Here is a 236,363-nt window from a genome sequence, read left to right as displayed (position 1 = left end):
AAAAGTGTAGGTATAAAAATGTAGGTACAAAATTGTAGGTACATATTTGTAAAAAAGGGGGTGTATCTGCCTGTTAGAAAACAGGGTGTCAATAAGATACCTAAAGCTAGGAAAATTCCTACCGATTTGGTAGGTAGTCAATTGGTGTTTGTTGTGTTATTTTTTTTTTTTTTTTTTTTTCTTTTCCTGCCGATTTGGTAGGTAGTCAATTTGTGTTTTGTGTATTGTGTAATGTTTTGTGTGTGTTAGGTAAAAATTTAAACAGCCACGTGTACCCATTGCCCTGATCCTTGTTAAGTAGTTTTTTATTGTTTTGTTTGTAAATTTCTAAACTTTCTGCAACATCAAGTTTCCATGGGTTTGTAATGTGTCGTAAGAGTTTAATATTTGAAGTATTCATAAAATGTCCTTCATTGAAAATATGTTCAGCAACTTTAGATTTAAAATGATGAATGAGTCCCTTGTCTGTGTCTTTGTGTGCTTTTGATACTTCCGTTATGTGTTCTTTGAATCGTGTGTTGAGTGTGCGTTTTGTTTGTCCTATGTATATTTTGTCACAGTGATTACATGTCACTTTGTAAACACCAGATTTTGTTAAGTTGTCCAACGGGTCTTTCGTAGATCCTAAGAGAGTTTGAAGTTGGTTAGCTTTGCTTGTGAAAACTAATTCAAAACCAAACTTTCTGAGAATTGGTCGGAGTTTTTTGGTGTCATTGTTGTAGTTTACAGTTATCCGTTTAAGTGTAGGTTCTGTCCGTGTCAGTGTAGTCAAAGAACGTCTGTATTGTTGTTGTGTCTTTTTGTTGATGATCTGTTGTATTGTTTGTTTTGTGTAACCGTTCAACTGTGCTGTTTCGAAAATGTAATTAAGTTCTTTCGTTTTTCCTGTTTCACTAAGTGGAAGTGTCTGCATTCGGTGTATCATGTGATTGAAGGATGCAATTTTGTGTTGATGTGAGTGATTTGATGAATTTGGAATAGTGCAAAACAAACAATACAACAGATCATCAACAAAAAGACACAACAACAATACAGACGTTCTTTGACTACACTGACACGGACAGAACCTACACTTAAACGGATAACTGTAAACTACAACAATGACACCAAAAAACTCCGACCAATTCTCAGAAAGTTTGGTTTTGAATTAGTTTTCACAAGCAAAGCTAACCAACTTCAAACTCTCTTAGGATCTACGAAAGACCCGTTGGACAACTTAACAAAATCTGGTGTTTACAAAGTGACATGTAATCACTGTGACAAAATATACATAGGACAAACAAAACGCACACTCAACACACGATTCAAAGAACACATAACGGAAGTATCAAAAGCACACAAAGACACAGACAAGGGACTCATTCATCATTTTAAATCTAAAGTTGCTGAACATATTTTCAATGAAGGACATTTTATGAATACTTCAAATATTAAACTCTTACGACACATTACAAACCCATGGAAACTTGATGTTGCAGAAAGTTTAGAAATTTACAAACAAAACAATAAAAAACTACTTAACAAGGATCAGGGCAATGGGTACACGTGGCTGTTTAAATTTTTACCTAACACACACAAAACATTACACAATACACAAAACACAAATTGACTACCTACCAAATCGGCAGGAAAAGAAAAAAAAAAAAAAAAAAATAACACAACAAACACCAATTGACTACCTACCAAATCGGTAGGAATTTTCCTAGCTTTAGGTATCTTATTGACACCCTGTTTTCTAACAGGCAGATACACCCCCTTTTTTACAAATATGTACCTACAATTTTGTACCTACATTTTTATACCTACACTTTTACCCACACACGTACCTACACATACACTCCTAGTATAAATACCACAACGAATGCGAGGTTTTCTTCAGTCGAGCACTTGACACTGAAGAAGTCTGTAAGTCACAGACGAAATAGGCCTATCTGTCCGAAGATAAGCACAGTAGTAGAATTAAAAGGAATTTGCTCGTCCTTTCTAGTTTTTCTTTAAAAGAGTTATTCATTTTTTATTTTCTTTTGCAAAAGTAAAGTATTAGTGAAGTGTTTTTAAATTAAACTAGAGTCTGAAGTAACAAGTTCTACTAAAAGCTCTAAAGTAATAATAAAGTGAAGATGGCAACCAAGCCAAAGTCAGAGCCGAATAAGTTCATCGAGTTGAAGAAGACCATCGCAGGATTACACAAGGATATCGCGTTTCTCAAGAAGTGTATAGAGTACAGGCTTACTCCCGTAAGTCACAAGGTAAAAGTTAAAACAGCCACAAACCCCAACATAGTAAAGACACTTGAACAAACACTCATCAAAGAAAGCATCAAAAAACTACACAGCAAGATCAACATGAAAACTTTGGAATGTTATTCTCTCCATTTAAAGTTAGCGAAAGATTATCCGGAATCTTTCCCTAATTTTCTAACAAAAGTAAAAGTTGCAGAATTTTGTGAGTCAGAAAGAAAAAGGAAATTACTAGATAAAAAACTTAAAGCATTAAAGATGCAAAATCCGAAGTTTACATGTTCTTCTACACAACCACAAAACACAACACAAGAACTAACTGGGTTAGTGGTCAATCGCTCTTCCGAACAGTTTACGGAAGAACAGTTGACCCTTCTCAACAAAGGTCTTAACTACGCAGTACACTCTAAACCAGATTCAACACAAACCATAATCGACATTGAAACAGCTATCAACACGAACAATTTACAGACACCACAGATTCAGGAAATCAGAACACAAACAGCTAACACTATTCAAAACACACAACAAAACAAATTGAACAAAGAACACCTGAAAGAACAACGAATAATCAAAGAACTTAACCAGAAACCAGTTTTCTATCTGAAAGCTGACAAAGGAAACAAAACAGTAATCATGAACAAAGAGGACTATGATGAAATAATGAATAACAAGATTCAAAATGGACCTTACCGAAAACAACGTACTGATCCTCTTCCAGGATTAGTAAGACGTGTTGACAAAACTCTCAAAGAGTCTACACCAGTTTTAGGAAGCGTCATTAAAAGCCTGAAAGAATCTAACCCTTCATTGCCAAGAATAAAAGGACTTCCCAAAGTTCATAAACCTGGAAATGAAATGCGTGAGATTGTTTCAGCCATTGGTTCACCTACACACAAAATTGCCAAATATTTAGTACAAGAATTCCAAAACATGCCTAAAAAATTTCACAGTAGATCTGTCAAGAATTCCGAACAATTCACAGAACTAGTACAGAATTTATCCGTTAACGACGATGAAATTTTAGTTTCATTCGACGTTAAATCACTATTTCCAAGCATTCCAGTTAAAGAGGCCATTAACCTACTAGAAGATTGGCTTCTGAACCAATATGAAGATTCAAATTCAGATTGGATTAAGAAAGTTCGTACATACATCAAATTAACCAAACTTTGTATGGAAGAAAATTATTTTTCGTTCAGAAATGAAACCTACAAACAACTTAATGGTGCCCCCATGGGCAATCCACTTTCTCCATTTTTAAGTGAAATTTTTATGGCAAATTTGGAAAAACGCTTAGAAAACAACAAACAGCTTCCTGAAGTCTGGTGGAGATACGTTGACGACGTGTTTAGCATTGTTAAGAAACATCTTTTACCTGAAATCTTGAACGATATCAATAATGCACACAAAAACATCGAATTCACTTGTGAAATTGAACAGAACAACCAACTACCATTTTTGGACATACTCATCGTAAAACAAGAATCAACACTTTCCTTCGAAATTTACAGAAAACCGACACACACTCAACGCACTATTCCAAATTCATCAAATCACTCACATCAACACAAAATTGCATCCTTCAATCACATGATACACCGAATGCAGACACTTCCACTTAGTGAAACAGGAAAAACGAAAGAACTTAATTACATTTTCGAAACAGCACAGTTGAACGGTTACACAAAACAAACAATACAACAGATCATCAACAAAAAGACACAACAACAATACAGACGTTCTTTGACTACACTGACACGGACAGAACCTACACTTAAACGGATAACTGTAAACTACAACAATGACACCAAAAAACTCCGACCAATTCTCAGAAAGTTTGGTTTTGAATTAGTTTTCACAAGCAAAGCTAACCAACTTCAAACTCTCTTAGGATCTACGAAAGACCCGTTGGACAACTTAACAAAATCTGGTGTTTACAAAGTGACATGTAATCACTGTGACAAAATATACATAGGACAAACAAAACGCACACTCAACACACGATTCAAAGAACACATAACGGAAGTATCAAAAGCACACAAAGACACAGACAAGGGACTCATTCATCATTTTAAATCTAAAGTTGCTGAACATATTTTCAATGAAGGACATTTTATGAATACTTCAAATATTAAACTCTTACGACACATTACAAACCCATGGAAACTTGATGTTGCAGAAAGTTTAGAAATTTACAAACAAAACAATAAAAAACTACTTAACAAGGATCAGGGCAATGGGTACACGTGGCTGTTTAAATTTTTACCTAACACACACAAAACATTACACAATACACAAAACACAAATTGACTACCTACCAAATCGGCAGGAAAAGAAAAAAAAAAAAAAAAATAACACAACAAACACCAATTGACTACCTACCAAATCGGTAGGAATTTTCCTAGCTTTAGGTATCTTATTGACACCCTGTTTTCTAACAGGCAGATACACCCCCTTTTTTACAAATATGTACCTACAATTTTGCACCTACATTTTTATACCTACACTTTTACCCACACACGTACCTACACATACACTCCTAGTATAAATACCACAACGAATGCGAGGTTTTCTTCAGTCGAGCACTTGACACTGAAGAAGTCTGTAAGTCACAGACGAAATAGGCCTATCTGTCCGAAGATAAGCACAGTAGTAGAATTAAAAGGAATTTGCTCGTCCTTTCTAGTTTTTCTTTAAAAGAGTTATTCATTTTTTATTTTCTTTTGCAAAAGTAAAGTATTAGTGAAGTGTTTTTAAATTAAACTAGAGTCTGAAGTAACAAGTTCTACTAAAAGCTCTAAAGTAATAATAAAGTAGAGGAAATATTTACATTTATACAATATTATATCAACAAGTACTAAATATACGAGCAACTAATGTTATGAATTCAAAAATAGCAAATAAAGTATTATCCCACAAAACCGTAAATATTCATTTTCATTCATTTTGTTCTATGTACATCAATTATGACAACTTGATCAACAATCTGAAATAACAGTTCACATTAAAGAAACATTCAATCTCATTCAATCTTTCAACGCAAAGGCGCCGGCAATTTATTGAAATATGAATCTCGGCAAGGAGAGGGGAGAATGCTGCCTTTATCCAGATGGCAGCGAATCTAAGTCGGTCTGGAGCAGTACTGAGACTCCCTGACCCTAGCCACGGGGTCGTGCATGCTTACTTCACGGAACACGCGGGCAGGAAACTCCTTAAATAGGGTATCGGGATGCTTCGTTGGCATAGTCCCCTCGTTCGGCCTATCTTAACGTAAACCAAAAACTCAAACAAACACGCATAACTGGATATCGGAAAAGCTATGCGCCAAACAACTGTAACATTTCGTTTCAATTTTAGCATTTTGGATCATTAAAATTGTCACTTGTTTAACTTTAGTAGACATGGCGATTCTTCGGCTTAGTGGGTAGGCTATACACACATGATCATAAATGGCATGATTCTGGAACATTTCGAATTGACTTTTCAATAACTGTACATTTGATGCGACGGTCAAATACACTTTCTTGAACTTGTATATTTGTTTTCAACGAATAATAACTATTTTACAAATTGAATGTGGGCCGAATATTGAGGACATTTTTTTTGCCTTTCTCGTACACCAAGGTGTACCGAAAGGCTATATGTTCACTCCAAAAATTAAATTTTGATAGAGCCCCCGGAGGGGTAAGTTTCATATACCAATCGACTCAACTCGACGAGTTGAAATGATGTCTGTGTTTGTGTATGTATGTGTGTGTGTATGTATGTGTGTGTATGTGTACAAAAAAGGTCACCTCACTTTTAGATAGTAAATATCAACCGATTTTAACGATCAACGGCTCATTCGACGTGGAATCTGGTCCCATTGTTTCCTATTGAAAATGGTTCGGATCGGTCCAGCCTTTCCGGAGTTATGGCCATTTAGGTGTTCCGGATCGGTACCCCTGGAAGGGGCCAGACATGAAAATGCACCAAACCCATGCATGCGACCCATCAAACCACGGCATTTACGATTATCCGATGAACGGTAAGCAGGAAAATAGTCTCCGACCATATCTGAACCGGTCATGTTTCGGAACCGGTTCTTGGTTTTCTGCCGGAAGTGGCCAAATATGAAATTTAACATAACTCATGTATGCGACACATCAAACCACGGCATTTACGATTATCTGATGAACGGTAAGCAGGAAAACAGTATCAGACCACATCTGAACCGGTAGTTTCCGGAACCGGTTCCGGATGTTCCACCGGAAGTGGCCAAATATAAAAGAGTACCAAACCCATGCATGCGACAAATCAAACAGCGGCATTTTCGATAACCCGATGAACGGTTAGCAGGAAAACAATATCAAACCATATCTGAACCGGTAGTGTTCCGGAATCGGTTCCGGATGTCCCACCGGATGTGGCCAAATATAAAAGAGTACCAAACCCATGCATGCGATACAACAAGTAACGGCTTTTCTGATAACCTGATGACTGGTTATCAAAGAAATAGGTTAGGATTACATAAGGGACAGCCGGTAGTGTCGTAACCAGTTCCGGGTGTCCCTCCGAAAGCGGCTAAATATAAAATTTAACTGAACCTATGTATGCGACACAGCAAAGCTAGGATTTTTTGATAACCTTATGAACGTTAGCAAGCAAACAGTTTCAGACCGGTGAAAAAATGTTTTACGCATATGGTCAAATCTCAACCGTTACGTAGTATTGAACTTTACATGTTTTTGACTTTTCTTGTCTCAAACTGGCTATAACTTGAAAATGGTCAAACTTATCGCATTTGAAAGATTAATAAATTTGCTACAAAAAAAGATCTTGGAATCTATAGCGCATTTAGTTCACCACTGGACTATCGCACTAGTTTTCACGAGTGCGAAAACGCTAATAAAAGTGCGCGATTGCATCAAGTAAACTCGGTGTCTTCAGAGCACTTGTTCACCATAGATTGAAGAAATAGTGCGCCGAAGACATCAACCTGATTTAATGCAATCGCGCACTTTTATTTACGTTTTCGCACTTATGAAGTCGCAGTTCGCAGTCCAGTGGTGAACTAAATGCGGTATATTGATTTAGTTAGATAACTGAAGCAAAAAACTCGAAAGTAGTGTTTTGCCATTCTCGTACACTTAGTGTACAAAAAAAACTATATGTTCACTCAAAAAACGATTTTTCGGAAAAAGGCTCAGAGGATCAAGTCGCATATACCAATCAACTCAGTTCAACGAATTGAGATTACGTCTGTATGTGTGTATGGGAACGTTCAAAAATTACGTCCATGATTTGGGGGAGGGGGGGTCTAGAAAAGTGTGACAGTACGTGTATTGGGTATAGGAAAAGTGCGTGACAGAGGGGGGAGGGGGGGTCTAGAAATCCCGAAAAACGATGAACGTAATATTTGAATCTTCCCTATATATGTATGTATGTATGTGCACAAAATAAGTTCACTCACTTTTAAGGCACTTCCCATTGGCCGTTTTTTCGGATTATAGCTTAAATCGAACCGGAATTGTTTGCTATCAAAAATGGTCCAGATCGGCCAAGGCGTTCCAGAGTTATGGCCATTTCAGTGATCCGGACCAGCACCGGTAGAACTAGCCGTATATAAAATTGAACTAGCCCCATCATGCTATATATCAAACTGCGGCGATTTTTGTAACCTTCAGCATGGTTGACGAGTTCTGTGCGGAAATCAACACTGGAGACCAGACGCTCCACGATGTCGGCCAGATGGCAGCCAAACGTTCAAGGTGGCGGCTCAAAATTCAAGATGGCGGCTGTTTTCTTCAAAACGGTTTGGCACATGCATTTAACGATTAATTCAAATTTCATTTGATTTGCGCGATCGTTCCACCAGATGCGCTAGTGTTCGACCGCTTTGATGTTTGCCAGTGTACACGTTGCTGAATGATGCAAACGAAAATTACGGGCAATTTGTGTAGTAGTGTGCGTGTCAGCAAAACGTCAAATCGAAATCCATCATGGCCGACAGTGTCGCGCGCGGTTCTACCAACAGTTGGCAGTGTGCTCATGAAAATGACACCGGGCAAAAGTTTTTGATGAATTTCCTCTAAGAGTTACGTCTGTTTGTCTGTGATTTCAAGATGGCGTGTGTTTAAAGAAATTTAAGGCTCTAAAACCATGCAATATGGGTATATTTGGTATGAGGAACATGTCCGGATTCAAAAAAGGACGACCAGAATGTTAAAGATGGCGATCTAAAATCCAAGATGGTGGTTTCAGTTTCAATATGGCGGCTGTTTGATGGAGATTTAGGTTCTAACGGCTGTTTAATGAAGTTTTAGGCTCTAAAACCGTGCAATATTGGTATATTTGGTATGGTGAAGACTTCCAGAGTCCAAAATGGCGATCAGGTTATCCAAGATGGCGATCTAAAATTTAAGATGGCGATTCTGAATTCAAAATCGCGGCTGTTTAATGGAGTTTTAGGGTCCTGAAACAATGCATTATTGGTATACTTGATATGGGAATGATGTCTGGATTCCAAAAATTACGACTATAATATCCAAGATACATACATACATTTATTTGTTCAACATCATTAAGACAAGACATAATCAACAATAGTACGCCACAATACTCGGTTTGTGGCTGCCGCTCTCCATCCTCGGTCGCGCCCAATGCTCGCCAAGTCACGCTCCACCTGGTCCGCCCATCGTGCTCTCTGCGCTCCACGCCTTCTTGTGCCAACCGGATCCGTTGCAAACACCAGCTTTGCAGGGTTGTTGTTCGGCATTCTTGCGACATGCCCTGCCCACCGTATCCTTCCGGCTTTGGCCACCTTCTGGATGCTGGGTTCGCCGTAAAGTGCAGCGAGCTCGTGGTTCATCCTTCTCCGCCACACACCGTTCTCCTGCACACCGCCGAAGATCGTTCTTAGCACGCGTCGCTCAAAAACTCCGAGTGCTTGTAGGTCCTCCTCGAGCATGGTCCATGTCTCGTGCCCGTAGAGGATCACCGGTCTTATTAGCGTTTTATTTGGTGCGTGGGTGAATCTTTTTCGACCGCAGTTTCTTCTGGAGCCCGTAGTAGGCCCGACTTCCGCTGATGATGCGCCTCCGAATTTCTCGGCTCACGTTGTTGTCAGCCGTCAGTAAGGAACCGAGGTAGACGAATTCCTCCACCACCTCGAAAGTATCCCCGTCTATCGTAACATTACTACCCAAGTAACCACTAAGCCCTGTCGTAAGCTGTCTAAAGGTCATAAAAAAGCTTTTCCGTGTCAATAGGCTCTATAGAAAATTTTCAAATGTTCTCAGGCATTATAAATAGTAAGCACTGAAATAAGCCGTATATTACCCAAGTAACCACTAAGCCCTGTCGTAAGCTGTCTAAAGGTCATAAAAAAGCTTTTCCGTGTCAATAGGCTCTATAGAAAATTTTCAAATGTTCTCAGGCATTATAAATAGTAAGCACTGAAATAAGCCGTATATTAGTATATGACGCTATGCTATAGTGCTTGTAAACCCAGTGTCTATGAGCCGAATAAGAAGCCTGACAGTGCTGTTAAAAGGCTTGGCCTGCATGACGTTTATATCAATCAAAGCTGATTTCAAGCAAAACAAAAATAAACCCTCGACTGATCCGGAGCAAGACGATCAAATATCCTCGGAAATTTCTTCCGATCAATAGGGTGTTTGAAGCTTGTTATCAGACACTTTAAGCATTGAATTGATACAGAAAATGTATAACTACTTTCTCGATTATATTATTAATGCATCGGATGTTAATCTGTGGAGTATCAATCGTTTTATCCACATCCACAGACGAACACCAAAACTAATCGATGAGCGATGAGCCCCATTTTGATTATCCTGTTATTGAACCTCGTCAACCTCCCAAACTTCCCTAGCTGCATCTCCTGCAAATCTCTCTCAGCCATCCATAAAACCATTTTATACATTTCGAATGCGGACACTTTGTGCCCGATTTCCGATCTGAACATCGGATCGTCCGGAACATCAACGCTGTACCAACTTGTCTGCTTTTCTTTAAATACGGTGCTGAGCCAACCGATCTGTTGGTTCATCGATGGAGCAGATGGGAAATGTGACGAAATCCACTTAGAAATAACAATCCCGAGGATATCAGATCGAATCTGGGTCAGGCCGTAAAAATCGAAAAAAAATAAACTTCAATGGAAAAAACATCCAGAACAAAAAAAAAAAGAAGGTGTAAATAACTTTCTTTTTTTTGCTTTTTTTCTGACTCTCATTTGACAACTCTTCCACCAGAGACTTGGTACGCAGATTGAAGCTGGCCGTATATCAGTCGAATATTTCGCCAAAATTGGCTTTTAAGCAGATCTATTATAGGATGTAGTTCTGCTAAGCTCTGTTAACATTGCTCTTCATGTGAATATAGAACCTGGTGCCAATTTTTACGGCTTAGTGGTTACTTGGGTACCCAGACGGATCCGGTCGTGTTCGGTTCCGCCTACCAGCATGTACTTTGTTTTTGAGGCATTCACCACCAGTCCGACCTTTGCTGCTTCGCGTTTCAGGCGGGTGTACAGTTCTGCCACCGTTCCAAATGTTCTAGCGATAATGTCCATGTCGTCCGCAAAGCACACAAATTTTCCGGATTTTGTGAAAATCGTTCCCCGGCTGTTGAGCCCGGCTCGTCGCATCACACCTTCCAGCGCGATGTTGAAGAGTAGACATGAGAGTCCGTCACCTTGTCGCAGTCCCCGGCGAGATACGAATGAACTGGATAGTTCACCCGAAACCCTTACGCAGTTTTGCACACCGTCCATCGTTGCTTTAATCAGTCTAGTCAGCTTCCCAGGAAAGCTGTTCTCGTCCATGATTCTCCATAGCTCTGAGCGGTCGATACTATCGTATGCCGCTTTGAAGTCGATGAACAGGTGGTGCGTTGGGACCTGGTATTCACGGCATTTCTGGAGGATTTGCCGTACGGTAAAGATCTGGTCCGTTGTCGACCGGCCGTCGATGAAGCCGGCTTGATAACTTCCCACGAACTCATTTGTTTTAGGTGACAGACGACGGAAGATGATCTGGGATAGCACTTTGTAGGCAGCATTCAAAATAGTGATCGCCCTGAAGTTCTCACATTCCAAATGGTCGCCTTTCTTATGAATGGGGCAAATTACCCCTTCCTTCCACTCCTTTTTTGAGCTGGTGAATGGCATCCTTAACTTCCCTCAGCGTGGGAGTTGGTTCATTTCCGTCCTCCGCTGCACTGGCGTCGTCGTTCCTTCCGTTGCCGTGGGCTCCCGTGCCTACGTTCTCCACGCCGTTTAGGTGCTGATCGAAGTGCTGCTTCCACCTTTCGATCACCTCACGTCCGTCCGTCAAGAGGCCTCCGTCTTTATCCCTGCATATTTCGGCTCGCGGCACGAAGCCGTTGCGGGATGCGTTGAACTTCTGATAGAACTTCCGTGTTTCTTGGGAACGGCACAGCAGTTCCATTTCTTCACACTCCGCTTCTTCCAGGCGGCGCTTTTTCTCCCGAAAGAGGCGGGTCTGCTGTTTCCGCTTCTGTTTGTAACGTTCCACGTTCTGTCGAGTCCCTTGCTGCAGCATTACCGCCCTCGCTGCGTTCTTCTCCTCCAAAACTGTTCTGCACTCTTCGTCGAACCATTCGTTCCGTCGATTCCGTTCCACGTACCCGATGGTGCTCTCGGCTGCGTCGTTGATGGCTGCTTTCACTGTACTCCAGCAGTCCTCTAGAGGGGCCTCATCGAGCTCGCCCTCGTCTGGCAACGCGGCTTCGAGATTCTGCGCGTATGCTGAGGCGACATCCGGTTGCTTCAGTCGCTCTAGGTTGTACCGTGGCGGTCGCCGGTATCGTACATTGTTGATGACGGAGAGTTTTGGGCGCAGTTTGACCATCACCAGATAGTGGTCGGAGTCGATGTTGGCGCCACGATAGGTCCTGACGTCGATAATGTCGGAAAAGTGCCGTCCGTCAATCAGAACGTGGTCGATTTGAGATTCCGTCTGCTGTGGTGATCTCCAGGTGGAACGATAAGGGAGGCTGTGTTGGAAAAAGGTGCTACGTATGGCCATATTTTTGGAGGCGGCGAAATCAATGAGTCGTAGGCCGTTTTCGTTCGTTTGCTGGTGGGCGCTGAACTTACCAATCGTCGGTCTGAATTCCTCCTCCTGGCCTACCTGAGCGTTCAAATCTCCTATGATGATCTTGACGTCGTGGCTTGGGCCGCGGTCGTACTCGCGTTCGAGCTGCGCGTAAAATGCGTCCTTGTCATCATCAGTACTTCCGGAGTGTGGGCTGTGCACGTTTATTATGCTGAAATTGAAGAATCGGCCCTTGATCCTCAACCTGCACATTCTTTCGTCGATCGGCCACCAACCGATCACGCGCCTCTGCATATCACCCATCACGATGAAAGCTGTTCCCAGCTCGCGTGTGTTGCCGCAGCTCTGGTAGATGGTATGATTACCTCTAAACGTTCGCACCATGGATCCTGTCCAACACACCTCCTGCAGCGCTACGATGCCGAACCCGCGGTCCTTCAGTAGATCGGCGAGTATGCGGGTGCTCCCAATGAAGTTGAGAGATCGGCAGTTCCACGTACCGAGTTTCCAATCGCAAGTCCTTTTTGTTCGCTGGGGTCGTTGCCGTTGGTCTCGGTTCGTATTATTCCGTTGCTGATTTTCCGTTACAATGGTTTTTTACGGCTGGCTCGTAGGGCCTGACACCAACTCCCTACTTTCCGGAGGACCATAGTGCACAGTTGAGCTTAGAGTCCTTCCCTGGCACTCGGACGTAGATCAGCCGCCCCTAACATGGGGATCAGACGCTGTTGTGAGCCGCTCCTCCTGGAGAACAGACGCTCAGGTTTGCCGAAGCAAACCCCCCCCCTCCCCTGTCAGCCTACGACCAAAGTTCCCACCGGTGTTGGTTACCCGATCTTCCCTAAGGTTGCTCATAGTTTCCGGCCGGTACCGCGTGGAGGTAGGGATAGGAGTTGCTGGGCAGAGGCTAGTGGATCACAATGGGATCTGAATTGCGCAGCATACCCAGCCTTTACCGTGCCATAATATCCAAGATGTTGGTCCGAAATCCAAGATGGCGGCTCCAAATTCAAGATGGCGGCTGTTTAATGAAGTATATTTTTCGTAGGGAAGATGCCTGGACGCCAAAAATGGCGACCAAAACATCCAAGATGGCATTCTTAAATCCGAAATGGCGGCTTCAAATTCAAGATAGCGTCTTTTTCTTAAGAGTTTGAGGCTCAAACATTAAAAGTCAGATAAACGATATGATTTCTGGTATCATGAAATGGATTTCTGTTAATTGTATGAAAGTGCGATATACATCAACATTTCGCTTGAGTTTTATTGAAATGGGGTTTCGAAGGCACGAGAAAGGCGCCATCACCGCTAGGTGGATTAATTAGGGTTTTTATTTTTACAATGGTGTCTATTGTAAAAATATGGTTCTAAATAGTACCACAGACAAACAGACGTCTCACTCTACTCACTTCCCATCGTTTCACTTTTTAACGGATTATTCAAATATTCCGTAGTTCGCAAATCGCTTGCTCATGGCGCTCGCATCGTTTTTGCTCCTGTTTGACGTTTGCTCACTACCGCCATCTACTCAGTAGATTTGCGTACCACAGCATAATTAGCATTGGGCGACTATGTTTGCGTGACGATGATTTTTATCGCATTTTCTTCCAAGTGACACGTCTGTTTGTCTGTGATAGTACTGTAACAATACAACGTTCGGTTTTTCTACTATATTTTTTATTCGGGTCATTACCCTAATATTATCGTCGCACCACCAAATCGAAGTCGTCGCTAGAAGCACATGCGAAGTTGCAGCTGCGAAGTAAATTTGAATCTATTTTTTCTGTTGCTCATCATTAAGCTAATTAAGAGCAACAATATGCACTAATCCAAATTGAGTTGCGACATTTCTAAGTACACGGTAAAAAATCTGCACTCTGATATGAACAGATTGGCACTTGAATTCGCACTACTGTCCAAACAGTTTGTTAACATCTAAAAATCATTTGAAAAAGAACATCCAATGCCTCTTAAGTTTTACTGGAAGTGCACTTCAATTCATAAAATATTGTCAACATTTTGATATTTTCAAAACAAAAAAAAATAAAAAAGTGTACCCCCGCAACACCAAGATTCGATACCAGGACCTTGAGATTCATGGTCTTCTGCTTTACCACTACACTACTTCACATCTGATGATGAGGTGCGAATCGAAGCGAAACACTTTCCACCACCTGTCATCTATCCACTTATCCGCGAGCGGTAATGGCGGCGGCGGGCACAAATAACCGATTCGAATTTTGACGTTTCTTGGGGATCGCAATCGGTTGGCGCCACCAAACGGTGAGTTCCATCCTGCGTGCAGAATTTTTACCGTATATTGTTCGTGCAGTTGAAAATCGGAATTTATGACACGCGAAAATCGATGTTTCTCCTAAACCGTGTGTCGGACGTTCGTCGGGCACAATGCGCTGGATAGAGGGCCAGGTCCGCTGTCCAGCGCACTAGGGAACGTTCAAAAATTACGTCCATGATTTGGGGGAGGGGGGGGGGGTCTAGAAAAGTGTGACAGTACGTGTATTGGGTATAGGAAAAGTGCGTGACAGAGGGGGGAGGGGGGGTCTAGAAATCCCGAAAAACGATGGACGTAATATTTGAATCTTCCCCTACGTCCGACGTTAGGTTTGACCTATAGATTTTGAGAAAATTCGATAGTCGGGTGTGAGGAAACTTCGGGTTTCAACCGCGACGACAATACCTATAGGTTAAAAATCAATTTTCGCACGTTCGGTCACTTCGTATTTCGACCAAAAGCATAATAAATATTTGTAAGCGTATACGGTGTACACAAAATTCGTGACATTTTATTTTCAGTGTGGGACTTATGAGCGCACTCCCACCCAATCTTGACATTTTTGTCATAATAAACTTTTGGTAATGTTTTGTAAACAAAAATAGTTTTGCGAGTTTTCTGCAGTGCTTTGCGTTCTGAATGTTATTGAACAATTTTTCTAATAATCTCAATTTTTGTTCAACCCAAATCTAAACCATGGAAGCAATTTCCGGCGTTTCGCTGATGGCATCAATGTCTCCCGATACGGCCTTGAAACTGTTTGAAAATGGTGCCGTTTTAATCATTGCCGGCGTTCCGCCCGGGACCGAGTTCGGGATCGACCAGTGGTCTTTTGTGGTGGGAGAGAATTTTCGCGGCGTAAAAATGATCCCGGAAGGAGTGCACTTTGTGTACTGTGCATCCCAGGGCCCGTACGGGGATGCTGCACCCCGTGTGGGGTTTGTACACTTTTTCCGACGCGGTGAAATTATTGTCCGGGAATGGGACAACGAGAGGGAAGAACTAAAGCCCCGAATCCACGATGATGTCGAGGAGGAGCTTTGTAGAATTCGAGAAAACCTGAAGAATCTGGATAGGTAAGCGTTTGTTCTTGTTTATTATGTGAGAATGGATTCACGAGGATGTTCCATTTTAGGTACTTAGCGCCATATGACTATGATGGACTTGTTAAGTGGAGAAAACTTACCGGAAATATCACAGCGGAAACCGTTCAAAGGCATTCTCCTGAGTGTGGAGTGATTCGTAATACCGTGGAGCTTATGTCGTGCAGTGATGAGGAACGTCCGAGAGGAGATTCCCCCTTGTCGACCGTCAATTCATCACGACTTTCCAAGATCCGCTCCCTTATGAACGAAGAGGAATTGCTTCCCAATCTTAAGACACTCCCGGGTTCGGCACCACGTTTTACGACGCTTCCTCCGCGCTGTCCCAAAGACGCCAGTCCTGCAGAAATTTCTCAGCATCACATGGACTCCATAGCGGCAATTGATCAGTTGCTTCAGGATGGGCGCGAGGAAGCCGTATTCGCAGAGATTCAGTTCTCCTTTGTACTGTTCCTGAGTGGACATTCCGTGGAGTCACTAAATCATTGGAGGAAAATCTTACTGCTTCTAAGCAACTCGGAGAAAGCAGTGGAAGAATACCGTGGCTTTTTCCGCAATTACCTGACCGCACTCCAGTACCAGTTACCCGAGCTGCCAGTGGAACTGATGGAGCAAACGGAGTCGAACACAGTCTACCTGGACGTGCGGAGATTGCTCCTGAACAGCTATCACGCCGGCATTACCGCTGCGGCTCAAAGCTTGGAGAAAAGTTTGAAAGGTACGTTACTTTGGAGGTTTGAAAATTTATTCGAAGAAGATCCGGAGGACTTGCCAACTGTGGTGGATGTCGAGTAAAGATAATGAAACCCATGAAAACATTCGGCTTGACTGTATGATAGATGACTTCCATGTTTTTCTTAAACAACTAAACGGTTTCTTGTCGATTCTGATAGTAACCCCGAATGGTCACTGGTTTAACGCATAGGAAAGGCAGCGTAAGTCAATTAAGTTACTTCCGACACCAATTTAGTGCTAAATCCACAATAGACCGGCCCAAATACGAAAATGTCGAAAAAAATTCACAGGGCACCCTAAAGAATAGTTCTTTTGGATGAGAAAAACAATCTGTGAAAGTTTCAGCTTAATCAGTTGTTAACTGGGCAGGTGCAATATATTTCCCATATATTTGTACTGAACTCCATACAAGCTTCAACACATTTGCGCCAGCTTTGACCGATTGAGCTGAATCTTCCACAGGTTTACTCATCTAAAGACATAATTATGCCCGACATTTTTTATATTTGGACCAGTCTAATGCATCACAAGTTTGCTTCTTTCCATTGAAGCATGTTTCTCGATTCTTCTTCCGGAAGAAAATATAAATCACACTTTATGCAGAACGTCCGTTATGCCAAATGTATTTTAAGCCAACGTACCCATATTTACGGCGTAAATATGAAACATTTAGCAATTTGTACTGTTAACCAGCAAGCTGAGGAACAGACTTTGTTCCAAGTTTGCGACCATTCATTTACAAAGATTTACATTCATTTACTATTATCTCAGTTCAGAAGCATGCTATCGAAAAACAATGTATGGATGAATTTAACCTTGTAGTTTTATCTGAAAGTTTGCCGAATAACATTGGGATCGCACACGCATACCAAAGTCGTGAGCGAGCTGTGAAGGCAACTTTCCACAGCGTGAATGAAATTTACATTCACCGTGTGGAGAGTTGCCTTCACAGCTCGCTCACGACTTTGGGATACGTTTGCGACCCCAATGTTATTCGGGCAACTTTCAGATAAAACTACAAGGTTAAATTCATCCATACACTGTTTTTCGATACCATGCTTCTGAGCTGAGATAATAGCAAATGAATGTAAATCTTTGCAAATGAATGGTCGCAACCTTGCTTTGTTCCAGTTGGGACGTTACGCCAAGAAGAAGAAGAGCTTAATTCAAAGTTTTTCAGGATCCACTGAAATAAAAAATCGAGAATATTTTAGAAAGAAAGAAAAGGATTTTATTATAAAACTTTGTAAATACAAAGATATTGGAAAGAATTCATACCAGTCATGGTGTGACTTACGATGTTTAAAACTAATCTTAGGCATTTGTTAATTCAAATAATTTGCTATGCTAAGTACTAATACAACTTTGTTCCTATAAGGCAGAGTTATGGTTTCACATGTTGCACATTTGCGTTCATCCCGTTTAATCTCAATCATTTAGTCACTCTTAAGAACTATAGGTATTTATCTATACTGTCTGCTTGGGTTTTCTGGTTCGAGGTCGCCTCGTCCTTTTCGGCTTTGGGGGTCCTTCAGAGGTCATCGTTGGGCCCTGGTTTCCGACTGGCACCATGGTTGTTGGCTGCATTTTACGGCAGATGTTGAAGAAGATGTTTCTCGGATCTGGAATCTCACTCTGGCTGTTTGAGAAATCTCTCAGCAGGACTTCGAGGTACCTTTCCCGCCGCATGAAACTGCTATCTACGCCGTGGGCCTTGGTTATGTTTTCGACCGTGTTGTACATCCACAAGATAACGATTTCCTGATGTGGCGGAGTAAAATTATGCAATATTTCAGTCAGATCCAGCAGCGCTTCATAGAAGAGCACCACACAGCGTTCGTAGACGCACCGAAACCCAATATTGGTGCGGTAATTAATCTGAGGATCTATATCGGGGGTGACGGAGATCAATTTTCTGTGTAAATCAGCCTCAGTTACTTTAGTGAAGGCGTAGATGACTAAATGGTTGATTAGCTTTATGGCACACTCCTTGTTGACCAGTTCAGTGATTTCGATGGGAATCGCTCCAACTACATCCTGACCGTGAGTTTCCAAAGCCGTCGTTTGCTCGAGTGAGCCTTCGGTTAAAAGCGGCTTAGGCGGAGTAGTAACAATAGTTCTCTGTTCGGTTACCCACTGCTCAGTGTAATCTCGTTTTATACGATTGTTTATGCTGCAGATTGGATTTTCCAACGGATAACTTTCGATGGGTGGTAGTGGAGGAGGTATGATAGTGGTTTGTTCGTGTATCCACTGTTCGGTACGTTCTCTGTTACTAGTGCCGTTTATATTGCATATCTCATTTTCAACTATTTCAGGGACTTGCGGTTGTGCATCTACATCTGAATTCGTCTCAAAAGGAATTGTCGTGGATGTATCATCAGATTTTTCGGATTTGACGCACAAATCGATTATCTCACAACTTTTGTCCATTTATAAAGCCTGAAAATGTAAAGAATGGAGTATATTTGACTGTTAAGTTACATTATTTGAAAATATTTTAAAAAAATATGTACCTTAAATTTAATTTCTGGCACCAAAATATGTATACGTCGAAATAACTAACTTAAATATTAGGCATATTTAATTACATATTCTTAAAATGTTGTTGAAGAAACTTGTACTAACTCTGGCTGTCACTGTAGATCATTGCGAGTTAAACGTGGAATAATGAATAAATCTATTGGTGAGGAGAAATCTAATGAGCTTTCCTTAATGCTAAGTTATATAAGGCCGGAACAAATCTCATTTTCTTCGTTTGTCACAGTGTGCTTTGGTTGACCATAAATAATAAATGTATTTGATGAATATTGATGATATTTCCGCATCAGTTGTAGTTCGCTTATTTTTAGTACTAAAATTAAACACGGACAATTACAGAGGACAACACATGATATGCTACAGGGTTCATTCACAAATATCATAACGCCAAAATTGGCCTATTTTGATACCCACCCACCGGTGGCCACCCCTTCGTAACACTGTTTGTATGGGGAGAAATTTTTTTGTTCAAGGGAACGTTCATAAATTACGTCCAACATTTGGGGAGGGGGGGGGGGGGGTGTCTAGGAAAGTGTGACAGTACGTGTATAAGGTATAGGAAAATAGCGTGACAGAGGGGGGAGGGGGGGTCTAGAAATCCCGAAAAACGATGGACGTAATAAATGAATCTTCCCCAAGCTGTAACGCCACGAAGGACACCCACGCACCCCCTCCAGCGTTATGACATTTGTGAACAAGCCCATATCGAATTTATCAAAACGGTTACAGTAGACGTTCGCTCGGTGCAAACGCTTTAACTGCAATGCTTTTTAACTGCAAGTCCGCTAAGTGCAACAATTTTGCAGTTATCGCACCGCTATCCGTCAAAACGAAATGTCCAGCGATGCGATGTTTTTGGCATGCACTTTTGTTGCAGTGCGATGTTTTACTTATGCACATTATCTGCATTCTGCAGCAACTGACAGTTCTTTGACGTCTGTCAGTTGTTGCAGTTATCGAATTTCATTCGGTAAGTGAAACGTGAACATGTTGCAGTTATCGAACGTCTACTGTACTACTGTGCGCAGCATAGTTGTCCCATGTTATATGGGAATCCCTATTAACATGGGCAACTATGCTGCACACGGCAGTATAATACCAAAGTGTCCGAGTTTTGTGACAATATTAGTTTACGAAACAAGGCGCAGAATAAAGATTTTACAGCACGAGTCGTATATTCATTCAACGAGGCTTGCCGAGCTTATGCCAAGGGTATAACTTTTTTTTTTTTGAAAATCGGATCGCTTTGCGTTTCTCGACAGTTTTTTTGCACACTTCCAGTGCTATACAATCGGTTTAGGCAATTTTCAAAAACAAAATCAGAAAAATATGTTTTTTCATGTAAAAAATCCCATACATAAATACAAACTTCAATCGCGATGCGCATAATGTGGGCTAAAGCTAAACCAATCATGCCCAAAGATATCTAGATTGAGTTTAAATAAGGGCGAAAGTAACATGAGAGAATTCTCTTCATCGACTCTCTTCTGCGAATTAAAGTGACAAGATGCAAATTCAATCGAACTTTTTTACGCTTAGACGCTAGATTGCACCGCAACCTAGCGATTTATGACTAAAAAGTTCAACAATACGTGCATTTTGTCACTTTAATTTGAAGAAGAGAGAGTCTATGAAGAGAACTCGCTCATGTTACTTTCGCCCTTATTTAAACTCAATCTAGATATCATTTCAGGCGATTTGAGGAGGATGATTTACTTCAGTGTTAGCTGGTGAGAGGCGTAGCGTAAGAAACAAAACAAAAGCAAAAACCTACTAACCTGTAGTGCGATTTTATTCTCTTTCCAACCGAATTTATCTTCTGCCTTGGAAATCTTATGATCACTAATCACTCATGAACTATTAAAACGTAGTAACACAAATTTATCGGTAACTAAAACTACGTAAAGAGAGCAATTTAATTTGAGTTGGAAACAGGAAAAACCAAGAACGATTGTTTTTGTTTGTTTAACAAAAAACTGTCAACGAGTCGGGACCACGTTCACGGTGTTCTTATACTGTTTGCTACACGATAAGAAAAAGTTACTCACAAATGAGTAAGCTTCTCACAATGTATATGTCATAGGCAGCATCCATTTATTACGTAACGCTGAAATCGACATTTTTCAACCCCCCCTCCCCCCTCCGTAACGCTTTTTTGTATGAAAACCCAGAATTTTTTGTATGGGCCGTAACGCTCGGCCATACTACCCCCCCCCCCTCCCTCTATAGCGTTACGTAATTTGTGGATGGCGCCATATCCTAAAGCTTACACGGAGAGACGAAACTACCCAAAAGTGAGTTCTTTCCACCCAACTTCGGGGTTGCGTGCGTCAAGCCAATTTTGAGTTGATGGAATCGATATTTTTGTTGGGTTGTTCCCGCTTGCTTCCATGTGAAAAAAATACCTAATTTTAAGTTTTTTCCACCCATCCGAAATTTTGACTAGGTTGTATTCACTCAAATTTGAGTACTGCACTCAGCGAAAAAAACTAGCGAAATTCATCGAAATACCACAGACAAACAGACGTAACACTCTCACATTTCCCATCGTACACCGATTTAACGGTCCATTCAAATATTTGATAATTGGCCAACTGCCCACCCGTGGCGCTCGCATCGTTTTTGTTCGAGTTTGACGTTTGCTCACTACCGCCACCTAAATGATGGTCGGCCAAACTCAGTCCTTTTAGTATTGGGCGAACAGGTTTCCGGTACTATGATTTGAATCGAAAAATGTTCGAAGTGTTACGTCTGTTTGTCTGTGGAAATACCTTATGAAAATTTGAAATGATTAATTCTTATGGATGCCATAAGAATACCTTATGAAATTTGATCGTGCTTGATATGACAAATTTCATAAGATAGACTTATGAAAAGAACAAAAAAATCTTAAAATGATGCAGACTGGATTCGATCCATGAACGTCGGGATCACCGAGCCCGTGTTTTATCCACACGGCTACCGACGCTTGGGAATACCATGTTGCTAAACATGAATAAAAGCCAAGCTGTGAGACGATTTTACGTCATAGCGTTGCCTTATGAAATTCATCCGAATCATTATGAATTATTTAAAGGCCGTTTCATAAGTTGGGCCTTATGGAAATCTTAAGGTTATTTGGCTGAGTGTGTGCTAGAAACTCAGTGTTGGCTTGACGCACGGAACTGCAAAAGTTAGGTTGTTTCTCTCTTCACTCTCTGACAACAGTAGAAAAAGCGCATGAAAAGGGAGATGAAAAAGAACTCAAAATTGAGTTTAAAAGTACCTAATTTTGAGTTTTTCAGTTTCTCCGTACACGGACCGCCAAACTACCCAAAATTGAGTTCTTTTGACGCAATCCCATATAGTTTCCACTATAGTTCCGCCCAATTTCCCAGCAATTCCACTATAGTTCCGCCCAATAAGCCAAATTTGAGTAAATCGATTAAACTCACACTAGGTAAATAGACCATTCCCGTCTGACCTAACCCCCCTTTTTGATATTTTTCTTCGAAAGATGAATGTTTTTTAAGATTATTGACGTTTTCAGATTTGTTTTATATGCACTCCTGATTTTCTTACAAATTTTCAAAAACCGGTAAATTCACCACATTTTGAAATTAAAACCCCCATGCGAAGTAGTTTTTGGTTACCCTAACAATGGTGATCTTTTTTTTCACCACTCAGAAAATGAGGTGCGCCATGGAAACCCTATTCAGTAATGTTTGTTTACATAGAAACGTCAAGCAGAAGCAGAAATGCTACGCCTAGAAGTTTTTCACGTTCCGGCGTTTGGAAAGCACTTCTTAAAAGGAATCAATGCCAATTCATCCCTGAGGACCCGCTCCTTGAACACCACAAAAAATGGTCCACCTACCAGTACTCGAGCTGCTCCTCACCATCACTAAACGGTCTTCTTTGATGACGGAATCGCGCTTTGAGTGAGAGCATGTTTGTGGAATCGTACGTTAAGTTTCAGCCACAGTCAAGCATTTTGTTCCAGGAAGACCCAATCCGATAGGCCCTCAGTCCATTCAACAGGCTACACGTCATTTAGCGGAATGAACAACCGGATATGGAATGGGATTTTAGTAGTGTAATTAAGGCGCTCACCGTCAACCCTTCGTAAGGCGACGGCAACTAAATATCTGCTGATCAATATTATTCTTTAGGTTTGTGTTTTATTGCGGCGATGCTGATCAGTTTAACGCTTCAACAAGTGTGTTTTTCAGGCATGTAAATATCAGCGATGCCATTGCTTCGCCGGAGACAAGGAGCAGCCTCGAACATCAAAATTCCGAAGTGTTGGCGAAGGAAATTGGACACTACCACACCGCAGGAGCATTTGTTATTGTTTCCGGACCAAATACTGTGGCTTTCCTGAAATCGAGATTGAAACGACGGAATCTATGTGTCGCCGGATGATAGCAGAACATGGGCTGCAGAATCAGCCACCGGAATATAACAAAAATCGGGAGCGAAACCATTTGCCGTATTTTATCGTCAGAATGCTGGCCAACAATACAAGCAACAGCAACAGAATTCCTGGAATTCACCAGCGGGGATTTATTTCGGCATTATGCCAGAAAGAATTCTTTCTGGTATTCCGCCAGTAGGAATCCATTTGAACTAAAGATTTATACGAGAATTCAACCGGAGATTGTGTAAGGAATTCCCACCGATGGTTGCTGCAGGAAGTCCAAGCAGGATTTTTATACTGAGTCGAATCGACACGCCGGGTTTCAACCGGCAGCCAAAATGTTGCGTGTTTGGCAGGCAGGGGAAAATTTGATGGGGCACCGGCTGGAAAAGGTTTGTAAGAATATTGATGATTGTGAATGCCTCATTGTTTCATGATTCCTTAATTCTAGTGCTCCTACAGTCGGAATTCACTCTCGCTGCTATTTTCAGAAAGCTGGCAAGGAGAGTGCACACAATTATTGGAGGAAGCGTTGAGAAGCGCTATGAAAAGGTTTGCCGATGGAAAAGAAGGAGGAATGTAATTCAACTGTGGAAGCATTCCCAGAACCGATTTGAAAGTAACTACTTCCCCAGGGAAAAGGCCAAAAGAAAAGCTTATTCACTCCCACCGGAAATTGCTCCAAGAAGTCCCTCCGAGGATTGTTTCAGGCATTCGCACCGAAAATTGCTCCACGAATACCGATGATTACTGCAGGAAGTCCCTCCGAGGAATGCTTCAGGAAGCGCCATTGGGAATTGCTCCGAGAATTTCCCCCAAGGATTGCTCCAGAAAATCCCACTGGGGATTGCTCCGAGAATTACTCCATGAAGACTCACCGGATATTACTCCAGGAATTTCCACGGAGGATTGCTCCAGGAATTTCCACCGATTGCTCCAAGAAGTCCTAGCAAGAATTGTTCCAGAAAAGAAAATTGCTCCAGGAGCGCGAATTCCTGATTGCTCGATAAATTCCAACCAAAGATTTCTCCAAGAAGTCCCACCGGGGATTACTCCAGAAATTCCCATCGAGGATTGCTCCAGGAAACACCACTGCGAATTCCTCTATGAATTCTCTCTGGCAACTGCACCAAGAAATCCCACCGGGGATTACTTAAGGAATGCCCATCGAGAATTCCTCCAGGAGTTCTGGTGTATTCCCGGAAGGGACTCCTGGTAGATTCCCGGAAGGAACTACTGGTGGATTTCCAGAAAGAACTCCCGGTGGATTACCAAAGGAAATTCCTTGTTGATACCCGGAAGGGACCTCGATGGGAATTCCTGAAGTGATTCCCGGTGGGAATTTTTGGAGCAATCTCTGGTGAAAATTCCTGGAGCCATCTCTGGTGGGAATTCCTGGAAGAATACCAGAGCTGCTATATCCTTTCGGAATCCCCATCACCAAAATTGGAAATAAAGCGGACAGAGCTTCGAAAACAGGTCTCCAGTTAGTCTTGAGACGGCGGGTTCGATTCCCGTTCCGGTCGGGAAAATTTTCTCGACTCCCTGGGCATAGTGTATCATTTTCCTTGCCTCACAATATACAAATTCATGCAATGGCTGGCAAAGAAAGCCCTTCAATTAATAACTGTGGAAGCGCTCTAAGAACACCTAAGTTTAAGAGAGGCAGGCCAAGTTGCAGTGAGACGTCGAGCCATTAGAAGAAGAAGAAGTTTCGAAAACATTGAACCGCACTTTGGGGCTGTTCATAAACCACGTAGACCAAATTTTGGCCATCGCAGACCCTCCCTCCTCCCTCGTAGACTTTTGTCCATACAAAAATTTTGAAATTTGTATGGAGCGTAGACTTCGGCCAGACCAGCACCACCCCCCCCCTCCCCCTAAAAAATCCACGTGGTTTATGAACAGCCCCTTGGCAGAGTGAACGGGTGCTCTACGTGGATCCTCAGCTGTTCTTGGCGAACGTCAACTAACTGGGCAGAACTTTCCGGTGAACGAGGTAAAATTGGCGATTCCATGGCCGAAGTCTTGAGGCGGAAACATCCAGAGTTTCTCATTTGCACATTGAAGCGTGACGGAGAGCTCCTCCTTATATCTTTCAGAAGAACATCCGGATAGTTGTGATTCCGTTGAGGTCGAAGCTGTCTTGGACCCGGAAGCAGTACCTCGAAGGTCTGGATCCGTACGTGTGGAGAATGCTATCCGAGAATGCGATCTCCCAGCACATTAGATCTTTGGGCCATGGTGAGTGATCATGGCGCAGAAGCGATTCCAGGGATCCAATCTAATTCATCACCACCTGAAATACACGGTCATCAATGCGGATGTTACAGTTGCATGCGGTCACTGCGTTCCTAAACGTTTTTAAGGAGAATAGTTAAACGGACGGTACGGTGAACGGTTCTATAACATTCCCCCGAAAACCATTTCCTATAGGAAATAGAGCTAGAGCTAGATTATAACATTTCACAGACGACGGCAAGGACACCCATTTATTTTTATACCACGGAAAAATTTCGGAGTACTGGTTTAAATTTAGTTTTATTTCTTAGGAAACAATAAAAAATACATTCGACTTTCAATAGTTTCAAGCTTGTCAGGTAATGGCGGGAATGGCACACCACACGTTCACCAATAATGGCTCCGGTCACATTTGGGTCGGGGTGAATTTCGGATTCCAGAACCAGGGCGGATGATCGTGCAACTGTGCTAATCGACACTCGCGGCAGTTTGAACGCAGCTTACTGCTTGCCACATCCACCGGCTGGCCGCAGTTCAGCGAAAATTTAAACTGTTTTGTGCAGGCGATGCAGCACCGCGGTTCAGCTTCCGCCGGCACCAAGAATGCTTTTATTGTGGGCTTCTTAAGCTCATTTTAGTCTGATTTGTCGGGAAGGTCTCTTCTATTTTACTTCTCGCTGAGGCGGTTGTCCCATCAAGTTGAGTATCAAGAGACGAGCGTTGTCCTCCTTCCGGCGTTCTTCCCGAATGGCCTTCATGAACAAATCTTTCTTTTTCGGTTGCGTTTCTTCGAACGTCGTGATGATTTCCTTCTGGAATGGTGGTTTCACCAATATGATGCTACTGTATCAGCGTCCTGCATCTCTTTGGCCAGAACCGGAGATGGTTCCAGACACATTAGTGGATTTTTTTTCTGGACAGAGAGTCTGCTCTGATGCGAGGTCAGGCACTGCTGTTTTCAGTCGATTCAGATCCTTTTTGATCGATGTTAGTCCTCTTCGCCCGGGGTGTCTTTCATTTTAGATCTCGGCGGGACAAGCGGCGTCCATGCTCTTCCTTCTTGGCGTTTCTAACGAAACGGGGCCCGCTGAAGGCCGCTGCAGATGCACGATGCTGTGCACGATAAATTCGTCAAAGTACGTTTCATCGCCATCGTCCACAAAGGATTTGTTCATGCAGTCCTGGAACTTGAACTTCCCTTGTTTCACCCTGGTCCGGTTCATCAAGAATTTCATGAAACTGCTTGTCGGTGTCTTCGGAGTGTAGAATTCATTATTTTAATGCCGCCGGGTGTCGTCATTTTCCTGATCCAAGCCTTTTTGCTTCGAAGTGGTCAACTTTTGGCGTAACGGATGCATGGCCACCTAGTTGCTTTTTTCCGGCGTCTCTCTAAATTACTCACGATTCGAATCCGCGACAGTATACTCTTCCTTTCCTTTTTATCCACTCCAGCTGGCCTTACCTCCATCTTGACCACCGAACAGCTCCAACCGTATCGGATCCCGTTTTAGTGGCGTCTTGGGAACATTCTCCTCCGAAGCATTCATTAGTGACAACGGTTTCCTTCGGGATGGGCCATGTGTCAGACCGAAAAACGAATCCTATATTCCGGCAGATTGTCAATTTTTGGCATGAACCGATCCAGATAACTCTGAATTGCTCCGGTTGGGTGGTGTTTTTTTTCTTTCTGGATCGACGTCTCCGACGCAGGCGAATGAAACTACTGCGCTTGTCGGCGTTTGTGAGGCGAGGGCGGTGGCTCTGTTTGCGCCTTCAGCAGATCGAACCGTTGGAACCGGTGTTGAGGTCGGTGGTCGGTCATACAAGATTGCAAAATACCTGTTGGAGATCCACAAAACATGTTCAGATGAAAACGTTTGAAAACTGCAGAACCCAGACTTACACAAAACCGTTCGGATTACATTGTCGAAAAGTCGGAGAAACTTTTAATGCTTTTTTCGATGGTCTTCGCATTTTTCGATCACGATTTCGTGATGATTCTTAAAAACTCTTTTTTTTGCCACTTTGAGCCAGGTGCTCTACCGGAATGTCGCTACCAAAACAAAGCAAAATTGACATCCAGCTGATCGAGCAGCTGGGAGCAGGGATGCCAGGTGAAATTTTCGAATGTCTTCGTAAGGCACGTTGAAATGTCTTCACATGTCTTCACACACCATATTGTGGCTTTGGTATAAAATTAATGTTAAAAATCAAAATTTATGCTATGTTCTCTCTGCGCTCTATAATGCGAGATGACCTTAATGATGATATCTTATATCAAGAAAGGCGTTGTAATTCCTCCAAGAGTCTGAAATCCCTTCAAGAGTTTCTTCTGGGATTCCTCCAGTTTTTTTTTGTGATTCCTGACAAAGCTTCATAACAAATTTATTAAGTTCACCGGGAAGTCTCTTCAGTCATTCCTACAGAAGTACCTCGGGAATCACTTTCCAAGTTTCCAGATATACTTCTCCAGGAGTCTTCGAGAAATTCTCCAGGAGTTTCTCGGGAATTCGTCCATGGCTTCCCCAAGAATACCATGCAAATTTCTTAAGAACCTTCGAAGAATTCTTGCAGCATTTGAGGTAGAATTCCTCCAGGATTACGCAGGGAATTTCTCCATGATTTTACTGAAAATATTAACATAAATTATTCGAAAAATCCCTCCTGAACTTCCATGAAATTTACTTTGAGTTTCCCAAGAAGTCTTCCAGCAATAATGCATGGTTTCCTCTGGATTTCCCTCGAATATTTCAAGGGTTTTCCAAAAATTCCTCAAGAAGTTCCTCGGATTTATTTCTACAAAAAATCCTTCAGAATATCCTCGCGAATTCATCCAGGAATCCCTTGGAAATTTCTCCAAGAGTTCCTTGGAAATTCCACCATCAGTTCTTTAGAAATTCCTGCAAAAAATTCCAGGCAATTTCAACAAAAGTCCCAGAGAGTGTAATGTATCTTGGAGCTCTAAGGAAATTCCTTAATGAGTTTCATGGAAATTTCTCCACGAGTCTTAGAGAATTTCTCCAGGAATTTCCCGGAAATCCCTTCATGAATTCCCCAAGAATATTACGTAAATCCCCTTAGAAGCAACCGAAGTATTGCTGCAGTAATTGTGGTAGAGTCCCTCCGGGGTTTCCCAGGGAATTTCTCAACATTTTTTTTATTGACTACATAAATTATCCGGAAATTGCATCTACAACTTCCACGAAATTTACTTCAGGAGTCTTTAGAATAGTCCTCCAGCAATAATGCATAATTCCTCGGGTTTATATGCAAGAGTTTCTCAAAAATAAAAAAATCCGGAAATTCTTCCAGAAGATCCTCGGGAATTCATTCTTGAGCTCATAAGAAATTCCTCAAAGAGTTCTTCGGGAATTCCTCCAGAAGATAATTGGGAATTTCTGCAGTAGGTTCTCGGATATTCCTTAAGAAGTTCCTCGGGAATTCTTCCAGAAGTGTCTGGCGAATTCTTCAGGAAATTTTCGAGAATTCTTCCACAATTTCTTTTTTAATTCTTCCAGGAGTTTTACGGGAGCTCTTCCAGAAGTATTTCGGGAATTTCTCCAGGAGATCCGCGGGAATTCCTAGTAGAAATCCTCGGGAAGATTCCTCCAGGAGTTCTTCGGGAATTCCTCTAGAAGTTCCTCAGGAATTTTTCCAGAAGTTCCTCGGACTTTCCTCTAGGAGTTCTTCGGGAATTCCGCCATGAGTTCTTCGGAAAATTCTTCCAGGAAATCCACGCGGAGTTTCAGGAGTTTCATGGAAATTTCTCCAAGAGTCCCCGAGAATTTCTTCAGGAATTTCCCAGGAAATTCCCTCCAGAATTTCCATGAAATTTACTTCAGAAGTTCATCAAGAACTCCTCCAGCATGGTTCTCTCCAGGTGTTCCCTAGTACTTTTCGTGGTTTTTCTCAAATAATTCCTAAAGAAGTTTCTCGTATTTATTTCCACGAATTCTACAAAGAAATCCGAAAAATCATCCAGGACTTCCACGGGTATTCCTCCCGGAATCTCTCGAAAATTCCTCCAGTATATCATCGGAAATACCTCCAGAAGATCCTCGGGAAATCGTCCTGGAGTTCATCGGAAATTCCTCCAGGAGGTCCTCCGGAATTCATGCAGGAGTTCCTCGAGGATTATTCAAGAAGATCTTCGGGTAGTCCTTCAAGAAGATCTTCGGGTCATTCTCCAGAAGATCCTTAGAGATTCCTCCTGGAAATCGTCAGTAGTTCCTCCAGGATTTCCTCAGAAATTCCTCCAGAAATTCCTCGGGAATTCCTCCATAAGTTTCCAAAAATTCCTCCAGGAGTTCCTCAGAAATTTCGTCAGGAGTAACTGGAGGTATCCATAGGAACATCCGGTTGAACTTCTGATAAACTCCTGAAAGTCCTCCTCCGTGGAAGTTTCCCCGAGAAAATGCTAGAGGGATTCTCGAGGATCTCCTGGAGAAATTCCTGGAGGTCTATCCGTGAATCTTCTGGAGAGATTCCCGAAGAACTCCTGGAAGAAATCGCGAGGAACTCGTGGAGAATTCCCTAGGTACTCCTGGAGGAATTCCCGAGTATTTCGTAAAGGAGATCTTAGAGGTAATCTCTGAAGGAATTCCTGAAGAACTTCGGAAGAAATTCTCGGCAAACTCCTGAAGCAATTCCTGAGTAACTCCTGGAGGATTTTTTGGGAAATTTATGGAAGAATTCCCGAGGAACTCCTGAAAGAATTCCTGAGGAACTCCGGGAAGAATTTCGATGAACCCCTAGAGGAATTCCTGAGGAACTCCTAAAGGAGTTTTCGACGAACTTCTTATGGGGTTCCTGTGGATCTCCTTGAGGAATTCCTGAAGAACTCCTAGAGAAATTCCCGAGGAACTCCAGGAGGAATTTTCTAGAGGGACTTCTAGAGGTATAGCCGAGAATCTCTTGAAGAGGTTCCCGAGGAACTCCTGGAAGAATCTCCATGGAACTAGTGGAGAAATTCTTTAGGAACTCCTGGAAGAATACCTGAGGAACTCCTGGAAGAAGAACTCCTGGATGAATTCTTGAGAAACTCCTGGAGGAATTCCCGAGGAACTCCTGGAAGAATACCTGAGGGACTCCTGGATGAATTCTTGAGAAACTCCTGGATGAATTCTTGAGAAACTCCTGGAGAAATTCCCGAGGAACTCCTAGAGGAATTCCCGAGGAACTCCTGGAGAAATTCTCGAGGAGGTTCTGGAGGAATTGCGCGGAATACATGGAGCAATTCCCGAGGAACTTCTGAAGAAGTTCTTGGTAAACTCCTGGGGGAATTCCCGAGGAATTCATGGAGGAATTTGCGAGGAGCTCCTAGAGGTATTCGCGAGAAGTTCATGAAGGGATTTACAAGGAACCCCTGAGGTACTCCTGAAGGAATTCCCGAAGAACTTCTGGAGCAATTCCCGATGAACTCCAGGAGGAATTCCCGAGGAACTTTGCCTCCTTCCGAAGAATACATGAAGGAATTTCCTAGGAACTACTAGAGGAGTTCCCAAGGCACTTGTGAAGAAATTCTCGGCAAACTCCTGGAGAAATTCCCGAGAAACTGTAGGAATCTGTAAGTTTTTATCAACAAAAATTGAAACGCATTTCAACTGAAATTGTTCCAAGATTTGAATTATTGGGGTGGATCAAAAATATAAATACTATTTTTAAGCTTTCAAAAGTCTTCAAAAGTCTTCACATTATTTGAAATGTCTTCAATATGTCTTCACAAAAATAAATGTCTTCACAGAAGTTCAAATGTCTTCACATTGAAGACATGTCTTCACATCTGGCATCCCTGGCTGGGAGCAGCTGACGCAAAATTCACCTCACAGGAGAAACGTCAGAGGGGGGAGGACGGGATCAAACGCACTTTCACCAAAATAAAAACTAAAGGAGAAAGCGGTGTAAAATAGAGCTTCGCAGAGTTTTTGCTGTTTTTCAATAGTTAGAGGCTTCAAAACATATGGGTTCTTTGGAGAAGTTTGCTCTATAAATTGACAGAAAGCCGTAGAGCACATAAAAATTTTCGACGGGAATGGTCTATTGCCTTTACCCCCAGTAAATTCAAGACCCCCCCCCCCCCCCCCTCATTCAACCCATTTTTGAGTATACCTACATTTACTCAAAATTGGCTTATTGGGCTCAAGGACCCCCATTTGTTCAAAACTGACTGAGTTATAGTGGAAAACAGACGAATATAGAAGCCACCGCCCAAGTGGCGCGATACCCTACCGTCACAGACAAACAGACGTAACACTCTGATAATTCACATCGTACACCGATTTAACGGTCTTTTTCAAAATTTGATAGTTGGCCAACTGTCCAACCGTGGCGCTCGCATCGTTTTTGTTCGAGTTTGACGTTTGCTCACTTCCGCCACCTAGTTGGTGGTCGGCCAAACATTTTAGCATTGGGCGAATATGTTTCCGTGGCTATGATTTGAATCGAAAAATGTTCGAAGTGTTACGTGTGTTTGTCTGTGCTACCGTGTTCGGTAAATTTTTGACGAAAATAGAACAGCTGAATACAGCTATAACGGATTGTTGATCTTTTGCACCCGTTTTTGACAGTTGGTGTACTGAGCGTCAAAAAAGTGCCGAACAGGCAATTCAGGATTGAGTGTGTGAAGCGAATACAGTTGTTCGGTGGGACTCATGGCGATTGTAACCTTCCTTCTTCCGCTGGAGATTGACTGGAGATTCCTCCAGCTGCGAATTCCCTTGCTCCTTCTCAGGTTGAGATTTCTGCAGAACGACCTCGGTGAGAGTTTAGAAATGCTTCTCGGTTTTCAGCAGGAACAAATAGAATGCTGCTGATTGTCACAGTTGTGCTATCTGTGGTTCCTGTAAATAGAAGCAATTGTGCTCATTCTGCACGTCGAATGACTCCATTCGACAATTCTCACCTCGGAGTCACGGGACTCTTGTCACCCGATTCTGATAGACGAGTGCACCGATGAACTGAATTCATCGCGGTCCGAGAATTTTGACACTAGAGCGGGGTCGCTTCCAATCAGAAGTGAAAGATTTCCAATCAGAATTGAACAATTCTGATTGGGAACGACCCCGCTGTAGTGTCAAAATTCTCGGACCGCGATGAATTCAGTTCATCGGTGCACTCGTCTATTGTCGACTCGAGTGAGGTGAGAGGTTCACTTTTGTAGCGAGAAGGAAAATGAACCAAAACAAATGCGATGTTCATTCGCAGATCTGTCAACTGAGAAGATTTTCGCGACATCGCTCCAATTAGGGCGTACCCAATGAATATCAACAATAATATTTTATTTTAATCTCAAGTATTTTCATATTTATTATATGAAATACAAAAATACCTATTAAACAAATCCAAATAAATTTATTCTAAACAAAAATTAAACATTTTATTTACTTTTGGTCATTTTACTTGATTGTTTATATGCTACAATTTGTTTTCCTGTTTGGCCCTATTCACAACAACGGTGGGTGTTTGTTTTGAGTTTTTTGTTTTGCAAGCGTAAACGGTGGTTATGCCGGATACCTACCCCCGGAACGGACTCCAGGACACATTTTGATCTGTATTTAAGGTAATAACCGAGATTTCTTAAGTTGTGAAGCTCAATTATCTTCAAATTGAAGTGTATAGTACATTTGAAGTAATTACTCAGTGGGAGCTTTTTTCTTTGCAGCGATTTCAGAAGTGTGGAAATACATCGATGGCTATCATGGCTATGCACAAGGGGTTCGCTATGCAAGAGAGATGGAACCGATGGAAGAAACTAGCAGTTTGTACACAGCTCCTCAACTTGGCAAGCAACAAGTTCGGGATATGATATGGACAGTGATTATAGTGACGAATGATGACTCGGTGCATACAAACGTTGTAGTGGACAACAATGCCAGGATGCTGGCGCTACGGTATCACCGTGTTCAGTTTGCGGGAGGAGAGCTAGCGCCCCACCAACTACTTGTGCAGTCCGAATCCTTTTGCTAATGGCTACAACTATAAGGAATTGAGCTTCCAGTGCTTCGACGGAGTTTTTGGCATGTCCCTGCTTCCGGTTCACAGAAACAATGATCGTATGCTGTTCTACCATCCCATGTCCAGCTACACGGAGTTCCAATTCCCGATCTCGTTCCTGCAGAACGAAATCATCTGGCAGAACATTGATCTGGCATTCCAACCACGCGGTAGTCGTGGCAAGGCCGGTAAACCGCCCAGCTCCGGAGTCGCTCGTAACAACGTGCATCTTATTGCAACAGAGCGGAATTGGCTGTTAAAATTTGGGCAAACCGGGTGTGGACGAGAAAAACATGGCAAACTAACGTTCCCCAACGGAAGTTGGATCGTGAGACGAAGCAATCGATTTGGGTGATCAGCAACAACCTGCCGGTGTTCTTGTATTTGTGACAGACTTCAACGAAGTAAGCTCCTGGATACTGAACACCGGAGTACTGGAAACAATGCGAAATATTGAAAATACGTTGTGTGAGCCAAGAAGTTTGGCCTACATATTCGAAAGATCCTGAGTGTGATGCGTGGAGAGATTTGTTATTTTTTTTTAGTTTCAAGTTTTACGATTATTGATAGAAATTGTTAATAAATAGTTATTGATTGATACAGCCATGCTGATAACGATTTTATGTTCGACCAGTGAAAGAAACGATTCATAAAAAATAATGATTGGTAGGCGGAGTGAAAAATTTTGAATGAGTTGATTCCAGTGAAGGTCTGTCCATAAACTACGTACGTAGATTCTCAAGATGAAACGGGGGGTTCTGGCCAAAGTCTACGTTCCATACAAATATCGAAAATTGTGTATGGATAAAAGTTTACGAGGAAGGGGGGTCTGAGATGGCCAAAAATGAGTCTGCTTAGTTTATAGATAGCGCCTGATTCGTTCTGTATAAAAGAAACTGAAAAATATATGAAAATAAAAACGATACTGTAGATAATTTACTAATAGATTTACGCTTCAAAAAACTGGAAGTTTCTGATAGGAATAATCTATATCCTTCCCAGCTGAAAATAGCTGAGTACTCAGGGGAATTATTTTGGACCATATCCAAAAGATTTCGGTAAAGAACCGGTGGTGCATCACATGCAAACGCAGAGAACTGTTTGCCACCGGAGTTGCTCCTGCCTCGAAAGCAAGTCGCGCAAATAGATTTGTCGCAATAAAGATGAGCCAGCCTGTAATATTGATTGTGGATTCGACCGTGCTTCGTTTCGGCTGTACGATTACGAGTGAGTGGTGGCAAGATGAGCAAGATCTTCGGACTGATGCGGATACATACTAAACTTTCTCATAAGCGCTGGTTCCCTGCCAACGAGATAGCAGCAGTAGAGTTGATGCTCAAGCATTGTGAAGAACATGTTGGAGGTTCTATTCTGAAAAATATTTGAGCATAAGTTTCATGCATTTTTAAACATTTTCAATAAAAATGTTTTGTCTCGAAAGCTGTTTCAAAAATGCTTCCCCCGTTAGATTTATACGGAAATTATTTCGGGATCCTTTAATTCCTACAATGTCAAGAAAAATCTTAAGTAGCCTCCATACATTTGATAGTCTGTCAACGATTTTCTACTCGCTTGAGAATTGTTCTTAAGGCGAAACTGAAAGCATTAATTCACTTTTTGGTTTTGGATTTTTTATGAAATAACGAAGCAATATTTTCAAAATCGGTTTTCGTGCACATGTAGAGTATGGATCAAGGTATCTTCTAAATTTTTTATGTAGTGGAAAATATTTTTCGTTTTTGCAGAAACCATTTTTGAATGAAATTTCACAAAAAAATGGTTTTTGCAAAAATGGAAAACATTTTCCACCTCAAAAAAAATCAGAAGATACCTTGATCCATACTCTACATGTGCACGAAAACCGATTTTGAAAATATTGCTTCGTTATTTAATAAAAAATCAAAAACCAAAAGAATGAGAAAATGCTTCCAGTTTCGCCTTAAGCATGTCTCTCTCGGGAGATTCTATACAGTTTTCCTCAATGAAATCCTTTGAACAACTTCTCATTAAATTTCTTTATTTTTATTTTCTTTATTCTACTTCAAAGAGTTTATTCAAAAACCTTCATCTAATTCGGTAAGGAATTGCTCGTTCATTAACCTTCACAGTACCAGGTAAAAACATTAACAATTTCTCCAACGGTTCCTTCAGGAAATTCCTCCAATGGTTCCTCCAGGAATTGTTCCGGGGATTCCTCCAGAAGTTCTTCCATGAATCTCTGAGATCTCAGATCTCTCCAGGAATTCCTAGATCCCTCCAGGAATTCTTCTGAATATATTCCAAGATTTTCTCCAGGGATTTGAGACTTCCCTAGAAATTCCTACAAGGGTTTCTCCAGGAGTTCGTGCTGGGATTCTTCTAAGAAATCCTTCTGGAATTCCATCAGTAAATCCTCAAGGAGTGCTGCCAGAATTTTTTCCAGAAATCCCTCCCGGAGTTCCCAAAGGAAATCATCCTGTAATTCCACTAAGGATTCCTCCATGACTTCATCCAGAGAATTCTTCAGGAATTCACTCAGCAATTACTCCAAAAACATCTTCAGGGATTCCTCCAAGAATTTCACCAGAGATTTCTCCAGAAATTTATCCAAGATTTCTTTCGGGGATTCCTACTGGAATTTCACCAGGGATTTATCCAGAAATTCCTCCTAAGATACCTCCAAGATTCCCGCAGGGAGTTAGTCATAGTCACTTTAGTGCCACCAAAACTTACACTGCCGTGACTCTTCTTTGACATGCGAGGGATAATACAGTCATTCCTCCAGGCATTTCTCAAGGAATTCCTCCATGCATTCCTTTGAGGTTTATCTAGGAATACCGAAGAGATTCCTCGAGCGATTCATTCAGGAGTTCCTTCAGGGATTTATTTAGGAATTCCTTCCGATATCCCTCCAGGAAATCCTTATGGAATGCCTTCAAGAATTCCTCAATGTACTCCAGTTCCTGGAGGAAAATCTAGAAGAATTCTTGGAGAAAAATCTAGAGGGGTTCTTGGAGGAAAGTTCTTCCTGAAGGAATATCTGGAGGAATTCATGGAAGAGTTTTTGCAGATATCCCTGGAAGAATTTCTGAAGGAATCCCTGGAAGAATCTTAGGAGAATTTTCAAAGGAATTTCTGCTGATATCTCATAGGAACACCTGAAGAAATTTCGAATGAGTGCCTGTAGTAATTCCTATTGAAATCCTGGAGGAATTTCAGGATGAATCCCTGAAGGAATCACTGGAGAAGTATCATAGAAATTCCTGGAGGAAACAATCTGCCGATGAATAGAGTTTCAGCCGTCTATCATCGGTGTTTCAATTTCAATGTTTGAAGTCTTTTCAAACGGCATCTGTGTTCATATGCAGGAAGACCGTCTGGAGCATTCCAAGGGAGATCTCGTTGAGGACGTTGTACAAACAAACATTCTCTGAATTGATTCAATCCGAGCAATGATGGTACGACGGTATGAATCTCATACTATTGACTTGACTATTGATGCATATTAAAAACACAGAGAAACAGGCGTAACTCTTGGTACAGATTTCAGTTAAAAACATCGTTACGAAAACGTATCCGCCCAATACTTATCATGCTGTGCTTGGCCGAGCAACCACTAGATGGCGGTATTGAGCAAACGTCAAACAGGAGCAAAAACGACGTGAGCGCCGCGAGTGGCCAATCGACCAACTACCAAATATTTGAATCCACCGTTAAAAAGGTAATCAATTGAGTGCGAGTAGAGTGTGACGCAGAGCGTTAATGATTAATGATTAAGATTAATCAAAAATCATTAATCATTATCACAAAAATGTCTCACTAAATCATTATTTAATCTTAATCACACTGATTTCGCAATTTAATCATTAATCAGTAATCATAAGAAAAAAAAATCAATCATTAATCATTCTTCATCACCAAAAGTGATTCACTATATAAAATATTTATATGATCCAATTTGAATTGGTTCAAATGCTATTCTAAATAATATAATTTATGATTTTTTTTTCACAGAATTACCTTTTACTTTTGAAACTTCAAAAATATGTTAAGCAACAAATATATTTTTTTTTAATTTCCAGTTTTTTGTGATTGATTAATCATGATTTTTTTATCAATGAGCCTTTTTTAATCAATAATCACAGATAAAACTAATTTTAATCATTAATCATAATCCATAATCTTTAATCATCATAAAAATCATATTAACCATTATTCATAATCAATAATCACTGAAATTGGAATTTTAATCATCAATGATTACTCATGATCAAACATTTTGTTAATCATGAACGCTCTGGTGTGACGTCTGTTTCTCTGTGTTAAAAAGTAGATTCCTGGAAGAACTGCTGGATAAATTCCTGGATATATTTGGAAGGAATCCTTGCAGGAGTTTCTGGGTGATTTCCGGAAAGAATTCCAAGAGGAACCTCTACAGCAATTCCTTGAGTTATTCATGGAGGAATTCCTGCAGAATAATTCATGGAGGAATTCCTAGAGTAATTTCAGAAGAATTCCTAAAGAAATTATTGCAGGGTGCCTTTAAAGATTTCCTGGGAGTAATCGTGGAAGATTCCCTGGAATCCTGGAGGAATTTTTGGAGATATAGGTGGTGGAATTCCTGGACGAATGCTTGGAAGAATCCCTGGAGGAATCCCTAAAGGAATTACGGAAGAAATTCCTGGTATTATTGCTATACGAGAGTGTCAGGTAAAATCCTTAGCGGAATTCTTTAACGAATTAGTTCAACACATTTTAGGAGAAATTCTAATCCCTTAAGGGATTATGCAAGAAAATCCTGGAAGATATCTTCTTTTAGACGATCGTATACGGGGAGTAGGCCCGTGTGCAAAGGCGCGGGGTTTCCGGGTTAACCACATGGCCATGACGTGGAGGAATGGCTAGAGGAATTTTTGAAATACTCCCAAGAACAATCTGTACCACAGCCAAAATAAAAAAAAAAATACTAAGGGAAAATTGTAAAGACATTTTCTGTCTGGAGTCTATAAGTGGAAACATCAATATTTAATTATAGGGCACTGCATGATATTCTCTCCTTCTCTTTCACTCTTACAGAAATTTTGTAAACAACAAGGCCAAGAAATGTCAAAAACCCATACAAAATCAAAACAATGCAGTGCCCTATAGCGAAAAACTTTATTTTGGATCATCACGTCAAATTTGAGTGATTTTTTTTCTCAATTAAAGCCTGTCCACGTTAAATTTTGGACACTTAAAAACGGCAGAATCTTGAAAACGATTTATTTACAAATTCCAAATAAAATGCTATTCAAACATGACGCTGAGGTCGTAGAAAAAATAGAAAAATATACATTAAATCAGTAACAAATTTTGAAAACGACGTATAATCAATGGTGTAGCATTGATTATACGTCGTTTTCAAAATTTGCTGCTGAAATATACAATTGGTTTATGGCATCTTATAGAGACATTTTAGCGATCTGCTCGAAATACCCAATTTAAGGTGAAATATCAAGAAATCCCGTTGCAATTTTGCATACAAACTTTAGAGGCACAACTCTGACGAATGAAGCATCGAACCAAGCCGCACTTGTTTATCCTGGCTTTGCTCACTTGCAAAAAGAGGCAGCTTTTCCAAATTGAGCGCATTTGTTTACGAATTTTCAAGATTCGTGCTTTTGAATACGTGAGTAGGGGTCCAAGTCGGCCATTGTGGCAACCATATTTGTATCCTCTGATGTTTCTCCTTAAGGATCCTGTTTTCCAAATGTACTAGCCTATTCTCACAGTTATGGATTTTCTGTCACTTGTTTCATTCTTGTACGTTGCAAATATCATATACTTCAGATTCCAATCAAAGGATTTCCCACAATCATCAGTTTTGGTTTAATTATTCACAATTCAAAATTTAGGAAATTTGTATTTTTTCACTCATTATAAAATAGATTTACGTTATTCGATAGATTTTTGACAATTACAGCGACAAATCAAAACTTGAACATTTTTTTTTGTTTCAGGATGCCTGTAACTTCTTTAGAGTGGCAGTTTTGTGTCCTAGAGTTTCATATTCTTCGGTTCCATCTATGGTTTACGAAGGTTTACGAAGTATGCGAAAAACCATTTTGTTATTTTTGTTAACGTACAAAAAATCCTGTTATAGGTTTTAAAAACAAACATCTTCTATCTCGTAAGTAATTCTTCAGGACTAGTACGTTAAAATAAATCCACTTCAGAAATAGTTGATGAAACAATGGAGTTCATTTCTGATGATATTGGACTGTACCTTCTAATATATTTAACACAATTTTACAAAATCCATTTTCATCACATTTTTTGGAAATGTCATAACTGTCGAATATGAACACATTTGAATCAACCAAAGTAAGTTCTCGAAGTTAGGTTCTGAATTATACGGGAAACATCGAGGTTTGCATGTTTCGACACTGGATTGTTTGAAATACTAGCGGTTCGGTGTCCGAAATTTAACGTGGACAGGCTTTACACAGTAAACGTAGATCTTTGCTCTAATTTCATGCCAGCCATTTGTGCCAATACAGCCCTCTAACTTAGTCAGCGCTTTAGTTTCAGCAAGCGGATGCTATCATTCGAAAAAAAAAATAGTGCATTTAAGTCCACGGTTCCACATTTTGCAGGTTCCGAACGGCGAGCAGAAGTGATTTCCGAATTAAGCGGCCATCCGACGCTTCTGGTGTAACAGCAACTTTGAGGCTTTTCTATCGGAACAGCGCGAAGAGTGTGCTGTAGTGGTGGTGGATTTGGTCACCTCTCCAGCAGTCAGTCGGTACGATTTCATCTGAAAATATCATGCAAAATATGTTTAATTATTAAAGAAATAAATAGATGAAGGTTTATTTACACATCTACTTACCAATTATGTACAATTTGTTGTTTTTATTTGGTGTCGATTGAGCTCTCGACACCTCCTGAGGTTGCGACTCTTCTCACCCGCAAACGTCACTTGAAAGCGACATTTGTCGATCAAAATCGACTATGAGAATGCGGTGAGAGTTCATCGGTGTTCACTCACACCGACTCTTCTCACCGCATTCGACTACGGGAATCGGGTGAGACGTTCGACTCGACTTTTGTCACGTCATTCGAAGTGCAGAATGAGCACAAATGAAAGGTGTGGCATTGGTTGTCTCTTTGTCTATGGAAATGTCATATTGATGATGCTCATAATAAACAATAATGAGCCTCTGCACGAATTTGGCGTACTGCTCACTCCCACAGAAAACTTGAAAACAGTTCGCACAGTAAAAGTGAAATGTGACTTTTACTGTGCGCGCTGTTTTCAAATTTTCTGTGGGAGTGAGCAGGACCGCGGTCAAATTCGTGCAAAGGCTCATAGTAAAATGTATAGAATGTGTTACATTATTTTGGTTATTGGAATACCACAAAAGTTAAATTTACTTTAAACTTGAATATTCATGCACAAGAACTTACGTTTTGTTTCCAGCTGCTGATACGCACAAAAAGATGTTCGTGTTTGTTATTTTTGTAATTTACATCGGTTAGCTTCAGGTATTCCTTCCAATCCTGCAAAGAAAGCGTCACCAGTTCATACAATCCAATATAATACTATGGAAAAAATAATTTGTTCTTTTAAAAGTATATTACGATTAATTTCAGACACTTACGTTTATGAATATCCAGCAAACCACGAGTAATATTTAAGTTTCATGCAGTTGAAAATCGGAATTTTTGCCTCGCGAAAATCGAGTTTTCTCCTAAATCGTGTGTCGGACGTACGTCGGGCACAGTGCGCTGGATAGAGGGCCAGGTCCGCTCATTGGCGTATCTAGGATTTTTTCCTAGGGGGTGCCTAGGGGGTGCCAGTTTCAATGGCTTCCAGGTTGCTTTTTTGTAAAGAGAAATACCGATTCACCCTCAATTTCTAAGTATAATGATATACTGCGTCGCCAGAAAAATGAAGTACATGAATTTGTATTTTCAGTTTGAACTGAACTACTTAGCAATCATCGCGACAACCCCTGTTTTGTGGATTGAAAACAATCAGGTCCATTAGATCACATTTTCGAAGCAATTATTAGACTGTAAATCTCGGAAACTATAAAATATCCACAAATTTGCGTGTAACATGTATTCATCGTGACATCCTTTTTGTTTTATTGCATAATAATAACCCTTACAAAAATAGTTTTCAAGAAAAATTTTAAGGGTTATAAATACCTATAAATACGTAAAATTGCAAAATCAGGATACATATTTGCATATTTGGTTTGACCACAACATTAATGGCTAAAAAGCGTTTTTTAATTAGTTGAATCACGTGGACATGAAAATACTTTTACAGAAAAATGTGAGTATGATTCTCAAAACTACATATTTTGCACTTGGTTATCCTGAGTTCCGTTCTGAAGCTTCACTAACATATTATCAATCCAGTTGAAACCCGGAATTTGGTGCGAGCAAACTTCGTTTTTTTCTCATCGGGATTCTGATGCTCGCACCAAATTCCGATTTCGACTGTATTGGTAATATATCTGATGAATAGAATGCTTTATAAAGCTAATTTTTTTTTATTGATATTTGCTTTTTAAAAAAAATCCAATTAATCTTCATGCAATTCCTTTGGAAATTCTTAAGGAATTCCTGCAGCAGATGATTTCGGAATACCTTCGGTAATTCCGATGTTTCTTGCATTGAACTTTTTTTTTGAGAATTTCATCAGCAATTTATTCGGAAATTTTGGAAACTTCGATTATTACTTTGGGAACTTCTTTGATGATTCGTTTTGAAATTGATTCGGCAAATTTCTTAGAGATTTTCCCAGGGAATTTATTTGAAAAAAAAAATCTTTGGCGATTCTTTAAAAAATCTGTCAAGGTGATTCTACGGCAATTACTTTAGAGTTCTTTTTAAATTTTCTTCAAAAATTCCTTTGATGCTTTCGAATAATTCTTTGAGAATTTCTTCGAAATTTGTTTTGTTTTTTTTTTATTGAAAATATTTCGGGAATTCATTTTGAGATTGGATTTGGCCAATTTCTTTATAAAGTCGTAATATTTTCTTCAGGAATTCCTCTGATAATTCTTATATGAATTCTTTTGGAAACTACTTTGAAAGTTCTAAGGTAGTTTTGATGGATTTTTTCCGGCAATTTATTTGGAAATCTGTCAGTAAGCTTTCGTGAATGTCACAGGGTTTTCTTTGAACAAGACCAGTTGAGAATTTCTGATTTTCAAATTCTGCAATTTTTGGAAGCAATAAATATAAATACAAATAAATCATAAAGAATTTTAAAAAAACAACGCGATTTTTTTTCGCAACTTCATCCTTTAATTTGTCAATTCTGTGCCTTCTAAGTAATTACAAGTTTTTTTTTCGTACATTCCTGTAGGATTTCACTAGAGATTTCTCTAGTAACACCTCCTAGGATTTCTCTGGTAATTCCAACTATTCCCGAAATTCGAAAGATTTCTACTGGAATTCCTTGAAGAAGCCCAAAAGGATTTCCAGGAGAAATACCGTGATTAATTTCTATAGTAATCCACGAATAAAAACTCTAGAGCAAATCCTGGATGAGTTTTTAGAAAGATCCCCGGAAGAATCAAAAGCAAATCTGTAAGTATGCCTAGGATTCCTAGCAAGAATGCCGGGAGAAATCCCTACAGAGATTCCTGCAGGTATCACAGTGAGAATTTCTGGAGGAGACCTAGGGGGCATTCCTGAAACATTAGAAGCAGCAGTAATCGCTTATGGAATCCCAGGAGGAGTTCCTGGATGAAAGAGGATCAAGAGGAGTTTCTGGAGGAATCGAATGAGAAATATTTGGAGAAATCCCAGGAAAAAAACTTTCGGATATCCAGGAGGAAACACCGAAGGTACTTCTGCAAGGAAAGGTTCTCAAAAAGTCACAGGAAAAATCTGAAGAGGTATTCTTAAAAGGACTCTGGGTTGCGTTATTGTAGAAATCGCAGCGGAAATCCTAGGAGGAATGGCTGGAGGAAACTATACAGGAAGTTATAGAGAAACCCCATCAGGAATGCCTAGAGAAGTCCCTGCAAGAACCGGTAGAGGTATTCTGTAAGAATCTATAGAGAAGGCCCTGAAGGAATCGCAGAAAGAATTTCTGAAGAAATGTGAGGAAGATTTCCCGGAGGAATTCCAGCTTTAATGCTAGGATAAATTCGTAAAGGAATCACCAGAAGAATTTCTGGACATATCATAGTAAGAATTTCTGAAGGAATTGCTGGAAGAACCGTAGGAGGAGTTGTTTAAGGTATTATTAGAAGAAGGCCAAAGGGAGTTCTTGCAGGAATTCCATGAGAAATTTCTGGAGGAATCCTTGGAGAAATCCCTGGTAGAACAACCAAAGAAATTTCTGCAAGAATTTCAGGAAGATTATCTGGAAAGTTCCCAGCAAAAAAGCCAGGAGAAAGCTCTAGAAGATTCCGTAGCATAATTTCTGAACTACCACAGTTAGAATGTATTATGGAAGAATAGCTGAAAGAACCGCAGGAATTGCTAAAGGAATCCCAGCTGGAATATCTGGAGCAGCGCTTTCCAAACTCAGTTTTCGTGGCGCCCCCACGTGTCGCAGGCTCGCATTTTCTACTCCTTTTAGCGAGCCCTCGAGAGGCTGGTGCGCCACGAAAACGGAGTTTGGGAAGCGCAGATCTGGAGGAATTCCTGCAATTCCAGGAGATATCATAGAAGTTATTTCTAAAGAAATCCTAGAATCAGAAATTCCGGGGATATTTTAAGAGAAATTCCTCTAACACATGCCTGGAGGAACAGTTACAGTTCTCCTTCAAAGAATCGGTAGAAATATACTGGAGGAATCCCTGATGGATCTCTGGAGGAATCTCAGGAAGATTTCCTGAAAGTATTGCAGCAAGTAAGTATGCCAGGTGAAATCCGTGGAAGTATTTCTGAAGCAGTCCTAATGGGAATTGTTTGAACAATTCCAGCTGGAATTCATGAAGGAAGGCCAATAGAAATTCTTGGAGAAATCCCCCGTGGAATTCCCGGAAGAACCTCTGGAGGAAGTCCTGGTTAAATCCTTGAAGAAAGGGTGAAATTCTGAAGGTACCACAGTTCTAAGAGAAATTGCTGGAATCATAGCCACAGTTCCCGGAGGAAGGCCAATATAAGCTCCTGGAGGAATTTCATGAAAATTTTCTGGAAGAATCTCTGAATAAAATCTCTGAAGGAATTCCTGGAAGAATCAACGGAGGAACTTCTGAAAGGATCCAGGAAGGTTGTCGTGGATAATCCCACCAGGAATTCCTGAAAAAATCCCAAGAAAAATTTTTAGTAGAATTCCAAGAAGTACCATAGTAAGAATTTTCGAAAGAAATACTACAAGAAAATGATGGATCAATCTCTACAGATTTTTTTAGAATATACAACCCCATCAGAACTGCCTGGAGAATCCTAAGGAAAGTTTATTGAAAAAATATCGGGAGGAAACCATAAAGAAAGCCTAGAAAAATCACTGTATGAATATATATAGGTATTTCTGGAGGAATCCATGGAGAAGTCTGTTGATTGTTCTTACCAATATCCAAAACGCCAAAACGTACAACAGGTATATAAGTAATTCTGGGTGTGTTTAAGTTTTATTCGAATGTGCCATTAATAAATATTGGAATTTATTGTGTGAAATTTTAAATTTTAGGTGACTGTCAAGGAAAAATTCTAGGGGGTGCCAAATTTGTTCTAGGGGGTGCCAGGCACCCCTGGAACCCCCCCTAGCTACGCCAATGGGTCCGCTGTCCAGCGCACTACGTCCGACGTTAGGTTTCCCGTATGGATTTTGAGAAAATTCGATTGTCGGAAGTTCGGGAAGTGGGGAAACTTCGGGTTTCAACTGCGACGACAATAGTTCAGCGCCATGTTGATTTTTGGTTGTTTTTTTCACACTGGAAAGTCACGTAATGACAATATGTAGCACTACCTACGTGACAAATCACGTAGCATTGGCATGATGATATGTGGCTCGATTAGGAAAGCGAATAAGGAAAGCGAATTTCAATTCACGTGAAGATTCACGTATATCTAACGGGAATATTTTTTTGTGTGTAGTTCCGTCATTTTCATCTTTTAGATCTCTTGTTTCTGTCATGATTTTTTTTGTGAGATAGTAAATTAGGGTAACGTTTGAATTTTGGATCCCTAGAGGACATTGGTTTGAATTTAATTCAAAATCAAACAGATTCAGAGGGTATTTACAACACATAATGATGATGTTAGTATGTTCGTAAAAGCCTCCACTGTCCGTTAAAAATACCCACAAGGTCATTTCTGACTGAAAATTTGATGAAAATAACTGATTTTGAAGCATCAGTTTTCACTGTTTTGGACACCCCAATATATTTTGGACCCTCTTCAGTATATACAAGGTGCTAGGTTCCTGAGTGCAAACTTTTTAAAGGGTGATAGAGGACCATAAATGGTGAAAAAAATTGTTATACGCATATGGTCAAATCTCAACCGTTTCGTAGTTATTGAACTCCCCATGTTTTTGACTCTTATTGCCTTAACTGGCTATAACTTTAAAATGGTCAAACTTATCGCACTTTTTTAACCCTTATTCGAAAGATTATTGAATTTTCTATCAAGTGGCATCTTTGAACCGATCGGTTTAGTTAAATAACTAAGTTTTCTAGATCAAATAGCCTAAAAGTTGTGTGTTTCAATTTGTTTTTGTCAATTATCTTTGAAAAAAAACGTCAACTAAATCTATTGCAATATTGTAGGCGGCTGCTATTCTGCTCTTGTCTTCTTCCATCAGTTGCTGGCGTTCATTCTGATCTTCAATCCACTCGTACGATGAAACTTTGAACCTTCTCCTAACGCAGGGGTTCCCAACCTTTTTGAGGTGGCGACCCCCTTTAAGCATTGTCAAAACACCTGCGGCCCAATGAAAAATTTTTTAGAAAAAAATATGAATTAAATGAACGAAACTGAGTGTTTTGGGTACAGTGACGTAGCCACGTATTCGACACTCAAATTTCATAAACAATGATGTCCTGTACATCATTTTGGGGGTGGCGGTGTACAAAATTTAAATTTGGTATAATTTGCACAAAATAGAATAAAAATTTAACTATGTTTTGGTAACATAACGGCCCCCCTAGACTGGCTTCACGGCCCCCCAGGGGGCCGCGGACCACCGGTTGGGAACCCGTGTCCTAACGGAAGGCAAGTCCGGGTCCGCGATGATGCTGCTGTCACTCTCGCTCGATTGTGGATTAACCTCGTTTTTCTTTTTCGCTTGTTTTTCTACATCCGAATCAGATGACCGTTGTCGCTTTGTTTCGCTTTTCTTCACTTTCTTTTTCAATTTCTCCTTTGGCTGTTTGCACACGCCGGAGACAGCTTCATCCATCCCGGCTTCTTCATCTTCTTTTCCTTTTTCTACCTCGACATTTGTTGCTGGATTTTGCTGTGTAGCCTGCTCTCCTCGACGATCCAGAAGCAACGGACACGATCTTTTCAGATGCGTATCCGATTGACATCTGTAGCATCTCAACTTCTTGCCATCGTAATAAATCCTCCCTTTTCGATGACGAAAATAGAGCACATCGGGAATTTCCTTCTCAACCTCCATGTACAGCCCACGTATTCCAGTGAACATATCCAGCTGGAATTCAGCGGGGAAACGTTCACGAACAACACGTCGAATTCTTCCGTACTTGCACAGCACCGATGACAGATCCTGATCCGAAATCTCCGGTGGAAGATCGAAAACACGTACATATCGAGTGGTCTCTCCAGCCATCGACATACGTACAGAAACACTTTTCCCATCAGAATAATGGAAAGCAAGCAGCTCGGGATTCTGGTCCAAGGAGAACTTCATGGCTCCTTCGGTCTTGAAACGTATAAAAATTGACTTCTCGTCAGAAATTTTATACACGGTTTCCATCATCGCGTGGTCGCCATTGATTTCCTTAACAAAGCGGGCCACATCCGCCAGAGATGGTTGAGCGGCATCTCCGGGGAAGACAAAAGCAATCGTGTTTTTAACTTCCATCTCTCTCTCTACTTCGGCCGATGGGGAGAATAACTATCACTTCGACTGCAAACGCGCACCGAAAGCAAGCACGAGCGAAACAACACGTCTGTTCACATCGAGGTGTGATCGTTCACTGTTGGCAAAGTTGTGGCCCCTGTTTCACTCTACAATTTGTTCTTTGACATCAAACTTCTATCTCTTATCGTTTTCTTGCAATTTCGATTTAAACGTCGCATTTCAGATCAGAAATTTGCAATCGTCATGGTAAGCACTTTTTTGCGCACTGTGCTGCACATTAAAATCAAAATTGCAAGAAAACGATAAGAGTTAGAAGTTTGGCGTCAAAGAACAAATTGTAGAGTGGAACAGGGGCCACAACTTTTCCAAAGAAAGAATTTTAATTTATTACGCATGTTTTAAAGATAATGGACATAAACACATAAAAACACGCTATTTTTAGCTATTTTGCTCTAGAAAACTTAGTTATTTAACTAAACCAATCGGTTCAAAGATGCCATTTGATAGAAAATTCAATAATCTTTCGAATAGGAGTAAAAACAACTGCGATAAGTTTGACCATTTTAAAGTTATAGCCAGTTAAGGCAATAAGAGTCAAAAACATGGGGAGTTCAATAACTACGTAACGGTTGAGATTTGACCATATGCGAAGAACAATTTTTTTCACCATTTATGGTCCTCTATCACCCTTTAAAAAGTTTGCACTCATGAACCTAACACCCTGTATTTTGGACACCCGGTGTTTAAACTCGTTTGAAACTATTTTGGAAGAATTTGCCGCTTGAATATGCTGGATTACATCCTAATAACTAGATTGGCAAAGGCTGATTAGACAAACTTTGCGATTTTAATTCGCTAGAATGATAAACATTTTTGTTTACATCTGCAAGTTCCCTCAGCACCGCAATCTCTTTTTGTAGACATGATGCGACACTCGCACGTATCACAAGATCTGCAAAAAAATAATTTCAAGGCAAATAAGGATATTTCCAGTGAGGAAATGAGTGCTGCCCGTGCAAAGTAATCTTATGTAGCAAATGATTCTAAAAATTTCCGTCAACTCATCATTAAATCAGTGTAAATTGTGATAATACGACCAAGGGGGTCCAAAATATATGGGGGTCCAAATTATATTGGTTACCCTACATTGTGAATCCATATTAGGAACTCTTATGCGTCGTAATGATATTAAGCTTTCCACGTCATCTGGTTCGTAGCTGTCTAGAGATGAGTGTAGACTTTTATTTTTTTTAGAAAAAAGTTAGTTTTGCCTTATTTTTTATGAATTTGGAATGTATTTCTCATTTAGCTGAAATCATGGATACTAAACAATCGATTGCTAATAAGACTTCTTGTTAATTCTCCGTTTTAATATTTTTGTTGAGCCTTGGTTGGGAAGTTATGTAGATGATCCAAAAATGAAATAATTAAAGTTCATTTTATGTTGAAATAGTCATTTATTGTGGCAAAAATCACTTATTTGAAATGAAATTGCCTACCTTTAGGCGTTTAAGGGGGGGGGGTGGTTGGAATTTCAATATTTAATTTTGCATTTAAAGTATTAAATTCACTAGTTGTAAGATTTTAAACGCGTTATTCGGTTTTAGAAGAGCTAAATTAAGCGGAGAAGAAAATTTTTCTTTCCAACCGATGCTTAATTGTATACTGATCAATATCGCCCCAAAGTGGAATTTCCAATTTTTTGATATTTGGAGTTATTAAACTTAAAGTTTAAATTTGTTGAACAAAATTCTGTCACATGGTTCCATGAAGATCCACTGGGTACTGATTTTACAGAAATTCTTTTGGCTATATTTGGAATTCAACTAATGTTATCCGCAAAAGTTGTTTTAAAGTGATCAATTTGACCCCTGATTACGGTACCACCAAAACTTTGTGAATGTCAGTTCACTTTCACTAATTCTTCACGATTGTTCTGTTCAACGATGCCTTACCTGGAGGGAGCTAGTCACTATGGCACGACTAGATCAACTTGTGATTTTCTTTTCACACGTATTCTTCACAATATCGTTGAGCTCAATGTTGATTATAATTCTTTCATGTAATCGATATTGTTCAGTTCAATGTTGCCTTCCTTAAGAGAGCTAGTCACTATGGCACGACTAGTCCAAGTTGTGTTTGCTAATCGGCTCGAATCGTAACCGTTTCACTTGTGACTCTGCACAACACTTAGACTACACTCCTGGCGGTAGTAGACCACGTTACAATTCGAAAGATACCACTTCATTCGTTAATGTCACTTGACTTTAAAGTTCAGATGCCGATCGCCTAGGCTTCAGTTTGTAACCGTATTTATTGTCTCTCAGCAAAACACTCAGAATGCACTCCTGGCGGCAGTAAACGGCACGACTAGACCAATTTGACCTGTTCAGGTCAGTCATATAAAAACAATCATGATATAGTTTTCTTCTTTGTTTTAGGCTGCTGGGTATTCGTTTTCTTTTTCATTTGGTTATCATTGATTGAGTTCTTTTTGTTTCGTTATGAGTGTCAGTTCAGAGTTTGGATCCGATAGAATTGTAACCTATAATTTGTAACTATGCACAACGCTCAGACTGCACTCTTGGTGGCAGTAAACCACGTTACAAGTTGCAAAACACTATTCTTGATAATTCGTGAATGTCAGTCAGTCCACAGTTCGGATCATAAACCTAAACACTGTTGGCATTGATTTCTTCTCACTGTGTAACCAGTCCATTCATGACAGTCTTCAACAATTTTGTTACTATTTTTCAGCAAACATAATCCATAAGTTCTCTTTTCTTCCCCACTTGTTACTGTTCAAAATGTTGATGATGATCAGTGTTCAATATTCTTCACTTTTTCACATTGGAATCGGTGTCGTCTTTTCACTTTTCAGCGCGCTCCTGGTGTTCGTTTATTTCCTCTTCTCTGACAGGCCGCCAAATGTTGACAGCAGTATTTCCTCTTTGGCAGGTGGCAGTAGCTCTTCCTCTATGGAGCCACCATATGTTGACGTTAGGCACTTACACTGCGTGTGGTGTTTCTCTCATCTGCCGTGGCGATCGATCGATGATGACGGTACCGTTGCGAAGGGAGACGGTATTCGAATCCACGTGTGACGATCAACAGGCAAGAGAAACGCACTGAGTGAACCGTCGACGACCGAAACTACTTACTGATACTCGGAGGATTGAGTGGTAGATAATTAAAATCGATTGGTCCAAATCGAATGTGGGAGCGATCAACTTTTCCTCATCCGACTAAGTGACGTCTTCGAATGCGAAAGAATTTGACCGGATCTAGGAAGGCTAGTTTTGCTAAGGGACCCCCACAACAATGTGCCCCAGTGGCCCCACATTTGTTAATTCGACCCTGGTCATCAGACATGTCGACAAGACCAAAATGCATAGGAATCACAGCAAACTTACGACCTATTTAAATCGAACGCTATTTTTGAATATGAAGTTAACCAGACCTGAATCGCTTACGATCATAATTTTCATCAGTTAACGAGGTTGAAACCGTTATTGCAAATCATTTCTAGTGCTCGATTCAAATAGGTCGTAAGTTTGCTGTGGTTCGATCTATCTAAATCGAACGCCAGATTTTAGTGTAATAAATATAATTTGAAATAAAAAAAAATCAATAATTCTGCTTTCCAGGTAAAATTTATCAGTCAGTGAATTTTTGTTTTTTTTTCAATTGAATTAATTGCTCCAGAATGCAAAAACCTACGGAAAACTTTTACACGTTTTCTATATTTTTTATTCATGTAAGTTTCAAATTTATTAAATCCTAAGAAAACACCTGAAAGTATGCATTTGCTTTCGAAAATTTTTTTAGCATTGCATTGGGAGAATATGTTTTCGTGTCTATGATTTGAATTGAATACTACGAAATTATCTTTAAAACTGTGCTGAGTTTGTCACGCTTTTAATCTGACTTGCCACGCAAAAGCTATGTCCCTACTTTTTGGCATATAGATGCGTAAAAGTTAAGTTGATAACTTCTGCCATATAGATAACAATAGATTACAATTATCGGTAAAATATTGGTTTTGATTCATCGATTGACTAAATGGCACGCGCTTTTTATGATTACGAGGTTATCAAGAATTGCTGGTTTTGAAGATCAAAGCTGTTCAAAGGACCCGTTCATTAACTACGTCGACAGTAAGAGGACAGACAGGTGGAGCCGCAGCGGGAGGTTTACGGTCTACGACTGTCTAATTTTGAATTGGCAATAGTCTATGGGGAGGGGGACAATCTAAAGGAAGGTTTGAAATTAGTCTACGTAGTCGATGTTCAGCGCACGAGTAGTAAATCAATATGCTGACGACTCCGATGAAACACTTCCGACATGTGACATGGCAGATTTTCTTGAACCATTCGTGGAAGACATCATTTAGCAGTGCATGATAGTAGCAATAAATCCAAATGACAATCGGTTGTCATGAGGAACTTTGTTTTATAAATTTTATGAACACAAATCACATTCTCTTAGAAACGGCTGGGGCTGCCATAGATTCAAAGGTTGATTAAAAATTTCCTCTATTCAGAAGTGATAGTTGAAAATGGGGATATCTTTAATTACTTCTTAGGAAATTGTGTCCTACTTCTAGCGCATCTTTGATGTATTTGCGGATATGATTGCATTCTGAGATAAGAAACCATTTATATCACGGGAGATATTCTGGAGAGGAAGTCAAACTCATGATTTGATTTTTTTGTTGCATCGAAATGCTCATCCAAAGCTTCTTATCACCATTGATAACTTTCATACCTGCAGATGAACGCATGGGGCTGGCGTTGTTTTCGCATTTTTGTTGAACAGTCATAGGAAATATGGTTTTATAGCGGTAATTCTGTTATCTGGAATGTCGTGCCGCGCTTTCCTTTAAAAGATACTGAAGGTCGGGAGCGACTCCAGTTAACATTGAAGAATAGACCTGAAAGGCAAAATATTCCTTTAGATTTTTTAAGTTGCGAATTTGAGTACTCATGATGAAGAAACATTTAATATTTTTGGGTTATTTGGTGTTCACAAGCTGTCTAGTGCGGGCTCAGTTGGAGCAGCTACAATGTGAGAAGGAGGGCTTTGCAGTAGTGCAGTCTACGAATTGCAGCTCGTACTACTACTGTGTAAGAAGTGCTAACAATGAATTTTATCCAATCGAATTTAAATGCCCCTCGGGTGAAGAATTTTCACTAGTACTGCTTAAGTGCATACCAGAAGAAGAAAACGAGTGTGGGAAGTTACCCGGAACATTGGTTGAGGATCCCATACTTACCGAGGAATTCGTGTGTCCATCACAAGGACGTTTTCCAGACGTTGAGTCACTTGACTGTAAATCTTACTTTACCTGCGCTGCGGATCTGATCCCTGCGCGGAATACGTGCCCATCAGTGACCATATTTTCGTGGACTGCTATGAAGTGTGTGATGCCAGATACGTTTACTTGTCCGAATAGTGTCGTAACTACAACTGAAGAGCCTACGACTACAAAAGCTCCGGATGGATTCGTTTGCACTGGTGAAGGTCGTTTCGCCGACCCACAAACGGTAGACTGTAAAACTTATTATCTCTGTACGAAGACACCTAGTGGCACTGTTGAAGCATCGCTCAATCAATGCCCTTCAACCACTATTTTTTCGTCGATTTCGAGTAAATGTGTTACACAAGAAAACTATGTCTGTCCTTCAACCGTATCACCAACAAGTACCGTGGAACCAACTTCGACTGATCCTGCAACAGAACCAACAACTGAAGTGTCTACGGAAAAATCAACCGATAGTGAATCAACTGATACTGTTGAGCCGCCTACTTCAGAATTGGTAACAGATGATTTAGAGGTTTCTCCTTCGTCAACGGAACCGCCTACGTCTTCCGAACTTCCAACTGAACCCACTGCAACTGAATCATCTACCCAAGACCCAACCAATGAAACTGAGACTACTACCGCTTTGGTAACAGACGATGTTGAGCAGTCAACTTCGACCACAGTATCAACTAGTACCGAGGAGCCTACGACTGAACCTGCAACTGAATCTACGGCTGCACCACCAACTGAAGGATCTACGCAAGAGCCGACTGCCAGTGAAACAACAGAGACCATTGAGCTAACCACTGCAGACACAACCATGGAAACTACTATTGCAGAAACAACCGAGGAAGTAACTCACTCAGTCTCCGTTACGCACACAGAAGAACAATCAACAATACAAGTTAGTACTAGTGAGGCAGCGACCGAAGTTGTAACCACTCCGGAACCCACTGTTGAGGAAACAACTGTTTCTGTTACAACTCCCACAGAGGAGTCTACCACTACTGAAACGTCCACTAAGGTACCTAGTGAACCATTCACATGTGATGGTAAAGGACGTTATCCAGATCCGGCGTCTAGCGACTGTAAAAGTTATTATCTCTGTTCAGAGAATGAAGAAGGAATAATTGAGGCAACGCTCAACCAGTGCCCAACGGTAACCGTGTTCGATTCCGTAAAACTCAAGTGCGTACTTCCAACAGACTATCAGTGTTCGCAAGGAGTAAGTACTACTACAGAAGTTACGGAGGAACCCATTACAAACGAAGTTACAACCGAAGTTACTGTTGCGGAAACACCTAGTACCGTTACAGAAGAACAATCAACAATACAAGCTAGTACCAGTGAGGCAACGACCGAAGTTGTAACCACTCTGGAACCAACTGTTGAGGAAACAACTGTTTCAGCTACAACTCACGCAGTCGAGTCTACCACTGCTGAAACAACCACTAAAGAACCGAGTGAATCGTTCACATGTGCTGAGAAAGGACGGTATCCGGATCCAGCGTCTAAAGACTGTAAAAGTTATTATCTCTGTTCAGAGAATGCAGACGGAACCATTGAGGGAACGCTAAACCAATGCCCAACGGTAACCGTGTTCGATTCCGTAAAACTCAAGTGCGTACTTCCAACAGAGTACCAGTGTTCACAAGAAGTAACTACCACTACTGCTGTTACGGAGGAGCCCATTACAACCGAAGTTACCACGCCACAACCTCCAACCACTGAGGCTTTCGCTTGCCCAAGCTCTGGACGTTTTCCCGACCTCACATCAACCGACTGTAAGCGATACTATCTCTGTTCAGGAATCGCTGGCGGAGCCTTCGAAGCAGTATTAACGCAGTGTCCAGGAACTACTCTTTTCTCTCTGGAGAGTAATCGATGCGTCTTATCGACTCAATATCAATGCCCAACCAATATGCCCAGTACGGAGCCGGTTGCTCCATCAACGACGGAAACAACTGTTTCTACAACCGTGCCGTCCGGTGGTACGGATAAATTTAGCTGTAAAAGCGTTGGACGCCAACCGGATCCAAGTCAACCCGATTGCACGAAATACAAATACTGTCTGCTGACAGCAACGAACGAGTTCTTAGAGTACACTTTCTACTGCCCTGAAGGCACCTATTTTGATCCAACAAACTTTAGATGTTCAATCAGTTACAATTGCCCACCTCCACAAACCACAATTTCTACCAAAGCTGCCGCGGAGCCAACCGTGGCAACGCCATTCGTTTGTACCACCAATGGACGGTATTCGAATCCATTATCGACAGGTTGTGTAGCTTACATAATGTGCCTGGTTACGGCTACGGGGGATGTTCTGCAGTACAATTTTGAGTGTCCAAGCGGTTATAGGTTCAACCCGACTGAAGCGAAATGCGCTTCCGATTATGTCTGCGTATAACCGCGAGACCGATCGCGAATGAATTATGAATCAGTATTAGGAGAGTTTCGAATCATGAGTCGAATACGCACAGAATGTGCAGATCGAATACGTTATCTTTTAATGTTCGTTGTTTGTGTTTGAGTAAAATAAAATATATTGTATTGAACAAACTTTTTCTTATAAAAGAAACCAAAAACCAAAATCCAACTCCACTAAAATACCGTGTACGTGCACACAAAAGGCGGAAACGGAGAGAATGAACTTTTTTCGCGATAAAAATAGGGGCGTATTTAGAATATGGGCAACGAGAGAAGTTTAACCCCTCCCATTACTCGAGTGCCAAACACTAGGCGCTCCTCCGGTTTTGGTCGAGTTTTCGCCATTTCTTTGCACGAGTTCAATCCAGTATCAGTTGAAAACAAATGTCTGGAGCTCGCTAACCACCCACTTCCTGATCTGACCGACTGCGACCGATAAGTGGTCTGTTTTTGATGGCGTTTATAAATAATACTGAATGTCCAAACATGACTCTACTAGATGAACTGCAGAGCACACCCGAAAAAAAAAAAAACGACGACATCTTTACTCGAGTGTTGCAACAGTTAGTGATGCACAAAACCTCCTTCACCTTAGTATCAGCGTAATAAAACAATAATTTAATCTGTTCGTGAATCGCGCACGTACGTCCACTCCCCAATGTCGTGTAAGCACAGACATTTCTGCAGAGTTCGCGGTTCATCCCAACTGTGACAAAGCCTTGCTCTCAGCATGATTTGATCACTACCACAGATATTACCTGAAAGTTTTCCTAGCCAATGGCCATTTTGCATTCGTTCATTCATTTATTTAGTATGTATTACATTATAATTTTCCTTACTTTTTGAGCGAGGACTTTCAGAAAATCGCCACCTTAAACATTTTTGAAGACACGGTGGGCCGGTCTCAGCGAGAATTACCCAATAACAAAACTGAATCAACAATTCCTCGTCACAACATCCAGATTATGGCTGCAGTACTCGATCCTCGGCCGCGTCCCATATTTGCCAAATCGTTCTGCATCTGGTCCCCCTACCTTGCTCGCTGCCCTCCAGGTTTTCTTGGACCATCTGGATCTCTTACAAACTTCTCATCGTATTCTTCCAGCTTCCACCTTCCGGAATCCGGAATCCGGATGCTAGGCTCTTTGTAGACCCGAGTAACCAAAAGTTCGGATAAAATAACATGTTTGGGCTTAATCAGCTATTCAAAGGAAGCGAGACTGACTGAGGCTCGTTCCGGTTGCTTAATAGACTCAGCGGCTGAACCAATACCCCGGATCAACTAGCTCAATAGCATGCGACCCCTCGAGGTGTGTCTTAGGGCCGGCATGCTACTGGGTAATTCGGAGCGGTACGCGGATCAAGGTGTGCGGAAACTATGGTATTTCTTTGGCTATGGAAGACTGTATGTTGTTGGGTGGAAAAAAAGCAAATTTATTAAAACACACTTAAATTAAATCGCCGACCTCAGCAAACGGATTGCCGAGAATCCAACAGCTGATAATTCGGTAATAATTTTTACTGAATCTCGGTAAAAGTTTTGCCGAGATGTCGTTAAAACTTTGCCGAGGTCTCCAACCACTGAGGCTTTCGCTTGCCCAAGCTCTGGACGTTTTCCCGACCTCACATCAACCGACTGTAAGCGATACTATCTCTGTTCAGGAATCGCTGGCGGAGCCTTCGAAGCAGTATTAACGCAGTGTCCAGGAACTACTCTTTTCTCTCTGGAGAGTAATCGATGCGTCTTATCGACTCAATATCAATGCCCAACCAATATGCCCAGTACGGAGCCGGTTGCTCCATCAACGACGGAAACAACTGTTTCTACAACCGTGCCGTCCGGTGGTACGGATAAATTTAGCTGTAAAAGCGTTGGACGCCAACCGGATCCAAGTCAACCCGATTGCACGAAATACAAATACTGTCTGCTGACAGCAACGAACGAGTTCTTAGAGTACACTTTCTACTGCCCTGAAGGCACCTATTTTGATCCAACAAACTTTAGATGTTCAATCAGTTACAATTGCCCACCTCCACAAACCACAATTTCTACCAAAGCTGCCGCGGAGCCAACCGTGGCAACGCCATTCGTTTGTACCACCAATGGACGGTATTCGAATCCATTATCGACAGGTTGTGTAGCTTACATAATGTGCCTGGTTACGGCTACGGGGGATGTTCTGCAGTACAATTTTGAGTGTCCAAGCGGTTATAGGTTCAACCCGACTGAAGCGAAATGCGCTTCCGATTATGTCTGCGTATAACCGCGAGACCGATCGCGAATGAATTATGAATCAGTATTAGGAGAGTTTCGAATCATGAGTCGAATACGCACAGAATGTGCAGATCGAATACGTTATCTTTTAATGTTCGTTGTTTGTGTTTGAGTAAAATAAAATATATTGTATTGAACAAACTTTTTCTTATAAAAGAAACCAAAAACCAAAATCCAACTCCACTAAAATACCGTGTACGTGCACACAAAAGGCGGAAACGGAGAGAATGAACTTTTTTCGCGATAAAAATAGGGGCGTATTTAGAATATGGGCAACGAGAGAAGTTTAACCCCTCCCATTACTCGAGTGCCAAACACTAGGCGCTCCTCCGGTTTTGGTCGAGTTTTCGCCATTTCTTTGCACGAGTTCAATCCAGTATCAGTTGAAAACAAATGTCTGGAGCTCGCTAACCACCCACTTCCTGATCTGACCGACTGCGACCGATAAGTGGTCTGTTTTTGATGGCGTTTATAAATAATACTGAATGTCCAAACATGACTCTACTAGATGAACTGCAGAGCACACCCGAAAAAAAAAAAAAACGACGACATCTTTACTCGAGTGTTGCAACAGTTAGTGATGCACAAAACCTCCTTCACCTTAGTATCAGCGTAATAAAACAATAATTTAATCTGTTCGTGAATCGCGCACGTACGTCCACTCCCCAATGTCGTGTAAGCACAGACATTTCTGCAGAGTTCGCGGTTCATCCCAACTGTGACAAAGCCTTGCTCTCAGCATGATTTGATCACTACCACAGATATTACCTGAAAGTTTTCCTAGCCAATGGCCATTTTGCATTCGTTCATTCATTTATTTAGTATGTATTACATTATAATTTTCCTTACTTTTTGAGCGAGGACTTTCAGAAAATCGCCACCTTAAACATTTTTGAAGACACGGTGGGCCGGTCTCAGCGAGAATTACCCAATAACAAAACTGAATCAACAATTCCTCGTCACAACATCCAGATTATGGCTGCAGTACTCGATCCTCGGCCGCGTCCCATATTTGCCAAATCGTTCTGCATCTGGTCCCCCTACCTTGCTCGCTGCCCTCCAGGTTTTCTTGGACCATCTGGATCTCTTACAAACTTCTCATCGTATTCTTCCAGCTTCCACCTTCCGGAATCCGGAATCCGGATGCTAGGCTCTTTGTAGACCCGAGTAACCAAAAGTTCGGATAAAATAACATGTTTGGGCTTAATCAGCTATTCAAAGGAAGCGAGACTGACTGAGGCTCGTTCCGGTTGCTTAATAGACTCAGCGGCTGAACCAATACCCCGGATCAACTAGCTCAATAGCATGCGACCCCTCGAGGTGTGTCTTAGGGCCGGCATGCTACTGGGTAATTCGGAGCGGTACGCGGATCAAGGTGTGCGGAAACTATGGTATTTCTTTGGCTATGGAAGACTGTATGTTGTTGGGTGGAAAAAAAGCAAATTTATTAAAACACACTTAAATTAAATCGCCGACCTCAGCAAACGGATTGCCGAGAATCCAACAGCTGATAATTCGGTAATAATTTTTACTGAATCTCGGTAAAAGTTTTGCCGAGATGTCGTTAAAACTTTGCCGAGGTCTCGGTAATCCAACTTTTTACCGAGATCTCGGCAAAGTTCACCGAGACTCGGTAATGGTTTACCGAAATCTCGGTAAAATTTTTACCGAGAATCAGTAAACATTTACCGAGATATCAGCTGTTGGATTCTCGGTAAACCGTTTACCGAGATCAATTTCTGAATTTAAGTGTGAAAGCTACTGTGTGGTCTATAGTGTTTATTGAGCTATGGCGGTGTGTGGTAGATCAAGATCGTTGATGGGTGCGTGCCGGTGATGTGCTGGCGAGCGCTCGCTGATGGCTGCTGACTGCAAGGCGACTGACGGTGTCGGTCCCTATTGTTCTGTGCCGACTGGAATAGCGGGTCTTGCGGTCTGGCAATTGGGATGGCGTCGCCACTGCTATGGGGCCACTTTCGTTACCTGGGCTCGGCTACGGCGTCTTCCTTCTTTGGCACAATCGACGGGCCACGGACGAGACCGTATTGACCACGCCGAGAAGAATCCTCTTTTGCGTTTAGGGCTGTAAGCACAGACCATTCATAAAACATGAATTAAGGTTCATGATTGAGTCATTTTTTGTAAACATTGATCGGCGTCACGCTCATTTTTCTCAGAAATTGAGAGGTGATGTAGGCACATCTGCGCCACCATGACACATGCGAGCACAGTCCGAACCAAACTTTATTTTCAAAATGACCGTTAAATCGTGCGATGATTGCGATTTGAGTAGTATGTCTGTTTGTCTGTGCTGTAAGCCCGAGGAACTCTCTATCGGGCGGTTGCTGTGACCCGAGGGGCTGGTCTTTTACGGTTAGGCGTAGACTGGATTACCGATCTAGGCTGAATCGTGTGGACAGTGAGATGGTGCTTCCATAACGGTACCAAAAGGTAGGTCAAAAGGGTCCTGTTAAGCATTCAGGAATTAGGCACTATTGTCACACAGGCCGGAAATTAGGGTATACCTGAATGAACGCAGGCTAAGGTTCGTACTCCAAAGTTCACAGAACACTGCTGAATGCCACTTTTGAAAAAAGACTGACTTAAGTAATTCTGCCTCACACGAACGGCGGAATAAAAGTGATCATGGCGACCAGCGCAAGCCTTAAACTGCCTGGGGGCATCCAGGCCCGTGCACAGAAGTGGTGCCAAGGGAGGGATTTTTTTCCCAATTTCGGCAAAAGGCAGAAAGGCGCCTAGTATCGTTAAGGGAGAGGGGGGGGAGTGGGGGTATGTCAAACACCCAAACCCCTCCCTTTTGCATGGACTTGATTCCATCCTTTCCACTCGTTCCTTCGTCCTTACTCCATGCCTATCCTTGGATGCAAACAACCTCCCATTATGCTACCAGGTTGCCTGCATTTGTACCCACTGCTGAGTTTTCGCCCGCCGCCCATTTTTACCACAGTACTTTCAGATAACATTTAACATTCCGATTTCATCATGCTAAAAAGCTCATACAAATTACAATTTTTCTTTTAATCAACAAAACCTATTATTAAAACCAAACACTAAACAAACAAACACTACAGTTTCTTAAACAAAATGCACAAAATTAAAATAATCTGGGGATCTTGTAACTGAACGGTTACAGAAGATGAATAACATTCTAGGGGGCCGTTCATATACCACGTGGACAGAAAATTCATGGTTTTTGACCCCCTCCCCCCTCTCCGTGGACAAGCGTGGACTTTTCATTGACCCCTACCCCCCTCCCCTAATGTCCACGTGGACATCCGAAAAAATGTTTTTTTTTTTAAATATTTCTAAAATAAACGGAAAAGTTAATTTAAAAAGTTTTTTTTTATGTTTTCTTTTTTCTTTGTAAACATTGCCTTAAATACAATTAATAACTTTTTGAATAACAAATATTTTATAGCTTTACATAAAATACAAACAAGTTAAAAAATACAGTAAGAAAACTTTTTGAGTGACTTCATTTTAAAGTCTTTCTCAAAGAGGCACAAAATAGGTGGGCGGTGGCTTCTATTTTCGTCTGTTTTCCGCCATAACTTAAATTTGAACCAATTGACACAATTTTTGGAACGCGGTGAGACAGGTATAGTATCTACCCGTGTACAACATTTCAAGTCAACTGGTTCAAAATTGACTGAGTTATAGTGTAAAACAGACGAATATAGAAGCCACCACCCAAGTGGCGCGATACCCTAATTACAAGTTTTTAACATTGTTTTTAATTGAGCTTTATGTTTGTTGGAGTGTGGTTTCGATTCTCGCTCCAGTCTGTGAAAAATTTTCGTCAAACGGAAAATTCGGAAAATATTTTAAAACTTCGAAGTAGTTTACAAAATTTAATATGAAACTTCGAAAAATCTACACAGAACTTCAATGAAAATTTTCTGACTGAAACACCAACATTTGCATGGTATACACTCCATTTTAAATCTCCAGATTATTCCTCGATGAAAAAAGTAAGTAATAAGAAGTTGTAATTCAAAACAAATTCGTCGATAAGTCAATACCATGATTTTTTTTCCTTAGAGAAGCCACGTCCAACTAAAAACAATGTATAATAAAATAAAATGTACAGAACTGTAAAGAAAAGCTCATCAATAATGCGACATATTTTGTTTCGTTTGCAAATCTTTGTTTCTTAATTCTTATGTTAATGTTGTCCACGTGGACATTTGACGAACCCCCACCCCCCTCTCCGTGGACAAGCGTGGACTTTTCTTGAACCCCCTCCCCCTCCATATTGTCCACGTGGTATATGGACGGCCCCTAGTCAGTTCACTTTTCAAGTAATTAACCGAACTTGAGTTCACAAAAAGTACACGTATGTCGCTGAAAGGAAAGCTATTCAGCTTAAAAATTTGTGAAACTAACACAAGCTGTGGTTGCTGCGCTCAATTTCTGAGTGATTTAATTGAATGAGAACTTTGTCCAGCTCCGCTGGCGCCGAAGTTCAAGTAAAGTTCACTTTTGGTACGGTTAATATTTATCCGAACTTTGAGTAGTAAGTGCAAGAAAAGTTCGAAACAAGCTCGAAACGAAACATTCCAAGTTGTTGGGATATGTCCACTTGAACTATGAGCTTTAGAGGCACTCAAAAGTTCAACATGAGTCCGGTTTATATTTGATTGAACTTCTGTTTTAAAGTTCAAAGTAAGTTCTTTCTGAACCGTTCTTCTGTCGTTTTGAAGAGAAGTCAAAAGCTTGAACATGTACTTCCAAGTTCATAAACAATACATGAGTAACTTTTTGGAGAATTAAGTTGAACGAAACCGGAATTGAACCAAACTTAAACTTCTGAGTTCGTTCTGCAAGTGGAATCCGAACTTGTGGTTGCTTGGAGAGTACAGCTAGCTCGTAGTTCTTTCTTCGTCGCTATACACCGTTCTCCTGCACACCCGCAAGGTCATCACATATCAAGTGAGTGTAAAGTTCGAAATGTCCTAGCAATAATATCCATGTCGATACAAATTGGCAGGATTTCGTGAAAATCGTGCCCCGGTTGTTGATCCCGGCTAATCGTATAACACATGTCAATGCGATGCTGAACATCAGGTATATGAGTTCATCCCCTTGTTGTAGCCACCGGTGCAATTTGGACGAACTTGATAGATCTCCCGAAAACCTTACGCAGTTTTTTACACCGTTTATTATTGCTTTGATAAGTCTAGTTAGATTCCTAGAAAAGCCGTTCTCGTCCATCATTTTCCATAGCTGTGTGCACTAGATGCTGTCGTATACCACCTATAGAAGTCGATGATCAGATGATGTGTTAGGTCCTGGTATACATGGCATCTCTGGAGGATCTGCCGTACGGTGTAGATTTGGTCCAATATCGACCGGCCGTCGATGAAGTCGGCTTGACAACTTTCCAAGAACTGATTCGTACTAGGTGACAGTGAGTATGGATAGGGGTTTCAGATGAGATTTCAAGAGCGTTGCAAGGGGGTCGCAGGAGGTTTCAGAGGGTCCCAAAGGGTTTCAACGGTGTACCACGAGAACACAGGGGCGTTGCAAGGGGGTCCCACGGGGCGTCTAGAGGTCTCACGGGTGTTAACCGGGGTTTTTGGATTATCTGAGGGACAAGCAGGGCATTACAGGGGTTCTCAAGGGCGCATCAAGGGGTCTCTAGGGATTTCAGGAGTGTTCCAGCAGGTCTCAGGGGCGTTTTAGGAGGTACCAGGAGATCTCCAGGCGTTTAAGGTGAAACATCAAGAAATTCCATAGCAATTTTGCATACAAACTTAGACGCACAAATCTGACAAACGAAGCATCGAATCAAGCCGCGTTTGTTTATTCTGCCTTTGCTCACTTGCAAACCAAGCGCATTTGTTTACGAATTTTTAAGATTGGTGCTCTTGAAAACGTGAGTAGGGGTCGAAGTCGGCCATTGTGGTAGCCATATTTGTATCCTCTGATGTTTCTCCTTAATGGGTAGTACACAGATCGGAGCTGAAACGAAACGTCAAATCAAATGGGGCTTGTTGTGTTAAATTTCTTGACCATTCCGGTCACGGAAAAATAATGCACTGAACGAAAATTACTTGAGCGATTCCGTTTGAAGTGTATAACTCGCATAAGGAGGGCCTCAATGACGTCTCAGTGGATCTCAAGGTGTTCCAGAGATCTCCAGAGGATTTCAGGAATGCTTCAGGGGGTCTCACGGGCGTTTCAGAGAATCCAAGGGGCTACACTCACAACGATCACCTGGTGGTTTGCTACAGTATCAACTACAAAAACAGTAGGCAGCGGGTAGAGGAAGAGACGGCTAGACTAAGGCCAATCCCTCGAAGGTGGAAAACATCATACTTTGAAGAAGATGTGAGCGAAACCTACTTGGACGGCGACGTTCTGGCAGCGGTGCTCTCGCGTGCGTGCGATGCGACCATGCCTAGGCGAGTCCACCCTAGAAATTGAAGACCGCCGGCTTACAGGTGGACTCAAGCGATTGCGGACCTGCGTCGTCCCTGCCTACAGGATAGGCGCAGATGCAGCGAGCGCGCATTGAGGGTGAGCGAAACGAACGACGGGTGGTGTTCGCCGCTGAAAAAGTCGCACTGAAGACCGAAATAAGGGCAAGCAAAAAGGTCTGCTTTGAAGGTCTGTGCAGAGTGCCAATGCAAATCCATAGGGTGATGCCTACAGCGATCACCAACGATCCAAGACGAGAGGTGCAATGGCTCCTACAGAGCAATCCCCAGATTTTTTAGGGAGGATTACCGAGGGTTTTTACAGCGTCATGATCCTAGTCCTTGGCATCCTTTCGTAGGACAGCCGGAGACTGGGGTTGGTGATGAGGAGAGGGTCACCGATGTGGAATTTGCGAGGATAACAAATTCTCTTAGCGTAGGTAAGGCCCCAGATCTGGACGGAGTTCCGAACCTGCCCTTAAAAGTAATTATTGCAAAGGCTCCCGAAATGTTCAGGTCTGCTATGCAGATATGCCTTGATTAGGGAGTTTTATCATAGGTTTGGAAGCGACAGGGCCTGGTTTTATTGCCAAAGGTGGAGAATCCACCCGGTGACCCGTCGACATATAGGCCGATATGCTTTATCGACACGGCGGGGAAGGTGCTCGAAAAGATCATCCTCAATAGAATATTGAGGTGCACCAAGGGTGTAAATGATCTTTCGAGTAGCCAGTGAGGCTTCTGGAAGGGGAGGTCGATCGTAGACACTACAGTATCCGTGGTTTCGACCTTTCGAGTAAAGACCCCTTATGTAGGTGAGTGGCAATCGAATGATTATGAGAGATCTGAGAGTTGGTAATCTAGGTAGAAATAAAGTAAGATCAGTTCTGAACTATACGTAAACCTAACCGGACGTTTATCCATAACATATCCGAAGTGGAATTTTACAGACACTATCCTGTCGGTTACAAAAACCACCGAGAAAGCACTGGATCGTAAGAGAAAGGGGATTCGCTACTGTGCAGTAGTGACTCTGGGTGTAAGGAACGCGTTCAATAGCGCCAGTTATCCAGCTATTGCCGATGTGCTCCTGCGTCTGGGGATACCCGGGTATCTGCATAAGATTCTCGGACGTTACTTCCTGAATCGAGTACTAGTTTAGTACTTTCACATAACCTCAGGAGTCCCGCAAGGCTCCATCCTGGGTCCGGCGTTATGGGATGTCATGTACGACGAGGTGTTGAGGTTAGAGTTTCCGGTGGAAGTGGAGATCGTCGGCTTTGCTGATCATATTACCCTGGAGGTCTACGGTAAGGCTATCGAAGAAGTGGAATTGACTACTGCCCACTCGATCGCGGTTGTGGAGGATGGGATGGTTTACCACAAATCTGAGGTAGCAGTGATCATGTAGGCGATTGCACTATCACTTCGAAGCGCTCCGTCAAACACTTGGGGATGATAATCACCGATTAGCTTACCTTCGGTAGCCACGTTGATTACGTCTGTAAAAGAGCCTCCACAGCTATAGTGGCAGTGTTCCGGATGATGTCCATTAGCTCTGTGATGTACGCTAGTGTCATCACGTCCATACTAAGGTATAGCGGCCCGGCGTGGGACATGGCGCTAAGTACCGAAAGCTACCGTGGTACGCTGGAAAGTACTCATAGGCTGAGTACCGTACCGTGTCACACTACGCGCTCTGCGTCATTACTGGTGTGGTGCCTGTCGGCATCCTTAGGGCCGATTTCTTCACCTCGGCTTAACTGGTAAGCCAGGCTTACTCATATAGTTAAACCTGGTTTAACGCTTAAGCCAGGGTGAAGAAATCGCCCCTTATGGCCAATTTCTTCACCCTGGCTTAAGCGTTAAACCAGGCTCAACTATATGGGTAAGCCTGGCTTACCGGTTAAGCCGAGGTGAAGAAATCGACCCTTAGGGCCGATTTCTTCACCTCGGCTTAACCGGTAAGTCAGGCTTACCCATACAGTTAAACCTGGCTTAATGCTTAAGCCAGGGTGAAGAAATCGCCCCTTAGAGTGATTCGAAATGCGCGGCACAAGAGGCATATGCAGCTATATGCAGGACTGCCAGGATGGCCTCCATGGTCAAATGGCAGCGTGCAAAAGGGATGGCTGCTTCCGAAAGTATCTACATCGTTTCGGTCATGCGGGTTCTCTCGGTTTGGGCTAGTTTATAAGAAACGACGAAACACCATTTTTCGTGTGCCCGCGTTTTAGTAAAATTCGTGACCACATGCGGGGAGGAAACCACTGCGGACAATCTTGTCCAGATGATGTGTAGGGAAGAGCTTGGCTGGAATGCCGTGTCAACGTCTATCATTCACATCGTCTTGGAGCTAACAGATCAGGTGGCGCGTGGACTCGGAGTGGCTAGTGGCGGAGTGGCGGAGTGGCTATACAAGAGATGGTCCAAGTGTTCGGAGTCGGCTACATAGATCATACCGGTGCCCTGCGGTCAAAATCTCGATCCCACGTAGGCTTAAGAGAATTGTTCGAATAAAAAACAAATCTTAAAGATAGTTTTATTGATATACTTTACTTCAATTCGATTTGATTACACACATACGTTTACATTGTTTTTTTTTCTTCTTCTGTATATTGTATCATTTTTCTCTTCTCTAAATTCGTAAAATATTCAGAATAGCGTTTACGCACGGTCGATAAAAAAAAATCATTCGCTGTACGTCTTCCGCTGTTTGTCTGTGCCAAATCGAGAGGAGGCTCACCTTCCACCTCCTTAGTATGATATTTTCCGCTCAATAATGGTGTTCATCGAAATACGGTCTGTTACAACACAAGAACACCTTTCGACGAACCTAAATGTAATAAATTATAATTGTTTTTTTTTTTTACATGAATTGCTAACAGAGTTTCTTAGCTTTTGGAAACTCATAACTAATGATAAATACTTTACAAAGTTGATGCAATAATTTCGCTTCATTGATTGGGGGCCTTGCACCCCGATTGATAATTTTGGTTCGAAAATGATGTCTAGGAGTGGCAATAAAAATTTAGTATCTAAGTTGCATGGGCTGGGCTGCGTGTTGGTTCTGTTGATGTTTTATCGGCTTTCCGAATACAATTGTATCAGACTGTTTGGCAGTTGTTGGGTTATTTATTTATTTGTTTCAATTCATATTTTTGTCGGGGGGATAGCACCCACAGTGACATTGTAGTTATTTGCTTTAAATATATGTAGTCATTTCAACTAAGATGGATTCGTTAATCACAATTCTGCCACGCTTTATATATGCATCTGTCGGATGTAGAAATCGTTCGAATTTGATGACGGACGTTTACAGTTTTAGCGTTTGACGATGAGAACAATGTCAAGCAGTGTATCACTTTTGCGCCTGTTAGTTCAAAATATCAAGCATTTTCTGATTTTTATCATTTGTAGTTAAATTTCGTATTGCGTAATTTGTGAATTGGGACGATAATGTGTTTTTTTTTACTTAAGGAAACGCATGATTTCGTTATGTGTTACATTTTATTTATTCTTTTTTACGTTTACGATAGTTTTGTTTTAACTTTAGTGATCACTAGTTATTACAACTTATTTAGCTTTTTGATGTATGAATATTGCAATAAATATACGCACGCATGCATCATATTGAGATGGTTGTTTTGAAATAACAATGCGATTTTTCGAAACTCCTTGCTCCAACTCTAGTTAGTCAAGAGCGCTATTTTCCACTTCGGCTTTTTATTGACTGCTTTATAAAATATGCTACCTTTTACAATACGAAAGACAGTAAAATAAATTTACAAATAAAATTTAAAGAGTAGAGTTTAAAAGAGTGAGAGAGATTGATTGCGTCGTATGTCGTTCCATGATTTTCCTTCCAATGAATTTTGCTTGAGTTTCGATGGAATAGTAGCCCTAATAGTAATAGGTAGATGAGTGAGAAGAGTAGTAACCTAACATGCTAAAATTTCGAGTGCGAGTATACCCGAACCGATGAGATGCCGCTGAATGATGCTTCTTAGTATTCCCACTGGGTGGCCGTATCAAAACCGGTGTCAACCAGCTTGAATGTGCCGTTCTTGGTCGCACCCAGATACCGGCCGTCCTTTGACCGCAGGCAAATACGTGTGGGTTCTCGCAGTTCAATGTAGAATCCGTCAACAGGAGTGTCCGAGTCGGCGGCAATACCCTCACCGTCGATTCGCCAGTATTTGCCGTTTTGACCTATGAAGAATAAAAGAAGTTCTTTAATGTTGTAACAATTAATCGTAACAAATGGATTCATCCTTATAGGGGAGCGGGACATTTGGCATAAAGTCATTTGGCATAAGGTCGTTTGGCATAAAGACATTTGGCATAACGGTCATTTGGCATAATGGACATTTGGCATAATCGAAATGCACCCTTCTTTATTATGCAAAGTGTCCATTATGCCAAATGACCGTTATGCTAAATGTCTTTATGCCAAGTGACCTTATGCCAAACGGCCTTATGCCAAATGACTTTATACCAAATGACACAGACCCCGTATATTTGTATTTGAAGGTCTTGGCTCATTCCTTCTCGATTTAATTTCTAACATCCTGCTCTCTACATATGTAGGATGAGAAGTACCGGAAAATGATTTCTCACGCGTAAATCGTGAGTGGCCATGGCCAATCATCACTGTTCTCAATTTAACCAAGCGATAAGTATAGTACTATACTCTTACCTTTGAAGTAGACAACACCCTTGGGTGCACGTTCGACCAGAATAGTTTCGTAGATAGCCTTATTGCACTCTAGCTTGTTGCTTCCCGGAGCACGATACCCGACGAAGCCTTGTTCACACTTCAGCACAAGGATCGGGCGGTTAATAAGATAGAAGTAAAATTTGGTTGTGTCCTCGACCGCTTCGGCGGTGGCAAACAGATGACCGGAACGTTTCGTTGCCAGCAGTTTTCCATTGTTGGCACGGAACGATACGGAACCTTCTCCATGCCAGACCAGTTCGAACAGCGCATCTGCTGAACGGCGATTGCCTGTGGCCTGAATACCTCCGCCGGTGGACAGACACCAATAGCGATCCTGAAAGTATCGGAATGTAAACCTCGTTAAATTAGAACCGCACCGAAAGGCCGTACCGAGCTTACCTGAGTGGTTCTCAGAGCCCAACGGTGGGCAGACCAATCGTACTCCAGCTGGAAGGTTTCGTTATCGCCAATCTCGTCCTGGTTGGCAGTGACATCAACGCCTTGTTTCACGGAGACGTACTTGTTGTTCAAAGCAGCGACAAACGAAGCCTGTGGGAGTGAATCTTCCAGCGAGAACAGCTCATCTCGGGTGACAGTCTGCGAGCGTGACTTGAGGACGGCCTTCGATCCGATCGGGGACAAATACAGTCCATGGCGATCACGCAGAGCCAAGTGTCCACTGTGATACTCAGCGCTGAACAAACAATCGTCGGTACATTTGGTTTCAAGCTTTCCGTTCGAGTTTAGGTACCTGTTGAAATGCAGAATAGAACAATGATTAGTTCATGATGATTTTGTGTAGAAATGCCTCGACATGTGGTATAAGTGCCCTTCTTAATTCTATGCCGCTATTCTACATATAGCGTATGAAGGTCCTGCATACTCGCTCCGATGAGCTGATTGATGCCGAATACCATCGTAGTGGTGTAGGTAGATGCTTTGTTGAACAGGATCCATGGGACAAAAGTTTAGGGGTAATTATACTACTAATTAAAGCTGCGGCAACATACGTAAAATGGGAACAGCTTCTATCGTGATGGGCGATATGTGGAGGCGCGTGATTACCCATCGATTTCACCTCTGCCAAGAACATGACCAATCGTACCACCTTTTTCGACAAAACCGCCCCAATCGTTGAGCTGCAAAACTATGAGTCGATAAGGAGAGCGTCCAACATAGCTCTGGTCCTTACAAGTTCCTATCTCATGCTCCCACGGGTCAAGCGATGACAAAGACCGCCAGCTTAGAGTTGTGTGCTTATAGCTGGTAGTACAGCCTGGGCACTGTTGTCCTTCTTACATCAGCTAGATTGAGGAGGCACGACCTGAGAGTCTGTTCACCAATGAGGTGCGGCTCAAACAGAGTCTGTTCTGGCATCCTGCGGCTGAGTAAGAAATGCTGCATCATGCACAGTTAGATCCAAAGTGGTAGCCCCATCAGCGTGGGGGAAAAGCGGGCCTCATCAGAAAGCGTTGAAAAGCGGGCATCGAGCGGCTACCTTCTACCAAAGCTGTGACAGTACCAATGAACTGGGAACAGGATTTATAGTGTTGGGCAAGATGCGACAACGTGTGATCGGGTGGCAGCCGATCAGCGCAAGGATGTGCATGTTGAGAGGTATGGACCGTTTCTTCAACTACAGCATCATTAACGTTCACTGCTTACAACAGAATGTCGAGACAATCACGGGAATCTTCTCACGAGCGAGCGAGAGGTGGTCGAGGGGTGGTGACAGCATTACGATGAGGATGAGCACGTTAGAGGACGACGTGGTAGTGTGGTAACAGATCTAGGAGTACGTGCGCAAAACGAAAGACTTCCGGCTTCTAACCATCTAGAGATTGAGGAGGAGGTTGGCTGGTTGAAAAACAAAAAAGCCGCTGGACCAGATCAACTACCAAGCGAGCTTCTAAAATACGGAGGAGGAAGTTAAAGTATTACCACAGGAATGCATGAAAGGTATCGTTTATCCCATCTACAAAAAGGCCGACAAATTGGATTGCGGAAACCATCGCGCGATCACACTACTGAGCGCTGCTTACAAGATACTCTCTCAAATTTTATGCCGCCGTCTATCACCGATTGCAAGAGAGCTCGTGGGGCAATATCCGGCTGGATTCATAGGTGAACACGCTACAACGGACCAGATGTTCGCCATCCGCCAGGTGTTGCAGAAATGCCGCGAATACAACGTGCCCACACATCACTTGTTCATCGATTTTAAATCGGCGGGAACTATCGCGAGATCACACTACTGAGCGCTGCTTACAAGATACTCTCTCAAATTTTATGACGCCGTCTATCACCGATTGCAAGAGAGCTCGTGGGGCAATATCCGGCTGGATTCATAGGTGAACACGCTACAACGGACCAGATGTTCGCCATCCGCCAGGTGTTGCAGAAATGCCGCGAATACAACGTGCCCACACATCACTTGTTCATCGATTTTAAATCGGCGTATGATATAATCGATCGAGACCAACTATGGCAGATTATGCACGAATGCGGATTCTCGGATAAACTGCTACGATTGATCAAGGCGACGATGGATCGAGTGATGTGCGTAGTTCGAGTATCAGGGGCACTATCGAGCACCCTTCAAATCTCGCAGAGGGTCACGGCAAGCTGATGGTCTATTTAACATCGCCTTAGAAGGTGTAATAAGAAGAGCGGGGTAAGCAGGAGTGGAACGATTTCCACGAAGTCCGTTCAGCTGCGTGGTTTCGCTGATGATATTGATATTATAGCTTGTAAATTTGAGACGATGGCAGAAAGGAACATCCGACTAAAGAGTGAAGCCAGAATAATCGGATTAGTCATTAGTATGTCGGAGACTAAGTACGTGATGGCTATGGGCTCCAGGGAGGAATCACCGCACCCACCACCCCGAATTTCTATCGACGGTGATGAAATCGAAGCGGTTGAAAGATTCGTGTAGTTGGGCTCACTGGTGACCGCCGATAACGACACCAACAGAGAAATTCAGAGACGCATTGTGGCAGGAAATCGAGCTTACTTTGGACTCCGCAGAACACTACGATCGAATAAAGTTCGCCGTCAAACTAAGCTAACTATCTTCAAAACGCTGATTAACCGGTACGAAACATGAACAGGGCTAACGCGCTTTTGGAGTTTTCGAACGGAAGATGATGCGCCCCATCTATGGCGGATTAAAACAGGACTTGGAGAAGGTGAACCAACCACAAGCTGAGAGAATCAATCATCGTCCACACCGTGAAAATCAGGAGGCCACGATGGGCGGGTCACGACATCAGGATGTCGGATATCAATCCGACCAAAATGATTCTCGAGAGCCTTCCGACCGATACAAAACGACGTGGTGCTCAGCGAGCTAGGTGGGTCGATCAAGTGGAGGAAAATTTGCGAACCCTTCGCAGAGTACGGAAGTGGAGACGCACAACCATGGACCGAGTAGAATGGAGAAGACACCTGCGTACAGCAGAGGACACTCAGGTCTGACCGGTAAGGTAAATAAGCTATGGAAAATCTTGGATGAAAATGATTTTCCTGATAAGCTGACCAGACTGACCAAAGCAACAATGGAAGGCGTGTCTCGGGTTTCAAATCTTTTGGATCGGGTGGGGGCAGTGACAACGAACTCTCATGCTTACTCTTCCATATGGATCTGGAACGTGTATTCGGCGACGAGGACTCAACAGCCGAGGTATGATTTGCACGAAGTCCAGTCAACTTGTTTGCTTTGCGGATGATATGAACATTATCGCCAGAACTTTTGGAGCTATGATACGGCTGTACATTTGTTGTAGTGTCACGATAGACGGGGGTACCTACGATGTAATGGCGGAACTTGTGTACAATGGAACTTCCTGTGCTGCGAAATGCTGAACCTGGAAGAAGCATTCAACATTGCTGATCGATACACGTTCCTACCTCATGCTTCCAGGTCCAGGGGTCAATCGATGATGAAGATCGCCAGCTAAGAATTGTAAAGGCACAAGGAGTACTTGAGCGATGAGGTCTGAGAATAATCTTTGCCTGTGTACATGTAAAAGCTTTGCGGTGGCGGCGATGAACTACGAGCTTGATGGGCTTTACGGCGAACCCAGCATCCAGAAGGTGATCAAAAGTCGGAAGGATACGGAGGACGAGGCAAGTTCAAAGAATGCCAGGCCACAACGGACAAAGTTGATGTTCGCCTCAAATCCGGGTGGTATAAGATGATAACAAGCACAGTGGGCAAGTCGGCAACCAGGTGAAACGTGATTTGGTGACCATTGAGCGTGTTCGAAAATGGAGAGCGGCATCCACAAACTGATTATTATTGTGACGTAATATTGTTGATTATGTCTTAAATATAACTAGCTGTCCCGGCAAACTTTGTCTTGCCGTCTTGTGGTGGTTTGACAACTGTTGAGCTCAAAATAGCATCGCACTCTAGATTAATTTTATTTCGGTCATGTTGATTTCCTTCCCAGCTCATGGGAAATCAGTTCTTTATCAATTTTGTTACTATTCTAACTGATTTTCGTAACTTTTTGTACATATAAACACAGCCACCACGAATACGAACCAAACCGTTCGAGAGTCATGTTGATCGGTTCGGCCGTTCGTGAGTTTTGTTGCCTCAAAGAAGCTACAAACTCATTTTTATATATATAGATAAGCATTATGTAGCGAAAATAAATGTTTGTTGAATGTATGTTAATGATCATTTATCATTTTTAATTTAATGAAAGTCATATTCCATGACAACTTCAGTTTTTTTTTTACAATAGTACCAGTGGACGCAGATAATTGCGTTACTCTATTCGGTTCATCTTATGATTGTTTTTTTTTTTTATTATGTTCGGCACGAGTAGTGGTTAAACAGCATAGGAAGGCAGCCTTATAATGATTCCCCAAATTTATGACCTGTTAGTTATGATGTAATGTCATGCAGTGTTTGACATCATGCTGCCATATCGAACAAGCCATGTTTCAAATATTGAAAAGTCTACTTTCGTAATCGCTGTTGTTAATGAGTTGGGTATAAGTATGGGAGAAAGCCAGGGGAAGCTTATAATCTACTTACTTGTTGTTGCATGTGTGCAGTGCGTATCGTCCCTCTTCATCGGTGCGGAACTCCAGCGTGAAGAGCGTATCTTCGCCCCACGGAATGTTGGCGTCGACATGGATTTCGTCTTGCGATTCCGACAGATGCGCGAACCGTTTGCGTCCAACGGCGCGCAGGTTTACCTAGCGAGCGGCGAAACGAAAGTAGTACGACGGAATTAATTTCGATTATGTCCAAGGTGTTGCTAGGCAGGGATACAATCTTTTAGAGACGAAATTCATCCAACCAATGCATGGCGTATTTGGCTTAACTTGGAAAAAGATAGTTTCGTTTAAAATGGAAGTTTAGAGAAAACAGATGTCAGAGAGATGTCAGTTTCGCTCAATATAATACAGGCGAAAAAAAATATTTGGGACCGCAAAGTATTCATTGAAATACGAGTAGTTTCGTGAGCAACTCATTATAAACTGCTGGAAGTAAATTTAAGAGCACTTACCTGTGGTCTAGCAGCCAGGTGCACACTCCAGAACTCCTCCCTGCCGGGGGCTTTGGCGGTGCACGTGAGCTTCTCCGGGGTGCCCCCGAGGAAGTAGCCGCGCTGTTCGTTCTTCAGAGCCCATCGTCCCGAGTTGTCGTCGGCAATGCTGATCTGGAACCGACTGCCAGCGTCGCGTTCCTCCGATTCGCACAGCACGTTGCCGAAAGAGTCCACCGACAGGTACCGGCCCAAGTGTGACTTCAGATAGATAATACCTACACATATGGTGGGAGGAGAGATGGAAGGAAAGAGAAGCGACACATAATCACATGTTTCAAGCGAAAAAATATTGTGTTTTTAAAATTATTTCTTAAAGTGGTTCGATTTATCGATGACTGTTCATCTTGTATTAGCACAAAATACCATAACCTACAATTGCTTGCAAAATTACTACAGGGAAATTAGCGAAATATCTCAGGAGCTGATATATATTGTTCACTCATTATATTGAAAATACAGGTGGTTTCTAGCACATATTTTACAAATGAGATAAGGTCTTTTCAAGTCCCTGGATGAATTTAACTGGAATATAAGAAGCTATTCTGAATACAGAGTAACATGGTATACAATTTCGCGTGTTAGTTACAATTACAGGAATACAGATAGGTACTTGATTGACTAGGAAGCGTCCAATATAGCAATGGTTCTCACAAGTACCTACTTCATTCCTCCTCTAGTCAATATGATCACAACCAGTGTTGAAAATTTAATTTCGTCATACATAAATTCAATCACCTCTAGCTCATTTTAGAAGCTGAACCTGAGAATATGATATATGGAAAACTTGTGCGGCTCAACCAATTCTGCAAGAAAGTCACGGAAAAACCGCTATTTTTCGAATATTTAAGGTAAATGTCACGGACTACCTTTGAAAAATGCCAAATGATATTCACCGTGAATATCATTTGCATTTTTCGAAGGTAGTCCGTGACATTTACCTTAAATATTCGAAAAATAGCGGTTTTTCCGTGACTTTTTTGCAGAACTGGTCTAGCCGCACAAGTTTTTCATATATCATATTCTTAGGTTCAGCTTCTAAAATGAGCTGTAGGTGATTGAATTCAGATATGACGAAATGAATTTTTCAGCACTGATCACAACAACTGCTAGCTAAGAGTTGAGCGTGCTTAGTTGGTAGTGCAGGTTGAGTTGATTGTCCTTCTGACTTCAGCTGCGTCACAAGCGTTCATTCACCAAGGAGATGCGACTCAAAAAGCGTCTGTTATCATCCAGCGGAAGAGTAGAAAATCCTGTATCGTGGCAGCTATACCTATAAAGACAGCCCCCAACGATTTGTAGGCAGCACTTTTCACGGTAAGGTAGCCTTTGGAAACTTTTTCAACTACTACGGTATCATACCAGGCAACGGATTCGGTGTAGTGATTGGAAAGTATAGGAACATAAAAACTCGCATATGTGGTGGATTCCTAGCTCGTGAACTGCCAAGTGTCGGCGTGAATGCGGCAGCTATCCTGGAGATGCGCTTCCAAAACTGGAGAACGCGAATTTCGAGCGGTGGATCCTATCGCCAAACGACCCGTGCCGAGAAATGAATGATCACGAAGCAGCAAAAGATGGTAGACAGTTTACATAGGTAAACTCAAGGAGAGCTGGTCGGTATGACCACTGGGCATAACTACACGAGCCGCCGGAGTATATTGAACTAGAACGTAAGTCCTGACAGGATAATTCTTTGTAGGCGAAATGCATCTGCAGGTCTTAAGGAGCTAGCACAGAGAACCAGACGTAACACTAAGAATAAATTTTATTAAATAACATCGTCACGAAAACGTAATCGCCCAATGCTAAACGTTTTGTGTTTGGCCGGGCCGCCACTAGATGGTGGTAGTGAGTAAACGTCAAACAGGAGCAAAAACGATACCAGCGCTGCGAGTGGTCAATCGTCGTACTACTGAATATTTGAATCAACCGTTAAAAAGGTGATTGATGGGAAGCGATAAGGTGAGACGTCTGTTTCTCTGTGGAGCTAGACTGTACAAACCCATTCAAATGCTGATTTGTTCTGTCAACAACAAGCAGCCCAGCAACTACTGTGTCAGGCAGTTGCTGAGTGGAAGACCGTTATCACCTCCATAGCGGATCCATACTGAGCACCTGCTGGTAATGACAACTGGGTCTCGAAAGGGTCCAAAATGGCATCGATATGGGCGATTGAATATCCAGTCCATGAGCTGGTGTTTACATCCTACAAGGGCTCCGTGGTGGACAAGGTCAACGGATACTTTTTTTGGTAGCTGCTATACGTCTCCGTGATGGTTAATGGATCATTTCACGCAGATGCTGGACTATATGACGACAGTGCTGTCAAGGCAAAGGCTAGTGGTAATAGCGTATGCATGAGCGGGTGACTTCGATGCCTGTGGAATGGGGAAACCGTTTCACGAACCAGTGGGGTCAGATCCTGCTAGAGGCACTGGCCATGGTCGATTTCGATCTGCATAATGTCGGGACGGAGCGAAACCGATCAACGACGTTACTTTTTGTTGTCCTACCCTAACAAGTAGTTCGAACTGAAGGGTGATACGATGATACCTGCACTCATATGGACCACCTGGCGGTTAGTTACAGTATCGACTACAATAACAGAAGGCAACGGACAAGAGGCAGGAACGACTAGACCAAGGCCATGCCCTCGTAGGTGCAAGACATCATACTTCAACGACGAGGTTTTTAGGGAAGTGCTCATTTATGAGCAAAACTTACCTGGTCTAAGCGCTGAAGAGTTGGTGGCGATGATATAGCATGCCAGCGACGCCCTCATGTCACAAGTCCGCCCTAAGAATAGAAGACCACCGGCGTACTGGTGATCTCAAGCTATTGCAAACCTTCGTCGTACGTGTATGAGCTAGGCGACGGATGTAGCGAGCACGGAGCGAGCATAGGGAGCGAAATGAACGACGGGTGGCGTTCGCGACTGCCAAAGTCGCGTACAGGTAAGAGGTGTAATCAATGGCTCCTAGCAAGCAGTATCTAGTGAAAGATGCTGGAGAGTATCATCAAAGAACTTTTTTCGCGCCATGACCGAGTTCGTGGCCTTTTTCGTAGGACTAGGGCTGGCGATGACCGAAGAGGGACTTGCGAGGACTTCACAATCCTTTGACGTAGGTCTGACGAAGTTTCCAAACTTGGTCCTAAAAGTAGCTGTTATAGAGGATCCTTGTGTGCTCAGATCTGCTTTGGTTTGGACGAGGTTTGGAATCGACAGAGTTAGGTCCTATTGCCAAAGGCGGGATAATCAACCGGAGATCTGTTGACAAATAAACCACTGTCCATTTAACTTGCTCGATACGGCGAAAAACGGTGCTCGAGAATATCATCCTCAACAGACTGTGGAAGCTTCTAGTACACCGAGGGTTTAAGAAGATGATTTCTGGTTCGGCTTCCGGAAGAGGAAGTCGACCGTAGACACTATCTTGTCGGTCACAAAGACCGCCGAAATAGTTCTTCAGCATAAGGACTGTTCAATTTATAAAACGGACAACTTTAAAGGCTATAAAAACAAAACGCGTAGTCCAAATTTATCCACCCTTGCTTCGTTGTTCAGTACATCATCATTCATTATAGTGATAATTTTTGAATCGAATAAAAATAGTTACATTTTACAGAAAATCGGCCAGGTGTTAAATGAGGTGACTTTTTCGATTGCTGAAAATTGAAAATATGTATAAAATTACTGTTCACATATGGTATATCGTTTTGAATATCAGAAAAGTGTGTGCTATGCTGTAGCAGCATGAGTAATAAACATTCTGGCGAAATTTAAACGCAATTGGAAAATTTGTTATTGAGATATTAAAGTCTCAAGTGAGATTCGATTTTTTGAATAAAATTTAATTGTAAAGCAAAAAGGGCATGAAATATTAAACAAACAATTTTTGTATGCATACAGTCGAAAATAGGAATAATGTGGTTTTAAATGCAGAAAACTGCTTCTTAACAGCGTTGCTGGTTTGGTTACTGTTAGCCATTACAGGTACAGTAATCCAAATAGTTTCGTTCTTTGAAGGTTGTTCCAAATAACAATGCAACCTAATGCAAATTTTGCATAACAATGATGGTGGAAATAAAAAAAAATACATCCGATTATAATTAAATAAGGTGTACAATAACATAGGACCAACTTTGTTGAAAATAAATAATAACAAGTTCCGCTAGAGTCGGAAAATCTGCATGAATGATGCAAATAATATGCAATTTTTTACTATAACCATCTTTATGGATTAAATGTCTGATGAAGAATGCAATTAAAAGTAAATTTTTCTTCTGTATCATTCAGAAAACAATATTCTACTACTCTGGACACATTTTTAGACGAATCCGATGTGCTATTGCAGCACAGGACTTGAATAAACATGTTTTAATAATTTATATGAAAACAAGTCAATTCACTATATCAAGCTGGAGGCTGCTTGATGCATTATTATTGAACAACTATTGAGCTTTACCTTTAGTAGAATAGTATAAGATTCCAATACATTAAAAACTTCATGAAAATGGGCATGTTAAGTATGTGGAAAGTTATGTCGAATTTTGAGAAATGGGTTTTTATTGATGTTTTACGAAAACCACTTCAGTTACACAATAAAGAACAATTTGCTTAATGTTATATTTTTCCTACATTTGAAAATAGCTATAGAAAGTTATGCAATAAACTGATAATGATTTTATTGAAAAATAAAAAAGATATCGCACAAGCAAGTTGTCCGTTTTATAAATTGAACAGTCCTTAAGAGGTGGGGAATTCGCTACTTGGCAGGCAGTGTGGACTCTGGATGTAAGGAACTAGTTGGGCGACTATTGGCGATGCGCTCCTGCATCTTGGCTACCGAGAGTTTTGGAATACTTGACTACTAGTACAAGATTCTCGTAAGCTACTTCTAGAATCGAGTACCAGTGTACGACACAGAGGTGTCTTGGAAGTGCTTGCCATAACCTCAGGAGTTTCGCAAGGTTTTATTTTGGGCCTGGTGTTATGGAATGTCATGTACAACAAGGTGTTCAGTTGAGGTTCCCAGTGGGCTATCGTGCTAATACATATATCATGTTGTCTAGTATGAAGTTTTATATGACGAGTGACTTTCATTATTGGTGACTGGTTTTGATAGTTTTGACCAGATAATTCAAAATCTGGATCACGGTGAAGTTTTAAAAATCGAAAATGATATTTAAATGCATAAATGGTAATTAGTTTCTGGCGGTACAGGTGTTTAAATTTAGATGGTATGTTAAGCAACATTTTTAAGAAATGATACAACGTTAATTAGATGGAGATTGCCCGCATCGTTTCTGTGGGATACCAGTGAAAGTGGCCGATCGTTTGGCGATGAAGCTGCTGAGAGACCACCAAGTCACAGATAAACAATTTCAATTAAAAATCCGAACCGCAATCATTATTCAAACAAAAAAAAAAGTGAACGGACAGGTGTTTCCATGAGGTGATTGCTTTGACTTCGACAAGCGATTGCTAATCTAACTGATGATGGTGCTAGGAGCTTTGGCTTACTTTTAATGCAACGGCAAACGATGGGGTTTATATGGGAAAAATGGAAACAAATGGAAACAAATGTAATCACAATCAAAACAACAAAACAACGTACATAGGTACAACAGTAAACTCAAATATCTAAATGTGTCTAAAAAACACGATCGAAAGCAAACAAAACAAGAGTAAGGATTACCTTTATCGTCTGTTTTTGGATTGGCACCTGGCTGCCAGCGTTCTACAACGAATGGGATAGATGAGAAGAGACACAGTGGATGAATGATTTGAGACGAGTGTCGTCTGTGTATGTATGTATGGAATGATTTGTGTGTATTGATGGCATGAGAAATTTTTAAAAGTAATAAGATAATTGGAAAGAACATAATTAGAATTGAACATGCAGTAACAGAATGTAAATCATTCAAATATTTAAGAACTTTCAAGAATCAATGCAATACTCCTTATTACAATTATTTTGTAAAGGTATCATTCTATCAATAATAAATATTTATCTAGAATCCTCATACAACCCTAGAAAAAAACTATTAGATCTTTTGAAAGTTATTCGAATTCTTCACATTTATTTCCTCGACGATTTTATTAAGTAAAAGGAGGTATTTTTAATTTTCTTACTGATTTAAAAGATATATTTTCATCGCCTTAGGGATCAAACGTCGGAAAGAAAAACACATTTTTTACTTTTCAAGGTTTTGTCTCTTCGATATTCTGGCATTTGACGTTATGGCATTCGGCGTTTTGTCTTTTGACGTTTTGTCACCCAACCATTTTTATCACCCAACGCTGGACGTAAAAATGAAATGTGTTGCAAAAACTTGTTTGAAATTGCTATTGAAATACGACTGTAGGGTTGACTCTCTCGATTAACGGCTACGCAGTCTTGGGATTTAAAAAAACGAATTGTTTTATTCACCCGACGTTTCGACACGGGGATAGTGTCTTCCTCAACTCGTTTTTTAAATCCCAAGACTGCGTAGCCGTTAATCGAGAGAGACTTGTTTGAAATTTCAAAAGACCACTATGCTCTATAGTCTACACAGATCCCACCACACCCAAACCAAAAGCGCAATGTTCAAAAACCGCATAATAATGAACATAAAATAATAATAATATGGAAGCATTCGAACACACTAAAGAGACACTATATTCTAAGACACGGAATCTGATGATTGTTGCTGTTGATAATGACTGGACCAACCTTCGGGTGGCCGCCCGGCCTGCATAGATAACCACCAGGATCATTGGCAGCCACTTCATTTGCAGTGAGGAATAGTGGAATAGGAAGGCTCTAAGGGGGACACAACGGCGTTGAACCCGATCGCGCGAGAAGGACTGTCGAGAACGCCACTACGAAGAGCTGGTGTACCAACCAGCGAGCAGGAAGCAAGAGGTTCGACAAGAGGAGCATAAAACGGCCCAGCACCGGCCGAGGAAGCGCAGATGACAGGCGCGGACCCCATGCGGGCGCTGAACCGCTACAGGAGCGGACTACTAAAGATGGTGGTGGTTGTTGCCGACCAGCTGGACAAACTGATCGACTATACGAGCGGGTGGACTACCCGGAAAGGACCTGAAATAGGACCTGCTGAAGCTCCGCTAATCGTTGGCTATGGCCTAAGATAAACCAGGAGGTCATACTCCTTGATGGAGGAGCGGAGTGCAGCTGATGAGAGTAGGAAGGAGCGATCCACACAAACGGGCAGCTTCCTCTTTGCTGGCAACGCGACGATGCAGCACGAAACCATGCAGCTCGCCGGAGCCGTAGCGGAACCGCTCTACCGCTCGAGCTGCATGGTCGGAACCTACCGAGGAGACGCGGAAAGCCGAAGAGGAAGAAAAGAACGGCCAGTGCGAGCAATCAGGCTTCCAAGTCGGTTGCGAAACGTGCATGGGGCAGGGAAACTAAGGAGGCCAACCCAAAGATAAACGGGGCCCAACCGGACCAAGGGATTACGGTTGGAAAGAAGGAGAACTTAAGCAAAGTGAAACCAGCCCGCAAGCGCGAATGAAGCGACGCGGTGGTCTTCAAAACTGAGGCTGATACATACGCCGATGTGCTGAGGGCCATGCGAGGTGAAAATCGTCTCTCACCGCTGGATGTAAGAAGCATCCGGTGCACCAGGACTGGAGAGATGATGCTAGTCCTGAAGAAGGAGGCGACTAAGAAAGGCATCTCCTTCAAGGCACTACACGCTTAAACCGCTCAGCACTAAAATGCATAATTTCCAGACTACATAAAAAATGTGTGACCCTTACACATCCACAAAAACAGCTCCTGCATCCGCTAAATCATGAAATTCGCAAAAAAAATTGTATGGCAATCTAGCTAGGTTTACTAGTGACCTTGGTAAACAAAAATATCGACTTTTCGCATCTAGAAGTGTGTACGAGCTGTTTTTGTGAATGTGTTGCGGTGCAGGAAGTGCGGAATGGAAGGCCACATCGCCAGGGAGTGCAACTCAGCACCAACATGTCTGATTTTCGCGGTGAACAAGGGTCACATGACAGGCGGGTCTAAATGTCCAGGCACGCAAGGAGGTCAACCCAACCGACGATAATGCAGGTTACTCAGCTAAACCTGAACCACTGTGAAGCTGCACAACAGTTGCTGTGGCAGTTAGTCTCGGAGTCAAGTACATACATAGTCCAACTATCGAACCCATACCGCATCCCTCCCGATAACGGGACCTGGGTAGCGGATTAGACCAAGCTAGCGGCAAGCTGTACAACCGATCGTTTTCCGGTCCAGGAAATAATTTCCACGTCGCACGAGGGCTTTGCAATAGCGAAGATCAACGGAGTGTACTATTTCAGTTGTTATGCCCCTCCCAGGTGGTCGATAGACCAGTTCTCGTTTATGCTAGATTCGCTATCAAGCGCACTAGTGGGATTGAGTCCTGTTGTCTTTGGTGGAGACGTCAACGCCTGGGCAATTGAGTGGGGTAGCCGCTTGACTAACACAAGAGGGTGAGCTCTACTCGAAGCTATGGTTAGACTGAACGTGGAAGTACGACAACGTAGGCGACAACAATACCTACAGTAGGAACGGTGCAGAGTCCATCATTGATGTGACCTTCTGCAGCCCGGGTCTAAACCCTAGCTCGGACTGGAGGGTCGACGATGGATACACGCACAGTGACCATCTGGCGATTCGATACAGGGTGGAACACGGAGGAAAACGTCCACAGCCGAAGGTCATCGTCCGTCATCGGGGATGGCTGGCCTCGCGATTCGATAAGCCGGCATTTGTGGAGCGTTTGCTAATGGAGGGTAACGCCGACGATCTATCCAGTGATGATCTAGTCGGAACCCTAAGTCGTGCATGTGACTATACCAAGGCGATCCCTACCCAGAAATGGACGGTGTACTGGTGAATGGGGTGAAGTGAAGGCCTACAGGGCAGCTAAACTGGCACTGAACAAAGTGGTTAAGGGACGTTAGCAGACGTGCTTCGAAAATCTCTGCCAGGCAACCAACACGACCCCATGGGGTGATGCCTACAGAGTAGTAGATGGAGTAGTCATGAGCGATTCAGGACCCCCAGAACGCTCCTTCGAGATGCTGCAGAACGCTGTATTCACGCCACGATACAAGACCGTGGGGCCCCCCTCTCCTATGGTCAAACCGGCCATAGCGAGGTGACGAACGGCGAACTCACTGGAATAAACTTCAACTGGAAAGTTGAACAATGCAAGGGTCTGGACGGTATCCCGACAGTAGCCATCAAGACGGCCATCGAGGCTAGCTTAGACTTGTTCAGAATGGCTAGAGGGGAATTCCCAGAGAGGTGGAAAAAGCAAAAATTTATTCTACTGCTCAACCCTAGGAAGCTACCTGGCGACTCGTCGGCATACAGAGCTATCTGCCTTCTCAACACCACCGGAAAACTGTTGGAACAAATTGTTCTGTCGAGGCTGATGTTCTATACCGAGAAACCGGATGACTCTGGCCTCTCGGATAACCAGTTCGGCTTACAGAAGGGTCGATCGACGGTGACTGCTATTAGGACTGTAAAGCATGCGTTCAACAGCGTCAGCTGGGCCACTATCGAGTGTGCCATACACCACCTAGCAGTCCCTGTTACCTTATGCTGGATACTGGAGAGCTAGGTCCAGTTATCTATAGCAATTTTTATATGAACTTTGAAGAGCCTAAATCAAGTCTTCCAAAGTTAAACATTTTGTATGAAAACCGGAAAAGTTGCAAACTCACTGACCTATTAACCTACAGAATTATTAATAGGAGTAGATAATATTGATAATATATGCATAAACAACCAACATTTTAACTGATGAATCTATGTATCCTGCAGAACTCAAGCCTCCTTAATCTTACATCGATCAATTGATCTCCTTAAATTGTTTCCAACGGTCAACTGCCTACCAAAGCATACCTACATAATAGAGAAATCAAGTAACCAATTAAGACGATTTAGCTCTTCAGCGATTATGCGATGCAAAATGTACTCCAATTCACTTGTCAGTCACATGGACGGTACATAGTTTCCAAGCAGCTAACGCATTTTTTGCCTTGCAATGCGCTTCACTTTCAGATGCATCTTGCGCACCACAAGAAGAAATAAATCGTGCACTTATCTAGCACTCGATCAATTTGTTTTATTTCTCGACACGCTTCTAATAAATTCGCTCTCGTTGTTCAACGGCGACGACGGCACCTATCGACTCTGGAGCATTTTTACATTCGTCTTATTTTTGCTGTTATACTCCAGCCAGCAGTGTTCCTTTTGCTTCTGCCTTTTGCTTGATTAGTTGGAACGAAAAAAATAGTGCAGCTCTTGTTGCTTGGTGTGGTGAAATTATGATTTCCTGATACTATCACGTCTCTCCGAACCGAAGACGTACAAATACTTAAGTGGAGGGCACGAGTTTCAAGTAACTCTCACTCGTCCGTCCAAACAAAAGTGCTTCAACTCATCCAGCGAACGGACGGAACAACGCCGTTGGAAAAATAGCTCCGTGAGGTCTAGTACTGTGCCAGCGTCCAACGCGCGCGCTGTCAAACTACCTACCACCACTCCAAGATGGTGCGATTAAATGGAAATAAATTAAATTGAATTCACCCTAAACGATCGTGCTGATCGCTGGGGGTTCAATTTGCAAGAGGTTCGCTATTAAGAATCAATTAGCGCCTTTCAATCGTGTGGGCAATTTCACAAATGGGACCAGCAGCAGTTTTTTTTAGCATTATTGAGGTATATGGGTTATGTATTATTGTAGTACTGTAGTATTGTTCAAACTGTTTTGAAAAAAATGATAGTTTTTAAAAGTTCTTGAAAGGCCTTGCAAAATTAAATTTCATTACTATATCTATATGGGTTTTCGTGAGAGCCGATCAACTGCGGATCAGATGTTCACCTTCAGCCGATATTCGATAAATTTCGGGAGTATTGCAGAATGCAGACCCATCATCTATTGATCTATTGATTTCAATGCGGCGTACGATTCAGTGAAGAGAAACGAATTATGGCAGATTATGATCGAACATGGTTTTCCGGCGAAGCCGATTAGTCAGATTCGTGCGACGCTTGACGGTTCGAAATCAAGTGTACGTGTAGCGGATGAAATTTCGTCATCGGAAGGCTGAAGCAGAGCGATGCTCTTTCGAACTAATTGTCCAACATCGCGCTCCTTCCAGGAGAGCTGGTGAGCAATGGAGCGGAACCATTGTCACGGTCACGAGGTCGCATATGCTCCTGGACTTCGCGGATGATATCGACATCATCGGGATCGACCGTCGGGGCGTGAAAGAAGCGTTCATACCTTTTAAAAGAAAGACTGCGAGGATTGGACTAACGATTAACACCACAAAGACCGAGTACATGATTGCTGGTGGTCAACCTCGGTCCGGCCGTGGTAGTGGTGACGAAGTAGTGTTAGGTGGTGAAGAGTTTGATGTTGTGGACGAATTTGTTTATCTTGGTACTCTAGTAACGTGCGAAATGATGTTACCCGCGAGGTGAAAAGACGGATTGCAGCTGCGAATCGGGCCTTTTTCGGTATGCGAAACCAGCTGAAGTCTCGTAGGCTGCAAACGAAGACAAAACTCGTGTTGTACAAGACTCTGATACTTCCGGTCGCTTTATACAGCCATGAATCGTGGGCGTTGAGGGAAGCTGATCGGAGAGCTTTTGGAGTCTTCGAACGTAAAGTGCTACGAACAATACTCAGCGGTAAACTGGAGGACGGCATCTGGCCGCGTCGCATGAACCACGAATTGTACCAAGTATATAAAGAGATGAAGATAGTGAAGCGAATAAAACACGGCAGGGTGCGGTGGGCTGGCCACGTAGCTCGTATGCCGGAGGAGCGAAAAGCTAAAACCATATTCAGCAGAGAACAAGGAAGAGGTCGTCGGCTTCGTGGTAAACCGCGCACACGGTGTTTTTTTGCAGTTGAGGAGGCTCTAAAGGTTCAGGGTGACATGAAGCGATTGGCCCAGGACCGAGACCAGTGGAGGCTAATGCTTAATTCGGCGTATACTCATCGCTACGAGTTGTAGCCCATCAAGTATCAAGTACTATATCCACAACTTTTATAGGTAATAAAACCAAGAATTTGAGGAGGTGTTGCGAAGAGCCATGAGTTTGAGCAAAAATTCCTCCATGGGTTCTTTTAAAAATTCACTCAGAGATTCCTTCAGACTTTCTCTAGGCATTATGAAGAAATTTCTCCAGAAGTTCTTCAGAAGTTCTGCCAGAGTTTTTCAGAAAATGTTTTAAAAGTTCTTTCAAAAATTTGTACTGGGGTCACTTTAGAAATTCCCACAGCTACTTTCAATTTCTGCAGAAATTCCACCAGGGATGCCTCCAGAAGTTTTACAAAGAGTTATGTAACACAGTTGTGTATGAGTTTCTGCAGAAATTTCTGCAGACCAGGGATTTCTTTAGATAACCCTAGATCTTTTTTTCCTAAAAATCCTTTGGAAATTAGTATAAGCATTTTCTCAAACGATCTTCCAAAGATTTATTTCAAAAATTTAAATATCCGGGGATTTTGTTTTGAGAATCTGATTTTGTATTAGAAAATCTTCTTAGGACTTCTTTAGAAACTCCTCCAGGGACTTCTAAGGACTTTTTTTAATGTGAGATCCATTCAAGAATTTTCTTCAGGGATTCCTATATTAACTGCCCTTCTCAAATTTTTCGAGAGATTTTTTCAGAAAATCTACCATGGTTTTGAGTATAAATTTTCAGAAATATCTACATGTTTTCCTCTGGAGATTTCTTTACAAGGTTCTCCAAGAATTAAAACTTTCACAGATTTTTCGATAATTGCTGAAACCAAACCTAGAATTATTTATTAAATCTTTCACGAGTTTCTGAAAAAAACTCCCAGGAATTCTGAAAGAAATTTTTTCAGTGACTCCTCTAGAAACTCCTAGTAGATTTACTTTAAAAAATCACCCAGGAAATCCTAGGAAAATTCAGTCAAAAAGTCTTTTACAAAATCCAGTAATTTCTCCAAGAAATCCTTGAGAAAGTCTTGCACAGATAGCTTCCAAAAATGGATGCATGGATTCCTTTAGAATAAACTTCAAGAATTCCTTTAAAAAAATCCTGCAACATTTTTCCAAAAAATCATCTACGAATTTCTGAAGATTTTTTTCATATTGATTCCTCCAAAAAATTTCCAAGGCCTCTATCGAGAAAACCTTCCGTGAGCTTACTCAAAAATATTCCATGGATTTTTTTTTGGAAAATAATTCACGGATACATTAAGAATCAGCGGTTCAGAACTTTTCAAAAATTTCACAGAAGCTCACACAATACGCGACGCGACACAAGACAACACTTATCGTTCTGTGTCGTGTAGTTCTTACGTTAGCGCAACTGTAAAGTAAATTGTTCACAGAAGCTTTCTGAGGAATTTTCTCCAAGGACTGCTTTACAAATTCTACAAGAGATTATTCAGGAAATTCCAAGTTTTCTTTACATTTCTTTAGATATTCCTTCAAGGATTCCTTCAGAAATGTTTCTACAGATTCTTAACGAGATTCTTATAAGGATTCTTACGGAAAGGCTGGACCAAATTGTTGGAGAAATTTACACAGAGATTTCATCAGAAATTCCGCCGGGTCCTCTATGTTTTTTCTCCGAAACTCCTCCAGGATTCCCTCCAAGCGGGCTTCTAGGAATTTCTCGATGAATTCCTACAGATATTCATTAAAAAAATGAGTTTTTTTTATTAGGGTAGGGCATTCCTTCAGAAATGTGTCCAAAAATAACTCAAGAGGTTTTGTTGGGTGTTCTACCAGGAGTTTCCAGGTGTTTCTTCCGCTATTCCTCCCGGATTTTTTTTCCAGAAAATCCATCTATGGATTCTTAAAATATTTCTGCTTGTTTTTTTTCAGATTTTTTTTAAGAATTAATTTAGAATTGTTTTCAGATTTGTGTTTGATTTCTTCTGAAATTTCTTCAGCGATACTTTCAAGAACTTGGTCATTCGTAGTCTTCTCTATCGTTATACCTGAAGATAACCGCGACTGATGGAATCGCTAATCGACCACATTCTGATTCATGGACGGTACTTCTCTGATATGATCGGCATCAGGACCTATTGTGAGGCTAACATAGATTTTGTCAACTATCGGGTAATGGTTAAGCTGCGCCCAAAATTCTCTTTGATCAACAATATTGTACATTAAACTCAATACATGTGCTAAGATAAACACGGGAGCCTCTTGACGGACGTGCGTGTGGTGATTGAAAGGTGGAAGCAGCACTTCGATGAGCATCTGAATGATGTGAAGAACGTGGAAAAGACTACGTAAGTCTCTGATTTTGCTATGAATCATGTATTAGGTATTTAAAAATATTCTAGGAGTGGAGAGAGAGCGTATAAAATCGGTCAAAAAATCTTACGTCATTTATGGATGCTCCCTTAACTTAATTAGTGGTAGGGGTGTGGGCGTGGAAAAATGTCGATGATGATGGTGACATGGCAGACGGCCATTGGCGGAGCCAGCATTTTCTTTTTTCTCACTCACTCTCCTAAACATACACGAGAAGGAGAAAGATAGAAGAGGGGGCAGCTTGCCTCCTCTTTCATCTCGCTCTTTCTCGTGTTTGTTTAGGAGAGTGGGTAAGAAAAAAGAAAAAGCTGGCTCCGCCAATGCAGACGGCGCACACATGTCTTAACTGATTTATGGTTAACGAGAGTTCTATGTATCGATTGTTTCTGACTTAAATATTGATGTCTTCTTGAAGTATTCTGTTCGCTCAGCATGCTACATCTTTTTTTTTAAAGGGTTCAATCAATTTTATCGATAGTACAGACATTCACTTAAAACAACGGGCTAAAAATTTCAACTAACAGTTTCATAATACCCGTCTATTAAATTCATGTATGCAGCATCTATCACTCTTCAATGGAAACCTTTAATGGCCCAGTCGACGTGCAATCTTCTGTTAGTGTATTCAATTTGACCAACAGTTCAAAATCTAGCACTTCAACAACGTCATGGGATAAAATACATCGATTAAAACATTTCTCTCGCCACGAGGAAACCTAACGGTTCGGTAATCTTTCTGAAGACAGTCTTCATCGATGCTGTTTGTTGGTGTAGTTCGCCCAGATAAACCCCGTTCATCGTGAGCTAAAAATTTATCTACATTTCCAGCATACACAACACATCTATCTACCTTGACCGCTAGGTAGCCCACCGAAAGCACAAAAAAGACTGTAATTATTGTTTGATGCCTTCCTTTTTCGGGCTTACTACAATAATGCTTGCCCCGTGGCGCATTGTCCGCCTCTTCCCACCGCACTTAGCCTCTGTGCCCTTCGTTTTCTCTGGACGTCGACGTCGTCACCGTCGTCGTCATCAATGCAAAAGAGGAAATCTAATCAATGGAGATTAAAATCGGATGCAACTTTTCTCATCAAGCTGTGCGCGGAGAGTACCTGCTTTTCATTTGCTGAGTCTTTCTTTGGCACGGAGTCGAACGCTTAAATCTTGAGATAAAGCAGGGGTTCTCACTTAGCTGAGTTGGCATAGTGGATAAGGCTTTGAATTGCCAAGGTGGAGACGGGTCGGTGTGTTTGATTCCCGTTTCTAGAAATTGTGCTTGCTTCACAATATACAAATTCATGCAAAGCAATGAAAGCCAAAGAAAGCCCTTCAATAAATAGCTGTGACACGGTAAATGCTGGCACAGCGAATCAAACCTCTTGTAAGGTCCCTAAGCTCCCGCCATGCAACACCGATCCCTTTTTCCTAGTTCGAACCGGCCGAGATACGAGCAACCTTGGGGAAGATCGGGTAACCAACCCCGGTGAAAACTTTGGTCGTATGCAGACAGTAATGGGGGATTTGCTTCGGGATGCTTACTGGATCCCTCTGGAAAGTAATCCGAGGAGTTGGTGTTAGGCTCTGTGAACCGGCCGTAAAAAACTAACAACGACTCCAGCAAGGAGGACTTGCGATTGGAAGCTCGGTACGTGGAACTGTAGATCCCTTAATTTCATCGGGAGCACCCGCATACTTCAGTAGACCGCGGGTTCGGCATTGTAGTTCTCCAGAATGTGTGTTGGACAGGATCAATGGTGAGGTAAAAATACCATCTACCAGAGCTGCGGCAACATACGTGGCAAAGGTGCGTGATCGGTTGGTGCCCGATCGATGAAAGAATGTGCAAGTTGAGAGTCAAGAACCGATTCATCAACTTTTGCATAATCAACATGCGCCGCCCCCTCTCCGGAAACACTGACAATGACAAGGACGCATTCTAAGCGCAGCTCGAACGCGAGTACGATAGCTAGCTGCCCAAGACACGACTTCATGATCATCAGAGACCTAACCGCTCAGGTAGGCCAGGAGGTGGAATTTAGACCGACGATTGGAAAGTTTTGCGCCCACCGGCTGACGTACGAACCTCACACTCTGAGTAGAAAAAGACCGATATAGCATAGCATAGCATAGCCGGTCGTACACATCCTGGAGTGGCTGTCGATAGAGGCGTTAAATGCGCCAGAAAATTTGCCTGGGACTTGACAAACCTTCATTGAACGACCTCTTTGTTCGACACCTGACCAGGTCGTTACGATCAGCGGGGATGGGTAGAAAATGTTGATTAAATATCTACTCAGAATATGTCCAAGAACTTGGGCCACTTCATAGATATCTACGCTGAGTAGAAAAAGACCGATATAGCCATAAAATGATTAAGTTATAAATAGAATACGGTCGATAAATTAGAATGTTGATATAAAAACTTTGGCTTAAAGCAAAAGTGTTCTATGCAATAAGATCGAATAAACCTAATTGCAAGAACACGCTGCGATATATGCATACCCCTATGAACGGAAGTGTGAATCCCGCAAAAGCTACCGATCGATAGAACTTGCGATGAAAACAGAACAATACATAGGCAGTCGGGTGCTTGAATCTTTTGCCAGCCTTAGTAAGGTGGTATGAACTACCAATCAAGCCGATCTGTTTAAGAGTATAGGTCGTTCGGAAGAAGTGTCACGCATTCGATGAATTCGTTTAATACATGGCTTTTATGCCTAATTTCACCTTCTATAAAAAAAATCATACCTGTTCGCAACCTAGCGAATACTATCATATATATCATTTCATTATCCACTTTGATCTCTATTTACTCTCTTACACTCTGAGTAGAAACAGACCGTTACACAGTGGTACCGTCATAGGCCAAAAATCGAAAATTTGATTGTCTAATTTATGAGTTTGTATAATTGTTATAAATCAATAATGTTCCCAAGAATGCAGAAAATCCATTTTTATGTAAGTTTCTGTTGCATTTTTGCATGAGAGCGTGGCTATTGTTATGCAATTTTACATTTTTTAAATTTGTCGAAAAATCACATGACTTTTGAGTTATACTCCGCGTCTTCGTATAACAAAAGCAAGTAGATTTTCAGTTGTTTTTCAACGCAGAGAATCAGAATAGATGTTTATCTTCCAATTCGAAGCGCTAAACACCGGATCTGGATGTTTTTGGACCAATGGGGATGTGAGTAATAGGCACATAATTTTACCAATAGAACATATACATAATAAAAATTCATGTAACATTTCAAACATGTTCTTAACCACATTTAATCAATCGTCCGCCAGCAAATGATCAGATTTGAGTAGGAGAATCAATCTGTGAAGGTTGTAGCTGCAAATATTTGCATACAAGCTTGCAGGATGTATTGGAAGTTACCCGTTATTTTTATAAAAAAATATGTATTAAAATAACTACAAAATTATATATATACTAGTTTTTCTGTAATTGTCTGAAATGCGTACCATAACGACTGAAATTTTTACAGGAGATATTTCAAAGCTTCTTACAATAATTGAGGGATATTTTATTTGAAAACAATCTTTGAAAATGTTTTTTTTTTAAATTATGAACAAAAAAGAAGTTTGGAGGTATTGAGGTATTCATACCTTAATAGTTGCATAACAACCATTCTTATTTGGCCTCGTCAAAATTTACCTCTGTAATTGTCGAATTTAATAAGAAGTTTTGCATTTGCTGCCAACATTTAAAAAATTTCCTCAAAATCCATTCAGTACCTAATACTGTAGTGCTGGAAGAAGAAGGAATAGTTACGCTCTTTTAGTAATATTCACTAAAAGAGCGTATTTACTCCTCATATTCCCTTCCCAAATCGAAATATTTGATAAATTCATTAACGTTAAATCTTTGTGTACAAATTGATTTCTTTTAAAATAGCAGGCGCTGATTAAATTGCAATGACGAGGGGTATTTGTATATATTTCTTTTATTGGGTTAGCTATACATGATTAAAATTCCATGTACTATATTACTGGATAGCAGTTGCAATGCAATTGTAAGAAACAAATACGACTGGACAGATACTTGAATCTTTTTTATTGTGCAAAACACAGGCCCATGAATTATATGACATATAACTGTGTAAAGCAATATTTGTATGGTTGAAAAATTTCCTTTTACGTACGTTTTGTGAATTAATCCTGAATATTTGTCTGAAATAATTTCAGAAGTATTTGATTTTGTAATTGCACTATTGTTACTAATGTTTCAGAATTATCGCTTTTGGGCATTAGGTACTGTAGTTATACATACTAATTCGATATGTGATGTTTTTTTCTGTGTTTCGACAATGCAAACTACCTTATTTCTGAAAAACAATATTCAGTTTCATATATTTATTTTATTGCAGTAGAAATAGAACCTAATATTAAAATCACAATTATAATGCTAATACTGATTCTATTCACAAGAATCTATTATGATACAGTCGTGCTATACATGTTTTAACGTGCAATATTTAGCAGAAATTCCTCAGAATTCGACCCACTCTTCAAAATAATTAAAAATATTTGATTACTGATTTCTGTGCAATATAAAGGTTTTTTTTAAATGATATTTTCATTTATCATAAATAAAAATGTTCAAAGTTCATATTTTTCAAGTGATGATCATGAAAATGAACTGGAATATCCTTTTTTAGTCATAACATGCTATTTCTGGTCACTTATAATGATTCGTCCCTTCCAAAAACGAAGAAAATGATTTATGACCGCTTTCCTGAACAAATGGAACCACTGTGCGTTATAGCCATAAAACAATTAAGTTATAAATAGAATACGGTCGATAAATCAGAATGTTGATATAAGAAAACGTCTTACGACCGATAAATTTCGCCGCCACTAAGAACATGGCCATTCGTAGCACCTACTTCCAGCACAGCCTCCCTTATCGATACACCTGGAGATCACCATAGCAGACGAAATTCCAAAGCGACCACGTCCTGATTGACGGATGGCATTTTCTCTGACATCATCGACGTCAGGACTTATCTGGAGCGAATAAAGCAAGGGGCCCTTATAGCCGACGCGGTAAACGCACGGGTATTCAGCATGACCATGCTGAGGGTGACGGGTTCGATTCCCGGTCGGTCCAGGATCTTTTCGTAAAGGAAATTTCCTTGACTTCCTTGGGCATAGAGTATCTTCGTGTCTGCCACACGATATACACATGCAAAATGGTTATTGGCAGAGTAAGCTCTCAGTTAATAACTGTGGAAGTGCTCATAGAACACTAAGCTGAGAAGCAGGCTTTGTCCCAGTGAGGACATTACGCCAAGAAGAGAGAGAGAAAGCAACCGGATGTCGCCACCGCATACGGGCAGAATCCCAAAATTTCAAGATAGCATCACCGGCAAGAATGGGAATATGTTGCAATATTATCTTAAATATTGCCGCATACAGTAAGGGGCGCACATACATGCCAAACTCTTGAGAGAACTATGAAGGCGACTCTCCACAACGAGAATGTCAATTTCACTCACTCCGTGGAGAGTCGCCTTCATGGTTTTCTCGAGTTCGGTATGTGTGTGCGACCATTACTGTATTTGGCAAAGTTTTAGATAAAATTAACGGGTAAAAGTTCTTCATTCACCATTTTCTGACAGCGTGCTTCTGAACTGAGATAGTAGCACGTGAATGTAACTCTTCACAAGTGAGCGTCACCATTCCTGGTCACCGGATGAAGACGAGTTCGAAGATGCCCTCCCTAAGACTGCTGGAGTACGATGAAAGCAGCCATCAATAACGCAGCTGAGACCAACGTTGGGTATGTGGAGCAACGATTGGTTCGACGATGAGTGTAGAAAGGTTTTGGTAGAGAAGAGCGCATGAAGAGAGGCATGCTGCAGCACGGGACTCGGCAGAACGTGAACGATATAAAAGAATGTGAGAGCAGCAGACTCGCCAGTTCCAGGAGAAAAAGCGCCACCTAGAAGAAGCGCAGTGCTAACAAATGGAACTGCTGTGCCACACTAGAAACTCAGACGGACGGACCTGATACGATCGAAAGGTGGAAGCAGCACTACGACAAACACCTGAAGGTTGTGGGGAGCGCAGACATGACTACGACAGCGAAAGATACAGCAGGGAGGAACAACGAACCAACTCTCACGCCGAGGGAAGTTAAGGATGCTACCCGGTAGCTCAAGAATAATAAGTCAGCTGGACTATGCTCGAGAAGGACATGCAAGCACTGGATGTGTGTGAGCGTTGGGTGCTTAGGACCATCTTTGGCGGTGTGCAGGAGAACGGTGTGTGGTAGCGAAGAATGAACCACGAGCTCGCTGCACTATACGGCGTAAGGAAGGTCGCAAAAGCTGGAAGAATACGATGGACAGGGCAAGTTGTGAGTTGTTCGCAAGAGATCCGGATGGTACAAGAACACCTGGAGAGCAGCGAGCACGATGGGCTGACAAGGTGCAGAACGATATGACAAATGTGGGACGCGGCTGAGGATATGGAGAATTTCAGTTACGAACCGAGGGTTGTGGTGAGGAATTGGTGATTTATTGCAATAACGATGTTATACTAAATAAATGAATGAATGACTGGCAAAGTCTAGTAAAAGACAAAGAACAAATAGGGTAGCGAACCACTTGGGCAGCGGCCGGTATTTTGGGCACTGTTCGCTATATCTCAGTTAATTCCAAACCAATTGATTTGAAATTTTGTACACGGCTAGATACTGTACGTATCTCATCGCGTTCTAAAATTGCGTCAATTGGTTCAGAATTGGCGTTATAGCAGAAAATTTCCCAAAATAGGACCCCTGCCGAGATGGTTCCACTTCCCTAGATATAGAAACAGTTCTCATTGCAGTCCAGAATGTCTTCGAGCGACATCTGCAAAACAACGATCTCGAAAATTATGCAGGAGAAAGGTATATGTTCTCATTTCTTAGAAGATCACCCAGAGTGAGGAACTGAACTACGTCAACGAAGGAAGCAGGAATACTTCCCAACCCACTTAGACTATAAAGCCATTGTACATAAGCTTCTCCGGGATCACCAGAAGGTACTGTTTCGGAGAAGAACTTTACAGAACACACACCTCAAAGTTAACTGCCTAGACATGTAGCTACGGGCCTTGTCACAAGCTTTTGAAAGACGACACGGGCACGGAAGGACTTGCCGACAGGATGTGTCCATTTGCCCTGCATCCAATCTTAGTCGGCTGACGTAACGACATCGACAGTCCAGGGAAACCTCCTCGAGGTCATTTACCCGATAGAAGAGTTGAGGTTGATTTTGAAAATCCGATTTTGAAAATCGGTGGTTGGCAACATGGTTAATAAAAAGTTTTGGTATAAAAATCCAAGCTGGCGGTCAAAACCAATATGGCCGTCTCAACCTTTTATAACTGAAAATAATAAATCTATCCTTTCTCTTTTCCACAACGTTTCGTTTTGAGTAAGTTTTAGAAGAAACTTTCGAGTTATAACAGTTCATTTGAGCCAACATTTGGCCAACATCGAGGGGACCGCAAAAAAAAAAAAATTGTGGCTCTAACTAGCGAGGGGTCCATCAATTTGAGTCACCAAATGCATTTTCCTTATTTTTTTGGCAAGGACTTTCAGAAAATCGCCTAAGCATTTTTAAAGACAATGTGTAAATAGTGGGACGATCTCAGGGAGAGTTACCCATTTGTAAAGACTCCCTTACACATAGATAAATATCTGCCATCACAGATCGACATCAACCCAAGGTTGCCATGATTCACTTCATGTTGAGCAACTATTGATCTTGTTTGGCCAAATATTTGTTATGTGTAATGGGTACTCAATCGTTCAAGGGGTGGTATCACATTTCCCGGAATGCCACTTCCCGGAATGCCATTTCCCGGAGTGACATTTCCCGGAATGACATTTCTCGGAATGACACATTTCCCGGAATGATAATTTTCCCGGAATGCCACTTCCCGGAATGATATTTTTTTGTAAATAGTAAATCTATCCTTTCTCTCTTTTCCACAACGTTTCAGTTTGAGTAAGTTTTAGAAGAAACTTTCGAGTTATAACAGTTCATTTGAACCAACATTTGGCCAACATCGAGGGGACCGCAAAAAAAATGTGGCTCTAACTGGCGAGGGGTCCATCAATTTGAGTCGCAAAATGCATTTTCCTTACTTTTTTGGCAAGGACTTTTAGAAAATCACCTAAGCATTTTTAAAGACAAAGTGTAAATAGTGGGACGATCTAAGCGAGAGTTACCCATCTGTAAAGACTCCCTTACACATAGATAAATATCTGCCATCACAGATCGACATCAACCCAAGGTTGCCATGATTCACTTCATGTTGAGCAACTATTGATCTTGTTTGGCCAAATATTTGTTATGTGTAATGGGTACTCAATCGTTCAAGACGCTATCCCTTAAAAACAAACAAATAAAAAAAATGTGCTGTTTTAATTTAAACCGATCATAAGAGAAAAAGTATACTAAAAAGATAAATATATTTTTAAAATAATGTATAAAATTCTATAAATCAAATTGATCAACGTTCTAATCTACCATTGTCAATTGGTTTTCAAATTGAGATCATTTGGTATATCATAGATTGAACGTCTAGCCGGTTGAAAACCCCTGCCGCGGAGATGATATAGATTCACCATCATAGTCGCTACCATTCGAAAGGGGGTCATATACTAGCAGCGGTGGCATGAGATCTTCCACCTAGCTATGCTATGTAGCTGTTTAGCAGTTCCGCTTTATGTTAGGTAACTATGCCAACGAAGAAGGTTCCACAGACCATGGCAAACTGATAAAGGAAAAAAAAAAACTATATTACGGCACAGCGCTCTTCATTTTTTTTTTGCACAGCTTGCGAAACTGGATTTGCTCTAAAGGTAACAGAACCAAGCAGCTGCGGCGGCCAACTGCGATCAACGAACTTGCGGAATTAGCAACATTCGATATCTATGAAATTTCACACATTGCTGAATTGACAAAACTCGAACGGTCGGACATTAGACACGATCTTACTTACTTTCTCCGGTGTTGGATGGCTCGAGCGTCCAGAGTTGCTTCTTCTTTAGACTAGCTCCGTTGGCGTTCAGTTTGTAGCCAAAAGTTTCGGCCGTCATGTACTTGTACTGGCCATTGATTAACCCGATGGTCCACCAGCCTTTCTGCTGGTTCTGTGATAGGATATCACCATTTGTGTTGATTTCGTAGCTTGAGCCATTCATATTTCTGAGGCTACTGTAGGGCTCCTCCTCTGGTGAAGTTATTTGCGGTGTACACTTCTTCTGCTATGAGTGGCTTTGTTAGGCTCACGGTGCTCCAGAAATTCTCTTGGCTGCAAAAAAAAACATAAGCATAGAAAGAGAAAATGGATTATTACAACATTTCTCTGCGCGTCGTTTTTTTTTCTGTTTATGTGGGGCATATGATGGGATTGGAAAGCACCGCGAACACGACTGACTGGGTGAGAGAAGCAAAAACTTGTTGGCCTTGCCGAGCGTAAGTGAAGATCGCAAGGGTGAGTAGAGCGTAATAGTACTTATTATGGAAATTTATGTGGAAATTAATATTTTTTCAATGCTCGACAGAGTACATGTTACTACAAAATCCGGAAGACAGTTAGGCCTACATGGTCTGTGACTTCAAGACTCGCGTAGGGAATGGACCCTCTTATTTAACATAGTTTCGAAATGTGTGTACATAGATCTGTAAGTAAAACCAATTACGTATGCTTAACAGTTTTTTTTAAGTTTTCAACAAAAAAAATCGTGTAAGATACAATCAACTAATGTAGCAGTAGCTTAGAGTCTCATCATGTCAAGTTTGATATAGCAATCCTACCCATAAGATTAAAAAAGCATGCAAAGAATAAAAAACTAATTCACTTCCGATCGTTTCATTCTTTGCACCACGCTTAATGTTCCACAGTGTCCATTTTGGTCGTGAAGGGTTTGCCATGACAATACCTCTAGCTACATCTAATCGACCATTCATCGTTCGATTGCGCCCAAAGGATGTCACATAGTATGCACAGCGAATTCGTAATGTAGCGGTTTGTCGTCGCGTCGTTGTGATTTTATGGGTTTAGTGCACAGAGTCAAATAATTGACAAGAAATAAACTGAAAAACAAGCATCTGTTTAACACTAATGAAATTCAGATCGAATCAAACAGAACATTTGCGTATTTATTTGAATTTAGTTGAATGTATGACCCTTTGCACTAGCTACTTACCTTTGGTAATGTCAAACCAGCATGGACATTGAATAGAATAGTGACTCCTAAGCTTGTCGCAGATATCGCCCCCTTGATGCTGGTAAAAACGTGTTCGTCCATAAGTTTGAATTTTTCAAAACAAAATTTCCAATTTTACAATTGCGTTACTTCCGAAAAACTAGTTTTCTTAGTCTTAGACTATTCAAAACGGTGTGTTTTTTTTTTTTTTGCTCGACGTTTTTGGTAATCCAAGACTGAGAATAATCTATCCGTTTTGAAAAATCCAAGACTGAGAAAGCCAGTTTTTCGGAAGAAGCAGCCTTCCAATCGCAACCATACCCGATCAGAAAGGCATAACAAAATTATAACCGATTAAGTTATTTATTTCAAAGATTTTTCATAACAGAATGAGTTATAAAATTCGCCGGTTAGGTGTTAAAATAACAAAAATTATAACTAAAATTGCTCTAGTCATAACATAATTATAACAGGTCTTGATACAATTATAACAAGCTTATAACAAAATGAGATATAAAAAATCAATCAAATTATATCACATGTTGTTATAAAGCAGTTATAAATATATTGGGTAAAAATTAAGTAGGGTAAAAATTAACTCATTTTTGGGGTATCAATTTTTAGAGTGAAATTTTATTTTTTGTAAAAAGTTACTGGCATCAAAAAACTTCTCCACATAGTATACATAAAACCCAGGGATTCGAACCTACGACGGCTAGAACCTAGAACAGGAGCTCGTCGTTTTTACCAGTGAGGCCATCACAGCACTTGAAGTGAGGGGCGATATATTTATTTATTTATTTATTTATTGTTTATTTCATGTAACGTAAGACTTAAGTCTTTTTTATGTTACTTACGGTAAATAATGGTAGTAACAAAGCGCCATTTATTCTGTTAAAACTAATACTTCGAAATGTAACACTAATATTAACTTTACTTGAAATGCTCTCTACATCCCCTCTTAAAAGCTATTAACGAATTTTCATTTGAAAGATTAGTAGGTAATGAATTCCAATGTACTACACCTCGCACAAAAAATGTATTCCCGTATTTAGACGTGTGATATCTTGGTAGTATATATTTCTTAAAACGATTGCTTCTTCCAATTTTTAACTTATTGTGTAAATAGTCGGGTTGTCTTGTACTGGAAATTTTATGTAAAAGCAAGCAACAGCGAAGCTTACTGAAGTTTTCAAAACGACAGCCAATGAGTAAGTGTTGTAGTTGAGAAACGCTTGAATATCTATTTAAATTGAACACATAACGAACACACGCATTAAGAGCAACTTTCAGCTTGTTGAAAGTAAAAGCAGATATGGAATCAAGCAGAAAATCGCATGCTATAAAATATGGAAAAATTAGACCTTTAAATAATTTCAATTTGGTAGCAATAGACAAAAATGACGAAGTTCTGGTAAGCGTTCGAAGACTTGCATAAATCTTCCCGCACTGGGCTGTTACGTGGTTCTCCCATTCAAAATTAGATTCAATGCGAATACCTAGGCTAGTTGCGCTTTGAACAAACGCAATAGATTCACCATTAAGTTTCAATGATGGTTTAAGCGTATTTAGAGAAGAATTATTCGAAATGAAAATAGCGTTTGTTTTTCTTGCATTTAAAGTCAGCATGTTCTTGCGAGACCATTCATGTATTCTCCGTAAGTCTTCATTGATATCCTGATTGATTTCTTCAATAGAGTTCGTCAAACACGCATAATATATTTGAGCATCATCTGCAAACAGATGAATTTCGCATTTCTTTACAACGGAAGGCAGGTCGTTAATATACAGCGAAAATAAAATTGGGCCCAATATAGAACCTTGAGGCACTCCGGATTCTATAACAACGAATTCAGATAAACTACCATTGCTAAAAACAGCTTGTGATCTTGAAGTTAAGTAGGATTTTATAAGATAAGCAGCATGATCCGAAAAGGTGAACTGAGTCTTAAGTTTGTGACAAAGAATTGCATGAGAAACAGTGTCAAATGCTTTTGAGAAATCCAAAAGAATTAAAACAACCGGTCGTCCATTGTCGATCACAATACCAATATCATCAATTATTTTAATCATCGCTGTTTTAGTGCTACGTTTAGGTCGATAACCTGACTGATTTTGATTAAGCAGATTATGACGGTTTAAATAATCGCAAATATCAGACTTGATTACTTTTTCGAAAATTTTCGACAATGCGCTTAATATACTAATTGGTCTCAAATTGTCTAAAGTGTTCAAATTTGTTTTTTTCTTGATGGGTACAATTTTTGATTTCTTCCATGCATCCGGAAAAACACTGGTTGTTATTATTGAATTAAATAGATGCGTGATTGGCTCAATCAAAATTGGACAAATAGATTTTAAAAATTTGATTGGCAGCATGTCCAGACCAAGAGCGTTTGACTGTATTGAGTTCATGGCAATAACAACTTCAGATTCACTTATTCTATTGAAGTAAAAATATTCACGTTCTATGGGAATTGTTTCACAGGAACCTTCTATTGCAGTGTTGTTACGTGTAAAATGTTTGCGAAAATTATTATTAATTTCGTCAGCAGAGAAATTAACAATGTTTTGATTTTCTGATGAATTTATTCCAAGCATTTTAACATTCTTCCACAATTCTTTCGAGGACAGATTATCATCAAACTTGGAAGCATAATAAATTTGTTTAGCTGATCTTATAAGCATATTTACTTTGTTTCGCGCTCTTTTAAAAGCCAATAAATCATCAGAGCTTTTAAAGCATTTCCACCTAGCATAAAGTAAATCTCGATCTACCATTGCTGTACTAATTGCAGAATTGAACCACGGATTAATATTTCTTTTGCTACGAACAGTGCGAATAGGAACAAAAGTGTTATGTAAATCAGTAAGCAAAGAATTTAAAAACTCTAACTGTTGGTTAGAATCATTCGAGGAATAAAAAGACCTCCAGTCAGCTGCATAAAACACATTTATCAACGGATCAACTTGAACAGCGTTATAATCACGAAACTCGAAACTTTTTGGACAAACTTTATAATCAAAATCAAGAGATGCAAAGACTAAATCATGGTTTGACAATACTGGAGCTTCAATCTGATTAAATCTCAATACTTTGGATGCATCATTAGTTAATATCAAATCCAATTGGGAAGCTCCGTGATTGTGGAAGAATGTGGGCTCGGTTCCTGAACAATGCAGCGAATAAGTAGAAAGTACGCTTTGCAGCCTAATGGATTTCGGCGAATTTACTAAGAGATTTGTGTTGAAGTCACCCAGAAAAACGAGATTTCTGTATGCACTACCGTACAGTGACAACAAATTGTCAAGTGTTTCAATACATTCTACATCAGGTGGATTGTAGAGTGCCGTAAGAAGCAGTTTTTCATTTTGAATGGTAAATTCAATGGCAATGAATTCGGTATTCGCAACACCACACAGGTTGTTTGATTTCAAGATCAGGTTATAAATCATTCCCTTTTTTATGTAAATCAAAACACCACCTCCTAAGCGCCCCACTCGGTCATGCCTTACAATTTCATATCCGTCAATAGCTAAAATAGAATCATCAACATTGTCATTCAACCACGTTTCACTTACACATACGACGTCAACATTACTAATTCCGACAGTCAAACGCAATTCCTCAATTTTACATAGCCTCCGAGCACAAATACTTTGACAATTAACACAACAAATGGAAAACTTATTTTTTACTAACGCGGACTTCATAACAGTACCTGGAATGCACCAGCTTGTCGAGGTGTAAAAATTGGAATTATTAGCCATTAGATAAATAAAAATACTTAGCAATTAAGGGAGGATAATAATAGAGCATTTCTTTGATATTCACATACTTCATTACATTTAACATAATTATACAAACTAAAAACATCAAATTATTGGCGCAAAACGAAAACAAGAATAACATTGATAATATAATATCACCATTTTATACACCGCAAACAACATGCACCATTCAGTGCTCAAATCAGCAACAGCAGCAGCATACCGTATATTGCACCATGTAGTGTCCAGCATACCAGCAACAGCAGCAACTCCAACATACTTGCAGGAGAGGATTCATAGGAACAAGGGAAAGGAAACAAAGGATGAACAAAAACTTATAAGGAAAGGGTAGCATGTAGTTTGAGATCGTTCTCCGTTGAAACAACTATCTCTTTATCGTCGCCAACTTTTTTCACATACAGGATCCCATTTCGTGAAAATACTCCTCGTAGTTTACCATCCTTTTTCAGTTGTAAAGCTTTCGATCGTAGATTTCTGAGATCGGGTTCTAGGTTTTCATTGATGAATATTCGTTTGTTGACTGAAAACCCAATCTCGGAGAGCGATAACGAACGAGAGCGAAGATATCGCGAATAGAATTCGTTTCGCTGGACAGTGATTGCAAACTGTAGTAGAACCATGTATACCTTTCCATTTTCTAAGGGTCCCTTGGAGAGGCGACGAACATCGACCAGTGGATAGATTCTCTCGGTATAGCCGAACGATTTACACCAAATGTGGAAGTAGGACAACAAATCTTCTCCATCCACGAACGGGATTCCGCTAACCACAAGATCGTTTTTTCGAGCAGATCTGTCGAAAGCTAGCGATGTTTCCGTCTTAACTGTGGTAATCGATGTAGCCAAGTTGTTGATTGTTCGGTTGTTTTCTTTTCGTAGCTTCTCGATGTCCGAAGCAATATCCTCTCGCAGCTTACCCATCTGAGTGGTCAGTGACGACAGAGAATCCCCAAGCTTTTTAAAATCGTCTTTCACCGTCCGTTGGTAGGTAGCCAGCTGAGTCTGCATAATGTTGGCGAGTTCAGCTACAGTCATGTCGCCTTCAGTGCCCTTCGAACATGCCTTCGTAAGTGAGTTACTCCGCAGCCGTGTATTGTGATCTTTCTCAGCCATGACGAGTTCAAAGGTGTATAAGTGTTGGAATTTATTGTCTTGAATCAACACAATGCCGGACACGAAAATAGTACGCGGTACCAAAAACACAAAAAACGGCAACTAGCGAATGTTTAAGCGCTAAGCGACACGCACGTTGGGTACGGTACACTACACCGGTAAATTGGATACTTCTAGGTGATTTTTACGTGGAGAAAATAGCTTGTTTTACGGTTTGCACCAGGACGTCGGATTTTCAAGTGCACTTCATTCTACCACGCACACAAACTTGCTGAAATGGTTCTTCATATTGGTAGCTCCTCTATAAATAGACTCGCTGATCCAACATACCGGAGAGGGAAAGTATGACGTCACCATACCCAGTTATGACGTCACCGCACGTTACTACAGCCCATTTAGTCCCTCAGCTTCAATGTCGTGTGCGCTCGTTGTGCACTAGAGCCAGCGTTCACTATTTCGGAGCTGGAGCCCACATCGCTGTACCTACGAGAATGGACGTCACACGAAACTGTTTTTAATACAGTTGATAGCAATTAAATCTTCGTGTTATTAACTAAGTTGAACAAATAGCTAATGACTTTCAAATAGTGAAAAGTGTGTAACTAAGCATTAGTTGTGCCAGCGTTTATTCAAATGTTTAAAGCGTTTTTCGGCATGTTTTATTTCATTATTATTAATTAATGATACACCATTCGTGAATTTCAAGAATCTGAACAACTTTGCTGACCATACGAACTGTGCAGGTGATCTGGATCAAGATAAGAAACATTTAAAATTACCCAATATCATCACGTAATGGTGAAGTTGCTTACCTCATTTTCCACCTTCCAAAGTCATAAGCTTTCTGTACTAATTTGATGAAGACATGAGCGTTTTTGGTAGTTCATATAATAAAGGATATCAACAATTGTGTATTTTCTAAACACAATGGCGCCATACAGCGGTTAATTTACGCACTAAACACTACCAAAAAATATTGATTAGTTACAAATTCTATTTTAAAAATTATTACTGAGTTTGTTATAATGTTGATGCAATGATGATCAAATCACATATTCATTCATTGTAACTGACTTTGTTAGAACCTTGAAATAATACAAACTAGTTTTCGTACCGATTCCAAAAAATATATCTAAATATAACAAACTTTGATATAGATATCAACCGTTGATATAATTATGTTATGTTTTTGTTATGCCTTTCTGATCGGGTACCCGGTAAGTGCAAGGAAGTGCTTCTTGTTTGAGATGAATGGGTTGGTGGGGCAACGTCAAAGAGAACTTCGAACGCTGTCGTGGGACATCGCCATTAAGCACATTCTTTGTGAAAAAACCATAATTTTGATTGGATCGTTCTCACTTCGCCCTTCTGCCACCACACAAGACATCCTTAGATCAATATTGGTCGAACAACAATTGTGTAAATCCATTTGATATACTTGGGTTTTAGACCCCAATTTGTACCAAAGGTACGTCGGCATTGCCCGAAGGCCATACAAGCTTTCTTGATTTTGAAATCAATGTGAGGTGTCCAGGAAAGCTTGGAATCAAGAATAACTCCAACGTACTTGGCTTGTTCAGTCACACCGATTTCAGAATCAAAGAAACGCAAAAGTCGAACAACCATTAAGGTTTCGCCTTTCCGTGAAAAGAATAATAGATGTTTTACTCAGACTAATCGAAAGCCCATATTGACGACACCAACCCACACCTTTATGAAGGGCGTTTTGCATCAAGTCGAAATGGGTGCTGATGCACATGTTAGGTAGTCGTCGTCAAAACTAAGAAGTTAAACCGCTATAATTGAATTACCTCAATAGCGTATCTGCTACGATAATCCATAAAAGCGGTGACAAGACTCTTCTTTAAGGGCATACACAAACACTCAAAACAATAAGGGGTCGTCCATAAATGACGTAGCATTTCAGGGGGAGGGGAGTCCCTAAAACTGCTACGAGCCATGTATTTGGTATGGGAAAAAATGATACGAGGGGGGGGGGGGGGTGTTGAAAATTGGCCAGAAAATGCTACGTTATTTATGGACGACCTCTAAGAAGTAAAACCGCTATAATTAAATTACCTCAATAGCGTATCTGCTACAATCATCCACAAAAGCGGTGACAAGACTCCCCTTTGAGGGCATCCGCAAACACTCAATTTCCTAGTCGCTGCTAGGCGAAATGTCGAGAAGAGATATCGGTTTTTGAGCATTTGGTGAATCCAATTGGAAATCATTGAAGATATACCTTGACTCCGTTTAGCTTCCAATATGGCATCGAAAAGCACGTTGTCAAAGGTACCTTCGATATCTAAGAAACACTCGAACAAGATTGTTTTTGAGCGAATGCCTTCTCAATATCGTAAACAACCTTGTGTATGAGAGTAACAAGTGGACTTACCAGATTGGCAGGCATGTTACTTCACATGAAGAGGCACGTAGGCCAGATGAACATCACTGATGTGATGATCCACAATGCTTTCTAAGTGTTTCAGAAGAAAATAGGTCAAACGGATAAACCTGAAACTCTTTGCTTCTTCATACGACGTACGACACACTTTCGGAATAAACTTCACAGTAATATCCCGCCAAGTTTTGTGAATATAACCTGTATCAAAACTGCAAATAAGAAGCTTTTTAAAAAAAAAAAAATATTTGAGATAATCAAATCTTTTCTGAAGCAAAATAAGATAAATCTATCCGCCCAGGAGATTTGAAAGGAGCAAAGCTATTTAGTGCCCACTTAATCAATTCTTAAATTACAAATTGTAACTTACAAAACTCCGCGCCGAAACCAGAGAATCATAACTACAAGAAAAGACGTCAGGTTCATCCGCAGATGTAATATCCAAACATCCGAGGAAGTGTGTGCTGAATAAGCATTCCAAAACTTCCTCATCAGAGGAAGTGAAATCGCCATTTGGCAAACGAAGTTCGTTCACTTGAAAATCCTTAGATTTTGCAAGGATTTTGTTCAACCGGCTGGCTTTACTCAGACTGGAAACATTTGTACAAAGGTTTTTCCAGTCGGATCGTTCAGCAGACCGAAGAGCTTTCTGGTAGGCCTTGCGAGCCGACCTGAAAGCCTCTGATCCAGCCGAACGTCGTCTGTTCCAACTCTTTCTACATTGTTTCCTGAGTTTCGCCAGGTCAGACTTCCAAGGGGTTCCTCTTGTGGTCTTCACAGACCGCAGATTGCAAGCTTCTTCAAAAGCTTCTATGATGAAGGCCGTTGTAGTATCAACGGCATCATCTAAATCACTTGGAGTTTCACATTTGGCTGCAACCAAATCGGTAAAGAGATCCCAGTTGGTTGACCGGGGGTTCCTGAAACGCAAAGTTTGCGAAGTAACATTCACATGTTCAAAAAAGATGTAGCGATGGTCAGATAAAGATTCTTTATCTGACACATGCCAATTGGTCAGCTCGTGACTAATTTTGCTAACGTTATGTCTAACACTTCCTCTCTAGCAAATACCATGAAGATTGGGCGGTTGCCTATGTTAAGCAATCCAAGATCTGTACTACTTAAGCATTCCATAAAACTGGAGCCTCTCAAATTGATGTCTGAACTGCTCCAGATTATATGATGAGCATTAGCATCACTGCCAACAATTAGCGGAAGGCCTTTTGAAGTGCAGTATGCGATAACTTGCTTGAAAGTATCCGTAGTAGATGGTTCATCATGCGGTAAATAAACCGAGCAATAAACGTATTCCCTGTTGAGGTTTCCTACAGACACATCGATAGTGATACATCTGTAACGTTTTAGTCTGTTACAACAGTCTGCGGCTTAAGCGCCACCTTCTAAATTAGAAGGGCCGTAGGCTGAGATCCAATCCCGGCATGAGATTACTTGCCTCAGGGCAGGTTATAGTATTTCCAGAATGCTAAAACTACAATTTGAACGAACCAACCGAAGCTAAATCAATCCAATTTCAAACCACACTAACTCAATACGCCTCAATCACACGACCGATCAAGGAGTGTGTCTCGGCTAAACTAAAAATCAACTCAATATGGGTCATAAACTTAGCGCGCGGAAAAAAGAAACAGTTCAACTAAACTAGAAGTAGGAAATGATAATCAATTTACGAAATTTTATTGAAAACTAGGAAAGCAGTCTTGTTTTGAGTTTTACAAGGTTCAACTAATGATCAAAACTATTTGACTTTATTGAGTATTGCGCATTTCTATTTGTGACGTCACCAAAGGATCTAATTGGTTATTCTATTTTAGGTAAGCTTCCCCTAGGGAAAAATATTCTTCGTGCACAATAAAAAAGGTCTGACCTTGTTCGGCGGGCCTAGGTCCCTCGAAGTCCAACGTAGCTACGAGCTGGCAGTCTACTCACCACAGCTAATCCCACGTCGAGTACCGATTCTGAGGTGCGAGGCGGATTCCGAAGGTCGAATCAGTCCCGGATGTGCGAAATCGTCGGGGTAGAGATGTCCCCGGAAACGGTGGAGTACCGAGCCAATTGACGAGGCTCTGATCGCACAGGTTTGTCTAGACGGGATTCCGATTCGGCGACTTACCGGAAGTGGACACTCAAGCACCTTGCTTGTGGGACTCGACTTCTTATCGAGCAGTTCGAAAAATGTCCAAACGTAGTTTGGCGGTGGCTCGAAGGGCGTCCTGGAGGCCTGAGTCCAGTTTCGCGGGTACCCACGTGGTCAACCGGTGGGTGGGGTCTCCCAACGTCCTCGGTCTCCACAGATGAACTTCAGACCGACTCTTAACCGGCGCGAAACGGATCCAAAAATGACTCACGATGGCCGATGCGGACAGGAACTGGCCAACACTAGTCCGACGCGGCCCACACTAACCGCCCTCGTTGGTTGGGCTTGGCCTAAACAACGTGGTCAGGGATGAGAAATGTACTGGAAAAAACGGTTACCGGCTGTACATTTGACATTTTTCCACACGAACATCATAGGCCCAGCCAAACTCAAACTGTTCGAAAAATAAATGTCATAACATTTTTTTTTCCTGCAGCCTTCTTCCTCGAAACGGTTTCCAAGCGCGAGAGCGCCAGTACTCGAGCACAACGACGACAAAAATTTCTGTCTCTCCCGTTTTCGCATTTTTCTGCGTTTTAAACCGCTTCTAGACAAACTTCTTTACATGCATCACAAAGCTAGGGGTGTGCTCTAGCTATTTGAGCAAATCGATTTGAATTATTTATAAAAACAAGCGAGTAATTAGCAGTTGAAAATATTTGACATTTTTCGCAATCACCCGCCTCAGCATGACTGTTCATAAATATTTTCGTGGGGAAGCGAAAACCATCAAGCGTCTGCTTGACTGCCGTCGGCGCGGCGTCTCATGGTATTGGTGCTGGCGTTGTTTTGTTTTTATTTTACTGCCAGTATCGATGAACGGAAAAGAGAAAAAAGTATTTTTGCCATCCCTGAACGTGGTATTCAATCACTAATCTTCACTAGTAGGTCGGATAAAAGCTTACCTTATTCAAGTCTTACACAAAGGCACAGTGTAGACTTTGATCCTTTTCACTAGAAAAAATCTAATAGAACTCAAAAAAAGAACTAGGAGATATTTCATATTAATTCACTTTTTAAATTCTAATCCAATTCGCGTTCATACTTCGAGTTTAATTTTAAAACTGCTCGACTTATCGATTAAAATATCGATAGAGTAATATTCACCACTTTTGATTTTCATGAACTTTACTAGTTGAGAACTCCACCAGAAATGATGGTCGATCGCGTCTGGATTGATTAGTTATTTCAGCTTACGACGCAATTTCCCATACGATCATGTACTGAGAGCTTACAAAGTATACGCGGATTGGAAAATGGATTATTGAGAATTTAGCTCTTTAATCAGTTCAAATTTTCTCTACTGCGCAATTTCTGGACGGAATTTTCCATTTTCATAGGAATTCGAGCAGCAAGCTGATGCGCCTAAATGTAGACCTGCACAAGTTAAAATGTTATAATTTTCTTCATGCCTTTTTGAATCACAGGTACCTCGGATTGTTCATAGGTGGCGCATAGCTAAATGAAAGCTTTTAAAAACTTGCAGACATATGCGTAAACACGCTAAGGAAAGTTTTATCTTTTTTGTAACTTTTTTTAAGGGCATTAAAATGTAAAATACAATTTCTTCTAGAAAGGCAACTAAACCATCGTTACACATCTCTAGTGATTAGCTCAGAGATAAGTGTAGCATTGATCGCGTTGTTGACAAGCACACATGCTCGGAACATGACACACGAGTTTGCCATTTCTTTTTTACTGAAAGTAGCAAACACCGGATTTACAAGGTTTCCTAGATAGAAAGTAAGGTTTTTGGACTAACGTCACTTGGACTGTACCATTTTGCATAAGTCTGCAAAGATTAATCGTTGTTGTTCTTTTGTGCTGAAGATTGATCTGAGCTATCCTAACCGAAACCACTACCCAAATTGGGCAAGATTAAACTCTTAACAATCACAGCACAAAAAAAAACAGCAACAATAAAACCAGATCGGTTTCGATTTGAATGCGCCAAATGCGAGGATGCACAGAATACACTGTGTAAAACGCATAATGCGAAACCATATAGGTGAAAATTTAAACTAATTAATAACATCTTCATAATCCCACCCTTATTCAGCCTCAAGTATGAGATTGAAGAAGGGCAGCTGATTGTCTTTGAGAAACACAAGGTCCACCGTTCTATTGCTCCGGTTAGCGCAGTAAGGTCAAAATACTGTGGATGGTGCCCTGGTGACTCCGTTTGCGATTAGGTTTTTATAAGACCGCCCCAACCATCCATTCATTCCTAGACACGGTAAGCATAAAGCCGCAGAACACCTTGAATTAGGGGCCACCTGATTAGTGGACTCCTACCTCTGGAACAGGCGGTCCGTAGTGCTATTCTTAGCCAGTTGAACCAACCGCTACCGACACTACACAGCTATCTAGGCTGATCGGGAAAAGAAGTTAATATTGGTGATCAACTTCATACGGGTCCGAAAAGTTGCATTTCTTCAGTAGTACCTCTCCGGATTCCTTCATTAGGTCCTTGAAGGATTGTCATGAATCCCTTTAACGAAACCTTCGGGTGAACCTTGATGATTTTTTCCAAAGATTTTTTTAGAGAATTCTCCAAGAAGGAATCTTGCAGGAGTTCCTCTTGGTAAATATCTTTGATGAATTTCTGAGATCATGCTTGGAGCCATACCTGAATGGGACCTTGGGAGATTTTCTTGAGGGAGTTTTAGAGAATTCCCAAAAGAATTCTTGTAGAAATGCTTGCAGGAATTTTTGTAGGATTTTTAAAAGAAATCTTTGAAGTATCTTCTAGTTGAATTCTAAGATGTATTCTGAAAGAATTATTGGGTTAATTTTGGGGATATCTTTGATGAAATTCTTGAAACAATGCTATAGTACTATGAAGTGTAACTACAACTTAACTAGAAGTACTGTGGGGATTCCTGAAGAAATTTTGAAAGTAAAGGGATTTTTGGAAGAAATAATTATAAAATAATAAAATCAATGGTGGATACCCCAAAAATTTCTCTCAAATTTTTGATGCAAATTAAAAAAGAACAATCTTCAAAAGAATTCCTATAGATTTCTGTTGTAAAATTTCTGCAGGAGGCCTCGCCGGGACGCTGTAAGGTCTGTAAGACCCCCTCAGAAAATTTGTGCAGGTATCCTTTGGGGATAAATGTGTTCTCCCTTATAAGATTATCCGAAGGAAAACTTTGAGAAATCTTTAAAGGAATCTTTATAACGCAGCTTGAATAAATCCTTGGAGAAAAATGTTATATCTTTACTGGAATTCCTTAAAGGCTTCTTGAACAAACTGTGAAAGAGGACTTGAACAAGTTGTGAAAGAGGATTGAACAAATCGCCTAAGGAATCTTTGGACGATTCCTTACAGCAATTATTGGAAGTATTTCTGAAGAAATCCCTGCGGGGATAACTAAAGAAATGTTTGAACAAATTTGTAAGAAATTCTTGATACGATGTCAAGAAAAACCGTTTGAGGTATTTCAAAAACAGCCCTTGAAAAAAATTCTAAAAAAAAATTGAAGTAATTCCTAAAGGATTCCTTTGGGAAATTCTTGAAGAGATCATGTGGGGTAGCCCCAAAGGAATTGTTTATTGAAATCATTAAGAAACTTATTACTGAAAATTTTTTATCAGAAATTCATGGAAGAATTCTCGATGCAATCGCTGTAGCAACTATCGGAGGAAGTCTTGGAGGAATTTGTAAAAAAGTCCTTGAAGTGATTCCTAGATGAATCGTAAAAGATATCCTAGAAAGAGTTATTGGAGTTCCTCATTTGGAACAAATGCTTGATGGAATCGTTAGGAAAATGTATTAGAAATTTCGTAAAAGACATCCGTATGAAATCGGTGTTATCGCTAAGGAAACATTTAAAGGTACCAATAAAAATATACCTGATGGAAAACATGCAAGAATATCTAAAGATTTCATTGAAAGAATTCCAGTTGGAATTTATGCAAAAATTCTTAAAAGAATTCTTACATTTTTTTATTTCAATTTCCGAAGTAATAATTGGAGGAATTCCTGAATCCTTGAAAGATTTATTGGAGGAACTTGTAAAGCATTTCCAACATAAATGCCAAGATAGGTTATTGGAGATGTCTCTGAAACAGTTAAGTGTGGGAATAATTGAGAATTCATTATAGATTTTATATGACTAACGTGGAAAAATCATTAAAGGAATATTTGGAGGATCTCCTGAAAGAAACTATGGAGGAATATATAAATAAATTCTGTTTCTCTTTAGAATTCCAATGTAATTGCTTGAAAAATATGTAATTCCAAAAGAATCATTAAAGAAATTTTGTTAGTGGGGTTTTCTGGGATTTCTTGAGAATTCTTTGTATGTTTGGATTCTGAGGAGTCATGCTCAGAAATATTATTGATTGACTTCCTGAACAAATATTTCGAAAAATGCTAGATGAAACCTTAGCAAACATCTTTTGAAGCATTCTAAAGTACTTTTGTAAACATCTTCGAGGACAACACTGTAAAAATTCCTGAAGGAGTGCTTAGAGAAATACTTGATGACATTTTTGCATTAAGGTGAAACATCAAGAAATCCCATTACAATTTTGCATACAAACCATAGAGGCACAAATCTGACGAACGAAGCATTGAACCTTCCTTTACCTGCCATCGCATGAATTTGTATTTGTATAAGTACAATGATAAACTATACCTTTATATGTAAAAATGCGTGGAAACGCGCATAACTAGCGAACGAAACGTCCGATTAGGATCGTCTTTGTTTTGTCCTGTTTACTAAACAGCGTAAATCGCTGATTGAATAATATCCTGTGTGTAAACATTGTAATTGCCAAGGTAATCTTCGATTATTTCATTCGCAATTTTATTAAAAATCGCAAAAAGCAGATAATTTTGACTCACACAGCTATTTACGCTATTTAGTAAATCCCCATTGTATTGTGCATTGCACCACAAACACAAGTATGGCGTAGGACAAGTATTGTCCAAGGCATTCAACGCCGGACGAAAATCAATCGCAGTGCAAATGCCACGTGTAGTCGTAATAGTCATCACGTGACGACATATTTCAAAAATATTTTTTTAATTCATTATCAAAGAGCCATCATCTGTGAGTCCTTGGCCAACCAAACAACTTTGTCGACACTAGCTCTTCAAGTTGTCTTGGAGTACGAATTTGCATTTTTTAATTTTCAAGCCTAACGTTACCAAACACCGTATCTAACAAAATCTACGAACGGAGAAAATCGAAAGAGGAAGTTCGCTGTTCCCATAGCAACTCATACATTGAGCATTTCAGAAACGTGAAATATCCGGGTATTTTTTCACAAATCATCGCAAAGGTGAGTGATACAATTAGGGGCTGTCCATAAAACACGTGGTCATTTTTTGGGACTCTTCAACTCCCCCCCCCCCCCCCCCCCCGCGTGGTCATTTGTCCATACAAAATTTTTAATTTGTCCATACAAATGGTCAAGATCGGAAACGAACATGATCTTATTTGTTTTCTTTGGTATTTTGTAATTATCAAACTTTCTTCATATTATTTTTTCAAACAAAATGTATCTGTTCCCACACTAAATATATCTAAGAAATATTTCTAATTAAGTAAACAACTTGAATGCTATTACAAACAACCCACGGAAATTATTTTCCCCGCGACAGCTGTTACTGTTAAACGCATATTTGATTGACCATTCAGTATCTTCATTGTTCAGTGATTGCCAACTAGCCGGCATCAGTGAGCTATTGTATTATTTGCCATTGCACTACCTACTAGCTACATAGATCAAGCTGGTCAGCCAAGGTGATCGGAAATTGATTGCGATGATCACCGAATTAGTCGAACCACTCAACGACTTGATTGACGATTGTGTGCCATCGCCATACGGCGCGAAGGGGCGAGATAAAATTATGTAGTCCGCTCCGTCATGAAACGGCACATATCGCCGATTCTCACTAATAAGTAGCGGCATCATTTTCGCATGGATGGGCATGTACATTCCATACATGTCTCGATCTCGAGTAAGGGATGTTAAGTTGCCCAGACCGCGGCACCGCGGCTGGAACACAGCTGTTATACTTGCTTTTGGTGTGTTATCTTGCTAACTAAGGTGCAAACGATTCGCGAATCTTCATCTGCAATTTTCCTTTTCGCCGCGCATTGCCCGCCGCACTTGAACACAATAGTGCTTTGTTCAAATCAAACTTTCAACTTTCTTCTTATGCAAAGTCATCAACGCACCCTTTGATATAATGTATGTAGCTCGAGGTGGGTAGCTATAGCTTGCTGCCGTAATTCGCACATGTGAATGCTGCTGTGAACAGCATTTGCAATCAGCACCAACGCCGGCGATCCGCGCGCAGGTGTGTGGAGAACCGTTTCGATCTTTCCGTTCACAGCACGCTGTAAGATTTGTGTTTGTCCAACAGCGAGACAAAAACGACTTTATATTTACATGGCCATTAAGTTGACCGTTACAAAATGTTGCCTGCCCGCCCTAGCCGCGTGTAATGCGGTAATGCGGATTTGCCGCACTGTTGACTGTAACTTCTCGAGGGTATGTTTGCTCTCTTTCTGCTATACTTATAGGAAGCTATCGAGCAAATGCATCTTCTTGAAGTGCCTACGCACTCGTGGAGAAAAGTAGGTCTAATCTCGTGACTATGATGACGTTATACGCTCAGTTGTCCCATGCCATATTGGATTTCCTATCAGCATGGGACAATTATGCGTTAAATGATGGAACATAACTGCAATGTAAACTTAAACTTCCTACAAGGTGTTCTAGTCCTCATGACAGGGACAGCACTTTCAAGGCGCTATCTCTTTTGGTCCTGATATTCTATAGCTTTGAATCTTTGTGAATTTTAATCTTTTGCCAACAACTTAATGTCTTAACCCTTTGGGGCATGATTTTCAATGGAACTCGAAAACATAGGAGTGACAAAAGATTGCGGAGATATTTGTGCTAGGCCATCCAAATTGTCCTTGAGTTTACATCATAAAATCTACGTGGGTAATTGTAATTTTTCAAATCATAAAAAGCTGCGAAATGTAATCTAGCATGTCCAGTGAATCTTCTAGGTCATCCAAAATGTTATCAAGTATAGATCTCCAGTGGCTAGAATTTTTTGTTTGGTTGCATAGAATTAAGTTTCAGGATCAACAAGGTTTATTGAAGCTTATAATATATTAACAGATACTATGGGATACTTTCGAGATATTCACTATTTTGCAGTTTAGAATATGGGATCTACAGCCGTTACAACGAGTTTTTTTGCTGTTTTGATCTTTCCAGCATTACCAATCGTTAGGACTGTTTTTTTTTATAAAATGAATAAATCTGCCGATCAGATACCCAAGAGGTGATTCCTTGCGCTATGTGGGGATCAACCCACTAAAAACTCATTCTCGCTCTAATTTACCTTCGCGGTACGCCCGTTAGGGATGACTTCGAGAGGGGGGAGGGACCATACATAAATACTCTCCATTGGTAAGCGTTCCACCAGCTACCACCTTAAGTTGTCTTCTCTCCCCTGGAAGCTTGGGTCCTGTCTAGTACTGAGACCGTTGAAGTAACGGAATCTCACTTGTTCACCCCCGTACACATCCTTTCAACAATGTTGTCCGCAGTGATATCTCCACCGCATATCTCCTGCATACTTGACCATGGCTCCACGAAACGTGGGAATTCAATGAGCGCATGCTCCGTGGTCTCATCGTTGTCTCCACTATGCCAATTGCGTGCGTTGCTGTCAGTTTTACTTCTTGTATCGACTCGCCGTATACCACGATCAGCTTTGCGCCGGGGAAAGTGTGAGCCTCAATACGCCATCATACACCACGTTCCATAGTACCGAGCCCAGGATGAACCCCTGAGGTACCTCCGCGGTGATCTTGTAGTTCTTCTCGCCTCCGTCGGTGTTATAGATTAACTCCCTATTCTGGAAGTAACTCGCCAGTATCCGGCATAGGCTAACCGGGACTCCTAGGTGGCCCAGTTGACGCTGTTGAACGCATTCGTTACGTCCATCGTGACGACCGCGCAATTGGGTTTTAAAATTAAGAAAAATGTATTGATTTTTTGATTTTATACGAAAGAGCAGATTTTTCTGAACTACTATGATTTTTTTTCAGATTTTTAGAACTTCATTTTGGTACCTAAAATCAATTTCGAAGTGATTTTTTGAAATCACCTTTTGACAGCTGGGCAACTGCTTGACAGCTCCACCCAGTACAAAATGCGACGAGGGGTGATTCGACAAATCGCTCCCATACAAACTTCAAACTGATTTTTAAATAGGTTCCCGGACACCAAAAATTTGGGTTTCGGCTCAGTTTTGCATGCAGATTCAGAATATGGAATTATCTCAACACCGCTAAACAAGCCAATAGCGGTTTCCAGTTCGCTTCTTTTGAAGCGCTATCTCGGCCGTTTTGGGTACAACCCCAATAGCGTTCACCGTCCATCGTCCCTTCCGAAAGCCGAACTGGTAATCCGAGAGGCCAGAGTCATCGGGTTTCCCGGTATAGACCATAAGCCTCGACAGAATGATCCGTCCCAACACTTTCCTGGTGGTGTCCAGAAGGCAGATAGGTCGTCACTCGTCAGGCGGCTTCCCGGGTTTGGGCAGTAGAACCAATCTTTGCCTTTTATACCTATCCGGGAATTCGCCTTTGTCTAGGCACATCTGCATAGCCATTCTGAAAATATCATGGTTAGCCTCGATGGCCGTCTTGATGGCTACTGTGGGGATACCGTCCGGACCCGGAGCTTTGTTCAACGTAAGCGACTTGCAATGAGTTCGTCGTTCGTCACCGGGCGACTTTGCTATGGCCGGTTTGGCCACAGGGGACGGAGGCCCATGGTCTTGTATCGTGGCGTGGGAATAACGTTTCCACGATCTTTTGCAGCATCTCGGGGGAGCATTCTGGGGGTGCTGACGCGCCCTTCATTTTGGCCATGACTACTCTGTAGGCATCTCCCCAAAGGATCGTGTTGGCTGCCTGGCAGATATTTTCGAAGCACGCTTGCTTACGTGCCTTAATCTCATTGTTCAGTGTGAGCTTAGCCACCCTGTAGGCCTCACCTCGTTCCATTCTACCCTCATCGGTGCGAGCTCTTTGCATCCTCCTGATAGCTCTTAGGCAGGATGCGCGGAGTTCTTCGATTTCTGGACACCACCAGTATACTGGTTTTCGTCTATATCTGGGTAGGGATCGCCTTGGCATTGCGGCGTCACATGCACGGTCTAGGGTTTCGACTAGATCATAGATGGATAGATCGTCGGTGTTATGTTACCCTCCGTAAGCAATCGCTCCACAAATACCGGCTGATCGAAGCGCTAGGTCAGGAATCCCTGAGGCGTTGTCCATAAATTACGTAAACTTTCTTAGGCCTTTTCAGACCCCCTCCCCCTCGTAGACTTTCGGAATTTGTATGGAGCGTAGACTTTGGTCAGACTCCCAGACTTATGGTGAGGCATGGTACACGCTACACAAACGTACAAGCGTAACGCCAAAATTAGAAATGACAGGCCTTCTACCACCCCCCCCCCCAAACCGTCTACCACCCCCCCACAGGCCTTCTACCACCCTCCCCCCCTTGTAACGCTTTCAGCAACCACAAAGTAGGGTGGACCAGGAGAGGGCAAAAGTTGTACTGAAGGGGAAGCAGAAAAAACCACTTGATGGGCAGGAGCGTAGCATGAGTATGAGCATGAGCATGAGCATGAGTAAAGATGACCACACAATTCGTAGTTGCTACTCCGTGACCGCTAGATGGGCAGGAGCGTAGGGACACCAAACCCAGGAGACGTAGGTGGGTACATTCCCAGCGCGAGAAAGGCGACGCGGTCGTCATCAAGATCGAACAGTCTAAACACTCGGACGTCTTGAAGGCGGTAGCCGACGTGCGCAGTATTAGATGTACTCCTACGTGTGAGATGATCCTCGAGCTCAAGCGCGACAAGGAGCGCAAAAGCGTTGCCTACAAAAGTCTGGCGGACGAGGTTCTTGGCGAAGGTGAGGGTTCTTATAGCGGAGGCAACCCTGAAGGTGCAGAAACTAGACGAGAAAGCTGAAGAGATCGTCACGGAACTGTGGCAACAGTGCGCGGTGCAGGTAGTCACCACAGCCATTCGGCTACGAAAGGAACCGGAAGAGATACAGGTAGCCTTGGTACAGCTACCTGTGGCGAGCGCAAATAAGTTCGTTAAAGTAGAGAAGCTAAAGGTGGGCTGGTCAGTATTCCAACTGACCTTGCATGAGGTGTCTGGAACCACGCCACAAGTCATGAGACTCTAAAGGCTCTGACAAGAGCAAGTTGTACAGGCGATGCGGCGGCGAAGGCCATGAGACACAAGGCTGCACGAGTCCACCCAAGTGTTCAATTTCTACCGGGAAATCCGAAAACCTCAAGCACCCAACGAGTGATCCTAGGTCCCTTGAAGGCGTAGTGAACAAATCACAGTTTAGGTAGGGTAATTCGCTAATTGTTGAACACTACCCAAATGTTGAACAGTTTCTGAATATTTTATTATAAACCTTACTTAAGTAATTTTGATCCAACGTATACTTATGATGTAGATGCATATACATGTGGGTAACGATATTGCTCTAATTAAATTACAAAATTATACATATTTTACGTCAAAAAAATTTATTGAAAATTTTGTACCGCTGATGACACGAAAACTGCACAATTCTTAGAATTAATTTTAAGAAATTGCTGTTACGAAATAAGCTTTGCGGGCAAATCGACCACAAATATCAGAGGCACACCATATTTACATTGCATGGGACAATTACATTGTTCAAAATCACATTTTCGTTGTAATTTAATTTGGAAAAATATTTTTCTTATCACACTATCATTATGCATCCATGATCCAATTGTTGAACACTGGCATAACCTACGATGTTAGGACCATGACTGCTAGATTTTTTTTTCACTTTATTTAACCGTGCATTGCATGGGGTTTCAAGGGCGTTCCAGGGATGTTCTAGGGGTGTTCCAGTGGGATTCAGAAAGATTCCAGTGGTTTTCAATGAGTTTCAAGGGCGTTCCAGAGGTTTTCAAGAGGAATTCAGAGTGTTAAGGGGGTCCAAGGAGTATTTCAAGGCGTTCCAGGAGGCTCAGGAGCAACCCACGGGTTTTCAAGGGATTTCAGGGTCGTTCCATGTGTGTTCTTAGGGGTTGAGTGGGTCCCATGGGTTTCCAGGAGAGTTTCAGGGGCTTTTAAAGACAAATCTTTTCAGCCATTTTTGCATCTAGTCATGTTTAAAACGATTTCAGTCCACTAGAGCTCTCTTCAAATGTGCGATTCTTTGTCATTTAAATGAATTGTCACTAGCTCGGAATAGCTGGGAACAAAACACGAAAAACCCGGAAAAAAGTCCGCCAGAGTGAAAAAATGTCGGATGTCGGATCAAAGTCGGGTCAAATTTTATAAAATGTTGGACCACTGTTGAACCCACATCGGGTAACTATCGTATCTATGTTGGGTTTGGTGGCCAAAATAAAAATAGGTGAATGATAGGTTGATGTCGGGTTATACGTCATCAATTACGAACAAAGCTTCAACCGTTCAACAATTGGCGAGAACCGTCCAACATTAGGATGAGCTAGCTTAAGGAAGCGTTCAACATTTGGGTTACAGACTTCCCATACAAATGTTCTATTTTCTCTTAGAAAATGGAATTTAAGGGAATACAAATTAAATGCGCAGTATAAGGGATAAGTAGATCTAGACGTTCACTGGATATTTTTTCAACTAAAGTGGAATTATGCACGGAAAAACAAACGAAAACCAAAATGCCAGTACTAACCGTTCAACAATTGGCAAATTACCCTAATGCAGCTGAACCTGAATCGCTGTGACGCAGCTCAGCATTGTCACGCAGTTTCTGAGTGGGGGCGGATTTCGCCATCATAGCGGCTCATACCGAGTACCTGCTGGCAACGACAATTGGTTCCGGAAAAATGGCGATATGGACGAACTAGCAGGGTCAGATCCTGCTAAAGACCTGGAATGTCTGCGGGACGCCAGGGAATGCCAGAAGGGACGTACTGCCAAGACGTTGAAGATTGGTACATCTGTTTTAATTGGAGCAGTTTGTCGCTGACACCTGTGTTTTAATTTCTTCCATATCATATGTTGTATACATAAAAATAAACAACAATTCCAGCACCGTTATCACCGACACAGTCAGCGGGAATCTTTTCCATAAATTGAACAATTTGTCACCAGGTATGCATGTAAGCCGCTCAGCTCGAGCTCATTGCGCGTGCCTGCAGATCTTGCCGATTCGTCCGCGTGCTTTTATTTCACTATCCAAAGGGAATGCATGCATGCAACATTTTCGCTCTGCTTTTCTTCCTCCGCATTTTCGCCACCAGCGCATGTGCTTTCCCGGAGTCACATGCATGCAGTCCGTGTCATGGACAGACGGAGGCCCGTCGCTAAGTGGGCCCACCCGAATGTACAGTTAGCCCAATTTGCGCGCTTTCGGCTTCAATAACATCGCGCCAGCAGTCAGCTCCATCGTCATCATTATCGTCCATCATCGACATTATTGGCGTCGTCGTCGTCGTGCTGCGAAATTGAAGAATTTTTCTCCGCCGGCCGGCATGATGGCATGGTTGGGCGAAGAGGAATGGCGTAACGAAGAAGAACGACTTAAAATGCGCCAAAAAGAAAGTTACCGAAAATGGGCTAACGAAAAGTGAAGCCAAAAGCGGCCTCTTTAAGTGCTGGCTCTCGATCAGATTTCACTTATTGATTAATTCGATTAAGCTGCGGCTCGATTGTGTATGCGCCTAATCTCATTAACCTTGATCTCGTGCGCGGAAGCAGCCTCCTCTCATCGATCCACGCGAATTTGGGATTCTCTGGGCTCTCAGGTGCGCGAGCGCTGTGTCGGAAAGCACAAGGTAATGAAGTCATTAGGACGCATGGTATACGGAGGATAGGGTGTTCTAAAACTTCAAACCGACGTAATTTTTCTATTTTGTTTGGAATCTGTTTTCAATTCTATTTTTTTTAACGATTTTTGGGCTTGTATTCACAGATACCATGCATTCAGCAAAATACTCTTTGCAGTAGCTTTACCAATAATCTACATTTTTTTTAAATTTTATATCGTTTCATTTGTTACGTTTTATTAGTTTCGTAAACTCTGGGAATGATGATCACTTTTCAACAAGTCAAATTAACAAAATTCTTACAAGTTGCTGCATTTCATATTGAAAAATATTTTAGAATTTGAATTACTGGAGAAGTTTTAATATACGCATTTTTTGAATGAACTGCCATTTCGCCCACAATTCTCCCTATAGAGGAATTCTCATAAAGCAAGAGATCCAAACGTAAAACGTCAGAACTTGAAGCTCTGGAAAACTGTGCAGATCCTTTTAATTGATTTCAACTGCAATTATTGGCAGTTTACAACAAAATTACATGTAGGCAAACATTTTTCCCAACAATAACAGAATCAAAAAGAAAAACTTGAATCACCCTCATGCAGAACCTCCATCATCGGACGCGATTTATTGAGTTGCCCAATTATTTAATTACGATCTTTCATTTCATCTCTTTAATTTGCACGTTTTCCATCCAAATCATTCCAAGCTCGATGGAGGCAGCAAGCCACAGCAAACGCCGGCAGTGATGATCATATTCAGACCAGAAGTCTGTGTTGTTGGGTAAGAATAAGCCTGAAGTGAAAAAAAACTAGGTAAACGGGATATCGAATTATCTGCGGTTTTTCACTATTCGCTATGCAAAGTAGGTTGATGCATTCGCTGCACTCGATTGTTTACATACAACAACGAGTATCGAGTGGAGCAGAGCGAAGAGATAGATATAAGCTTCGTTGCGGTTGCAGGGGAATCCGATCAGCTGACGACAGTGTCGGTGGATAACTGGAGAAGGCAACCAAACCGCAGAATGATTAGATGCGCAACTGGTTTATCTAGATCATTAAATTGTGACTGGAAGGGATAATGTGGAGCAGATGATGGTAATGGAGCCAATTAGTGGTTAACAAGTTACTGTTTATCCTGCTATTCTACAGAGTAATACATTAAAAGTTTGCAACAGATTAAGCTCGGTACCGTTTGTGCACGGCAGGGTGGCCCACACTTTATGAAGAACATAAAATTTAAAAAAAATGCCAAGTCTTACCTCCTGAATCCGTCGTTTTGAACTCCCAGAAGGTACGTTCAAATTGAGCGAAAACGATCAAGTCTAAGGGGGCGCCCAACGAGCTTGATTTTTGTATGGGGAAACTTGACCAAATGTATGCAGAAATCTTATGTTTTCGATTTTTGCCGCTAGGTGGTGCTATAGGCGTCTAATAATTAGAACCGATGATATTCTATAGAGATAGAGAGGAGAGGAGGATATTCTTTTAGGTGAATATATATCGAACAACTTTGTCGAAGACCGCAAAGTGATCCGACGCCTGTTATAAAAGTTACATAACTTTTTTCACAGGCGTCGGCTCACTATTGGGCTGCAAAACGGTGAGTCGACAAGGAGAGCGTCCAACATAGCTCTGGTCCTCACAAATTTCAACCTCATGCTTCCACGGGTCAAGCGATGACAATGACCGCCAGCTGAGAGTTGTGCGCTTAGCTGGTAGTACTGTCCTTCTGACTTCAGCTATTTAGATTGAGGAGGTACGTCTCGAGTGTCTGTTCACCAAGGAGGTTCGGCTCAAACAGCGTCTGTTCTGGCATACAGCGGCTGAGTATGAAATGTTCCTCCACTGGAAGCTATACCTAAGGTGTCAGTCAGCCCTACCACGGTCGTTAGGGAACCTTAGGCCAACAACCTACTGTTCTTGATACATAAAAACCGTTACAGAAAATGGAAGATTACGAACTGATTCAACGGCAACGACTTTTAGCGCGAGACAATGGACAAGAGTTGGAACTTGGAATGTATTAACCCTAGCCTAACAGAGTCATTTGGCACAATTTGCCAATGAGGCATGCCGTATGAAGCTTGAGATCCTAGGACTGAGCGAAGTCCGTTGGCCGAACTTTGGAGGACATAAGATTGGCGTCTAGTCAAATTTTGCTGTACTCTGGCCTACGAGGTGAACATGCTCCTCGTCACTGTGAAGTTGGTTTCCTGCTCAGCGCTCACGCCCTCGCTGCGCTTATGAAGTGGAAACCTATTAATGAGAGAATATTTAGTTGTAGCCAGCTTCAGAACACGGATTCAAAACCTTACCATGATTCAATGTTACGCTCCAACCGATGCTGCTGAATTGCAAGACAAAGAGAACTTTTACAGCCAACTGAATGTTGACGTGGACAGGATTCTGAAAGGCGATATCAAGATCCTCATGGGCGACTTCAACGTGAAGGTGTGTTCCGACAACTCGGACAATGAGCACGTCTTGATCTCGCCACGGTCTCGGAGAAATGAGCGAAAACGGAGAGCTGTTTGTAGAGTTTTGTGATTGGGGGATCGATCTTTCCTCATCGACCAGCGCACAAAGTGACATGGGTTTCCCGTGATGGCGTCACGGAAAATCAAATCGACCACATCTGCATCAGCCGAAAATGGAGACGGAGCCTTCTTGATGTGCGGAACAAACGTAGCGCCGACATTGCGTCCGACCATCATCTCCTAATCGGCGAGATCTGGCTGCGCATTCAGGAGGATGTATCGTCAGGAGGAGAAAATCGGGCGCCGGTTCAACATACGCCGACTTTAAGACGCTGTGGTGAAACCGTCTTTCGTCGATGAACTGGAGAACCGTGCTGCGGATATTCCGGAAGGTGGAAGCGTAGAAGACCAATGGAGCGCCATCAAGAATGCCTCCATCGCCACCGGCGAGAAAAAAAAGGGTGAGCTACACACACGGATATTGCTTAAGCCGGGGCCCGTGGCGTAGTGGCTACACGTTCAGTACATAAGTGAATGGTCATGGGTTCGATCCCAGTCGGCACTTGAAATTTTTCGTCAGTTGCTCTTCCCCCCGAGAGCGGCTGACTCCTGACCCTTTTCTGAGCATATGCTCTAACGGACCAGGAAACTTGGATATCGGCTAACGGCAACTCATAACGGACCCCCAATCGGACTGGAAAAGGAACAAGAGACACAAATCAACATCCTCGTGCTCATCATTCTACCATGGATAGGGTAGAAAAGTGACAGCAGCGCATAGGCAACCGGTTCGATATAGTAGAATTATAATAGCATACATTTAGGCGCTGTACGAAGTGTAAATAGAACAGCTATGGCTGATTATGCACGAATACGGATTTCCGGATAAACTGATACGATTGATCAAGGCGACGATGGATCGAGTGATGTGTGTAGTTCGAGTATCAGGGACACTCGAGTCCCTTCGAATCTCGCAGAGGGTTACGGCAAGGTGATGGTCTTTCGTGCTTGCTGTTCAACATTGCGTTGGAAGGTGTAATAAGGAGAGCGGGGATAAACACGAGTGGGACGATTTTCACGAATTCCGTTCAGCTGCTTGGTTTCGCTGATGATATTGAAATTTTAGCTCGCAAATTTGAGACGATGGCGGAAACGTACATCCGACTAAAGAGTGAAGCCAGGCAAATCGGATTAGTTATAAATGTGTCGAAGACAAAGTACATGATGGCAAAGCGCTCCAAAGAGGAATCAGCGCGCCCGCCAACCCGAATTTATATCGACGGTGATGAAATCGAGGCGGTTGAAGAATTCGTGTACTTGGGCTCACTGGTGACCGCCGACAACGCCACCAGCAGAGAAATTCAGAGGCGCATTGTGGCAGGAAATCGTGCTTACTATGGACTCCGCAGAACTCTACGATCGAATAAAGTTCGCCGTAACACGAAGTTAACTATCTACAAAACGCTGATTAGCCCGGTCGTCCTCTATGGGCACGAAACATGGACCCTACGTGCAGAGGACCAACGTGCCCTTGGAGTTTTCGAACGATAGGTGTTGCGTACCATCTACGGCGGACTGCAGATGGAAGACGGGACTTGGAGAAGGCGAATGAACCACGAGCTGCATCAGCTGCTGAGAGAACCAACCATCGTCCATACTGCGAAAATCGGGAGGCTACGGAGGGCGGATCACGTCATCAGGATGTCGGATAGCAACCCGACTAAAATGGTTCTCATCCTACCGGTACAAGAAGACGTGGAGCGCAACGAGCTAGGTGGGTCGACCAAGTGGAGGACGATCTGCGGACCCTACGCAGAGTGCAGAACTGGAGACAAACAGCCATGGACCGAGTGGAATGGAGACGCCTACTATGTACAGCAGAGGCCACCCCGGCCTTAGCCTGATCGGTGAGTGTGACGAAGTGTAAGTGCAGCAGCCAATTGAAATCGCTCACGTAGTGCCCAAGTGGACAAAAAAGCTGTTAGTTAGGTTAACTAGTTGAAGAATAAAAAAAATACACCCGGAGAAAGCAGTGGATAGAGGAAGATAGAGAAGTGAAGGACCGTCAAAGTCGCGATAGAGCAAGCGAAAACACGAGGAGTCAAAGCCGTAGCCCGTCAGCGCTATTCGAAGTGAAGAAGGAATTGAAACGATCATGTAGATGGGGCAAAAGAGCGTGGCGGACTCCCTAGCCGACAAAGGCGAGAAAACCGCTAGCACCGGCGACAATCGTCTCCACTACTATGTGTGCTACGATGCCCGTGAAAGACATGTCTGGACAGTTATAGATAGACCCGGCTGGCCAGTTGAAACGCTGGTTCGAGCACTTTGGAAACCAGCCATCCATAGCATGAAATCGAACAGGGCCCCAGGGGTCGATAGCATATCAGCTGAGATGCTCAAAGCTGACCCCGTAGTATCTGCACAACTGCTGCATCAATTATTTTGCAACATATGGAAAACCGCGACTTTTCCGGTCGACTGGATGCAAGGCGTTTTAGTAAAGGTACCCAAAAAGGGTGACCTGACTGTATGCGATAATTGACGGGGCATAATGTTACTGTGTATCGTTCTCAAAGTCCTCTGCAAAGTGATCCTTAATCGGATACAGGAGAAGATTGACGCAACTCTCCGGCGGCAGCAAGCAGGATTCCGTGCCGGACGATCCTGTGTGGACCATATTGTCACGCTCCGCATCATGCTGGAGCAAATCAGTGTATTCCAAGAGTCTTCCTACCTGGTGTTCATTGATTACGAAAAAGCTTACGACCAAACACGAAAACTTTTGGGAAGGTGCAAGGGTGTCCCTCTGAAAAAATCAGCCTCGTTGAAGCACAGTACAGGGCATTTTCGTGCAGAGTACTGCGCAACGGGGTTTTATCCGATCCCATCTGGGTCGTTGCTAGAGTGAGGCAAGGATGTATACTATCACCGTTACTGTTCCTCATCGCAATCGACGAGATCCTGGTAGGTGCGATTGATCGTGAACCAAATCTTGGGTTGCTGTGGCAGCCAATCACCATGGAGCATCTAAATAACTTAGATTTGGTCGATTACGTTGCTCTCCTAGCTCAAACAGCGCTCTTCATCAATAGATGCCTGTGGTATATTACTCGTACATGGTGGCCTCACAATTAGATCTCCAACGTTGAGCTCCATCGTCATCAAAAACCAATAGCGAAAGCGGGAGCGAAAGTGGAGGTTGATCGATCATACTCGTTACGCAGTAGTGGCGAGAACGAAATCTGCAAGCGTTAGATTGGAACACAGCAGGACATCGCAGGCTCATGACGGCGCAGCCTCAACAAAGAAATTAAGTAAGTCGACAGAAATTTGACCTGGCCACAGGTCAAGTCAAGGCGAAGGCGGGCAGATCTCCTAGGATGGAGATCTTTCAATTCGGCCCTCTGCACTACCATGGGTGCTCAGGACTGACAGTAAGTAGTAGGTAGCTAAAATATTCAAATGGAATTTTTAGTTCATTTTTAAAGGAATTGTATTCTAAATTAACTAAACTTAACTGAATACTCCATCGGATTTTAATACGGTGACTCAAGTTGTTGTGCATGTGCGTTACTCAACAATGCTATATCAACAACAAGATTTATTGTGGTGATGAAGAGTCATTTACTTACTTAGGCACTTAGTCCAAATGCGCACTTTTTCATTTCACCAAAGTTTGAAGCGTAATTGAGCAAAACAGTACATCGACTCATCGGGGCAATAAAACCATCCATCTTCAGCGGCCTCTCCGCCCACATGCCAAACAATCATCAATAACTATTACAAAACTCGTGATATAACAACTTGTGGGGAAAACCCCGTTTGTTTCTTCCGGGCATCTTCATCTTAATCAACGCGCCCCGTATGGAATAGCGACTACAGTTCAGCTGTTCCTCTCTCTAATCAATGCACCAGTGAATGCGTGGTGGCAGTTCATCAAGAGATTTAAATGCTGTTAAGTAAGCGTCCGTTTCGCAGTTTGCCGAATTTTTGCCACTCCCTCCGGCCTGCATCGCATCTGGGGGTCGGTCAGTCGTCGTCGGCACGCTGGAATCGCATTCACACTTGCCAATCGCTTTGTTCCAGCCGCATTTTCATTAGAGGAGATTTTCTTTCTAATCAAGCCGTCATTATCCTATTATCTAGCCCGAAATTCAGCGAGAGAGAAAAAGAGTCAAATTTAATTCTTTTATCGTCCGTTCACTTCACACATTGTACCGTATGCGGGGGGCCAAATTCGATGCGCGCGTATCGGCCGGCGGGGTGTGTGGAAAAGCCAAATGCGAATTTCTTTGGAAATCTTCATCACACGGGTCTGCGGGTGCCAATGGAGCTCGAGAAAGTGAATCTCCCCAAAGGGGGTGGGGAAATTGTAGAGCACCCGCTGGCGCTGGCTGGCTGCCGACGACGCTCCGTTCATTGAACAATTCCTCCAGCCAGTCAGCCATCCGTCCATAGGAATTGATAGGTCAATAATGGTAGAGTGCTTTCGTTAAATGCATTTTCTTCATTAAACGTGATTCGAAATGTGCGGCTGAGTTTTGAATTAGTGCCTTCTTCGCAGCTGATGAGTGAGTACGGAAGACTCTTCTTGTGTGCTTCTACCTGCTTGAATGGGTCTCTACTCTCTCGTTCGTTCGGTCGAACAAACACACTCCGGGGCGGCTGATGTGCATTATGCAGCCGGCGGCAGACCAACTCAGCAGCGCGTCGCCGTCGCCGTCGACTTCGTCATCGCGAGAAACGTAAAAGATCATTGAACTGGAGTCAAACTGCTTGAGTCGTTCGGGTGAGGGAATGTGATTATTTATACTTGAAACTGGATTTATTTGTATGCATTATTCACTGATCCACACACGCTCCCCGGAGTTGTACTCTATTCTTTCGTCAGCGCTGAACTAGTGCGGTAACATACCTCACGTCACATATGCTTGCTAGGCTATGTTGTTGGATATTTGAGAAAGCATGGTGGGCTCGGCACTACTTGGATATCCTACCATTTGGGAACAGACGGATGCAACAAGAAGCTTAATTTGTACACTGATACTTATGAGTTGTCTCCCGATGATTACGTAAGGGTTTATGGTTAAACGGGCAGGGGAGTTTGAAAAATCCTACTTTTTTCAATTATTTTCCTTAAATTGTTTGATGCACTGAATCTACTATAGAGACATACAGTTCTAAATTTTACTACCATTGTTCAAATCTAGTTTGTGCAAAATACAGTTTTCTTTTTTCCTAGCAAATACACATTTTTTCACAAGACTTTTTTACACAATTTTTACGAGCAAATTGCAATTTTTGAGCAACATTATTTAACCAAATCATAAAAAAAGCACAGGTTTTTTTAATTCAAACCTGAAACCATCCAAAAATAATAGAAAATCAGTCAGATTGCATAACGGCTCGCCACAGAAATGTCAAAAATTTCTTTTATTTTTTTTACGCTTCCGTTTTTATTTGACCCAAACTGTTTTGTTCAGTAAGACCATTCTGGGAGGACCTGAGTACGATTCTCGGTTGATTCAGTATCATATTGTTAGAAAGAATCCATGACATATGTCAGCGGCTTGTAGAATATTTCCCAGAATTGATACATGCATGACTCGTAACATATTACCGAATAATGCTAACCAAACCACCGCCTATTCTTCCTCCTAGCATCATGGAATAATTATCGCAGGAATCCGGTAAATATTACCGAGAGGAATGTAGTATCAAGAAAAACCCCGAGAGAAATTCTAGGAAGAATTTCGGAGGAAGTCCCGGTACAAGCTATGCAATCATCCTGAAGTAATTCGCAAAACAATCTTAAGAGAAGTCTCTGAGATTATTCTGGAGAAATCCCAGAAGGGATCCCACACAAAACCTAGGAGGAAATCTCGAGAATTCTCCATGAAGAAATCTTGGAAGGATTCCTGGAGAAATATTTCCGCGAGAAATCCCCGAGGGAATTCTAGAAGAAACCTCAAGGGAACCACAAGAGGAATTCTTGAAGAAACTCCTAGAGGAATTTCTGAATGAACTCGTGGAACTTCTGTACTAACTCCTTCAGGAAAAACTGCTGTTTAAAACTGCAGGTATTCCTGGTGGTTCCAGAATCTCTGTTAGAAATGGTCCCAGGAATTCGGAAGAATCCGCGAAAAAAATCCGGGATGAATCTCCAAAGGAATCCAGGCAGAATCCTCGAAGGAATTCCAGGAGAATCCCTCAAATAGCCCTGCCACGGTGCCCCCACAGACCGTTATTATAAAATAAAAATGTCCATCAAAACTAAGTTCAGGGATCGAATCCTGGAGCCATTCTGCACTTCTGGGCAAATTTTTAAAATAATCCCTAGGAAGAATCTCGAGAAATCTCGATTTGATGTTTTATACTAGGAAATTTCAAAGAAATCCATGTTCAGATTGGACAATATCGCTTAAATACTTACACAAACTTTTCCTAAAGTGTTCAAAGTTGTTTCAAACCCGTAGGGGGTCGCGCCACTTGGGCGGTGGCTTCTATATTCGTCTGTTTTCCACTATAACTCAGTCAAATTTGAACCAATTGACACAGTTATGACTGAGTTATAGTGGAAAACAGACGAATATAGAAGCCACCGCCCAAGTGGCGCGATACCCTATTTATTTAATAACGTTACTTCAATTATACATATTTACTACTCTCCCAAATCAATTAACTGATTAAACTGACTTACCAAACATTTGGCAGTGTACAAAAGTCAGAAAAAAATATGCAAAAAACGTTGCCTGTCATGTGTGCTTTTGATTACCAATGTTAGGGTTAGAAAAACTGAAGTAGGTCTTTGAAAAGAGTTTTCTTAAAATGAATAACGTTTTCAGTTACAATACTCGAAAACAAATTTATACTTTTTTTCGATATGTATTGCTTAGCATTTTGAACAGGGGCGCTCAGTGTATAGTAATTGTATTGTTCCTTGCTGTAAATGCATCGCTCCTATATGGGGCGAGTATGACACATAATCGATCCGATGACCGTAAGGACTGGCCAGCGCCGTTATTGACTTTCAAATGTTGAGCTCTCGAATTGTGCACATTGAGAGTTGTTAGCTAGTCCCAAGCCTTACTTTCATTGGTTCTCTGTGCAACTTGGATTGTCCTGGACAATCAAGGAGTAGTGAGTACGATGTGTACGATTATCTTTGATTTGCTTTGCCTAGAATTTTGAACATTTAATGAAAAGTGCTACATATTCTTACACATGAACACTAGAAAAAAAGACTGAGAAATATGTGTTAAATATAGATCTAATAGTACACTAATTTTGGAAGAACAGGAAATTATGACGTATATGTAATAACATGGGGCACGTTTTATATGGGAAAATATAAAAAATGCAAAAACTCTAGTTCTTGCATACTTTTTGAGTTCCATTTTGATCCCATATCAACTGTTCAAAATATCAGGTCGATCGGGAAAACTATATTTTAGCGCCCGTTATTCTTAGTTTTTCATACGATTTATTATGAGAAAATTTACTTCTTCAAAGAAAAATCGCTTGGGGTCACCCCTTGGTCCCTAAAAATAATTCGATGAATGCTTTCTGTAGAAAACTTCACGATGAATTAGACCTCCGAAGACCGCAAAGCGATGCGAAGTTCATGGAAAAAGTTATGAAGCCTTACCCGATCGATAAAATGACGAGATTTGATTATTTATTGTTATTCCTTACATGTTAAACAGCGTTTCCATGCTATTCGGTTTTCAGTCAATAACTTTTTCCACATATCTTAGATCGCTTTGTGGTCTTTGGAAGTTGATTCCTCGTAATATAGTTAACATGTTGTAGAATTAGGGAATATTTTAATACATAACACTGGGATGTGTAATATGTTCATAAAACAATAGGGAAACATCGCTTTTTAATGCTTACGTTAAAACCGATGCATGACTTAGAAAAACATGCTTATGTCAGTTTAGTCAGTTAATTGAGTTGGGTGAGTAGTAAATATGTATAATAAAGTTGCGTTGGTAAATATATACTGGTTTGAAACAACTTTCAATACTTTGGGGACATTTTTTGTAGGTATTTAAGCGATATTGTTGAATCTGAACATGGATTTCCTTGAAATTTCTTAGTATAAAACATCAAATCGAGATTTCTCGAGATTCCTCCTGGGGATTATTTTAAAAATTTCCCCAGAGGTGCAGAATGGCACCAGGATTCGATCCCTGAACTTAGTTTTGATGGGCATTTTTATTTTATAATAACGGTCTGTGGGGGCACCGTGCCTGCAGGAGTCCCCAAAGGAATTCCAGATGGAATTTCCAAAGGAATTTGAGGAGAAATCCCCGAAGCAGATCCAGGAGACCTCATCGCAGGATGTCCAGGAGGGATCTTCGAAGGAATTCTAGGAGGTCCTGATGGAACTCCAGCAGGAATCCCCGAAGGAAATTCAGGGTGAAACTCCGAAATAATCCCAAGTGCAATCCCTGAAGAAATTCCTGGAGGAATCTCCGAAGGATTTCCAGGGGAATCTCCGATTAAAACCCAGGGTGAGAGAAACGAGAAATCTGCAAAGGAATTCCAGTATGAATCCCTGAAGGAATTTCAGAGAAAATCCCCTCAGGACTTCCAGGAGGTGTCATCGAAGGATATCCAAGAGGAGTCCTCGAAGGAATTTTAAGAGGAATTCTCAAAACAATGCTTGAAGGAATCCTTGAATGAGTTTCAGGAAGCATCCCCAAAGCAATTTCGGAAGGTCTCTTCGAAATATTTCCTGGAGGAATCTCCGAAGAAATTTCTGGACGAATCTCCGAAGGATTTCCAGACGCATTCCCTGAAGGATTGATAAGAAGAATCTTTGTAGGAGTTCTAGGAGAAATGCCTGAATGAACTCTAGGAGCAATCCCCGAAGAACGACAGGAGGAATCCCTGGAGAAATTCCATGAGAAGTCCCGAAAGAATTTCAGGAGGAATGCCAGAAGGAATTTCGGGATGAATCCCTGAAGAAACTCCAGGTTAAACCCCGAAGAAAATTCAAAAGTAATCCCCAAAGGAATTTCAGGAGGAATCCCCCAAGAATTTCAAGGTGCAGGAAAATTTTCTGAGAGGAATACCTAACTGATTTCCAGCACGAATCCCCGAAGAATTTCCAGGAGGAATCCATGCAAAAATACGTGGAGGAATTCCTGAAAGAAAACCTGGAGGATTCCCTGATAAAAATCCTGGAGGAATTCTTATACGAACTCCATAAGGAAATCCTGAAAATTTTCCTGATTATAGTCCTAAATAAGTTCTTTAAGGAACTGTGTGAAGAATTAGCATTAAGTTAAAATTCACAAATAAAAAAAAAAAAAAAATCTTTAAGGAACTCCCAAAAGAATCCTTGAAGAAAATCCTGTAGGAATCCTCGAAAAAAATCCTGGAGGAATCTCCGAATGCATTCCAGGAGGAATTCCCGACGGAATTCCAGAAGGAATCCTAGAAGAAATTCCAAGATGCATTCCCGAAAGAATTCTGGACTCATCCCATAGGAGTTCCAGAGGGAATCATCGAAGGATATCCAGGAGAAATCCTCGAAAGAATGCTAGGAGGAATTCCCGAAAGAATGATTGAAGGAATCCCTGGAGGAATTCCAGAAGGAATTCCAGAAGGAATCCCCAAAGTAATTCCAGGAGGAATCTCCAAACGAATTCCAGGAAGAATCCTTGAAGAAATTTCAGGAGAAACCTCAAAGAAATTCCAACAGCAATTTCCAAATGGCATTCCTGTAGGAATAAAAAAAATCTAGGAGGAACTTTTACAGATATACAGGAGGATTCACCGAGTAAAATTCAGAGTGAATCTCCGAAGACGTTCCAAACAAGGTTGCAACCATTCATTTGCAAAAATTTACATTCATTTGCTATTATCTCAGTTCAGAAACATGCTATCGAAAAACAATGTATGGATGAATTGAACCTTTTAGTTTTATCTGAAAGTTCGCCGAATAGCATTAGGGTCGCACACGCATACCAAAGTCGTGAGCGAGCTGTGAAGGCAACTCTCCACGCGGTGAATATAAATTTCATTCACGCTGTGGAAAGTTGCCTTCACAGCTCACTCACGACTTAGGAATGCGTGTGCGACCCCAATGTTATTCGGCAAACTTTCAGATAAAACTTCAAGGTTAAATTCGTCCATACATTGTTTTTCGATAGCATGCTTCTGAACTGAGATAATAGCAAATGAATGTAAATTTTTGCAAATGAATGGTTGCAACCTTGGTTCCAAAAGCAATCCCTGAAGGTATTCCAGGAAGAATCCCCGAAAAAAGGCTAGGAAAAGTCCCGAAGGAAATCTCTGAGGAATGCTTGGAGGAATCCCTGAAGGAGTTCCAGGAGGAATCCTTGAAGGAATTTCATAAGGATTCTTCGAAGAATTTACACGAGAACTCTTTAAAGAAATTTCGGGAGGAATCTCCGAAGGATTTCCAGGCTCAATCTCCGAAGGATTTTCAAAAGAAATGCTCGATTGAATTTCAGGAAAAGCTCCTGAAGGAATTCCCGAAAAAAAATCATGAAAGAATTCCAGGAGAAATTCCCAAAGGCATTTCAGGGAATGCCAGGAGGAATTCCCAAAGGATTTCAGTAGTAATCTCCGATGGAACTCCGGAAAAAATCTCTGAAAAAAAATGTACGAATCACCGAAACTCCTGGGGGAATATCTGAAGGAATTCTGGAATACTGTAGGAACTTCAGAAGGAATCCCTGGAAGTACTCCTAGACTAATCTCTGAAGGACCTCCTGTAGGAATTCCTATAGAAACTTATGGACCAATTCCTGATGGATCTCCTAGAGCATAGGTTCCCAAACTTTCAGGACACGCGACCCCCTTTTGCCAGCTGATTTAGTTTTCGCGACCCCCCATAGAAATTCCCTCATTTGTTGTCTGTTACAGTAAAATATTTTACTGTCCCTCGCGACCCCCTGGATGAACGCCGGCGACCCCCCTGGGGGGTCGCGACCCACAGTTTAGGAAACCATGTCCTAGAGGCATCCCTGAACCCTCCCAAAATAATCTTTGCACGAAACTCCTGGAGGAATACATGAGGAAACTCTTGTTGGAATAGGTAAGGGATTTTCTTAAGGAAACCCTGAAGAAACTGATTGAAACTTGGTAGTGTACTTGAATCTTCCTGAAACTACTGGGGAGATCCCTGGAGAAATTCCTGGAGAGATCCCAAGAGAAGCTTCTGGAGCAATCCCCGAATGAACTACCGTACTGCAGGAATCCTAGAAGGAACTCCTGGATTAATCGCTGGAGGAACTTCTATAGGAATACCTGAAGGAAATCTAAAAAAAATCACTGAAAGAATCGCAAAAAGAATCACTGAAAGTTTCCCAGAGGCATCCCGAAGGCACTGCAAGAGAAATCTTCAAAGGGATTTCAGGATCCTTTCTCAAGCTACAATTCGATGCCTTAGTTACTTTTAAGAGGTTTTGAGAGCCGTCGTTAAACCAAATTGATTTCATTTTGGCATCATGCTGGTGTATATAACCTCTTGGAATCTACTCAACTTAAAAATGGTACTTGAGTTAAGAAATTCCTGGAGGAATCCCTGAAGGAACACTTACAGAAATTACTGAGGGAACTCCTGACGTAAGGAATTCCAGAAGCAATCCCTAAAAGAATTTCAAAAGGAATCTCTGAAGGAAATTCAGAAGGAATCCATGAATGAATTCCTGGAGGAATCCTTGAAGATTTTCCAGGAGAGATCCCAGAAAGAACTCCCGTTGGAACCCTTGATAGAACTTCTGAAGAAACTCCTAGAAGGTGCTCCTAGAGAGATCCCTGCAGGAACTCTGAGACAATCCCTGATGGAATGTAAGAAGAATTCCTAAAGGAACTCCTGGAGGAATCTCTTAAGGAACTCCTGTAGGAATTCCTGAAGGAACTTTTAGACTAATCTCTGAAGGATTTCCTATGGGAATCCCTGATGGATCTCCTGGAGGTATACCCGTATCCTCCTAAAAAATATCTGAAGGAACTCCTGCAGTAAGCCCTGAAGGAACTCCTGTAGAAATATCTGGAAGATCTTCTGATAAATAATCCATGATGAAACTCTTAGAGGCTTCCTTGAATCCTCCTGGATGAATCTCTGAATGAACTACTGGAGACATCTCTGACGTAACTTCTGAAGAGATCTCTGAAGGATCTTCAAGAGAAATCTCTGATTGAAATTTTAGAGGAATCTGTGAAGGAATCTTGTAGAAATCTTGCTGAACTAATTATTAATAAGAGTCTTGTGTATAGTTTTGCTAAAATAATAAAAAAAGGAAAAAACAGGCCAAAGTTCCTATGACCAGACTTCAAATTGTAAGAATCTGCCAGAGAACGGTTTTGACCTCCGATACCTCGTTCGGCGTCGGCATGAGGCAAAAAGTGTCGGCAGCGGCAGCGGTGTGGCGAGGCAGCGCACACTCTATTGCGAAAGCAAACGATCATTTCAACATCTGCTAGCAAGTTTGATAACTCTTAGTATTAAAAGAGTAACTCAGATGGAAAACTGCATGGCAAAGCATAGGAAAAATGTACTTTTTAACATAACAAAAGTACTCTACCGTTCTCTTACTATATTTTTTTTGCGGACTATCTTCCGGATTTTTCAAGTAATTAAGGACTGTTCATTAAAGAAAGTGGACACCTGTTTTTCAATAGAAAATATTTCCTAGTTCTATTATTGATACCGTAATCCGGGGTCAAATTGGTTACTTTAAAACAACTTTTGCGGATAACATCAGTGCCTGTTCAAATATTGCCAAAAGAATTTCTGTAAAACCAGTACCCAGTGGATCTCCATGGAAATATGTGACAGAATTTTGTTCGACAAATTTAAACTTTAAGTTAAATAACTCCAAATATCAAAATATTGGAAATGCCACTTTGGGGCGAAATTGATCAGTATACAATTAAGCATCGGTTGGAAAGGAAAATTTCCTTCACCGCTTAATTTTGCTCTTCTAAAACCGAATAACGCGTCTAAAATCTTACAACTAGTGAGTTTAATACTTTAAATGCATAATTAAATTTCGAAATTTCCCCTTAAACGCCTAAAGGTAGGCAATTTCATTTGAAATAAGTTATTTCTATTACAATAAATTACTATTTCTTAATAAAATGAACTTTTTAAAACAATTTCATGTTCTGATTAGCTGCTTAACATCCCAACCAAGGCTCCACAAAAATGTTTAAACAGAGAATTCACGGGATGTCCTATTAGCAATTGATTGTTTAGCAGCAATGATTTCAGCTAAAAGAGAAATACATTGCAAATTCCTGAAAAAATAAGGCAAAACTAATTTTTTTCTAAAAAATTAAAAGTCTACACTCATCTCTAGACATCTACGAATCAGATGACGTAGAAAGTTTAAGATCATTACGACGGTTAAGAGTTCCTAGTAAGGAATTACAATGTAGTCACCGAGTGATCAATTTCACCCCGCTGATCAATTTGGCCCTGGTTTATGGTACTTTGAATCTTCTTGCCAATTCATCAGCATAAATGTTGCATACTGCAGAGTTGGATGATCTAGTATTGGTATAAATCGCTATGTATTTTTTTAATTCGAATACCACGATAAAGTACGACGTTGTTGCCAATGAAAAAATTAAATATTTGTAATTGCATTTGTATTTATTTTTATTTGTATTAAGTTGTTTTATTTTATTTGTATTTGAATTTTTAAATATTTGTAATGTTTAAATAACAAATCGCATGTAGTCTATGCATTTGCTTAGAGTTATTTCATAAAGTCGTTAGTCAACTAAAAGAGCATCAGTTTTTTTCTCATCCACAAACATTCCAAAATGCGCAACCACCAATTGGATAACTAGGGCACAGATGATGACTTTCGTGGTGGTCCATAACCATCACAAAACCGCCAAATAAGCAGCCCAATTAACACGAAACACAACACAAGATGTTCAATGGGCTAATTGGCTGGTTGTTACCTTGGGCATGAGAGATGGGTTGGTGCTCAGAGAAAGTAAACTCACATTCCTTCTGGCACAAGTATCTACGATGAAGTAGGTACCTCTACAAACGCCAGACAAATCACACTCTCCAAAGTTTACAATCAAAAGAAGCCCAACGTTCGGAAAAACACATTAGCGATTTTGTGCCAACAGCTGTTGTTGTTGTTGTTGGGTGATGACTGGACCGGGCTGTGTTGTTTTATTCGTCAGCAATAATTGCACATCGGCACTCGGCTCGGCATCGATACCTCTCATGAAATCAACCATAAATATTACGCGGCACCTTGGAAAGGTTGTGGTCGATTCGGCATTTCTGTTATAGGTACATACCGGGATCAATCTCTTGGAGGACGGAACTCCATTAGGTCGTTTGGTGTTGTGTTTCAAAAATGACTGAAATTTCCGATCGCTGGATGGCACCGGTACTTAATTTCCTTTCGTTAAAGTAAATCCGTTATGGGAACATTTTGGCCCTGAGGGAGATAAACGTATATCTGGAAACGTTTGTGGTGAAATCGATCTAGCATGGATGTCAATTTTGGATTGGTTTGGCGGTTAATTTTAGTTTTGTTGATTTTCATTCATTCCATTTCTAATGGTAATAAAAATATCTAATATCCTGATCGACGAGAAAAGTTCAATAATACACATAATCACGCATTATTTTTTCAGTTGTCAAAACTTTAGTAAAATGCAATGTCTAACAAACGATTTCAATTTACTTCAACTTCAAAGACCGTGATGGACATCCAATTCGTGTCAAGAACCGACGCCACCGTCTCCTTAGTTTCCTTCTGTAGGGATTTACTCATTCTTGAATCGTTCTCGTTTTTCATTCCCAAGCGAAGTGCATTCTGCTTTGTGTCACGAACGGCCTCATTATTAATTCCGAACAGATGAATGTGTCTGGCAGTGAATTGCTAATAAAAAAAAAACTCCAAAACGAAACGACAAACTCAAGCCCTAACCGAAAGTGCATTCTGAATGCGTGATCGCCTTGTGTCGTTTACGTTTTTTTTTTATTTTGAAAGAAAAAAGAGACCTCGTGTCGTGTGCTGCCCATGTGCAACAATCACAACAACCTCCACTAGCGACAGTGGAATCACGTTATGTTCTTGTTGGTGTAGTGCTAAAGGCTAGCCGTAGAAACGGAAGTCTCTATCTTCCGTGTATACGGAAGTCCGCACCCTTGGCCGGGACTTGAGCCTTCTTCTATGGATGATTATCAATTCGAAAAGCAAACAACATGGAATACAAGAATCCGGTTACCGTTTAGTCATCATAATTCAGAGAAGTTGCAAACTGTCGGATAGGGCAATATTCTAACGAAACTGATACTATCGAGTAACGTAGTCAAATGTATGATGATTAGAGGCTAATAAAAAAACACTCTAAATTGGCTGAACTGTGTTTGATTTTTAAACTTCCTTTCCATCGCAGTTTTCGTTTCCTTTGCATGTTTCTTTTCTAACTTGCACGTCGCCTTTAAGCAAATATTAAACAGATGTTGTGTATTAACACATAGATATTTGGGGTCGCACTCCTCTTTGAATTTTGTTTCACATGGTTTCTTTCGATAACGCAACTCGTGCCATACTTTTAGGTTGCTTTTCCAATATATAGTATTTACTATCAAAATGCTTAGGTTGTCCACATACTCCCACAACCAGCGAATACAACAGAAACACAAAGGCACGCTTATTACAACAGTAAAAATAATTCCTAAGAGAATCCCTTTTAAAAATTCATAGAGAAATTCCTGGATTTTTTTAAAGTATCTCTTGGAATAATTTCTAGGGAGCCCACTGAATTCCGAAGAAATCCTTAGCGAAATTCCAGGTCAAATTTCTAGAGTAATCCATGGAAAAGTTCTTGGATAAATTACCAGAGAAATCACATTACAAAACCTCGTATGAATTCCCGAAGTAATTCTGTACTTCTAGAGGAGTTCCCTAGATGAAGTCCCTTGAGGCACCCCTAGAGAAATTCCTGAAAAACAATCTAGTGTTATTCCTACAAAAATCATTAAAGGAATTGTTTGTGAAAACACTAAAAAACCCTGTTAGGATTGTGGATTAAATTCCTGAGGAAACCAACGGAGGAATTCCTGGAAATAGTTTCGAGAAATACTATGATGAATGCCATGTGAATTCTCTGCAAGAATTACCAGCAATACCAAGATATGTTCTTGTAGGAATATTAAGAAGAAATTCTGGACCGTCACGTTTCAATGTCCAGCGTCCAGTTATCATCAGGTGTGGCAAATGCACACTACCAGAAGCTATACTGCCTATGATCGCATATCAGTCCTATATTTGCTGGGTTTTCTATTCATATGGGACAGTTATGCGATCATAGACAGTAAATGAATCACAAAAGGAGGTGGGAATCAACGTGGCATCTACCTTAAGCAAATGTGGCAAATCCACGAAATATCCACAGAGCAGTGAGTACAACAGCCAGCGCGGGAAGTTATAGACAGTGCTCGACGACCACCCAGAAACGGATGAATCGAAAAGGAGTCTACAGTTGAGACAACAGGAACCTTTTCAAAAACTGGATGTTAGTGTCTGGTACCCGGCAGAATAGAGAGTGGTACAAGAAAGCGAGAGCAGCCGAGAAAAGAAATCATCACAGAAATCAGAAGCAGTATGAGTAGAATGTTGTTACTGCGGCGCCAAACAGCATGAAGCAAAATGATATGCTGATATTTTACAAAACTGCCAATGCCGTGCGGAGAAAAGTAGCCCCGTCTCCCGCCATGTGCCATGACCGTGTAGACAACCCGAGTAGGTGGAAAAATCTAATGAATAGCATATTCAGTCATTACTGATTGCATTACTGAAGAACAAAAACTGATATTGGTTTGATTGATATAAGCGGTAATAGCAAAATCTGGTATGGTGAAATGCTCAATAAAGGGTGGTAGGGGAGACTGAGGAGACTTGATCCCTGGGAAGACTTGTTCCCCCCATATTTTCTCGGAATCAAAAACAGTTTTGTTCTAGCATATTTTTTCAAAAACAACATCTGGACAGACGAAAATATTTTGGCTACAATTGATTTCAATTGTTTATTGAATTATTTTTTAATGGCTGATGGTTTGTTTTCAGTCCTGCAGAAATCTTTTAGGCGATTCCGAAAAATCTCAATAACTTTGTGAAAATTGAACCAAATCGTGTCAAAATTTTACAGCATATATTATAAATAAAATACTATCAAACGTTTTTATTCAAATATGACTGTTCTATAAATATTTTAATTAATGTAGCTAAGTGTATGTAAAGGGCCCATATAGCCGAGGCGGTAAACGCACGGGTATTCAGCATGACCATGCTGAGGGTGACGGGTTCGATTCCCGGTCGGTCCAGGATCTTTTCGTAAAGGAAATTTCCTTGACTTCCTTGGGCATAGAGTATCTTCGTGCCTGCCACACGATATACACATGCAAAATGGTCATTGGCAGAGGAAGCTCTCAGTTAATAACTGTGGATGTGCTCATAGAACACTAAGCTGAGAAGCAGGCTTTGTCCTAGTGAGGACGTCACGCCAAGAAGAGGAGAGAGGAGAGGAAGTGTATGCAACAGTGACATGGGGAGACTTGATCCCTCGAGGATTACGCATACATCATGCATGTGAAGAATAAAATTCTATTTGGAAGCCTCTATTTACTCGGAATTCTAGTATATTCAATGATAAAACGTGTCAGATAATTATTATTTTATTACACACCATTAAAAGGGGAATTTAAGGAAATCTTATAATTTCAAATACACCGTATGTATCAAAAATGCAAGAAAACTTGAAAAGAAATTGAATAGGAAGCTTCCGGAGTTATTTTCCCTTTAAATCAACCATGTGCACAAAAGGAGATCAGTTGTGACCCATTTTTGAAAAATACATCATAAGACATGCCTCCATAAAAACACAGTTTTGAAAACTTCAACAATAATTTGAAGTCTTTCTGTTGTGTACCAACTTGCAATAGTTGTTTACCTGCCATTCTGTACGAAAAATGGATCTAGTTTTGTGTTTTTCTTAAAGTTACAGGCACATTAAGAAAAAGGGATCAAGTCTCCCCAGTCTCGCCTACGGTCAAATTTTGGTCATACAATTTTTTTCATAACTTAAAACTGCGTACACCAAAATAGCTGATTTTTGGATCAGGTATGGTACATTGCGTGTAGCTTATACCATAAAATTTTCATCAAATTCGGTTAGTATTTGATGAAATGAAACGAAATAGCCAGAAAAAGTTAACCCATTTAATGAAATTTTTTCTGTTCGTTAAGTATGCATGTCAAAATGTTGTGTAAAAATTTCATTCAATTTTATCTAGCCGTTACAAAGTTATATTTTCTTAAGTGGCACACGGTCAGTTTTTTTTTTTAAAGAGAATCGCGCCACTTGGGCGGTGGCTTCTATATTCGTCTGTTTTCCACTGTAACTCAGTCAAATTTGAACCAATTGACACAACTTTTGGAATGTGGTGAGATAGGTATAGTATCTACCCGTGTACAACATTTCAAGTCAATTGGTTCAAAATTGACTGAGTTATAGTGGAAAACAGACGAATATAGAAGCCACCGCCTAAGTGGCGCGATACCCTATTCAAACTGCTACTACTTTGAAAATATTGATACAAAATGGCTCAAAATTTAACTAAGAATATATTTTCATAATAGTATTATACTGTGAAATTTTCATAAGAATCGGAGCAGTATTGGTAGTTTATTTATTTTATTTTATTTTATTTTATTGATGCACAAGGGGGTCATAGGGCCAAGTCTCCAATGCAAGTCCGAGAACTCGCATTGTCCATAACACACCTTTGAATTTGGGAGTAGGCATAGCAACCTCTTTAGCTCTGCGGCTTTTAAGTTTTGCGTGGCCTTAAGGATTGGGAAAGGTGGGAAATCGATGTTGGGTCGCTTGTTTGGGGTAAGCGTTTTGAACATACTGGTTTTGCTCGGTTGCTCTTTCCTATTTTCATTCGATTGTGTTGTTTTTTGTGGCAGGTAGCTGTGATAAATTTTGGTTATGTTCTTGGAATGCTGCTTCTTCCTCATCGCCATCTCCATCGAAATACGATAAGCCTACGTCATTTGCTGTCTGCGGTTTCTAGCAATTCGTCTTCGTAGTCCTTCACTTCACCAGTCCTTTACTTCACCATCTCCTGCTACAATCGCTTCGTCGCTTTCTTTAATTCGGCTCTGTCATTACCAATGTCCTTCCAATTCCAACGAACATCCGTCCATATCCACCGCTTGTCTACCGCTGGATTTCCACGTGAAATAAGGTCTTTCAACTTTTCCCGGGATTTTGTAGATTAGTGCTTTATGCGCTTCCTTTCCTGACACTTCGGAGCACGTAGACATTAGTAGCGCTTTTGGTGATACTTTCACGACGGCCATTCAGAATGGTTCAACGGATGCAGATGCGAAGATCATCCCTGCTGACTAGCAGCGTTCATCAAACTCAGTTGAAGATTAAACTTAAAATATACGAACACGAAGAGTAACAAATATAGACGAACGCGAATATTCTAAAAAAAAAAAAGAATGATCTTCCATCCGATCTTCAAGTGATCCTCACAAGCAACATCTTTCGTTCAGGCACTTTTGAATGTCCGTATGCAACTTGTTCTCACAAGAATTCTGCCTCGACCAAGTTGGCAGAACGCGCCCATACCCCTTTCTGAACCGAAGGGCAGGGGAGCAGTATTGGTAGTTCTATAATCAAAATTGTGATTTACTGTCCATAAATTGCCGAAAATTTACTATGGAGCGCTTTGTACAAAATTTTAAAAAGGCAGGTCGTTGGTTTTATCTATATTTCAACCAATATTTAATGAATTGTGATGAAAATTTTATGGTATAAGCTACATATAATGTACCATTACTGGTCCAAAAATAAGCTATTTTGGTGTATGCAGTCTAAAGTTATGAAAAAAATGGTGCGACCAAATTTTGACCGTACCACCCTTTAATAACACGTTAAGATATTACAAGATCAAATCAATATCAGACAAGATTTGCCTGACATTTTTTTTGAAAATAATAAAATAATGCCTACATCCAGCCTCGAACCTACGACCTTAGGATTCACAGGTGGCGATGCTTACCACACAACGATGGCTCACCGTTGTGAATATCATGGGAATAAAAGCATGAGGTTCCACAGCTCAGAAAGGGGCACATGGAATTTTACTAACATTGAGCCAAGTCTATGGGTGTATGTGTTCCATTACATGCAGAAGAGCTAAAAATTTGTTCTTATGTAGAAATTTTCAGATATTTCGAAAAGAACAAAAAAGTGATAATTGGATTATTATCTTTGAATAACACATCAAAATCACATCGAGCTATGACAGCAAAAATTGTCCGATTTGAGATATGATTTAGATATTGTCGTCTACCCGGGAATGATATATAGAATTATCGTAGTAATCAGGAAGAGAAAACACTTCGACATGGTGTACAACATTTAGGAGGTAACGATGGACAAGCTGAGGAGTTCCTAGGATTTGCGGACGTTATCGATATCAACGAAATTGACTTTCGGGCTGTGGAAGAATGCAGTTGTCCAGATAGTGCTTGATGTTTTTGAGAGTAACGCAGCACCTTACTATATAATAAAAAGTAAAAAAAAAAAAAATTGAAAAAAAAACAGAAATATAAAATAGACCTTTAGCTTTCTTTGGTGGGTGACTTAGGGATAGCTGAGAAGCAGGCTTTGTACACCGAAAAGAAGAAGAATAAGCTTTAGGCATCTTTCGAGGCATACTGAAATAGATATCATTCGCGTCAACCTGCTAACAGGGATGGAAATGCTCTCAACGTGAAGCAACTCGCGTGTGAAAACCCAACAAATGATTTAGGGGAACAAAGCCCAAAATGCCAAGATGCGGTAAAATCGCCCAACTCATGAAATCATTCCTGCATGGGACTTGGTCATTACTATAGTCAGGGGTTCTCAAACTTTTTCAGCTTGCGACCCACTTTTGATTTTCAAAGAATTTGGCGGCCCACCAGCACGGACATTAATAATATAAGTCATTTTTTGCAAATTTAGACTGCCTTTTACATTGTAAAATGCATTTTATCATTTTCATAGGTTATGATAAACTAACGTCACATAACCCTCAAACTTAAAAAAAGATGTTTTTCGTTTATTTATAGTGCTCTTTTAGTTTTTTGGATAAGTCTAAGAAAGGTTAAGATACCCCAGTTTGCAGCATCAGGTAAATCTTAATCTTGGCTTAATCTGTCTCCAGATATAGTGGTAAATTTATGTTTTTGTAGAACTTTAAAATCTACTTTAAAATTACATATTCACAGCAACGGGGTGAACATCAAGTAGTTTTAAGAATTATAGTACTGCTGGATGGTAAGATGAGTTCTCTTGAAATTTTTAATGATATCCTTCATACGCTCTCTTTTTTTTTTTTTAATCACTTTTCAGTTGTACGGGTAATGTTCAGATCATCGACATTCATCTGAATTTCACAGAAGTTTAGCTTTACTGAAGTTCGGTAAAGGTAAGGTAAGAGACGAACCAGCCAAGGGCCGAAAGTCTTAATAAAGGTAAGGTTTCTTATCAAAGATTGGTGATTTTTTGCTGGTTTTTGGCATTTCTATTTTTTTTTTGATATTTTAAATGCTGAAACTAGCGTGTAAGATTAACAGAAAATGCTAGCTGCAAGCAACAACTTGAACTCATTTTTTATCGAGAAAACAAGTAAAATCTAAAATTTTGCCCTAATCTTAAAACTTCCTATTGAATACTCATAGTTTTAGAATCGATTTCAGAACGCAGACAGTTGTTTCAATATTTAATATACTCCAGCCAAGACTTTTAATACAAAATTTAAACGCACAAGTATTCAGCATGACCATGCTGAGGGTGACGGGTTCGATTCCCGGTCGGTCCAGGATCTTTTCGTAAAGGCAATTTCCTTGATTTCCTTGGGCATAGAGTACCCAAGTAACACACATGTTATATAAAAGTTACGACAGCGCAAGTTTTGGTTGCATAGAAGTTTATTTTACGTAATTTCAACACAATGCTAGAATTACGTAAAATAAACTTCTATACAACCAAAACTTGCGCTGTCGTAACTCTATTATAACATGTGTGTTGCTTGGGTATCTTCGTGCCTACCACACGATATACACATGCAAAATGGTCATTGGCAGAGGAAGCTCTCAGTTAATAACTGTGAAAGTGCTCATAGAACACTAAGCTGAGAAGCAGGCTTTGTCCCAATGAGGACGTTACGCCAAGAAGAGTAGGAGAACCACTAAAAATCAGCCCGCGACCCACCAGTGGGTCGCGACCCATAATTTGAGAAACGCTGCTATAGGTGAATGGTGTCAAGATATGTTTGCATCGAACAATCTTCTAGAAGCTAGGCCACCAAACCCACGAAAAATCTTTTGATTTCCCAATGAAAATTGGCAGCTTCCGGGTTTTCGTGCTTGCAATTAAGGTTTTCTGGTGATTTTATTACCAGCCAAGTGTTTCCAACGAGATTGAGGCACACATGGAGACGCATGGTTGATGATGTCTACGCTTTCCATGTTAGGGGTCATTCAAATATTACGATCATCGTTTTGCAGGGAGGGGGGTAACACTCCATTTTTTGAGTATACGAAAAAAGCGTGACAGAGGGGGGAAAAGGAGTTGGAAAAGCCCGAAAAATGATGGACGTAAATTTTGAATCTTTTCATGAAGTGGCATCTTACGCCATAGCAGATGGTCTTTTTGCACCACTTCCGTTTTATGAATCAGTATTTAAAATCGCTAAAAATCGATGAGAATGCAATAGTTTAGTGAATAGTTTTGCTGAAGTATCGAGCAAATATTGTTTAGTTGCTCTTACCACTTTGAAAGCCTAACAAATGTGGCTAATTATCATTGAAAACGATGAAACTTTGAAAAATGGCATTTTACCCCACTCTACCCTACTCACAGTTCCGAGAGTAAGCCGTGTGTGAGTTTTTTCGCACCCGCTTGCTTCATGAGTATGAAGCAAAACAAAACAAAAACACTCAAAGAGTTTTTATTCGCGAAGAACGGTTTTAATTTTAATAGCAAAATAATAAATATCCATCAGAGAACAATGTTTTGTGCTTCATTGTTCCTGAAAAGCAGAACTGTCAGCCGTATTAAAATGAAAAGTGCTCAGAGCGGCTTCGCGAATCGAAGACGAATGCGTACCAGCTTCGTTAGGTTAGCTTTGCATTTGTGTCTGCGTAGCTGCATCCTCACAATTTTCCATCCCAACCTTCTAATATTTTGCTATTTTTTTTTCTAAAGAACATGTCGTTTTTTTAACTATTTTGTCGGGATATTGACATACACAACACTGACATTCAGATTATCAATGAGCATTGAGCAATAATGCTCAACTCTCAAGTACCAAGCATAGCTAACGTATATTGGGCCAAACGTCCATTCAGCCAAAGGTCCAAATGGGGTATTATCTTATAAAATATTCAAAGCAAATATTACAAGAATTGAAGTCAGTTCACACACAAAAATTCCCATAAGTTCAAAGCGAAGTTTTTATAAGAGTCACATAAGAGCGAAGTTTTTAATAAGAGTCATATAATAAGGTAAATAAGTAAATAAAAAGTTTGCATTTTAAGACCTAGGATAGGATGTGACAACAGGAATTCGCCTGCCTTGTTATTTTTTTCGTTCGATCTCGTGATCAAGTGCTGCCACTTTACTTTAATCCAAATCTTTCATACAATTTAAATTTGAAGAATGAAATTTGGATGCACATTTTACACCGTAAATCACAATTTGCAATTGAAATAGCATAACTTGCAAGTAAAATTGCATTCAAACGAGAAATCTTTCCATTAAAGCAAAAAATATACCAACAATTCTATTATTTTGTACCAAATCAATGGTTTGTATCAATACTCAGCCATGAGAATGATTGTAGGTTGATTTACATTTGAAAGCTGACATATTTGAGTCGATTCAACTTGAATAGCAAAATACATTGATTTTGAATATTGCTATCACGTGCTTAACCTGCAAACTAGCAACACGGCCAAACCAACAACAAAGCGATCTGATCGCAACAAACGATTATTAATTTCGACCAATCAGCGACTGGTCTCCGTTTGACAGCAAAATGGTCTCAAATCGGCTGACGACGTGACGCATCGTATCCTAGTTTTAAGACATATAAATGTTGTTTACTTACAATTAGCAACCGCCGAATGTGAAATCTGTGAACAATAGAAAAAAATCGTTAAAAATGATCACAATTCAATTAGGCTGATATAAATTTATTTTTCTCTTTTTGTCCCCCCCCCCCTTCAAAAATTTTTGGCTGGATTTTGCATTTTGAGGGGGCAGACAAAAAATATTTATCAAAATTTCGGGTTTTGCTAAAAATTCTTTAACAAATCCGATGAGTTTTTAATATTTTTCAGATTAAATGCTTTATTATTTTTATCCCCCCCCCCCTCGACCAGCCGAAGGGTGGTGGGACAAAAAGTGAAATAAATATTTGTAACGGCCTTAATGAACATATAATAGCAATTATACATGAAACCAATCTGAAGATTGCTCTAACTGTCTCGTTTCTTCGAAACGCTTTGATTTGTCATATGATTTTATTGGAATACACATCAAACACGTCAATGGATTTAATTGCAATTACGCTAATTAAGTTAAATGGGGTTGTCCATGCCGCCAAGGATTCCACTGTGCAATCATACCCCTGACATTGCTAAGTATCGATTCTCCCAGGATCTTCATGCACATTGCACATGTCCATCCACTCGTCATTCAATATGATGGCATTCTTAAAACGAAGGAACATATCCCATCCAGACCAAGTGCAGATGCATTTTCTAAAAATAGGATGACTCGTAACGTATCGGGAATCGCAAACTGGAATCATGACGAAGAAGAGTGCTGATGAGCAAAACGGGTGTGCTACCAGTCAGTCGCAGTTGTCCCCCGGACGACATATATTTTGAATTTTATCGCATAATTTCAACGATGATCAAGTGCCTGGCTTAGACGGTGACACCAACATAAAGTGCGACTTGGAAGCATGCTTGTTGTAAGGCATATTTATTGAATAGGAATTTAATTGAGTCAATGTCAAATTAGATGACATTGGCATAAGCAAGTATTTGGGATAACTTATGGACCACGAGTCGCATTATGGCGGGAACGATGAGCATAGTAAAGATCCCAAGAAACATGTAGATAGCCAGTTAGTTTTACAGAGATTTTAAGAACCGTCACGAAAAATTAAACCTTTAATTTGGATTTTATTATGGTTCTAAGAATCTCTTGCAGTCTATTTGACTAAAAAATGTTACTTGGGATACCTATGCAATATTTCTACATTAAATGAATTTAATGTTATTAAGAAATGTTATTCGATTTCAGATTTGTAACAGTTCCGTGACACTTCTTGTGTCTCACTCTTGTTGTTTCTTTTTCTTAACGATTTTTATTGGCCTTTTCCGCGAAACTTGAAGCTCGAGCTTAAAAGTTCATGAATGGCTAGTTCAGCTTTCCAAAGACACAAAAAACCCAACTATGACTCATATGTTTTGGACAGCTCATCGAATGCAATGGGATGAGGGACGGAACGCTTGATTTTCCGTGGCAAAACACGCCACTAAGCCTAACACGAATACAAATGCTCATCAAACCGCGTGGCTCAAACAAAAAAAATCTTCAGACACAGAGTGTGTATACGGCAGCTATACCCAAGGAAAATTACTGGAGCGAAAACAAAATATATCACTTCAATTTAGCTCCATTCGATACTGCTGCATGTTTACTTGTTCCGCGTGGTACTCTTGTGTCTCGTTTCGTTCTTTTTCTATTTCGCTCTCAGTTCGAGCGTTTCCAGAAGAACCGAACCTACCTACCGACAGTCCTAGCGAGGGATTGACTGTCTTGGGATTTTGAGTTGCATTTTTGGAATGGGGGAGTGTTTGCCGGTTTTACAAACGCGACACCACATCACAAGACCCGAGAAGGCCCGGCACGGCAATAGCAAATGTCACTTGAATAATCGCCTCTCGTGCTGCTTGATGTCTGTTTCCCGGGGGGAATTGATGTTAATATTGTGTAAATGGGTGAAATCGTAGTTGTTAGGCCCACGGTGACAAATAGAGTTTTCAATTAAAATTGCTTTATTAGGTCAGTGAACAGCTGAACAAATTAAATTTGAAACTAATGGTTGTAAATTTCTAATTGCTCTTTAGATAAGGAATTAAAATGTGATCCCAAGTAACAATTTGAACTCAATATCGCTTTTTAGTAGTTTAGTTTAAGTCAAAGTCAGAAGATGGCGGGTTCGATTTCCGTTCCGGTCGGGAAAAAATTCTCGACACCCTGGGCTTAGTTTACCATTGTCCTGTCTCACAATATACAAATTCATGCAATGGCTGGCAAAAAAGCTCTTCAATTAACTGTGGAAATGCTCAAAGAACACTAATTTGAAGAGAGGCAGGCCAAGTTCCAGTGGGAATGTAAAGCCATAAAAAAGAAAAAGAAGTCATTTTTTGCTTCCTCAAGAGTAATTGATCTGGAATAAAATTCATCTGGAATAGGCTTGATGTTATCGACTGAATTTTGCCAAAAATCTTAATTCTTCGCTGAAATCGAGCTGCTGACCAAGTACTTTCTGTTGAAGTTGTACGAGAATTTGGAGGAATCTTGCCGAAGAAGGCGCCATGCATTCTGCAAATTCTTCGTTGCAAATGGGTCAAGTTTGCTCAAGTGTTGGCTGATCCAAACATCTACTTTTTGTGTTTCTCGTACACCGAAGTGTACTGAAAGGCTAATGTTCACTCAAAAAACGAATTTTCGATAGAAGGCTCGGAGGGTCAAGTCACATATACCAATCTAGTCGGTTCGACGAATTGAGATGATGTCTGTATGTGTGTATGTATGTATATCTGTAGCAAAAAAAGTTCACTCATTTTAAGGCACTTTTCATTGGCCGATTTTCCGGATTATAGCTTGAATCGAAACGGAATTTTACCGCATTATTTGCTATTAAAGTTGGTTCGGATCGGTCGAGGCGTTCCGGAATTATGGCCATTTCAGTGATCCGAACCAGCACCGGTGGAATTGGCCTTATATAAATCTGAACCAAACCCCATCATGCGACACATCAAACTGCGGAAATTTTTGTAACCTTTAGCATGGTTGACAATTTAATGCGGAAAAGAACACAGGAGACCAGAAAGTTAACTGAGTTTTAGGCTCTAAAACCATACAATATGGGTATATTTGGTATGAGGAAGCCCAAGAATATCCAAGATGGCCTAAAATCCAAGATGAAGGCTCTAATTTCAATATGGCGACTGTTTAATGGAGGCTAGGACCTTTTTTATAGAAAATTTTAGAGAAAATCTGCAACAGATACCCAAGAGGTGGTTCCTCGGGTGATGTGGGGATCGACCCACTAAAAACTCATTCTCTCTCTTCCTTACCTTCGCGGTACGCCCGTTAGGGATGACTTCGAGAAGGGGGGGACCGTACATGAGTACACTCTAATAGTAAGCGTTCCACCAGCTACCGCCTTAAGTTGTTCAATCTCCCCTGGAGGCTCGGGTCCTGGTTAGTACTTAGACTACCCATTGAACTCAAGCTCCTGGATGGGGAAGGGGGGCCAACTCAACAAGCTGTTGTTCGGCTCGCCATTTACTCTGTAGTTCAAGTACGATTCGAGAAACCGTGGAAGTAACGGAGTCCCACTTGTCCGCCCCCATACACATCCTTTCAACAATGTTGTCAGGCGTGATATCTCTGCCGCATACCTCCTGCATACTCGACCTTTGCTCCACGAAACGTGGACATTCGAAGAGCACATGCTCCGCGGTCTCGTCGCAGTCTGCACACTCCGGACATGCGGGGGAGCCTGCATGTCCGAATCTGTGCAGATACCACCTAAAGCACCCATGGCCTGACAGAAAATGAGTCAAGTTAAAATTCACCTCGCCATGGGGCCTGCTCGTCCATATGGACACGCTCGGTATGAGCCTATGTGTCCATCTACCCTTGCTGGAGGAATCCCATTCCCTCTGCCACTTCAGCATAGACGAGGTTCTGGCGATACGCCTCGCGCCTCTTATGCCGCGTCGCTCGAAACATTCTTCATCCTCTGCCACCACTAAAGCTATGGGCATCATGCCCGCTAGCACACATACCGCGTCCTTTGAGACCGTGCGGTATGCGCTCACCACCCTAAGGCACATCAGCCTGTGGGTACTCTCAAGTCGCTTCACGTTTCGAATAACCACTAGCGCCTTCGACCATGCAGCGGCGCCATACTGTAGTATGGAGGCCGTTACTGCCGCGAGCAGCTTACGCTTACTCGAGACTATTGCCGAGCTATTTGACATTATCTTTGACAATGTCATAATCGCCAGCGTGACGACCGCGCAATAGCGGATTCCCGTTCGCTTCTTTTGGAGCGCTATCTCGTCCGTTTTGGTTACAGCCCTAATAGTCCACCTAAACGTCCACCGTCGACTGACCCTTCCGGAAGCCGAACTGGTTATCCCAGAGACCAGAGTCATCGGATTTCTCGGTATAGACCATCAGCCTCGAAAGAATGATCCGTTCCAACAGTTTTCCGGCGGTGTCCAGCAGGCAGATAGGTCTGTATGCCGACGGGTCGCCAGGTGGCTTCCCGGGTTTGGGCAGTAGAACCAATCTTTACCTTTTCCACCTCGCCTCTGTCTAGGCACATCTGCATAGCCATTCTGAACATGTCAGGCTTAGCCTCGATGGCCGTCTTGATGGCTAATGTCGGGATACCGTCTAGACCCGGAGCCTTGTTCAACTTAAGCGACTTCGCTATTGCAATGAGTTCGTCGTTCGTCACCGGGGCTACCTCGCTATGGCCGGTTTGGCTATAGGGAACGGGGGCCCATGGTCTTGTATCGTGGCGCGGGAACAACGTTTCTACGATCTTCTGCAGCATCTCTGGGGAGCGTTCTGGGGGTGCTGACGCGCCCTTCGTTTTGGCCATAACTACTCTGTAGGCATCACCGGGGCTACCTCGCTATGGCCGGTTTGGCTATAGGGAACGAGAGTGGAGGTTAGGACCTGAAACCATGCAATATGGGTATATTTGAAATGGGCAAGAAGTCTTGATTCCAAAAATGGCGACCAGAGTATCCAAGATGGCGGTCTAAAATTCAAGATGGCGGCTCTAAATTCAAGATGGCTGCTGTTTAATGGAGTATTAGGACCTAAAACCATGTAATATGGGTATATTTGAAGATATCCAGAGTCCAGAATATCCAAGATGATGGTTCAACATTTAAGGCGGCTGTTTATTGGAGTTTTAGGCTCTTAAACCATGCAATATAGGTATATCTTGTATTGGAAAGAAGTGTGGAGTCCAAAAATGATGAATAAAATATCCAAGATGGCGACCAAAAAATAAGATGGCGTCTCAAAATTCAACGTGGCGGCATAAACTTCAAGTTGGCGGCTGTTTAATGAAGGTTTAGGCTCTAAATCCGTTCAATATGGATATATTTGGTATGGGGAAGACAACCGGAGTTTAAAAATAGCGACCATTATATCCAAGATGGCGTCTCAAAATTCAAAATGGCGGCTGTTTACTGGAGTTTTGGGCTCTGAAACCATTCAATAGGGGTGCATCTGGTCTGGGGAAGAAGTCTGGATGCCAAAAATGACGACCAGAATTTCTAAGCTGCCAGACTTTAATCCAAAATTGCGGCTCGAAATTCAAGATTGCGGCTGTTTTTCAAGAGTTTAGGGCTCAAAAATCAAAAGCCAGATAACGATATGTTATATCTGATGCAATGAAATGGATTTCTGTTAAACGTATGAAAGTGCGATATTCATCAGCATGTCACTTGAGTTGTGTTGAAATGTGTTTTCGAAGGCACGAGAAAGGCGCCATCACCGTTAGGTGGATAAAGTAGGGGTTTTTTTTTTTTTAAAGACACGGACACCGTCTTCAGCCAGAGGCTGTACAGACTGAACGAAACTTTAACACTAGACAACGGATACACGGAGCATGCACCAGTGGAGATACGGGGAAGAAACTATTCTCACGAAAAGTTTCATCGACCGGAGCGGGAATCGAACCCTCACCCCACAGCATGATGCGATTAGAAGCTTGGTGACCCTAACCGCACGGTTACGAGGCTCCACATATATATTTTCTATATGCGCTTACAACATGTTCTACAAAGTTGTATATTTGGAGCAACTTTGCGGGTTCTTTTTTTTAGCACTGTCCATAAACCACGTAGACCAAAATTTGGCGATCTCAGACCGTCGTAGACTTTTGTCATTACAAATATTTTGAAATTTGTATGGATCGTGGATTTTGGCTAGACCAGCTGCTCTTAAAAACGATCCCTTTGAAATTTTGTATAGAATTTTTAAAATCCGATTTATTTTCACGAAGTACAAAATGTGTGTTTTTGAATGCTCTAAAAGTGCTCAAAACAAAGTATTGCAAAAAACAACGCATGAGATTATATTGAATTAAAATCGATTTTTGTACGTACAGGGGATAGACAAAATGATCGGGACAGGCAAAATTTTCATTTTTCAAAAAATGTTCAATTAGCTGTAACTTTTCGACGATGCATAAAATATTCTCAAATTTATACTGTGAGTTCATCAACTAGTTGTGTATCAGTGGTCCAAATTTGAAAAAGATCGGGCCATTCTTCACCAAGTTATAAAGATTCTTGGAAAAGGTAAAATTATTCGAAAGCAAAATTTGAGAAAACCGTTGACTTAACTTAAAATTCTTAACACGGAAGAAAATTATAACGATTAGATTATTTTTCTAATAAAACACCAAATTATCCAAAACTTCAACAACGTTTCAAAATTCACGATGCAAATTATAGTTCATTTAAGTTCCCTCTAATTGACCTATATATAATTGTGTTTTGAAAGAAAGTAACGACATAGCCGCCAATAAATTGAAAAAATAATGGAATACATATTAAAAATAGACCAATTTGCTAAAAAATCGTGAAAAAAGTTCTAGTTAAGTCAAATGTTTTCCAGAGTTTATTATATAAGTCATGAATGGCCAAAATTTCATTGTAATCTGTTCATTAAATACGGAGATATAACAGCTCAAAGTTAGCTATTGGATAATTTTACCTTTTTCAAGAATCTTTATAACTTCGTGGAAAATGTTCCGAACTTTACCAAATTTGGACCACTGATACACAACTAGTTGATGAATTTGCAGTAAAAATTTGAGAATATTCGATGCACTTTTCAAAAAGTTACAGCTAGTTGAACATTTTTTGAAAAGTGAAAATTTTGCCTGTCCCGATCATATTGTCTATCCCCTGTAGAACGATTTAGCCATTTCGAACACCTATGTACACGACGGATGTATCCAAGTAGCTTGGTTATTGGGCATTCTTTACATATTAGAATCAATGTTTGCTTATAATATCATTACAAACTATACTCAATAAAGAATACCGATAAGCTATTGTTAATTATGTTGCCTTAGTAGGCTGTTTCGCTAACACCAACATTTATCAATGATTGACATAGCAATACATTGTTCTGGATATTTTTAGAGCATGAAAAACTCACAATTTTGCTGAAGATGCCAAGTTTGTATCTATCAGCACATCAGGTTTTTAGAGTTATGATTCAAAACTCATAAGCTTTTAACATAAAAAAGGGTGTCCAGCCACTTGGCCGAATGCCATCTAACCGAAAGGGTCATTTGGCCGAATGCCGTTTGGCCGAAATATGATCAAAATAATTAGAAGTGCAGAAAAACTCTGGGTAACATTTCTGCTGTCAATATGGTCATCAGAAATATTTCCTTCCTTCAATCATAGGCTATTCCTTATAGTTTAACCATTAAGAGTTTAGTAGGCGTTGAAACAGTGAATATTTTTGTTAGAGATTTTTCCTTCTTTGGTTGGTACTTTCGAATTATAGTGACAGTGGCATGATCATTTATGTTCATCACTTCCTTTTCGGCCGAACGGCATTCGGCGGAATGGCGTTCGGCCAAAAGGCATTCGGCCAAATGACGTTCCGCCAAATGACCCGCAACCCATAAAAAGTACTCGCAGTATTCTTCACTATAAAAAAAAAACAGAGTACGATCTTTTCAATGTCACTAAACGATTGAAAATCCGCTTGCTCCTTTTTGAGATATGATTTTTTTAAAAAGTTTTTTAGAAGTATAAAAATGCTAATACCTTTTTAACAATGAGAGATCGAACATTGAGATCCTCATAAAAATATGCGTCTTTGATAGTTCCAAAAATGCTCAAAACAAAGTTTTCACGTGAAACAAATTGATTAAAAGTAAGAAAACTGAATTTCGAGATTGACCCTAACATATTTTTTTCAATAATTCATGAGTTAGGAATCATAAGAGATAGAGTTCACCTACAATTTTGTAGAATATTTTGAAAAAATATCTACAATAATTGAAAAGAGATGTTTGGATCAGCAAAACTAGAGGAGCCACCTAATTTACAATAACATGGAAAAGGCTAAACAATAAGAAGAAACCTTCCCAAAGACATCATGTGTCAAAAAGTAAAAGTTTTGGCACAAACATTTTTGTCTTCGTAAATACGGCTCTCTACCCATTGCATTGTGCGCACTTTAACCACTTGTTACATTTCCGATGGATTTTGGCGCGCTGATTCCGAATCTGACTTCGAAATGGCTATAACACGTACAGTTTTTGAGAAAAATAGGGGTTTATTCACAAAATATCATAATTTCAAAGAAAATAAACCATGGTCTTTTTATCTGCTCATCATAACCAATATTATTCAAAAGATTTCAATCCACTGATTCATAATCTGACCTGTAACAAGTAAAACTTTTGAGAAAATAGGATTTTATTCACAAAATACCATATTTCCATATTCCATCTGATCAAATCAAACATTTGTATGTAAACAATTTCAATCTGCTAATCTAACCCCTGAACTTCTGTACAGATTTTGAAAGAAACACTTTCCATATAATAATCTAAACAGATTTTTTACTGCAATTTTTAAAATTATTATTGAACTGGAAAATTGCATTTAGAGGCTGTCCGTATATTACGTAAGTGAAATCACACGGTTTTACGACGCCCCCTTCCTTCCTTGTAAGTTTGTTTTGTATGATTAATGAACAGCTTCTAACTAGATCGTAACAGATTGTATTTAATTTTCTCAAAAATGTACATGTTACAGAGATTCTTAGGTCAATCTCCGAATCAGTGGATGAAAATCTATTGAATATAAATATTGATTATAATTGGCAAAATTTAAAAAAAAATATGGGTAATTCTCGCTGAGACCGGTCCACTATTTACACCATGTCTTCAAAAATGTTTAAGGTGCCGATTATCTGAAAGCCCTTGCCTATAAAGTAAGAAAAATGCATTTGGTTACTTAAATTGATGGACCCCCCGTTAGTTAGAGCTACAACAATTTTTGCAGACCCCTCGATTTTGATCGAACCGTTATAACTCGAAAGTTTCTCCAACAACCTCAAAACGAATTGTTGTTGAAAAGAGGAAAGAAAGAGCTACTATTTACAATAATAAATAGATGGGTCGGCCATATTGATTTTGGCCGCCATCTTGGGTTTTTATACCAAAACATTTTTTTCACCATGAGGGCAACCACCGATTTTCAAAATTTTTGCATCAATTGAAAGCTGGGACATTTATACATAACATATCAAAAAATTAGAGATGTCTTTTTCTTCTTTCAAAAGTTATCTGCCGTTTTGTAAATCATACCACTTTTGCGCACTGGGCCCGGTGTCGGCCGTTTACATAAATGCAGCGTTATTTCACAGTGTTTACGAACACGAATTTGAATTCTGAACCCACTAATGGAAAGATGAAGGTTTAAGCTTTTCAAAACACTAAAAAAGTTAGAAAAACAATGCCCGCATTATTGAGAAACAGTCAAAAAAGGAAACGAACCTCCGATTTGGCCAAATTTTGCGGCACGCGCCTTTGTGTATACATGCAGGCGTAAACTCTGATGCTGTTGCATGTCGTTGCCGGTGCGCTTGGAATTGTATGGAGAAAACGTGGCTTAATTTACAAAACTGCAGATAACTTTTGAAAGAAGAAAAAGACATCTCTAATTTTTTGATTTGTTATGTATAGATGTCACAGCTTTCAATTGATGTAAAAATTTTGAAAATCGGTGGTGCCCTGATGGTGAAAAAAAATGTTTTGATATAAAAATCCAAGATGGCGGCCAAAAACAATATGATTGACCCAACTTTTATTATTGTAAATAGTAGCTCTTTATTTCCTCTTTTCAACAGCAATTCGTTTTGAGGTGGTTGTTGGAGAAACTTTCGAGTTATAACGGTTTAAGTGAGCCACCATTCGATCAAAATCGAGGGGTCTGCAAAAATTGTTGTGGCTCCAACTAACGGGGGGTCCATTAAATTGAGTAACCAAATGCATTTTCTTATTTTTTAGGGGAGGGCTTTCAGAAAATCGGCACCTTAAACATTTTTGAAGATAAGGTGTAAATAGTGGGCCGGTCTCAGCGAGAATTACCCATATTTCATTTTCTATGAAAATATTAAATTTTGTGAATAAACCCCTATTTTTCTCATAAATTTTATGTGTTAAAGAAATTCTTAGGTCAGATTCTGAATCAGTGGGTCAAAATCTATTGAATATAAATAGTTATAAGCAGATGAAAAATTTAAAATTAAAAAGACAATATTTTATTTTCTATGAAAACATGAAATTTTGTGAATAAAACCCCATTTTTTTTCAAAAACTGTACGTGTTAAAGAAATTCTTAGGTCAGTTTCCGAATCAATATGAAAATCTTTTGAATATAAATATTGGTTTTGATGACCAGACGGAAAATTGCAAATTGTACAGAAAATTTTATGCAAATATGATATTTTGTGAATAAAAACCTATTTTTCTCAAAAATTGTACGTGTTAAAGGAAATTCGAAATCAAATTCGGAATCAGCGGGTCAAATTCGATTGGTAATGGAACAAATAGTCAAAGTGCGTGAAAAAAGTTTCAGTTTTGTCGACTAGTGTTATACTCATTCGATGAAGAGTAGAGCTTTCCATCAACACCATCAAGTTTAATGTGCCAAAATGCCTAATCATAGTCATTTGAGGACATTAATTTTGACTACGTGCCCAAGCACGGAAAACTGTTCCAACCACCATCATTTAGCTTACTTTTCTAAAAAAAACTGTTTTATAATGCACCCTTAGGAGACAAGCTTCACAAGTAGATAGGTATTTTCAGATCTACTAGATCCCAAAAGGTCTTTAAAACCACAATAAAATCCGAATAAGATAATTCAGGCTTTATGACGATTCTCAGAGTTTCTCGAGACCAATCAAACTTCAAATGGTTCCTTGACCTAGACCGAACCAGCTACATTCTATATTCTGCAATTCACTTGTAAAATCACACCACATCTGGCATTGTCCCCGGATGCAACGAATTGTGATCCTGTTTGTGTACATACATTCCAACCGATAGACACAGGACCTTGCCCTTTATGGCAATCCTTACCGGCGGCGACAAACGGATACTGCGCACTGAATCCCTCTTCTTTGTCGGTAGTGAGTGTTTAACACCCTCTCAAATTGTGGATGAGTAGCTAGGAGGTGTGCTGGGTGGTGAACCCTGCAAAACCCAGTCACTGGGGGTGTGTTTTCGTTGAGTATTGCCATAATTTTGCTATATGTGCAAAATGGGAGAATATTTCTATAACACATGATGATTCACATGAATCGGGCAGACATTGAACTTCATTAAACAGAGCATCCGCGTCGAAAAGGCAATCACACCAACAATGAGATAGTGCTGAACCGTGACTGTCTGTGTTCTTACAACGAAGAACAACGTTTTCATTTCCTCGCCGAACAAGTTGATAAGAGTGCGACAACATCGGATTGTACTCTACGACGAGGTTGAAGGGCGCCGCACTGATGGGATGTGGTGTTATTGATTTTCATCTAGTCAGACCATGCTGTTTTTGAACGAAGCAAAAAAAAATGTTTCTATTGTAGACGCAAACGCATAACTGTATTACTGCCACACTTCGTGCTTCTTCACCATCACCCATCATCATCATCATCATCATAGGAGACTCGCCCCAGTCCCAAGCCATATATCAAGTTTCGCTTACTTGACTTTCTTTTCTCTCCAGCCAGACTGCACGCACTGATTGCAGGTGATTATTATCGATCGTAAACGAATCTACGACGAGGAGCCTATAGGAGGTCTGAACGAGAGATATTCGTCGAGGCACACGCGATCGCCGGCTTTCCACAACAGTAGCGAACACTCGACTCTTTTAGAGAGAGTAGTGCACTGCACACACAAATTGCGAGGAAAAACTTGACTAGCTTTCAGCAATATCGCCACTCGTCTCTATACTGCGCACAGTTGCTCTCAAAATTATTTGGACAAACAAAATTGTTGTTTTTAAACTACTGTAACTTTTATTAGTTTATGTTTCGAACTTGTTGAACAAATACCTTGACTCGATAAAGGTTGGATAATTTATGATTGGCTTTCTCAGTCTTAAAAGTCAGAAGTTTAGACAGGTATTGTTTACTGGTCCGACGTTTCGATTTATTGAATGTGACCTTCTTCAGGGATGACTAGTGTATGTTTTAACATTACAAATAAAACATGGAACAAATACGACACAACTAATTCAATTTATTTACAAAAAGTGAAGTTGTGAATTAGAACAAATTCAAGGTATCTGTAAAATAGTTTATCAAGTTAGATACATAAATTAAAATAAAAGTTAGAACCGATTAAAACCAAAGCAATTTTAGTTGAAAAAAAAAACCACGCGCTTAATTTTGAGACTAACTGTGCGTCTATTCCTTTCCTTAATACAACGAGAGGGGGATGCAAAGTTTCTTCTTCCACTTTGGTTTTCTTCTTCCAGCACTGCAGTTACACACTTTTGCACATCAGTTATGCTACCGATACTGGAGCTGGTTTTTGCTGCACTTGTTTCACGGCGATGTATGTTGTGAAACGAGATGATGGCTAATTGTTTGATTGACGATCAAAAACCTTGCTAACGGATTGCAACTAAGACGACGACTACGACGGCGGGTGAGGAAATTTAGTATGGTCTCGTCAAAACTGTGTGCGGAACAAGCAACAGCAACACGGGAACTATGGTACGAATTCGGCCACACCTTTTCAAACACAGATGGTGAATGGAGTGGAATTTCCAGAGTGAGCACTGCTGCTCTGGCGGCGAGGGATAATTTCGGTGGTGGTGGTGGTGGCTTGATGTTGTCAGGACGAAAACGTACAGGAACGGAGGACGAGCGATAATCCTTGTTGCTCTGCCAAGTGCAGACTTTTGGCTTTTGCAGTCTTGTGTTGGAACGGTTCCTATAAACGGTATTCTGGCTTTTTGGTCCTAGTTCAAACAAATTTTCAAATCTTGTTTTAGTACGTTGCCGTTCTAAGTATGTATAACTATCTATTCCATATAAAATGTAGAAAATCTTCCATAACAATTATACATGGAAAGACTGCTACTTTTAATTTTACTATTATTGCTGAAACAGCGTTTGAAGATAGGAAGTGCCTGCAAAATTTAACTTTTCCAATGAAATCCAAGCGTACTCCCATTGAAACATGTCTCAGGAAAATCACCAATTGATGAACAACAGTCAACTGTATTTTCTGTTTCATTCGATGTTTCATCAAATAATGCAAAACAATTAAATAATATCGATGAAACATCTTAAACCAATCCATTCGTATGGATTTCATTAAATTTGAGTTCTCTTAAGCTCCAGCTTTTAAGAGGAAATGAAACATTTGAATCGATAGTTTACATCCCAAACGTTGAACGCCTGCTTGGGCTGTCTTATGCTGTTATTCTTTTTGATCCAGTTCCAACCTGGGTTGGAACTGGATGAGATCATAGTTTCAAGCCCAATCCGACTTCGGTTTCGCTTGTACTAAAGTTTGTTTGACGCTGTTTGTTTACACATTTTCCGCCAATCCAGTTCCAACCCAGGTTAAGGAGAAACTTCAGAGACTACAAACATGGCTGCCACAATGGCCGACTTGGTCCCCTACTCACGTTTTCAAGAGCACCAATCTTGAAAATTCGTTAACAAATGCTCTCGATTTGGAAAAGCTGCTTCTTTTTGCAAGTGAGCAAAGCCAGGATAAACAAGTGCGACTTGGTTCGATGCTTTGTTCGTCAGATTTGTGCCTCTAAAGTTTGTATGCGAAATTGCAATGGGATTTCTTGATGTTTCACCTTAAAAAAGAAAAACGGCATTAGCCTATTGTTGACTAATTGTTGAAAATTTCAATTATTCGATGCAATCCCAAGTAACGTTGAATGCTGAATAATAATAGTGTAAGCTGAACAATAGTTTTATTGCCAATAACTGAACATAATTGCAGGCGTTTCCGAAGGAATTTCAGAAGAAGATTCCAAGGGAATCCCGAAAGGGGTTCTCGAAAAACTCCCGAAAAAAGATCTAGGAAAAAAAACCGTAAGAAGTTTGTGTAGGATTCCCGGAAGGAGTTCTTAGAGGAATTCCGGGAGCAGCTTCTAAAGGAATTCAAGAAAGAGCTCTCGAATTAAGAGAAAAGCAGGAAGCAGATCATGGCAGAATCTCGGAATGAATCCCCGGAGGGATCCCTGAAGGATTTCCCGGAAGAGTTTTGGAAGAAGTTCTTGGAGGGATCCCGGTACAGGATCCCTGGAGAAATCTCAGAAGAAATTCCCAAAAAGAGTTCTCGAGAAAATCTCGGAAGTAGTTCCCGGAAGAATTTCTTGGAGGAATACCGGATTTTTTTTATAGATCTCTAAAAAGAAAGAAATCCCTAATGAATTTCTGGACGGATCCCATGAGAAACTCCTGGTGTTATCCTGAAGGGCTGGTGCAATGAGAAATGTTGTGAAATATTTATTTATGCAACGAGTTGCAAAATGATGTAATTTACAGCATGAATCGTCATTCGTAAATACGATGAGTGCTGTGAAAATCGAGTTTTACAACGAGATGCATACACAATTGTTTGCAATGACTAAATTGTTTACTAGAATATGATCATTTCCATCAGTACCATCGTGTTTTGCGGTATTTGAATGGAAACGATCACGTAATCCATCTTGTCAGACACGAAATTTGGATCCAGCAAGTCGTGCTATAAGCCGTGCTGAATCGCAGAAAAAATATTAAAACACTGTAATAATCTTAGGAAAGCAAGAGAGGCGATATCTCACAGTGTTGAATTCATAAGTCGTTTAGAATAAGAACACTTCCGCGAGGGTGCAACTGGTTTTTTTTTTCTAAGGGAGAGTCATTCAATACCAGATTCCACATTAGAAAATGTCATATGTCGGTAATATGGCAATTACATACACGGATGTTAGAATCCAAAGATGGCCACCCTGCAATTCGTTCCAATTTTCAAGAGCATAAATCTGTTTATCAATCAGTTTAACAACACTTGATGTTTGATCACTCGCAAAGAACACCGATCTTTAGATTTGAGTTCGCAAAAACATGAGACGAAATGCATCATTTATGAACTGGACGCCAAATACTTTCACCTTAAGTGGGAGAGCAAAGAAGGTCGAGAAGATCTATGTAAGGAAGGGCAAAAGGGAGAATCAAGCGGTTTATACGTTAGGGAAAATTGTGGGTCTCGGGCAAAGCTAAGGCAGCGCAAAAAGAAACTCATAATCCAGAGGAATATCGAAGGGTTTCACGGGTCCACGTTTTCACACAATACCGGATTTTCGGTATTTCGTGATTTTCGTGATTTCCTAGAACAAAGGAGAATAGGCACATTCGGTCCATCCCATGTACACTAATGACTCATACCTTATCTAAAATGAGGGGATTAGAAGCAAAGGGGTGTATGTGACAAAGACCCACTTTCGAGTAAATGAGGTTTAATGTTTTTCACCAATTATTCATTTCATACGAAATGTATGGGACTTTAATATCGACCCAAATTTTCTACGAGTTTTTTAATTTTTCGAATTGTTGTAAAAATAATCCTAAAATAGTTCCTGAAAGCTTGAAATCTGATGAATTTTTTTATATGCTCAGCTCAAAATCGACAAAATGGTCACTTACACCCCTTTGATTCTAGGTTCCTCAAATGTTGCGTTGCGTTGCGTTGCGTTGCGTGGTAACGGAGTAATTCGTAGATTGCATACTGAAAGTTGTCAAGTTAAAACTTTAATACTCCTATTCTAATTGCTTATGGAATGCCGTTTGGGAAGGATGATTCTAGGTCCCTCAAATGTTTCATAAAAACAAAAAATCGCATATTTTGCCCTATAAATTGAGTTATAGCTCAAAATTGTGACGTGTTGGAGCAAATCTGAACCCGGATTCGGATTCAGCGGCCCAAAATCTGTCAGAGACACATAAGTTTGCTCTTGAGACAAAAAAATGTTGCGCTGTGTAATTTATGGTTGGCTTTCGTAGTCCTAAAAGTCAAAAGTCTAAACAGGTATTGTTTACTGGTCCGACGTTTTGATTGTGACCCTGTGGAGCCTCGTAGTCGTTCGGTTAGGGTCACCAAGCTTCTAATCGCACCATGCTATGGGGTGAGGGTTCGATTCCCGCTCCAGGCGATGAAACTTTTCGTGAGAATAGTTTCTTCTCCGTATCCACTGGTGCATGCTCCGTGTGTCCCGTGTCTAGTGTTTAAGTTTCATTCAGTCTGTGTAGCCTCTGGCTGAAGACGGTGTCCGCGTCTTTTTTTTCAGGGATGACTAGTGTATGTTTTAAACAAATAAAACATGAAACATATGCGATACAACTAATTCAATTTATTTACAAAATGTAAAAGTTGTGAAGTAGAACAAGTTCAAGGTATCTGTTTTTCACCAATTTTTCATTTCATACGAAATGTATGGGGCTTTAATATCGACCTAGATTTTCTACTAGGTCCCTCAAATGTTTCATAAAAACAAAAAAAAAGTCAGTATGGATCAAAAATTCTATATATATAGTGGGAGAAAAAAACATGATTTTTTATATATGTTCCTGATTAGATTTATTTCAAAAAGTTTATAAAATCCCATACAAAATCCCAAAGCGGTTTCTACTACAACTTTTTCTCCTGATATACGATGCTACTAAATGCTTGGTGACACTACCACGAAGCCACACTTTCAATGAATCATTTCGGCACCAACATTTCAAAAGGGCGTAACTGCATTTACAACCAATGCCTTCTCACAAAGCTGTGGAGCGTACCCCATCCCTCTCGAGCAATCCACTAGCACAAATAGAAAGATAAAATCCTCCTCTTTCGATTAATGGATGTGAATTGCGTGAGATGAATGAAATACGACCCACAGGTCTGTGAGAAGGCATTGGTTGCAAAAGCAGTTACGCCCTTTTGAAATGTTGGTGCCGATTTGATAAAGTTCCAAAGATAAAATTGAATTGCATTGCTTCACACGTTGTTCAGCTTGTCACATGATAAACTTCTGTGTAAAACTGCGTGGGACTTCCTGCGGCTCTGCTGAGTCACCGTTTCACTCTTCTTCCTAAGAGGGCTATTGACGACGATGGTGCATGATGCATCATTAATGCTTTAATGCGATTATATTTTAAAAAGAGCTGGATAACAAGTTCTGTATGTTAGTCATTGAACTTCTAAACAATTAGGTCAATTGAAATGATAGTGATGTAAAGTGCGAGTCAACATATGCGACATCAACATATTTCAGCATGAAATTCGCATATTCCACACATGGTGTTCAAAAAACCTACTACAAATAAACATCAAAAAGTGTAATTTAATATCATTCAGCAGAAAACGAAACACACCAAATATATCAATTTCCTTAGGAGCAGGGTTGACAATCGTCCTTCTCGTCACCACTGCGTGAAGATAATAATAAAACAATCTTCGTCCGAAAGAACAACGGTGACGATTAGCCTTTTCGTCGCCGACTGCGGGCTTCACGACGAAGCTCAATCATAAATAGTCACCCACCAACTTTTTCGTCGTCCTCTTTGTTCCCTGGAAATGAGCGGCGACGGGCCAAGCGAACGCCAACTGGGAATAGCTTTTATTGGTGTTTCGGCACTTACGCTGGTGTGAAACCTCACTAGCTCAGTTGGTAAGAGTGCTGGATTGGCAATCTAGAGGTTCGTTGTTTGATTCCAGGTGTAATTATTTTATTATTAAAATCTTTTTTTTGTGTGTGTTGCTGGTGGCAACATTGACTCCGTCGGCCAGACGCACTTGGACGAAGAGCGAAACAAAACGAATGAAGATTTTGTTTTCGTCACGACGCAAGCCCTTCACGACGATTCGCTGGCTTGAATGAGTCATCCGATGTGGAACGAGCAACGATGACGATCTAATTTTCGTTCTCGTCGTCGACTTTTTTGGTCGTACGGCGAAGATTTTCAGCCCTGCTTAGGAGAATAGAATGTGGAAAAATGTAGTAGAGTTAGGGATTTATGAGTTATCTTAGATTCAAAACTTAATTTCAATGAACACTACAATTAGGGTGACCATATGGTATCCCCTAAAGGAGGGCATGTCCTCCTTTTTGATCAAAAATCAAATTTCATTCTTTCCCTCGGGAATGTCCTCCTTTTTAACATTTAATAAAATTATAGTAATCAATTATCTGACAAATCTCCAGAAGCTGGAATAGAGTGCAGTAAATGTATCTTGAGCGGAAGTTCTTCATTCTAGGACTATAGAACTACTAGACTATAAGATGGTTTTATAGCAGCTGTGAATTTCGAAAGATTTGTTCTGGATTGCTTACTTGTTATTCAACGTTTGCTGCTTCAATTCGACTGTTATACAACGGAAAACAAATAATTGGGTAGTTGAACGATTGAAATAAAGCTGTTTCCCCTATTTTCCTAATTTGAAGAGATTATTTTTATGAAAATAACACAATTTTATTGCGCTCCTATATTTTTATTTTGCTTATCAAATAAATACATACATAGTTTTAATTTTCATTGATCTATCATTATTCAATAGAATAGAATGACAGCTCGAAAACGGACATACAGAATTAAAATGCATTTTCAACAAAGTTACTGTTGGTTTACTAGAAAAGACGTCATTTGGGATTTCAATTAATTTTCTGACCCGACCGATTCAGCTTATTGAATGATCTGGATACTCTTGAAGAAATGCTAGTCAGTTAAATGCATTATAAGTCAAATGCAAAAAGTGACTTTTTAGTGGAAAATATGTTTTGTATTTACTGCTGCTTTAATAAGTGTCCTCCTTTTTATACAAATGTCCTCCTTTTTCAATCGAATTTGGTCTAAATGTCCTCCTTCGCTTGTTTTCCATATGGTCACCCTAACTGCAATATCATTATACATAAGGCAAAATTATGCTTGGCTTCATAAAACGCTTTAGCTTTAATTTTGACTACCCCTACACAATAAAAACATTAGGGGGATTCACTTAACAGCGTAAACTGATTAAACTTCAGGATCACCAAGGCAATCTTTGATTATTTCATTCGCAAAATCATGAAAATTTTCAAACATTCAGAAAATCATGGCTTACGCAGCAATTTAGTATGTTTGGTGAGTACCCCTATTATATGTTGCCTATGTTAGGTCAAATCTTGAATATTGTAACATTGCCCGGTCCCCATTTCAAAGTAAACATATCGATCGAATAGAATCAGTTCAGTACAAAAGCAATTTCTGTTATATGCTCTTCGAAAATTCAAACACTAAACAGCGTCAGGAAATTGCAATGGTTTTATTTGTTAACGACATCGCTTCGCAGCGAATCGATTCAACTGAAATCTTATCGAAATTAATCTTTTACATACCTTCACGGCAATTGTGAAATCGACACTTGTTTAAAATTATCAATAGTCGCACAAACTATGCCAAAAATGAACCTTTGAATCAAATCATGAACATTTATAATCAACAATGTGAAACTATTTACTTAACTATGTCGCAGCATAATTTAAAGAAATATTTCAACACCATAAGAAATAACATTAGTCAGTGGCGTAGCCAGAAATTGCCTCTGGGAGGGGTTTTCAACGGCCAATGATACCTTTCGTTTTGACACTTACATTTTGTAAACAGTCATGAGAAATTGTATTCGTAGTTTGAATTTTTTTTCCTCGCAAAGCGCTTTATACTGAAAAATTGTTCCACAAACTTTGGCTGTGGGGGGATACCCTAACCAACGCCCCCCGTTGCTACGCCAGTGACATCAGTAGTAGTACTTAAAATATTTCAAAAGCACAAATTATACAAACATTACCCTGTATACACTTTTTTAATATTTTCTCATATTTATTTTATTAACAACTAGCGGCCCCGACAAACGTCGTTCTGTCTGCCTACTTTGTTTTTTGAGATCCAGTTCCGTGAAGAAATGCCCCTTAAAATGGAATTTCATATTTTCCCGTTTTTCTGGCAATCCCGGTCACTTTTTCTAATTATTTTTTCGTATGAACACGTCGGAGACTTGGCGGAATGCAACAGTAAATCATGTCGATCTGTTGACCCGTTCCCGAGCCTATTCGTGACATACAAACACCATCCCATTTTTATTTATATATAATAGACCTGTTCACTTTGAAACCTTTTTTCTCCGATTCTCCGTGACACATCAAATTATCAATCCACATGTAAAACCAAGTCTTCAGTCAAAAATTGAGCCAAATTGATAAAGATTTAAAGGTGTATCAAATCGATTTTGTGCTTTTTTAGCCGTTTTCACAGAAATTTACTCAAAAATTCACAAAAGATGCCGGAGATACCGTTAAGATATAGTAAGAAGAATACTCTACAACTTTGCCGAAGACACTACGGTGTTTAAATTGCGTATTTCGAAGTTATTCAACAATTTTCGTTAAAAAATCACGAAAAAACACGATATTTTTACGATTTTACATATAAAAGTCATGTAATTTTACATTGTTTTACGTGACTAAATTAATTAGCGATTACTCCTTTGTGTAACGAACATTTCGTCCATACATCGTTTTTGTGTAGGAATTCGTTTTCATTGACTAATTATCAAAAGTATGTCACGTTGATACTAAAAATCGCACAGAGTTACCTGCACGAATTAAAACAAAGTTACCCATGATTAAGACGTCATGCCATCGTTTTCTAATGTCTTTTGATTTAAGTATCAGAAATGGTGCAGATGGTAAGGCTCGAGCTTGCGGATCAGAAGGTCCCAGGTTCAAGCTCAAATACATGATAAACTTTTTTTTTCTTTCTTTGTAGCAGTTAGGATGATTAAGGGCGGACGGGACGGTCGAGGAAATATCCGCCATTGCTCTGTTTCTACTAAGATGGTAATCTCAGATTCTACTTCATATAATGGAACAAAAATCTATCATTGTGTATGCTCACTTGCAGTGCATATGCTGATTGTTTTTCAGCCTCATCTGTGCGATAGAAATCGAGATTACCATCTTCAAAATCGCGAGGCAAATTGTTAGAAAGAGAGGGAAGATAGGAAAAATAACACAGCGTCCCGATTCACCTTAATCTGCCATGACTTACACCAGTGATTCCCAACCTTTTTGAGGTGGCGACCCCCTTCAAGAATTGTCGAAACATCTGCGGCCCAATGAAAGTTTTTAGAAAAAAAAATTGAATTAAATGAACCAAACCGATTTTTTTGGGTACAGTGACGTAGCGAGAAATTTACTGTGGGAGGGGTTTTCGACGGTCAATGATACGTTTTTTTATTCGACACTCACATTTCGTAAACAATGATGTCATGTACATTCAACTTGAGTCATAGTTGAAAAATAGCGGCGCAGCCAAAAAAAATTTCTTCTGAAGGCGTTTTATACTGCAAAATTGTGGCTTTTGGGGGTAACGGTATACAAAATTCAAAATTGGTATCATTTGCACAAAATAGAATAATTTTTTACAATTTTTTGGTAACATTGCGGCCTCCTTGGACTGGCTTCACGGCCCCCAGGACCCCAGGGGGCCGCAGACCACCGGTTGGGAACCCGTGACTTACACGCAATCTCCCAAAGAATAATGATCGGGACCTGCCAATTAAGCCCATTCCAGGATTAGCTAGATATTTAGTTTATACTTGTTGACAATTAATCCTGTCGACGATATCAGCTGGGCGAAATATTGAGCATCTGTTTGATAATGATCAATTTAGCTTAAACAATTTAATACGATGATGGAACTGCTTCTGGATGCCAAATTGCAATGAGATGCAGTGCGTAGTTTCATCAACTTATAGCAGGATCGAGACGCAAAAAAAATGCTATTCCAGGACTCGAACCTTGAACCTTCGAATCAACAATCTCAGGCTCAACCAACTGCACCAAATTTAAACTGATGCAGATGAGACAAAGAAGTGTAATGACGTTTAAATCATGGGTAACTTTGTTTTATTTTATGCTGGCAACTCTGTACAATTTTTAGTATCAACGTGACAAATTTTTGATAATTAGTCAATGAAAACGAATTTCTACACTAAAATGATGTATGGACGAAATGTTCGTAACACAAAGGAGCAATAGCTCATAAAATTAGTCACCTAAAACAATGTAAAATTACATGACTTTTACATGAAAAATCGTAAAAATATTGTATTTTTTGATGATTTTATAACGAAAATTGTTGAATAACTTTGAAATACGCAATTTAAACACCGTAGTGTCTTCGGCAAAGTTGTAGAGTATTGTTCTAACTATATTTTAACGGTATTTTCGGTACCTTTTTGGTGCGATTTTCTGGATATTGAAGTACATTTTCGTGAAAATGCTCGAAAAAACACAAAATCGATTTGATACACCTCTAAACTTTTATCAATTTGGCTCAATTTTGGACTGAAGCCTTGTTTTTGTATGTGGATTGATAATTTGATGTGACACGGGTAGGTTAAAAAAAGTGAACAGGTCTAATATATAAATAGATATGTACTATAGCTTTAAGAAATTAAACAAAAATGTGTGGACCTATTCTGTACTAGTCTACGTTGGTTGACGAAACTGAATAAATTAAATTGATTCAATAGACGAAATAGGCCCATCTGTCCCTATTTTCCGGATCAGCCTAGATAGCTGTGTAGTGTCGGTAGCGGTTGTCTCAATTGGCTAAGAATAACACTACGGACCGCCTGATCCAGTGGTAAGAGTCCACTAAAAAGGTGACCCCTAATTCATGGTGTTATGCGGCTCTATGCTTACCGTGTCGATGAATAAATGGTTAGGGTGGTCTAATAAAAACCTAACCACAAACGGAGCCTGTGGAGAATTAGGGCGTCCTCCACAGTATTACGCCCTTACTGCGCTAACCGGAGCAATAGTGCAGTGGACCTTGCGTATCCCGAGATAATCAGTTATTCTTCTTAAGGCAACGAAGCAATATTTTCAAAATCGGTTTTCGTACACAGTTAGAGGAAGAGACGAACCAGCCAAGGGCTGAAAGTCTCTCTAATAAAGACAAATCAATCAATCAATCACAGTTAGAGGAAGGATCATAGTATCTCCTGAATTTTTTTCAGGTGGAAAAAGTTTTTCAATTTTGAGGAAACCATTTTTGAATGAAATTCCATAAAAATATGGTTTTCGAAAATTTGGTAAAATTTTTACACCTGAGAAAAACTGTGATATAGTACAATTAGTAAAGGGTAGTAGGGTCGCCTAATTCCGTGGTAGGTCACCATTCACCGTGGTAGTAGGGACCCATTCACCGTGTATGAGAAATTTTATTCTACTTTGTTTAAAAATGATCAAAACAACCCAGCCAAGGGAATTTTCTTCATTTAAATTCATTTCAAGTAATAACTTGCAAGATTTTATTAGAAAAACGAATGTTTAAATTTTCGATTTTTTCTAGATATATGGGACAATATGGGGCACGGTGAATGGAGACCATTGATTTTCAGGGTACCCATTTACCGTGCCTTTTTGTTTCAATTAAAAAGTACGAGTAATCGTACTTTCTTGTTAAACTTACTTCGGTAATGCAAAATACATACCTGATATGTGAATTTAATTGCTTCTTGGTGGAATAAAAACGTTACTACATTTAGTTTATCGCTTAAATCACCTTAGCGCAGTTTTCGATTTTTCACTATGAATGCAGTGAACGAGCAGAAACCCGCTTCATGTAAACACACTTTAGTGTCAAAATGATACTTTTAAATGTTTCTAATGAGCGTTTTGACATGGTAACAATACATTAGTGTTGTATTGGTGAAATAGAAGGGAAATTATCATATCATTCAATCATAATATGGAAATAATGAGAAAATATTCGAAGGCACACGGTGAATGGAGCCCCCACGGTGAATGGCGCCTTGACGGTACGAAAACCGATTTTTAAAATGTTGCATCGTTATATAATAAAAAATCAAAAACCAAAAAAATGAGGAAATGTGTCCAGTTTCGCATTAAGTCTCAAATTTGAGGCTAAATAAGGGCGGGATTATTCAAATGTTATAAATTACAGTCGAACCTCAATGAGTCGATGTTCCTTGAATCGATATCGACTCAATGAGGTAATTTTTCCCATACTGAAAATAATTTCTGGGTTACTATGATGGTCCCCCAAAAAGCTTCCCAAAGGATTTTTGTTCCACTACTCGATATTTCCTTGAGTCGATGGTCCCTTCAATATCGACTCATGGAGATTTTACTGTAGTTTACATTACTACCTATGTAGGTTCGCTTGATGCGTTTTCGCCATTGGCGTTTTTCAACTGACATCGATTTGGTTTCTCGTTGATGTTTCCTTTTTGTGCTGTGATTGTGAAAAGTGTAATCCTGTCTAGTTTGGGTAGGGTTTGTCCTATTTTTTTTCCAAAGGGATTTAAGTATTTCAAACATGTTTTGAACTCTTTTTTTAATATCAACAAGTGCCTGAAATATCAACTTGTAGGCCGTAATTATTCTTTTGTCATTGAAATGTTTTCAGCAAAAGTGATGGTGGTGCATTATCAGTATCCAACTAACAGGACTGATTTTACGCAGTTTTGGGTAACATTCATATCTGAATAGATGCATCGACTTTTACCATAAACCATTATTCCCGCCATTAGGTTTTAAGTCTTTTTGGATGAAAATGGGTGCGCATTGTTCTATTGTTAATCATATTACATATTAGGTATGCAACCTAAGCCTAATACTTATATTGTATTTTTTTTTTGCGGGAAATAAATGCTTTACTTTTTGTATGCAATATGTTGCAATAATAACTATTTAAAGTTTTGCTTTTTCCATTAAAATATTTCTAAAATTTAATCAAAATTTAAACATGAATTTAATATTATGATAATTGATAAAAAAATCCAACCTTAAAATTTTTGGATAGTATTAAGCTGGATGACAGATTTGATAAAAGAGATCATTGAAGAACATACCAAATCAGTAACAAATTTTGAAAACGACGTATAATCAATGGTGTAGCATTGATTATACGTCGTTTTCAAAATTTGTTACTGAAATCATTGATTCACGTATATTTTCCTTAGATTACTTTCGTAGACTATTACCATTTAATCCCCAGCATTCTGGAGCAGACGCATACTGTAACGCAGCTAGTGACAACATAATGACTGCCACTAGCGGAGAGCAGAACCTGGAGAGAGAGAGAAATCGCTGAGCATACCGTACCTACCTATACCTCAGTACAGTATAATGTTGGTGGTGGCTACCCAGCTGTGTTTAGCTGACTCCCGCAAAATAGTCCTACAGTAATCGTACAGGTTCTCGCTCCCGGCAAGAAGCAGGCGCGACCCCCTACCGTATCAACCAACATCAACAAAGGCTTCCGACAAAAGAAGAGCGAAGTCGGACGGAAAGGAAGCAACTACCTATAGATGTATGATTGTGAGTTGAAGTTGAAGTTGAAGCATAGCAACCATCGTCACTAGGAAAACCCAGCGACGGCAGATAGTTCCAGGACATTGGTATCTATGAATCATGAAACGGGTCAGACATGGGATGGGTAAATTAAAGCAGAATGTCAGTTATCCAACGAGGCTTGCCGAGTTGGATAATTACGACGAGTGCTGTAAAAATCGAGTTTTGCACCGAGTTGCGTACAACGTTTTTTGCAAGTTCATAAATTACCGCTTCAGGATAGTTTATACAAAACTTTTTCATCAAACTGCATACTGATGCTCATAGCCATGTTTAAGAAAATCTGATCATAGCAGGTTTTACTGTGCAGTTGTCACAAAAAACTGCGTCCAGAAAGCATCAAGAAGTGATCAAAACTGAAAACAGTGCTGTAATAGTTCATTACGCAACGCAAATCAGTGCTGTAATGAACCATTACAGCACTGTTTATTTGGTGTGGGAAAGTAGGCCTTTTCCTGTCAGATTTGCGTGAGGTAAAACAGCCTATTACGATGAGAAATTGCAAAAAATATATTACGAAAGATTTTTAAGTTCCTTTCAGTGTTTCCCAAACTTTCCTCAGGTATCGCACTCTTGAAGTTAAAGAAACAAATTTTCGCCCCCTCAGGGCCTCAGGTAACATTATTTTATAATGCATTAGTTTCCCGCATTTGAATGCAAACATTCAAACACGCGAAATAATCACTTTTAGCCATTTTGGCAACCCCCTGACCCCAGCACAATCCAGAATATCTCCGGATATTGCATCGCCACTTGAGTATAATAAACTAGCACTAATTAGTGATCGATTGAGGGCGACTTTAAAAAAATCGGATGAAAATTGACGAAATGCAAGTATTTTGAAAATGAGTTGTCGGTGGTTGGGTAGTCGTATATAAACAAAAAAAAAAATGCAACAAAGTTAAAGACCATTACAAATATATCTGATTTATGATAACTACAACTTAAGATGCATAGTTGCGTTTTCTAATGCAGCAAGACTTTACAACTTTTCCTAGTGATTGATATCTCAGATAAAGCTGGTTCTCCTAATTGAAATACCTCGTATGAATTTGTATACATAGTTCCTAAGTTTTACTTTGTTAACCTGGAAGGTGGTATTAAAATTTCAATAAAACTCTGCAAGTATTGACTTTTACACATATTTCTTGATATAATACTTTTTGGAAATTGGCGACATTTATCAAGATGAAGTTAAAGCGATGTTACTGATTTGCACAACTTCATGCAACAGAATTTCTACTTAACAAGAGTCCACAATTTTCTACCGAACTCCAGAAGATAAGCGATGTCTAAAACTCAACCAGAAAATCATCTGAAAATGTTTCAAAAACACATTCACAATTACACTTGAAAAGTCGTCATGATTTCTTTTGGAAAAATGCCTTTGGGAATTTCTTTACTTAACTACCAGAAATATGCCCATAAAATTAGCCTCAAATTTTTTGACTCTTCTGACTGAAGGAATCTTGAATAAATCTGAACATAAATTAAAAACAAACATTTCTTAAAATGGAAAAAAAAACTGCTAACTGCATTGTTTAAACTAACCAAAAAGAAAGCTTGTAAGCAATTCCCTTTATCCATTTCAAATTTCTTAATTTAGCTTTTCAGATTTCTAGGAAGTACATTTGAAAACTCCTGTAGCATATTTTTAGCCTTCTTCTAAGGACTTTTGTCAATGAGTTTCCAGATGTACCAATTAACATCGGCTCTATACACCAACTTTGAAAACAAAAAATCGCCCCCTTCATCATTATTTTCGCCCCCCCCCCCTCAATTTGGACTAATTTTCGCCCTCCTCGGAATGATTTTCGCTCCTTAGGGGGCGATTTCGCCCACTTTGGGAATCACTGTTAGATCATTATTCAAGTAGGATCTACACAAACAATTCAATACAAGACTTTCCTATTTATTCTAGGTATAACAACAAGCCCGTGCAAAAGCGGGGGGGCGGTTTGGGTGTTAACCCCCCCCCCCAACAACCATACACTAGGCACCCCTCCGCTTTTTGCCGAAATTGGGAAAAACCCCTCCCCTGGGGACACTTCTGTGCACGGGCCTGTATAACTGAATATTGCCGCTCAACAAACCCTTTAGCCTTAAAAATTATCTACTAGGTACAGACCCTCTTGTGATTTCTTTTAGGAACAATATATTATAATCAAAATACGCAACGAAATGAAAGGTGGCACTCATGCAAAAAAATAAGTACCTTGGATCTCTGAAAATCTAAATTATATATAAATTCCCAAAAATAAATTACATCAGCTTTTAATGAAAAATTTGGAAAACTTAAAAAAATACATAAAGAAATGCATAAAGAAAACAGTATCTAAGAATCTCTTGAGAAAAAAAATGTTGTATGCATTCTTTTCGAAATACAAAAACAAACTAAAGAAGCAAGTACCTGAACATTGATCATTTAAATATCGAACGGCGCAAATATGGATGTGTGCCAAGAGCGCCATGGAAATACGTTACGGCTTCGAATTTTCGACAATTGGGCACTGATTTGGATCATGTGAGATCTATCATTTGCAACTTTAGTATATGCACAGACAAACAGACATAACACTTGTGAAATTTCCATCGACCACGCTTTTAACGATCATTTTCAATTTTCATAGTTGTGGCATTCACAACCAGAGGCGCGCGCATCGTTCTTCTATGCGTTTGACGGTTCACACTAGCGCCTTCTATTGACGATATTGCACAACACAGCGATTCGTGCAACTTTTCCACCAGATGATGGTAGTGTGAACTGGGCGATGGATTTCCATGAAAATCGTTCAAGGTGTTACGTCTGTTTGTCTGTGGTATATGAAAACTCCAAAAAGAAGCAAGCCAGTCGTTATTGATGGTGGAGTCGGATTCAGAATAAGGAGCTTTGAGATAAACAAGCGCCCATCAATCGAATAGGTAGGTGTAGGTTCGATTCCTACCAGAGCACGTGATTTTTTTAAGCAATTTAATTTTGAATTTGTGTTTGTAAAGTGTTTCAACTTGCACTTTTTTCTAAGCTTGGCTAGCCAAAGTGCAGAAAAGATTTGTGCAAATGTTTTGAATTCGCTTACTATCCTAAACAATGGAGAAAATGCTAGCTAATCCCATGTTAAAACAAACGAAAATCCTGATGAAGCTTCTAGCTCACTGACTCAGCCAGGGTCAGATTTGCAAACGGGGGCCTATTAAACCGAGATTTTTTTTTCATATTGCAGAATAAATAAAAAACGGGGAAAAAGTTGTCATTTTTACAAAATATGCATAATCGATTCGTTGTGGACGAATTTTCATGATAAGGGAAACTTCAAAAACGATTTGTAATAGCGGAAATCTCCGAGAAATGGAAGAATAGAGAGGAATGTATAATGGTGTTTTCCAAATTCCAATAGAAAAAATTGAAGAAATTTTTGCAAAAGTGCATGATTTTTGGCTTCTTAAACCAAATATTCTGTGAAATAAAAAAAATCAAAATATTCACTCGAATTTCCGGGAGAAACAAATTGGACTATTCAGCAGACACTTTTGGACTCTTCAATCTACAGAGTTCGGGATTCCCTGGTGAATGAATTGAGAAGTTCCTCCTTTTTTTCCTCCCCTGTTGGGGATATTAAGCCACTGCGTCCAATAGGCTGAACTTTTGTGGCATAAAGTTCCTCCCTAATTTAGGTAAACATTCCTCAAGGAATTCTGTCATAATCTTAAGCAATTGCACAAAACTTACTAGTTGAAATGAAAGAATGGTATCAAATTTTTAAGGTCCAACCCTTCAATACCATAAAGGCGAGGTATAGCCTAAGCATTTTTGTATTTTTTTCTCTCCAGGGCAATCAAAACTTTTATAGATGAGATGAGATGAATACACTTTTAAATTTATTTCCTTAAAATTACACAAATAAGAAAAATCTAAAACCAAAATTCACAAAATAGCTATAAAATAGAATCGTCCGTCAAAATACACTTAAGTCGATATTAGATGACGAAAAATGACATGTAGATCAAATTCAAAAATTTAGGTATCAAGAAGTTGAAAAGCAAAGGAATGTTTCTTGTACTATTTTTTTGTTACAAGTTTTAATTCTTACTGTGAAATTTTGTGGGGGCTCTTGAAAAGTGGGAATCCGAGCCAATGACCCTCTCAACCCCCTTAAATCCAGCCCTGGGCTCATTATTCTATATGCTATAAAAAGAACTGCAAAATCTATCCATTACTGCCTTACTAATGAATTATAGCAAACTTTTTCTAAATTTTCACCAATTTTGGTTTTAATTCTAAATGATTTGGAAATATTCAATCCGATAATAATGCTAAAAATAATAATAAGCGTAAGCCTTCTGGTAAATCCTATATTTTAGTTTTAAAGGGTTCAATATGAATTTCCAATGTCAAGACTCAAAAAACTGACATTGCTAATAAATGTTACCCTTTTGAATTTATTCAAATTTTAAAGCAGGTATAGAAACCATTCCGTCACAGAAATTTTATTTTTTCTTGGAATTTGACAGAAAGATGCAGCAACGTATGTAACTTAAATACGAAAATTTTACGTAGAAAGATTAAATTTCTATGAATTCAGGTTTCAATATAAACTTTTTATTATTTTTGAATATCAGTTGACTTTTTAAACATTTCCTGCAGCAAACTGGTGGTTTAATCATACATATATGAGTATATCTCGTTATTGTTACACTACATTGTTCTTACGAACTATCTTACTCGTTCAGGCAAAATGAATGGTCATAAAATTCACATCATATTTACCAACTTCAAGAGTGCAGTTTCCGCCATAAACAAATCATGAAATTAGAATGAATATTCATCAAACAAAATAAGAAAGCGCTCCAATATTTTTGATGCCGACCAGAAATATGACTAATCTTTAAACAATCCACACCTTCGATATTGCATCGGACGGATTCCCATCCCCAATAACAGAACCATAAACGGCCAAGCAAATTAAGATAACCGGTCATGTTTGCCCACCAGAGACATAATTGCACTCATCATCGCCAAATAAGGCCTTCTCGCTACAATAGAACGTCAATACACCCTGTAGGGCAACCAATGTCTTCTTCTAATGCAGTCCCGGGTTCCTTTTAGCACTTACCGGTTTCGTTTGTCTACTGGTTCTTTTTTGCACTTCTATACTGCCGGAGCTCTTCGCCACTCAATCAGTAGTCGCTAGTTTGAAGTCAAATCCTCTTTCACAGATGTGGAACGATGTCGATCACTGATTTTCCTGTGGCTCGTTTTTTTTTTTCGCTTTGTGCAGTGATTCGAGCAAAAATTCCGTTTCTTTATCGCTCTCGAACAGTATTTTCTTCTTTCAACTCGACACACAATCTTTGCAATGTATTATCTTGTAGGAATGGCGATCCGGGCTCAAAACTACTTTCGGGCTCACTTTTTTGCATAAACTTTTTAATGGGTTTTATTGAATTATTTTTTCCCTTTTTTTGCCTTTCTTCTTCACACTGGTGGATGGCTTTTCCAAACTATCAGAAACACGTTATCAATTATTTTTTCGATTACTCGATTCGTTTGTTTCTTCCGAAACGATGCGCCCAACAGATTGAAGACGATAATTATTCAATAATTCACACAGCAAATGCAACTTCACTAAGTATACCTTTCAACAAAGAATCGACAAAGGACCGGGTACTACCGACTCACACGATACTGCGGAGGGAAAACGATGTGCTCAACTTCACGGACAGAGTTGGAATGAAGCTAGTCCAGAAAAAATGTTGTAACGCCGCTACGGCAAAAATAATATTGTTTGATGTTTAAAATTTGTCGATATATTTAACATGGTTCATCGTTCAGAGCGACTGGAAAAATGAGAGAAAGAGTTTATGCATAGTGAGCTTGTGAGGTGGTAGGTGAATGTTTCAATTGAGAGTTCGGTTGTCTCGAGGAGAGTTGAGAGCGATTTTATGCTCAAATTATAGTACTCTTTGATAAGTTAGAGAAGAGAAATATGCTCACTCGCTGATCGTGTCCGGAAAAAGATGGAGGAGCCATGGATGTATGGTACAATCTCATGCTAGGTACCAGACCCATCCGTTGATCAAGTTCAAGAGTAGAAGGAAAAATTGTGAAGAAACATCACCGGCGTCACAAGATCATATTATCCACCTAGCGGGCAACAAGGTCGTGGTGATTCGTTTTGCCTCCAGATGCAGTTAATTATAGCGGCAGTTTATAAATACTTGGAGAATTTTTATTCTTTCAGCAGTTCTAATTCATTCAATCGTCCATGCTGTCCGTAAAATAGCATCCCAAGAAAGACTCTCAGAGCAAATTGCATTCAATGAGTTTTATTATGATCAAAAAGCGACTACATTTAAATCTGTAATCTGCCTCACGTTGGTCACGTAATACTCAAAACATGTAAATTTACATTAGGGGGATTCACTTAACAGCGTAAACTGATTAAACTGATTAAACGTCACGATCACCAAGGCAATCTTTGATTATTTCATTCGCAAAATCATGAAACATTTCAAATAAGCAGAAAATCATGGCTTACGCAGCAATTTAATTTGAGTGTAGAATTAGCAACTAGTTAAAATACACATAAATAAAAACAAAAAAAAAAGCAATTAGATCTGTTTAGTGAGTACCCCTATTATATATTATGTAAGTTGATATTATATGTTATGTTATTATACTGAACATGAAAAGTTAGCATGGACCTGGAGATGTTCTAGGCAAGATAAACTCTTAAGATAAAACGCTCTGGAGTTTTGATGGTGAGGATGTGACAGCTTGGATATTAAACTAATGTATGCATGTCAGAGCTGACTCCATTGGAACCATACATGTAAATCATATTATGTTTGCTTATGATAAGGTTTTAACAGTAGCCAAAATTTGTAAATTATACAAACTATTTGTATATTCACTTACATATGTATGTTTGTAACGCATTATGTGTAACGCGTAACGCACTATGTGTTACGTGTAGAATGTCATAAAAAACTAGCAGGCCACACGAAAATTTATAAAAATATGTCAGACAATATGGATTGTTTATTAAAACTTATATCTAAAAATTAATGGAACGAATTGACCTCGGCTTTTTTTCTGCTCCGGTATTTCAGCATGGTCAATATGGAGTGAAAACTGTAGGCACCCACAGTGGTACTTCAACTTTGACGATGTCTGTGTCCCAAACCGGTGCTGGATGAAAACATTTCATATTTTGACCACTACATTTCTCATATTTACTGACGCTGCAGTGAATTTTTTATGTAGCTACTTAAATTTTTCTCTGAAATACAGTTTTTTTTAAATGTATGTTGAAAAATGGATTTTATCATATAAGTTGTTATAACTCAAAATATATAAATTCTTTCAATTTGAAATTTTGACCATACATTATCAATATATTGATGATGAAATGGTAAAATTTTCAGACAAGAATATTGATAATTGCCAAAGTTGCAACAGATTGAACATGACAGATTTTGGGAGAAAAAATCAGCTCGGCTTTATTTTTTTGCTACTGAGTGTACACCGTGTCCAATAAGTTCTCATACAAAACACAAATTTAGAAATTATAATTTTATTTCACATCTGTTATTCATATTTTCAAAATGAATGCATGTATTGAAGGGCCACATAATACTGATTCAATAAAGCATACGGTTTAGAATAACGATATTTTTTGTTTGGTTTTAGAAGCCTAGCAGTACACTTCCGTTTTCTGAAATCCGTTTGCTACGGCACGCAACAAAAATGTTCGAAAAGTTCTTCATTCTACGGTAGCTAAATAGAGTCCATAAGGTTAAATTTTGAGTTTTTATCCCCAGTGTTGTACCAAATGGATATACTAAGGTTAAATTTAAGCAATTTTAGTGATGATATGGTAAGAAATTTCCAAGTAAGCTAGACTTGGGCTGATTTGCTTGAAAATGACCGTTATATTAAAGATAAACATCATAAAACGTAAATTTTGAACAAAATTTACCACAATAGGGACACAAGCATGTTTAAGAAGTGAGAATAATGTGAATCAACAAGATAATATGCAGCCATGCTTCTTTAACACAACAAATTTCATCAAAACAGGCAAATGGACGTTTTTGTTTAATTTACGTTTTATTTTGTACAACATAAAACGGCTTCGTACTTCACCAATACAGAATGTTATATTTTTTTCTCTTCTGGCCATAGTTGCTACTAGCAATGGTGAGGACAGGAACCTAATTTGTTTTAACCTAAAACCTTTACCTGTTAAAATGAGACGAAATACCAATGAAATGGCGTGCGTGCCAGCTGAAATCGACTTACGACACATAAGCGATCAGCAGAGAAGGATAAAGGACAATTAATTCCAAAACATATGCTGTATTTGGTCAATGTTAGTTGGCCTTTCAATAAATAAACTTACTTTGAAAATCCTAATTACAGATGAGAAATGAATTCAATTTGATTTTGTATGAGAACTTTTTGGACACGGTGTAGATCTCCATCCTGGGCGATCGTTTGACTTCTAGCCAGCTCAAATTTCTGTCGACTTGCTTTACTTCGTTGTTGAGGCTGCGCCGTGTTGAGCTTCTGGGCCTGCCTCTGCTGCGATGTCCTGCTGGGTTCCAATCTAACGCTTGCTTGCAGATTTTGTTCCCTCCACTTTTGATCCCGAATTCCTGTCGCTATCGTTGAGTGTTTTCCTCTGATACACGCCAGGTTTCACTGGCGTAAAGATTCCACGTTTGAGTTGAAAATTAGGATTTCGGTGCGTCGACTAACGTGGTTGTTTTTCCACACATTTCTTAAACTCGAAAAAAGCCCTTTAATCCTTCTAAACCTAGTGGGAAATCTGCTCAAGAGACTCTCAAACAGGAAGGTCCAAGTAGTGTGGGGATGAGACCGTCCTGTACAACAAAAGTGAAAGCCAGGACTACTCTCTCCTCAATCCACTAAACAATAATCCTTCTTCGTCTTCTTCTTCTTCTTCTTCTTCTTCTTCTTCTTCTTATTCTTCTTCTTCTTCTTCTTCTTCTTTATGGCTCTACGTTCCCACTAGAACTTGGCCTTTCTCTCTTTAACATAGTGTTCTTTGAGAATTTCCACAGTTATTAATTGAAAGGCTTTCTTTGCCAGCCATTGCATGAATTTATATATTGTGAGACAAGTACAATGATACACTATGCCCAGGGAATCAAGAAAATTTTCCGACCGGAACGGGAATTGAACCCGCCGTCTCCGGATTGGCGATCCATAGCCTTAACCACTAGGCTAACCGGAGACCCACAGGAGAAACAACATTCTTATGGTCGCCAAACCCTTCTTCTCTCCGGAACCACCAAGAAGGCATTGCTTCAAAGAGGGGCTCTAGAGCATATCGCACTAGCGTGGTTCAAAAAATCGTTTTCTCTCCACACTGCTTATTTGATTCCTATCTAGATTATATGCCTTCTCCCAAAATTTGAGCTCATTTGGTTGAAAATTAAAACTGCACAAGCCCTTCAAAGTTTGTATGGGAATTACTATAGGAAAACGATCTTTTTCATTCAATCCACCGTAGCATTTCTCCAAATGCCCTAGTGGGTTAGTCGACCCTTGGTAATCTTTGGCTACAACTTTGCCGAAGACCGCATTCAAATCGGACGCCTCATTTATTAGTTACCGATTTTTATCTAGAATCGAAATCTTTACTCATGATTAGGGACAATGGAAATTCGCGGCAAAATTTCTTAAATTTTGCGGGCTACTATTGTAAATTTCGCGGCACTGTCGCGGTCCCATATTTTTGACCGTTTTGCTGAAGAAAACTCTTACTATGCATGCCAAATAAATAATTCACTTGGTTTTTAGAGGTCTTATCATGAACTCATCGAAAAAGTAACAAATTTGTTGAAAAATTAGAAAAGAAGTATACATTGAATATACAGTAAACTCGTATGCGATACAGAATCGTGTATAACTTACCCTTGATATCAGTTAATTTATGTTTAGAAAGTTGAAATTGATGGAAATTTATAAGGCATGTTCACAATTTTGTCAATTTTCGCGGCATTTCGCGGGATTTCTCACATTTCACGGCCAGAGGCAAATTTCGCGGATTTCGCGGCTTCCGCGAAATCGCGAATTTCCATTGTCCCTACTCATGATTGTTAAACTATTCGGTGGGCATCACTGCATTTTGTAGTGAAACTTAAGCTGCTAGTACACAGGGTCAAATATTTGTCCAAAAAGAAAGCAATGCTCAAACATCTTGTTTGACTCGATCGAATTTTCATTAGTGTCAAACTGATGTTGTTTCTTGAGTTCTTTCCTTGTCAAATATTTGACCCTGTGTACTACTGGCCTTAGTAGCCATGATTCCTGTGTGCTATCTTTGGCGTCATGTGCAGCAATGTTGCCTGCTGGGAAGCTGGAGGATCACTGTTAAAGTATGCCCATTTGGATACAAATCGATAACTAATTAATGAGGCGTCCGATTTGAATGCGGTCTTCGGCAAAGTTGTAGCTGATAGAGTAGCCTAGGATTACCAAGGGTCGATATACCCACTAGGGCACTTGGGAAAATGATACGGTGGATTCAATGAAAAACATTGTTTTCCCATAGTAATTCCCATACAAACTTTGGAGGGCTTGTGCAGTTTCAATTTTCAACCAAATGAGCTCAAATTTTGGGAGAAGGCATATAATCTGGTTAGGAATCAAATAAGCGGTGTGGAGCAAAAACGATTTTCTGAACCACGCTAATATCGCACCCTCAAGGTTAGCTGCGTAGCCTGCAGCAACGAACATCGATGACTCGCTTTAGAGAGTCTATCATGTAGCATATTAGCGCTTAGCCAGTTTCCCGAGTGGTCTTCACCACTCCCTTTGTCCGTCTTCCGGGTCGTCAGCACGCCCGCGCCCAACTGTTTTGCTGACATCTAGAACTGGTGTCTAGGTGCAAGCAGATCTGACCTGCTGAAGTCAAGGGTATCACTACCCTTCACGCCCTATCAGCTGCACCAGAAGATTGCTGACAGTAGGGTCTCGACCTAACCCGGAGACCCCTTTCCATCCGCGAGCTCGGATCCAACCCAGTAGACCGACGTCACGACAGCAACGCTACCAGGGGTTTCTCTCCCCGGCCACTTTAACGCTGTAAGGAGCGTAGACTTTGGCCAGAACCACCCCACCCCACTATGAGTCTACGTAGTTTATGGACAGGCCCTAACACCGGACCCAGGATGGAACGTTGCGGGACTCCTGAGGTTATGTGAAAGCACTTCCGACCAACCTCTGTGTCGTAAACTAGTACTCGATTCTGGAACTTCCAAGAATCTTGCACAGGTACTCGGGTAGACACAGGAAAGTCTCTCGTCTTGGCCTTCACGATCCTGTAGGAATCACCCCACGGATTCGCATAGGCATGCTGACAGAGATCCTCAAAGCAGGCCTATTTGCTTGCCCTTAGTTCGGTTTTCAGCGCGGATTATGCTGCGACGAACACCACCCCACAGTGGTGCGTTGCTGAACAAAAGCCAGCCAAAACCTCTTACCCAAAACCCTCAAAAACATATGAAAATCATGAAATCTATCGCAAGTTTTCGCAAAATAAATCATACACCAATCGAAAGCACTGGTCTTAGGCTTACAAAATCGCACAACCACATCGCGGGCGCGCACGTCCTACTATAGTTTTAGATCAATTTTGACTCAAAAATGGGTAATTTTCAAGAATATCGAAGGATAACTCGATTTTAGGCAGCTTTTTCACAACTTAAATGACATACAGATGATTTTCACATATCTACGAACAAAGCCTTCAAAGCAACTATTATAGTTCAAGCGTTTATTAAAGCACGGGACACTGGCATAGCTGTGAATAAACATTATAGATTTTGTATGAAGGCCATAAACCACAGTCCGTTCAGGAGGCTGTCAAAAATTCAAATTTCAATGAATCGATCTGAAATTTTGGATTTCTACAGTTGAAATATTTAGGAATCTGACAAAAATATTATATCTACATGAAAAGCATTTTCGTTTTTTAGGTTTCGACCGCCCTCGAACCACTGTGCACCCGCCGTTCGTTTCGGTCTTCCTCAGATCGTGCTCGCTGAATCTGCTTCCTAGCCCGTAGTTAGACGCGGCGCAGGTCCGCAATTGAGTTGATCCACCAGTAAGCCGGTGGACTACTTGATTTTGATTTTTTTTATTTGAATTTTTCACGACTAATCCCACGAGTAGCACGGGAAAAAAGGTCCACCACGTCAGAGTCCTGCATGACCGCGGTAAGAGACGAATTACTGTGGGGGTGCCCAGGTACCCCACAGGCTCCGTTAATGATCGAGCATGTTTTTCGCTCCCTCGATCTCTCATTCCTCGGTACGGGTCGCTTGACATCTTGCATTAGGGTTAGTAGTCCTATTTTATTCGGCGATTACGCGGCTGACTCGCAAAAGGGGGGGGGGGGTGTGGTTGGTTCGTCAGGTCCCGAGACTATAATCCCTGCTTCGTCAAAAGAAGCTTTCACCTTCTTGATTGGTGCACCTACACTGTGGTGCATAATTGATCGGACAAACGCCGATTTTCATACAAAATGGCCAAGTTTAAGATGCTGTAACTATGGTTTGCTTTGTTGGATTGAGCTCAATTCTTGACACGGAACTACAAATATGCTGAATTTTGTGTATACAAGGTATACAATGTTTTCGTTCACAGGTCTGGGCGTGGCAAGGCGTTGAAAATATTGCAAAAGTGATCGGACAGCGGTACCCCTTTGATTTACACGCGTGCCGCTGTCCAAAATGCCCTCTTCCCTCAACATATGAAGACGTGTGATTGCTAGCAATTGCACGAAGATAATCAAATATTGTCTGGTATCTCCTTCTAGGAAATAACGCATTATCTTGACACTTTTTAGCACTGCCACTTGAAGAGATTGATCCCTATTTGATTCCATAGCACATTGATTACGCATTGATTATTATTGAATGATTATTGCGTTTAAATTGGTATTTAAATGTCTTCGCTTTTGCCTGTCGCCGCTTGCTGCTGAGATTTACAATAGTCATTAGGGTGGCCTAATGACTATTGTAACTTATATGAAAAACAAAAATTTCGAAAAATGGCAAGTCTTACCTCCTAAATCAGTTGTTTTGATCTCCCAGAAGCTACGTTCAAAGCAAAATCGGTTGAGCCTAAGGGGGCGCTCAAAACGCTTGAAGTTTGTATGGGAAAACTTGGCCAAATGTATGCAGAAATTTTAAGTTTTTGAATTTTGCCGCTAGGTGGCGCTGTAAGCGTTCAATAAATAAAGGTACGTTTAAAAATTACGTCCAACATTTTGGGAGGAGGGGGGTCTAAGAAAGTGTGACAGTACGTATATTAGGTATAGGAAAAAAACGTGACAGAGGGGGGAGGGGGTCTAGAAATCCAGAAAAACGATGGGCGTAATAAATGAATCTTCCCTAAACTGCCGTTCTAAGCATATCTGTCCCATGTTGATTTTCAGCATTTTTCACTTTTTCCTCCTATCGGCATAATTGCATGTGTATTTTTATGTAAAATTGTAAAAGTCCTTAGTTTGTTCTGAAATTTCGAAAATAAATACCAAGTCATATTGTCCCATTGTTGCATTTCCAAGCATATCTGTCCCACTAAAAGAAATACAGTCAAAAACTGCGAAAAGTATGCGTGGAAATTTCAAATTTGCGTTGTGTTTCACAGCATAACTGTCCCGCTGGGAACTATTTATTCAAAAATGAAATGTTTTTTCGCGTTAAAAAAGGCAACTTCTGAAGTGGAATCATTAAGATATAATCCGTTTTAATAGAAATACGGCTGCGTGTGCCGTTGGGGTACTGTATTTGTTGATCAATTAGAAAAATACGTTATCAACTTTAATCGCAGTTTACTCAGTTGCACATTTTTGAACATGGTACAGATATGCTTATAACGGCAGTAAACCCTTTGACATTTTTGTAGGTGACTATATACCAAACAACTTTGTCGAAGACCGCAAAGTGATCCAATGTCTGTGAAAAAAGTTTTATCCTAGGCAAAGTGAGGCAAAGAATTGAGATTTCATTATTGATATTATTCCTTTACATGTACTGGGGAAATATTAATAATGTTTCACCTCACCTTACCTAGGGTATAACTTTTTTCACAGAAGTTGGATCACTTTGCGGTCTTCGACAAAGTTGTTTGGCATATAGTCACCTACAATAATACCAAAGGGTTTGATTACACAGCGTAACAAAAAATAACTTTTTGACTGTCTCAAGAGCAAACTTATGTGTCTCCGAAGGATTTTGGGCCGCTGAATCCGAATCCGGGCACAGATTTGCTCTAACACGTCACAATTTTGAGCTATACCTCAATTTATAGGCCAAAATATGCGATTTTGGGCTTTTTTGAGTGCAAGCCATTAAGCAAGGAATTTTTTTTTTCAAGCAATCAAAAGGTTAATTGGTCAATTAACATCTAAATTAACGATTCATGCAAAATATTTCATTTTACCAAATCGAATTTGATAGTTTTAAGCCATTTATGTTAGGTACGATATTTCCCATACAAGTCATCCTCCGAAAGTTGCATGCAAGTTTTTATACTAATATAAAATGCTTAAATCTATCAAATTTGATTAGGTTAAACGAAATATTTTGCATGAGTCGTTAATTTAGATGTTAATTGACCAATTAATCTTTTGATTGCTTAAAAAATATATTTCCAAGCTTAATGGCTTGCAGTCAAAAAAGCCCAAAATCGCATATTTTGCCCTATAAATTGAGGTATAGCTCAAAATTGTGACGTGTTAGAGCAAATCTGAGCCCGGATTCGAATTCAGCGGCCCAAAATCCTTCGGAGACACATAAGTTTGCTCTTGAGACAAAAAAATGTTGCGCTGTGTTATTGAACACTTACAGCGCCACCTAGCGCCAAAATTCGAAAACTTAAAATTTCTGCATACATTTGTCCAAGTTTTCCCATACAAACTTCAAGCGTTTTGAGCGCCCCCTTAGGCTCAACCAATTTTGCTCAAATTTTGAACGTAGCTTCTGGGAGTTCAAAACAACTGATTTAAGAGGTAAGACTTGGCATTTTTCGAAATTTTTGTTTTTCATATAAGTATGGGCCACCTTAATAGTCATAGAGCATATTTCTAGTGGAAACACTTCATTAATGCGAAGTTGGATGCATTTCCTCATTTTTTTGGTTTTTGTTTGTTTCTATAAATAAGCAGATTGATATTTTCAAAATTTGTTTCGATATACAGTTAGAGGAAAGACCAAGGTATCTCTTGATTTTTCCCGGGTGGAAAAACATTGTTTCCAATAACCATTTTTTTACAAATTTTGTTAAAATTTTGTGATTCTAGGACAAATTATTTGCTGTGTAGAAAGATTAATAAAGTTCTCTCGGTGCAAGTTGTCTAGAATAAGATGATATAGGCACAAACTTTTTAGTTTGCAGGGTTTACAATAGGCATTGTGCTCATAACGTGCGTTGATCCCCTGAAGTGATACCATGCGTTTTAAGCTCCTCCTACGTTTTCAAAATTCACATACATAACACAAGTTTACAAAATAAAATGAAAGTCGTGAACTTCTGTCAACGACCAAAATTTTTGAAGCACAATTTAGTGCTGATTTCGAAACCGACCTTCAAAAAATTCAAAGTAGAACAGTTTTTGAGTTTTAGCTCAATATCGAGTTTTACAACTTTTCAAAATATGTTATTTACTAAAATTCAAGTATATTGCGTTTTGTTCAACCAATTTTAAATCTTTTTCCATAAATTGAAAGCTGAATACAATACCATTCGATCATCTGAATACAGGTTTTGCGTCAGATTGATGAAATTCAAGATATTGACGATTTTTAGGGACGATCTTCTTAAATTTTAGCAAAATTCTCAAATTTTTTTGAAGAAATGTATTTTTTTTAATAAGAAAAAGCCAACTTAAAAATTCTTTCTGGATGTTTATTTGACATATCATATGTAGGCGAGTTACAGTAAAAATTTCAGCTCAATCGGTGTATTGATTACGGAGAATGAGATGTCTGAAGTGAGCGACTTTGCTTAAAAATAGAACAAAAATCGATTTCAAATCATCAACCTTGTATGGAAAGTCGAAAAAATTTCCGCTCTACTGTAATTTTTTTCTTTCGCGTTTTCGAACTCAGGGCATGATTCTACACCAAAAATGATCATCAGCTTACCGAGTTCAAAAATGCTGTAAACTAGTGTAATCAATGATCAATAGCTGCATTGTGGTGAACCATCTGTTGACTTTATAGTACCCTAGCCAAAGAAAGTTTTCGACCACGATATCCACGTTAGATCAGGGCAATTACAATCGGCCTGCCGAGATTTATCATTATCGCCATCAGTATAGGTACTGGCCGCCAAAGTCCAACAACCACACCCGCCGTTCATGGTCGCGAGTAGTAGGTAGGTATGGCGCAGCCACTGTGCACGTTCGAGTTAGCGCCTTGTAGTGTTGTGTATTAATAATTTCGATTATAAATATTCAGCAGTGAAAAGTGAGTAAAATCTGGAACAAACCATCATCGATGTGCCATTAGATGGAAAAGCTTGGAATCAAATTGAATTTATTTTTCTTTTTTTTTTTCAAACGTTTTGGTTTTGCAGGTTAGTGCTAATTTGGACCAGTACGCAATACGCATAATTTTGATGAATCTATCATGTTTTTTTTTCAAAAATCTAAGGATGATAGCAGATTAGCGTTAAATATTTTCCTGCGTTAACGTCGCGATCTTTGATTAAGTATTTCAAAAAGCAGAAAATTAAGGCTTGCGTAGCTGTTTCCGCTTTTTAGTGAATTCCTTTATGTAATTCATATACGGCAAAACGTTAATACGACAAAAGAAAAATGAGAAATTTTCCTATAAAAATCAAACAGTGATCCACATAGTATGAAAAAATGTTTCATTTCAATGCGTCACATATTTTACTCATAAGTAGTAGCTTAGCTTAGCTTAAACTTATATGTACTGCACATATCTATCTATGATTGCTACATCGTGATTGACCCGAACCAGAGTTCCACAACGAGTTTGGGGGACAACAGTTGTGTGGCAGTCAGTCTCGGAGTCAAGTACAGACATCACCCTTCCATCGGATCCAAACCGCATCCCTCCCGATAACGGGAACTTGCAGATAAGGCCAAGCTTGCAGTGATCTGTACAACTGTCGGCTAGTGGCGATCTGTACAACACGACGCACGAGGGCTTCGCAATAGTGAAAATCAACGGGGTGTATTATTACAGTTGTATGCCCGCACTACCTCCCCCCACCCCCAAGAGGGCCGATAAACTAGTTCTCATATATGCTGGCTTCGCTTTCAAGCGCACTACCCAAGTAACATTTTTTAGTCAAATAGACTAGAAGAGGTTCTTAGAATCATAAAGAAACCATAATGAAGGCCATTTGGTTTTATGACGGTTCTCAAAATTTGTAGAGATGTAGAGACTAACTGGTCATCAAAGTGTTACTTCGATAGTGGGATTGAGTCCCGTTGTCATCGGTGGAGATTTCAACGCCTGGACAATTGAGTGGGGTGGCCGCTCGGCTAATGCGATATGCTGGACCCTACTCGAAGGTATGGCTAGACTGTACGTGGATGTCGCGAAAGTAGGTGACAGAAAACCCTACTGTAGGAATGGGGCAGAGTCCGTCATTGGTGTAACCTTCTAAATTCCGGGTCTAAATCCTAGCTTGGAATAGAGCATAGGTTCCCAAACTTTCAGGTCGCGCGACCCCCTTATGCCAGCAGACGTAGTTTTCGCGACCCCCCATAGAAATTCCCTCATTTGATCTCTGTTACAGTTAAATATTTTACTGTCCCTCGCGACACCCTGGAGAAAGGCCGGCGACCCCCCTGGGGGGTCGCGACCCACAGTTTGGGAAACCATGGAATAGAGGGTAGACAATGGATACAAGAACAGTGGCCATTTGGCGACTCAATACAGGGTGGAACATGGAGGAAGACGGCCACAGCCGAAGGTCATCGACCGTCATCGGGGATGACTGGTTCTTCGATAAGCCTGCATTTTTGGAGTGATTGCTTATGGAGGGTAACGCCGACTATCTATCCAACGATGATCAGTCAGAACCCTAAGCCGTGCAAGTGACGCCGCAATTCCAAGGCGATCCCTACCCAGAAAAGGACGGAAACTAATAAACTGCTCTACTAGTGGTGTCCAGAAATCACGGAGCGTGCATCCTGCCTAACAGCTAGCAGGAGGATGCAAAATGCTCACCCCGATAAGGGTAGAATGGACCGAAGTGAGGCCTACAGGGCGGCTAAACTGGCACTGAACAATGAAAAATAAAGCACGAAGTTGGGCGTGCTTCCCAAACATCTGCCAGGCAACAAACACGACCCCTTGGAGTGATGCCTACAGAGTAGACATGGCCAAAATGAAGGGCGAGATATGCTGAAGTTCACCATGCGAGGGAATGATAAACACATGTCTGAATATTCATAGTCAGCTGTTTTATATATTGACTAAGAAGTTTAGTTAAGTTAAGCTGTTTTATATATTGACTGTGAAGTTGGTAAAGAAGTTGGTGAATCAACAAGACTTTTAATCCTAGGCTACTTCATTTCGAAACCCACGGCTGGACTTTCCTTCCGAAGGAAGAACTCACATATTGTGAGTTTTGTCGGGAGTGGGGTTCGATCTTAGATCCTCAGCGTGGAAGTTTGGACAACTCAATGCCGAAATAGTCATGCTCACGCCTTTTCCCCCAATGACTGAATATTTTGCATCCTGAATTCACGCGTGTTCCAGTAGGTTTTCGAGAGATTTTAGAACAATTCAAGGGTATTTCAGAGGAATTCTAGGAATATCAGCGTACATAGTATCAGAGGGATCCAGGGGATTTCATGGAGTTTTGAGTTTTAACATGAGAGTAGGGTGGATGTACCAAATATGGCACTACTAAGGAAAACTATTTGTACAAAAATAACAAGAAGACCAGCGAATGTCATCAATATGTTAAAAGGTAGCTAAGTTTCCACACTTTACATGAAAAATATAGAAACGGAGCCAAAACTACTTTTAGTATTTATTACAGCGTGTGCCAATGATAGGAACCCTGTACCAATTATGGTTACATTTTTTAACTTCGGTTCCTTTTCGCACTATTTGCATGCATTCCTTATGGGATTAGCCATAACTGGTACACTATGGCGAAAAAGGGTGCATGGAAGCCGGAATTGTAAGGAAAATGATTTATTTCTACCATAATTTGAGCAAAATGTTAAGTTTAAATGAGTGCAACCATCTTTTGTGAACGTGATCTGTTGTTCACAATTTTTTCCTTGTTGGTTTACACCGTTAAAGGGTGAAAATCAACTATGGCGAATGATTGGTACTATAACCATAATTGGAACACTTACCCTATCAGACGATTTGATGGTATTGAAAGTAGATCCAACGAATTTAGGAGGGGGTCCTGGTGGGTTTCAATGGCATATCAGGGTATGGATGCTTCATGGGGCTGAATGAGGCATTTCAGGAAATTTCAGAAGGTTCAGTAGAGTTTCAGAATGTTTTAAGGGGATTTCAGGGGTCTTTCATTAGCGCCAGGAAGATTGCAAAGGAGTTTTAGAGGAGTTTAAGGGGCGTTTTGAGATGTTTCAGGGGGTTTCAGAAGGGGTTCGATGAGTTTTAGGAACGTTTAAGGGTTTCCAGGGGTGCTTCAAGGGAATTGTAGACGTTTTCAGGGGAAGATAGATGGTTTCTAAAGCGTCTCCTTAACTCTTTGGAGCCGGAGTGGTCATATATAACCCAACAGAGAAACGGCTGTATAAATTCACCCATTCGATAAAATAGAATACTGTCTTCGGCAAAGTTGTTGCATTGAGTCCTCTATTAGCGAAAAATGGAAATATTTTTATTTGGGACTTCATTGATAACCTGAAAAACAAAATAATTGGCATAACCGTTGTTCTTAAAGCTTAACTTGGATGTGGGTTACATTTCCGCGAAACTCTTGAAATTTCAAATGTCATTCACAGCCACTACCGGGATATTCCAGGTCAGCCAAACTACCTTGGAGTTCAGGACTTCCGGTCTACACTCGTTACAACAGCCATATCTGCTATACTGAGTAACGTTGCATTTTTATCCGTGATTACTGAACCAATCTGAAGTCTACTTTTTTATTATAAATCTTTGGGACAAGCAGGTTCGTCCAAACTGTTCTACAGTGATGGTTCGCTCGTTAGATGGGCTGTCTCGATGATTGGATGTTCACTGGTTGAGGCAAACTAAAAAGCACTGTCAATGTCAAATCGATGTCAAAACGAGTTTTATGTCTGATCGCCGTCGCATCGCAGCTCCTATATACAGAACGTTTGTGTAGGCATGTGTGTGTTTTGTGACGTATTTCTTGTCACTTGCGTGTGTCTACAGCATTTTTATCAGTTGTCAGTTGGCCCAACAAACGAACATGATTCGCTAATCGGGTCGCAGTCGACTGTAATCTTGACTCTTATAGATTGTCGACTACGCAGTCCCAGGGTTCAAAAAAAAAAACGAGTAGCCGATAATCTATAGAATATTACTATAATCTGCTGAGATCCCTGAAGCTTTTGAATTCTCAAATGTCATTTAGAGAGACTATGGGAATGTTCCAGGTCAGCAAAACTATCTTTGAGTTCAGAACTTCAGGTCTACACTCGTAACATCAGCTAAATCTGACATACTGAGTACGTTTCATAATCAATCGCGGTGACTGGACCAACCTGAAGTTTACTATATATTATTATGAATCTTTGGGACATTGAGGGTCGTCCAAACTATCCTGAAGTTTTGCTCTTGATAATAACAGTAGTTATTTTCACAATAAACTTTAAACTGTAATCTGTAACCCCCTGGCATATCATGAGTCATTTCAAGATAGTTTTGGGATATTCCACATTCACAACACTACTCCGAAGACCATAGCTTCAGGTCTACACTTGTGATAATAGCTTTTGTCACTACTTTAAGTAGTGTTACATATTCCACTGTACTTACCAAAGTAGTTAGAGGAACAATAAATGTTGTTTTATATTTTTGGGATATTGTGGGCTTTCTTACTGTTATGAAGCTTAGTTGATAAAAACAACCACTGCAACTTTCAAAAGGCTTACTGGACACGATAGATTTCAAATCGTAGCTTTGTATAATGATAAGAGTTACCGTTACACCCGCAGACTTTGAGATCTGAACTCAAGAACAGTTTGGATGACCTAGGATATCCCGACTGATCTGATGTTGTTCATTGAATTTTCAGAAGACTTACTGGACATGATAGATTACAAATCGTAGCTTTGTATAATGAAAGAAGTTACCCTTACAACCGCAGACTTTAGGATCTAAACTCAAGAATAGTTTAGATGACCTAGGATACCCCGACTGATCTGATACTGTCTATTGAACTTTCAGAAGACTAACTGAACATGTTAGATTACACATCGTAGCTTTGGATAATGAAAGAAGTTACCGTTACACCCGTAAACTTTAGGATCTAAACTCAAGAACAGTTTGGATGACCTAGGATATCCAGAAAATATATTCTGCATAATATTCTACCGTTTTTATGCTATTGACCACCAAAACTACGGAAAAACGTAGAAAAACTCCATAATAACGCTTGGAAAAATTCCGGCTTCAAAGGGTTAAATCACTTGAAGTCCTTACGGTGCTTTGGAAATTCTCATTTGAACCCTCTTAAGTAGGACACGTTTAGCGTGCCTGTCTGGGTCATATTGAGCCCAACCCCTAAAAATATAAAATGGCAGCGCGGTGATGGAAACGCACGCGTCTGCCTGAAGTTTCTTGAACCACCCTTTGAAAATATTAATTTTCTCCATGTATTGCTAAGCTAGAATTACAAAGTTTACAATGTCTTTTGTTTTACCATGTCATATGAAAAGTACAATTTCAAATCCCTTAATACTAGTAATAAAAATTTCCCTAAGCAACGTGCTTTGCCGCTTTTCTCAGTAATAAAACCCCCGTCGACAAAGAGCGTGTATTTGTCACCTTTTTATCATCTAATCATGCATCATCAACGATACCCCACATTGGCAACAAGCAACTATAACTATACTCTACCGCTGCCCGGGCCAGTGCAAGGCGATCTTTCTTTGCATAATACTTCTCGCGTAGTAAGACAATATAAGACGGCCACGTCCACACACACCCACATTTGTGATAGGCCGAACGCGACGTTGAAGTCCTACCTACCTACATCAAAATTGAAACTAATTTAGTCGAATTCTAGTCCAGCCATTAGTTCAGTAGACTGTCCGAACGCGAGTCGATCGTTTCCTACTCATATCATGAAATCTCTTCACTTGTGCGTGGTCATCCTTGGGATGATCATAGTGTTCTCCGGGTTTCTGTGCGACGCTTGGCAATGCTCCCGACCAGGACGGTTTCGAGATCCTGAAGAGGAACCGGAAAGCTGCAACTTGTACGTGACTTGCATCCCGGATGGAGAGGGATCGTTCACCTTGAGGAACGATCAGTGCAGCTCCGGAAATCTCTTCAGCGAAAAGTATCAACGGTGCATATCTGGAGAGTCTTGCGACAGTTTGGAGGACTTCTATTCCATCGAGTACGAGTGCAAAGAATGCGGGAAGTTCGTAAACGTGAAGTCCCAAGACTGCAGGCAGTTTGTGAACTGTTTGAAAACGAAAGATCCTGGAGTGTTTGTCCCTATCAAGCAGAACTGCCCGAAAGAACAGGTCTTCTCAGCGAAGACGCTAACATGTGTGGACGAAAGTGACTATCAGTGTCCACCAAAAGTGTTGAAATTTCTTTCGGATTTTGTGTGTCTTGGAGTTGGACAGTATCCAGATGAATCTGTACCGAACTGTCAAGGTTACCGACTGTGTTCCAAATTGAAGAATGGAACACTTGTTTCGGAAAACTTTTTGTGCGAAAATGACTTCATCTACTCGGAAACAGAGCAAAAGTGTGTGTCGCCAGATAATTATGATTGTCCGGATGATGGAAACAGCGACTTTGAATGCCCCGGAGTAGGAAGATACCCAGATAAGGTATCGAAAACATGCGAAACCTATTACAATTGTGTGCAGAATTCGCGAGGAGAACTCAAATCAACTCTTTCAACGTGCCCTGGTGGAACAATGTTCTCCGCTATTACGTCCAAGTGCGTGTCTGCCTCGGAGTACGTTTGTCCTACTGCATTAGCAGAATTGGATCTGTTCGAGCAGCAGTCGACCAATGAACCGGGTATTGCACGGCGAATTGCCGATGAAACAGAAATCAATGATTGCAGCAATTCCGGAAGGCTCGCTAATGAAAATGACCAAATGTGCAAAACTTACTTCTTATGCTCTCGTGATCCTGATGGTAACTGGTTCAAACAGCTGGTACGATGCCCATCCGGAACGGTATTCTCATCGGAAAGGAAACGTTGCTTAGATAACACAGAATTTACTTGTCCAACTACAACGACTGAAGAATTGCCAACACTGCCTACTACGACCACGGTGGAAGTACAGCAAGAGGAATGTGTTGGAGCAGGTCGGTCTCCAAACACTGAAGACGCCACGTGCAAAACCTTCTATCTGTGTTCTCTCAACTCCGACAATGAGCTGGTTCGAGCATTGTTCCGATGTCCTGAAGGATCCATTTTTTCGACGGAAACCAACAAATGCATCAAAAACGACGGAACACATGGCGACTGTTCAGGAGACCATGATGAGTCCATTGAAGACAGTTTTGACCAATCCGGAGATGGTTTAGATCCAACAACCAAACCAGAGGTTCCACAAGTTACGGAATCCCCACCAGTCACAGAAACAATCGAAACAACCGTCAATACAATTACCATCGTGGCAACTGCGTCTTATGAGTATCCCTGCACTGCAACTGGCCGCTTCGCGGATATCAATTCTATCGACTGTAGATCGTACTTTTTGTGCGCGGAGGATGACACCGGAACGATAGTTTCCACCCATATCCATTGTCCGTCCGGTATGGTGTTCTCCAGGAACAGCAACAAATGTGTGGCATCGACGAGGAATTTATGTTAGATTTTCATTATGTTTTTAAGTTTCATTAGTGTCATTGCAATAATAGGTCTCTTCAAATTTCGTATTAGATGCCACAATGATGCTACGATTGAGCTGTTTCTTATTGTTATATTGATTTGGCAACTATTTCAAGTCGTGATTATTAGAGAATCGCATTAGAAAACAAATTTCAAATTAAATTAAATTATTGGTACGTGTTACTAGTTCTCTTTTTTATGCCGAAAATCGATAAAATGCGCCGTTGAAACCTACTACATTACTACATTGGAAATAGTTATCTGCATGCCGAAATATAAAGCTTCGGAAGCGTAGACTGTTGTACATATTTTGAATCGGTAAATAGTGCAGACTTTGGTCTAAAAGCCTCCTCGTAAGTAGAAAACACAAGCTCCGGGGACGGGATTTTTACACGTCGCCCATATCGCCGCAGTTTTTCGGACCCATCCGCAACCCAATTACCGTTACCGGTGGGTACTTGCTATGGATCTGCTATGATTGCGGTATCCGTCTCCCTAACAAAACAGTTGCTGGGCTGCGTCACAGTGTGCAGGTTCGGCTGCTTTACTTGCACTGTGACTTGTCAACTGTGGGTCTTATCAAGGCCGGGCAACTTAGGCCTCCTGTTGGGTGATTGCTGTTCGCGGATTTCTCGGAACAAATTAAACACTTGGGAGGATTCGTGCAGCCTTGTGTCTTATGGTCTTCTGAGGAGCACCTACACACACAAGTCCCATAACTTGTGTCCTGTTTCCTGATACCTAAGGCAAGCCTCCGGTGGCTCGTATATGCGCAGCGAACATACCGATCAGCCCACCTTGAGCAGCCCTCAAGACTTCTCTACTTTAACGGGCTTGTTAGCGTCCGCAACAGATAGCTGTACCGAGACCACCTGTCAACAGGGCCTTTCCGTAGCCTGCGTAGGCTGCGGTGGCCATCTGTACCTTGCACTGTTGCCGTAGTGCCATGACGATCTCTTCCACGTCAGTGATCTCGTCTAGATTGTTCACCTTCAAAGCTGCCTCCGCTGTAAGAGCCTTCATCTCGACTCGCCGAGGACCTCTTCCGCCAGACTTTTGTAGACGGCGCCATTACGCTTCTTACCGCGCTTGAGCTCGAGGATCATTGCACCTGTACGAGCACGTCTAATATTGCGCACGCCGACCTTTTCGAGTACAACCTTCCCAGCTTTTCGGGACGCCTGGCTGGGATCCGACTTACCGGCATTACTGCCGACTTTCGGGGTTAACACCCGCTAGTCTTACCGCCACTGCCTGGTAGCTCCTTTCCTGACAGCTGCCTCACATGCTTCTGCGGATGTTTGTCTAAAGCAATCACTTTTTGGGCTAACCGCGAAAGCGAAGGCCTCTGTCTGGGAAGACTTCGGAACCTTGAACTTCATGGGTTCTGCCGGTGCTGCAGCTACAACGAATTTTTCGTGGTTATACCTGGCCGCTATAATTGACTTACGATGTCTGATAAGGGTCTGGTTGAGGCTTTTGCTAATACTTCATTAGACTTCAAGGACGCACTGTCAATGATGGAGTGAAGCTACTGCGCAGCCACCTCCATTACAGAGAGTGTTTTTGTTGATGGCCCCCATCAACCACGTTCCGTCCATTATCTCACCCGACACACCAGCCACCACCACCACCACCACCAGGAAATGGAGTTTCCTATGCTGGCACTACGTGCGCAGCTGCCTGCTACCGTCTCCGATCTCCTCAGAGGAGACCTCGCTAACCCACTCCCTGCGAAGGATTAACTTCGCCAATCGCTCCTAGCGCTACCTTCACTAGGTTTTTTTTATTGTTTTGTTGTTGTTGTTAAAAGTTTGAATCCCTCGAGTAGCAGGTTCCCCAAAGGCCCCGTTAACGATCGAGCTTTTTTTACCCCCTCGATCAGTAATTTCTCGACACCAGTTGCACAACACCTTGAGTTGGGGCATGCTATCCCTTGCGAAACGCCCTGCGTCAAGTAGGCTCTGTTTTCGCTGGTCAATGCAGTTCCATCGAACTTTCGGACGTATTACTTGGAACGCTACGTAGATGGCGCTAGTGAGCAAACGTCAAACAAGAGTAAAAACGATGCGGACACCGTGAACGAATGATTTGCGAGTTACAGAATATTTGAACTAACCGTTAAAAAGTGGACCGATGGGAACTAAGTAGAGTGAGATGTCTGTTTTTCTGTGCCACATCTATATATGTCATTCGAATAATGTTGTCCAATGACCAACACATGATCTATTCATTTAGAATATCGCCACACTCCTTCTCCATACTAGTGGTTCCGTTGACTCTGATAACATAATATTCGACACGGTTCTCGATAGTATCGTTTATGACTGTCCTTTAGTGGATTTAAGGAAGAACTTTATCACCCTCTTTTGGCAATACTGGTGCTTCGAGGGTTCGAGGTTCTGCGCATGCACATAGGTGAAATCCAGTATCTTCGGCCCTTCAGATCTTCCAAAAATAACCTGAATAGGTTGAAAGACAACAGAAATAACAAATTTTGGTAAGCATAAAGTGGGTGGCACAATGTACAACGAATTCCAAGTATAAGCCTCATGGCCGGATATAGTAGCCGGATTAGAATCCATGCTGAAGACTACAGCGCATTACCCTGCTTCAATCCACCTAAAGTTACAAAAAAAACGATGGAATCTCATCCGCAATCCGTTTCGTCGATCAAGACCCCCAATTGCTTCAGTGAGCGCTTAGAGTTGATCGTGAACCCACCTGTGGTAACCATTGCCTGTTGTTCAGACTTGCGGTTGTTTACCACCACCACCTCTGTTTTTTGGTGCGCGAGTGCCAACTGTCTCAACGTCATCCTGTCCACTACTATGCCAATTGCGTGCGTTGCTGTTAGTTCCACTTCCTCTACCGACTCGCCGTACACCACGAGGTTAATACATCGGCAAAGCCGGCCAGATTTATGCCTGGTGGAAGTTTGAGCCTCAACGCCATCATACGCCGCGTTCCATAGTACCGGGCCCAGGGTGGATCCCTGAGGTACACCCACAGTGATGTTGTAGCTCCTCTCGCCTTCCTCGGTGTCATAAATTAGCACCATATTCTGGAAGTAGCTCTCCAGTATCCGGCATAGACTATCCGGGACTCCTAAGTGGTGTATGGTTGGGGCAGCAGGGACGAAAGTCCTGGGGCCTGACGCACCCCCCGCTTGCGAGTCAGCCGCGTAGTCGCCGGCTAAGAATAGGACTACTAACCCCAATTCAAGGTGTCAAGCGACCCGTGCTGAGGAATGAGTGATCGAGGGGGTGAAAAAGATGCTCGATCTTTAACGGAGCCTGTGGGGTACCTGGGCACCCCCCACAGTAAGCTGTCCCTTACCGCGTTAATGCAGGGCTCTGGCGTGGTGGACATTCTTTCCCGTGCTACTCGTGAGATTTAATCATGAAGTCAAATAAAAATCAGAATCTAGGTGGAAATAGTGGTGGGATCAACCCCTTCGCAAGAAGCGGGTTGATGAGATCTCCGACAAGGAGAAGTGAGGAGATAGGCGCTGGGAGTTGCGTACGCAGCTCAAGCGTGGGTGCTCCAGTCCACTTCCCGGCAAGCCAGCCGGTGGAGGTTATGGACGGAGCGTGGTTGTTGAGGGCCGTCAACCGAGGATCCAAAGGACGGTCCGCAATAGAGGTGGCTGAGCAGCAGCTTGGCAAAATCATCGACTTTGCGTCCACTAAGTCGAACATAAGCAAGGACCTGAAAACGGCCTTGCTTCGACTTAGGGCGTCGATCGACGATGCCAAGCAGGAGCACGCGGCACTCGCGTTGCTGACTGCTGCAGCAGCGGAGCCTGCAAATGAGAAAGTGCCGAAGTTTACCCAAACGGAGGCCTTCTCCTTCGCAGGAAGTCCGAATAAGGCGGAAGCGACTGCTCGCGACAAACGGGGCAAGCAATCGCAGAAGCGAGCGAGGCAACCGTCAGGCGAGGAGCTGTCTGGCGGTGCCCGCAAGGCCAGGCGAATCATTACCCCGAAAGTCGGTAATAATGCCGGAAGGTCGGACCCCAGCCAGGGTTCTCGGAAAGCTGGGAAGGGTGGGCCTGAAAAGGCTGGCCCGTCCCGGAACGATGAGAACAAGGGGCTGCGACCGCTAGTGGGCCCTCAACAGCCACAGAGTAGGGCGATCCAAGGGGAGGACCCCCCCTTGGACGAAGGTAGAGCGGAAGAGGAAGAAGAAGGCGAATCCGCAGGTAGTTGCGCAGGACGCCAAGCCAAGGCGTAGGAGGGCAGGTGCCAAGCGCGAGAAAGGCGACGCTATCGTCATCAAGACGGAACAGTCCAAGTACTCGGATGTCTTGAAGATGATGCGAAGGAGCACAAGGGCGCCGCCTATAAGAGGCTGGTAGAAGAGGTCCTTGGTGAGGGTGTGCAGGTGAGGGCTCTGACACATGAGGCGACTCTGAAGGTCAAGGACATCGATGAGATCACCGAAGTGGAAGAGCTCGTCACGGCACTGCGGCAACAGTGCGATGTGCAGGTGGCCGCCGCAGCCGTTAAGCTACGGAAAGGGCCAGCAGGGACACAGATAGCTTTGGTTCAGCTACCTGTGGCGGACGTCAAAAAGTCCGTTAAAGTAGGGAGCATAAAGGTGGGTTGGTGTGTATGTCACCTGACATTCCACGAGCCACCAGAGGTTTGCTTCAGGTGTCTGGAACCAGGACACAAGTCGTGGGACTGCAAAGGCCCCGACAGGTGCAAACTGTGCAGGCGATGCGGCGCTGAAGGTCATAAGGCCCAAAGCTGCACGAGTCCGCCCATCTGCATGATCTGTACCGGGAAATCCTCGAACAACAGACATCCGATGGGTGGTCCAAGGTGCCCGGACTTCAAGAAAGCCGCAGTGAACAACAAATCACAGTGCAGGTAACGCAGCTGAACCTGAACCACTGTGATGCGGCTCAGCAACTGCTTTGTCAGGCAGTTTCTGAGTGGGAGACGGATATCGCCATCATATCGGACCCATACCGAGTACCCGCCGGCAACGGCAACTGGGTCGCGGATGGGACCAGAAAAATGGCGGCGATATGGACGACGGGTAAATACCCCGTTCAGGAGTTGGTGTCTACTACCTATGAGGGCTTCGTGGTCGCCAAAGTAAACGGGGTCTTCTTCTGTAGCTGTTATGCGCCTCCGCGGTGGCCGATCGAGCAGTTCACGCAAATGCTGGACCGCTTAACGACCGTGCTAACAGGGCGAAGGCCGGTGGTAATAGCGGGCGACTTTAATGCCTGGGCCGTGGAATGGGGAAGCCGTTTCACGAACCAGCGGGGTCAGATCCTGCTAGAAACACTGGCCATCTTAGATGTCGACTTGGCTAATGTCGGTACCAAGAGTACTTTTAGTCGAAACGGAGCGGAGTCAATTATTGACGTGACCTTTTGTAGTCCTGGCCTAACAAGTAGTTCGAACTGGAGAGTAGATGATGGCTACACTCACAGCGACCACCTGGCGGTTCGCTACAGTATCGACTACAATAACAGCAGACAGCGGATAGAAGAAGAGGCGGCTAGGCCAAGGCCAAGCCCTCGCAGGTGGAAGACATCATACTTCGACGAAGGGGTATTTAGGGAGGCGCTCCGCCGTGAGCGAAACTTAATCGGTTTAGACGGCGATGAGCTGGTAGCGGTGCTCTCACGTGCGTGTGATGCGACCATGCCTAGGCGAGTCCACCCTAGAAATGGGAGGCCACCGGCTTACTGGTGGACCGACGCGATTGCGCACCTGCGCCGCGCCTGCCTACGGGCTAGGCGGCGGATGCAGCGAGCACGATCAGAGGAAGAGCGAAACGAACGGCGGGTGGTGTTCGTCGCTGCAAAAGCCGCGCTTAAGACCGAGATAAGAGCAAGCAAAAAGGCCTGCTTTGAGGGTCTCTGTCAGAGTGCCAATACGAACCCGTGGGGTGACGCCTACAGGATCGTTATGGCCAAGACGAGAGGTGTGATGGCTCCTACAGAGCAATCTCCAGAGATGTTGGAGGGGATCATTGGAGGACTTTTTCCGCGTCATGATCCTAGTCCTTGGCCTCCTTTCGTAGGACAGCCGGGGACTGGGGCTGGTGATGAGGAGAGGGTCACCGATGTGGAACTTGCGGGGATAGCTAAGTCCCTTAGCGTAGGTAAGGCCCCAGGTCCGGACGGAGTTCCGAACCTGGCCTTAAAAGTAGCTATTGCAGAGGCTCCCGAGATGTTCAGGTCTGCTATGCAGAAATGTCTGGACGAGGGAGTTTTCCCAGAAGCTTGGAAGAGGCAGAGCCTGGTACTATTGCCAAAGGCGGGGAAACCACCCGGAGACCCGTCGGCATATAGACCAATATGCTTGATTGGCACGGCGGGGAAGGTGCTCGAAAAGATCATCCTCAATAGAATGTTGCGGTTCACCGAGGGCGAAAATGGTCTTTCGAGTAACCAGTACGGCTTCCGGAAGGGGAGGTCCACCGTAGACGCTATCTTGTCGGTTACAAAAACCGCCGAGAAAGCACTCGAGCCTAAGAGGAGGGGAATTCGCTTTTGCGCGGTAGTGACTCTGGATGTAAGCAGAGATGGCATAGATACACTGATAAACAACTCTGCGTACACATCTTCAATAAAATGAGCGCCGCTCTCTTTTGCTACGAATGTGGACCGGCAACAAACACAAATCGCTCAGCCGCAAAACTTTGCGTGAGAGTGCGAATGTGTAAGTTGCCACACCAGCTGCGCGAGACGTCGCAGAGCTCAAACAGCTTCTGCGTGAGCTTTGCTCATTTCTAGGAATGTGCTACACATCTGCGCTGCCTGAGCTGCAAGTTGTAGGCTCTCGGCAGTACAGAGTAGCGCAGCGCTGTGATGTGAGCTGTGTGTTGGACTGTACTTTCTCTTGCTTTCCTGCGCTCACCGTCGTGCGCGATGCGACAACGATGCCGAGTGCGTGCAGTCGGACCACGCAGAAGATAATTCTTTACACGCACTCTTTCTCATCATGCAGGCTGTGTGAAATGTGTATTTTTTATCTTCTCACTTAGCGCTTTGAGGTGTATGCCATCTCTGGATGTAAAGAATGCGTTTAATAGCGCCAGCTGGTCTGCTATTGCCGATGCGCTCTTGCGTCTGGGGATACCGGAGTACCTGTACAAGATTCTCGGAAGTTACTTTCAGAATCGTGTACTAGTCTACGACACGGAGGTGGGTCGGAAGTGCTTTCACATAACCTCAGGAGTCCCGCAAGGTTCCATCCTGGGTCCGGTGTTATGGAATGTCATGTACGACGAGGTGTTGAGATTAGAGTATCCAGTGGGAGTGGTGATTGTCGGATTTGCCATTACGCTCGAAGTCTACGGTGAAACGATCGAGGAGGTAAAGTTGACTACCAACCACTCGATCAAGGTTGTGGAGGCGTGGATGCGGTCCAGGAAACTGGAGCTGGCTCACCACAAGACAAAAGTGACGGTTGTTAACAACCTGAAGTCGGAGCAGCAGACGGAGATCAGTGTAGGAGACTGTACTATCCTGTCAAAGCGCTCCGTCAAACACTTGGGCGTGATGATCGAAGATAAGCTTACCTTCGGTAGCAACGTCGATTATGTCTGTAAAAGAGCCTCCACAGCTATTGCGGCACTGTCCCGGATGATGTCCAATAGCTCTGCGGTGTACGCCAGAAAGCGCAAGCTTCTGGCTAGTGTTGCTACATCCATACTTAGGTATGGCGGCCCGGCGTGGGGCACCGCGCTAAGTACTCAATGTTACCGACGGAAGCTGGAAAGTACTTACAGGCTTATGTGCCTGAGGGTTGCGAGCGCGTACCGTACCGTGTCACACGACGCTCTCTGCGTCATTACTGGTGTGGTGCCTATCAGCATTCTTATCAGTGAGGACATGGAGTGCTTCGAAATGCGCGGCACAAGAGGCATACGCAGGACTGCCAGGATGGCCTCTATGGTCAAATGGCAGCGCGCGTGGGACAGTTCCACCAAAGGAAGGTGGACCTATAGGTTGATACCGAGGGTAGATAGTTGGATTAATAGGCGCCATGGGGAAGTCACATTCCACCTGACACAGGTCCTTACAGGTCATGGTTGCTTCCGACAGTATCTACACCGTTTCGGGCATGCGGATTCTCCCGAATGCCCAGTGTGCAATGGTTTAGAGGAAACGGCGGAACACGTTTTGTTCGTGTGCCCGCGTTTTCGCACAATGCGTGACCGCATGCTTGCCACATGCGGGGAGGACACAACTCCGGACAACTTGGTCCAGAGGATGTGTAGGGATGAGTTTGGCTGGAACGCCGTTTCAACGGCTATTACCCACATCGTCTGGGAGCTACAGAGGAGGTGGCGCGTGGACTCGGAGAATGGCTAGTCCAGATGCAGTACAAGAGGTGGTCCAGGGGTTCGGAGATCGACCCTTACAACGATTAAGTGGCCGCGGAGAGGAAGTCCCGGTAGCGGTGCTGTCGTGGCGTCGGTCTACTGGGTTGGATCCGAGCCCGCGGTTGGAAAGGGGTCCCCGGCAAGGGTCGGGGTAGGTGAGATCCTGCTGTCTGCAACCTACGGGTGCATCTGATAGGGCCTGAAGGGTAGTGATACCCTTCCTTACGGGCAGGTCAGATCGGGTTGCACGTGGGCATCAGTTCTTGATGTCCGCTCAGCAGTAGGGCGCGGCCGGGGTTGACCCTGCCCGCCTTCCGAGGACAAAGGGAGTGGCGAGGACCACTCGGGAAACTGGCTAAGCGCCAGCATGCTACCGTGATGGACTCTCCAAAGTGAGTCATCGATGTTCGTTGCTGCAGGCTACGCAGCTAACCTTGTGGGTGCGATGTGCACTAGCCCCTTTCTGAAGCAATACCTTCTTGGTGGTTCCGGAGAGACGTAGGGTTTGGCGACCATAGGAATGGTTTAGTGGGTACGAGGAGAGAGTAGTCCTGGATTTTACTTTTGTTGTAGAAGACGGCCTGTCAGACCTACACTACCCTAACCTTCTGTTAGGGTGTCTGTTGAGCAGATTATCCCCCTATGGTTTAGAAGGAAAAAAAAGTGGTGTATGGCGCTCTCGATGGTTGCTCAGCTGACGCATTCTTTACGTCCAGTGTGACGACCGCACAATAGCGGTTTTCCGTTCGCTTCTTTTGGAGCACTATCTCGGCCGTTTTGGTTACGGCCCTAATAGTGTCCACCGTCAATCGACCCTTCCGGAAGGTGAACTGGTTATCCGAGAGGCCAGAGTTATCGGGTTTCTCGGTATAGACCATCAGCCTCGACAGAATGATCCGTTCCAACAGTTTCCCGACGCGTGTCCATAAGGCAGATAAGTCGGTATGGCGACGGGTCGCCAGCTGGCTTCCCGGTTTTGATGAGGAGAACCAATTGTTGCCTTTTCCAGCTCTCCGGAAATTCGCCTCAGTCTAGATTCTAGGCACATCTCTATAGCAATGCTGAACATGTCCGGGCTAGCCTCGACGGCCTTGATGGCTTCTGTCGGGATACCGTCCGGACCGGTGCCTTGTTCAACTTAAACGACTTCGCTGTTGCGATGTGCTGGTCGCACGTCACCGGGGCGACCTCATCTTGGATGGTTTGGCTGTAGGGGACGGGGTCCATGGTCTTGTATTGTGGCGCGAGAACAACGTTTTCACGATCTGCTGCAGCATCTCGGGGGACCGTTCTGGAGGTGCTGACTCGTCTTCGTTTTGGCCATGACTACTCTGTAGGCATCACCTCAAGGAGAAGTGTTGGCTACCTGGCAGAGATTTTGGAAGCACACCCACTTACGCACCTTTGTTCAGTGCCAGTTTACCCACCCTGTAGGCCCCATTTTGCTCCATTCTACCCTCATCGGTACGAGCTCTTTGCATCCTCCTTCTAGCTCTTAGGTTGGATGCGCGGAGTTCTACGATTGCTGGACACCACCAGTATACCAATTTACGTCCATTTCTGGGTAGGGACCGCCTTGGCATTCTGGGTTCTGGGATGACCAAAATTTGGTTTACGTGGTTTATGAACAGCCCCTTACGGATGCTTGCAAAGTAGATGCTGCGGATGCCTATCCCTCTAGCTGCAGTGAAAGTCACTAACCGACCTTAGTGTTGACAACTGCGATAAACATTTATACATCAGGTTTTGGGCGTTCTTGGTGGTTATTCATAAATCGCGTCCTTCATGTCATCGGGTTTATCGTTTGTTTGCGCATAGATGTTGAGCTGACTGTAGTGTAATTTTTTAACAAAAATTTAATCAAAAGGAAAATTTAAGAGCAGTAATTACGTATTTCAGCTGGATGATACTGGCACCCAGGATACCATCATTTTATAATTTCCACGAAGATTATTCGCGCTCTTCGAGGTGATAAGCGATTGTGCACATCTCGGAAGTCATGAAGTATGTTTGTTACAGTACCAGTACGGTAAATTTGTCCATTTTTAACGCGAGCGCAACAAGTATATCTGTAAATTAACGCTTAAAGCTGACGAAATAAAACTCATCATAGCATGGCCAACGGTGAAAGTTGTAGTTTCATTTCGAAGGTGTGCAGTGCAGCACTTTTTTGTTTTCTTCAGCTGTGTGTGCTGAAGTGTTGGAGAGTACACGTGATTACTGATTTGGAAAATGATGTGTGGAGATAATGAGGGAAACTGCCGAGGAAGCTCCATGCCGCGCCAAGCTAGGTAAGCCAGCCGAGCCGGCCCGGGACCCCGAAAAGTTAGCTAGGCGCGGTCGGTCGGTGTGCAATATGATGGCAGGCGATTTGCTTCTATGGTGAGACGCCGCCGCTAGCTGGTGCATCTTCCGATCTGGGCGATACGATATGGTAAGTATCCTGGGTCTCTGACGGAACAGATAGATTGATGGATGTTTTTGATTCATTAGCGTGTCATTGCCTGATGGATGTGCTAAGATTTATCGTAACGTAACATAGTGTGTCATAAGAAAAGTTGGAGATGGTGGATAATCACAATGGGTAAGGTGTTATTCAATGAAAAATGATCATGCGTTCAACGAAGACCTAAACGATTAAACTTTCGGCAGGTGAATTTTCTGGAAGCTATTATCTTATTTTTTATCGAATGTTTATATAAGCAGACGAAGTGTTGCTCGTTTTACATCTTGAGCATACATAAGTGCAGAAGGTATCACAAATAATAAATTTGAACTGCACCCATACGCTCTCTGATAAGCAGGAGACACAAGCAGGCAGGATGAGATATTCTGGTGAAATCGAGCGAATCCCTGAAAAAAAAAATCTGGGAGAATATGTGTAGCAATTCCTGGAGGAATCCCAGTAAAAATGGATTGAGAAATACCACGAGGGAATTCTGGAGGAGTCCCAAGCAAACCTCTCTGGAAATTCATCTTAGAAACCATACAGGGAAATCTACAGAGGAATCCTGGAGAAATCCCCTGTGGAATTCCTGAATAAAATGTTGGAGTAGTTCTGGAGGAACAACTGAAGGCATCCATGGATTTATCCATGGAATACCTGGAACCTATGGCGGCAAATTGTTGATTCAGTATTATCATGAATTTAATGTTAACTAAATAAATGAACCTGGAACCTCCGGTAGAATTTCTAGAGGAACAGCGTGACGATATTCTAGGAGAAAATTCTGAACGAATCTGTGGTAAAATCCGTACATAAATTTCAGAACGGAATAGTTCTTGGATGAACTGTTGGAGAAATCCCTACAGATATTTATGTATACATCCATAGAAGAGATCCTATAGCATCTTCTCTCTTCTCGGAGAAGTCCTGCAGGAATAGCAGCAAAAATTTCTGAAAGAATCACAAGAAAACCTTTGGGTGTACCAAAGGAGGAATTATTGGAAAAAAACTTAAGGACACATCTGAAAAGTTTCTTATAAAAAATTAGGGATGAACACCCGCAAAAAATGAGTAACCGCAGCATAAATTCCTGAAGGGTTTCCAATAGGGATGCCGAAAGAAATTCTAAAAAGAATTGACCATGGAGCCTCTGCAAAAAAAAAACGATGCGAGAAATCTGTGGAGGAAATTTTGAAGAAAGCCTTGTGACCATTTAAGGTTCTATTAAAACTTGTTTGGGCATGAGTTATAGGATCTATAACTTGTGTGTTTGAATGAAATTCATACTTCATCCGCATGCAACTATGTGCTGAAAAATATCGAGATCAATGTTTGCTTGAAGAACTCCAAGAATGGATTAGATGCCCATTCGAAGGAGATTTGGATTGTGAAAAGAAGCAAAACCATGTGCGATTGTGGAATCGAGTTCAGTTATACGCCTACTGGCGACGGAGATAGTCGAGTGACTTCGTAGCTTGAAGGAATAGAAGTGCCTGCGCAGCAAAATGGGAGTTCGAGTCCCACCAGAGTACGTGGATTTCTTTTCGTAATTCAAATCTCCGTTTAAATCAAATCCGTTTAAATTAATATCTCAATTTGTTAATCGAGCACATGTTTCTGTTGTGCACATGGATGTCAAAGCATTTTCAACCGTTCAAAATCTATTTTCAAAGCTGTAGCTCTTTTGAAACCCCTCAAAACCCCTTATAACGCTCATGAGACCCTCCTAAATCCCCAAGCCCAATATTAATCCTCAGAAACTTCCTGAAATGCCTCAAGAAACTCCCTGAAACTGCCTTAGGACTCCCTGTAACGTAACAGAGACTTTCCGATGTCCGATGTCCCATGCCATAATAATATTAGGGTTCGTAATTTTCGTTTCAGCGATACGAAATATACTATTCTCACTGCGTTGCGTTGCGTTGCGTTGCGTGGTAACGGAGTAATTCGTAGATTGCATACTGAAAGTTGTTATGTTAAACCTTGATACTTCTATTCTAATTGCTTATGGAATGCTATTTGGGAATGAATAGCTATCCAATCAGAGGTTGAAGTAAAAAGACATAAAAACTTCCATTGCCGGCCACGCCCATCTTCTCCGTTACGAGGATAGGAAAGGATATGATGATATGACACCTACTTTACAAGAGGTCAGCGACTCAACGACTCCCCCATAAATGTCAAGGAGTTGGATATTTGGAATGGGATGGTTGGGGGATCACTATAAGCGAGTGATGCGACAAGATTCAGATTGTGTAAGTATATTTGAGTAGATCATGGTGTGAGTGTAAGTGTTTCAGTATATTAAACACCAACGTTGGGAGTGACAAAGCTAAGAAATTGCGTCACTCCATTCGCCTTGACGGAGGCTCTCTGAGAGAATTGCGCTTGCGTGAAAATATTTTTTTTTAACATGGGAAAGGATAGGAGCTGCATTTTCAAATGCTTCTAATTCTTTATAGAATTTTTTTCAAGCAAAACGTTCTTAATGTTATCGAATGAGATTTTGATACGCTATATTATAGACATAACATTGTAATTTAAAAACTTTTGTCTTAAACCAGTTATAATGTAGCTAATTGAAAGTATATTGCAAAACATTAACACTTTTTTCAATCTGAAGTCCCTAAAATATTTTAGAAGCATTTGAAAATGCAGCTCCTATCCTTTCCCATGTTAAAAAAAAATTGATTTCACGCACAGCGCAATTCTCTCAGAGAGCCTCCGTCAAGGCGAATGGGTCTTTTTGCTTCAGGGATGGGGCACAGGCATTTGGACCATGTGTCCTGGCTAACAAGCCTAGGCTTAAGCGCCATTGCTCGCTCTCTGAAACGATAAGAAACACGTTATGTGGATGGGAGGGGATAATACACGGTCAGAAAATTCACTCATTTTCGAGCTAAAGTGGGACAACTCAAAATTGAGTAAATTTTTTTCCAGCGATAGCGCTGGCCCAAGTGCGAAAATCTCATCAGTTTAAGCCGTATAATATTCTTGATGATGCGAAGAATATTATACGGCTCAAACCAGTTGGATTTTTGCACTTGGGCCAGCGCTATCGCTGGAAATGCAATTTACTCATTTTTTGAGCTGTTCCAGTTAAGCTCAGTTGTGTGTGAATCTTACTCATTTTAGAGTAACATTTTCTAAGCGTGTAGGGAAGGGATGCTACCTATTTATTGAGATGCCAGCGACTCACCGACGCCCTCGTAAATAGAAAGCAAATGGGATTTGGTACGAGAATGGTTGTATGATTATGTAATGGGACTGGATTGTTATGAAATTATAGTTTTATATATTGAATGAACGCAGACAAAAAAATATTTACACTAAATATAGCGCATTTAGTTCACCACTGGACTATCGCACCATTTTTCACGAGTGCGAAAACGCTAATAAAAGTGCGCGATTGCATTAAATCAACTCGGTGTCTTCAGAGCACTTGTTCACCATAGATTGAAGAAATAATGCGCCGAAGACATCAACCTGATTTGATGCAAACGCGCACTTTTATTTACGTTTTCGCACTTATGAAGTCGCAGTTCGCAGTCCAGTGGTGAGCTAAATGCGGTATATCTCCGCACATAGTCCGTCGTCGAAGTCATCGTATGACTCAAGAGTCAATATTGTCGTCGCGGTTGAAACCCGAAGTTTATCCACACGCGACAATCGATTTTTCTCCAAATCCATACTTGAAAGCTAACGTCGGACGTAGTGCAATGGACAGAGGATCTGGTCCCTTCTCCAGCGCTTTATGCCCGACGCACGGTTTAGGAGAAACATCGATTTTCGCGTGTCAAAAAATCTGATTTTCAACTGCACTGCTTCAAATGCTACCACTTTTTCCACGCTCCATTTGACGCTAGGCCAAAAAGGGCGATGATCAGGAAAAACGCCCACATAGCCGAGGCGGTAAACGCACGGGTATTCAGCATGACCATGCTGAGGGTGACGGGTTCGATTCCCGGTCGGTCCAGGATCTTTTCGTAAAGGAAATTTCCTTGACTTCCTTGGGCATAGAGTATCTTCGTGCCTGCCACACGATATACACATGCAAAATGGTCATTGGCAGAGGAAGCTCTCAGTTAATAACTGTGGAAGTGCTCATAGAACACTAAGCTGAGAAGCAGGCTTTGTCCCAGTGAGGACGTTACACCAAGAAGAGGAGAGGAGGATCAGGAAAAACACGAAACAACCAAGGATTGAAACATTTTCATTCTTATTGAAATCGCTTCCGCACGTTGATTCCGGGTGTCTCCCTAATTCTAATTGTTCCATTTAGAATTAGGGAGACACCCGGAATCAACGTGCGGAAGCGATTTCAATAAGAATGAAAACAACAACAATGAACTTACAGAATTTTCCACGTAAAGGGCTATTTGCAGTTCAGAAGGAATTTCTCAGCCTATCTTAATGCATGGGAAATTCCTTGCCTGAATCGACCAAGAAACCGTTTTTCTTCCATCGCAGTACGCAGTTGCAAAAAAATGACAATTCAAATGGCAGTCACTGTAGAAAGTTTCTGCCAGGAATTGCTCAAGAAGTTTCTTGAGCGCTTCCTGTTGAACTCAAAACTGTGCTTAACTGTGAATTCCATTGTACAGCCTTCTGCAGCAAGTCTGTTAGTAAGCACCAATCCGTCGAGCTTTTCGCTGATGGTATTCAGTTCACAAAATTTCTCCGGCACACCATTTTCAACACCAACAGTCACACGTTTTAACTATAACTTTGATTCAATCTTATATTTTCAATAACAAATATTAATTGAAAAATGGATGATAAAACTTAAAAAAAAACTTTTTTTCTATTCTCACTGCGGCGAGAGAGCTTATTTTTATTATTTTACTTGAGGAACACTTTTCTCCTCCATCAACTTTTTTCGAGAGCAGCGATTCGTGATAATTGAAAATCGCTACAACCTGCTGATAATTTCTTTTCGTTCTATTAAATTTTCACTCACCCAATCCTCACGAAAATCTTTTTAAAGCAGATGACCAAAAAATGTCCCCGCGACGGGATTCGAACCTGGAACACTACTAAAACCAATCGCGACACGCGCACTCTATCCACACCACCACGCCAAACACACAGAGGGAGTAGAAAATTTACTGCATAAAACCAATCGTCGTCGGCGTCATAGGAGTCAAGGAAAGACAACATGATCGGCCGACAAAGGGTAAATAAAATTCTCGCCGCATTGAGAGTGAGTGAAATATGTAGTAGCTTACGCAATAAGGTGCATAATGACGATTTTTACAGCACGAGTCGTACATTTATCCAACGAGGCTTGCCGAGTTGGATAATTGCGACGAGTGCTGTAAAAATCGAGTTCTACATCGAGTTGCGTACAACGTTTTTTGCAAGTTCATAAATTACCGCTTGAACAAAATTTTTCATCAAACTGCATACTGATGCTCATAGCCATGTTTAAGAAAATCTGATCATAGCAGGTTATACTGTGCAGTTGTCACAATTTTTCAAAACTGCATCCAGAAATCATCAAGAAGTTGATCAAAACTGAAAACAGTGCCGTAATGGTTCATTACGCAACGCAAATCAGTGATGTAATGAACCATTACAGCACTGTTAATTTGGTGTGGGAAAGTAGGCCTTTTCCTTTCAGATTTTTGTGAGGTAAACAGCCTATTACGAGGAGGAATTGCAAAAAAATATTTTCACTCTCCTCTTTGTGCTGAAAATTGGCGTGCGGGATTATTCTATTTTCGGGAGAATGAGCGAAAATTCCGAACGCTGCGTGATATGGATCCATGCACAATAGACCTATTCACTTTGAAACTTTTTTCTCCGATTCGGTGTTTAAATTGTGTATTTCGAAGTTATTCAATAATTTTAGTTAAAAAATCACGAAAAAGCACGATATTTTTACGATTTTTTATATAAAAGTCATGTAATTTTACATTATTTTACGTGACTAACTTAATTATCTATTACTCCTTTGTGTAACGAATATTTCGTCAATACATCGTTTTTGTGTAGGAATTCGTTTTCATTGACTAATTATCAAAAGTATCAACACGAATGTTGTTTTTTTTTCAAAAAACAACCGAAATGGTATGTTAGACATACGTAATGCCTGAAGTTCATGGGCACAATGTGTGTTGAAAAATGGACAAATTGAGTGGGAAAATGGCGAAAAAATCCACGTAGTTCTGGTGGGGTTTGAACCCACGTCTCCCCAAGTTCGCTAGACAGGGCACGTTAACCAACTCCGAATCCAACGCCCAACTCACCCCACGTTCTTTCCTCGCGATTGACCATCTCCTTCGGTCATTAGATGCCCACTTCTAGCACTCTCTGAGCGTGCCTACGAACAACAGTGAGAGCATGTTATTTTTAATGTCGAGATCGAGACTGTTTGCTATGGCCTTCAAGGGGGCTGAAGTTCTAAAAAATCGTATGAGGCTAAAATAATATGTTTTATGCAATTCAGTATCATAATTCTTAATTTTGCATAACTCATTTTGGTATCATAATGGCCTATTTTTCCGACCTTGTTCAGTATGCAACTAAAATGAGTTGCATAATAAAAAATAGCTGCATAATGTTCACAATGCAACTCATTTGAGTTGTATAATGAAAAAAAAAATCATTGCATAAAATGTTGTATGGAACTCGTTGCAAAACTCGATTTCTCGATTCCAGCACTCGGCAACCCTTGTTGGATAAATGTACGACTCGTGCTGAAAAAATCAACTTTTTGCAACTCGTTACATAAATAACTATTATGCAATTCAGTATCATGATTTATACTTTATCTAACTCATTTTGGTACCATAATGGCCAATTTTTCCGAACTGGTTCATTATGCAACTGAAATGAGTTGTATAATGTTCATAATGTAACTCATTGAGTTGCATTATGAAAAAATCATTGCATTAAATTTCGTATGGAACTCGTTGCAAAACTCGATTTTTTCAGCACTCGGCAAGCCTCGTTGGATAAATGTACGAGTCGTGCTCAAAAAATCAACTTTTTGCAACTCGTTACATAAATAACTATTTTGAAGACGCTATTCTACTAAATTCGAATGTGATCAGAGTTGAATTATCTTCACCCATTTTTAAGTTATTAAATGAAATAGGGAAAGTTTTTTTCGGAATCTAAAAGAAGACTTATGATGCTGATTTTTATATAGTTTTTTGTCAATAAGTCAAAAATGAGTAGAGATATCGAGATGTTCTTAGAATACATTTTTGGCCCTTTAGGGTCCTAAAATCATCGGTTCATTAACTATTTGTAATTAATGATGTTGGATTCGATATTCAGTTGATAGTTTTAGGATGTTGACTACTGCAGTATAATGTAATAAACACAGTATTTGAGGAAATGGAATCCAAACGGGAATCAACAACTTTCTGGTCACGTTGTTCTGATAGAGGACCAGCGCCTTAAAATTTGAAGTCCGTATCTTCTGAAAGTAGAGCTCTAAAAAATCGTTTGGGGCTGAAAATTTGAAGATACGTACTTTAAATTGTAAGGCGCTGGTCCTCTATCAGAACAACGTGACCAGAAAGTTGTTGATTCCCGTTTGGATTCCACTTCCTCAAATACTGTGTTTATAACATTATACTGCAGTAGCCAACGCCCTAAAACTATCAACTGAATATCGAATCCAACATCATTAATTGCAAACAGTTATTGAAGCCTCCGAACGCCCTGCTCTTGATTTTGCTATTTCGACAAGCAATCAAATTTATTTCTTTTGAAATGGGCCGCTGCTAGCAGCACTATAGGACGGGGAAAGTATTATTGCACCGAGCAACTGCCAACTGTCTCATTATCAAGCGAAACAGACCTCATCGATTAGTTAATGGAGATTGGTGCTGTGAAGCAAAATTGACGCCGCGATAAAATATATCAAATCAGCAGTATTGTGCATCTCTACAGTTTATAAATTTCACTAAAATTTAGCTTTGGTTGGCTTTTATGGTGCTTTTTAGACGCTCTCTCAACCGATACCATCGCATCGTCGTCGTCGTCTTCGTCGTCCGTCACGTAATCACGCTCACTCATCATTAGCCAGTTCAGTTAAAAGACTCATACTGGAAGCTAACTTGTTGAAAATCTTTTACACTTTGGTGGTTAACGTAACTGCTGCTGCCTGATGGCATCCAATCAGGAAATTGTGGAAGTACAATTGAAATGATATTACATCCCAATGAGAGCAGAGCATGTTCCTCAACGTATTGTCACTGAACATGGAGAAGTTGCTCATTTGACTGAAATTTACCTATACCCTTACGGTCATCAAAGAAGGGAAGGATGCGACATCCTTTTCTGCTAGAGACTGAGTATACATCTGCGTCCCCACAGTTGTCTTAAAAACTGAAAGTATGAGGACGAAGAGAGAATGTTTTTGGATTCCCTGCGGTTAAACTCGACACTTCTATCGAACAAGGGCCTGCGCGGAGGACATCTAGTTTCGTCGCGGCGGTGGCGTCACACCCTCAAGGATAGCTGCGTAGCCAGCCATGCTGCAATGAACATGGATGACACGCTCTTTGGGGAGTTTATCAAGGTAGTGTAGCTCTCCGTAGCTCTTTCCAGTAATACCAGAAGGAGTTGCTGACGATGGGACCTCAAAAGAAGGCCCGTTTTACCTTGGCTACCCGAATACCCGAACGAGGTATTTATTTGTCCATATCGCCGCCATTTTGGACCCATCCACGACCAAGTTGCCGTTACCGGCGGGTACTCGTCCCCTACTAAGCGACAGCATGATACAGCACATCGACTGCAAAGCTTTCTCCTGTCAGGGCCTTTGCAGTTGCATGATATGTGTCCCGGTGCCAACCAACTGAAGCAAACCTCCGGTGGCTCGTGTATGGTCGATTGGCCTACCGACAAGTCCAAAATGAGCTTACCTTCTTTAACAATTCAGGACGCGCGACGTTGTAAAAAGTACAACGGAACAACATTACCCAAAAACCTCGCTCGTCGTAAACAGCGCTAGCGTGGTATAGTGTATGGTCGTAGTGTCGTGACGAACTCTTTCGCGTCCTCGATCTCGTCCAGGTTTTTAACCTTCAAACTCAAATTCGCTGTAGCCGTAAGATCCTTCATCTCGACACCCTCGCCAGGGACCTCTTTCGCCAGATACCAGTCGCTTTTGAGCTCGTGAATCATTTGGGCATATTACCTTACCTTACCGGTCAGGCTAAGGCCGGGGTGGCCTCTGCTGTACATAGTAGCCGCCTCCATTTTACTCGGTCCATGGCTGTTTGTCTCCAGTTCCGCACTCTGCGTAGGGTCCGCAGATCGTCCTCCACTTGGTCGACCCACCTAGCTCGCTGCGCTCCACGTCTTCTTGTACTGGACGGATGACTCTCGAGAACCATTTTAGTCGGGTTGCTTTCCGACATCCTGATGACGTGACCCGCCCACCGTAGCCTCCCGATTTTCGCGGTATGGACGATGGTTGGTTCTCTTAGCAGTTGATGCAGCTCGTGGTTCATTCGCCTTCTCCAAATCCCGCCTTCCATCTGCACTCCGCCGTAGATGGTACGCAACACCTTCCGTTCGAAAACTCCAATGGCGCGTTGGTCCTCTGCACGTGGGGTCCATGTTTCGTGCCCATAGAGGACGACCGGTCTAATCAACGTTTTGTAGATGGTTAACTTCGTGTTACGGCGAACTTTATTCGATCGTAGAGTTCTGCGGAGTCCAAAGTAAAAACGATTTCCTGCCACAATGCGCCTCTGCATTTCTCTGCTGGTGTCGTTGTCGGCGGTCACCAGTGAGCCCAAGTACACGAATTCTTCAACCGCCTCGATTTCATCACCGTCGATATGAATTCGGGGTGGCGGGCGCCGTGATTCCTCCCTGGAGATCTTTGCCATCATGTACTTTGTCTTTGACACATTAATGACTAATCCGATTCGCCTGGCTTCACTCTTTAGTCGGATGTACGTTTCCGCCATCGCCTCAAATTTACGAGCAATAATAGCAATATCATCGGCGAAACCAAGCAGCTGAACGGACTTCGTGAAAATCGACCCACTCGTGTTTATCCCGCTCTTCTTATTACACTCTCCAAAGCAATGTTGAACAGCAAGCACGAAAGACCATCACCTTGCCGTATCCCTCTGCGAGATTCGAAGGGACTCGAGAGTGTCCCTGATACTCGAACTACGCACATCACTCGATCCATCGTCGCCTTGATCAACCGTATCAGTTTTTCCGGGTATCCGTATTCGTGCATAATCTGCCATAGCTGTTCTCGATCGATTACATCATAGGCCGATTTGAAATCGATGAACAAGTGAAGTGTGGGCACGTTGTATTCGCGGCATTTCTGCAACACCTGGCGGATGGCGAACATCTGGTCCGTTGTAGCGCGTTCACCCATAAATCCAGCCTGATATTGCCCCACGAACTCTCTTGCAATCGGTGATAGACGGCGACATAAAATTTGAGAGAGTATCTAGTAGGCAGCGCTCAGTAGTGTGATCGTGCGGTAGTTCCCGCAATCCAACTTGTCGCCCTTTTTGTAGATGGGTCACACGATATCTTCCATCCATTCCTCCGGTAATACTTCCTCCTCCCAAATCTTGGTAATGACCCAGTGTAGTGCTCTCACCAGTTGTTCGGTACTTGCAACGTCGCCATTGAGGTGCTCATCGTAATGCTGCCGCCACCTCTCGACCACCTCACGCTCGCTCGTGAGAATATTCCCGTGATTATCTCGGCACATGTCGGCTTGTGGCACAAAGCCTCTGCGCGAGCGGTTCAGCTTCTCGTAGAACTTTCGTGTGTCCCTAGCGCGGTACAGCTCTTCCATCGCTTCGCGATCTCGTTCTTCCTGCTGGCGCTTCTTCATCCGGAAGACTGAGTTGTGCCTGTTCCGCGCCTGTTTGTAACGTGCCTCATTCGCTCCCGTACGGTGTTGCAGTATTCTCGCCCATGCTGCATTCTTCTCGTTTTTCAACTGTTCACATTCGCCGTCGTACCAGTCGTTTCTGTGATTCGGAGTCGCGAAGCCTAGTGCTGTAGTCGAGGTACTACCTATGGCGGATCGAATGTCCCTCCAGCCATCTTCAAGTGTAGCTGCGCCAAGCTGCTCTTCCGTTGGTAGGGCCACTGCTAACTGCTGCGCGTAGTCTTGAACCACTTCTACGTTACGAAGTTGCTCGATGTTGAGCCGCGGCGTTCGACTTCGACGCGTGGTGATAACTGTCGAAAGTTTTGAGCGCATGCATACAGCGACTAAGTAGTGATCCGAATCTATATTCGCACTGCGGTATGTGCGGACGTTAGTTATATCTGAGAAAAATTTACCGTCGATTAGAACGTGGTCGATTTGGTTTTCTGTTTGGTGGTCGGGTGATCTCCAGGTGGCATTGTGGATATCTTTGCGGGGGAAGAAGGTGCTTCGGACTACCATACCACGGGAGGCTGCAAAGTTTATGCATCATTTGGGCATATGAGTACGTCAAATACTGCGGGCGTCGGTCCCAAGATCCACGACTTTGACATCGATCCTCATTGCCTGCAAGACTTTCGAGTACTTAGACTCATCCGGTCTGATGACGAGTGCATCGCCCTTCTTGCGCTTAGCAGCTGTCCACATACCTTTGCGCTTCCCTGCGCTTATATTCATCTGTGTTTTTCTTCCTCATCTTCTTCTTTTTCTTCTTCTTATCCACTAGAAACCAGTGGGCGTCCTTCAACATCGAAACCAGTGGATCCTTTTATGGGAGACCCATCGGTGAAGAATCTCTAACAGGAATTGACATTTTGATACTTTTCGTATGAAATGCGAGGAATAGATATACAGTCTATGCAGTAAGTACCATTCATTATGTTTCAAATAAGCCAAGAAGAATTAAAATTGGATAAAAGATGACAAAGATATCGACAAATCAATTTTCCGTGTTTTACAGCGGGGTAGCGCGGACGTCAACCACGAATAGATGTGCCGTAGTCCACATGAATTTGACATGTTTGGGAAATTGACACTTTTGGGCACTCTGACAGATCTGGGATGTGCACGACATTTGCGAATTAGTCATTACCATAAGTTATTACTTAAGTAAAACGTGTAAAACTAGCAAAAGGTTACCAAAATTTTGGCGTGCAATCGTTCGAAATTACACGACAACGCAGAGATAGCAAATCAATCAGTAAGAAATTGTGTAATGCATCAATTTTCAGCACAAACCATTTTGAACGTGTTTTTGTTGTGAGCTACGGGGATTCTGCCTTTTGCTGGCCCCCTGGTGTTTTACGATAGTGACCCCAAACTTTTGGCCGATACACCTTTTTGAGGGGTGACCCCAAACTTTTGGTCGATGACATCAAGGGTTAGTTTACTCAATAACTTTTTTTTCTAGATTTTTTAGCTAAGTTCTGTAAGAAGCAGTTGAAAGCTAAGGTTATATTACTGCTCTCATCTTAAAATTTCTCGTGAATTTTGACCGAGCAGTTCTTCGAAGTTTTCAATAACAAGTGTGTTGCTCACTCCACACTTGATAAGTAATCTTAGCGAGAACTCCCAGAAGCGGTTCTGGAGAAATTTCATCCCTGCCAGGACCTCTAGGCTCGCATTAAATATGCATAGTATAAAGTCGTGAGATCAAGGCTTGACGTACAAACCCAAATGCACTGAAGGTGAATATATGACGAAGCCACACCACGAATTTTCAAGAGCACAAATCTGAGAAACCGAAAGTCAGATTGAGCTGAAAAGTTGATCGATTGGTTACCCGCTGGTGGTGACCAATCGATCAACTTTTCAGCGCAAACCGACACTCGGTTCGTTAGATTTGTGCTCTTGAAAATTCAAGTTGTGGCTTCGTCATATCTTCACCTGAAATGCAGTCACTGTTCCACTACTGCTAATACTTTTATGGGTCTGTTTTCATCGCACTCAGACAGAGCGCGTCTAGTACAACAGCAATGATGATGATCGTACGGGCAAAGGTGTTTACGAAAATAGATTTCCAGGTAAGGTGAAAATGCATACAACTTGGTCGGTAGCTCGGTGTGTGGTTAAATTTTTTATGCAGATCGGAATGAAGTGTTGCTTTAAGCTCAGGGAACCAACCATCCCGAGTGAAAGATGAAGTGGAGAGCCCAATAATTATAACTTTTTTTATGGGCTATCGATAATGGATGGGTTGGAGCCGTACTAGATTTTTTTGCGCAATAATCGGTTGCATCAGGCATGGTTAGACCCGGAGAGGAATCCGTGCCGTGTCAATTGGCCCACATACATCACGGGAGGTCAAGGGCAATTTGAAATAACAGAAGTCTTGACATTTGCATTTGCTTCACTAAACGAGGTTCGATTATTTGATGGAAATCAAAAATCAATGATCAAAGCTTAATTGCAGTCAGTTAGTCGAAGCGTTAATTGAATGCTATCATCAGCATCCAAGTTATAGAAGGTGCCGTTACTTAGCAGCAAAAAGTAGCCTGATTTTCTCTGCCCATTGCAGTCCGGCTCCGGCCGAGCAATCGGTATTTGAGAAGCCAGGTAATCGGAGATTATGAGTCATTTCATTCGAAGATATAGCGTTAACCAATGAATATCTCATAAATGGCACAGCTAGGAGCAAATTTGTTCATTTGGAACGAATTTATTAAACTTAATTCCATTTTCGTTATTGTCCGCAATCTATCATAAGGCTTTCCAGCTTGAAATGCGTGGCGGATACAGTCTAAATGCATTCAAGCAGCTGATAAATGTATTGAGGGTGCTAGTGAACAATAACCAAAATGAATACGATTATCAGCACAACGCGAGTAAATCTGTGACTATTCGATAGGAAAGTTTTTTGCACTCTTTGAAGACCATAAATGCTACGAGTAAAAGCTTAATGCAATTGGCATTATTTATCCAAGCAATGACTTTATAGCACCTTACCATGCACCACAGACCAGATAGCGAATTTACGAGGAAACGCCAAATCTGAGTAAGGCCAAACTATAGAAAAAGCTTCTATTTATACAAAGGTGACTTGCTCAGATCGTAAGTGTAAAGTAGTGTAAATTTATGTGACATATCATGCACTGTAGTTGGAGCGTAGGATTTCACAGAAGACAACATGGCATGTATTGCAATTCTCATGGTGTATAATGATAATTTCTATTATATGTCATATAATTAAGCATGACTCGGAGGAATTACATGATATATAATTAAAATTTACAAATGACAAATGACAAAAAAATGAGTAATCCTTACTGTGCACTTTGGGCAAAATCAATTCAAACGGTGGAAAAAAATAAAAAAATTCTAAATTTACTCTATGTGACCACCGATGGCTCATTCGGGAGCAAGTTTGCTCAGGAATTGATTAATGACTGATTCGTGTACGGGCAACTGCTCTGAAGGGAGTTATAGAGTCCGTTTTACTCCAGTTACTCCCAAAATTTGAGTATTTCCTTTATTTTACGGCATCTATTATGATTTTAGTATTTTAGTGTTTTGGTTAATATTTCGCTGGGACTTTCCCAAATCCATTGAGTACCGTTAAACATAAAAAGTTTTTATTATGTTGGAATTTTAGGGTATTACGGGCAGAGTCAATTAGGCAGAGGTATATTTTCTAGGTAAATAATAATTGTTCAATGTTTTCAATGAATCATCACGTACTAATAACTAAATAAATAATCGAACACGCAAGGATTTTTTCAAAAGAAACTATTTTTGGTCACGTTAGTACCAAAGTATAGATAATTTTTAAATTTGAAACGATGAGCGATAGCTTATACACTTATTTTAGAGTCACTTGTTCGGCTCTTCTATTTTCGGTAAAAGTTCAGATTACCGATGCTCAGCACAGTTTTATTGAAGTTCAGTTTTTTTTACCGAACGTTCGGTAAATATTACCGATGATTCAGTACAGTTTTCCGAACGTTCGGTAATTTTTCGCTGAACTTCGGTAGTAATTTGCTGAACATTCGGAAATCCGAACTTTTACCGAAAATAGAACAGCTGAATACGGTACTTTATTTCAAGTGTGTATGTACATACTCTAAAACGGTTCAAAATATTGTTCGTCTATAGCCTCATAGACGGGAGTTGACGAGGGTTCCTGATCTCCACTTTTCATCTTCTTCCACATTCGAAGACAGCCAGTAGCGAACGGTTGTCGTGTTAGTTTGTGTGTTTGCTTGTCAGCGACAACAGCAAACTCCGGCGAACGGTGGGAAGCCACATTTGAAAATTACTCATTCGTCCACACACGCTATGTCTGAACCAGCAGATTATAAAAATTGAATGTACATCGGGTTTCTTTCCATAAAACATCAGTATTCAAGCTATATTTTCATTTGCAGAAGGTTTCAAAATATTCTATCGGTGAACATTTTTCCATACATTTTGTATGGGAGAGAGATTGACCGAAAATGAGGATTTCAAGCAAATTTGTATGAAAAACGGTCAAAATGGTGGAAAAATCAATATTTCCCCGATAGAATATTTTGAAACCTTCTGCAAATGAAAATATAGCTTGAATACTGATGTTTTATGGAAAGAAACCCGATGTACATTCAATTTTTATAATCTGCTGGTTCGGACATAGCGTGCCACATTCACATCGCAAGCGATCGAGCGGTGATGCGATTCGTGAGTGATACGAGTGATATTGTGCATACGAATTTTTGATGTTTCCAAAAAAATGTTTATTATTTTCTTTGCTAATTTAGCATTTCAACAACAATACACTAAAATTGTATGCATTACATGCAAAAATTCTCTTCTAGTTTTGATAATAGCCGCTTCGATCACTCATCAGCATTCTTCACCATTCGCCATTCATTCTTTCGCGTGCGATCCAAACTGCGACGAACGGCAACGAATATCCATGTCAACCAACTTGCGCATCGCTTCCCACTGGTGATGGGTTTGCGTGTTTGATCACGACTATCCGTTTGCTGCATCTTTCTCGATTCGCTTCAGCAAAGAGGAGTGAATATGAATGGAGTGAGGCGAATATACCGATCCTTGGTATGAGTAAATATTGATGAAGAGCTGGCTAATTGAATAGACATACCGTATGGTTCGACGATGAGTATTGACGGTTTTCCCCCTTTTCGAATGCGATGATTTAAATCCGTCGCGGATGAAACCGTCGCCAGAGTCGTCGCAGCCAATCAGTAGGCGGGAGTCTGACGTTTCTCCGATCTCACTAACACAAACAGCAGCAGAGGTGGTGCTTGATTCGTTGCGACGATTCAGAAATGCCGAATGGAAGTTGGCAGCGCGTTTTGTTATGAAAGCAACTTACAATATGGAGCGATTTTGAAGAAGAACGCAGCATTGTCAGTAATACTGCAGCATAGTATCTCTTAGAACGTGGAATGATACAAGATTTGCAGAAATAATTATAAGAGCCTTTTAACCTTCACGTACTCGACCCCCGACAACTAATTTTTAAAATTCCGCCATTACGTCAATTTTCATCCGATTCATAAATTGGTGTAAGTTTATTACACTCAAGTGGCTATGTAATATCCGGAGCCTGTCGGATCTGGATGGGCCAATTTATTCAAATCTGCTAATCGCAGTTGTGTTTCATTGTTCGCAACAAAAATTTCGCTGAAAATCGATGGTTCAAACACAATAACAAACGAAACAATCACTTGTAGCCATTTTGGCAACCCCTTGACCCCAACACAATCTAGAATATCTCCGGAACGGTTCCGGATATTGCGTGGCCACTTAAGTATAATGAACTACCACCAATTTATGATCGATTGAGGACGACTTCAAAAAAATCGGAAAAAAATTGACGAAATGCCAGCATTTTGAAAATGCTTTGTCGAGGGTCGGGTACGTGAAGGTTAATGGATGAAAGTGAAATAATTGAAAGATGGAAGCAGCACTTTGATAAGCACCTTCACGGTGCGAATAACGTAGGCATCGGTAACCAAGGCAGTGGTGGAAATGACAACAGCAGTGCAGCAGAGGACGAAAATGAAACAACTCCCACACTGAAGGAAGTCTGTAATGCCATCCACAAGGATAAAAACAACAAATCCATCCACAAGAACAACAACCATCCACAGAAAGACGACTAAGAAATGTGTTGAAAGCTTGGAGCTATCACCATTTTAAATGCCTGTCCAGATCATCTTCCGTCGCGTCGTCTATAGCCTAAAGCAAAAGAGTTTTTGGGAAGTTATTTGGATCGACGGTTTCATTGACGACCGGTCGACAACAGATCAGATCTTCACCTACCATACCATCCATCGGTCAGATTAAGGCCTGAGTATCCTCTGTTGGTTCTCTAGCAGTGAGGTAGCTCGTGAATTATTTTCCTTGTACTGTACCAGGCAAGATACTTTGATGAGTTAAGTTTGAGTTACTCAGAACGACTTCGAATGAGTGTAATCAGTTTAGTACCTTTTAATTCCGCCCTATTTTGCTTATCCTTTGACAAATACACGTATTTCGACTACCTTTTGTAATCTTCCTCAGTGTCAGTCAAGGATGTTTTCGATCACCTGGCAATCATTTGACTCATTTATCCACAACTCAGTTCAGGAGCATAATATGGAAATGAGGGGTTCGGCAAACTCGTAGAAAAATGTTTTTCCTACAATTATCACCAAGGACGCCATATCCTAACTCTCATACATACGGCGTGAGAGCGTTAGTACCACCTACTCATACTAAACGATCGAAAAATCCGATCGTTTAGTATGAGTAGGTGGTACCAACACTTTAACGCAGTAAATATAAGAGTTATAATATGGCGTCCTTGGTGATAATTGTAGGAAAAACAATAATCTACAAGTTTGTCGAACATCACATTTTAATATTAGGCTTCTGAGCTGAGTTATAGACAAATGAGTCAAATGATTGCTAGATGATCGAAAACATCCTTGGTGTCAGTTATCCACTGTCAATTAGGCAGAGGTATATTTTCTAGGTAAATAATAATTGTTCAATGTTTTCAATGGATCTTGACGTACTTATAACTAAATAAATAATCAAATGCGCAAGGATTATTTCAAAAGAAACTATTTTTTGTCACGTTGGTACCAAAGTATCGATATTTTTTTTACGCAAACAAATTCTCTGCCTAATATCACTGATTCCAAACATTTTCAAATGATGAGCAATAGCTTACATACTTCAAAACGGTTCAAAATATTGTTTGTTTATAGCCTCATAGACGGGAGTTGATGGCAGCATATAGTTTTAGAGCTTAGTGATGACTATGGAGCAATTTCGGAGAAGAACTACATATCTCTAAGAACGAGGAATGATACAACTAGATTTACAGAAATAATTACAAGAGCCTTTTAACCTTCACGTACCCGACCCCCGACAACTAATTTTCAAAATGCTGGCATTTTGTCAATTTTCACCCGTTTTTTTTTTTTTGAAGTCACCCTTAATCGATCATAAATTGGTGTAAGTTTAATACACTCAAGTGGCCATGTAATATCCGGAACTATTCCAAAGATATTCCGGATTGGGGAGGGATATATTTTGCCAAATGGCTAAAAGTGAGTATTTCGTGTATTATTCTGTTTGAGAGGCTCCCGTTCCCGGTGTTCCGGAGTGGTCATATCAGTTATTACATGCCTCAGTATTTTTTTCCTGCCCCATTCTCTCGAAATCATAAAGATTGATACGTCACACGGCATGTTTTGATTGCAAACCAGAAATGTCCCTGCTGACACCCCCGTGGAACCTGTGCCAGATGTTCCGGGGTGACAATATTGGTTGATACAGACTTCAGTCTATCGTTTCTGACTAAGTCATTCGAAATCATGAAGATTGATGTATCGCACGGCATGTTTAGATTAAAAACCACAAGTGACCTCAATGAGGCCCCGCGGAACCTGTCACGGGGATCAGGATGGGCAAACTTATTCAAATCTGGTTATCGCAGTTGTGTTTCATTGTTAGCAAACAAAATTTCGCTTAAAATCGATGGTTCAAACACAATAACAAACGAAACAATCACTTTTAGCCATTTTGGCAACCCCCTGACCTCAACACAATCTGGAATATCCGCGGAACGGTTCCGGATATTGCATGACCACTTGAGTATAATGAACTACCACCAATTTATGATCTATTGAGGACGACTTTAAAAAATCGGAAAAAATTGACGAAATGCCAGCATTTTGAAAATGAGTTGTCGAGGGTCGGGTACGTGAAGGTTAATGGATAAAAGTGAAACAATTGAAAGATGGAAGCAGCACTTCGATAAGCACCTTAACGGTGCGAATAACGTAGTGCAGTAGAGGACGAAAATGAAACAACTCCATCACCGAAAAAAGTTTGTGATGCCACCCACCAGGATAAAAACAACAGATCCATCCACAAGAACAAAAATCATCCACAAGAAAGACGACTTAGTAATGTGTGAGAACCTTTGAGCTATCACCATTTTGAATGCCTGCTCAGATCATTTTCCGTCGCGTCGTCTACCGTCAAGGCGCCATTCACCGTGTGCCTTCGAATATTTTTTCATTATTTTCATATTATGATTGAATAATATGAAAATTTCCCTTAAATTTCACCATTACTACACTAATGGATTGTTACCATGTCAAAACGCTCATTAGAAACATTTAAAAGTATCATTTTGACACTAAAGTGTGTTTACATGAAGCGGGTTTCTGCTCGCTCACTGCATTCATAGTGAAAAAACGAAAACTGCGCTAAGGTGATTTAAGCGTTAATAAAAATGTAGTAACGTTTTTATTCCACCAAGAAGCAATTAAATTCACATATCAGGTATGTATTTTGCATTACCGAAGTAAGTTTAACAAGAAAGTACGATTACTCGTACTTTTTAATTGAAACAAAAAGGCACGGTAAATGGGTACCCTAAAAATCAATGGTCTCCATTCACCGTGCCCCATATTGTCCCATATATCTAGAAAAAATCGAAAATTTGAACATTCGTTTTTCTAATAAAATCTTGCAAGTTATTACTTGAAATGAATTTAAACGAAGAAAATTCCCTTGGCTGCGTTGTTTCGATCATTTTTAAACAAAGAAGAATAAAATTTCGCATACACGGGGAATGGGTCCCTACTACCACGGTGAATGGTGACCTACCACGGAATTAGGCGACCCTACTACCCTTTACTAATTATACTATTTCACTAAATTTTGTGAAAAAATTTCTACTTCTGTGGATATTGCTTTAATTTTAACCTATAATGAAGGCAATTAAATGCGGCACCAACAATGTTTATAAGACTGGTGTCAAATGACAGCCCTTATTTGCCCCGAATCCTCTTAGATCCACGGTGAATGGTGCCTTGACGGTATAACCTAAAATAAAAAAGTTCTTGAGAAGTTATTTGGGTCGACGGCTTCATCGACGGCCGGTCGACAGCGGATCAGATCTTCACCTACCATATCGGTCAGACTAAGGCCTGAGTATCCACTGTTGGTTCTCTTAACAGTGATGCAGCTCGTGATTAATTTTCCTTGTACTGTACCAGGCAAGATACTTTGATGAGTTAAGTTTGAGTTACTCAGAACGACTTCGAATGAGTATAATCAGTTTCGTACCTTTTAATTCCGCCCTATTTTGCTTATCCTTTGACAGATACACGTATTTCGACTACCACTTGTAATCTTCCTCAGTGTCAGTTATCCACTGTCAGTGTCCAGTGTCCATCAGTGTCCAGTGTATCAGGTATCAGGTGTCAGAAGGCCGACTCCAGAGGCACGTTATCCTCCATTTGGGACATTTGTGCCATCGCCATACATATAAGCTTAGGGCGTCCATCGCAGTATTACGCACTTACTGCACTAACCGGAGCAATAGTGCAGAGGACCTTGCGTTTCTCCGAGATAATCAGTTTATGGATAACTCGGTTCCATTGCTACTCCAAGAGAGTTTCATTGTGGTTTTGTACCTACAACACCCTCCATTGTGGAATACCATAACTATTGCTTTGAAAGAAGCTTGTCCTCTGCGGTCTGTGTGGACTGCAAGAGGTATTCATGAATGGAACTCTGATCTGTTCATGTTCAATCCAACATAATCTGTCTATGGCTATGTCGGTCATTTTTTACTCAGAGTGTGAGGGAGTAATAGTATTGATCACTACTGTGGATAATGAAATGATCTGCAACTAATTTTTATTGTCTCTTTTGTGATTTTTAATTATATCCCTCAAAATTGGACATTTATTTTTTGATAAAAACTGAAAAACAGTATACAGGGTGTTAGGTTCCTGATTGTAAACTTTTTAAAGGGTGATAGAGGACCATAAATGGTGAAAAAAATTGTTCTACGCATATGGTCAAATCTCAACTGTTACGTAGTTATTGAACTCCCCATGTTTTTGACTCTTATTTATTGCCTTAACTGGCTGTTACATTAAAATGGTCAAACTTATCGCAGTTTTTTTACCCTTATTCGAAAAATTATTGAATTTTCTATCAAATGGCATCTTTGAACCGATTGGTTTAGTTAAAAAGCTAAGTTTTCTAGAGCAAAATAGCTAGAAATAGTGTGTTTTAATTTGTTTTTGTCAATTATCTTTGAAAAATACGTAATAATTTAAAATTCTTTCATTGGCAAAGTTGTGGCCCCTGTTCCACTCTACAAATCGTTCTTTGACGTCAAACTTCTAACTCTTATCGTTTTCTTGAAATTTCGATTTAAACGTCGCATTTCAGATCATAAATTTGCAATCGTCATGGTAAGCACTTTTTTGCGCACTGTGCCGCACATTTAAATCAAAATTGAATGAAAACGATAAGAGTTAGAAGTATGGCGTCAAAGAACAATTTCTAGAGTGGAACAGAGGCCACAACTTTGCCAAAGAAAGAATTTTAAATTATTACGCATGTTTCAAAGATAATTGACAAAAACAAATTAAAACACACTATTTTTAGCTATTTTGCTCTAGAAAACTTAGCTTTTTAACTAAACCAATCGGTTCAAAGATGCCATTTGATAGAAAATTCAATAATTTTTCGAATAAGGGTAAAAAAACTGCGATAAGTTTGACCATTTTAATGTTACAGACAGTTAAGGCAATAAGAGCCCCAAATCATGGGGAGATCAATAACTACGTAACGGTTGAGATTTGACCATATGCGTAGAACAATTTTTTTCACCATTTATGGTCCTCTATCACCCTTTAAAAAGTTTGCACTCAGGAACCTAACACCCTGTATAATACAATCTTCTTCTTTATATATAAAATGAATTTGAATTCCCTTTGAGACAATGTAACTCACTAACGGATCAGCCGATCAGCATGATTCTTGTAAGAATAGACGTATTCATGACGGCTGTGTTTTTGTGTTATGTTTAAGTTACGAAAATCAACTAAAAAAGTAGAAAATGTGAAAATGCTGAAATTATTGAGAGGAAAAGAAGCTGAGCTTGAGCTAGATTGATCGTCCGTAGCTGCTACTTCAGTATCCCCAGATCAGCTACACTCACACAAGGAACCAATGAGATTGATGCTAGTGATCAACAGGCATCTTCTGTGTGTGAGTGGTGGTGATCTTCTTTTTTTAGGCGCGAATGGCGCCTGCTACGTCAGGATTCTGATCAATGCGGAGAAGGGGGGGGGGGGGGGGGGAATAATGATTGCAATCTCTTGCCCACTTCAAGCCGTTGAGTCTCCTGCGCCTGCACAAGGTGAAGTGGATGACGGAGTGTTGTTGAGATATGATTATTTTTGGCAAAGAGTTAACACATTGGTGCGTGCATGCTGTGCTGTGCTGTGGAAAGAAGGGGTAAACTGTTTTTCCAATCCGTTTTTGAGTTCTAGTAATATTTTCCCAAAAAAAAATTGCACATTGCAATCTTAGGAGTATCAACATGATGGGAGAAACCGTATAGAACATATCATATTAATTTTTATAACAAAACATGGATGTTTTTTTCCAAAATTCCATATTTTTTGACGGTATGTCAACATAAAATTATAAACTACGCATAGTGAGTATTCTTTATTTGAGTTGATTTTGAGTTTTTTAAACAAATTTTGAAAGCATTGAACTGAAATTACAAGGGCATTGCATACTGTGGACATTCGCTGAAAAAATAGTCAAAACACACAAAATATCACCACTTAAGATCAAATTTAAGCCAAAAACTTGGAAGTGGAATAAAATTTCGAAAAAAAAAACTATCAAATCAACAAAAGCGTTTTTAAACATTCCATTATTTGAACAAATCAACCATACTAATCTCGCTGTAATAATTCGGTAATAATAGACCAGACCTCAAACGCTACCTCAAAATTTCCCGCCCATAATACAATTCAGATATACCCTATAAAGGTTTCGCCTAGTTGAAATAATAATCCTCGACTTCGCATCCAAGGCACACCGATTGAAACACATTAAATTGATATATCAGATGGATGGGTATAGGTACCGTAAAGTAAAACACTTCCATTTTTGACTAATTAATTGAGTTGCCGGGGCACGCGCTAGACGTAGACCGCCCTCGCCGCCGCCGCTGCCGCCACCAACGAAGAAGCCACGTTATGTGTGTAGCCACCTTCGCCGAAGATCCCAGTTCTTTTACAGGGGCTGCCAAGCCATGGGAGCCAGCCCACTGCCACTTGTTGTATTGCGCGCTTATGCGAAACGCGTGGAGTGTGCAACAATTGGCGATATTTTAAGGTATACAATAATTGGTGATTTACCCTATTACTTATACGTATACAGGGGATGGCCAAAATGTTTGGGATAGGCAACTTTTTTTCTCTCACAAAAAAGTTCAACATGCTGTAACTTTTCATAGAGTGCATCAAAAAGTCTCATATTTTGACTGTTTGTCAAACTGCTATATGTGCATCATTCGTACAAATTAGAGCTCGATTGGTTAACCTTTCGCGAAGCTAGAACCGTTCTCGTAAAACACTATTTTTTAGACAACTAATTTTTGAGCTGTTATATATCGGAGACCAGTGAATCGAAGTGAATGAAATTTTGAGCGATTATCAACAATATATTACTGCTTGAAAATTACTCAAAACATTGGTACTTTTTAGACGTTGGGAAAAGTTATGATGATTTGAAATTTTTACCCATATAGAGGAAAATGAGTCAAATTTTTCAATACCGCACAAAAAATACTAAATGAGTTCTTCCTTTAATATAAACAGGCTCTAATATATCTTATTATAGATATCTTAAGAACAGAAGTAGAAAATCTTTGGATATCAAAAATAAAATTTAATGACATAGATGTGAGAAATTTACATTTTCTCGAGAAAGATCCTAAAAGTGTAAATCCATCATAACTTTTTTCTACGTTTGAAAAGTCACTATGTTTTAAAGAAATTTTCAAGCATTAATATATTGTTGATAAGCGTTCAAAATTTCATTCAATTCAGTTCACTGGTCTCCGAGATATGACATCTCAAAAATTAGTTGACTAAAAAATAGTGTTTTACGAGATCAGTTCTAGCTTCGCGAAAAATTAACCAATCGAGCCCAAATTTGTACCAATGATGCATATATAATAGGATGACAAACAGTCAAAATTTGAGAATTTTTGATGCACTCTATGAAAAGTTACAGCATGTTGAACTTTTTTGTGAGAAAAAAAAAGTTGCCTATCCAAAACATTTTGGCCACCCCCTGTATGTTTGCAAACAGACTTTTGTTTACGTTGCATGTGGTATTTACCACATCAAGTTGAACAAAAAGTGGACAAAAACCGAAAAATGTAAAAAAAAAGTTGCGTGTGTCCTTTTTTTATTATTTTCGATTTAGTAGTCAAAGCTAGAAATTCTAGATTGAGTTTAAATAAGGGCGAAAGTAACACGAGAGAGTTCTCTTCATCGACTCTCTCTTCTTCAAATTAAAGTGACAAGATGCAAGTATGGTTGCACTTTTTGGTCATAAATCGCTAGGTTGCGATGCAATCTAGCGTCTAAATGTAAAAAAGTTTGAATAAATTTGCATCTTGTCACTTTAATTTGCAGAAGAGAGAGTCGATGAAGAGAACTCTCTCATGTTACTTTCGCCCTTATTTAAACTCAATCTAGAATTGAAAGATTAAGAGTGGTTCTTCCAAAAGAGAGATAACAATTGTTGTTTGTGCTGGAGAGCTTAAGTTGAGCAATTTGTATGGAAATTTCACTTTTTTGAGCTCCATCCCGAATGGGATATATAAAAATAAGTTTCAATTCCCTTTGAGGCAAAACAAAAGTCACGAACGTATGAACCGATCTGCTTGATTTTTGTATGATTCAATGCGTTTTAGGTGTAGCTGTGTTTATTTGTAAAAAAACATGAAAATCAACTAAAAAGTACAATAAATGTGGGAGTAAGGTACTGATTTCTCATGAGCCGAGAAGAAAAAAAAGAAAATCAACACGATAGAAAAAAAATCTACAGTGCGGTGCTGCAATGAACTCTATAGTTGTCAAAATGCGAGACAAAATTGTGCAATCGCAGTTGAGCAAAGAAATTGGCCTGTATACGTGATCTGGTTTGAACATCTCTTTCTTCTTAACGAGAACTATCAAATCATTGACGAAATCAGTTGGGAAGTTTCCAGCAAGTGCATCATTGTTACCAGCGTAATTTCTCTCCAGATTACATCGAATGTTTTCAGATACACTTCATGTGGAAGAGAGTGTTCGCCTGAACTAAACTCTCAATGAACTCTATAGTGGTCATACTGCAGCATAGAGGCTTGCAGCAAAAACCTAACCTCATCGAATTCTCATACGATTTGTAAACATTGCCCTCAAATTCTTTTTGAGGGCAAGGACGGCTTTATGGACCGACGCCGAAGGAAAGAAAGAAAAGGAGACAATGATGACGTCAGCGTGCAAGCGCTCATGGAACTCGGCAGCACATAGCACTAGCGTAGGGCAATTTTGAATCGATGTTCGCAACATCGATGTTTTGTTCCGATTAATCGATTTTTTGAATCGATGTTGAAGCCCCACAAAATTGACCGAATCGATTTTTTACATTCGATTTTTCTTTCGATTAAAAATTATTTTATGACTTTTTTCAGAATGAACTGTAGAATTTAGCTACAGGTCCACTAAAAATCCGGAGAAAAAATTACATATAATCGAAGTACATAAAATCGAAGGTCTATATAATCTAGGGTCTACTAAATAGAGGCTGTATATTTCAGGATTCTTGGGCAATCCATCCCAGAAGTCTAAGTGAATCTGGAGGAAACCTTCATATGGTCTAGAGAGTCCCTTTCAGGATTCTAGCGCATCCTTCTTAGTATTCTAGTTTAGTCCATCTCTGGATTCCGAACATTTTTTCTTGAATCCCTCTCAGGATTCTAGATGAATTTCTCTTAATATTGTGGAGGATCCCTCTCAGGGTTCTGGAACAATCTCTTTCAGGATTCTAATTTTAAGCATTCTGGGAGTGTTGTGAAGGTTTTTTAGCTTGGTGAAACTGGCAGCACTGGAATAGCTCATTGTATAGAACCGGTTAACAGATAGAAGGCAGTAGAGAAATGAAAGAAAAAGTGTTGGGATGTTTGTGTCTCGGAGCAGTAAGTTATATTTAAGAGTAAAATGAATGAATTTATAGTGAGAACTAAATAAAATTCCAGCATTGAAGCCGATCGCAAAAACAGGCTGCTTTTAATAAGTATTTCGACACTGATTTATCATTTGGGCCTAACTGACATTTTCGAGCTCTCTTCATCGATCCTCTCTTTGTGTTATTACAGAATGTGTGTTGAGTTTTCCAAAGATTTTTTGGTTGAAATGCGAGGAAGACGACTACATGATGATATAGAAACATGAAGAATAATGATTTTGTTTGTTTTGATCAAGTTATTAGCGAAAGAGAGAGTCGACGAAGAGAAATCGATCAAGTCAGTTAGGCCCTTATGAAAAATCATTGTCGATTTGTTCTCCCTAAACCCACATCACCCAACAGGGAGAATCTCGAGGAAAAACTTCTCTCAGAATTCTGAGGCAATCTGTCACAGAATTCAAGGAGAATCCCTCAGGATTCTGGAAGAATTCTTCTAAAGATTCTGAGAGAATTCAACTCAGAAAAGTTTTTTTTTCTTTATTTTTGAGACTTTCAGCCCTGAGCTGGTCTCTTAACTCAGAAAAGTTGATTTTGGGGAAATCCTTAATAGAAATTCAGGGAGAATTCCTATTGGAAGAGTCTTTATCTTTTCTGGGATAAGGTCTCTCAGCAGGATGCTGGTTTGATAATTTTCAGAGTTTTGAAGGAATCTCTCACAGAATTTTAAAAGAATCCTCAGAATTATAGAAAAGTCCCTTTAAAAATTCTGCAGGAATTTTTCTCAGCAGTATTATAGATACATATCAGACAGAATTCTAGCATATCTCTGGATTCTAAGGGAATTCATTTTAGGATTTTCCCTTTCAGGATTCTAAGAAATTTCTGGATGATCCATGGGATGATTTGGATTGATTCCTCTAAGGATTCTGGAAGATCCTCACTTAGGATCCCACTCAGAATTCTGAAAAAATCTTTCTCAGGAACTCCCCTCAGACTTCTTGGAGAATCATACTCAGCATTCTCAGAATTGTGGCGAAATTCCTCTCAGAATTTGGGGGATTATATTTCTTAGGATTCTTTTTTTTTTAAGATACTGGGAGAATATCACTAAGTATTCTGCGGGTACTCTTCTCAAGATTCTCTTAAAATTCGGCTTTCTGGGTTAATCCCTGTCAGGATTTTGGGGAATTTTGCAGAAATTGGTCTCATGATTCTGGAGAAATCCTTGGGATTCTGGGGCTATATTTTTTCAAGATTCTGGGGCAGTTTCTTTCAGAATTATTAATTATTAAAGAAACTCTCGCGAGATTCTGGGCAGAATTCTATAGAGAAATTTGGATTTTGGAGAATCCTTTGCATAGATTTAGTGATTCCTCTTGGGGTT

The 236,363-nt window shown here is 41.0% G+C and overlaps 5 protein-coding genes and 2 long non-coding RNA genes across 11 annotated transcripts; 4 read left to right on the top strand and 3 right to left on the bottom strand.

Moving 5' to 3' along the window:
• Positions 1 to 15,208: 15,208 nt before the first annotated feature.
• LOC109427652 (protein AAR2 homolog) lies at positions 15,209 to 16,537 on the top strand. The gene is made up of 2 exons (XM_019703222.3): positions 15,209 to 15,694; positions 15,754 to 16,537. Exons 1-2 carry the CDS (start codon positions 15,315 to 15,317, stop codon positions 16,514 to 16,516), a joined length of 1,143 nt encoding a protein of 380 aa, XP_019558767.3. The 5' UTR covers positions 15,209 to 15,314; the 3' UTR covers positions 16,517 to 16,537.
• A 1,127-nt stretch (positions 16,538 to 17,664) lies between these two features.
• On the bottom strand, positions 17,665 to 20,992 carry LOC115260733 (uncharacterized). The gene is made up of 2 exons (XM_029862008.2): positions 20,776 to 20,992; positions 17,665 to 18,898 (listed from the first exon to the last, which is right to left on the bottom strand). Exon 2 carries the CDS (start codon positions 18,887 to 18,889, stop codon positions 17,924 to 17,926), a length of 966 nt encoding a protein of 321 aa, XP_029717868.1. The 5' UTR covers positions 18,890 to 18,898; positions 20,776 to 20,992; the 3' UTR covers positions 17,665 to 17,923.
• Positions 20,993 to 32,763: 11,771 nt separating this feature from the next.
• Positions 32,764 to 33,904, top strand: LOC134285948 (uncharacterized). The gene is made up of 2 exons (XR_009996826.1): positions 32,764 to 33,195; positions 33,298 to 33,904. It is a non-coding gene; the product is annotated as an uncharacterized LOC134285948 (long non-coding RNA).
• A 5,586-nt stretch (positions 33,905 to 39,490) lies between these two features.
• Positions 39,491 to 40,728, bottom strand: LOC115264203 (uncharacterized). Its single transcript, XR_003896014.2, has 2 exons — positions 40,480 to 40,728; positions 39,491 to 40,404 (listed from the first exon to the last, which is right to left on the bottom strand). It is a non-coding gene; the product is annotated as an uncharacterized LOC115264203 (long non-coding RNA).
• Positions 40,729 to 52,525: 11,797 nt separating this feature from the next.
• LOC109431492 (mucin-2) lies at positions 52,526 to 57,761 on the top strand. Its single transcript, XM_019707711.3, has one exon. The coding sequence runs from the start codon at positions 52,605 to 52,607 to the stop codon at positions 55,332 to 55,334; it is 2,730 nt and encodes a 909-aa protein (XP_019563256.3). The 5' UTR covers positions 52,526 to 52,604; the 3' UTR covers positions 55,335 to 57,761.
• LOC134289711 (probable endochitinase) lies at positions 57,130 to 57,618 on the top strand. Its single transcript, XM_062856046.1, has one exon. It carries the CDS (start codon positions 57,130 to 57,132, stop codon positions 57,616 to 57,618), a length of 489 nt encoding a protein of 162 aa, XP_062712030.1.
• An 8,848-nt stretch (positions 57,762 to 66,609) lies between the features above and the next one.
• On the bottom strand, positions 66,610 to 197,128 carry LOC109427655 (protein singed). Of its 5 annotated transcripts, none has more exons than XM_062845701.1 (8): positions 196,990 to 197,128; positions 147,949 to 147,973; positions 97,704 to 98,015; positions 74,324 to 74,580; positions 73,846 to 74,009; positions 69,183 to 69,543; positions 68,772 to 69,126; positions 66,610 to 68,284 (listed from the first exon to the last, which is right to left on the bottom strand). In XM_062845701.1, exons 3-8 carry the CDS (start codon positions 97,903 to 97,905, stop codon positions 68,079 to 68,081), a joined length of 1,545 nt encoding a protein of 514 aa, XP_062701685.1. In that variant the 5' UTR covers positions 97,906 to 98,015; positions 147,949 to 147,973; positions 196,990 to 197,128; the 3' UTR covers positions 66,610 to 68,078. The 5 variants fall into 5 exon arrangements, with proteins under 5 accessions (XP_062701685.1, XP_062701683.1, XP_062701687.1 ...); XM_062845699.1 differs by lacking the exon at positions 196,990 to 197,128 and adding an exon at positions 178,759 to 179,428; XM_062845703.1 differs by lacking the exon at positions 196,990 to 197,128 and adding an exon at positions 178,759 to 179,427 and having other exon boundaries at positions 69,192 to 69,543.
• Between the last annotated feature and the right edge of the window lie 39,235 nt (positions 197,129 to 236,363).

The sequence above is a fragment of the Aedes albopictus genome, chromosome 1 (assembly GCF_035046485.1).
Source record: "Aedes albopictus strain Foshan chromosome 1, AalbF5, whole genome shotgun sequence".
Lineage (NCBI taxonomy): Eukaryota > Metazoa > Arthropoda > Insecta > Diptera > Culicidae > Aedes > Aedes albopictus.
Note: the sequence above shows the minus strand (reverse complement) of the source record. Positions and strands in the feature narration are given on the sequence as shown.

Coding starts and splice junctions, on each gene's coding strand:
- LOC109427652 (XM_019703222.3), top strand. CDS start 15,315: ATGGAAGCAATTTCCGGCGTTTCGCTGATGGCATCAATGTCTCCCGAT. Junction 15,695..15,753: donor AACCTGAAGAATCTGGATAG/GTAAGCGTTTGT, acceptor GTTCCATTTTAG/GTACTTAGCGCCATATGACT.
- LOC115260733 (XM_029862008.2), bottom strand. CDS start 18,889: ATGGACAAAAGTTGTGAGATAATCGATTTGTGCGTCAAATCCGAAAAA.
- LOC109431492 (XM_019707711.3), top strand. CDS start 52,605: ATGATGAAGAAACATTTAATATTTTTGGGTTATTTGGTGTTCACAAGC.
- LOC134289711 (XM_062856046.1), top strand. CDS start 57,130: ATGCCCAGTACGGAGCCGGTTGCTCCATCAACGACGGAAACAACTGTT.
- LOC109427655 (XM_062845701.1), bottom strand. CDS start 97,905: ATGAATGGCTCAAGCTACGAAATCAACACAAATGGTGATATCCTATCA. Junction 74,581..97,703: donor GCCATCCAACACCGGAGAAA/GTAAGTAAGATC, acceptor CCATATGTGTAG/GTATTATCTATCTGAAGTCA. Junction 69,127..69,182: donor GAACCACTCAGGTAAGCTCG/GTACGGCCTTTC, acceptor CGATACTTTCAG/GATCGCTATTGGTGTCTGTC.